The 288,358-nt window shown below is 46.6% G+C and overlaps 1 protein-coding gene across 1 annotated transcript; it reads left to right on the forward strand.

Annotated features, from left to right (window-relative positions):
* The first annotated feature begins 3,591 nt into the window (after positions 1-3,591).
* On the forward strand, positions 3,592-240,573 carry LOC144754442 (F-box only protein 44-like). Its single transcript, XM_078642218.1, has 6 exons — positions 3,592-3,709; positions 42,215-42,526; positions 87,283-87,409; positions 99,838-99,933; positions 130,818-130,953; positions 237,287-240,573. The coding sequence occupies exons 2-6, from the start codon at positions 42,268-42,270 to the stop codon at positions 237,524-237,526; spliced, it is 858 nt and encodes a 285-aa protein (XP_078498344.1). The 5' UTR covers positions 3,592-3,709; positions 42,215-42,267; the 3' UTR covers positions 237,527-240,573.
* The last annotated feature ends 47,785 nt before the right edge of the window (positions 240,574-288,358 follow it).

The following is a 288,358-nucleotide window of genomic DNA, read 5'->3' on the forward strand; positions in this document are numbered from 1 at the left end:
GAAGAGCGCGTTCAATCAGACTTATGGTAATGGAAAACAGATATGTTTTGGACTTGATGCCAGCAATCAAAGGAGGGGTATGTAGAAAAATTAATTCAGTATGCTGAACTTTTATCACAGGAACTCTGCCACAGGCTCAGCTCCTACTTCCATCTGAAAATCAAGGCCCTCTACGATAACTTTAGCGAACAGACACCGGACACGGCCCCCCTCACCACCACCGACAACCAGCCGACCGCCACTACCTGGAATCCCGCCACGGTGGAACATGTCACTGCGACCATGAACAACACCCACTCTGGCGACCCTACGGATCCCTGCCCTCCACACATCTAGCACAGAGCCCCCGCCGCCTTCGCTCCCGAAATAGGATGAACCATCGACGACTCTTTCAAGTCTGGCATCTTCCCAGATGACTGGAATCGGGTGGAAGTCAAGTCCCTCCTCAAGACGCCCACAGCCAACCCGACAGACCTGAAAAACTACTGCCCCATCTCCCTACACCCATTCGCTGTCAAAGTCACAGAGAGACTCATAAATGCTCAGCTGACCACCTTCATCAAAGAAAACTCCATCCTAGACACCTCCCAGTTCGGATTCCACAACAACCACAGTACCCAGACCACCCTCCTAACCGCCACTAATGACATCTGCATGCTACTCGACCAGGGACACACCGCAGCCCTCATCCTACTAGACCTCTATGCAACCTTCATACCTGTCTCACACCACACACTCACAGCCAGACTTCACGCCGCAGGGATACGAGGAACCGCCTTCAACCAGATCTGATCCTTCCTCTCCAGCTGAACCCAGAGGATCAGGCTCCCTCCCTTCCTCTCCAATCCAACAGATATCAACTGCGGAGTACCCCAACGATCGTTGCTCAGCCCCACGCTCTTCAACATTTACATGGCCCCCCTCACCACCATCGTCAGACAGCATGGGCTCAGCATAGTCTCATACGCTGACAACACCCAGCTCATCCTCTCCCTCACAAAGAACCCTGAAGACACCAGATTCGGCTTCCAGGAAGGAATGAAGGATGTTGCATGCTTGATGAAAGATAGCTGCCTAAAGCTCAACTCAGAAAAGACAGAAGGCCTCATCCTAGGACCCTCCAACTCGGCCTGGCACAACACCAGGTGGCCCTCTGCCCTCGGGAGTCCACCCACCCCTACAGACCACGCAAGGAACCTCCGCATCATCCTGGACTCCTCCCTCATCATGACCCACCAGATTAACTCTGTCGCCTCCACCAGCTTCAACTGCCTTTGCATCCTCCAAAAGACCTTCAAGTATATACCCCCCGAATGCAGAAATACCGTCACCCACGCACTCATAACCAGCAGACTGGACTAAGACAACGCCCTCTACACCGGAATCACCAGAACTCTGCTGCACAAGGTCCAAACCATCCAGAACGCCGCAGCTAGACTCGTCCCAGGGACACCACGGCACGAACACATGACCCAACACCTACGAGACCTCCACTGGCTCCCCATCGAGAATAGAGTGATCTTCAAACTTCTCACCCATGCCTACAAATCTCTCCACAACATTGGACCCAAATACCTCAACAAGAGAGTCACCTTCCACGTACACAAAAGGAACCTCCGCTCCGCCAACCTCGCCCTGGCAGAAACCCCCCGCATCCGCAGAAACAGAGCTGGCGGACGAGCCTTCTCCTACATCGCAGCCAAGACCTGGAACGGGCTCCCAGCAAAGATCAGACGCTCCCCGAACCTGCACACCTTCAGGAAGAACATCAAGTCCTGGCTCTTCAACTGAACCTAAGTTGCACCCCCACCCCTGCTCCCAGCACCATGAGACCCTCATGGATGAGTAGCGCGCTTTATAAACCCCCTGATTGATTGGTTGATGTTTTGAAAAAAGTCATTGCTAAATATGATTTGTGTTCATGTTGTAATTAATTGTTTAAATGTCATATCCATGGCTAATGGGAGGCAATTTGCTTTGAATGTATTTTTGGATCCTTCCCCTAAATAAGCCTTTCAGGGTCAAACCCCATGATTATTTAGTTTTGTTGACTACCACCACAGCATTTTTAACTGATCTTATTATGTTGTTTTTTGTTTATTTGCCGAATTAGGCTATTAATGGAACCAAATCGACTACCACAGCATTTTTCCTTTCTTGGATTGACAAGCAAATCCTTTTATTGTTGTGTCTTGCAAAGACGGGGGCTTCTTGTCAAAAAGCTCTTAATTGTGTAGGATAAACACCTTTGCTAAAATCTCTAGGTCCACAAGAATACTTTTGTTTTCTGTTTCTGGTTCTCTCCTTTTTGTCCATCTCTTGTGTAGAAATTCTATAGTCCTGAAGTAAGTTCCTCTCCCCAGAGGGACAATATATGCATGCCAAAACATGTTAATGGAAAAAGAAGCAGGATCAGTACCTCTATCTTCTGTTTTAATACTGTGGGAGGAGATAAGGGAAATAAGCCATTTTTAGCTCAACCACAATTTGAGAGTTTAACAAACGGAGAATGTAAATGATGACTTAAGGGACTTAACCTCACCCAAACTAGGGAACCCATAACTAGGGAACTCTACAACCAGTGAACAGTAGTACCTACGGAAGCTTCCAAGTGTTAGATGTAGAACCCACTTATGAAGTATAAAATGCTATTTAGGTAAGGGTTCATCATCCTTTGTGAGTACATGCATGTGTAGTATCCTTGCACCATGTTCATATTATATACATGCTTTCTCCACTACTAGCCCAGTCTGTAGAATGGTAGAGGTATGATGCGCATAAGCCCAATCTCAACTAAAGGCCTTGGCCCACAGATTCCCAACATTCTTATGTGCATCATAACTGCAGCATTCTACAGACTGGGCTAGAGGTGGAGAACGCATGTATATATTATGAACAAGGTGCAAGGATACTACAGCATGTATAGTGATTATATAAGGGTTTTGGCTCTTCCAGGAGTTCTCTCCATGAATTCATAAAGGGCTCAAGATTTGGCTCTTCGAATGATCCCAGCAAGTACCCAGCGGCTGGATACCCTCACATGTAATTTAGTCGTGGTGCTCTAAATCAGAGATTTTAGTTTAGGCTTTATGAATATAACAGGCGGTTATCGAGGTAGGCCCGACGACTTTGTGACATTTTGAAACTTAGTTGTCTAGTGGCTCCATTGCATCTATAACACTGAGGCCTATTAAGGCATTTTACCTAACAGCCAGGGCCAGCCTCTAATCGGTTGACAAGCTTGCCCATGCTCAAGGACGGCCCTGCCGACAGCACCTTGTAGACAGGGTTTGGAGCTAGTAACGTTAGAAACAAAAGTACAAGCCCTTCAATGCAAGATTAGCTGAAAATCCAGAAATGGTATCATATTTCGTAGTGCACTTGGTGGACTCGTGAAATGCAAAGTAATATTTCTTAGCCGACTTTCTTTTATTGAAGGTACGCCATATATATATACACACAGATAAGCACATTTTCAAGATCCATCTATGTATGCTTTTTTGTTTAGCTTTCTACCCTCGTTATGTACGCAGTAGTTAGTAAGCGGCCTTTTGACAGGAGCTTGGGCTTGTTTTGAAAAAAGCCTGGAAAAAAAGAGTGGCGATCCCTGTATCACACTGGAAAAGAGAAAGTGAAAGTACGCAGCGTCATTTCACTGGCGACCTGTCGGCTTTTGCAGCACAAGAGGGAAACCTCTCCACTCCGAGAGGTAGGAAGCACTAGTCCTTCTTTGCAACGGCCAGGACGTTTTCTGCTGCTGTTCCGTCTTGCTACTGTCAGAACGCTCTCCCACCCCCTTGTTTATGGATAGTCAGTGTTGACCCAACCCACCATAATTTAGGATGGAAAGCGGCTTCCTCACTGAGAGGTAACACGTCAGCAGACATACGCCTCTCAGAAGCCACACCCCTGACAGGTATGGGAAAGCCAGTTTCCCCCTGACCGGAAGTTTCGAACTTGAAATGGGGAGGTCTTTCCGGACAGGGACACAGTTGTGCCCCTCTGCCCAAGACCTGCGAATCACTCGATCCTTAATTAGAGGCTGAATGCTGGCAGCGCCAACATCCCCGAATTGTAGTGAACTCGAAGCTTAATTGTTGATAAAAGTATCGGTGCCACATAAAGTGATCTTGAATGATCATCAGAGAGTAGTGCACGAGCAGATGGGGTTAAAGTCATTTCCGAAATACAAAATCTCAATTCATATATGATCCCTGGTATTAATTGTAAATTTGTAAGTAAAAAAAGTGCTCAGCCATTTCCTGGAACTATTTTAATTGCCAAGTGGGCCAATCAGCGATTTCGCTTCGTACATGGTAGTCTAGAGTCTATCGGCCAGATTCATCAAAGTAAAATCATCTCGCAAAGGGCCAGATTCTGAGAATCTGGCCCTTTGCGAGCGCTATATTTGCATTTGGGATTCATCATCCCAAATGCAAAAATCGCAATTCTAGAAATCGCTAAATTGCGATTAATTGCATTTAAAGAATCTCAAATTGAGATTCCTTAAATGCAATTCATGAACCTTTTAAAAATTGCGAATTCGCAATCTGGGGCCGCTATTTACAGCGAAGTCTAACTACGTGGTAAATAGCAAAAACTTTGAAAAATGCACTAAAGTGCATTTTTCAAAGTTTCATGTTGCGCACACACATGCCCTAAGGGCATGTGTGTGTGCAACATATGTGCACACATCAATTTCAGGGGTGCAACAGGGTGTCCTTTGGACACCCCTGCACCCTTGAAATCGCAATCTCAATTTGCGAATCGCTAATTGCGATTAGCAAATTGAGATTGTCTTCTTATTCATTCCTATAGGCCTCTAGGCCCATAGGAATGAATGGGGAGAAATTCCTTATTGCGAGTCGCAATTTGCGAGTCGCAATTAAGGAATTCGTAGAAATCGCAATTTTTTGGGTGATTTCTTGATGAATAGCATTTTGCTATTAATAGCGAATCTGTATTTTTCGCTATTAAGGAATCGCAAATTGCTTTGTTGATGAATCTGGGGGTTAGTATGCATATGTTCCAACAGACCCTATTCAACCAGGGGACTCACGATTTTAAAAGCCAAAGCAGGCTTTGTTTACGTTGCCCCCCCCAACCTGAAATTGCTTCTGCTTCAATTGAATTCAATGCGCAAATTGAATTCTCCCTATTTCTTATTTTATATCTCCCACTTTCCTGTTCTAAAATGATGGCTTGTATGATATTTCTATACCAGGAACCTGGGCAAAAGGCAGTGTAGGAATTATAAGAATAAGAGTAACTTTCAGACAGCTATTGTTTTTCAACTAATCTAGCAAATAGTTGTTCTTGCTTTTGCCACCACAAGAGGGGTGGAACGTTCCTTGTTGGCCATCCTGCCAGCCGTTGTTTCTTCTTGCCTAGGCTCTGTTAAGGCCTTGGTGGGACAGGCGGCCGGAAGAGCGACACCTGCCTCTTCTGGTCCCTCGAAAAACCTTCCCAGGGAAGATATTCTTTATCGGCGCCTACGCCTTGTCAAGAGTTGAGAACGTCGCGACGAACTTTCCCAGTTCCTTGACGAATGGATCACTGAAAAGGGGGCCTTGGGCCACCGGACCTGCCTCCGAAGAAGAGAGCTCCCCTAACTTAGGATCTATCTTCAACAGAAGAGAGCGGCGATGCACTGCGGAGAGGGCGCAGTTAGCGTTGCCCAAAAGAAACATCGCCCTCTGCGCCCATCTTGCCTGGGCTCTGTTAAGGCCTTGGTGGGACAGGCGGCCGCCCATCCCGCCACGTCGTCCATGGGAAGGGATTGACCTGATTCCCTGGACCGTTCAGCCAGTTCTATAATCTTTGTCAGCGGTCCGACCACATCAAGGAGCTTGTCTTGACAGGCCCTCCATGACCTATCTATCCCCTTCTTGGGATCCTGTATTTATTTATTAAAGAAGGTGCATAACTTTGGATCTATCTCTGGAGTAGCTGTGACCTTGTCAGGGAGAGAGGGACGGGGGCATTCTGATCTGAGGCGGGCCCTGATCTCCTGAGAAAATGGTTGACTGACCTTATTACCCACATAGTCGGCAACTTTCCTGTCCGGGACCCATTATGTCGAGCGGGGCCTGAAGATACCCATAGGGTCAAACATGTCAGAAGGGGCACCCTCTGTGTCCCCCGCCTCGGAGTAGGAGGATTGTGGGCGCCAAAACCGCCTGAATCCTGCGTCTCCTCCAAGGAGCCCTCATCATCCTCAAGCTCGCCCTCCCCATGTCGGGGAACCCCTCTTTGGGGTCAAAATCCGTGGTGACCTCGTCACAGGCAATTCTGGGTAACTCATCCTCCCGGTAGAGTGCTTCCTTAAGCATCCGCACGCTCTTGAGAAAGACCTCAGTTAGCCGGCTGAAACCTTCAATGTGCCCCGCGTCTCGCTTAGGAGCCTTACGTGGGCGAGACGGAGTCACCCCACTAGGCCCAGCCCCCGTCTCCAAATACCCCCGTGCCCTTGAAGACATGGGCAGACAACCTGTCAACGCTATCTTGCAGGGGGGCCAAAGCCTGTGCAATGGGCTGAGAAAGCAGATTGTCCACCCCTGCAGGAAGGTGCTGAGGGGGGCTTTATCCTGTTCCAAGGACTGAGAGGGCGTATAATCATGGTCCTTATGGGACTGCATAATAGTGGAGGGCGGGAGCACTGAATATAGAAAATATACGCCTGTGAATACCAAGGGCAGCCCCCTCGCCGGTGCTCCTAAGTCAGGCCCTGCAGAGATAGCAACAAAAAACCAGGAAACCCTGCCCAGAACGTAAGAAGACTAACTTTCTGGCAGAAAATGATAGCGAAAACAATCGATAGGGGCTAAGCCCTTAAGTCTTACCGCAGCGCGGTGTCAGGCGTGGGTTGGGGGAGAAGGGGCACGAGCGATGAACGCTCTCTCTCCACAAGCGCACACGAATCACTGGAGCGCAAAGAGCAGCTTCGGTGACCGTATGACCGCGTTAGAGGAGCGAAATAGCGCCACCTAGTGCACCTGCGCGGTAAAAGGAAGTTGACGCGCTCGAGCTAAAGCCTACAGTGCGAGTGAAACAGATCAAGCCTGAAAGAAAAGCAGTCACAACGCAAAACCAACAAGCGCTCTAATCAAAACTAAGGCAACTCAAGTCAGAAAGCCCAAACTTAACTGACGAGGCAGCAGTGAAGAAAGAGGAAGGACTACGCTGCTGATTAGAATATATGGACTGTCGGAATGTACCTTGATTGGACTGTTGGTGGGCATGGTTAATCCCTGTGTTCATGGGAGTTGTAGTATTGGTGTGTTTTTTCTACGCTTCTTTAAAAGTGCTGTTAATAAAGAGTGAAGAAAGTAGTGCATAATCCTCGCCTCCGGTCCTGACATAGAATTTGTTTTAATAAAAAATACCTCCTTTGTTATTTTATCTTGTAGTGGTCTTGGCCTACTTACTACTAGAACACGGGTCACTGTCTGCCCCACTCACCGGCATCGGCATTGTCCAGTGAAGCTGATGTGGACATTGTCACGTGACGTGACTCTGCAATGCTTGCTCCCCTGGCGGGCCCAAAGAAGCCTAAGTGTTTTCAGGGCCGATAACCTCACAGCCCTGAAGGCTGTGATGTCATCAGCTCGGCAAAGACCTAGCTTCAGGGCCCAGTCTCCACCCCCTGATGGCGTGGAGGTAAAGTTAGCCCCGGGCGTTTTAAATACAAGGCCAGAATCGCTAACCCTCCACGTCAATCAGAGAGTGGAGAGCTTGTCACCACACCCTTCCCCAACTTGTTACTGGGGGTGGGTGGGACCCCTCCCTGTGACGAGTTGGGAAATGGTGTGGCAGGTGGGAAGCCAAGCAATCGAGTCTGCGCAGACTCGACATGAGACTGCTTCTCAAACGTGAGGCCTCTTCAATCGGAGTGGAAGTCATTTTATCTGTACTGTCTGCGTCACTCGTGTCAGACTGCATGTTTTTTGGAGCCAAGGCAGGTTGACTCGGATTCATCACTGAAGTGCTGGCAGCAGCAAGCTAGTCCTGGTTGCCTGCTGCTGCGCACAGCACTGCAGGTTGCTGTCCGTAGTGCTAGGACTGGACAGTAGGACCTGTGAACTCAGGACTTCAGGAGTCGGGCTGTAGTTCAGCAGGTAAGGCCCAGGCAAGCATTTTTTAAGTTATATAAGCCTGTTTAGTATTACGGCCTTGTCGCATGGATGGATGTCGGGTTGGGGTTGGGGGGAAGACACAGTGCATTGCGAAGGTTCCATTAACTAGATTAATTTGAGTTCGCTTGGAGCAAAATGTCAGCTATTCAGTCTCAGATAATGCGTAATGAATAATTTCTTGCAAACCTCTGTTACCCTGCACATATTCAGAAAACCTCAGGGGTGAGGGACAACAAGAACTGTAAACAGATACGTGGTTAAATTTAATTACGTGTACAAATGTGCAATCAACCCTAATTTTTTATGTTTCAGCTATAATTTACTTGCGACTGTTCACCATATGAGATTGGGCATCTGCCTGCAGGAACACTATTATGTTTGGCCAGTATGTCTAGCACACAAACTATTTCTTATTCCATGTCCACCACCTCCATTCTCTTTCTTGTAGCAAATCCATTCGACTTACGTGTGGATGCCATGCCTCAGCACCACACAATTGATAAAAAGCAGGACGCAGACACGGGACAGAAATAAACAGATTTCAGGGGAACACTGTACAGACAGGTAGTCTGTGTGCATTTGTGCATGCCTGCTTGCATATTTTAGCACTCGAAAGCCAGGCCTAAGCCAGGCTTGAGAGAACCGACAGTTTAGAATTATCATTTAGTATTGCGAAAACCCTGCTCAAGCTGGTGTTGTAGTAGGTCTCTTATCGAACAGTTACAGAACCCAAGAAGCAGGAAGAGTCACGACTCCATGCTGGAGCAGAACATGAGCAGCTAACTTCCACTAAGCTATTAACAAAATTTTTGATCATTAGAAAAATGTGCTTGTGTCCAAATCATAGGTTCTTTTATGTGACGCTGTTGTTAAACCTTAAGAAACACAAGGGAAACCTTACTCACAAGAACCAGGGTACGTACTTATATCAAGAAACAGCGGCTCTCGTGGAAGCAATAATCAATCAATCAATCAGAACAATTTGTATAGCGCGCTACTCACCCGGAGGGTCTCAAGGCACTGGGGGGGGGGAAGGGGTCCGTTATTGCTCGAAGAGCCAGGTCTTGAGTTGCTTCCTGAAGGAGAGATGGTCCTGGGTCAGCCGTAGGTGGATGGGGAGGGAGTTCCATGTCTTGGCCGCTAGGTAGGAGAAGGATCTTCCTCCGGCGGTGGCTCTGCGGATGCGTGGTACGGTGGCGAGGGCGAGGCTGGTCGATCGCAGCTGGCGGGAGGGTGTGTAGAAGGTGAGGCAGTTGTTGAGGTACTTGGGGCCCAGGTCGTGGAGAGCCTTGTGTGCGTGGGTGAGGAGTCTGAACGTGATCCTTGTAGTAAATAGGTTCCAGAGGCCAAGTAAGTAGAAGTAAAGGAGTTCTTTATTCAAGATGATAAGTAGAACAAGAGCAGACCCTCCGCTGCAGCAGCAACCAGTAAACTGCCACAGCATGGAATCCACAGTATAAACAAACATAGAATACAGAATATCATGCAGGTAAGTTCTACAAAGACTAGAGAGATAACTTACAATGTACTACACATCTTCTCCCTTTCTATTTTACCAAAAAAAAACAAAAAAACTTAACACACAAAATCTTGCAAATAAACAGGTGGTCGTCGAGACCTAGTAGAACGTGCACCAAGTAAATCATTGCGAACAGGAGACTCATTCTGTAAAGGAGCAGGAGCATCCCCACCCCCAGAATTACCGAGTTCAACATGAATGGGAGGCTCCAAAGGTGTGTGAGTGGCTAACAAAAACCACTCGTGGAAGGAACCTCACAATCAGGGAAGTGAGTGGTACCACTATCCTCAGAGAGAGAAGAGGAACCTTTAATGGACAAAGCAGACTTCATTCTCTTATAAAGAGCAACTCTTCTAAAGTTCCAACGCTCTCCATTGTTAAGAATAACACAATGATTAAGTACTTTTTTGACTTTAAAAGGACCTTTGAATTTTGACAAACCCCTTTGTAGTCTTCCCAACTTAACCTTGACCAAATCCCCCACAGAGAAAGGAGAAGAACCAGGTGCAAGGGGAGAAGAAATAACTTCAGCCTGTTTCTCCTTAAAAACACCCCGTTGAGTTTGCAAAGTAACGACATCTCTCATCCATGAAGGAAACAACTTCAAGCCGGGATCACGTCCTCTCATCAATTGAAAAGGAGACAGATCTCCAACTGCCAAAGGAGTAGTGCGGTAGGCCCACAACATTTCATTAACCATCTTTCTAACAATGCACCCACTACTAGAAGCCATTTGAATAATGCCCTTCACAACCTTGTTAGCCCTCTCACATATCGCATTACCCTGGGGATTATATAAGGACGTACGATGATGTGAGATACCACATTCCTTTAAAAATACTTGCATATCCCCAGATGTAAGTTGAGGACCATTATCAGTGATGATGGCTGAAGGCAAACCCTCGTCTTTGAAAGGATTCCCTAAAAACCTGATGGTACTTGATGTAGTGATGTCATTAGTGAAGTGCACAACCAACCATTTCGTAAAAACATCAACTACCACTATGGCGAATCTGTCCCTCTCATTTAACTCACCCATTGGGCCAATGAAGTCAAGGCAAATAGTGTGCCATAGTAAACCAGGACTCTGTATATGAGTATCAGGATAAGTTTTTGGACCTGTTTTCAGGCGTTTTTCACCCTCCCTGCACATTGGACAATTCTCAATCCATTCCACAACCTGTGAATCAATGCCTGGCCCCCAAAAGTGATCCTTAATGCGTCGTTGAGTGAGAGTCTGACCCTTGTGACCCTCATGTGCCAAAGCCAACAATTTGTTTCTCAAACCAAAAGGAGGTATACATTTCTCTCCCTTAAGTAAGATGTTGTTCACTACTGAGAGTTCATCCAAAACCTTAATAAAAGGTCTGATAGAAACAGAGACAGAACTTTCATGTCTAGAACCCAACTTGATAAGCTTAACTACCTCCTGAAGAGTTAGATCAATAGCCATTTCCTTCAACCAATCACTAGCTGAAAAAACTCCCTCACCAACAAAGACAGCGTCTTCAACCGAAGCAACAGCCACATCATCCATGTCCAAGGGCACTTCCGAATCATGAAAAGAGCGCCAGTCTAAAGACAATCTCGAAAGGCAGTCGGCCTGAATATTCCTCCATCCTTGAATATACTCTACAGAGTACTGAAATTCTTGCAGCCTGGCTGCTAATTTCATAAGCCTGGCAGAACCCTTACCTGCCCCTCCTGGGGAAAGGACTTTGATAAGAGGCTTGTGATCGGTCCTTTAAATGAATTTCATGCCCCAAAGATAGGTCCGGAAATACTCAACTGCCCAGGAAGCGGCTAGCGCCTCCCTTTCGATGACTGAATAGTTCTTCTCAGACTCAGTAAGAGTCCTTGAGGCAAAAGCAACAGTAACCTCAGATGTCCCCTTTAACTATGAGAGCATAGCCCTCAATCCATGCGCGCTGGCATCCACAGTGACTATGGACTTGTTATGAATATCGAAAGAAGGCAACACTTTAGCATCACATATCTCTTTCTTGATGCTGTCAAAACACTCTTGCTGTTGGACACCCCAGATGAAACTTACTCCACGTTTAAGCAAAGACCTGATGCAAACAGTCTTATCTGAATTTTTTTTGACAAACTTTGAATAATATTCGATCAGTCCCATAAAGGAACATAACTGATCCTTGTCAACAGGTCGAGGAGCAGAACGGATGGCCTCACATAAGTCTTTTTTGGGTTTGATGCCAGAAGGAGTAATGGTATAACCCAAGTAATCCACCTGATCCACCCCAAATAAACGTTTATCCTTACGTAAGGTAAGACCAGCAATGGACAATTTTTCCAAAACAACTTTGAGTGTGGAATTATGTTGATCTTCAGTTTGACCATAAATTAAAATGTCATCCTGAAAGTAAACAACATTTGGTACTCCCTCAAAGATGCTAGAAACCATCCGTTGAAAAACACTCGCTGCTGAATTGAGACCAAAAGAGAGTCGAGTGAATTGATAAGTCCCCCACGGAGTGATAAAGGCTGTTAAACTCTTTGAATCTTTATGTAAATCAATTTGGTGGTACGCATTTCTAAGATCAAGTTTTGAAAAAAAACTTGGCTCCGTTGAGTGTGGTAACAAGCTCAGCTATGTTAGGCAAAGGGAAGGTATCAACCACAACACATTGATTAAGAGACCTGAGGTCCACACAGAAGCGGAGCTTGCCGTCCGATTTTTTCGTGACGACAATAGGCGAAACCAAAGGAGAGGCCTCAACAGGTTCAATCACACCAGAAGTCAACATGTCATCAAGAAGACATTTCACCTCATCCCTGATGACGATGGGAATACGTCTTACTTTGTGCTGGACAGGAATTGAGTCTTTCTTAAGTATAATCTTATGAGAGTAGCCTTTGAGACGGCCTAGGCTCTCACCAAACACAGTTTTGAAATTAGAAAAGATAGAATACAACTCAATGTCCTCAACAATCATAACTTGAGGATCAGCACGGGGATTGGCAATAATAGAAAGGTCATATTGGTGAACCCACCCCAGGATGGCAGGACCAGATACTGAAACATAGACCAGGGCTCGAAAAATTCACTCGACCGCTCGCATTTGCGAGTGAGATTGATGAAGGACGAGCTATTTTTAGGTCCTACTCGCCCTTTCTGGCGAGCAGGAATACAAACTTGACACTTGACCTCTGCCTCTGAAAGCAGACGAAATGTGACAAGATAATAAGATTTAAAGGCATCTTTATTGCTCACAAAGTAAATGAGCAATAAAAATGCTTTTAAATCTTGTTAACTTGTCACATTTGCTCAGTTTTCAGAGTTTGAGGTCAAGTTCATTTAAGTTAGGTCGAGGAGATTTTGTAGTTTACTAGACCTGCAGGTCTAGAGCATTTTTTATGATTTGTCGAGCCCTGTAGACCTTCCCATGAATTTGTCTTGTAGAAAACTTGATGTTAGCTTCAAAATAACCAAGGATGTCCAAAGGTTCGCCCTGATACCCACCGGGAGAAATGTCCTTTGGAATAAGTGGCCCCATGCCCCACACCTCCACAAAAACACAGTTAGGAATGATGGTGTAGCGTGAACCAGTGTCCACCATTAAATGAACATCCTTCTCATTAATATTAAACAACGCTTTCGGTCTATTTTTCCGTTTGTACTCTTCCACATGAAGACAGTCATCCTGCTCCACCACCAAGATCTTATTGTCTTCATCAGTGACCCTTGGAATATCGCCCACATAAGACACGGAAGAGCGAACTTTACTTTTACAGACTCTTGCATAGTGCCCTAACTTGCCACACTTCATACACTCTTGTTTAGCAGCAAAACAAAATTTCGAGTCCGAAGTGTGATCATAACTGCCACACCTTAAACATTGCTTAGCATTGACAGGTTTAGATAGGTTTTGAGTTTTGGCATTAACTGTTTTTTTGTTAAAAAACTTCTTGTGCTTAACAACGGCAATATCTTCTTGATCATCTTCATCTTGTGGATAAACCATAGACGAATAACAAGATACTTCACTAACATCGCTTGAAATTACCCTCTTTTCGAGCTCCTTCATACATCCCTCAGATTGTTCCACAATCTTAGCTAATTCAATAGCTGTCTGTAAATTCGGATTCTTTGCTGCCCACAAACGCTCCTGAATTTTCTTATTGTTACACTGAACTATGAGTTGGTCTCTAACCAACTCGTCGGTCATATTACCAAACTTACACTTAACAGACATTTCACGCAGTCTGAACACAAAATCATCTATAGACTCACCCACTCTCTGACTTTTTGTGTAAAACTTAAACCTATTCATAACAAGGTTTTCTTCCTTAGAATATCTTACTTCTAAATGAGAAACAGCTTCCTTATATTTATCTAAAGGAGCCTGCGCACCAGCCTGAAGAACCTGTGGTAAGAATTTAAAAACACGCTGACCTTCTTTACCCAGTGAACTCAAAAGAAGAGCCTTTTTGCGTTTAGCAGAGCATTCTTGTGCATCTAATGCATCCAAATAATTGTCGAACATGGAAAACCAATACTCCCATGATATGCTAGGTTGACCTGGAATTCGAAGAAAACTAGGTGGCAAAACAACTGTACAATTTTGTAAAGAGACTTGATCAGACATAATGCAGACAGGAGAAAAACATGTGACTAAAGTTTAAAAAAAAAAAAAAAAAAAAAGTAGAAGCATGAAATATCCCAACAGCGTTTTAAGAAAAGGCACGCTTCCAACGAGTCAGCTTGACCAAGCAAACGTGAAGTCACAATAAAGTACCTGACGAAAGAAAGAAGAAATACAGTTGCAGTGTCCAAAATAGGAGTATGTAATCTAGGATATGGATTTCCTCAGAGCGCTGAGAAGAAAACGCTGTATATTCAAATTACAGATGACGCTGTATATCCAAATTACACATCGCCGACTTAAAATGAATGCGCAAAAGACGTGCGCATCGTCGGCGAAGGTTGCGTTGCTGGAGGTGAATTGGTTACTAGGGCAACCAAAATGGCTTCCTAAAGCGTAATGACGGTACGTATACATTTTCCACGTTGCGTCGCGTAGGCAGAGCTGAAGCCTGAAGGACGTTCTCAAACGCGAAGATTCGACAAGGAGCCAGACGTCATGAAGGCATTCACCAACTCCCTCACAACATTCTAAGACGTCATCAGACCGTAGAAAGACAGAGACGAGTGCAGATCACCGCAGTTCGATGGAAAGACGGAACTTGAGGAGTGAGGTAGGTGAATATGGCAGAGAGAATAAATCCGCTTGAGACAGAAAAGTATCATTAACTTGTAAAAAGTAAGTCGAACACTGTGGCAGAGTGATCAAACTTCACAGGCACACGAGACAGGAAGGAAAGTTAAAAAGTCACCTTAATTCTGTAGTGTTGCCATGTATTGAAGCGGAAACAGAAGATTTCTCATAAAATAATTCTCTCCAGACGTCTTTAGTGAGGTCCCACACTTAATTCAATGAAAACAATGACGAAAAGGATTCACCTCGATTTGGTCCGCTCTTGGCTCCTAAATTCGACGTTAAAAGGCAGGGTTCGAGTTCAAGTCGCCAAAAAGTTGTAGTAAATAGGCTCCAGAGGCAAAGTAAGTAGAAGTAAAGGAGTTCTTTGTTCAAGATGATAAGTAGAACAAGAGCAGACCCTCCGCTGCAGCAGCAACCAGTAAACTGCCACAGCATGGAATCCACAGTATAAACAAACATAGAATACAGAATACAGAATATCATGCAGGTAAGTTCTACAAAGACTAGAGAGATAACTTACAATGTACTACAATCCTCTTGCTGACGGGGAGCCAGTGCAGGTCTCTCAGGTGGGCGGAGATGTGGTTGTGGCGGGGGATGTCCAGGATGAGTCGTGCGGAGGCGTTCTGTATACGTTGAAGTCTTTTCTGTAGTTTGGCAGTGGTTCCCGGGTAGAGGGTGTTCCCGTAGTCCATTCGGCTGGTGACGAGTGCTTGGGTGACCGTCTTCCTGGTTCCGGTAGGGATCCAGCGGAAGATCTTTCGAAGCATGCTGGGTGTTGAAACAGGATGACGAGACGGCGTTGACTTGTCTGGTCATTGAGAGGGCGGAGTCCAGGATAAAGCCCAGGTTTTGTGCGTGGTCCGATGGCTTGGGGGTGGTGCCCAGGGCAGGGGGCCACCAGGAGTCGTCCCAGGCAGAGGGGGATGATCCCAGGATGAGGACTTCCGTCTTGTCTGAGTTCAGCTTCAGGCGGCTGTTCTTCATCCATTCGGCGACATCGTTCATTCCCTCGTGTAGGCTGGCTCTGGCGTTGGCAGGGTCGTTGGTGAGGGAGAGGATCAGCTGGGTGTCGTCGGCGTAGGAGATGATGTTAAGGTTGTGTTGGCGTGCGATGGCTGCGAGGGGGCTCAAGTAGACGTTGAAGAGGGTGGGGCTGAGCGAGGATCCTTGAGGTACGCCGCAGATGACTTTGGTGGCCGCGGATCGGAACGGGGGGAGGCGGACTCTCTGGGTTCTTCCGGCGAGGAACGATATGATCCACTCCAGTGCTTTCCCTTGGATTCCGATGTTGCTGAGGCGCTGTATTAGAGTGCGGTGGCAGACTGTGTCGAATGCTGCAGAGAGGTCCAGGAGGATGAGGGCAGCTGTTTCCCCGTTGTCGAGCAGGGATCTGAAGTCGTCGGTGGCTGCGATGAGGGCGGTCTCGGTGCTGTGATAACAGGATAGAATTGGGTAATCTGAATGCACAATGGCAATGTAAATGGGTTATACAGAGTTCAGACAAAGAGGCAGTTGAGTACACTATAGTTGCAAGCTCTTCGGTTTATAGCAAATATTAAAGTCAAATTCAAATATACAAAACAAAGGATTTGGTGCTCAGTGTCCCCAGTGTAAGGTAGGAACCAAACAAAAAAATAGTGACATTTGTGACAGTTATAATATGGTTTTGTGGCGCCTCGGGGTCGGGGTGAACGTCTAGGGGGGTCGGGGTCGGGTCTACCGCCCCCTCAAACAGACTCACAGAGACCGGTGTGCGGGGTAACGCAGGTTTTATTGTTTTAAATGTTCGTTTGCGAGGTGCAGTCTTTCTGTAGTATGGCAGCGCGGTCTCCGCCTCCTCTGTCAGTCTCTGTAGGCGTTTCTCCGCTGCAGCTCTTCGCACGTCCCGGTGGCTTCTGGGACTGGGAGTCCTGGAGCCGTCCTCCACGATGCCAAGTCGTCCGCCGTGCAAGGGAGAAAGAAGAACAGCGTTTTAGCTGACTGCCGGTGTCGCAATCACGGGGGAGGGAGTGAGGGCTCACACGTGCACAACTCCTAAGGACTACGGTGGTGAGAGGTGAGGGAGGGGTAGTGCGGCAGGAGGTGAGTGTGAAACTACTATCGTGGTTTAAACCACTTTTAGCCCGCCCAACCTGGAAGCCGTGCACGTACCTCTGGGAGCCACACTTCCCTTGTTGAAGTGTGGCTGGGCGAAGCGCCTTCCTGGTGGCCTCCTGGCTTGTCGGTTTCTCCCTTCCGATGTCGACCCTCCGCGCGTCCTTCCCTCTCCTCGTCTGGGTTCGCCTCCGCGCTTCTCCTCCGTTCTCCCACTCTTGCTTCGGCCTCGGGTCTCAGATGTTCTTTGTTTTCCCGGCTCCGCTCTGCTCCGATGCCTCCCTCGCTCCTTTGCTCTCGTCTCTCCTCCGTCTTCGTGCTCCTCTCGCCTTCGTCCTCGCCTCTCCAACCGTCCGCCTCTCCGTCTTCACCTCCGGGTGTGTAACACACCTGTGTGGTGTCGGGGGCGGCTTTTACCTGCTCAAAGGGGGCGTATGTGGTGACGTCTTCTCTGTCCAGCTCCGCCCAATTAAAGAAGCAGGACTCTCCAGCCTCCTCGTGATCCAGACCGTCTGAGTCTTCCGCGCTCCTCCAGGCGTCGGTATGCTGCACAAAAAGAGGGGAGACAGGTGACTCAGGCCACCCCGGACCCACCCTGTCACACCCCTCCCCCCTTAGATTCTCCCGATCGGGGAGAGGAAACCGGGAGAGAAAGTCCGCATTGGCATTGTCTTTCCCACTGCGGTGCAGTACTTGGAAGGAAAAGGGTTGTAATGACAGGAACCACCTCATGACCCTCGGGTTGTTGGAAGCGTTGCGGCTCATCCATAGGAGCGGGGCGTGATCGGTGTACAGTGTGAATGTGTGACCCTCCAGGTAATACCTCAGCTTATCTACAGCCCACTTAATTGCCAGACATTCCTTTTCTATGGTTGGGTACCTCACCTCCCTGGGGAACAATTTCCGGCTGATAAAGAGGATAGGGTGCTCATGTCCGTCCTCCGTCGCTTGCGACAGGACAGCCCCGATCCCGAAGTCGGAGGCATCTGTGTGCAGCACGAAGGGACGGGAGAAATCGGGGGATATGAGAACCGGTCGGGAGGTGATTGTCTTTTTGAGCGTGGAAAACGCTTTACTCATCTCCGGTGTGGGTCTCAGGAAGTCCACCTTCGGGGTCTTCTTCAGGGTGTCTGTGAGGGAGGCTGCAATGTCGGAAAAGGCGGGGATGAATCTCCGGTAGTACCCCACCAACCCCAGGAAGGCCCTCATCTCGCGGAGGTTGGTGGGAAAGGGGGTGTCCGAGATGGCACGCACTTTTTCGTTCTGGGGTTCGATGAGTCCCCTTCCCAACACGTAGCCCAGGTATTTCACCTTCTGGAATCCGATCCTCGATTTCTTAGCATTGATGTGGAGCCCGGCTTCGGTTAATCGCAGCAGGACGGTCTCTAGGTGTCGGAGGTGTGTTTCCCAGTCCGGGCTAAAAATGATGATGTCGTCCAAGTACGCTGAGCTGTAAGCCTGGTGTTCTCGTAGTACCTCGTTCATTAACCGCTGGAAGGTTGCGGGTGCTCCATGCAGCCCGAACGGGAGGACAGTGAACTCGTACAACCCGTCCGGGGTTGAGAATGCGGTTTTCTTGCGATCCTCTTCCCGTAGTGGCACCTGCCAGTATCCCTTGGTGAGATCTAGGGTGCTGATGAATCGGGCTTCGCCCAATTTTTCGATTAATTCGTCTATCCGTGGGATAGGATAGGCGTCAAAAGAAGACACAGCATTCAAGGCCCGGAAGTCCATGCAGAACCGGCTGCTCCCGTCCGGTTTGGGTACCATCACAATCGGGGATGACCATTCGCTCCGCGAGGGGCGGATGACACCCAGGCGTAGCATTTCCTTCACCTCTTTGCTTATGGCTTCCCTTTTGGCGGCCGGTATTCTGTACGGACGCTGTTTGACTATGGTCCCCCTTGGTGTCTCGATCCGGTGTTCGGCCAGGTTCGTAGATCCCGGGAGGTCGGAAAAGATGGTCGCCCGTCGAGTAAGAACATGGTGTAGCCCTTCTCGCTGCTCCGGGAACAGTTCTTCATTGATGACAAGATGTTGTAGGGTGTTTTCCTTCTGGGTGTCCTTCGCCGGGTGTGAATAGGCCACGACGGGAGGGGCTCCGAGCCATTTTTTTAGGACGTTGATATGAAACACCTGGCTTCTTCTCCCTGATAACCGCAGTCGGTAGGTGGTGTTACCGATGCTGTCAATGACCTGATATGGTCCCTGCCACTCCGTTTGGAACCTTTTCGATGTGGATGGCAGCAACACTAGAGCCCAATCGTTTACTTCCAACTTTCTCCATTTCTTTCCTTTGTCGTAGTGGTGTTTTTGTTTGGTTTGACTTTTCTCCAGTTGCGAATAAGCCAGCTCCCGTACTTTCCCGATTTGGTTTTTTAGGGTTTGGCTGTACTCCAGGAGCGTTTTCGTGTCTCTTGTAGGCTCAGCCTCCCAGTATTCCTTTGTCATGTCCAACAGGCTCCGGGGCTGCCTTCCGTACAGCATTTCAAAGGATGAACATCCCAGGCTGCTCTGGGTTTGCCCTCTGATGACATAGAGAGCAAGAGGAAGCAGCCGGTCCCAGTCTTTTTGGTTGGCTGTCAGCATTTTCTTCAGAATGGACTTGAGGGTCCCGTTATACCGCTCCACAAGACCGTCCGTCTGTGGGTGGTAGATCGATGTCTTGATCTGATGCATGTTCAACAGGTGGCACACCTCTTTCATGACGCGGGACATGAAGGGGGTGCCTTGGTCAGTAAGCACCTCCTTCGGGAAGCCGACTCGGGAGAACAGTTCCAGGAACTTCTCGGCTATGTTTTTGGAGGTGGGTGATATAAGGGGAAAGGCCTCTGGATATCTGGTGGCGTAGTCCACAATGACCAGGGCGTATTGGTTTCCCCTGTTCGTTTTCGGGAGCGGGCCGATGAGATCCATTGCCACCCGCTCGAAGGGGGTTCCGATGATCGGTAGCGGCTGTAGGGGGGCTGCTGGGGGTCTGTGTACGTTTTTGCGTTGACACACGTCACAGACCTGGCAGTGGGTTTTGATGTCTTGGTAGACCCCGGGCCAGTAGAAATTCCTCAGGATGTTCTGGGTGGTTTTCTCGCTCCCGATGTGCCCTGCAAGGAGATGGGTGTGAGCGTAGAACAGTATCTGCTCCCTGAAACATACCGAGACCAATAGTTGTTTTGGTTCGTTTTCCTTCGCCTGTCGGTATAACAGGTCCTCCTGTATCAAAAACCGGGGGTAGCGGGGGCTCGGGTTGTCCTGTTCTGCATGGGCCTGTTCCCAGGCGTTCAACAACGTAGAATCGTTGGCTTGTGCGAATTGGAAACTCCGGTCGCCCTCCCATGGGTCAGGGGCCACGAGCACGGTTTTTGGGTCCCCCCTCCCGCTCATCAGCTTCTCCGCAATCAGGTCCAGAAAGTGGGGGTTGTCAGTCCCTAGTAGGAGTTCCTCGGGAAGGTTGTCCATAACCCCGACCTTCACCACCACCTGCCGCCCCCCTTCCAACTCTATAGGGACGCTGGCGACCTGGTAGCTCTTTACGTCACCATGCACACACTTAATGTGTACCAATGAGTCGGGCATTACCTGGGAGTCACACACAAACTTACCCTGTATCACCGATTGCTTGCAGCCAGAGTCCAACAGGGCTTTTACCGTCCTGCCATTTACCAGGACACTCACGTGATAAGCGCCACCCAGCTCCGCGGAAAACAGAACAGCCCGAGGCAGGTAGCCGACCTCCATGGGTTCTTCTTGTGTTCTCTTCTTTGGGCAAAACCGGGCTATGTGGCCCCATGTGCCACAATCAAAACATTGAGGGCCTCTCATAGTGGACATATCGGGGTTCAATGGTCTGGGTGCAGGAAACCCGGGAGGAGGTCTGGGTTTCCGGTCCACTCGAACCGGTGGTCTTGTGGGTTTTTCCGGTTCCATCGGGTGCAACCGGGGTTGCGCCCTTGAATAGGTGGAGGCCATCTCCATCGCTTGGGCTGTGGTCAAGTTGGAGTGTTGTCGTAACCAACGCTGGGTCCCAAACGGCAGAGCCTCCAGGTACTGCTCCAGGTAGATCTTGTCCATTATGGCCTCCTTAGTGCTCAGGGCGGGGGTCAACCACTTGTCCGCCGCCGCTTTCAGCCGGAAAAACAGGGTTTTGGGGTTTTCGCCCGGTGTTCCTCTCTCCTTGCGGAAGCGGGCGCGATATGCTTCTGCGTCCAGCCCTAAGTGATCCAGGATGATAGTCTTTATCTGGGCATATGGTGTCTGACCCGTTCCGTTGGCCACTTGATACGCGGCCTGGGCCTCTCCTGTCAAGAGCGGGGCAATGAAGAATGGCCACTTCTCCAATGGCCAACCACACGCCAGGGCGACTCTCTCAAAGTTAATCAGGAAGGCATCCGGGTCGTCCCCAGCCACGTATTTTTGTAAGGAGATGCCAGAGGGGGTGGGGGTGTGTTGTCTTACCACTTCCCTCACTGGGTTCCCGGCTGGGTCGGTCCTCAGCGGTTGTAGTTCCTCGATTGTCTTCACCACGCTTTCCTGTAGGGCCACCCTGTCGGCCTGGGCGGTGACAAGCTGCTGTTCCATGGCCCAGCCCAGCTGCTCCTGCCCTTTCACCAGACGCTGTAGTAGCTCTTCCATCTTTGTATCCCAGATGGCTACTGTGCCCGCATTCTCCACCACTTGTGGCGCCTCGGGTCGGGGTGAACGTCTAGGGGGGTCGGGGTCGGGGTCGGGTCTACCGCCCCCTCAAACAGACTCACAGAGACCGGTGTGCGGGGTAACGCAGGTTTTATTGTTTTAAATGTTCGTTTGCGAGGTGCAGTCTTTCTGTAGTATGGCAGCACGGTCTCCGCCTCCTCTGTCAGTCTCTGTAGGCGTTTCTCCGCTGCAGCTCTTCGCACGTCCCGGTGGCTTCTGGGACTGGGAGTCCTGGAGCCGTCCTCCACGATGCCAAGTCGTCCGCCGTGCAAGGGAGAAAGAAGAACAGCGTTTTAGCTGACTGCCGGTGTCGCAATCACGGGGGAGGGAGTGAGGGCTCACACGTGCACAACTCCTAAGGACTACGGTGGTGAGAGGTGAGGGAGGGGTAGTGCGGCAGGAGGTGAGTGTGAAACTACTATCGTGGTTTAAACCACTTTAAGCCCGCCCAACCTGGAAGCCGTGCACGTACCTCTGGGAGCCACACTTCCCTTGTTGAAGTGTGGCTGGGCGAAGCGCCTTCCTGGTGGCCTCCTGGCTTGTCGGTTTCTCCCTTCCGATGTCGACCCTCCGCGCGTCCTTCCCTCTCCTCGTCTGGGTTCGCCTCCGCGCTTCTCCTCCGTTCTCCCACTCTTGCTTCGGCCTCGGGTCTCAGATGTTCTTTGTTTTCCCGGCTCCGCTCTGCTCCGATGCCTCCCTCGCTCCTTTGCTCTCGTCTCTCCTCCGTCTTCGTGCTCCTCTCGCCTTCGTCCTCGCCTCTCCAACCGTCCGCCTCTCCGTCTTCACCTCCGGGTGTGTAACACACCTGTGTGGTGTCGGGGGCGGCTTTTACCTGCTCAAAGGGGGCGTATGTGGTGACGTCTTCTCTGTCCAGCTCCGCCCAATTAAAGAAGCAGGACTCTCCAGCCTCCTCGTGATCCAGACCGTCTGAGTCTTCCGCGCTCCTCCAGGCGTCGGTATGCTGCACAAAAAGAGGGGAGACAGGTGACTCAGGCCACCCCGGACCCACCCTGTCACAGGTTTCCATTATTTTCAACAAACGATCATTCATTTTTTGGACAATAATTAACAACACTGTAAACAATGGTCAGTGCTGAAAAAATGATTTGTTCTTTCTAAAGTCGACGGCGTTTCAACCCTTCGAAGAATTTAGGGTCTCTTCAGGGCCTAGTGGTATAGGGACATCTGGAACAGAAACACTTGATAAGCGCAGCCATGTGATGTGCAAACACCGGTTGGGTGACAAAAAGAAGAGAAAAGGTACTCACACTGGATCCAGTCGGGTACTCAGTGTGAGGCAAGTAGGAGAAAAGGGAGGGTCTGGCGCTAATGGATCAGGCTCGACTTTTGATGGAGTCTGCGTTTTCTGCAAGGAGGTGTATACCTGATTCACTTTTTCTATTAGACACGACGGAACAAAGGCGGTGCTTTGTTGTCAGGAACAGGATGTATCCCAGCAAATGGAGTCCTTAGTAGATACTTGTAGGACGACGCGTGCTGCTACTACGCGTCCCTCCCTGTCCGGGTTCAATGAGGTCAGCTAGAGCACACAACACTATGCAAAAACTACTATGTGAGAGATTTGATTTTAAAGGTGAGTGGAGGTTACCATACCCCAAAACAAAGGATTATGCATTCTGTTTCTCCTTACACCAATGACACTCCTGAATTGATTACATCTGATCTACAGCAACCACCTACACATCACAGCAGACTCACAGATTGAGACAAAACTAGCCTCTGATCACTTTGGCACTGACATGTTTTTTTAACTCAATCAGGATCCGAATGTTTGAGGATAAATTTGAAACCTACTGGACAATAACTACTATCATACAAGTAAATGCTGACTATTTCTCAGAAAATTCTAATTCCGACCTATCCCCCCCAAGTCATATGTGATACATTTATAGCTGATATCAGTGATGTTCAAGATCAAGATAAAAAATGAACAGAGAAGCAAACAATACATTTGAAGCTCTAGAAAAAAATATAAAATAGATGGAAATTTGTCATAGACAGTTCAAAAGTAGTACCTTTTAGACTCACTAAATAAGAAAAAACTATGAATACAATAAAAGTTTAGGCTGAGGGGCGGGAATTTGGATACCCAAACAGCAACTTCTAACACTTTGTGTATCAGATAGATCTGGCAAAATGCTAGCCTCTTAATTAAAATGTAAGTAGATTAAATTCAGAATCACCTGGGTTGGAGATAAACTGAACACAATTCACACTAAACCCCAATAAATAGCTGATCTTTTAAAAATGTTTGACAGTGAAGTACATTCCAAAAATGTTATTAATAAAAGCAGAGATGTGTGAAACAAATACATTGAAAATCTATACATTCCACGTTCAGCAGAACTAGAATACAATCATGTTTATAATCCAGTTAGTGACTATGAAATCCTGAAAGTCATCAAAAATTGTAAAAGTTGAAAAGTGCCTTGCACAGAGAGGTCTATTGCCCAATTTTATAAAACCTTTTGCTGCTTCATCAGTGTCCTGCTGCTGGAACTTTACCAACACTTTGAGTCTTCAGGTGTGATCAGGGGCTCAACAGCAGTTCCAAAGGAGGATAAGGATATACTGAAAACAACAGCCACTTCTGCCTTATAAACTCAGACTGCAAAATGTATGCAAAAGTACTTTCAGACAGAATGGACACTAATCTCAAGGAACTGGCAAAGCTGGTTTCTTAAGACTTTCAAGAAACAACTCTAGATTTCTGTTACATATTAGAGAAAAAAACAGTTGCAAATGCTCTAGGTGTAGAAAGGACCTTCAGCAAAGTTACTAATCCAGTAGCCAGAGTTAATTTTAGTGGCATTACTTCTACTTTCATCTCTCTTGAGCAAGGTACTAGACGACGATGCCCCCTATCCCAGGCTTTCTTTTTATTAGTTATTGAACATCTACTTCTAACTATTAGGAAACCCTTCAGAAACTTCTGGCATTCATTTTTGTAATATAACAATTAAAGCAGCTGTCTATGCTGATGACATTTTAGTGGGGACAGTGGAAGAGGACATTTTAGTTTCAAATCACAAGTCAGACCACTAATTATTTTGTGTACATGTGATACCCTGGGCTTGACCAACCTGGCAAACTGGTTTTGTAAAATATTGATTGTAGAATTCAATGTCTTGTAGAATTAGTGAGTCCTATTTAAGAAAAAAACTTAAAAATATCTGGTTTGTTTGAAAACTGGTCTACCATGGAACTATCATGAAATGATGTCTCTGCAATTGCCAACTACCTGATAAGCATGCCGTCGATCTGTCTAAATGATTTTTCTAGAACCTAGATAAACTCCTAAATCTTTTCCTTTGGAGAGGGGAAAAGCACAGATCTCCCTAAATAAAATCAATATGCAAGCTCCCTACCAATGTGGGCGGCATCAATTGTCAGATTAAAAAATAAACACTTTTCGAATTAAATAGAGAACACTTTATTCCCCACAACCACAAAACTGCTTTCAAAAACTTAAGCAAAAGGAACAAATGATATACGCAATGCTGAACAATGCAAACATTCACCCCCAGTTACAAAGATCTGAGTTTAATCCATCGTTGTTTTGCTCACCACGCCACCCCAGTTTGGACCCAGCCATATGCAAATCAGTCTTTACCCTGTTCCTTTATGGGAACAGTCCAGCCCAAACTGCCAAGCCAGGTCCTCCCTGCCACGGAAGGAAGCATCCTGGGACCGGTTTCGAGGCATCACCTCTCATCAGCCAGGCTAGGTTAAATCCATTGGCGCAGAGAGCACGGGACCCACGTCTGGGCATACCCTTCCCACTTAGGGCGACAAAAGCAAAAGGAACAAATGATGGACGGAATGCTGAATAATGAAAATATTGACCCCAGTCACAAAGATCTGGGTATAATCCATTGTTCGTTTGCTCATCATGCCTCCCCAGTTTGGCCCCAGCCATTTGCAAATTAGTCGTTGCCCTGTTCCTCATGGGGTCAGTCCAGCCGAACCACAAGCCAGGTCCTCCCTCCAAACGAAACAAGCATCCTGGGACCGGTTTCGGGGCATCACCCCTCATTAGCCAGGCTAGCTTAAATCCAGTGGCTCAGTGAGCACAGGTCACACGTCTGGGCATACCCTTCCAACTTAGGGCAACAAAAGCAGAAGGAACAAATGATTGATGGAATGCTGAACAATGCAAACATTCACCCCCAGTCACAAAGGTCTGTGTTTAATCCATCATTATTTTGCTCACCACGCCACCCCAGTTTGGACCCAGCCATAGGCAAATCAGTCTTGACCCTGTTCCTCATTGGAGCAGTCCAGTCCAGCCTAAACTGCCAAGAGAGGTCCTCCCTGGTCTGGAAACAAGCATCCTGGGGCTGGTTTCGGGGCATCACCCCATATCAGCCAGGCTAGCTTGAATCCAGTGTCACAGTGAGCACGGGACCCACGTTTGGGAATACCCTTCCCACTTAGGACGACAAAAGCAAAAGGAACAAATGATGGACGGAATGCTGAACAATGCAAACATTCACCCCCAGTCACAGGTGGCATGGTGAGCAAAAGAATGAATGGATTAAACCCAGATCTTTGTGACTGGGGGTGAATGATTGCATTGTTGTCTCAAAGGCATCTCCAGCCTTGTTGCCTCAAAGGCTGGAGATGCATGTAGGGGGACACATGGTGTTCTACCTGTCTGCATGCACCCCTTGTTCCATCACAACATGGAATTTACAGTCCATGCTGTGCTGGAACGTGCTGTGGCTGTCCCAGAGCACTGCCATTCTTAGGCTCTCCCATTAGCCTTTGAAATGCAGCGATATGGACCAGCCATCACAGGACCAGTTGTAATCCGACGGGCATTCAGCGAAGGAGTTTGGCGGTGTGGGAGCGGGGCAGTGGCGTGTCGCTCTGCTCGCACACGGCCAAACTCCTAATCAGGCACTAAGCCCAGAAATGTAGTCTCCTGATAACCTGGCACAAACAGCCCTTCAACAACTCAAGATGCCTTGCTCATATTAAACTGCAATACCGGTAAAGTAACAGTTTTTCAACAGTCCTTACCTGCAGGATGTGATCAATAACATTCATAACATTTACGTAATGTTTTCTTTTTCTCCTTTTCTGATTGATCTTATGTCTCTCATACTCTCATGCTTGCCACACATCTCACAGATTATACAAGATACGCTGAAGTAAGTCAATGGGTGTAGCTCCACTGATTGATATCTGGATGCCTGTCCTCTTTTATTTCTTTTTAATATTTTAATTTCTGTTAGGTAGTAACAACTGCTTATGTTGTATCTACTGCATTTTTTGCATCCACTACATACATATACAACAGATTTGAATGCTGTCTTTTTTATTTTTGTTTCCTGTTTTCTTCAGGCAAAAAGCAATAAAGCTTTTTAAGTAAAAAATATTCTACGTGCTCCATAATTTTCAGTGAAAGTTACCATTGTTCTTTAGATGTATGTGTAAAAAATAAGAGTAAGAACAGGGTTCTCTCTCAGTAGCTCACGTTTTCCCAAATCTGCTCACACTCTCTCTCTCTCTCTCTCTCTCTCTCTCTCTCATATATATAGATATATATATATATATATATATATATATATATCAACACACTCGTCCCAATTTCGGTCAAAGGGGAAGCCACTCCATTTGGTTTGTTTCAATGAGGTTGTAATCGGGCAGAAGAAAAAAAATGCATTTGGACCTCACACAAGGTCTTGGTCACATGACCATAGATTCTTCCTGTAGTCTTTTTAGGTTTAAATCTTTTCATTATTATGATCGCTTTGTTCACAGTTGCTTTAGTTACATCACATGTCGCTGAATGTAGCATTTGTACATTACATCATCTATAGCAATGTTTAGCTGTGGTTACATAACAAAATATTCGTCGGATAATATGTGTTGCCATGTAAATTGTAGATACTGTAATTATGAACCCCCCACCCAAAGAACAAACGTTTAAACAGTTTTCCCTCACCATATCCTCCCTTCCCCGAACCCCGGTATTCACATTTCTAAATATCACTATAGCCGGGTACACAGAGATGTATCGAAGATGGGTGTCAGTGTGTGTTGTGGGACATAGTCTGTGCTTGTTAGTCTGAGAAAGCGAAGGTATTTTGGGCTTGTAATTTCGTTAAATTTCATTGCTAGGAGAATGAGGAATGGCTTCCATACGTCCTTAAATGTGTCTTTAGAGTTTGCCAAAGTAGCACTCATTGGTTCCATTCCTAGAGCGTACCATAATCTATGGAGCCATCCCAGATAGTTTGGCGTTGTTAGCGTCCCCCAGTACAAAAAATGTTCTGGAGTGCGTCCCCCAATGCTATACCCATCTGTCCCCCCTTGGGAGATTTTTAAGGGAAAGGTCAGTGGGTTGGGCAGTCCTAGTATTATTAACCCGGAAATCTCGGGATCTGCATGTCAAACTGCTGGTCAATCTCGTCTAATTTCTTGGGCCAGGAAGATGCTAATGTGCGGCACTCCCACAGTATGTCTAACAGGGTAACATCCTCCCTACATCCCCGCCAGCATGTGGGACTTCGCTCTGGATTCCCTATGTTAAGCTTCATTGGCGTCGGGTACCAAAACGTTACTATTTTGGTGCCGGTCTCAGTACTGGATGCGTTTCTCACTGTGTGCCTGGCCCTGTGATATATTTCTTCCCATTCCTTACTTGATAGGTCCCTCCCTATACCCCTAGCCCAACGTTTCTCACTAGGTGTGGGTTGCGGAGGAGCAGGCAGGCGAAGCATGGCATAGAGTTCAGAGATCAATTTCTTATCATTGCTCTTTGTGACTAACCATTTTTCATATCTTGTCAATTTTCTACTGACTTGTGGGTGTATATAAGGTTGGAGCAACCAGTGCCGCAATTGCAAATATCAGAACCGTGCTGTCTCCGGCAGTGTGTAATCTTTAAAAAAAAAAATATTTTTATTGAATTTGAACAATAACAAATCACGTAAATGATCAAGAGATTATTGGCCTATTTCATCATACATAACAGTCATCCATTTAATACAGTCAGCGCAATCAGGGTGCATTGTGACATCTTCGTGTTGTACGTTGCAATTCCAGTTCTGTTGATGGGGACTCACATAAATCTCCTTGATGGTCATTCGGCAGTGTGTAATATTGACGTAGTTGTGTGAATGGTATAATCCCCTCTAAATCAAAGATGTGTCCCGCCGCCTTGCAGGGTTTGGCTTGCCATACCGCAAACGCCTTACTCTCAGTTCCCGGGGAGAATTCCTTGTTTTCAAACAGTGGCGTCATCAGGGAGGGGAACGTCATCAATTCTCGTTTTCTGCCCACCCTTTCCCACACCTCCTTCTCTGATTTTGTGGTGGGTGACCGTAGTAGACTCTGCGGCCTGTTTGCTTTCTATAAAAAGGGTACCTTCCACAGCGAGAGTCCCGCTATAGCCCTATCTTTGAACAACCATCGTTTTTCTGATTCCTCTCTGCTCCATTCCACCTAATATCTCATCCGAGCTGCCCGAAAGTAGTCAATGAGATTTGGAATCCCCAGCACCTCATCTTCCGGGGTCAGGTAGCCCAAATCCCGGTGCATACGCGGTTGTATGCCCACCCAGACAAAGTGGAGAATGTCTTTTTGTAAAGACGCAATTGTTCCTTTAGGCGGAGAGACCGGAAGTGTTTGGAACAAGTATAGTGCTTTAGGTAGGATTGACATTTTGATGGCTGCTATACGGCCTAGGAGTGAAAGGCGATGGTGTCTCCAACGATTCAACTCCTTCCTAATCTGTCGGGTCAGTTTGGCATAATTCAACATGACCGTTTGCTTAATGTTGGGGTCCAACTCTATCCCCAGGTATGGAATTGATTCAAGCGCTTGAGCCACTGTAAAGCACTTTCCCCCTTTCGCCGAGCTCCTAGGTGTGCCTCCAATTCTTCTAAAAAAGCTGACAGTGATCTCTCGGGCTACTCAAGAGATGCTATATCGATGGCATATAAACTTATTGAGTGGTCAACCCCCCCCACGCCCCCCCACCCGAACGGAATGCCCTTGATGTTAGGATTATCCCTAACTCTTTGGGCCAACGGCTCTAGGTATAGGGCAAACAGGAGGGGCGACAACGGGCACTCCTGTCTGGTGCCTCGTTGAATAGAGAGGAAGGATGGGAAGAGACACCATTCACCCTATTCGAAGCTGTAGGAGAGCTATAACATCTCCCTATCCAGGATCTGAAGCGCTCCTCAAACCAACGTGGGACAGTGTTTTTGCCAGATATCCCTAGTCTACTCGGTCAAACGCCTTCTCAGCGTCGACCGTTGGTAAGATATGGCCATAAGCTCTCCTCAGACTACCTCTTTCAGGGCCTGCCATAGTGTGGAGTAAGTTGCTTCTTCACGGTAGCCTATGGAGCATACTGTCTCTCAAGCGCCAATTCCCTATGTGTTTCCTTTGTGGTGGTAGCTGTATTGTGTCCCTCACTGTATCGTGGTCAGAGAGTGCCGCTGGTTCGAGTTCCACTTCCCTAACTGCTCCGCTAACTTCTTTCAAACCTAATAGGTAGTCAAGGCGTGCATAGGTCCCAGTCCTGTAGCCTTTTTAAATACGTCACACAGGACGCGACAATGTGTAGACATAAAGGAAAGTGCACTTGGAAGCTATTACTGTGAGTAAATTTAAAATTTAAAAAAGAAAAAAAGGAACGTCAAACTTTACATATTTCTGTACAATTTTAAATTAACACAGAGTAGTTTGTTTGTACTTGTTTGACACCCTTGGACTCATTGTTATCTTTTCAATTTTATACACCTGTTAGACCTTTTCTGTTGATTTTATTTTTGAAAACATGGACACTGTTATCTGATTTTCAATTAACTTAATTTAGTTATGCTCCAGACCTGCTATGCCTCACACATTGTCAAATATTCTTCTAATACAAGTATATGATCACATTTCTGACAGACATACAGGTGTAGTACCCTAGGTGATGTTTTCATATCACCTCTATGAATTGCCAACAATTCAATTCATTATCAAAATGAATAGATCAACAACCTTATTCTTATGTCTGGAAGCCCTTGGAATCATGCTCTAGTACGTGCAATCATTATTTTAATATTGTATTATAGTATTATACAATCCTGATAAAAAACGTGTCCTACTGCTGTCAGTTGTTCTGAAGGGAGAGTTGATTGTTGCGAAGAACATCCTTGTACTCCGTGCTCTTAATTATAACCAGTGGCTAACTCAGAAAACTTCAACACTCTTTGTTTTCTGCACTTACCTTTATTTGGAAGATATAGGTCAATTAGTTCATAGTTCAAAACTAAGTTTTGTATTGCAAATCGATTAGTGGTGTCAATACATTATTATTACACTATACATCAATAACTTATACAATATGTTTTACAGCAACCGTGAACAAATTCAATAAAAAAGACCCATAGGATATATGTTAGGGAGGATCATAGTTTCTATTTATGTGACTAGTTCCTCGTCATTTTTTATCAATAAGGGGGGTTATCTATAAATGTGAATGTAGTTCCTCATCAGCCTGCTTGTAAGATAAATCGAGATTCTAGTCTGCGCAGGGTGGAGAGGCGGTCTCCACGTCTTGGATGCTTTTGTACTGAATCCATACCAAAATATTTGGCCTTGGTCCAATACCCCTGGTGTACTTCCCGGAAATGTTTTGCATTACAATTGTTGCGATCATTGTTAGCGATGGCTCATCAGTGTTCTAGAATGCATTTATTTTTACCAGAAAGGTTGTTGAGCCAATATAACACTTCCTGCATAGGCATATAAAGGCGTATACTATGTTATGTTAAATTAATTTTGTATAGTGCACAGCTACCCAAAAACGGTTTCCCAGCGCTAAACCTGACAGAGGGCAAAAGGAAAGAAGACTGCAGAAGGACGCAAACTATTGGTTAAATAACCACGTTTTTAAAAGTTTCCGAAAATTCATGTAAGAAGTTTCATTACGAAGTGCGATAGGAAGAGAGTTCCACATGGATAGGCCAAGGCAAGCAAATGAGCGACCTCCCATTCTGGAAAGTTTAATTCTCGGCACCAGGAATTTTCCCTGAGTGGTCGATCGTAATAGACGGGACGGTTGGTAAGGTTGAACTAAGGTTTACAAGTATTTAGGAGCAGAGCCAGCCTTGATTTTATACATGTAGCTCAGGGCCTTAAACTTAACGTGGTTTCAATCCTGAGCCAATGAAGGTTACGCAAAACACTGGAGGTGGTAGATGTTTTAGAAAGCTGACAGAGCAGCCTGGCAGCAGAATTCTGTACTACCTGCAGCCTCCTCATGACATCCTTATTTGAGCCCAAATAAAGGATGTTACCGTAGTCCATTCTGGATGTCACAAGTGCCTGGACTACGTTTTTTTGAGTGGAGACCGGGAGCATCCAGATAATATTTTTCAACCATTTTAAAATGGTGAAACAAGTTGCTGCCACTTTTACTACCTGCTGCTTCATAGATAATTTGTCATCAATGATGACTCCCAAATTACGGACATGATCAGTGGGCTGAGGTAGAGCACCCATTTCACTAGGCCAGTACTGGGGGCCCCAAAGATTTGTATTTTTTCAGAAAATTAGGAACTCAGTTTTCTCGCTGTTAAGCTTGAGTAGATTTATTTCCATCCAAGATGCAATGTTTTGCTGGCCAACCTGAAGAGCTGATGGTCCAGGCATCCTATCCATAGATACGGAAAAGATGATTTGGGTATCATCTGCATAGGAAAAAAGGCTCAACTTCTGCAATAGTCGCCAAAGGTTTAACATACAAGTTGAACAGGAGAGGACTTAGGATTGAACCTTGGGGTACCCCATAAGAAGAGGTGTGTATTTTAGAGCTGGCTCTAGATGAGAACACTTGAAATGTCCGTTTAGTTAAAAAAGATGCAAGCCAGTCGAGCGCTGAACCGGTGATGCTAAGGGAGTGCAAGGACTTAATTAACACAGTATGGGACACCGTGTAAAATGCGGCGCTCAAGTCGAGTAGTATAAGAGCCACGGTGTGCCCCAAATCCAGTCGCTGTCTTAGCATTTCTGTTACTCCAAGAAGAGTAGTTTCAGTTGAAAAGGCGGCCCTAAAGCCGGATTAAGAGGAGTGCAGAAAGTCAGCAGATTCGACAAATTGGGTTAATTGCAAGTTAACATGCTTTTCCAAAATTTTAGAGTAGGTTGGAAGCAAAGAAATCGGCCTATAGTGAGATGGCTGAGTTGGGTCAGCATTGGCTTTCTTTAAAAGGGGGAGAACCATGGCATGTTTCCATTCTGACGAGGCAAAGACCAGACCAGAATGATCATCCTTGGTGACTTTAACTTGTGGGAGAATGCCTCTCTGGGTATCCATTTGAGAGAATTGACGCACACCTGTGCTAACTTGAGCCTTCAACAGCTAGTCAAACTCCCGACCCATCAAGGAGGTCACATACTTGACCTGCTTTTTGCCAATGGCATGGAAACGGAGGTATTAAGTGTTGTACCTCAAAACTGGACAGACCATCATCTAGTTTAATTTCAAATCTCTCTCTTAGAACAGATGGGACAAGCCAAGATATCTGTGGCTTATCGGGTCAGAAGGGAATGGGCGAAGCTGGGTAGGTTAGGTGCCACATTAATTCTACCTAAAGACAACCTCTTCTGTGCCTCCGCCTCAGTTGAGGCAAATTACTACACCTATCAGAACTATATTGTGGATGCTTTTGATCAAGTAATCCCGATAAAAAAAATCAGAATAAGAAATAAACTATCAGCACCATGGTATAATGACGAATTGAGACACCTACGCTTGCTGTGCAAAAAGGCGGAAAGGAAATGGAGGAAGGGTTATTCGGAGGGGGATAGGCTAGAGCTGAGGGCAGCACAGATTGTGTATAAGCAACGGATTTTAGACTGTAAGGCCCATTTCTATGCCAACTCTATTTCACATGCCTCTAATAGAACCAGATAACTTTTTAAGATAGTCAGAGATCTATCAGCTCCAACATGTCTGAGCAATAAAGTGGTGGCCTCCCAGGAATTATGCGATGATATTGCCTCGCATTTCCTGGATAAAGTGGGGAAGATTGTTAGCTCGCTCGGGGTGTATAACACCAACACCCAGATCCCCATCTCACAGGAGAGGGAGGGGGCCCCAAGCCAGCGACACACCCTTGATAGTTTTCAGGCTCTCTCTGACGCCGCCTTTAATGATGTAGCGCAAAGTATATCCTCAGGATTTCCCTCTGACCCTTTGCCACAGAAAATATGGAAAACCTATGTCCACGTGACTCTCCCCTGGCTTAGACAGATATGCAACCAGTCCCTGGAAGAAGGCACCGTACCGGGGGAATGGAAGCAGGCAGTGGTGACACCACTGATTAAAAAACCTTCCTTGGACCCCACAAACCCGGTCAATTTCCGCCCAATCTCTCTGCTCCCTTTCCCTATTAAAATCTTGGAAAGGGCTGTAAGCAGGTCCTTATCCAACTTTTTTGAGGAACACCAGCTGTTGGACAAGGATCAGTTTGGGTTTCGGCCGGGGCACGGGACGGAGTCCGCCCTCTTGACTATGATGGACAACTTACGAATGCGGGCTGACAATGGGAATGGTGCAATATTGGTACTTCTTGATATGTCGGCCACGTTTGACACGGTAAGCCACCCAATCCTCTTAGAGAGACTGGAAAGGATGGGGGTTAGGGGCAGCGCCTTGCAATGGCTACATTCTTATCTGATAGGAAGAGAACAGACAGTCTCCATGGCACCATTTACCTCCTGTAAGACATCGGTTACTCATGGGGTGCCCCAGGGATCTTCCATCAGCCCTATTCTTTTTAATGCTTACCTGCAGCCACTATTTCCTATTATTAAATCGTTCGGGGTTGACTTGGTCAACTATGCGGACGATACGCAGCTGGCTTTTTCCTTGGAAGGAGAACAGGCTGTTTCCTTGGAGCACTTTCAAGAGTGTATGCGCCAGACTTGATTGGCTGCAGAAGAACTCTTTGCAGCTCAATGCGGAAAAACTGAGGTGCTCTACTGCTCTCCTGCAAGGCCGTCCACATACTCTCTGTTGGAGTTTAGACTCACTCCGGAGGAGGATCCATTGATCCCGGCCAATACGGTGTGGAATCTGGGGGTCCTAATAGATAAGAACCTCCAGATGGAATCACAGGCAACTAAGACAGCTAATGTTTGCTTTGGCTTGTTACGCCTGTTATGTCGAATTCTCCCCATCCTACCAAGAGATTTGCGCTCTTTGGTAGTGAGCAGCACAGTGTTGAGCAGACTGGACTATTGTAATTCCCTATATTTAGGAGCCCCCCAATACATCCTTCAGGGGCTGCAAAGAGTCCAGTCTGCAGCGTCAAAACTAGTGCTGAGTCTGCGACGCGACTCGTCCTCCACTTCTGCACTGAGACAGCTTCACTGGTTACCAATCAGGGAAAGGGTTCTTTTCAAGTCACTTTGCCAGGTGTTTAGAGCCTCACATGAGATGGGCCCAATTCCACTACAGGAAAGATTCTCCTTGTACCTTCCTCAGAGACAGCTCCGGTCCTCGGGTACCGGTTTGCTGGCAGTCACAAAATTTAAACGCTCTTGGATGGGGGGGAGGGCCTTCAGCCTGGTAGGGGCACAGTTATGGAACAAGCTGCCACAAACGATCAGACAGAGTGCATCACTAACCGAATTCAGGAAAATCCTGAAAACCTGGCTATTTCCGAAACTCTGATCCACGCTCCATCCTTCTAGTTACCATCTAGCTGACCAAGTGTTTGATATCTGAAGCGCCAGGATACCCATAGGGTGGCAGTAGCGCTATACAAGCATAGATACAATACAATACAATACAATACAATAGCTTCTTGAATAGAGGCATTGAGTAGCTGCATAATTATCATAAGAAAAGGTAATGCTATCTGCTACAAAACAGATACAGGGATAAGACCACAAGGGGAGCCAGATTTGACACTTTTCAAAGTCTTCTTAAAAGAATCAATGTCAAAGAGTGCCCAAGTATCTAATCTGGTGGATTCCTCCACCGTATGGGCAGACTCAGGCGTAAAAAGAGGCATAGCAGATGTCGCTGACTGAGTATTTTTCAATGAAGAATGTATTTGCTCGACTTTGTTCATGAAGAAGTTAACTATCACATTGTTGTTCAGTTAAAGTCGGAGACAAAGACTGCGTATCAGAACCAGCGAGTTTTTTCGACATAGAAAACAGAGTATGCGAACAGTTCTGGGCTTTAGAAATAGTGGAAGACAATTACCCCCAGATTCATCAAGAACACATTTTGCTATTCCTTAATAGCGAAAAATACCGAATCGCAATTAAGGAATAGCAAAATGCTATGCATCAAGAAATCACTACAAAAATAGCGATTTCTAATAATTCCTTAATTGCGACTCGCAAATTGCGACTCGCAATTAAGAAATATCTCTCCATTCATTCCTATGGGCCTAGAGGCCCATAGGAATGAATGGGAAGACAATCTCAATTTGCTAATCGCAATTAGCGATTCGTAAATTGAGATTGCGATTTCATGGGTGCAGGGATGTCCAAAGGACACCCTGTTGCACCCCTGAAATTGATGTGTGCACATATGTTGCGCACACACATGCCCTTAGGGGATGTGTGTGCGCAACATGAAACTTCGAAAAATGCACTTTAGAGCATTCTTCAAAGTTTTTGCAAATTACCACGAAGATGTACTTCATGGTAATTTGCGTGCCCTAATAGCGAATTCGCTATTTTTTTCACTTTCAAGCATTGCATTTAAGGAATCTCAATTTGAGATTCCCTAAATGCAAAAAAATCGCAATTTAGCGAATTCTTAATTAGCGATTTTTACATTTGGGATGATGCATCCCAAATGCAAAAATACCGCTCGCAAAGGGCCAGATTCTTAGAATCTGGCCCTTTGCGAGCGGATTTAAGCTTGATGAATCTGGCCCATAGTCCTTCCTAGCTGATTTACAAAGTGCTTGATAGTACTTTAACGCTTGCTTATATTTTAATTTGGCGTTCTGTGTGTAATTTCTTCTCCAACTTCTTTCCAGAGCTTTACATTTGTTTTTTTCGACTTTCAATTGCTCCGTGAACCAAGGAGCTGGAAGACGATGATAGTAGTTTTTTTTATAGCTGAAGTGAGACAATACTCAACTGCATTAAAGATCCAATCGTGTATTGAACTCAGTAAAGTGGTTGACATATTATCAATGGGAGCTGTACTATTAGCAAGATGTTTATTAAAAGCTTCCATGTCCAGTTTACTCTTATTCCGGGATTTCTGTGGAATACTAGTGTATTCTACATTTGGAGTCATCAAAAAAATACTATAAAATTTAACTGCAAAATGGTCTGACCAGCATATACGAAGAGCAGGATCACACTGCAGATCAGGTAAGTTTGAAAAAATGAGATCTAGCAGGTGGCCAGCAATATGCGTAAGATCAGTATTACAATTCAGGAGATTTAATGCAGCAAAGTCAGCGATCAATGTATTGCTGACTGTGCAGTCCGGTTTATCGAGATGTAAATTAAAATCACCCAAAATAGTGAAATTTCCCGCTTTAAGATGATGGGGGGGGGGGTAACCAAGTCTGAAAGTGAAGAAACCCAGGAACTTGATGGTCTGGGAGGCCGATAGATAAGAATCCCAGAAAAGGTAATTTGCGGGGTCATTTTAATTTTAAATAGAGCTGCTTCACAGCTCGGAAAAGATAAATCTTCCAGTTTACATTGATAGAATTTATTGTAGATTATAGCAATTCCTCCACCTTTCCCATCAACTCTATCCCTTCTAACTTTAGCATAGTTAGATAGTAAGGCTGAGGCCACATCAGGAGCTATTGTGAAGCCACGTTTCAGTTAAAAAGATGGCGTCGGGATGTTCACTATTCTACAAGTTCTGCACCACAGTTTATTGGTTTGGGACTCTGCCATTTTTTGTTAATGCGTTCAAGTGTAACTTCTGGAATGTTTTCACTATGTTTACAGGATTTACAGCATCCACATTTGTGAAAGCCCTTGCTTGGTTGCAGCCAGTTAGTTTTGTTTGGCATCAGATTACTCGGTGCTAACATATCTTTCAGAGATACGCTCTTAGTATGTGATAGAGAGTGTATGTCCTACCTTATCTTTTAGGATAGGACCTTATATTTAAAATATTCTCTGTTTTTAGAATTCATCTCAGGTCATTGGCCTGGCTATTGAATTTGATGATAAATCTGATGGGACTGTTATCTGTCTCTTTTTTTCTCTCTTTGTGGTGTAGTGGTTGAGAAAGGGCATCTACGCTGTTGATATTATTAGCCCTTTGTTCAACTTGCTGTAGAGCTTTTATTGGGGGATGTTTTTGCTTTAATCCCTGAATCATTGCCTCTTTGATTTTGAGGTAAGATTCCTCAGAGCTACAGTTTCTTTTTGCCCTGATACATTCATTGAAAGGGATCCTACATCTCAGATTTGGTGGCCGACTGCTTGCCGCATGTAAGATGGAATTTTCTACTGCGCTCTTTCTATGTACATACCCACCTCCCCCAACACTAGGGGGGCCGCTACGGGCCCAAAAATGCAATCCCTGCCAGCCGGTGAATGGCGGTTTCACCGCCATCCACCGGTTGGTGGGGATGCAGCTTCGTAATATGGCGAACGGTGCATGCTAGGCACTGCCACCATATTGTTGATGCGGGTTGGTTAATCGTAATGATTGCCTGTGGCGGACCCGTGGCGGACGGACTTTGTGACCGCCAGCACACTGCCGGTGGCGGTTTCACCGCCATCGTAATGATCCCCTAAATTATTAACTTAGCATACTTCCCTTTAATCGTATATTTTTAAGCATCTGTTGAAATGTAGTTCTTGCTTTTTTACAGTTCATATTTCATTTTTCTATTATTTTACATGGTATTGTATTTTTTATTTCTAGTGACATTACGCTTGTGCTGCAAAGATTTGCTTTATATATATTTTTGTAAAATTTAAATTACTACATGGCCTGGTGTATAAGCCTTACATTTTGAACATAAAGGGCCGGATGTAGGTAATCCAGATTTACCGATTCTAAAATACCTAATTTTACCGATTCGGTATTTTAGAATCGGTAAATTGGATGTAGGTAATCATTCAGTATTTTTTACCGAATCGGTAAGATTCTGTATTTCCCATTCATCCCTATGGGCCTTCAGGCCCATAGGAATGAATGGGAATTACCGAATCGGTAAGTACCGGGAACACAGTCAAGGGTGGCAGGGTGTCACTTTGACACCCTGTTGCACCCCTGAATCATGTATGTCTGCCACATGGCACAGTTGAAAATGCACTGATTTGCATTTTCAAAGGTATTCGTTATTTACCACCAACTTATAGTTGGTGGTAAATAACGAATCCTAAAATGGGAAAAGCACTCATTTGATTGCTCCCTACATTGCAAATTCGGTAATTTTCCGATTCGGTATTTTAAGGAATCTGTAATTTACCGATTCCTTAAAATACCGAATTACCACCTACATCCCAAATGCCCAATACCGGTCGGTAACGACCGAAATTCGGTAATTCCGTCCGTTGCCGACCGGTATTGGGCCACCTACATCTGGCCCAATATGTAGCTTTAACAAAACTATCATACTGAGCAATCTCCCCTTTTCAGCTGATTCCTCCAGCTCCTTTGCAGTTGCAATGTTATTTAAACGGGCCTCCTGTTGTACGAAACTGTAACTCTGGGAAAACCTTCAATTAGATTTTAACCTTGTGTTGGTATGAAATGACTTCTCATTTCCTAAAAATAACAAGCATTGTCTAAGCCAATAGGTTCCCCATGAGACGTACTGGTGTTGTCAATGTTTTAAAATATTGCACAGCAGTGTGAGCTGCTGTGCAGTGTGGCTCAAGGTAAATAAAAACAAAGTAGCATTCAACGCCCAGCGTTGACCGCACCATAGCACTTTGTTTTTATTTACTTTAAGTCATGTTGCCCAGCAGCGTGCCATGCTGTGCAACATCTTAAAAAAATATTAACTAAGCCAAATAGCTCTGCACGAGCTATTTGACTTTTTAAATGTTTTTAAAGATGGTTTACAGTAAATAAATACAAAGTGCTATGGCGCAGCGAGTGCTGACCGACATATGGCTTTTTGTTCCAATAGTGTGGGTGCGAAAAAGGACACCAGAGGGCGTGGGGGGGGGCAGCAATTACGAAGCAGGAGGAACAGGGAAAACAAGAAGGACATGGGGGTGGTAGGAGGGATGGGGATGGGGTAGAGCAGTCCTGCAAATACATGCACTCTTAAAGAGTGCCCGATTAATAAGAAACCTTTAAAAAAGTACCTCTACAAGCAGCAGTCGGAGGAAGTACACTGATCGTAGACACAGGAAATTGTACTTGGTCAAAGTATCATAGATGACGGAAAAACTGAAAGGAAAGTGGAAGCAGCAGGAGGCCCTGCAGGCCTCGAAAAATCCCAAAAATGTTACTAGACCTCTAGGTCTAGTGACTTAAATATTCACCTCGACCTAATTATAATGCTCTTGACCCATAAACTAGTTTCAAATTATGTAATCCTGGGCAAGAATTTTAATTCACTGAGACGCCATTTTCTTCTTTATCACATATGAGAGCACCTTTAAATACACGAGTTCAGCAAGTCAGCTGTACAGAAAACTATTTTGTTTGATTTAATAAACTAAACATTAACTCCATATAGAATACAAATCTAGCCACATAAAGTATACACATGACCACTTACTTGGCTCTTAGGTTCATTAACTGCATTGTCATCAAGGGGGGAGCAGGAACGTTTCTCAAATCATGTTTAAAAACTATCACTTTTAATAAATACATATTTAAAGCATAAAGTAGCAGCACAGCAGGTTTTACAATGAAATGGCCACAGAATTTATCACTGACATGTGGTTTTGAAACTATATAGTGTACAATGTTTGGAAATAAAGTGTCTGCAAATATTTGTCATTTGCACATCACCAAGTAAAGTATTCTGATTTTCTTTGCTCCCATTCAAATCTTAGTTTGCATCATACTTCCGAAGTACAAAAAAAGTTACTTCATAATTCCAGTAATATTTTGAAATAGTTGTACTATTTATTTACAAGCAGTTTAAATGTTGTTGGATAAAACAAACTTGCATTTTACATCTTTTTGTTTCACAATTCTTGTCAGCTCACTTGACAAAAACCATTATCTGTGATAAATAAGTGAAAGAAAAGTTAAAACCATTTTCCAGGAACAGATAGATAACAATTAGTAAAAAGTCAAACTGACATTTGACCTCTGATCAGATCAATCAGCCTTACGAACCACAATCCCTTCATGGTACTAAGATGAAAAAACCCTTAACAGGTCACATACTTACAGTATCGCATTCTTTAGAATTCTAAACACATGTGCCTTTGTTTTAAGATGGTCCAATCCACAATATTTATTTTTGATATCTCTCTAACCTTTATGAAAGAAACAACTGCTCCTAGCAACGACTTCTTGGTAACTTTCTATAATGTAACACAGTGTAGACCAAACAAATATGTTGTTTGCATGTACTAACACTGTAGGAGAGGTCATAGGCTAAACCTAAAAATGTAGGATTCCTTTTCTAAAGTCTTAGCATATGAGATAGCAACCCTGGAAACTATAAGAATATGCTGTGATCATAGTTAAGCCTAATGTAAATGCTATCAATGCTGTCCTAAATTCTGACATAGAATCAAAGCTAAATTATTTTATAACCGAGGCACATAATCTTATCTTTGTTGCTGGATGTCACACTTTTTAAAATAATGGTTGGCTAGGTTTCTAAACGACTCATACTGTGATGGAATATTATTCACGTTCTATCTCCCATGAAGGATCAGTTTCAAAACATCTACCTACATAAATATTTACAACAGTGATTTTATTTTTACCCCCCCTTTCCCTATCCATTTAACTCTCCCTGGCTGTACACCAGTCCCTCTTTTTCTTTTTGTGTCCTATTAGGTTATTGCTTGAACTTTGTGTGTGACTGAATTTTATAGAAAACATTATTTGCACCAAAAGATCATTAATTTACCCTTTTGGTACAGTTGAGTACATGTGTTCTCCAGTGCATGCTCAGTTTACAGTGAGAAACACAAATATGTTCCTGCAACCAGATTACAAGATTTGAGATTGTTTATTCATTGTCTAACTACCAATGTTTGGTTTTTTGTGTTCATTTTTGTGGGATTTGATATATTGATACATTTCCAGAAGGATATGTTAATATCAAAACTTCTAGGGTCTGAAATACACAGTTTATTTTTATTTGTAAACGTGATATCATATATGCAAACCTATAAATATGTTATTTACTGAAGATGGGTCCACTCTTTAGGGATCTATTCTAATATAAGGGATGACAGGTTTGCATAGGGGAGCGAAAATGTTTGTGAACTGAGCCCTCTGTCACTTCACTTCAATTATAAAAAGCTAAAATGAATGGAATATCGGAAAACAGGAGCAGATTGAGGAAAAACTCGGATCTGATGTGTTTTAAATTTCATTTCTTCACCAGATTGTTACAGCTTGTGTTTCCCCTTCCTGAGAGAGCCTTCAGCAGTCACCGGGATGCATAGCATTCATGATCTCCCTGAAGATGTCCTCCTGGAGGTGCTGTCTCGAATTCCATGCCAAGACTTGATCCATTGCTGCAGGCTGGTCTGCAGCCACTGGAAAGATGTGATTGATCTGCCCACCCTTTGGAAAAGAAAGTGCCAGCTGGAGTTTTTTTTTCTCAGTAGCGGCATAAGGAATCCTGGTGATTGGAGGTGCCTTTACTTCCTCTTCAAGCTGAAGAAGAATTTAATAAAGAATCCTTGTGCAGAAGGTTTGGAATGGGATAACTAGCAAAAAGCTATTGTGTTGTTATCTAGTTTCTCTACCAAAGTTAAATCTTGTGGGTCCATCTTAAGTGGAATTGAGGAGTACATATTTAACGGCATGCTCTTTAGAATTTAACGAATTAGAGTGTCTTCCTAAATTACCTGGGTAGAAAAAGGGAGAAGCTAGAGAGCATAAGGGATAAAGATTTGTATTCTTATAATTTCTTAAATTTGCAGTGATAACTTGTCTTTTTGGCTACAGGTGTTGTGCTGAGGGTTTAAAATGTGCCTGGTATTTACTGCCCTAGGATGAGGCCAGAGAGAGAGGATATCTCTCTTTGTCACATAGATGTGCATACTAGTTAACTGCCTCCCTACTGTCTTGGACCACAAGTGCATGAAGTTGTTAAGTAACCGCCTACTTCCGCAGCAGTAGGAATTGGGATCTGCCCACAGTAGGTATCAAATCAACTGCACAAATCAATTTCTATGAGGCAAATAATAAAGTATAATTTCTGAGCCCAGTGACACATGTTCTGTTAGTTCTTAGACCTCGCAGAATGTCTAAGTTACCAGGCATGATGTAGACACTGTGTTTTGAATAGCACACAATTCATTCATAATTGTGAAGCCCTGACACTTTTGTGGCCCTACTGCATCACCCGTGCGCATTCATGAACTTCCAGTCCCCACTTCTTATTCTCAGCCCAGAAGTGGAACCAATTTTCAATGAGATAAGAACAAGGTAACCAGACTGGTCGCCTCGAGAACGGAAGACCAGCAACCTAATCGAATTCCTCTTAATCCGTGATAAATTCCCACAACCTCAGAAATAATATAAAGGACCCATCTGCGATCAGGTAGGCAGAAGAGGAACACACCCTTGTTAGAAAGACCACTCGCCTTCATCTTAAAAGCAGACTGTGCAGGAACAAACTGAAGACTTAAAGAGCTGCCAGCCAAGTGAAAGAGGTGTGTGTGTTACAAAGGGTTTTAACATCAAGTAAAACCCCCACCCTTTTCACTCAGTTAACCAGCAGGCATGTAGGACCCGGATTACTCCAAGAAATGTAGAGAAGATAAAGGCAACTTCTGATAAAGGAAGATCTCAGAACTCACAGAGTGCCACTGGCCCTAGGGGGTGGTAACAAGTGCCGGAAACACCAAAAAAGTACAAAAACACCAGACCACAAAAAGCAAAAGACCCTCATCCAGAAAGACTAGGCTGCCACAGTGGAGAAGACAAACCCAACGTTGTAGAGCCAGCCCCCAACTAAGGCATAAAGAACCACCCAGTGGAGAGTTCATGTAAGAACAAAAAAGACGACCAGTTATCCAACACTTCAGAGGGTTTATTTCCATATTGAAGAGTGGTTTTCATAAATGGCTGTCCTTGGTGCAGCTTTCCAAATGCCTGGCCCCCATGAGAGAATCCCAAAATCATTTTCATGGGAATGACGCTACTTTGCCTCTCAAGTCCTTGTTTGTCACAGATGGAAGAAACTCCTTACAGGGCCTCTGTCATGATAATTGCAATTCTAAAACTAGATGTGATGCTCATAGTAACAGCTTAGAATAACACTTTCCCCTCAAAGATCAAGTCGGGATCCACCTCACAAGCTACCTTTGGCAGAAATATGGAAAACAGTCACTTTTCGTGGAAGGCCAAGATGTTAATGGCACTTCACAGCAAACATGGCCATACACCCAGCAGGTACATTGGTATAGTCCATGGAAGTAGTTCTTAACCTTTTCGCTTCTGAGGACCCTAGCTGAATCATTCATGGAATCTGAGGAGCCCCCCTCAGTCATTACTGGAATCTGGGGATCCCCGCTATTACTGGTAGCTTGGGATCCCAGCATAGTTCTTTTCTACCATTTGAATTTCAAAAGAATGCACAAACATACAGAAACAAGTTTACATGAAACAAATACACAATTGATGAAATATTTTATTTAATTCACAAACACATTTAGAGAATCTAAATTCTAATGGGAAGATGGGTGCGCTTCTAAATTCGATTTTTAATTCTAAATGGTGAAGCAATATGCAAAACTCTAGCATTTAATTTTGTCTTTTTTTGTGCCTAATGCATGCTCTCTTTTGTTGGTTACTGTTCTTGTGCTGCTCCAAAGAATAAAGTTAAGGTTAGCAGTTCTATTTTATGTCCTACATTTTCTAATCCCTACACATTTACAGAACATTTTTAAATATTTAATTTTACAGTTTGCTTCTTTATGTATTTTATTAATCTGCTAACATTATTTAATTTTTAGGTCGAGGACCGAAGGCTGCGCTTGCGCAGTCTCCGGTGGGAGATTTAATGATATGTAGTATGGGGCTTGAACCCGCCTCTCTCTTCCATTGGCTGGCTCCCTAAACGGAGGCCAGCCATTGGATGAGAGGGGCGTCACTCCAATCAAGCCCCGTCTCTTTCGGATTCGGGGGCGTGTTTTTTGCGTTCTTTCGCCCTGTGACGTCATCCGTCACTCAGAACGCAAAAAACACGCCCCCGATTCCGACTTGCCTTCTGCCCCCTGATTGTGAACGCGCGGCCACTCTTAGCAGGCTCCGCCCATCTCGCCCTGCCACTGCTGCTGTGGCGGAAGTGTCAATTGCATGTGCAACAGAAGTAGCATGCTTATTTTGTTCCATTATTGTGCATTTTATTTAGAGTATGGCTCACCTCTAGCAATCTCAGACTTCCCCGCCAGTCACGCCCCCGATTCCGACTTGCCTTCTGCCCCCTGATTGTGAACGCACAGCCACTCTTAGCAGGCTCCGCCCATTTCGCCCATCTCGCCCTGCCGCTGCTGCTGTGGCGGAAGTGCCGCCCGTTTGTTTTCGCTGTTTGTGTTTTCTTCGTTCGCCGGTGATTTGGAAGGGACTGCAGGCCGAGCAGAAGCGAGCCGGCTTCGCCGGACCGGGTGACAAGCTGTCTGGAGGAGGCCAGAAGTGCCTGGAGAAAGGGATCGCGTCGTCCTCTGAAAGAAGCAACAGTACCGGCTCGTGAGCGTCCCGGACATTTGGCACGGGCGGTGACGTCAAACAAGGAGCCACCCCGGCAGGTAAAGCTCCTGGTGCTCGGGAGGTGTTGGACTTGGCCCTTCTGGCAGGTTCACCCCTAAAACTTTTTGCTTTTAATGGTGACCTGGTGATGGTGATTTTTGGTTTCTGCGCACTTTCCCTGTGTCCCAGTGGAAAGTGCGTGCGCACTCTGAGTGCATGTGGTGAGATAGGCCTGCCCTCCCATAGGAATGCATGGGGAATGTATGTGTCCCTGGTAGTTCCTGATGCGTGGGGTGTGCAGGCTCGAGTCTGGTATGTGCGGACTCGTGTGATTGAATGCTGCGCAATGATGCATGCGGCGTGTATGTGTCTAGTATGGAAGTGCCACTTCTAGAAGTGTGTCTGTCTGTGCAGTGAACGTGCTGGCGTGTGATTGGCTGGAGCTGGCTGGGGTGCCAGGCTCCATGAGTCATGATGGGTCTGCCCGGTGGTAAGTGTTGAGATTAGCATGTGTGATGTGAGGGAGTGGTGCACCTGGGTCATGAATAGGGCTGGGCTTTCCCCACACAATGCTGGCTCCGCACCCTGTGGTGCGTCTAACGACCCTAGCCCTGCCAGTGAATGGAGTAAGGGGCTGAGCACATCAAGAGTGCTCACAAACCAGCTGCGACTGGTTTTGCCCCCTCACCCTGAAGCCAGACAAAGGATTTAGTAAGATAAAAAGGGGCTGTGTCCCCTCACAATCTGTTCTCTTCCAGGATCCTATCTGAGGGGGGCTGCTGCTGCTGGGCGCCAGGAGGACCGCTACTGGGGATTGCCTCCCTGCCTAGAAGGACCCTGTGAGCTGGCTCTGGGCCCAGCCTTGCCCCCCCCCCACCTACTGGAGGACTTTTGCTGTCTTTTGAGCCATCTAGCGCCTGGGAGCGCTTTACTTTGGCCCCCAGCGCTTAATAGCGCTTTGTTTGCTGTTGTAGCGCGTGGGAGCGCTTTCCTTATCCCCTACAGCGCTTGGGAGCGCTTTATTTGCTGCTAGCGCCTGAGAGCACTTTATTTTCTGTTAGCGCCTGGGGGCGCTTTATTTTTCACAGCCGGTGCCCACCCGGCATTGCCCCGAGAAATTGCCGCTCCCTGGACGGGAGCTCACCCCGTGTGAAAGCCCCGGATCGACCAGCAACCTCGCCGCGATCCGGGAAATCCCGGAATTCAGGCAACCCTCGTGGTGATGGGGGCAGGGCCTGACCCGGAAACGCTAGAGGAAAAAGCAGGAGGGGAACGGGAGCTCACCCCGTGCTCCTGCGCCAGAGAAGAGAAGCCGGCGACTTTTCTCCCCCCCCGGGGCTCCCAAGAGCGAGGGAGAGCCCCGGAGAGAGAGAGGGAGGAGTGTGCAGAGAGAGCCCTGAGGAGCGCGAGCTCTCGTGAAGCCGCCGGGAGAGAAGCGGAGAGAGAAGCGGAGTCCCGGAGAGAACAGCCCGGTGAGTGACACAGGCTGGTGGGAGCTCTGGGCGTGATCCTGAGTGCCTCAGGGAGGCACAGTCTTATCTCGAGTCCCCCGAGCGGGACTACGACGGCAGGGGCACTCCTTCAGAGCCTGAGAGGCTCCGGCAAGGCTGCATTCTGTTTCGAGCCCCGAGGCTCCTGGGGGCAATTGCGAGTTTGAGTCCCCGTGAGGGACTCCAACAAGGCGTCATTTGGTGATTTGAAGCCCCGAGGCTCCTGGGGGCATATTTGTTGAGCCCTGCGAGGCTCCCCGCCCACAGTTGTTTGGAGCCCAGAGCGGCTCTAGGGGACATTTCGTAGTTTTAGAGCCCAGAGAAGCTCAAGGGCATTTTTGAATCACGAGTCCCCGGAGGGGGGGACTCCAACGCAGGGGGACATTGTAATTGTTTAGAGCCACGGAGGCTCTAGGGGGCATTTCTTGTTGGTAGAGCCCAATGGGGCTCAGGGGACAGTCAGTTGGTCAGAGCCTGCGAGGCTCCAACGTGGCCCCTCGTCAGTGTACACAGCTGCCCAGCACTTAGTGGCCAGCTGCCACGTTTAGGCCCCCCTGACATTTGGGACGGTTCTGGTGTTGTGCCTATGTGCACCTTGCGCAACTTGTGATTTACTTGCCAATGTGATTTCTGCGCAATTGTTCCTTCCCTGCACCTCTGAATGTGTTTTTATGCGTCATGTGCCTTGTTCTTACACCACTGAATGTATGTTATGCATCATGTGTTTTCCTTCCCTACACCTCTGAATGTGTTGTGATGCATCATGTGTAATGTGCCTATACCCCTACATGTATTGTGGTACTTAGGTGGTTGTTTTCTCCTAGTACAGGTGTTGCTAGTGAGGTCCTGGTTCCCTGCGTGACCTTTTCCTAAGGTGGTTAGCGTTGCGTAGGTGGTACTTACCTGGTACCAGTAGTTACTGGTTGTGTGCTAAAGTGATTATTATTCTATGATCTACAACGTGCTATTTCTAACAGTATTTTTAGTTATAAAAGTGCTGATTTCTGACAGTGGCCCATGTGGCCCTGTCTTGTACATATCCCCTGTAAATTCTGCCCGTGCCTGTTGGCACATTGTAAAGTGTGTGTTTTTATCTAATGTGTTTTGGTGTAATACAAAGGCTATTTTTATTTTTTTATTTTTATACATAACCTTGTGTGGAGTTTCCTTTGTGGTGGGCCTTGGGTGTTGTTGCTGGGGGTGCATGCGCAAACACTTAACTCACATTGCCTCCGAGTTTAGCCTTACTGCTCGCGCTACGTTACCAAGGGGGTGAGCAGGGGTTATCTTGGCGTGTAACTCCCTTGCCCTGACGTGGAAGTGGTGGTCTCTGACTGACTTTGGCGCAAGCCCTGTCCAGTAAAACACAAACAATTGAAGAAGGATCTGAGGGAAATTTAAAGACCTGCCCAGTTCGTATCCCCCTAACTGTAATCCTAACAACAAAATAACCGGGGGTCTATAACGGAGCTTCAAGTACTCCGAGCTGCTGCAAAACTCCTACATAAGTGAGTTAGGCGCTAATAGAGCTACATAAGTCTCTATATCAGAATGTGTGCCAGGACAAACCTGTCAAAGGACCTACTGAGATTGTTGGTAAGACCCGTACAGAGATGTGTTGGATTCCCATCAAATAGGTATGTAGATCAAGTGTTCTCATTTGGTCATCCAAAAATGGGGTGGTATGTCTCTTGATCAATGAGACCCATCCATCGCCCTTACTCAATTGGGTCGCACCATCAATCGCTAAGGTACCCATGAACAAATGATAAAGATGGGATCGAGTGCAGTGCAAAAATCAAAAGATGTGTGAGTTAAAAACAAGGGGTAAAAGGATCAATAGGCGAAAAACTCTAATGTAATTTGTCCTTTCCCTCAAACAAACAAGAACAATGCAGAGGAAGCAGTCTAAACATATAACTGCATTTACAAGGCCAACATGTTTCAGCCGGTAGGGACAAGATCCCATGGCTTTCTTCAGGGCCAGAGTTCTAAGCATTAGCTACTGCATACATAAAGTGAACGTAACGACAATCTGTAAAGGATATACATAAATAGTCCAAAATCGTGTTCCTCTGTACCAAACGGTGTCTCTTACATCTGTTAACAAGAAACAAGAAATAAATTGTAGTGAGTCCTATCAAGACAGGGAAGACCTGGCACTGGCTTCTACTAATTAAGCCAATTTATTTTACTAATGTTACTCACCTGAATAGTACAGGGAGTGTACCTCACCTCTCCTGGAACCCAGCTCAGGAAAAAGGAGGCCCCGCTCTGTGAAGGCAAGGAAGGGGTAATGAACGGAAGGGTGGACAGTACTACTCTATCTCTCCCTCCAATACATAATATAGCCCCTATAACAGTCAAGCTTCACAGAGCCACAAAAAATCCTAAGGGTGGAATAAGTCACAGAGCCCATAAAAGTCCCAGGTTCCCAAGATCCATCACTTAATGTAAAAAGCTTTCCTCTAAATATGAGTGTCCTAAATAGGATGGAGCTAAACTGTAGCAGGTTTAGATCTAGGCTAGCAAAAGTTTGACAGACCAAGCCTGGTCTCATATCCCAGAACCATAGGTGAACCAGTCTATGCCACCCCAAAAGAAAAAAGGCCAAGAATAAATCCTAATGAGCCACTAACCTGTCCGGCGTTGTCTCATCGCAGGACCCGAGCTTGGTGGAAGGCAAAAAATGGCTGCCCACAGGAAGCTTATAAAGGAGATAGGGGCGGAGTATCACGTACTCTCGCGGGATTCCATTGAACTACAGAGTGATGTCACAATCCACTGTGTTGTAGTTCACCCAAGAACTACAAGATGACAAGCCCTGTCCAGCCAGGGATCCCATTTCTAACATTGGCTGGCAGCGGAAGGGATCCGGATTTGTGTTTGCGTTGTACCACAGTGGCAACTGGCCGCACTACAAAACTCTCCATTTTAGATGACCACATTTTGGGGATTATTGTTTTTTTTAAGTTCCATATTTCCTCTCCTGAAGGTATCATTGTGTAATTGTGTCCAGTACATTTGTTCCCCACCCTCCGCCCAGAGTTGGTACCTGTGTCACGTGTGGTCAGGTTGAGGAATCAGGGGTGGTAGAAACTGCCTTACCAGTCCGAGGGGGGGGTTGTGTGTGGATGAATGGTGTGTTGCACTGGACAAGTGAGGGTGAGTTCTCTGGGATAGGGAACTTGCTGAATACCTTTGTGAATTGTGTACTCCTGTGTTAAGCTCAGACCCCTAGGTTCCCTGTGTCATCTTTTTTCTAGAACGTCCTCCAAAATTGAGTCTACTTTTGGTTTCAGTGTTCTAGATACCTACAGTAAAGGGGAGCTGGTAAGGTTCTGTGAAGAGAGAGACATAGGGTGGGGTGAGTCAAACTATAACGGACTTAGGGACCGCCTGATAAGATGGCAAGAGGATTAATTGGATCTTGAACGCCGTGAGGAAATGGCCTGGGCCTCACACCATGAGGGTGGTGGGTCTGTGGAGAGCCCTGAAGATTCTGAAGAGGAGGGAGAAGATGACAGTACATGGGCGCCAGTAGAGAGCGAGGACCCCATAGATAGGGAGTCCCTTGCTGGGTCCAGTATAGGGGGCAGCGCCCCATCCCTTTCCCGGTACCTGTCCCCAGAGGAGTTGGAAGATAGGAGGGAAGAGAGGGAGCACCAGCTGGCTTTGGAGAAGCTCAGGTTAGAGAATGCCAAGGAGATAGCGCAGCTGGGTGTGCAGGAGAGGATGGCGGAGGCTGAGAGGGCCTTTGCCAGAGAGAAGATTAGCTCAGGAGGGTAGATTGTCCCCTGAGCGCAGTTTTAATTTTCTGGACTCCCCAGGTAGGGTTGAGTCCAGTGGTGGCAGCTATATAGAGCCCAGTGCAAGAAGTCCCATCCCCAGTTCCCATAGTCTGGCACCTGTTTCCCCAGAAGAGGAGTATAGGTTGAAGTTCAGGGACAGTAGGAAACTGTCCCACCAGTCTTGGGAGGAGTTTGCAGGGGACTGTCAGTGTGCACTGATTGAGTGGTTAGATCCTTGACCCCCTGTCCTTGTGACGATGTATCTCAACAATCTATGTTACACTGCATCCTATTTTGTAAATTTTACACCACAATCAGGCGAAGGTATATACTCAGTTTATTTAAAAAATGGGGACTGAGACAATGTAGACCTGCCCTACTCAGACTACAAATGTTGGACGATTTTACTCTGTATAGTGTGACAACTTTTTTAAAGAGCCTACTGCGTTTTAGATTGTCAATTAATTGATTTTCCTTTACATTGGTTTTTAGTGGAAATTCTTTATGTTTCTCTCTGTATTTATGAAATGGGTTTTATTTAATGTAATAATGAAAGCTATGTAATGTCTGTTTTATATTTTTATGTGCTTTTATGGATTCTCGAAACTGAAACCGAATAAAGCTTCCTTTTGATTTGATTTGATTTGAGTGGTTAGAGGTTCCCACGGGACCTGATTTTGACAAACTGTTTGATCTTATTTTCAAGGAACAGGTGCTCAGTCGTTGTTGGCCGGAGTTGCAGCAACACCTGTTGAGGTTGGAGACCCTTGATCCTTGGGAGCTTGCAAGGGAAGCAGACAGATTGGAAAGTGCCAGAGGTTCTCTAGAGTCATTAGGGAGTGATTCCAAAAGTAGTGGTTCAGGTATCTTCCAGCCCAGCGTGGTGGAAGAGGCTCAGTGTAGCCCAGCTAGGTCCCAATAGCGAGGAGGGTGTAGGGGCTTACTGCCTGGCTCAGCGGAGCAGGAGTAAGAGGGTGACCGAGGGTCCCCAGACACACAAAGCCCTGCCTCAGGATTTGGATGGTTTCTTAAGGGAACACCAGGTTGGGGACCTAGGCTGTCCTGTTAGTCCATTTGAAGAAGATCTCCTAGTGAGTAGAGGACCTGGAGCGTCTGTAAACAGAGCTCCTGTGGTTCTAGAGTCTGGCAGTACCGCTCCGGTAGGGAGGGTACAGGAGTCCAGCGTGAGGAGTGATTGGGGGATGAGTTTCCCAGTGGATGCACCAGTGGACCAGGGACTAGCCAGTTGGGCTAGATCTTCTTGGGGGTACCCGGGTGGCGCCACTTCTGTTCTGGGGGACCTTCACGCACTGTCAGGTGGACAGGGTACGGCAGATCTGCGCCAGACAGACAGTCACACGACACATGGGTCATGTGTCAGCCTCAGGGGGATGGCGTGTGAATCCCCAGAAGTCCTGGAGTGCCAGGCAATTATTCCACCAAAGGTTCTAGACCCGAGGTTGGAAGGCCAGGTTCAGAATCCGCCTGACCTGAAGGGTAGGACGTCTGTAAGCAGCGTCCTGACCGGTTCATCTTCCAGGGGAACCTCTCCAGTTGGGAGGGTGCAGACCTCTGGAAGGGGGTGCAGAGGGTGGGAAAGCCCACCTCTGACCCTGGTGCAACCTGAGGGGTTAAACCCTAGGTTGGGTGAATGGTGTTCTAAGTGTACCCCTCGTCGGAGGTGGAGGAACCCTAGAAGAAGAGGTAGGGGGAGGAGAGCCTTCCCTGAGACTCCTGGTCCGCCTAAGGGTGTAGACCCTAGACTGGAGAACCAGTGGCAGTCTAGTCCTATCTTGCAGACAGGAAGAGTGGAGAATGGCTACTATGTGCCAGGGGTTACTACCCCCCGCTCTGCAAATAGACAAGGACCAGTGGCACCTGGGTGGCCCAGGGCCTGGCCGCGGACAGCTTGGGAGTACCAGTGGGGTAGCCCAGTTGTTCCAGACAGTGGTTTTGGAAGGAATCCCATGGGTTCGCCGTGGCGTAGAACCGGAGGGTGTCCCTGCAGTTGCGGGCCCGCGTCCGTGTTCTATCGCCTAAAGCAAGGAAGTCCATCACGGTGGTGATTGGTCTCCCCTGCGTTTTGGCTAGAAGGGGGTTGTGTTGGACTTGGCCCTTCTGGCAGGTTCACCCCTAAAACGTTTTGCTTTTAATGGTGACCTGGTGATGGTGATTTTTGGTTTCTGCGCACTTTCCCTGTGTCCCAGTGGAAAGTGTGTGCGCACTCTGAGTGCATGTGGTGAGATAGGCCTGCCCTCCCATAGGAATGCATGGGGAATGTATGTGTCCCTGGTAGTTCCTGATGCGTAGGGTGTGCAGGCTCGAGTCTGGTATGTGCGGACTCGTGTGATTGAATGCTGCGCAATGATGCACGCGGCATGTATGTGTCTAGTATGGAAGTGCCACTTCTAGAAGTGTGCCTGTCTGTGCAGTGAATGTGCTGGTGTGTGATTGGCTGGAGCTGGCTGGGGTGCCAGGCTCCATGAGTCATGATGGGTCTGCCCGGTGGTGAGTGTTGAGATTAGCATGTGTGATGTGAGGGAGTGGTGCACCTGGGTCCTGATTAGGGCTGGGCTTTCCCCACACAATGCTGGCTCCGCCCCCTGTGGTGCGTCTAACGACCCTAGCCCTGCCAGTGAATGGAGTGAGCGGCTGAGCACATCAAGAGTGCTCACAAACCAGCTGCGACTGGTTTTGCCCCCTCACCCTGAAGCCAGACAAAGGATTTAGTAAGATAAAAAGGGGCTGTGTCCCCTCACAATCTGTTCTCTTCCAGGATCCTATCTGAGGGGGGCTGCTGCTGCTGGGCGCCAGGAGGACCACCAATGGGGATTGCCTCCCTGCCTAGGAGAACCCTGTGAGCTGGCTCTGGGCCCAGCCTTGCCCCCCCCACCTACTGGAGGACTTTTGCTGTCTTTTGAGCCAACTAGCGCCTGGGAGCGCTTTATTTTGGCCCCCAGCGCTTAATAGCGCTTTGTTTGCTGTTGTAGCGCGTGGGAGCATTTTCCTTATGAAAAACAACAATTGATAGTACAAGGTTCCCCAACGTGATTAACTAAAGTAACTCAATAGAACCTCTCTCTTCTAGGGTGTGACAAAACAGGGAATGAAGTAATCCCTTTTCGGAATTTAGGGTGCCTCACACATACCAAAGGTTGAATGGCTGTTGTCATCCCACCCGATGAATGTCCAGTATCATCATTGGCACCCTGCTCCAACGGCAGGCTGGCGGTGCAATGCCCGTCGGGCAGCACAGGGTGCTGCACTTTCGCGGAGATCTTTTATTCCTTTTGCCAACGGGTGCATGTGTGTGAGGGACCTAAGAAGTGCAGTAGTGAGCGTGAGTGAGGTTAAAACAGGTCAGTAGAGTCCAATAGGGGAACTTTTAATAACATGGCTCACTGCCTCATTAAAATGTGTGAAAAGGTGAGGGGTACTAAGGCGTGACGATTAGGGTAATCAAGCCTCATTCAACCCTCAGTCCAAGTGTGGTCGACATGTTTCATGCCCAAAAGGGCAATTCATCAGGACCAAAAGTGCTCATAAAATTGCTATAGGATTCCTCAATAATTAAGGAACCGGGTATACGACCTGGCTTGTGTCGCAGGATCAACCCTTCATTGAAACCCTCCCTGGGACTAGAGAAAGAAACAAAAAAAAGGGTACAGTCAATAGTTTGTTTGTTACTACAGACATTATTGCATGAAATCATGGCATGCAAGTGATTGAGTATTGAAGGGGGTCACAGCCCCGGTGAATTAATAACACTCAGAGAGGGTGAACAGAGATGCGGGACAAAATGAACTGCATTATGTCCTTTCAAAAAAGCCATCGGGAGTTATCAATTGGCATGCAGTATGTATGATCACAACATATATCGTGCGCCACACCAAAATGGGTGACACGTGTGTGTCATGCAGGCTTAAGGAGGTGTGTGTGTGCACATCCACAATATAACCTAATAAAGATGACCACTTAAACACACTAATTATTTCCAGCAGGGCATAGCACCCTCAGTGATCGCGATCGTACTGAATACCCCCAAACAATGGTGAATGGTAAACTGTGTGCAAGGGGGTAGCGTTTGCGCGGAGCTCACCCGCAGTCCGTGGTCGGTGATCCCCCCGGCAGACCTGGAGGGGTCAGTGCTGGTTAGCTAGCACCTAAAGAAAAGAAAGCGAATCCCCGTTCGTCATAATGTTGAGGAGCGGTCAAGCTTACCATGAAATGGAGTCGCACGCGTCATAGGATCATGACGATCGTAAATCCAAAGCCTCGGGTGTGTTGCGTGTAAGGAAAACACGCCTTACCTGACTTGCCTCTGGCACAGGCTTCTAGTCACCTACCCCGCCCTCGTCGGTATGACCGCAGGAAAGCCGGTACAAGCGGTCCGTGTTTCCACCGCTAAACAAAGCGGAATGCGCGCGCACCATAGGGGGCGTGTCAGTCCAGCGTTGCTAGGACACGCAGCGCGTTGAAACATGGAAAGCAAGGACTACCAAACGTGTACCTGGCTCGTGAATGCCACGAGCCAGGTACACGTTTGGTAGTCCTTGCTTTCCATGTTTCAACGCGCTGCGTGTCCTAGCAACGCTGGACTGACACGCCCCCTATGGTGCGCGCGCATTCCGCTTTGTTTAGCGGTGGAAACACGGACCGCTTGTACCGGCTTTCCTGCGGTCATACCGACGAGGGCGGGGTAGGTGACTAGAAGCCTGTGCCAGAGGCAAGTCAGGTAAGGCGTGTTTTCCTTACACGCAACACACCCGAGGCTTTGGATTTACGATCGTCATGATCCTATGACGCGTGCGACTCCATTTCATGGTAAGCTTGACCGCTCCTCAACATTATGACGAACGGGGATTCGCTTTCTTTTCTTTAGGTGCTAGCTAACCAGCACTGACCCCTCCAGGTCTGCCGGGGGGATCACCGACCACGGACTGCGGGTGAGCTCCGCGCAAACGCTATCCCCTTGCACACAGTTTACCATTCACCATTGTTTGGGGGTATTCAGTACGATCGCGATCACTGAGGGTGCTATGCCCTGCTGGAAATAATTAGTGTGTTTAAGTGGTCATCTTTATTAGGTTATATTGTGGATGTGCACACACACACCTCCTTAAGCCTGCATGACACACACGTGTCACCCATTTTGGTGTGGCGCACGATATATGTTGTGATCATACATACTGCATGCCAATTGATAACTCCCGATGGCTTTTTTGAAAGGACATAATGCAGTTCATTTTGTCCCGCATCTCTGTTCACCCTCTCTGAGTGTTATTAATTCACCGGGGCTGTGACCCCCTTCAATACTCAATCACTTGCATGCCATGATTTCATGCAATAATGTCTGTAGTAACAAACAAACTATTGACTGTACCCTTTTTTTTGTTTCTTTCTCTAGTCCCAGGGAGGGTTTCAATGAAGGGTTGATCCTGCGACACAAGCCAGGTCGTATACCCGGTTCCTTAATTATTGAGGAATCCTATAGCAATTTTATGAGCACTTTTGGTCCTGATGAATTGCCCTTTTGGGCATGAAACATGTCGACCACACTTGGACTGAGGGTTGAATGAGGCTTGATTACCCTAATCGTCACGCCTTAGTACCCCTCACCTTTTCACACATTTTAATGAGGCAGTGAGCCATGTTATTAAAAGTTCCCCTATTGGACTCTACTGACCTGTTTTAACCTCACTCACGCTCACTATTGCACTTCTTAGGTCCCTCACACACATGCACCCGTTGGCAAAAGGAATAAAAGATCTCCGCGAAAGTGCAGCACCCTGTGCTGCCCGACGGGCATTGCACCGCCAGCCTGCCGTTGGAGCAGGGTGCCAATGATGATACTGGACATTCATCGGGTGGGATGACAACAGCCATTCAACCTTTGGTATGTGTGAGGCACCCTAAATTCCGAAAAGGGATTACTTCATTCCCTGTTTTGTCACACCCTAGAAGAGAGAGGTTCTATTGAGTTACTTTAGTTAATCACGTTGGGGAACCTTGTACTATCAATTGTTGGTTTTCATGTCATAGGACGTGTACATTGGACCCCGGTAAAAATTGTCCGCCCCCTGTTCCCCCCCCTTTTTTGATACAAAAGCATTTTCCTTATCCCCTACAGCGCTTGGGAGCGCTTTATTTGCTGCTAGCGCCTGAGAGCGCTTTATTTTCTGTTAGCGCCTGGGGACGCTTTATCTTTCACAGCCGGTGCCCACCCGGCATTGCCCCGAGAAATTGCCGCTCCCTGGACGGGAGCTCACCCCGTGTGAAAGCCCGGGATCGACCAGCAACGTCGCGCGATCCGGGAAATCCCGGAAGTCAGGCAACCCTCGTGGTGACGGGGGCGGGGCCTGACCAGGAAGCGCTAGAGGAAAAAGCAGGAAGCGGACGGGAGCCCACCCCGTGCTTCTGTGCCAGAGAAGAGAAGCCAGAGTCTTTTCTCTTCCCCCCCAACCTAGGGCTCCCAAGAGCGAGGGAGAGCCCCGGAGAGAGAGGGAGGAGTGTGCAGAGAGAGCCCCGAGGAGCGGGAGCTCTCGTGAAGCCGCTGGGAGAGAAGCGGAGTCCCCGGAGAGAACAGCCCGGTGAGTGACACGGGCTGGGGGGAGCTCTGGGCGTGATCCTGAGTGCCTCAGGGAGGCACAGTCTTATCTCGAGTCCCCCGAGCGGGACTCCGACGGCAGGGGCACTCTTTCAGAGCCTGAGAGGCTCCGGCAAGGCTGCATTCTGTTTCGAGCCCGAGGCTCCTGGGGGCAATTGCGAGTTTGAGTCCCCCGTGAGGGATTCCAACAAGGCGGCATTTGGTGATTTGGAGCCCCGAGGCTCCTGGGGACATATTTGTTGAGCCCTGCGAGGCTCTCCGCCCACAGTTGTTTGGAGCCCAGAGCGGCTCTAGGGGGCATTTCGTAGTTTTAGAGCCCAGAGAGGCTCAGAGGCATTTTTGAATCATGAGTCCCCGGAGGGGGGGACTCCAACGTAGGGGGACATTGTAATTGTTTAGAGCCACGGAGGCTCTAGGGGGCATTTCTTGTTGGTAGAGTCTAGAGGGGCTCAGGGGAGAGTCAGTTGGTCAGAGCCTGCGAGGCTCCAACGTGGCCCCTCATCAGTGTACACAGCTGCCCAGCACTTAGTGGGCAGCTGCCACGTTTAGGCCCCCCAGACATTTGGGACGGTTCTGGTGTTGTGCCTATGTGCACCTTGCGCAACTTGTGATTTACTTGCCAATGTGATTTCTGCGCAACTGTTCCTTCCCTGCACCTCTGAATGTGTTTTTATGCGTCATGTGCCTTGTTCTTACACCACTGAATGTATGTTATGCATCATGTTTTTTCCTTCCCTACACCTCTGAATGTGTTGTGATGCATCATATGTAATGTGCCTATACCCCTACATGTATTGTGATACTTAGGTGGTTGTTTTCTCCTAGTACAGGTGTTGCTAGTGAGGTCCTGGTTCCCTGCGTGGCCTTTTCCTAAGGTGGTTAGGGTTGCGTAGGTGGTACTTACCTGGTACCAGTAGTTACTGGTTGTGTGCTAAAGTGATTATTATTCTATGATCTACAACGTGCTATTTCTAACAGTATTTCTAGTTATAAAAGTGCTGATTTCTGACAGTGGCCCATGTGGCCCTGTCTTGTACATATCCCCTGTAAATTCTGCCCGTGCCTGTTGGCACATTGAAAAGTGTATGTTTTTATCTAATGTGTTTTGGTGTAATATAAAGGCTATTTTTATTCATAACCTTGTGTGGAGTTTCCTTTGTGGTGGGCCTTGGGTGTTGTTGCTGGGGGTGCATGCGCAAACACTTAACTCACATTGCCTCCGAGTTTAGCCTTACTGCTCGCGCTACGTTACCAGGGGGGTGAGCAGGGGTTATCTTGGCTTGTAACTCCCTTGCCCTGATGTGGAAGTGGTGGTCTCTGACTGACTTTGGCGCAAGCCCTGGCCAGCCAGGGATCCCATCCCATTCTAACAGGAGGTAGGTCAGTTGCCAGAGCAGCTGATGAGCACTGAGATTAATACAGAGATCCAAGTTAACCATGCCTGGGTAGTTTATCTGGTTTGGCTCTTCCCCTGTGCAGTATGGTACTTGTATTCCTGTTTATGCCATTGTAGCTTCAGGGCTCCGCCTCCAAGTGACAGAATGTATAGCTAAAAACGGTTCTGTCAATTGCATGTGCAACAGAAGTAGCACGCTTATTTTGTTCCATTATTGTGCATTTTATTTAGAGTATGGCTCACCTCTAGCAATCTCAGACTTCCCCGCCAGTCACAAGTGGCGCTCTCACACCTGAATTTTCTGAGCACAGTGTCCTCCCCCTGTACTTTTGCTTTCTTTTTCTATATTCAGCACCACACGTACTGGAATGCAAAGATGAAAACAGAATTGGATCATAATAGGGACTCTCGGTTTTCTACTGGTGCATTAAGAATAAATACAGGCGGAAGACGATGTTACCATATTTTTTTTTTTTTTTTTTATAAATTGACCGATACTAACATTAGTTTAAGAGACTGTCGGCACGGTCAACCCTGACGAGCTGTGTCTGTACGGATTGAAAGAGCAATGGTTAAAAAAATAATAATACAGTTTCCTAAAATAACTGACACATGTTCGGATTACAATGCTATAGTGCTGAAACCTGACACACATTCAATAGTGAGTGGGCTTTTATTAGCTAAATGTGAAAATACCCTAGGTGCGACTTCCATTTCTTCTCATAATGCAGCATATGCAAAACGAAACAAATGTGAGGTCAACAACCAATAAATATAGATTAGTAGATGAGGAAATGTTTAAAAATACACATTATAAACATGTGAGCCTTAATTATAAACTTTTAGACACATCTGACACATAAGTTGAGTTTCTCATATGTAACTTTTACTAGTCTTGTGATTCTGCCATCACACGGCCACGCACTGACACCAGCCTGCAGCCAACCCCGAACGTTGGACTTTACCGTGCTCTTTTACCAGCGAACATGTGACTTTAAGTCACATGGATGTCATGCCCCAAGGCTAAGCTTTCAGGTAACACCATTGCACTCTTCGCGGGAGCCTTTGATGTCACTAGTCCTCTACAAACGCCAAATGCATCTGATTATAGAACCAACCTAACATGTTTCTTAAATCCTTTCATCCCACCCAGTGCACAGTTTGTCACTGAAGCCATGCGTATTTAATCTATTGCTTGCCATGTAGTTGTCAAACAATGCTTTCCAGTGGTACAGACACTTTGGCCTAGCAACGGACACCTGTTCACCCTGTGGAAAGAAATACATAGTCAACTCCCGTGGCCCACATGCCTAGGTTCAGAGGACACTACATCCACTTCACACTACTGGTCATATGGGCTGTACAATAATGAAGTGCTACTTAAAGTGCAAGTGTACCGAACCCATTCAGTAAGGGGGAGGGGGTTGGTAATTGTCATTAATATAGAGCACGTTCTCCATCAAGTCCCCTTTTTAGGTCGAGGACCGTCGCACTGAGTAGCAGTGGGCGGAGCCGAAGATTTTATGTTTCTGTGTGTGTGGCTCTGTGTGTGTGTGTGTGTGGCTCTGTGTGGATAGCTTTTTTTGTAGGTGGCTGTATGTGTGGATAGCTTTTTTTGTAGGTGGCTCTATGTGTGGGTGGCTCTGTCTGTGTGAGGGTGGCTCTGTGTAGGTGGCTCTATGTGAATGACTCTGTGTGGGTGGCTCTGTGTAGGTGGCTCTATGTGTGTGTGGGTGGCTTTGTGTGTGTGGCTCTGTGTGGGTGTAAATGCAATAGGTCATGCATTTGCGAGCGATTAAGCTATTGGCATTGTAAATGTCAATGCTATTTATTTACCGATTAAGCTATTGGCAATGTAAATGACAATGCCATTTATTTATGATTTAAAATAAATAAATAAATAAATCATGAGCAATGCCAATAGCTCTACCTTTAATAATGCAGAGACCATTGCATTGTAAATGCTTGTTTATGTAGCCAGTCAGTCAAATTATGTTTATTAAGACTTCGGGTCCTCATTACGATGGCAGTGAGACCGCCACCGTCAGTCCTTCGGTGGCGGTCCCTCTGCCATCAGACCCAGCATTACCACCCGCCGCATTATGATATGCAGGCGGATGCAAGGAGCCCGTCGGAGGGTCCGCCATCCTCACAATGGTGGTGGTGCTTGGGAGGCACCGCCGTAGGTATGAAGATGTCCCTTCCCGTCGGCCTGTTCATTGGGGTTTACCCGCCATGAAAAGGCAGGTGGAAAGGGACATGCAAAGAGTCACCCTTCACCCACATGTGCATTTGCCCTTGCCTTCTATGGCTACTAGTCTTACAGCCTTATTTTCAAACCAGGGATTTAGTCCAGGTCTGAGGTTCAGTAAGGCTTATCTAAGATAGGGGTTTGGCAATGCATCAACATATGGAAACAAATCATCCCTTGCCCATGACTTTCTCGAAAACTGTATAGATATTTTTTTAATTAAATGCTGTATATATGCTGTTTCGGGGCACAATTTTTAGACCGGACTCGCAACTCAACCCTAGAGATATTGTCTCTAGATTACGGTCACCTAAGTCTATAGTTAGTCTTTTGCATATTTCACCCGGCAACCTCCTAACCTCTTTTGCTCATCTCAGTTCAGTGTGTGCAATATCGTTTTTACAGAGGGTGGCTATTTTATGACGTGTTTCCTTCCCCAGACCAGAATCTTTTCACCCCAACATAAGGTAGATATCTCCAGGCTGAGAGCTGAATTTCCATTTCTGTGGGCAGTAGCACTTTTCCTTATCTTAATAACTTTTTTTTTCCTTTTCTATGGGGAATATGGCTCTTGTCCCGATATGACTCCCATATTTGTTGATTAACATCAGTTGCTTTGAGATATAAACAAACAGGACCCCCTATTTTTCTTTAAAAACATTCTCCTCCCTCCTTTAGAATCATCATATGTCGTAGTATCCTTATGAACAACTACTGGTCTTACTAATGCCGGTATACCTCTATGTTTGAGGCATGTGTGCTGTAGATACATATGCTTTACATACTCCTGCCATCTAGTGTTGTTTTTCTTCAAAGAAGTCTTTCCTAGTCACGAGGTAAGGCGACTCGTCCTTTCGGTGATAGTGCGCATGGTCATTGCTTCCATTGTTAGAATGTTTTTTTCCGCCATCGGGTTCGGACGTGGATTGCTGCGCTCCGGTTCAAAACCGTTCTTCGGGTTCCCCTCGATGCGCAATCCTCTCTACCCTCGACGGTATTGTTTCGTATGCGTTTCCCACATCACAGCCTATCATTTTGGTCAACGAAATATACTTTTCGATTGGAAAGCTTTGTGGACGGCTTTCAGGCCTAACCGCATTGGTTCAGCTCTCCGTCGATGGAGCGGAGAGCGTTAAAATTCTGCCCTCATTGCCACGTGAAGATCCGCACACTGACTCATACCAGGTGTGCACGTGTGCTTGTCTCCAGAGCACAAGAAAGAAGACTGCGACACTTGCAGATCATTTCGATCGAAGAAAAGTCTTCGCGATCATCGGGCTCGATGACGAGGCATTCACAGTCAGAGTAATGAAGACACGCCGGACATCTTCGGTGAAGATACCGGTCAAGAAGAGGTTGAGGCAGCAGAGGAGGAGGAAGCCTTCTCCATGCAGGACTCCGACTTGGACTTGAGATAAACCTTAACGCCGAAGAACTGCCACGGGGATAAGGTGACGTGAGTACGGAAGGCCCAAGGCCCCTCCAAATCACTCACAAAAAGCACAAGGCTTCGGCACCACCTCTGCCTTCTGGCCAAGGTCAGTACCGAGACAATGTTTCCGATGCCCCGCCTCAAGACCAGGCTCCGAAACAGCCAGTCAAGCCTTCCCGCTCTTTCCTGATTCGACAAAAATCCTCATCTGAACCGAAGCCCTCTGGTTCAAGCACAAATCTGGCTCGAAGCCAAAATCATCCATGCTGAAAGTCAAGCAGCCTTCGGAGCCGAAATTGTCATTACCCAAAGGCCATACCACACCCACATTGAAAACGCCGGCGCTGAAAACATTGGCACTGAAACAGAAAGATGCTACTTTTATCTGAATTTAGACATTGTTCCACTGAAGACGGTTCCCAAGAAAAAGAGACTGTATATTAGCCCTGAAACTGTTCATATTCGTACCAATCTACCTCGGAAACACAAGCTTCCTGATGAGGACACTACCTACAAGATCCTTTTAAAGAAAAAGTATTTTCATCCACCACCATAATCCCCTCCACCACCTCTTTCTCCACCTTAAAATCCTTTGCAAATTACACCTCAGGAGTCTCCACACTCTCACCATGATGACGATGATGTTGATAATGGAAGGACACATTTACCATTAGATCCCTGGACGGATTATACAATTGATCCTGCAGCAGATAATAACCCAGACCTTTACCCAGCCAAGCCATCTCCTCCAGATGACAATGTATCCCACCAGGAACTCATTGCCGAGGCTTCCCCAATATCATGGGGTGGCACTGCACAAAGAATCATTAGAAGAAGATTTTTTGTTTGAGACCTGAGCATCCACACATAGGTCATCACAAACACTTCCTATGCTTAAGGGCATGATGAGACTTAAGGGCATGATGTGAGACACGCTGATGACATTTTTAAGGACCCAGTACAAGCATGTATCTCTACTCATAGGGTTGACAAAAAGTATAAAGTCTTCCCAACAATCCCAGTATTTATTGAGGGCCAGCTGCAACTAGATTTACTGGTAGTGTCTAATGCTCATAAGCGGACTAATTCCCAAGCATCAGGTGATGCTCCTCCACCAGATAAGGAGTCTTTAGTTAATAGACGCTTCTGGCAAGCGCATAGCGTCTCAAGCTGCAAATCAATGGCGCATTGCAAATACACTAGGCCTTCCAGCTAGGTATGACAGGGCAGACTGGGATGAAATGGAGCAATTGCTTCAATATCTCCCAGACAAGCATAAAGCTATAGCGCAGGATTTAGTAAATGAGGGTAAGCTCATTTCAAATTCCTCCATGAGGTCTGCTCTAGATGCTGCCGCTAGAGAGGTCAACACTAGTATTTTGCTTAGGAGACATGCTTGGTTAAGGATCTCTGGGTTTAAACCTGAGGTTCAACAATCCATTCTTAACACACCCTTTAAGAAAAAACATATTTTTGGTCCTGAAGTAGATCAGGAATTGGAAAAAATTAAAAAGGACACTGAAGTGGCCAATTCCATGGGAGCACTCCAGTCTCCGTCAAACAGAGGCTCCTTTCATCATTCCTTTTAACGAGGGGGGGTCCAAAACCATATTCTCAGACCAGAACACCTCCAACTTCAAAGGTAACAACCAGTCCTCTTCCCCAAGAGGCTTTTTTTCGAGGAGGTTATAGAGGGAACATCTTTAAATATAGAGGTAAGGGCAACACACCTTAACTCCCCTTCTCCTAATAAGCAGTGACTTGCCAACACTTCCCCCGACTATACTACACCTGTCGGAGGAAGACTTCAACAATTTCTCCCTACTTAACAACCTATAACAGCAGACAAATGGGTGATTGTAATTATCCAACATGGTTATTGCCTGGAGCTCACCAGCAACCCTCCAAGCATTCCACCTCAACCTCACAAATTGTCTCTGAAAAATCTACAATTGCTCGAACACAAAGTGCAATCTCTCTTACTGAAAGGAGCTAAGGAGCCGGTTCCAATACTGTTCCAGGGCTTAGGGGTCTACTCTGTATTTTCTCATTCCCAAAAGGAAGGTTCCCTAAGACCTATTCTGGATCTCAGAGAGTTAAATTATTATATACTGTCAGAACACTTTCACATGGTGACCCTTCAATAGGTACTTCCACTTTTACAGAAGGCAGATTTTATGTCTACTCTAGACTTAAAAGACACATATTTTCATGTTCCTATTCATCCGGCTAATCGCAAATACCTCAGATTTGTGATAGCAGACAAGTATAACCAATTCAAAGTACTTCCCTTCAGAGTGACTACAGCGCCCAGAGAATTGACCAAATGCCTGACAGTGGTCGTGGCCCATCCCAGAAGACAACATATTAAAGTCTTCCCCTATCTAGACGACTGGCTCATCAAAGCGAGCACTTACCAAAACTGTCTACAACACACTCACAAATCACAATAGCCCTCTTCATCAACTAAGCGTCACGGTCAATGCACAAAAATCTCACCTGCATCCTTCACAGATGCAGTCTTACCTAGGAGCCACTCTAGACACAGTCAAAGTGCTAGCCTCTACCAATGTAGCCAGAATTCACAATATTCAGGCTATCATACTACAATTTCAGTCCAACCAAGCCTTACCAGCCAGAGTGTTCATGCAACTGCTGGGAATGATGGCATCTTGCATCACAACTGTACCCCATGCAAGACTTCACATGCATCCACTGCAAGAGTGCTTAGCACATCAGTGGAATCAGTCGCAGGGTCAATTAACTGATCTAGTGTTTGTAGACAGCCGTACCCATTGTTCTCTGCAGTTGTGGAACCTACAAAAGTTAACAAAAGGCAGGCCTTTCATCGACCCTATTCCATAGATCGTGCTCACAGCAGATGCATCTCTGACAGGTTGAGGTGCTCATCTTCAAGATTACACAAAACAAGGCCTGTGGAGCAACAAACGCCTCCACATCAACTATCTAGAGCTTCTAGCAGTTTTTCTAGCACTCAGAGCTTTTTAAACTCACCTCCTAGGCAAAACTCTCCTAGTTCAAACAGACAACATGACAGCAATGTGTAATGTGCAAAAGCAAAGGGGACACACTATCTTCAACTGTCAAGACTCACTCAAGCCATTAGGAATTTGGCAATCGATCACAGGATTTAACTTCTGGTAGAACACCTCCCATAAGTAAACAATCAAATTACCAACCTTCTCAGCAGAAGGAGACAGCAAATTCACGAGTGGGAACTACATCCCCAAGTTCTCCTTCCCTACTTTTAACAATGGGGATTCCCACAAATAGACTTGTTCGCCAAAGCAGAAAACGCAAAATGCCCAAGCTTCGGCTCCAAGTTCTCAGACCCAATCTCAAAGGGCAATGCCCACTGGATGAACTGGTCAGGGATATTTGCCTATGCTTTTCTGCCTCTCCCGCTCATTCCGTGTCTGGTTCGGAAGCTCAGGCAAACATCCCTCTCACTAATTCTAGTAGCTCCCACATGGGCCTGTTAGCCATGGTACACCACCCTGTTGGAGCTGTCAGTAGTTCCACATCAAAAGTTATACCTCACCTCCATGCTCCTCATACAGAACCATGGAAAAATTGGACATTCAAATCCCAAAGAACTGAACCTAGTGATCTGGCTCCTGAAGTCCTAGAGTTTCGTTTTTTAAATTTACCATAAGACTGTATGAATATTCTAAAAGAAGCAAGAAGGCCGACTACCAGAGCTTGCTATGCAGCAAAGTGGAAAAAGATTTCTTGTGTAGTGCAATAACAACAAAATCAATCCTTTAGATGATTCTATACAAAACGTCTGTTACTTGTTACACTTAAAGCACTACCTTATACATCTATTTGTTTGCATCTTGCAACAGTAGCTGCATATTTTCAAAACAAGTAACATCTGTCACTATTCAGAGTTCCAGTAATCAAAGCTTTCATGGAGGGGTTGAAGAGAGTAATACCACCAAGGATTCCTCCTGCCCCAGTTTGGAATCTTGGCATTGCTCTCACAAGGCTCATGGGTCCACCTTTTGAACCATCGCATAAGTGCCTCTGGCAATTTCTCTCAAAGAAAGTTGCTTTCCTCATTTCGATCACATCACGGAGGAGAGTTGGTGAGCTACAGGCATTAACCTTAGAAGAACCCTTCTTTCAACTACACAAAGCAGGGTAGTTTTACTCACCAACCCTAAATTCCTTCCCAAAGTAAGTTCTACTTTTCATATAAACCAATCAGTTGAATTACCATTTTTTTCCGTAACCTGATTCTGTAGAAGAACGCGCTCTTCACACGCTTGACATTAAAAGAGCTATATTGTACTACATAGAACAAAAGATTTTCGCAAAACAAAACTACTGTTTGTTTCATTTGTTTCGCAGGCAATCCCATCTCTAAATCTGGTATTGCAAGATGGATTGTTAAATGCTTTCAAACATGCTGCACTAAAGCTAAACTAACTTTATCCATACCCCCTAGAGTGCATTCCACTCTCAAATTAGGGGCTTCTGTGACCTTTTTAGGCAACATTCCTCTAGCTGACATATGTAAGGCAGCTACGTGGTCTACACCACACACATTTACCAAACACTATTGTGTAGATGTGATAGCACAACAAAAAGCTAATGTAGGCCAAGCAGTACTTAAAACACTATTTCAGACAGCTGCAATATCTACAGGTTAGCCACCGCTTTGGGAGTATACTGCTTTCTAGTCTATGCAAAGCATGTGTATCTACAGCACATATGCCTCGAACAGATAAAGGTATTTACCCAGTAAGCATCTGTTCTTGGCAGGTAGAGCTGTAGATTCACATGCGCCCACCCGCCTCCCCGGGTACCTGTAGTTGTTGCAGTTCCTCATCATAGACTTCTACACATGGGCATCTCTGTACTACACTTACTCCAATCTCACCCTCTTGCGGGAAAACAATCAAACAATGGAGTCAATGGCCAAGCGCACTATCACCGAAAGGAGGAGTCACCTTATACTTGTAACTAGGAAAGATTATTCGAAGACAAATGACTTGCAAACAACCGGGCCCAACAATAGATGGCAAGAGTATGCAAAGCATGTGAATCCACAGCCCTACATGCCAAGACCAGATGCTTACTGAGTAAGTAACATTATCCTTATCTGCTTTAGTTCTGCTGCAATGCCCAGCAAAAAGACATTCTGACACTTTATTACGTCATTATTTGCCATTATTACTTCTAAAATTCCTTGCAAAGTTTTTAGCATTAATAACATTGCGCCCAACATAGAAGCTGTCGGGGAGGCCGAAATTTCCAAACCCAACAAGGCCTGTAAGGTTGGGGTGTAGCTCTATTGCTAGCTATGATCTCTGAGCCCCCAATCCGTCTCACTTTTGATAACACAATTGATAAGCTCATACTCTAGGTTCTTACTTATTTCTTCCAGGGATTTAAAGGGTTCTATGCCCAGCTCCCCATCTAGACCTTTTTTTGACAGGCGATCTGTTCTGAGAAGGGTAAGATGAGGTAAGGACGATACTCCAGGTTCAGGGAGTGTCTTATTTCTCATTGCTGAGTCTAACTCCTTCACAAAGGACTGATCTTGTACTAATTCCACTGGTTATGAACTAAATCGAGCTCTGATATGCTTTTGCTTTTGCTCCTCCTCTCAGCCTTCATAGGTCTTACTCATTTCGTGTATTTGTTGTTTGCTTAATTAATTGGACCCCTCCTGAGGCGTGAGCCGGGAGGTAGGCTGTTGCTGAATTGTGTGCTAACTTGCGATAACCTGCTGATAACTAGCGTGTGTTATTTACATTTTATACGGCGATTTTTAAAAGTCACATTTCACTTATTTGCACATACCCCAGCCCTCGCAAATCCCTTTCCATGCACTTTGACGGTTTCAGCCAATCTTAGGGCTGTGTACCGAGTCTAAGGGGAAGATTCACAACGGCAGACATCTTGAGTGGGAGGCGGCAGCTGTGACAGCGCTCTAGCCATCCCTACAAAAGGAAACGGACGCTCTCCGCGTCAGCGGACGCGTATAGTGGACGCGCTTCATCAGCGCCGGAGTCACGCCAGAGTCAGCCCGTCTGCGCCCGTCCGCGCCTCGGACGGGCCCAAGGGCTATGGCTCCATCACCAGTACCTTCTAGCGATCACTTACAGGTACCACTTACTGTAGATGTATCGACTGTTATGTCCGCCCCCATACACATTAAATATACTTCTGAACATTTGCAGGCCTTAAGACCCATAAGACAACCCTCCTGCAGTAGGCTGAAGCTGGGTTGGGAGAAAGCTGTTTGCCAATGTTTCCTACTCTCCATAGATCCTGTAGGGACAAGAGCCATACAGGCCAGAGATATTAAGGACAACTTGACATCTAAATCAAAATCTTTTTCGTTTCTCAGTATTAATTGTCGTTCACTACCAAAACACAAGACAGAAATATTTAACCTACTATTAGATGAGGTTCCAGACGCCATGTTCTTAACAGAAACATGGCTACAAGAAAGCTCTGGCCCAGATATAGCCATGGCACTTCCTGACTTATATGCCATTGTGAGACTTGATCGTGAAAAGAAGTTAGGCGGAGGAATAGCAATTATCTTCAAAAAGATTTATAGTTGTGAATTTAATAGACTCCCGTGTGAGGGTTGCGAAGGCGCAACTTTCAAACTCTCGCCATCACCAAATTTTACCTTTTCTGGAGCACTTATCTATCGGCCGCCGGGAACTGCATCAAAATGGTTGACAAACATGTCAGAACTCATGGGCCCTGTAGTAATGAGAACTGCTAGTTTTACAATCATTGGTGACACGAACCTGCATTTGGAAAATGAGGAATGCTCAATGGCCAAGGAATTCATAACCGATCTAGCATCCCTTAATTTGACCCTGAAGAACTCGGGACCTACACATAGCGCCGGTCATTTGTTGGATCCCATCTTTTCCAACTTAAATGACATTTTTATGTATCCCGCCCTGCCCTTGCCCTGGTCAGACCACTTTTTGATCAAATTTTCCCTCCAGGTGGAATTGTCAAATAAAGATAAAGCACCGGTACCTATCCAACTTGTTAGGAAATGGAAAAAACTTGATATTGAGAGTCTTAACTCTTTTTTGGAAGGCCATCTTCCCTGCACAAAGTCAACGGTACAAAATTTCTCGACAGCTGTCCAAAATTGGCTCACGGAAGCTATTGATTCGTCCCTGCCTAAAACAAAATTAAAACAAAATACTCACCGTCCCCCCGCCCCTTGGTTTAATGAGACACTAAAGCAGGAAAAAAGCAGCTGTAAAAACACTGAGCGGCAATGGAGGAAGACCTATTCTCCTGAAGCCAAGAAAGATTATAAAATAAAATTAACAAACTATCAGAAGTTATGTGGCAAAGCTAAAGCTGAATACGCTTGCACTAAAATTACAGAAGCCCTAGACCAATCTAAAACACTCTTCAAGATAGTGAAAGAGTTGGCTGGTTCATATACGATACAACCTCCGCCAGACCTTAACAAGACACAATGCGACTTACTGGCTGCCTTCTTTGTCGACAAAGTTGACAAAATACATCAGGGCATCGAACAAGCTCTAAATGAACATAATCAGACTTACCCGATCCTGCCCAATAGTCCACCTGTCAAGCCGAGGTATAATGCTAACATTCCAGGCCCCATCCCCTCTGCTGAGGCATCTTCTGTTACACTAGATAACTGGCCAAAGCTTAGCCCTGACATGGTTCACAAACTACTTAATACTATTAAATCAGGCTCGCCCAAAGACCCATTGCCATGCTCAGTTCTAAAACAACTTAACAGTAGTGCCCTGGCCATAATCACCGATCTTCTTAACGCATCCCTGCAGGAAGGATTTGTGCCTGATGAATGGAAGCACGCGATGATTCATCCGCTGCTAAAGAAAACGGAAGCGGACCCTAATCTGCCAGCTAACTTCCGGCCCATCTCCTTGTTGCCCACTTTTGCAAAAATACTGGAGAAACATGTTCATAGGTCTCTTACTGACTTCATAACTACTCATGATCTGTTACCCTCCCATCAATCAGGATTTCGTGCAGGCTTCTCTACGGAGACGACCTTGCTAGACGTAACTGAGAACATCCGTTTTATGCTGGACAGAGGAGAAACTGTGGCCCTTGTGCTGCTCGACCTCAGTGCAGCATTCGACACGGTGTCGCATGCGGTCCTTGCCCGGACACTTCATTCCATAGGCATTCGTGGTGCGGCCATTAATTGGATTAAATCAGTGCTGGAAAAGCGTACATTCCGCTTGCTCTGACATCATGACCTTCAAACACGGAGTACCGCAGGGCTCTATTTTGAGCCCGCTACTGTTTAACATTCATATGAGCCCGCTTGCCAAAATAGTAGAAGAGACTGGACTACTTATGTTTTCCTACGCTGATGATTCTCAGCTTCTTTTCTCTCTGTCCTCTGCGGAACCTGACAATCCCTCCTCCTTAAAATTTGGACTAAGTAAGATTGCGGAGTGGATGCGTAAAAACTTTCTTAAACTTAACGGTGAGAAGACCGAGTTAATTGTCCTGGGGAAGAACAAAGAGCTTTGGGGACCCCAACATTGGCCATCGGAAATGGGCACTCCCCCGGTTCCAGTCAAGCAAGCTCGTAATCTGGGTGTCATCATTGATGACTCTCTCAATTTGAACCAGCAAGTTGTGAAGGCTTCGGCCACCTGCTTCGCAATATTAAAATGGCAAAAAAAAATCTGCTGGATGCTGCCCGAACATACTAAGAAAACAGTTAGCAATGCCTTAATAACCTCTAGGCTTGATTATGGTAACGTGTTATACTTAGGGGCAAAAAAGGCCACAATCCGCAGACTGCAGACAGTGCAAAATGCAGCAGCGAGACTACTGTGGAAAATTCCCATCTCCACATCTACCTCCAAGTACATCCGGGAGTTGCATTGGCTGAAAATTGAGAATCGGATCAAATTTAAATCCCTATGCTTTATGCATAAGATCTCCACTAATAATGCCCCAAAGTATTTACAAAATCTTGTACGTCCCTATCGCCCATCTCGGACCCTTCGATCAGCAACGGCTAATCATTTTGTAATCCCTAAAATTAAGCTGTCGCGCATGGGTGGCAAATCCTTTTAGTTTCTTGGACCCTCACTCTGGAACACTTTACCACACACATTACGGAATGAGACGAGTTACATGAAATTCAGGAAAGCCTTAATAACCTGGCTGTTCAACATCTAAAAGACCTGCTTCAAATCAAACTACTGGATCATTAGCGCCGGGAAACCCTTTGTTGGGTAGCTGTTGCGCTATATAAATGAACTAAATAAAAATAAATAAATAGGTGGCACCTTATATGTCAAACTCTTTTTAAAGTGCTTACCCACAAAGTCTTTTATTGCTTGATTTAGTGGGACCCTAGTAGGAGCTCCAGGCTCCTCCCTAGGTTCAGTACTTAACTCCTCCCACTGATTATTCATGTGGCCCTTTTCCACCATAACACCTACTGTACTCCCATTGAAACTCTCCAGTTGTTTTTGGATCAGGCTCACTATCGCACAGGCCTGCCCCTTTTTTGGTAGAATAGCTCTTCGTGAACAGTGCCTATTTTGCGGCATGCCGCACTGACTGACATTTATCAGGCAACGCTGTACTTCCCAGGAGGTGACGCTCTCCTCTTATCCACTCCTGAGACCGCTTGACGCGTTTCTTAACTCTCTTTGGGATACCCATGTGAATAGGTTGAGCCTCTAGTTCAGCCGCTAGTTTTAAACTTGCATTCAATAAAAATCCCATTACTTACCACCCCAACACTAAATATTGTTCTGCAACTTCAATTGCTGCTACTTCACCATGCCATTAACGCTAGATGTTGCATGTTATCTCCTACTAAACCTTCCAAGTCGACTTTCACAGTATTAAAAATCATAAAAGCAGGTGCATACAAAAATACATCTATACAATCCAACACCAATAAATAACATTTAGATTAAAAAAGTATTAAATCATTACAGTGAATCTATCCAATAGTTAGCATTTCATAATAAGTTCCGTGATCTTAAAACACTTTTTAAAAACATAGTCATGATCATTATGCATACAGGGTTCCCCAATTGCTGCAAGTTCAAATACGCAGGCCTACATTGCCGCCAAGCACCACATCTCAAATATTGTTTAATCCATCTACAGCGTTCTTTTTTATACAGCTTGCAAAACAAAACCAGATGGAATGTGGTTTGGGATGACATGTTGTCACATGGGCATGCGGCCAGAGTTCTGTGCCAGTCGTTTTTAGCTGGGAATGTCACTAGGCGGTGAAATAGATTAAACCTAAATCTAGTCAGGATGAAGCGTGCGAACCCCAAAGTCACAAGGTTTAGATATGGTTGTATTCTATGGGTGGTCAACAACAATTGATGTTCAGGCACAGTTTTCTTAATAACCTCCCCTCCAAGCCTTATTATGTTAAAATGCTCCATACATAGTTGTTTCACAACTTTCTTTGGGATTTCCCCAATTAGTTTAGGGTTACTGTACCATTCTGACCTTTGTATGTCAGTTAAGACCCTCCTGACGTACTCAAGCCATTTAATGCGCTTTACGTTATCAAGGGCCATAACGTCTCTAATTATTCCCTGATTTAGGCCAAGTTCTTGTGTCGCCCAAATCTACGCCACAGCAAGATTGGTTGGATTCTAATCAGGTCAGTTAGGTGGTCCATACCTAATTCAGCGTGGCAATTATAAACAGATGTGCCCTTCGGAAGGGCCAAAAGGTATCTAAAAAAATTATTTTCAGAAATTTGGAGTGATGTTACATCCTGATACCCCAAATCCCTGCACCATACAGAGCGATGCTTCTGCATTTTGCCACATAGATACTGAGCATAATTTCAGGCTGTTTTTTACCCAATTTACTTGAGAAGTTTATTACGGCCGCAATCGATCGCTTAAAAGCTAGAGTCCTATTTTTCACTTCTGGCCCCCAAACACCAGATCCTTCAATTACAACCCCCAAGTATGGGAATGTTTTAGTATGTTCTACTTGGAGGCCTGCCACTTTAAGTTGTTTGCACCTGGCACCACCTTTACCACAGCACATCACAAAGGACTTTTTGGCGTTAACTCCAAGGCCTCTAGCCTCCATGAATTCTACATACTTAGTTAAAGCCCTTTGTGCACCCACCTTCGTCCTAGCCATTAACACTGCGTCGTCCGCATACAGGAGGGAAACTATCTGCCTGTTACCGTACCTCGGTGAGTCGATGTTACTGGCCCCCAATTCCTTCTCTAGGCTGTTCGTATATAATGAGAAAAGGAGTGGGGCCAGCACGCAGCCTTGTCTCACCCCCTTCTGTATGCGGAAAGACCCCGTGCACTCCCCCCCCCCCCCCCCCCCCCCTCCCAATCCATACCTTACTTTGGCAGTTGCACTTGAGTATAATTGTCTCAGAAAAAGAACTATAGCTGGGTCAACATTCATCTCCTCTAATATTTCCCACAATTTTGTGTGTACTACGCAATCAAACAGGTACCACTTACTGTAGATGTATCGACTGTTATGTCCGCCCCCATACACATTAAATATACTTCTGAACATTTGCAGGCCTTAAGACCCATAAGACAACCCTCCTGCAGTAGGCTGAAGCTGGGTTGGGAGAAAGCTGTTTGCCAATGTTTCCTACTCTCCATAGATCCTGTAGGGACAAGAGCCATACAGGCCAGAGATATTAAGGACAACTTGACATCTAAATCAAAATCTTTTTCGTTTCTCAGTATTAATTGTCGTTCACTACCAAAACACAAGACAGAAATATTTAACCTACTATTAGATGAGGTTCCAGACGCCATGTTCTTAACAGAAACATGGCTACAAGAAAGCTCTGGCCCAGATATAGCCATGGCACTTCCTGACTTATATGCCATTGTGAGACTTGATCGTGAAAAGAAGTTAGGCGGAGGAATAGCAATTATCTTCAAAAAGATTTATAGTTGTGAATTTAATAGACTCCCGTGTGAGGGTTGCGAAGGCGCAACTTTCAAACTCTCGCCATCACCAAATTTTACCTTTTCTGGAGCACTTATCTATCGGCCGCCGGGAACTGCATCAAAATGGTTGACAAACATGTCAGAACTCATGGGCCCTGTAGTAATGAGAACTGCTAGTTTTACAATCATTGGTGACACGAACCTGCATTTGGAAAATGAGGAATGCTCAATGGCCAAGGAATTCATAACCGATCTAGCATCCCTTAATTTGACCCTGAAGAACTCGGGACCTACACATAGCGCCGGTCATTTGTTGGATCCCATCTTTTCCAACTTAAATGACATTTTTATGTATCCCGCCCTGCCCTTGCCCTGGTCAGACCACTTTTTGATCAAATTTTCCCTCCAGGTGGAATTGTCAAATAAAGATAAAGCACCGGTACCTATCCAACTTGTTAGGAAATGGAAAAAACTTGATATTGAGAGTCTTAACTCTTTTTTGGAAGGCCATCTTCCCTGCACAAAGTCAACGGTACAAAATTTCTCGACAGCTGTCCAAAATTGGCTCACGGAAGCTATTGATTCGTCCCTGCCTAAAACAAAATTAAAACAAAATACTCACCGTCCCCCCGCCCCTTGGTTTAATGAGACACTAAAGCAGGAAAAAAGCAGCTGTAAAAACACTGAGCGGCAATGGAGGAAGACCTATTCTCCTGAAGCCAAGAAAGATTATAAAATAAAATTAACAAACTATCAGAAGTTATGTGGCAAAGCTAAAGCTGAATACGCTTGCACTAAAATTACAGAAGCCCTAGACCAATCTAAAACACTCTTCAAGATAGTGAAAGAGTTGGCTGGTTCATATACGATACAACCTCCGCCAGACCTTAACAAGACACAATGCGACTTACTGGCTGCCTTCTTTGTCGACAAAGTTGACAAAATACATCAGGGCATCGAACAAGCTCTAAATGAACATAATCAGACTTACCCGATCCTGCCCAATAGTCCACCTGTCAAGCCGAGGTATAATGCTAACATTCCAGGCCCCATCCCCTCTGCTGAGGCATCTTCTGTTACACTAGATAACTGGCCAAAGCTTAGCCCTGACATGGTTCACAAACTACTTAATACTATTAAATCAGGCTCGCCCAAAGACCCATTGCCATGCTCAGTTCTAAAACAACTTAACAGTAGTGCCCTGGCCATAATCACCGATCTTCTTAACGCATCCCTGCAGGAAGGATTTGTGCCTGATGAATGGAAGCACGCGATGATTCATCCGCTGCTAAAGAAAACGGAAGCGGACCCTAATCTGCCAGCTAACTTCCGGCCCATCTCCTTGTTGCCCACTTTTGCAAAAATACTGGAGAAACATGTTCATAGGTCTCTTACTGACTTCATAACTACTCATGATCTGTTACCCTCCCATCAATCAGGATTTCGTGCAGGCTTCTCTACGGAGACGACCTTGCTAGACGTAACTGAGAACATCCGTTTTATGCTGGACAGAGGAGAAACTGTGGCCCTTGTGCTGCTCGACCTCAGTGCAGCATTCGACACGGTGTCGCATGCGGTCCTTGCCCGGACACTTCATTCCATAGGCATTCGTGGTGCGGCCATTAATTGGATTAAATCAGTGCTGGAAAAGCGTACATTCCGCTTGCTCTGACATCATGACCTTCAAACACGGAGTACCGCAGGGCTCTATTTTGAGCCCGCTACTGTTTAACATTCATATGAGCCCGCTTGCCAAAATAGTAGAAGAGACTGGACTACTTATGTTTTCCTACGCTGATGATTCTCAGCTTCTTTTCTCTCTGTCCTCTGCGGAACCTGACAATCCCTCCTCCTTAAAATTTGGACTAAGTAAGATTGCGGAGTGGATGCGTAAAAACTTTCTTAAACTTAACGGTGAGAAGACCGAGTTAATTGTCCTGGGGAAGAACAAAGAGCTTTGGGGACCCCAACATTGGCCATCGGAAATGGGCACTCCCCCGGTTCCAGTCAAGCAAGCTCGTAATCTGGGTGTCATCATTGATGACTCTCTCAATTTGAACCAGCAAGTTGTGAAGGCTTCGGCCACCTGCTTCGCAATATTAAAATGGCTAAAAAAAATCTGCTGGATGCTGCCCGAACATACTAAGAAAACAGTTAGCAATGCCTTAATAACCTCTAGGCTTGATTATGGTAACGTGTTATACTTAGGGGCAAAAAAGGCCACAATCCGCAGACTGCAGACAGTGCAAAATGCAGCAGCGAGACTACTGTGGAAAATTCCCATCTCCACATCTACCTCCAAGTACATCCGGGAGTTGCATTGGCTGAAAATTGAGAATCGGATCAAATTTAAATCCCTATGCTTTATGCATAAGATCTCCACTAATAATGCCCCAAAGTATTTACAAAATCTTGTACGTCCCTATCGCCCATCTCGGACCCTTCGATCAGCAACGGCTAATCATTTTGTAATCCCTAAAATTAAGCTGTCGCGCATGGGTGGCAAATCCTTTTAGTTTCTTGGACCCTCACTCTGGAACACTTTACCACACACATTACGGAATGAGACGAGTTACATGAAATTCAGGAAAGCCTTAATAACCTGGCTGTTCAACATCTAAAAGACCTGCTTCAAATCAAACTACTGGATCATTAGCGCCGGGAAACCCTTTGTTGGGTAGCTGTTGCGCTATATAAATGAACTAAATAAAAATAAATAAATAGGTGGCACCTTATATGTCAAACTCTTTTTAAAGTGCTTACCCACAAAGTCTTTTATTGCTTGATTTAGTGGGACCCTAGTAGGAGCTCCAGGCTCCTCCCTAGGTTCAGTACTTAACTCCTCCCACTGATTATTCATGTGGCCCTTTTCCACCATAACACCTACTGTACTCCCATTGAAACTCTCCAGTTGTTTTTGGATCGGGCTCACTATCGCACAGGCCTGCCCCTTTTTTGGTAGAATAGCTCTTCGTGAACAGTGCCTATTTTGCGGCATGCCGCACTGACTGACATTTATCAGGCAACGCTGTACTTCCCAGGAGGTGACGCTCTCCTCTTATCCACTCCTGAGACCGCTTGACGCGTTTCTTAACTCTCTTTGGGATACCCATGTGAATAGGTTGAGCCTCTAGTTCAGCCGCTAGTTTTAAACTTGCATTCAATAAAAATCCCATTACTTACCACCCCAACACTAAATATTGTTCTGCAACTTCAATTGCTGCTACTTCACCATGCCATTAACGCTAGATGTTGCATGTTATCTCCTACTAAACCTTCCAAGTCGACTTTCACAGTATTAAAAATCATAAAAGCAGGTGCATACAAAAATACATCTATACAATCCAACACCAATAAATAACATTTAGATTAAAAAAGTATTAAATCATTACAGTGAATCTATCCAATAGTTAGCATTTCATAATAAGTTCCGTGATCTTAAAACACTTTTTAAAAACATAGTCATGATCATTATGCATACAGGGTTCCCCAATTGCTGCAAGTTCAAATACGCAGGCCTACATTGCCGCCAAGCACCACATCTCAAATATTGTTTAATCCATCTACAGCGTTCTTTTTTATACAGCTTGCAAAACAAAACCAGATGGAATGTGGTTTGGGATGACATGTTGTCACATGGGCATGCGGCCAGAGTTCTGTGCCAGTCGTTTTTAGCTGGGAATGTCACTAGGCGGTGAAATAGATTAAACCTAAATCTAGTCAGGATGAAGCGTGCGAACCCCAAAGTCACAAGGTTTAGATATGGTTGTATTCTATGGGTGGTCAACAACAATTGATGTTCAGGCACAGTTTTCTTAATAACCTCCCCTCCAAGCCTTATTATGTTAAAATGCTCCATACATAGTTGTTTCACAACTTTCTTTGGGATTTCCCCAATTAGTTTAGGGTTACTGTACCATTCTGACCTTTGTATGTCAGTTAAGACCCTCCTGACGTACTCAAGCCATTTAATGCGCTTTACGTTATCAAGGGCCATAACGTCTCTAATTATTCCCTGATTTAGGCCAAGTTCTTGTGTCGCCCAAATCTACGCCACAGCAAGATTGGTTGGATTCTAATCAGGTCAGTTAGGTGGTCCATACCTAATTCAGCGTGGCAATTATAAACAGATGTGCCCTTCGGAAGGGCCAAAAGGTATCTAAAAAAATTATTTTCAGAAATTTGGAGTGATGTTACATCCTGATACCCCAAATCCCTGCACCATACAGAGCGATGCTTCTGCATTTTGCCACATAGATACTGAGCATAATTTCAGGCTGTTTTTTACCCAATTTACTTGAGAAGTTTATTACGGCCGCAATCGATCGCTTAAAAGCTAGAGTCCTATTTTTCACTTCTGGCCCCCAAACACCAGATCCTTCAATTACAACCCCCAAGTATGGGAATGTTTTAGTATGTTCTACTTGGAGGCCTGCCACTTTAAGTTGTTTGCACCTGGCACCACCTTTACCACAGCACATCACAAAGGACTTTTTGGCGTTAACTCCAAGGCCTCTAGCCTCCATGAATTCTACATACTTAGTTAAAGCCCTTTGTGCACCCACCTTCGTCCTAGCCATTAACACTGCGTCGTCCGCATACAGGAGGGAAACTATCTGCCTGTTACCGTACCCCGGTGAGTCGATGTTACTGGCCCCCAATTCCTTCTCTAGGCTGTTCGTATATAATGAGAAAAGGAGTGGGGCCAGCACGCAGCCTTGTCTCACCCCCTTCTGTATGCGGAAAGACCCCGTGCACTCCCCCCCCCCCCCCAATCCATACCTTACTTTGGCAGTTGCACTTGAGTATAATTGTCTCAGAAAAAGAACTATAGCTGGGTCAACATTCATCTCCTCTAATATTTCCCACAATTTTGTGTGTACTACGCAATCAAAGGCAGAGGAGAGGTCAACAAATATTGCATACAAGCATCCATCTTTGGCCCTAGTGTACTTCCCTTGTAGCAATACAAAATTTAAGACCTGCTCGACCGTGCCCATCCCTGGCCGGAACCCATATTGTACAGGGATTAGGATATATGTTCCTCAGCCCATGTCTGTATTTTAGTCAAGACCACTCTCCCAGCGATTTTCATTAATGAGTCCAGGAGAGATATAGGTCTATAGTTTGATGGGCTTTCCCTGTCACCCTTTTTATATATGGGAATTATCACTGATTCTGCCCATGTTTTGATAAAACCTTTGGCACAACAAGCACCCAAGACCCGCAAACAAAGTGGGCCCCATAGATCAGTATTCATCTTGTAAAGATCACTAGGGATCCCATCTGGTCCCGGGGTTTTATTATTCTGAGTTGAGCTTATGGCCATTTGTACCTCTTCAAGGGTAAACTCAATTGGGATGGGAAGAAAGTTACTCACTGTTTGCAATTCCTCTTGGCTGCTACTATAGACATTTGAGAAAAATTCTATCCAGGATTTTTCATCAATAGCTATTTCAATCCTGGCCATCTCTTTATTGGTGAGGAAAGGGGTGTTGACTACCTGCCAAAATAATTTCGCATCTTTACTCTCCGCTGCCTTCAGTAAATCCTGCCATGCTTTATCTTTAATTATTTTCTTTCATTGGCGCCTAGCTAGATTGTATGCCTTCCTATGTACCCTTATTGCCTCATGGTCCCTCGGTTTGTTACTCAATGCTAACTTAAGGGCCGTATGCGTCTTTGTGCATTGAGAATCAAACCAGCCCTTGGCTTTATTACTTTTTTTGGGACGGGTCCTAGTTAGCACACTCTGGGTAATGGTAGTAATATTACTAAATGCCTCCAAGATTTCGCCATTTGAGGACTTCTCCTCTAAACATACCATGATGGAATGAAAAGCATTTTCCACTATTTTCTTAAAGGTTTTTATTGGGTCTACCGAGCTCAATTTCAGAGCGAGTCCATTTTTCCGTGCAACTACAAGGTCTTGCGACCATGCCAGGATCTCAATAGTGGGGGTGTTTTTACTTCCTGGAGCGCTAACAAGCATTTTCAAAGGTAGATGGTCGCTCAATCCGATGGTAGGGATCTCAAACTTAACCACCCGGCCGGCGAACTATTCGGCATAATGATAAAGTCAATGACAGAATGAGACCCCCTTGCTAAAAAGGTAGAGGTGAACTCCATCTTGGGGGAGCACAGCCTATTTGCAAAGCCAAGGTCGAAGGTGGCCATGATGCTATTTAATATTTCCCCTTTCTCATTGTGTTGAAAGTGGCTCCTACCCGCAGTTTCCCCCTCCCCATATTCCTGGAACCCACATGTTTTGCTATCACATAAGTTTAAATGAAAATCACCTACCCAGACCCATATTAAATCTTTTCCTTTCACACTTTTTATGGCCCTTAATTCACGTGTCAAATTTGTTAGTACTTCCATAAAGTCAGAATTCTTAATATTATTATAAAAATTAACCACAACCAGCACATCCAAAGGATTTAATGAGATAGTGATCAATTGGAAATAATGTGAGCTTATTCTACCAGGGGTGATGCTAGCGTTCAGAAGGTTCGAAACATAAACACATAGCCCCCCTTTATGCCTGCCATGGCTAGAACGTACCGCTGGAACATGGAAGGTCCTAAATCCATCTAGGTGTATTTCAGTTAAAACCCAGGTTTCCTGTACGCATAGGATATCAATGTTATTGACAAACTCTCCCCACGCTGTTTCTTGTACTTTATTTTCTAGCCCACACACGTTCCAGGACACTACACTTACTTGTCGACCTGGTGTGCTGGCGCATTTAGGTTTAGGTGAATTTTTGTCTTTATTTATTTTACACGACATCTTCCTTTCTACATTATGGTTCAACTTGACCTCAATGATTTCATTTCCCTTTCCTAAAATATCAGTTCCTAACTTACCACTGCTCGTAGTCCTAGTTTTTTTATCCCTGGTTATGATTGCCTTATTTTTAAGAAGTAACTGGCAGCAACCCTGCGGGGATTTTTTTCCCTCCAAGGGTGCGTTATCATCTCGCATGGACTGTTTATTTTTGTGTTGTTTTACGTTTTTCCTGGGACTGATACAGCGTGCCTGATATCCCGCATGATTAGTAGAATTAGACGGATCCTTATTATTGGCTTTGGTTATCCCACCTCTAGGAGCCAGGTTAGGGGAACAGACAGATATAGTAGTAGTATACTTAAACACAACCTCTTTTTCCCCCCGTATTTAGTAGAACATGATTTAGAAGATGGTGCCATGTCATAGAAATCATGAATCCCAACATTTCACCCCGAATTAACTTCGAGTTGTTTTTCAGACAGGTTAGTACATTTTTCCGGGCTAGGGTTAGCAAAGGTATTCAAGAGAACAATACTATTATATGGCGAATAACCCTCAGCAATACAACCATTATTCTTCTCATGATCAGATAAACAATACATTGTGTCTTGCAATATCGTACGATCCAAAGGCTCAGTACCAATCTATAGACCCTCATTCAGGTCTAATTTAGATACACAAAAATCCCCCCCCCCCATGTCTAATAAAGGCTCAGGCAATCTGCTCATAGGAATGGGAGAAGCAAAAAAGAGTTCCTCTGATGTTTTACAGTTGTTCGGGAACTCACACGTGCTTCCTTTTTGAGAAGTAGATGAAATAAGTCATTTGTTTACATCTAAGCCTGAAAGGGGTTCAAATAAGTTATGTAGTGGAATATTCCAGTACTCATTTGGATGTATGGAATGATGTCCATTGCCAAAAGGAAGAAAGAACCTATTTGGGCTTTGAAGTGGAAGAAAAAGCGGGAGATTGTTTGTATGCTGTCTTGGGGCAATAAGGTGCTGTTTACGATAGGCAAATTGCAGGAAATCAGAGCGACCCAGTGTTGATGGATAGGTAGGAGGCATCATCAGAGTTTCAGGATAAAAGTAACTCAGGTTACGAGATGATACACTTCCCTCCTTTCTTCCTGGAAACCAATCACTGATGTACGTGACTACTCTGTGGTCCCTGAAATTTACTATCACCACCTCCCCATCAATGTCTTTAGGTCGCACACCCACCCAACTACACCGTCTTACGGATATTATGTCTCCATTTAAATGTAATAGAAGAGGTCTGTTATTTCGCAGCTAGTGGATAACTATATTTTAAAAACTAGTATTGGATTCTATGCTTCCTACTGGCACGACGGGAACTCCAGTCAGAATGATAATGTAGTTAGATGATTCTGGTGGTAGTTGTACGTTATTTCTGAAATTTGATTTTTCTAAATTCGTTTTTGGAGCCTTCGTTAAAGGAGGATTGGTAATATGGGCTTGCGGGGGACCTGGTTTAACCTTCTCTTTGTGTGAATCTTGCATGGCCACTGGTCTCGGGGGGTTATTATATAGAGTCGTTTTTTTAGATATAGAGTTATCCGCTTGTGGCTTAGATGTTTTCTGTATTGGAAGTTTAATTACTGAGCTGGTTTCCCTTAGGCTGATTTCTTTTGGGGCTTAACTTAAATTTGAGGCTGCTAGGATACGATCCATATTTTCCCCTAGCCTTTTAACTCTCTCTAAGAGTGGCAACAGAAGAGATTTTAGAAGGCATTCAATATCCTCGATTATCCCTTTAATCGACAAGGCTTCTGGAAACATACTTGTTTTTGTTTTGGGCCCTCTTAGTGCATCCTTCTCTGACTCCTTGGGTGTCTTATTTGTTATATTCACAGGTGGTAAAGGTGTGTTTGGGATTTTACTCCCTTTTCTAACCCCTCCCTTTCTCCTTCTTTTTCTAGGTGGAGAACGATGTGCTCCCTGATGTCTCTTAGTTGGTGTCTTTTCTTTGGATACGCTAACTGCTGTCGGCAATTGTGTCTCCATTGGTACCACCGCCTCCACAAGTAGATTAGATACGGGAAATGAGGCATTTATGTTAGACTGAGAGACTATGTCTAACACTATTGGGGAATTTAAATCTATTAAAGAGTTCGATATAGAGGGTGACCCATTGGTAGTAATATCATCATTTATTTCAATGATAGGCAAAGTGGGTGACCTATCCTGAAAAATTAAAGGGATATTTTCGGTGTTAAATAGCTCTGCGTCTGCGTCCGCAACTAGTGAGGTATTGTTGTGTAATTGTGGAGTTGATACCTCTTTCTGGGCCAAAATTGGGGGCTTGTTTTTGAGAAGTTCGATAGAAAAGCGGCGCTCCGCACGTTTCTCGGCCAGCGCAATCTCTCTATCTATTTCTCTATTTGCCCTGACAAAATACTTATCTAAGGGCCCAAGTATAGAAGCCCCTACAGTAGAGGGTAAAGAATTCGTTACACATATAGACATCCTGGTGCCTCAATTCGATATCAATATAGAAAACAATCTGAGATGGTCAAATCAAATACGAGTTGGCAGAGAGCCCCAAAGCAGTACATTTTTCAAATAACAGAAGAAAAGGTCAGGCAAAGAACAGCTTACTATAGCGAAGACCTAGAGGCAAGGTAGAGTCAGGAACGAAATGTTAGGGGGCGGGCCCAGCCCAGCCTCCTGCAGCCCCTGACGGCCACAGACGGCCCGCCCTTTGCACGGGCTTTGCCCGCGCGCGTCCCCCGTGCGCGGCTATAGGCGTGCCTAAATACAGGGGAGGAGGAGGGCGGGAAGAGTCGCAGGTGCGCCTGATGGTGTTTGCGCTCAGCCCGCTGGGACTCGCAGTCCCGCACCCTCTGGTCACGAAAAATGCACAAAGTCAGTCTCTCCCCGGTAGTGCAAGTCCGGTTAAAGTTCCTCACAGGCTCCTCATTGGTTCTCTCCTCTTAAGGTCAGGAAAGCTGTATCCGCCACAAAACGGCTGCGAGCGGCACCCCTTCCAAGTCCCTCATAGACATTACATAAGGGACCTAATGGTCATCAGCGACTGTACAAATAGGATGTGAAATCAAACTACACCTTCACTTACCTCCTTCCTCCAGTAGACCACCGCTCCCCCTCCGCCACCACCACCAATGTGCAATCTCTTGACTGTTGTCACAAAATCCGAATGCTCATAAATCCACAAACATACCTCCTGCCCCCACCCCTCGTTTTGTACCGCCCCACCCCGATGCACACCTGCTCTCCCAAGGCCAGGGGACACAGTAAAGGGATGGCTCACACCTAGTGGGGTTAACTTTCCACACCTTCCAGAGGTTGTAGTACAGTGCTTCTGGGGCTGTCAGCTGCCATCTGCAGCTGTCCACATGCGGGACATACAGAGAGAATGTCGGACATGAGGCTCCAAGACCGAGCTCCAGGGTAACCCAATATCTTTCGTTGCACTGATGCTAATTGTCAAACAATGATGGAACACATAACTAAATCAGGTGGTCCGTCGTTTTGAGCCCCCCGTCTGTTTGTGCCCTCAGGAACGGAGGAGTGCAAAGGCTTGCAAGGGTCCCAAGGAACCCCACTTAATCATAACTGGAATCCAGGGACTCCAGCTGAGTCACTTCTGAAATCCGGGGATCCCCTGAGTCACTACTGGCAGACTTGGATTCCAGCCTAATTCATTTCTACTATTTAAACTTTTAAAAGATACAGAAACAAGTGCACATGAAACAAATACACAATTGTTGAAATATTTTATTTCATTCACAAGCACAATTTAGAAAAGTCGAAATGTACATTTTAATGGGAAGTTGGATGCTCTTCTAAGTTACGTTTTTAAGTCTAAATGATGAAGCAATATGTTAAACTCTAGCATATCGCTTTGTCTCTTTTTGCTCCTAATGCATGCTCTGTTTTTGTTGGCATTTCAATTGAGGTAACCCATCAACCATACATTACTATTTGCTGTTCTTGTGTTGTTCCAAACAATAAAGCTAAGGTTAGCAACTTCATTTTATGTCGTAGCTTTTCGAAATCCTTCATATTTACAACACGGTTTTCAATTTAAAATTTTACAGTTTGTTTCTTTATTTCCTTTATTTATTTGGTAACATTATTTAAGCGTCAATACAGTCTGGGCACCCTGAGTATTATTCGCAGACCCTCAGGCATCTGTGGACCACGTTTTAAGATCCACTGGTCCATAACAACACTGCACTGGGAATTGTTGTCTCACACATTTCTTGGCAGATGGCTTGACAGGAGCCACACAGAATAAATTGGTCATAGTCTGCATTAGCTAAAAGATCCTGTGTGATCTTAGGTGAAACAAGCAATTATTGCAAATACTCGTATCAGTCCCCTTCATTGATGGAGCAGCCCCTTTTAGGTGCGTGTGGGGAAAGTATTCCATTGTTCCTAGCTCCATGGCACAACTAACAGTCACAAACTTTATAAATAAATAAATAAATTTGCCTTGACTCAAACCAAGAGCCAGCCGTAAGACCTTTGACACGTTTTTGAAGTGTTCATGGGCTGCGGTGAATCACAAACTGGTGTAACCTAAAACTGTTAATCTGCAGTTTACTGTACACCTCTGGGGATAATAAAATATCCAAGAATGTGGGGTCAAATCTGAAGGGCAGATATATGCAGGGAGAATTCTGAACTCTCATGGTCCATGAAAAAATATGTCAATAGTGTGGTGTACATCTGTCAAGACCGGAGGCGGCCATACACCAGACTTTTAGCACATTGAAAGGAACCGCTATGATGACATTTCCTTTCAGTGTTCAGAGACGACTGCTGGACCAGCGGTCATCTCTAAATTTGGTGGGCAGAGGACCCTCGGGGTGGCAGAGGTGATGCCCTCCAGAATCCGGACTGACACTACTCAATCCACCAAACGTCTTCAGGCCCCTAGTCTGAGGATGAAATCTGCCCTGGGGGACCACCACATTATACCAACATTATTGTACTGGATTCCATAAAATGCTTCTCATCTCTCTTGCCCACTATAGTGCATTAGTGTCCCCGAAGTGAAGTTTCAAGATAGTCTTTGTTGTAGTGGGGCAAGCATCAAGTCAAGGACAGCAGTCCAGGTTATTCTATTATATTTATATCCTGGGTGGGCAGCTATTCAGGGAGGATACTTCTGTACTAGGTGTTCTTTGCAGAGGAACTTCAGGTAGTTGGCTACAGTCCTAGAAGTGAAGACTGAGAGGGGCAGCTACATTGCAAACCAACGGGCCTGTTAAACTCCAGCTGTGAAGCCGACTACTAGTGGTAAAAACGTCACCTTACCTCTGATACCTGCTGCAAGTTGTATCCCTATGTAAATTCATTAGGAGACGTCTGATGTTACAAAGGAAAATCATTTGAAACTAAACATATTTTAGAATCTTATTTCATTCACACGATCAGCAACTTGATGTTGCTGATCGCGAACGAGAAAAAAGTCTCGCCAGGATGTTATTTTGCTCACTGGTGGTCGCCAACTTGACGTTGAGGGCCGCGAGCAAGCAAAAAATGTCAGCCACGCGTTTTTGCACTGTGCTACGTGCAATTCGTGTAGCGCGTAGTTGCACAAACTACGCAAACTATGCGAACATAGCGTAGACCTATGCCCAGGGTTACAAAGGACCTCCATGTAAGGATCTGAGCATCCACTAAATCAAGACAGCCGCTGTGCTATACTTGAAGTGTTGTGTATGAAACATTTTGCATCAGTAAACATCAAGATCGGGCCAATCTTAGATCACAATCCATCAATAACCCTGTCACAGCACAGTGAACCTCACAGCAAACTTGGGCCACATATCCGGTGAAACTGCTGTGCCCACTTGAAAGTGGACGAGTGACTGTAAAGAACCCTCTACAAATGCGCTTTGATGAGCTGCAGATACGTTCTTTAAACCAATGACAAAAATGACCTCTATTTGACTGATGGATGTTTGATGTAGCAGTTATGTTGAAGTTCAAAGACTCACTCTAATATCCTGTTGTTCTCTTTTTTTGTAGAGAATTTTAACTCTTGGCAAATTGATTCTAATGGAGGTCATAGGTGGGTAATTGAGGACCTCCCTGGTGATCATGGTCAACCGTTTCCTCAACCCAACATCCAGAAATATTTTGTTACCTCATTCCAGTAAGTTTGAACCTATGACAGACTGGGGGTAGTCACTTGTAACATGGGTTACCCTGCTCTACGTATTAGTGGTCCATTTCACTGTACATAGTTTGAATGATTCTAGGTTTGAAGTATGCATGACTAGTTCTCAAGTTACCATCTACACTGAATGTGACTTAAGACAACAAAATGCCATTTGTAGAAGATGAGATCTGTCTCCATGTAGGTCAGAAGGACAACATTCTACTTCCATGTAGATGTTGCACCTCTCTGGAAGACGAAACTACAGTGCTTCGTACATTCAGGTAGGAATCACATTATGGCAAAGAACTTGTAAAGACAGAACAAAATATTATAAGAAAAGTACGTTGTACATGCTACATATGGTGTCATGGGGCATTACAACAATAGAGTAGCAATTGTAACCCGAAAAAGAAACCAAGAACAGCTAGGGAAACTGTTGGGAAGGACAGCAAGACAACTCAGATGGTGTGTCAATGTCGCTTGTATTTGAGGGACCAGGGTTTGTTGGACAAGGGGGGAAAGGGGTGAAAGGATAAATGCATTTGAGGCCATGTCAAAGGACCTGCGCTACTATCAAACATGCTGCGGCTAGATGCACACGGATTCCGTACTCTACAGTTTCTTTTTTTCGTGGATTAATACCGTGACGATATTGAATTTGTGCTTGACACTGCAAGCCTTTGTTTTGGACATTCATCACCATTGTATTGCATTAGGATCCTTTGGATAACCATTGGCCTCGATTCTACTGACCACACAACTTAGGACTGTACTAGCAATTTCAATTTACCTATTTTCTTTGAAATACTGATTGATTGCGGACATATTTTTGCGGATCCTTTGGATTACGACGGGCTCCATTTCTTTTGACTTCGCATCCTAGGACTGTTCTTGCAATCTCGCCTTACGTATTCTTGGTTTGGGAAACTGATTGAATGCGGATACATTTTTGTGCCCTGAGGAAGGGGAGCGAAACGCGTTGGCTGATATTCTGATTCCAAAACCAAACAAGCATTTGCAATGCAATAGGTCTTGCATTAGGAAAGTTTGAGCTATTGGTATTGTAAATGACACATTTTTTATTTATGTGCTTGTTTTGAAAATAGCGAAATTAATAGCTTTATCATTTACAATGCCAATAGTTTTATCTTTCGCAAATGTGACACCTATAACATTTGTAACACAATATGTGTTGTAGCACTGAGTGGTATTTGGAGTGTATGTTGCATTGAGCGTAGTGTAATTATGTGGCATGTAATTATGTGGTACTGAGTGGGATTTGAAGTGTATGTTGCATTGAGTGCTGTGTAATTATGTGGCGTGTAATTATGTGGCACTGAGTGGGATTTGGAGTATGTTGCATTGAGTTTAGTGTAATTATGTGGTGTGTAATTATGTGGCACTGAGTGGGATTTGGAGTATGTTGCATTGAGTTTAGTGTAATTATGTGGTGTGTAATTATGTGGCACTGAGTGGCATTTGAAGTGTATGTTGCATTGAGCGCAGTGTAATTATGTGGTGTGTAATTCTATGGCACTGAGTGGTATTTGTAGTGTATGTTGCATTGAGCGTAGTGTAATTATGTGGCGTGTAATTATGTGGCACTGAGTGGTATTTGGAGTGTATGTTGCATTGAGTGCAGTGTAATTATGTGGCGTGTAATTATGTGGCACTGAGTGGGATTTGGAGTGTATGTTGCATTGAGTGCAGTGTAATTATGTGGCGTGCAATTATGTGGCACTAAGTGGTATTTGGAGTGTATGTTGCATTGAGTGCAGTGTAATTATGTGGATTGTAATTATGTGGCACTGAGTGGGATTTGGAGTGTATGCTGCATTGAGTGCTGTGTAATTATGTGGGGTGTAATTATGTGGCACTGAGTGGGATTTGGAGTGTATGTTGCATTGTGCGCAGTGTAATTATGTGGAGTGTAATTATGTGGTCCCCCCAAAACAGTATCCATAGCGATGTAATTCTCTTCCCAATGAATATTGCAGTGAAGTCATAAGCAATACATTCGTTAATTTATACATATATGGGAAACTGTAACTTTAAAAAAGAGAGTGCATATATTTTACGCAATAGATATAAATAAACAACTGGTTTTAACATGACAGTTATCACCTATTCATTTAGAAGAATCAACCTACTGTATGTTTACATAATCAAACTCAATATACAAGGCATATCAAGAAAAAAAAATTGGGATAAACACAGAGGAGGTGGTAACAGAATGGGTGGTGGAGGGAGAGCCACAGAGAGCTAAAGAAGAGAGCGAGGTATAGAGGAGGGTACAGAGATATAGAAAAGAGCTGAGTGAGGAGGTAAACGAGTGTGGGTGAGGGGGGACCCAAGGATAGACGCAAATAAAGGCAAAAATTGAGGAGGGAATGGTACAAAATGTGGAGGAGTGAGAGGGGAAGGTCCAACGGGAGATGAAGGAAGTGGGGACGGTAAGTGGTCGGGAGGAGTGAGTTAAGAGACAATGGAAACATTATTGAAAGGGGAGGAATGGTAAAAACTGAGGAGAGAAAAAAAGTGAGAGGAGCAAAGAAACAGAGATAACAAAAGACAGGTGCATGTAAAGAAATCAGGAGGGAGCTAAATTGGTTAAGGGGGCAGATGGGAGGAAGAGAAAAGGGGAAGAATGAAAATAAAATGGGAGAGAAAAAATTCGGCTGAATCTACCCCTGAATGCGAGTGTCCAAAAGAGGAGGGAGCCGACGCCTAGACTTGAACCGGTTTCCCAGTTCCAAAGTCGGCAGCTTTTGCCGTTATGCCACATTCTGACTCAAGTAATAGGGCCTGAACACAAACACGAACATTATTGATCAAAATATTCTCTGAAAAGTTGAGTTCTGTTATTTACAGCTCTGCGCTATGTCCGGGTTTAAGAACACGGGAGCTGGAAGACAATTGCCTGTTTCAGACCGACGCCCGTAAGCATCTTCGTTCATGGAGGGGTCGCGAGCTGAGTGGCGGGAGACTAAAGTGCGAGGACGATGACGGCATCTAAAGAGAGGAGGAGCGCCATGTGGGTCGGCGAGTAAGGATGAATGAGCTAAAAATAAAATGCTGTGGGGTTTGAGCGGCACATGACCCGGCCCTGGCATTTCTCCACACACCTGCCCACAGAAGCATTCTGGCCTTTCTAATGTTATTTCTCTGTAATACTGACCAGTTCCTCGCTCGTCAAGTTGCCAGAGCGCAGGGTTCTCAAGCCCTGCCGCCATGTGGCTCTATCCATTTCGGCTCATGAGATGGGGTTGTTAGACCACTCTAACACTATAGTAATTTAAGGCAAACAGACCCTGGAAAATGAAGAATACGAGGCTATTAAAAGAAGCACTGGTAAAGAGAACAGGTCTTGTTTTTATGTGCTAACACATACAGCAGTAGCGCTTTCAAGTGAGGCACACAGCAGGGAGTCCGCAGGAGCGGACAAACGGGGCTGTAGCTGAAGTTTAATTGTAAGGTAGGAGCGGAGGGCTACCACTAAATATCATTAGGCGATAGGCGAGAGATAAATAATGAGGCCGAGCTAAGACGTGATTAACAAAGTCTCAAACTACTGGCGGAAGAAGGCTCGTGGAAGCAATCCGATGGAGGCAAGGGGCAAAAGTAAATAAAAATAAAAAATAGGAAAAGTTGAGTCAGTGCCCTGGCACAGCTCTGCGTCTCCGAGTGTTCATGTGTTTTTGCAGTTTTATATAGCATGAACTCGACGCGATGGTATAGGAGCGCTTTTTACACTAGCACAAGTTGCATTACACAAGAACACATTTTTGTTAGCAACGGAGATTAAGTGATTTGCCCAGAATCACAACAGGATGTTGAGCCGACGCCTAGACTCGAACCCTGTTTCCCAGTTCCAAAGTCGGCAGCTTTTGCCGTTATGCCACATTCTGACTCAAGTAATAGGGCCTGAAGACAAACACGAACATTATTGATCAAAATATTCTCTGAAAAGTTGAGTTCTGTTATTTACAGCTCTGCGCTATGTCCGGGTTTAAGAACACGGGAGCTGGAAGACAATTGCCTGTTTCAGACCGACGCCCGTAAACATCTTCGTTCATAGAGGGGGCGCGAGCTGAGTGGCGGGAGACTGAAGTGCGAGGAGGATGACGGCATCTAAAGAGAGGAGGAGCGCCATGCATGTGGGTCAGCCAGGGAGGATGAATGAGATAACAAGAATGTGGCGTAATGCCCAGAGCTGCAAGCGAAAAGCTAGAAAGCCAGGTACAAGTTAGAATGTCAGCTCACTATACTGTGACTGTGGGAGAATTAGTTAATGTTCCTGCGGCTTTAAGAAGGCAATGTGTTCTTGTACTATGCAACTAGCTCTCATGTAAAAGTGGTGCCGAAGGGTGTGAAGGATGGGGGTGGGCGGGGAGCGTAGGGGTGGCTCGGGGCCGAAGTAATGACAAAGGGTGTGAAGGATGGGGGTGGGCGGGGAGCGTAGGGACGGCTCAGAGGCCTGAGGCAGAGCGCACCATATGGAGAGGGAGGGGGGTGGCAGTGGGAGGGTGATTGATGGGCGGGGCAGTGCTGGGGAAGCCTTTGATGTGGCCTGGCGGCCGTGGAAGCCGGGCCTTTGAAGTGAAGCTAAGCTTCACTTCAAAGGTGTCGGAGGAATGCGGGCGGCTGTGCACGCGCTTTTAAGCTCAATGCGCATGCGCATTGAGCTTAAAAGTCACGGGCACTGCAAGGAATCGCCACGATTCCTTGCAAGTTAGATAAAGAGTCGATGAGCCCCTATAGTCTCGCTTGCTCGATGCGCATGCGCATCGACAGGCGAGACCTAAAAGGGAGGTACCCTCTGAACCAATGCGGGACAGGGTGAACAAATTTAAAAGAAAAGAAGTCCCTCAGCATAAGGATATCCCTTACGTCTTAATACAACCAACCAAAGAAATGTTATGGAAGGTCGTGCTCGACCCAAAGAATAACAGGACATTCCAGTTAAGGCTGTCTTTGCTCACTAAATTTGAAGATAGTGACTAACGTCAGTTTAGAAACTCCGTAAATACATGCAACAAAGAAAGTTATACTATAAAAAACAGTTAAAACCATCAGTTTATTTCTTTAAAAGTTAAAAACATATCAAGACTTCAAAATACATGATACAAACATTTCATCAAATAATTATGCACAATACACAGTAAAAAAAACAAGGGTCGACGCGGCGTTTCGGTGTCACAATTGTGCTCTTTTTTACCGCAGCGGCCTCCCTGTCACCGGATCTTGGTAAAGCTGTACCAAGATCCAGTGACAGGGAGGCCGCTGCGGTATACGAAGAGCAAAGCTGTAATACGGAGAGAAACAAAACGGCAGAAGGAAGCAAGAATTGAGACGTTTTCCCTCGTTTATTTGTTCAGCAGTCCCAAGACTTCCCTTAAAAAGATGGGATTATATTCAGGATTATAAAAAAGAGCACAATTGTGCCTGATCCTATTACTCAAACGGTGGTCACCCTTGGTACAGCAATTAACTCGTCAATGCAACAATTTAACCGAGGTGGAAAATTTCTAAAAAAAAACCATCTCTAAAACTACAAGATACGCCGCTAGAAGGACAAGAAGCGGTATCTTCTATGTATAATCTGTTACCTTAAATCCCTCAAATTTCGAGTGATTTAAAAAAAAAACGTCCTGAAGAAGGTGTACTCATCCACATAAGACACCGAAACGCCGCGTCGACCCTTGTTTTTTTTACTTTGTATTGTGCATAATTATTTGATGAAATGTTTGTATCATGTATTTTGAAGTCTTGATATGTTTTTAACTTTTAAAGAAATAAACTGATGGTTTTAACTGTTTTTTATAGTATAACTTTCTTTTTTGAATGTATTTACGGAGTTTCTAAACTGACGTTAGTCACTATCTTCAAATTTAGTGAGCAAAGACAGCCTTAACTGGATTGTCCTGTTATTCTTTGGGTCGAGCACGACCTTCCATAACATTTCTTTGGTTGGTTGTATTAAGACGTAAGGGATATCCTTATGCTGATGATATTCTGATTCAACTGGTTTTAAATTTTGAAACAATTTGATCTAATAAAGAAGTGACTTTTTCCTTATATCTTTGGTCTACTGGACTTCTTAAGTTGTGCACCCCATCATTGTTCAACATGCTGCGGCTAGATATGATGGTGCGCAGAACTTGGGTGTTTGTTCACGTATTGGGTGTTTTCCGACACTTCATACAGCTATAGTGGTGAGGAGCAGCGCCTTGCCAACTCTCTCACCTCTGTGAGGCAGGCAATGCAGGTGGGCCAGAGTAGGCTGTGCAGTGATGTCAATAGAAGCCAGCCCCAGGGGAGACAGCTCTGGGGTAAACGCTATGGCAAAAGAATGTCTTCTTGTAGGGCACGGAAAGCCTTAATGAGGACATCCCAGCTTATCGACAGTGGGTATTTACGGGTCCCAAAAACTTCTTTACTACGTAACAGCGTGCTCTAGTCCTCTGCCCATGCATTGATTCTCCACCACCAGGTGGTAATGTTAGGAGGGGTAGGTGCCTTCCAAAGGTGCCTCAGAGTGAATCGCGAGTATGAATGCCAAGTTGAGGAAACAAGAGAGAGCCCTGTCGAATCTGGGCTATGTGAACAGACCCAACGCGCATACATCCAATCTATGAAGGTCGGTTTGCCCAGAGACTTCCTGGAGATTGTTAGTAACCCCAGCCCAAAAGTTGCGAAGGTTCGGGTATGATCATAAAGATTTTAAACTCTCTTGTTCTATTTTTCTCCCTGTTTTTTGGATTATCCACATTTCTATGTTGTAAGGTACCTGAAGGAGTATTGACATGAAATATGCAGGGCCTGGGAGGCATAGGTGAAGTGGATCCTGATTTTAATGAGACCAGCCTCACAGGATTCTGATATTGTCTGTTCTTGTAGACAGAAGTGGTTTGCTATGGAAGAGGCAGGAATTGACACAGCCTAGCACTCACTAAAAAGGCTATTGCGTTTCAGGAATATTAAAGTGGAAAACACCTTCATGGTATCATTTGTGTGACTGAATTGTCGTTTGAATGTACTTTTTTGTTCTCCTCATTTGCCTCAAGGTAGACCTCTAAGATCTTACTCTGTTTGTGCCCATATTTTAGGAGATCCACCACACCCAAGGCATAATTTGCTTTTTCTTCTCATGCCATGCTGTTGAGACCAGGTAGCGAAGTATAAAAGATGCGACTAGGCGTAATCATTGGACAGATACCTGAAATGTATCTTTCACAGAACCTATACCCGTCGCCCACCAGTGATTATTCAGTTAGTGTGGAGGGATAGATCGCCTACCAGGAAGTGTGCTACTCCACTTCCGGTTTTCGCCGAGGTTAGCAGCCTAGCTGCTCGCCACCACCGGCATAAAAACCCCTGAATTATTCAGCTTGTGGATTCTTTTTGGGACACCACCACGCTTAACGTTTGCATTGATTACCAATGCCCAGCTCATTAGCGCTATTCATGATACCTAAAGCATTGTTTTAAATCGCCGACGCAGACTTATTTAGAAGCGCTCCTAGCGGTTTTAAAGTCACTTTTATTTGCTTTATGTCACAAATGTATTTTGACTACTAAACTTACTTTGTGCAGTTGTTGGGCGTGTTCCCCGGTCCACCACTGATTATTCAGTTAGTGTGGAGGGATAGATCGCCTACCAGGAAGTGTGCTACTCCACTTCCGGTTTTCGCTGAGGTTAGCAGTCTAGCTGCTCGCCACCACCGGCATAAAAACCGGATGCCCCCTCTTACGTGCAGCGGGCACGCCGCGGGCGCGCCAAAGGCGCGCCTAAGGCAAGCCCGTCTGCGCCCGTCCGCGCCTGTACTGGGCCCAGGGCCATACCCCATGGCCCTAAGGATGCCCATTCCACTGGTACTCCTTTGCGCTACTCCTCATCACAGCTAAGGGAATTAAACACTCGTGCCGTCAACCCACGGTGTCAGACGCTGCCACTTGTCATTTTCCTTGCATCTGCCCCAGAAGCTTGCCCTGACTGCAATTTCAAACTCCCGTCTCCCCTCCCGTCCACCTACCCCACTGCCCGCCTGTCCAGGCCCCCTTACCGTGTGGCACTTATCAATGCACGCTCCCTTCCGAAACACAACCTGGAAATTAGGGAGTGCATCACCAACCATGAGCTTGACATTCTCTTTATTACAGAATCCTGGGGGGATGCTGCCTCCGGTCCAGACTTTTGCGCAGCCACCCCGGATGGTTTCTGTGTGGTAAGGCAGGAGAGAGCCATAGGTAAAGGCGGCGGACTAGCCACTATTCATAAAGCTACATATCTCACTATAATAGAACCCATTCACCGCCCGGATTGTGAGGCTTTTGCCTACTCCATCACCCTTCATCATAATCAAGTCTTCAAAGGCACTCTTTTATATCGCCCCCCTGGTCCGCGCACACGCTTTCTCTCATCTCTTGACCAATTTACTGATCTTTCAGTAGGACCCTCTGATTACACTACTCTAGGAGACTTCAATTTTCATCTGGAAGCCCCTGGTGACAAAGATACTACCCAACTCATCACCGATCTGCAAGCTGTTGGACTACAGCAGCTAGTCGTAGGTCCCACTCATCAAGCAGGACACACGCTCGACGGTCTGTTCACTAATAACCCTGACATCTCGCTGCTCACCGTCCTTCCTTTAGAGTGGTCGGACCACCTCGCAGTCATCTTTACTATGCGAGCCCACAATCCTAATCCCCCTCAGGCCAAAGCCTGCATTCCCAAGAACACTAGAGTCTGGAAAAACCTCGACATCCCTCTCTTTACTAATATCCTGACTAAATCTTCTTTTGAGGCCTCCTCCAACCCCAGCTTAGTGTCCAATAGGTACCAGGACTGGATTCAGGAGGCGGTTAACCAGGTAGCCCCAACTAAATCCATCTTTCCCAATCGTGCGGCGCCATCCGCGCAATGGTTTTCTGAGGACCTCAGACTCCAGAGACAGCACTGTAGGAACCTCGAAAGACACTGGCGCAAACACTACAGTCCTATTGACAAACAAACCTATAAAGATGCGCTAGCTATATACAAAAGATCCATCATCACACACGAGCGCCTTCTTCCTATCTCAAATCGAGTCGGCTCAGAACTCGGCTAAGAAGTTGTTTCAAGTAGTTAATACCCTCTCTAATCCCCCTACAGGTCCTCCATTGAGGCATCTCAAGATCTTTGCAATTCGGTAGCTACTTTTTTTGCTACCAAGGTCACCAATATATACTCTATTTTCTCCCCCCTTAACTGCCTGGAGGGTTCTAACCCCCACCGCCTGTCTTCATCTCCCGGACCGACTTTTTCCAATTTCCATACGGTCTCGGCGGAACAGATTAGTAAACTCACCACATCTATTAGGTCAGGCTCTACCCTAGACCCATGTCCCCCTTCCATACTAAACTCAATCACCGAGGTTATTACGCCTCCTCTCACGGACATTTGTAATACCATCTTTTTGACAGGCACCTACCCGGAAATATGGAAAAAAGCAGTCATCAAGCCACTGCTAAAAAAAAACTCTCTTGACCCCTGTGATTCAGCCAACTATAGACCCATTGCTTGCCTCCCCTTCCCTGCAAAAATTTTTGAAGCACTGATGAACCAGCAGCTTTCTGAGTTCATCGATAACCATCAACTGGTAGACGATACCAAATTTGGGTTTAGGAAGGGCCATGGCACTGAAACTGCCCTGATAAAGGCCTCTGACGAAATAAGGGCCATCCTAGACCATGGTGGGGCGGCGGTCCTTATACTTTTAGATCTATCCGCAGCCTTTGACACGGTCGATCATTCCATCCTGATCGACCGTGTCGCATCCTTAGGGGTCAACCACCTGGCTAAAGATCTCCTCGCCTCATTCCTGGCCAACCGCACGCAGGCAGTGAAGTTAGGTGCATTCTACTCACCCTTCTACACCTTACCTTGTGGGGTGCCCCAGGGCTCCTCGCTAAGCCCGACACTATTTAACATATATGTGGCGGACTTGGCGAGGGTAATTAAAGCGCACAGGTTGTGTCTAACCACCTATGCAGACGACACCCAGCTGGTGCTGGCTGTCCATAAGGATGGACCAGCCGTTGCTTCGAGATTCCAGGACGGGATGATAGCCATCTGTTCCTGGATGTCGAATAATTGCCTGAAATTAAATTCGGACAAAACCGAGGTTACGACCTTTGGTAACCTCTCCCTCCGAAATGATCTTCCATCTGGTGGCCAAGTGAAATGGGTCCACCGCCAGTCCCAGTGGCCAAGGTCAGAAACCTCAGAATCATGTTTGATGACAGGCTGTTATTCAAACACCATGTGAACACAGTGGTCTCATCCTCCTTCTACATGTAGAGGAAAATTAAGAAGCTACTTCCATATCTGCCAGCATCAGCAGGTAAAACCCTGATCACCACTCTTGTTTTTTCCAAAATGGATTATGGCAACGCTCTTTTCCTCAACACGCAAGAACAGATCCTAAATAAGCTTCACTCTATCCAAAATGCGGCAGCCAGAGTCCTGCTTGGCATCCCAAAACACCACTCAACCTCCATGGCCATACGTCACTTGCATTGGCTACGAGTCAGAAGTCGGATCAAGTTTAAGGCGCTTTGTATCGCCTATAAGGCCATCAACGATACTGGTCCACGGTTCTTGAAGAACGCTTTCCGGATCTATGCCCCTAAAAGATCCCTGCGCTCATCCTCCACCTGCCTCCTACCAGTCCCACGCACGAGAACCTCCACCTGGGGAGACAGACGTTTTCTAGTGGCGACTCCAAGGCTCTGGAACTCCCTGCCATTGTCCATCAAAACCAGTCCTACTCTTATTGTTTTCCGTAGACTACTGAAAACCTGGCTATTTGATCAATGATTCTAACAGCTGGTCCCTTGTCCCAGGAAGCTCTTTATGCGCCGAGACACCTTCGGGTATTTGCGCGCAATACAAATCACAAAAACATAAACATAAGCAAACATAAACATCTTGTTCTAACCACCTCACTAGTGGTGCCCAAAACATATATCTTTTTTTTTCAAATCCATCATATCCAATTTAAAAATGTATTTAATAGACTTTTTCCAATCTATGGTCATCGGTGGAAGGTTACTTATCCATTTCCTACAAATCACCCCACGAGCCAGGAGGATCATGTCAAATAGCAATTTCGCTCCATCTTTATTGATTTTTGCCTGCTTCCCAATGTCTACCAAAAATAACATGAGATAGGCTCACCTGAACTTTTATATCAAGAATGCGAATTAAAGCCTTACTTACGTCCTCCCAGAATTTGTGAACTCCTGGGCATTCCAACAAACATATGAATGTCGCCTGCTTTTTCTAGTCCACACTTCACGCAGCTCACCACTCTTCCTTTTCCCCAACTTCGACAGCCTGAGTGGGTCCAATATGCCCTGTGGAGGGAGAACAGATGGTTTCTCCTTAAATTGGCAGGCTTGACAGTGCTGTAAAGAAGATTCACAGATACTTGCCATAATTTATCTAACTGGTGCTAAGTCAAGTGTCTTTTCCACAGCTAATTCGGCAACCTGAAGTCTTCATCCTCCAAGTCGATCATCAGCCAGTTCCATGTTGAGAACTCCTTGACTGCTGGTACCCCCTGATTTAAGGTTTCTTACAGCTCATTTGAAACTCCTATCTCCATATTTAATATTTGAAACCAGTTTTTTAATTGGAGGTATTTGAACTTTGAGATTGTGTTATCTAGTTCACAGAGCGCGTCCCATGATATCAACCTATCCTCCTCAACCAATTGACCCCACTTCCGAATGCCTGCCTCTTTTATCGGGATTGCTAGTTTGAATGTACTTTTGAAAAGGGTTTTATTTCAGGTTTATGTAGAATGCATTAGCTTTAGTGATTTTTATGGGCAAGACGTTCATTTTCTTGTTTCTGTCATTGGCTTTAAAGTTTATTGTGGTGTCCTTTGTTAATGATGTCCACTTGTGAAATAGTTCTTGCTGCTGTACTGAGTTGCAACAAAGACGTTTGTATCATACCAACCTGTGTCCATTATACAATCATAGTTTTTTTCTTCAAATTGGAGCTGAACTCTCCCTCACTTACATATTAAACATCATTGCCAGCTGTACTGTATCCCTTTCCAATCTCCTTCAATAGCATATACCGCCACCTTACTCTTAATACATCCTCTTTTAATGGCATTTTACAACTTGTTGCAGTCATTCATTAAGTAGGGGGTATTATTAACTATTACCTGCTATGTTCGCTTTATTGTTGAGTATTGAGTATTGTGTTCTGTCTGATTTTGAAATATCTGGTGCTTCTCGTGACTTTTGCCTCCCTAGTTGCTTAGACAAAATGTCTGATTGTGCCCTGGGACTAGAATGAGGGCATTTAGCAACAGAATCTGCCATGGGTTTAACTTTCTCATTCTTGCATTATTCTGTAGTGAATGCAAAAAATCTCAGCTCATTGACTTGATGAAGGAAGGATACTGGGAGACTCTGATGGACGAGGTGCAGCCAGACATCGTAGTGACAGACTGGTGAGTTGGACCTGCATTATTCTGGAGTTTAAGGGCCTCTCTCTGTGCTATGGGGCCCTTATGGAACTGTTTGAGTGGAAGGACTATGATTGAACTGATGAGTGGGAAGGTATCCCTTGGAATAGTGATGGGGAAGGACTCTGATAAGATTGAGGACCATATCAAACTGGTGAGTGAAACTTCCATTGCACTGTTGAATTGGTTCCTCTGTCGGATATATGTGTTTGTGAACATTGATTAGTGAATGGAAGCTCCATGATTTTGGGTAGTCAGAAAGCCTCTATTGCACGTTTGAGCTGGTGCTTCTATTGAATGGGCGAGTGAGAGCATCTATGGACTTACAAGTTGAAGCCTTTATTACACCAATGACTGAAAGGCCCTGATCTCATCAGTAGAAGCATGGCATGGAAGTTTTTGGGCAGGAGGTATTATCATGAGATTAACATTTCAGTTTCTAGGGTGGAAGGACCAGTTATATAGCTGAACCTCAATTGCTTCTTGGCATGAATCTTAATTACTTTTGCAAGGCCCACCATCACCTACAGGCCCCTTTTAGAATTGATATGTTTTATGTATTCTTCTAAATGTTCTGTGGTCTTTTTTCAAAGAAATATCTGGAAAACCCATCAAAAGACCCATCCATGGGAAGTGTGTACTATGGAAATGCTGTGAGCCAGTCAGCAGCCTGTCAGTCAATGTTTGAAAGTAAAGACAAAGCAGGACACCTAGATCATTTACTCCAAACAGCTTGGCCGCACTCCCTGGTCACCAAACTGGAAAATTCAATATTTCCCTCTCCATTGCTTATGGAGAAAATGTCTGCTTCAGTGAAAGGTGTGACTCCATTTCGATAAAGTGTCTGTCTAGGCAGTCTGCTTCGCTCCAAATAAAGCTTTGTCTCCAATTCAAGATGTCTATTTTATTCCGTATAGCTCAGCAGCGTATAGGTGCATGATATTTGTCAGACTGGTTGGTAACATTGGTTGTGGTCTCAATCTTGGGGTTGTTTCTACTCATCTTTTGGCTTTGAACTGTAAGTTAGTAGTTCCGTGCCATGCCCAAAGCTTCAACCCACAGTAGGACTTCTCCTCCCTGCCTCTTTGTATTGAACTGTGAAGCAGTGCTTGCTCATCTTGTGTGCTTGCTTTGATCCTTTAAGATTTGCTGCCTAGCTTCTCTACTAGTTTGGTCCAGAGACCAGAACTTGCATACCTAGCCTCTTGCCTACAAACATTAGTGGGGCGTGGGGGGTAGATAGAGAGAAAGAGATAGAATTTTTAAGTTCTCATATAATGTAAATAGGTCTAATACTAGTTCTAAATGTTATTTTCAATGATTGATGGAAATGTCATTTTTCTTTTTTTCTTTAATTTTATTGAGCAGAGCAAAATAGTCATAACAAAAAACAGTTATCAACAGGAAGTTTAACTTACACTTTACAATATAAAACCTGTTCGCTATACACAAAAAACCACCATGAATTAAAAAGCAAGAAATAGAAAAAAAGCATGTTACAAGAATAATCTGGCTACAGCCTGAACAATTTATAAGTGTGCAAATCTTGCATGATGAAGTGCTAGAGGGCTAAAGTGCTACAATACCCACTAAGACCCATTATCGACTAAACAGAACCTGAACGTTTAGCTTAAAACCACCATAGATTAAATACAAGTAGATAGCTAAAAGTATATTACAACGATAATCCAGCTGTACCCTCAATGTTTTGGGCAATGTTTGAGTCGATATCACGACTATTTACAAGTGTTAAAATTATTTTTTTTTTCTTCAGACAATGATGTTTAAGTGCTATGGTACCCAGGCAGACCCACAATAAACTACCTTTTCACCGACCTATAGCCAGCAGGAATTAAAATAAAAATGAAATAATTGCGGCTATAATCTGGTCATTTTCTTAAGATTTCTAAAAAGAGCTTTGGTCAGAAATCCCTTCTTTTTCTGGTTATGTATATCCAGCATAATAAAGTGTAAGGTGCAGAAATTCCAAAGTGCTGAGGTGCCAAAATCTATAAAATGTCTGTTTCCGTCAGTCAGTCAAAATTGGCTTTATTTTGATATGGAACATATCTTTAAAAGCAGAACAATACAATTTTAAAATGCATAAAAAAAGCCATTTTCATAGAAGACAGTTATACAAAATCGAAATACGAATGGCAACAATAAATTACATAAAATTATCAATTTTAAAATCTCAATTAAACAACATAAGAAAGCCTTTTTGACCTAATCAGCCATGCCCAATTTAGAAACTTCGCCATGCCACAGACAAGTAGGGGCCGAGTGTCAGATTTCAAAATGCGTAAGGCCTCACCACATAGTCTGGTGCCTAATTCTTTGCAAAGGGGTTTCAGCCACCTAAGGCGAGGGGCATTGTATGCAGGGCATACGAAAAGAAAATGAGGGACCGACTCGATAATGGTCTCACAAAATGGACAGAATGGAGTAGTCTGTACAGGTGGCTTCCATCTGGCAGTCAGTTCACGAACAGGCAACACTCCTATTCTAAATTTAAAATATAAAGGCCTGTCTCTAGATTTTGAGATAATATCGAGATAGGGCTCTCGAAATGCCACCTCCTTTAGTAGTAGGAATTCGACAGTAGATCTACCTACATTAGAATTTGAATTTCTCGAATCCCTTACCCAATTCCAATAGAATTTTTTCAAAACAGACTTGGGCAGTGCGGACCTAGACTGCCAAACCTCTCCAAGACCCACTTCTCCAAGTAGACACTTCACATCCCTCAACCAACCTATTTTGTACCAACCAGGCATTGATAAAACCTCTTTTAGCCTCTCTGCATAACTAGCAAGTTCCGGAACTCTCCATAAACGAGCCCAGAGAAGAAGAGGGCGCAACCTTGCCTGATCTTTAATAGAGCGACAGCCCATATCGAGGAGTAAGGGAAGGGTGGGAGTACTATAAGGGAGACCCATTAAATCCTTCAAGAATTTGTTTTCTGAGCAAGTTAGCTGGTCCACATTTTGCGCCCCCCAAAGCTCCGCCCCATAAAGCGCCGCACTCACGCCTCTTGCCTTGTAAATATCCAGAACTGGTGCGATTGGTTTGAGAGTAGAGGACCGTTGTTCTTTAAGCAGGGCCCCCACCACCCTTTTGTGATTTAACAACATTTTTTGGAGATGACAGTTCCACCTCATGGTGTCAGAGAGGCGGATTCCTAAATAGTCAAACTCCTTAACCCTTTCAAGGGATACTGAGTTCAACAAAGGAGGCCTGCCCATCTTCTTCGGGTGATTCAGGACCAGATATTTGGTCTTTCCTGTGTTGATTTCCAACCCCCTCATCTCGCAAAAGGATTGGAACCTGTCAAGGAGGCTCTGCAGCCCAACCGTAGTCTTGGAAATCAAGAGGGTGTCGTCTGCAAATAGAAGCGTGGGTATTCTTCTACCCGCCAGGGATGGAGCATCTGAAGGATATTGTAAAAGATGCTCCACCACACCGTTAACATATAATGAAAATAGGGTGGGGGCTAAAACACAGCCCTGGCGGACACCTCTATTTACAGCTATTCTGGCGGTCTTTTGGCCCTGATTTCTCCACCGAACCTGGGCAAAATTTTCTGTGTGGAACTTGATTATCAAAGACAATAGGTACAGTGGCATGCCCAAATCAGATAGGACCCTCCATAAGCAGCTGCGGGGCACTAGGTCAAAGGCAGTCCGTAGGTCTATAAAAGCGAGATACAGACTGCCTTTGCCCAGCACAACCACCTTCCAGTATAACAACAACAGGCGAAATGATTGTTCGATGGTCCCGGTACCTGACCTAAATCCCGCCTGGTAGTCAGAAAGTATCCTGTTCTCCTCAACCCACTGTAACACCCTCCCCAAAACCACCTTTCCTGCTACCTTCTGTGAGGAATCCAATAAGCTTATAGGGCGATAATTAGCTGGGTCGTCCCGACTCCCTTTTTTGAAAATCGGGACGACCTCAGCGCCCATCAATGAGCTTGGGAGAGGTGCGTCATAAAAGCTTGCATTAAGTAGTGATGCTATAAGCTTTCCCCATTCTAGTTTGGAAATTCTAATCAAATCCCCAGGTAGGCCATCCAGCCCCGCAGCTTTATTTGGGATAAGACAAGAAATTGCATCCTCTACTTCCTTCCCTGAAAACAGAAGATCCTCACCTAGCCCGAAAGAGTCCACTGAAAAATTTTCAGTAGGATCTTCCCCCTCGCCCGATGCCACAGTATACAGTTTGGAAAAATCATTACACCGTGACACATCAGGGATATTACATGTTACAAGGGAATCCATGGGTTTGTCCTTGGCTCTGACTAATTCCCAGAAACCCCTCGAGTCCCTCCCAGCACTAGCCAGTTTTAGGTCGCACCAAAACTGGTTCTCCCACTCTTTCTTCGCCATACAAATAGCACGCCCATACATCTTCCTGGCAGTGCTAATTAAACCACTATCCTTAATTTTGACCGCCATGATTAAATCTCTTTTGGCGCTTCGGCAGGAAGCAGAATACCAGCCGGGGTTACCTTTAGGACGCCCCATCCTGTTGGCCCTATAGCCTGGGTTCCGCATAATAAAAAGGTCACCCAAAGCTTTGGTAGTGTTGCTAAATAGAGTAGAAACCTCATAGGGATTTAGTGCAACAGTATCTAAGCTGGATAGGACACTGGCCATAATAGATCTTATTTCCAGAATCTTTCCTTCATCAAGAGCAACCTTTTCCCATTTTAGGCGCCTCCCACAGTTCGAGGGGCGAACTTTGCACGTTGACTTCCAGACCTGGGGTGCTTGTAGTTTTTTCCCACCCGTCCACATTGGGGACAGTGACAAAGATAGCGGGTTATGATCACTGTCAGTTAGAGGTAAAACTGCCATATCCAACAAACACTCCCATAGTCTGAAATTCAACAGGATATAGTCAATTCGAGATGAATGACCTACCCTGTTAAAGGTGTGAGCCCCACAGGAATCCGACTTTGTCCGTCCATTTACTGCCCTGACACCATATTCCAGGGTCAGGCCATTTAAATGGATAGCTCTTTGGGTCCAACTTTTAATAGATGGTATTGAAAGGGAAGGTATACCTCTCCTGGCATCATCCTCCTGGCTGCCTAGAATATCATCCACCGCTAGGGGTTCAAAGGTGCAATTGAAATCCCCTGCTATCATTATATATGTGTCTGCACTACCGGATATGAGTTCGCCCTCGAGAGCTGTTAAAGTCGATGAGGGCGTACTTCCTTTTGAGGATCTAGCATAAACGTTAAAGATCACTAGGGACCGCCCCCCTAAGGGCCCTCTAATTACTAGTCTCTGTAGGTCCTGAGACTTGGTATCTATACTCGTTATATGGTAACCCAGTGAGATACTTATCCAGATTAATAGCCCACCTGAAGGGCGACCTCTCCCAAAGGGGGAAGGGATTGCGGGAATGAAGTGGGTAATATAACCGACCTTGTATCGAGGTTCCACACACCAAGTTTCCTGCAATAAGCATATCCCAAATGACTCAATAAAAGAGTTCCATTCGGGTATATCCAGATTACGCGAAATGCCCGCTATATTCCAGCTGACTATCTTCAGGGCCTCAACCTCAGCCATGGCCAGAGCAAGAGAAGACCTCTGTGCAGGAATGCCATCCCGAAGACCAGAATTGGTTAAAACAGCATTCCCTAATATCTGCTGGTTAGGGGCATCAGGGACGGGATCTCCAGGATTTAGGTACTCAATCGACTCCCCAGGATAGAAAGCGGCAAGGCCATCAGGAGACAATGGGTTATAACACAGTGACCCCAAAGCTTTCACTTTACAATCTAAAAAACGCCTTTCCTCCTCCCCTAATACATCAGACAGCTCCTGATGAGGGTGGTAACAATTTTGTCAACAGTCCTGCCATGACCAGTTAGAAAAAGGGCATGGGTTTTGGCGAGACAAACTATATTGAGGGAGATTATAGGGAGTTAGTCTGCCAACCCATCCCTCCCTAGTAGTAGGTCTGGCAGGCCGGGTGGACGTTACATAGGGTTTAAAAAAGCTAAGGTCACGGGTGCCAATTCCTAGATTTGAACTCATACTACCATCACTATTGGCAAAACTACAAACATAGCTTGCTACCCTGGGATCATCAAAGTTGACTATAATACAGTCCCCCATTATATCTTTTGGCCTAGTGCCTAACTAGCTAACCCTCCTCACATGAATTACCCGACCGCCCAAAAAGTTAGGGAGAGGTCTATTTTCCTTCAACCAAAATAGCGTTTTGTTTCTAAGTTCGTCAAAAGACTCCTGTTTACCAGGCATGAGCCCAGGGACCCCAGTAAGAACTGCTACAAAGGGCTGACAGTCAGGGGGCAGGTTTGGATTAAGGGCAGTTACTGTATCAGGGAAGCTTCTTTGGTGTGGGATGGGGACTGGGATTGTTTTGCCAGTTTTTTTGTCATTTGCACCAGTGCAGTTGCTCTTACTAGCTTTTTTATTCATAGCAGTGCCAGTCGACCCTGGGCCTCCAGATCTCACAGTTGTCATCGGATGGGAAGTACTAGCCACTGTTACACTTGATGGAACCGGGACACCCACTGCGACCGCCCCCGAATTTGGGACGGCCCCAGAAGGAGCCACTGTAGGTGCAACGAGGGTATTTGCCTCAACCACCCCAGACACCGCCCCACATGGGGGATTAAAACTCTTTGAAGTAGACGGTGTCTCTTGGATGGGAAGATTCCTCACTGGGCCGTCCTCCCTATTTTTAAGATGAGGTTTTACAAAAGACTTCAAAGAGAAGAAGTTATCTAGAGTGACCTGCTCAAATCTTTCTAGCCGCTCAGTTAGCCCTTTTACTCTCTCCATAACCGGCATTTTTCCCAACTGGGCGATCAATGGGGCCTCTAAAGAGGGGCCTTTAACAGGCTCACCTGGATCGGGTGTCAAGACCTCGGGAGACTTCTCTGCAGTAGCACCACTAGCTACTCCCCCCTTTTGCCCCTGGGGGCTGCTAGTACCTGGGACTGAACCCTTATTTCCATCATGGTTTCCAGGTTCGTTAAATATTCCCAAACAGCAGTGAATTTTCTTGTATCACCAACCCTCCTGGCGGACGTATCTTCAAACTTCATATTTCTTTTCAATTTGTTTAACCATTTTAAGTAGGAAGGTATGTCTTCCCACCTTCAATTCTGGAGGACTAAAGAACGAGCAACGAGGTGTGGAAGTGGATTATTGATAACCCACCGGTGCAGGGTCACCCTTTGTCCACGGGTTCTTAACAAGCAAAGAGGAATCAACAGTGAAGCGAAGTACAAACCATAGGTAATTTATTAAGCATTCATGAATGGGGCTCCGTCCGACAAGCACCATAGAGATACTCAAGGAGAGCGCACACTGAATGATGGTTACATAGGTTTTTATAGCAAAGATCACAAGCAAGGGACGCCCAGAGGTAAATAGAGCTTTCGGAAGAACACACAAATGAGACAATCGGTAAGAATCAACAGCCTTGGTGCCTTGTGTAACTGTTGCGTCCTGAAGCTGCACAACAAGATAGGCTATCTGAACAAACTTTAAGGCTTTACCATTGTTTAAAAAACCCAGTGCAGACACCAGCTGTTCTTTTGTGCTGACTTTGCATGTTTACACAGCCTACAATGTCCCAATCTAGATTCTTTACCAATGTTTATGCAGGTGCGGTGTCAAGGATAGAGCCAGACTGAAAGTAGGGCAGGGGTGAAAAATGGATGAGGCACAGCTTAATCAAAAAATGAGAGAATTCAGATTTTACATTTCAACAGTCCTTCCTTTCAGCTATGCTGAATCAATTTTAAAAGGTACATGTATTCATTTACATATCAATCTTCATAATTTCATCAATTTCAAGTTGTACCATCATTTCTCGATTTAATTCATGAACATTGACTGGGGAAGGTTTCATACTATTGCAAGTATTTATGAAAGTGGTGCATATCATAGGGGCACATTGAATGCAGCAGCAGCAAGTGAGAAAGATGGCTCCTATAATTACTATTCCCATTAATAATTTCCATCCCCAAGTGGAGATAAGTCCCTGTAACTATTCGGACCAGGACCATGTTCCTTGGTCTTAATGTATTTTTGCAGCTATTTTATGTAATTTGCGTTATGGACAGAAGGGGCGTGGCCAGGTATGAACACGCAACAGCTACTACCGATGATGCGACATGCTCCACCACGATCAACAAGCACTACATCAAGCACCATTCTGTTTTGAAGAGTTGCAATCCTTGTAATTTGGAGCTCTTCTGTAATATTTCCTAGATCCATTGCTGTCTCATTAGTCACTGCTTCTACCTCTTGGGTCAGGCGTCTAATCTTTCTACTATTTAGGGCTGCACCAACAAAGAAAAAGAGTCCTAGTGTAGAACCAAGAAAAGCCCACCTCAAGGAGGAGTGGGGGCTTGGCGGTGCGGGAATCACTCGAGTCTACTCTTACCCTCCTTATATAAAAAAGTGGACCCGGAAACCTTTGTCTGCAGAGAGAACCACCTTTATTACAATAGCCCGGGCTATGAAACAGAGCCCCAAGCTAGTCAGAGACAAAACCCAGGAGGCTGCTGCTTTACTCCACAGCGAACAAGCCTTATATACATTTTTATTCCACACTTTTGATCTGATCAAGGCTCGGTATTCATACCATTCTTCAATCAGCTTGATCAAGACTCGGCATTCAGACCATTGTTCAATCAGCTTGATCAAGACTCGGCATTCAGACCATTGTTCAATCAGCTTGATCAAGACTTGGCATTAAGACCATTGTTCAATCAGCTTGATCAAGGCTCGGTCAGTCAGACCATTGTCCAGATGACCTGATCACGGTGTCAAGGATGTTTACCAAGCAGAGAGCAGAAGATGAAAAACAAGTTTGTTTACACAGGGCGTAGGTGTCTCATGGCTTTCTGTTAATGAATTGGCTAACTGCAAAGAACAGGGGGGCTTGGGTATGTGATCGTTTTTTAGTGTCAGCAGAAATGGAGGCTGTAGGCAGGGTTTTGTCATGAGATGGCAAGGAATGGAGGAATGTAAGGAAATTAATAGGACCTAGTGAAAACTTATTTTCTTTAGACCCTCCTTTTGCCATTGAGTGGCAAAACATGTTTTTATCTGCATGTTTCTATCTGCATTAGGTCGCCAATCTCTTGTTGAAGCATTAGCCTTACCTTGGTGTCACTTGTACTGACCGGGGAACTTTTAAGGGCCTGTGTAAACATAGCACAAAGCATGGGCAAGCACTGAATACACAGGCAGCATGAGATGATTACTGCTATTCCCAAGGCAAAAAAAATTAGGATCCCCCATCCCCATCTGGAAAGAAGGCCCCAAATCCAGCCCATGAGGGACCAGTCGTCTTGTTGTTGATGAATCTCAGAGGAAAGTTTCTGCAGATGTTGGATAGCTTGATAGACTGATGGAGCGTTATCAGGTATGTAACTGCAGCAGCTGGAGCCGATTAGTTTACATACACCACCACGGTCAGCAAGGATGATGTCAAGTACCATTCGATGTTGTAGTGTCATCAGGTGGTCCGCCTGAAGCTCTGCTGTGATGTTGCCCAATGCCCCTGCTGTTTCATTAATGGTTGCCTCCACCACTCGGGTAAGGTGTCGTATGTTGCGGCTGTTGACCATAGGACCCAAGAACGGCAGGAAACCTTTGAAGAAGTCCCCCGCCTCCTGTCCTGCAGTGTCATCGGCCTCACTTACTCCCCTAGGCATACGATGGTGGAGGTGGGAATTGGTCAAGTGATGTGTCCCAACAGCAGTAAAGGTAGGGGGAAGAGGAAAGGCCAAATAACACACACCTGACCAATTTCCTGGAAGCCAGGTATAAGCAGACGGTTCACTAACAAAATAGGTATTTGGAAAAGCGATTAGGAGTGGTGGTGAGGTAATATTCAGTGTACTGATTATTGCGCAGTCACTGACTCCTACCTCCCGGGTCCCCAGTCCTTTTATGCACACCTGGCCATGCGTGCTGATCACATTGAAAGCCTGTAATTTGGTGGGAACTTTGCGTCTGGACCGAAAGCGGGAGAAGATTATTCTACTTGAGGTGTTGAACACAACCATCTCATTGTGTTCAGCACGAGAGATGTTCAAGATGTCAGATGTCGTAGTAGGGCAGAAAGGATTACTGACATTGCCTGTTCTGTTTCGGGTGAAAGTGTCATAAAAATCGCCAATGATAGAGCTCGTTGTTCCATTGATCATATATGCATCGGTGACGAGCATCCTCCAAGCCAGACAGGACCCAAAAACAGAAAATGGATAGACGAAATAGGGGACAGTGTGTGTCATAGAGTGTGGCATGAGCCCGCATACCCAACAGTTCAAGGTATTAATCACAAGCTGATGCTGGTGCAATAATTGTACAAAAGTATTGTTCATGAATTCCAGGCATCGTGGTAGTTCATGGGGTGACAAGGTGGCGTGGAGATGTTCTGCAGGTGTCGGTGTCATAGCCAGTGGAGCTGGGGGAGAGGTCAGCAACAGAAACCATCCCACAACCAGCAGGATGAGGAGAGAACAAAAAGTATAACTATTGTGGAAAGGAAGCATTTATTGTTCAGAAGTTTGACATATTTCTTGTGCGCTTCAGACCCTCGGACCACTGCCATTGTGCTCAGCCTGTTGTCACTAGCGGCTGTCTGTGATTGGTGGTTGCTTCACTGGATGTGGATACCAAGAGTCCTACGGACTTCCCATTGGTCCAGCATACCAGCACCGGTCTCAGCCGGAGATATCACAGCCCTACAGCCTATTAGACACCAGACAGAGTCAAGGGCCAGCCCCTTTTCTTGGTCTCAAGTTGTAGCGAGTGGAAGAAGGTATGGAGTGGTCTGGAAAGAGAGCTTCTTGTTCCTTCCTCTGATCCTGCAGAGGAGGGATGACTGGACCCCCTAAGATTCGATCAGTTTTGGCTTCTGTAGTGGTGTAATGAAGCTGAGCATCACTGAAAGGGACAAAGGTCGGTACTACTTCTGTGTCGCAATCCGGCAGTCCTTCTTTCACCCATTGGTCGTACGGGAGGGGGAAAGGCACCCTTTTACAATGGGTAGCATGTGTCCAGTTCGTTCTCCCTTCAACTTTTACAGCAGTGCGGGTGGCCAGAAGGACCTGTCGGCGGTGCGACCAGCGGGGCTCCAAACACTTGGTACGCTGAAAATTTCGGATCACCACCCAGTCACCTGGTTGAATGGTGTGACCTGGGCCTTCGCTCTTGTCGGGGATAGCAGCGTGTACCTGATGATAAAGTGTACGAAAAGAATCGGTTAACTGGTACAGGTAGTCAGTCAATACTGGGAACTCAACATCAGACAATTTCTTTGGCCTTGGTACGCTCCATACATTAGCTGGTCTACCAAATACCAATTCGTAGGGAGATAATCCTATCCTTGAGTGGGCAGTCGTCCTTACTGACAAGAGAGCAAGGGGTAGGGCATCTACCCAGGTAACACCTGTTTCCGCCACTATTTTGGCCAATTTTAATGTAAGTACCCCATTGTATTTCTCCTCCAATCCGGCTGACTGGGGGTGATTAGCAGCATGAAACTGTTGTCTGACACCAAGCCCGAAACACACAAACTGGACCACATTGGCTGTAAAATGTTGGCCATTGTCACTCCAACTCAAATGGGGCAACCCAAATCGGGGAAAGTATTCTTTCAACAAAACTTTGGCCGTTGTAATAGCTGTGCAATCCTTGGTGGGGTAGGCCTCCACCCATCTGCTGAAGGCACAGACCACTACAAGGACATATTTGAAATGCGCACACCTGTCCATATGTATATAATCCATCTGAATGGCCTCAAAAGGAAATGTAGGTGGGGAGAAGCCCCCAGCGGGGGTAACTGTACCTTTTCCTGGATTGTGCATAAGGCATATCATACATGACTTAACCACTCGGTCAGCATATAGGGGTATTTTTTCATTATACCATGTTGGCTCTAGTAACTTGCATATTCCCTTTGCCCTGATATGGGCAGGGCCATGGGCCATAGTGACAACTGGGGGGACATGAATGTCTGGTAACATCCATTGCCTCCCTTCGGATATACGCACCCAACATCCCTCTATCTCTTTCTCTGACAGATGTTCCTCCCATGTGTGCAGTTCTTTTGCAGTGGCATGAGATTGAATCTCGACCACACTCTGACTAGTATTTTCCAACATTCCTCCTTCCACCACTCATCTGGCTGGTCCTGTCACAAACATTCCATCTGATTTACTTAGAGGAGTCTGTCTTGCTGTTTGGTCTGCAAGGGCATTGCCTTCCCCTACATCTTAAGTCACTTTCTGGTGGGCTTTACATTTAATCACTGCAACTTTTCTAGGTAATGTCAAGGCGTCTAGAAGTCTGTGTATCAGGGGGCCATGCTATGTTCTAGTCCCATGTGAGGTGAGAACATTTGTTTCTTTCCAGAGTCTACCAAAATTGTGAGCCACCCCAAAGGCGTACTGACTGTCCGTATAGATATTAACAGTCATGTTTTTACTGATTTCACAAGCTCGTGTCAAGGCCATTAATTCAGCCGCTTGGGCCGATGCCTGTGGAATTTGTGCTGTCTCAACTACTGTAACAAGAGTGGTGAGGGCATATGCAGCAGATGTAGTTCCATCTGATCTTTTAAGACATGAACCATCTATGTATAGTGTTCCCTCAGCGTCTGTTAAGGGGGTGTCTTGTAGGTCCACACGACCCTTTGTCTCTTCTTCAGTCCGTAATATGCAGTCATGAGGGTCAGAATTTTTTCCTTGTGTCTCAGTAGGGAGTAGCATAGCTGGGTTTAGAATATTACATCTCCTAATGTCAATGTGACTGGAAAAAAGAGTGAGCTCATAACCTGTACGTCATGCACTGGTAAGGCGTTGTGTCTTGGTGTTGTTGAGCAAGGTATCTACTGCATGTGGGACCATTAAAGTCAAGGGTGAAGACATAACAATACCTGTGCCCTGGCGGACCATAAGTACAGCAGCAGCAGTTGCGTGTTAACATCCAGGGAGGGCTCGGGCTACTGGGTCAAGTGTAGCCGAGAAATAAGCACAAGGGCGATGTTTGTATCCAAAAATCTGAGTTAAGACTGCGCAAGCGCAGCCATGTGGGTCATGGACAAAAATAAAAAATTGTTTGCCATAAGTCTGGGTTGCCTAACACTGGAGCTGTACATAAGGCATCTTTGAGTGTCTGAAAGGCTGCCACATGCTCAGTTGTCCATGGGAAACCTCTTTCTGGCATATCTTTAGTAGTGAGAGCTAAACGAGTTTTGACAATGGCCGAGAACTTAGGGATCCATTGTCTACAATAGGAAGTGAGGCCTATAAAGGCACGTACTTGTTTCTGTGTCAAAGGGGGAGGCATGGAGGTAATAAGGGACACTCGGTCAGCGGTAAGTTGTCTTCCCTCCTTCGAGAGGCGGTGGCCGAGGTAGGTCACTTTCTCTCGACATAATTGCAACTTGTTCAAGGAAACCTTATGATTGAGGGAGGCAAGGTGGTGAAACAGACGTACCGCTGCTTGTTCACAAAGTGGAGCAGACGTGGCTGCAATTAAGAGGTCATCTACATATTGCAACAGAGTGGCTCCTGCTGGGAGCGTCAGGGAGTCCAACTCATTCTTGAGAGCCTGACTATAGATGCTGGGGCCTTTAGTAAAACCTTTGGGGGCGCGGCAGAACCAGAAACTCCGCCCTCCAAGGGAGAAACCAAAAATATGTCTACTGTCCGGATGTATGGGAATGCTGAAAAACGCATTCTTTAGGTCAATAACAGAAAAATTAGTGGCGGTCGCTGGGACCATGGTCAAGAAGGCTGTGATATCAGGGACAACGGGATACTGTGAGACCGTAATTTTGTTGAGAGCCCGCAGATCGATGACAAACAGATACATTTTGGGGGCCGTGGGAGAGGGATCAATACATTTTTTAAGAACTGGAATAATTGGGCTGTTACACTCATTACCACGTGTGTCCTCAACGACTCCGTCTTCATGAGATCTGATATTATAGATAATAGGGCAGCCTCACCTTCCTGGGGAAGGCGATACTGGTGAAACCGGGGCAGTTGGGCACCTTGCTGAATACGGACAGTATGCGGAGAAATGTCGAGAAGTCCTACATCAGTGTCAGAAGTGGCCCAAAGTGATGAGGGTAAGGCCTGGAAAACGGGAGGGAGGGGTCCAGAGAGGAACATAGTGGCAGAGGAATCTGGTGATATGGTAAGGGACACGCCATCAGGACTCCAAGAAATGGTAGCATGTAAAACCTTTAACAAATCCATACCCAGCAAATTTCACTACATCCAGTCGTGAGAATCAAAGGAGCATCCATATGAGCTGGACCGAGATCAAACGGGAGAGGCTTAGAGACAGGGTTGGTGACAGGGACCCCAGAAAAACCCACGGAGACATTGAGAGAGCCAGAAAGGGGTGCCTCCGGTATCAAGGTGTGCACAACCGAGGATCTAGTAGCCCCGGTGTCTAGGAGAAACTTATTTTTATCCCCTGCAACTGACATCCTGACATAAGGACCTCCCTGATTCACAGGAATCGGCACTTTTACATTACCCCTTTCCTGGCTTTCCTATGGCTGGTAGAAACCTGTCTCATCGGTCTCATCATAATCATCGTTAAAGTATGTCCTAGTGGCCTCATACCCGTTGTCAAATCTGTTAACTGCACCCTGGGGCGGACCCATACGGGGTCGAACATTAGGATCTGGTGCACGCCTCTGCCTAGGAGGTCCCATATTTCCTTCCATTTGAGTTCGGGGCCTAGTTTTTCCTTACTGAATATTCTGGGCTAATACTGCGCATTCACTAACCCAGTGGGCATAAGCCTTACAGTAGGCATACTGGTCTTTATCAACGGGACCTGCCGAACTGATGGACTTCTGTAAAGGAGACTGAAGGGGGCGCTGGGGCAGCCTCTGGAACTGGTCCGAAGGCGGACCTTGGCCTCTAGCATTTTGTCCCCGGGGTGGATAAGCTTGTTGTAACACAACTTTTGTTTTAAGGTCCTTGTTCTTCCTAACCTCTTTATCTTCATTCTCTCTATTCTCATGATATTGGGCCATGGCTAGGATGCCTGCCATAGTCTGAGATGACCACGTACTCCCAACCTTCTTAAGGCGGGCCGAGAGATCCAGTGATAAATTGGATACAAATTTATCAATAAACACGGAGCCGGAGTCAGGGGCTCTAGCGTCTAATCCACTGTGACTTTTGTACTTAGCTTCGAAGCGGGTGAGAAAATCAGCAACAGACTCATCCTTACGTTGTTTACATGCATTTAACTTATCCCAATTAACAGTTATTTCAGGCAAATGGGTCTTCATGAGTTGCAACAGATGGCCTGGGAGAGCCAGAATAGCCGGATCAGGCTTAGTCCCTCCCTCTCTGTCATTCTCCATCCTCTCAAAGTCGGTCCAGTCACCATGCAAAGCGGCATTATGGTTGGCATGGCGTATTTTGTCCCATATGTCGGGTGGTACTACTGACCGAATAATAAGTCAATATCCTCTAAGGTAAGGACACCAGAGGAAACAATCTGACCTAATTCCTGATAGTAAAGAGCCGGATTCTTACGGGCGTCTGGTAATTGGGATTTCAATTGAAGAACATCCGCTCTTTTCCATGGGACATGCACCCACATCCTACGCCAGTGGGCTGGGGCTGCTCCAACACCCTGGTTATTGGCGAGCACTGCAGGGATAAAGACGGGAGCTGTCTCTCTCATAGGCATAGCTTTGCCATTCGAAGATGGCGGAAAAGCTGTTGTGTCTCTGAACGCAATCATGGTAACAAGGGCTACATGCATATCATCTCCCTGAACATGACCCTTGGCAATAGTTAGTTTTAAATGAATCAAACCCCGGGGAGTATCTATGAACAATGCTTCGTATCTTTTCATTATAAGTGTGCACATATACTCAGCCATGTCTGTTTGTTGTATGGCCGTCCGTTGTCTAAACGTTGACCAGATATCTTTAACGCCATAAATATTACCATTATTTACCCATATGCACATTGTTTTCGCATGGCGTCCCTTTCACTACCCCCAGCGAGTTCAGCAGACCTCAAAGACTCCTTTCTAGGGGTACCGAAGAATCCAAACAGGGTATTGGGCATAAGGGAGGACCATCTTGTTCGGTCCAGAGTGGCATAAGAGTCACCAACAGGGGTAACAATAGACTGATTATCACGCAGACAGGAATGTATGGTCGGGGTTGGGTCAATAGGTGGGGCGGTATGAACTGTCGGAGGGAGGGGTGCTGGCAGGATGACGGGAGTCAAAGGATCAGGCAGTGGTACAATAGGTGGGGCAGCCTGAACCACCACTGTTGGGGGTGGAGCGTTAGGAACATTTTGAGGAAGAGCGGTATACATAGGAGCTGGAGCATAGGCAGGAGGTGGACCTTCAAGAATGGCATTCAACAACGAGTCCCCCTCTTCTCCTTCAACCTCAAGGTCCCTGGGAGAACGGGCGGGGTAACATTTTGTCGCCTTAGCCCTATGATGCCTATCTGCCATTTCAACCCCTTCCTGAACCTTATTTTCTAAATGCGCTTTTGCATGATCAGCCATAGACATCCTCTCTTTCTTTTTATTCAACGCTTGCTTTTTTCTCATTTTTTAATCTATTTCTTTCCTCCACAACGCGGTGGCGTCTAACATGGCTTGACGAGACCGTTTGCGGAGCAGCTGCTCCTCCAGGCTCGAAAGGGCCTGGAGATCAAAGGAGCCAAACTGTGGCCACTGTAATTCAACATTGCTTTGTTTCGTATATTTTACCCATAAGGAAGAAAACATGATAGCAGATGGCCCATATTTAACATACATCTCATAACTTGGAGTTCCTTCTGGAGGAAGCGGGCAGGCTGCCTCCAGAAGGGAGTCCTCTGTACATATGCAACAACATAATTTTCGGAACTTACTACTGAGTGGCATATTTTTACTTCAGGCAGACAACAGTGGGAGAAAAACACTCACCTCACTGGCTTGGCTTTTGCAAAAGTCAATACAGACAGAAAACAGAGCACAAGTGGTGGATGATCAGTCCACCATTACCCGAAAATGTTGTTCTCTTCTGCAGACGTAGGCACGAGTCCAGATCCAGACAGAGACCGCACTAAAGGGGGCACCAGCGGGACGCAGTAAGGTGGCCCAGACCAGATGGGGAAGACCGTGTGCAAGACTTCTGGTCTACCAGACTCAAAATGGTCCCTCGGGTAGGGTACCTCCGTCGGACTTCCACCACGGGCCCCCTCACGACCACCAGGGCAGACCTACGTCTCCGTGGTGTCCCTGTTCAGGCGCCATTTGTAGAACCAAGAAAAGCCCACCTCAAGGAGGAGTGGGGGCTTGGCAGTGCGGGAATCACCTGAATCCACTCTTACCCTCCTTATATAATAAAGTGGACCCAGAAACCTTTGTCTGCAGAGAGAACCACACTTATTACAATAGCCCGGGCTATGGAACAGAGTCCCAAGCTAGTCAGAGACAAAACCCAGGAGGCTGCTGCTTTACTCCACAGCGAACAAGCCGTATATACATTTTTATTCCACTCTTTTGGCATTCAGTTCATTGTTCAATCAGGGCGGTGTTTGTAGTTGATGACCTGATCAAGGCGGTGTTTGTAGTTGATGACCTGATCAAGGCTCGGTATTCAGACCATTGTTCAATCAGCTTGATCAAGACTCGGCATTCATTGACTACTATGAGTCACTGTACGGTCCACATCGAAGTATGTCTGATGAGGCATTTGAGGAGTTCATGTCGGGACTCGAACTACCGCGCCTAGAAAAGACCCAGAGTGATGATTTGGCGCGGCCCATATCGGTTGCGGAGATAAGACAGGCAATAAGGGCACTCCCGAGGAACAAGACCCCAGGAACCGATGGCCTACCAGCGGAGTTTTATGGGGCGTATATAGATCTGTTGGCCCCGCGATTGCACGTGGTGTTCAACGAAGCGAGGAAAGCAGAAGGGTTACCGCAGTCCACACTGCAGGCTCTGATTGTTTCATTGACCAAGCCGGGTAGGGACTGTTTACGTTTAGCTAACTACAGACCGTTGTCGTTGTTGAACACCGACCACAAGGTACTGAGCAAGGTGTTAGCGATGAGACTGACACAATATATTCCGAGCCTGATCCACCCGGACCAATGTGGTTTCGTGCCGGGCAGAAGCACGGCGATGAATCTGAGGAGGCTTAGCCAACTCATGCTTCACGAGCGTTCACCCATGGCAACCGAGGGCTGTATCTTGTTGGATCTGCGGCAGGCTTTCGACTCCCTCCGGTGGGATTATATGTTCGCAGTGTTGGAACGGTTTAGGATCCCGGCTGATTTTATTGCTTGGATCCGATTACTGTACACCCACCCCACTGCTAGGGTTCGCACGAACAGATGTATATTGCCTCAATTAGCCATAGCGAGGGGCACGAGGCAAGGTTGCCCGCTATCCCAGCTATTATTTATTATAGCACTGGAACCACTTCTTTGTAAACTTCGGCTTCAGGCGCAGCACAGAGGCATCAGGAGGGGAGGTGTAACTCATGTGGTATCTGCGTACGCCGATGACATCATCCTTTATTTAAGGGACTTACAGGGGGGACTGGACCCCATTCCCGAGCTTTTTGAGGACTTCAGTGCGCTCTCAGGCCTTACGATCAGTGAGTCTAAGTCGTATGGGTACAGTTTCACTGCCCTCGAGGCAAGTGCCCCCTTGCTCTTCCCACCTCATAGTTTCAAAATGGCGGAGACAACCTTCCGCTACCTGGGGATACAGATTTATAGAAGGGCGACAGATATGCTTGATGGCAACCTGGGTCGGGCTGTAGCAGCACTGAGGTCGCAGGTACAATTTTGGACCGCACTACCATTGTCGGTGGCGGGCAGGGTGGCCGTCTCTAAGATGGTGGTGCTCCCGAGACTCCTTTACTACTTTACGAACCTGCCCTTTATGGTTCCCGCTGCTGTATTTCGAACCTTGAATACCATACTAACGGAGCTGGTCTGGGACCGGGTAGACGCCGCATAAGTTTGGCAAAACTACAGCTACCCACGGCGGCTGGTGGGATGGGGGTTCCGGACTTATTGGCGTATTACTATGCGTGCCAATTACAGTGGCTGGCCTATTGGCTAGCGGGACGCAACCTGCATGAAATAGGCATGTCCGAAGAGGACCGGGAAAGGGCTGCCATACACACTCTGTTGCTGCCTAACACGGCGATCCCTGGGCACTCTCCTCCCTTGCTCAAGATGGCCATCGCCTGCTGGAAGAGGGCTGTGAGGTACACGTCCCCCACCTCTTCCTACGCTCCCACAATACCATTGCTGGGGATCCCACTGGGGACGGGAACATTGTCTGCACGGGCGCTCACCACGTGGACGGATGCCGGGGTGACACAGGTGGGCGATCTATTCAATGATGGTCACATGATGACCTTTGAAGACTTCTGCACAGCACACCACGCGCCTGGGGGGATGTTCTTACTATATGGAGGGGTGCGCGGCTACATCACACGGAATTGGGCACCGGAAGGCAACGAACCAATTGTAAACCCACTACACACGATACTGTATCTGATGGGTTCAGGGAGCAATTTAACAAAATGGATTACGAGTGGTATCCGTGCAGGGAGGGCGATATCGCTGCAGCCGCTGCGTGAAGTGTGGGAGAGGGATGCAGGCCGAGCGTTTCGAGATACAGAGTGGGAGCGTGTTCTTAAATTCCCCAAGAGAGTCTCGAGGAACCCAAAGTTTAAATTCATTCAACTTATGATCCTACACCGCGCGTACCTCACGCCTCACCGACTACATGTAATGTTCCCCGCCACGCCAGACTCCTGCCCTCGGTGCGGAATGGCGGATGCAAGGTTAATACACATGCTATGGGATTGCCCGAAATTGGGATATTTTTGGGCTACAATACACGCCGCACTACACAGAGGGTCCCCCAACAGACAATACGACACTATATCCTCTAGCTTGCTGGGCCTGGGACCCACTGAACGTAAGAAAAGTGTGACCACGAGGTTCATTGACCTCGCACTGCTAATGGCCAAGCGTACTATTACCATGAGGTGGAAATCGAGCAGGCCACCTGACCCAGACGTGTGGAAAGCGGAAGTAATGAGGTGGGGTAAGGCCGAAGGTATGGCACTACAGACCGAAGAGCGAAAAGGCTGGAGAAGGGTTCCTATATCTCTTGAATGGAACACTGTAATGATATCCTTTGAAATGGCTGATGTGGATACTACCACCGGGAGCGCGTCTGTGGATGACTGAAATGGGTCGAATGCCATAGGAATACTGCTTACTTGGACTCCCTTGTGCTTCCGAATGGCAAGGGACAGCAGCTCAGGCGCAGACACAGGTGCACTGTATAGGAAGACGTTCAGCCAGGGCTGACTTGTGGCTCATAGGGACCCAGAGGGCTTTGTGACAAAGATACGGAGAAATTAAGAGACCGAAGCAGATTGTACTACCATGTATAGATAACACACTAAGCTTACATAGAAGTGCCTGGGGAGGGATGTTGGGTGGGGGAGTTGGGCGGGAAGAGTTGGGGGTGTGTGAAACTAAGAAAATAAGAAAAGGTAATTTGAGCTAGTACAGTAATACTGAAATGTATCGCTGGAACGTATGCCAAATCGAACTGGACTGTACTGTAATATTTGTGCACTGTTATCCTGCGAATAAAAAACATTTAAAAAGACTCGGCATTCAGACCATTGTTCAATCAGCTTGATCAAGACTCGGCATTCAGACCATTGTTCAATCAGCTTGATCAAGGCTCAGTCAGTCAGACCATTGTCCAGATGACCTGATCACGGTGTCAGGGATGTTTACCAAGCAGAGAGCAGAAGATGAAAAACAAGCTTGTTTACACAGGGCGTAGGTGTCTCATGGCTTTCTGTTAATGAATTGGCTAACTGCAAAGATCAAGGGGGTTTGGGTATGTGATAGTTTTTTAGCGTCAGCAGAAATGGAGGCTGTAGGTAGGGTTTTGTCACGAGATGGCAAGGAATGGAGGAATGTAAGGAAATTAATAGGACCTAGTGAAAACTTATTTTCTTCACTAGATTAAAATCAACATACCTCTGCAAGGTTCTATCAGTCTGATCTACTTCATCATTATTGATGGTCCTTTTGAATCTATTTAAAGAGATGTCATTAAACAATTTCTGGTCTTTGTGATAAGAGGCAAGTGCTAAGAACACACTGGGGGAAGCAAAAAGGACACATAACAGATGCCGGACCAACTGACTGGTAGATGATAATAACCCTTGTTTCCACAAATGAAGTAAGTGTTATGGGAAGATAGAAAAGTGCTATTGTTCATTCCAGTAATATTGAACACAGTGGTACAGTCTCTTTTCCCCACGGGAATACTGCCAACACTGCTCACACAAAGTTCGGCTTGGGCTCCTGTTACAGCGATAACAGGAGGCCCATTACCTTTGGCTGTTCGAGTGTTGGGGAAGACATATCTGGAGGAGGAATTCCCTCTACGATACTCCTCCATTTCTCATACAGTTCCTTTGGCTTGAGGAACTCCTTCCTCATCGGGGTAACAAACCTTGTTTAGCTGGGCATTGGGTCTTCTTACATCAGCAAAGACGTTTTGACTAATTTCAGAAGCCCACAACAATGCAAGCCAGGCTCTACAGGAGCCATTATGTGAAAATGGCAAGGGGATAAAAGGTGTTCCTCCCCTCTTCTGAAGAGCTGGCATCATTCCACATACCCAGTAGTTAGTAATGTCCGTAGCATTGTGGGTATGATGTAGCATTTGTATGAAAGTGTTATTGAGGTAGGACATTCAGTGTTTTAGTTCATGGTAGGGAGGAGTGAAGTAATAATGTTCCGTGTGGACAGGAGTAGTAGTGGGTAATAAGGTTTGCGCCGGAATCACTTTCTCCACTGTCCAAAAAACTGCTGCCAATATTATCAATAGTATGATCAGAGTCACCATGCACAGAGTTTTGTCTTTGTTTTGCAACTGCAACTTAGATCCCGATTTCTGCATCTCTCCTTCTCGTTATTGATACAACCACAGGTCAGAGAGAGATCCAGGCACCACTGAACACGTATCACAACCCCCTCTGAACCTAGTTCAGCCGATTCTGTGATCCTACCGTGTCACAGCCAAACCATTCCACTAATTGAAATCGGTTCTCCGGTATCTCTATCTGGTCCTTCCTTTCCTTGGTCGTAAATCGTACGTTGTTGCCGAAGGCGTAGTTTGATCACGAAACAAAGTATCTTCGTTCAGAGGAGCAACATTTTTTTGAGTCTGTAAGATGTCTTTCAGATCGCTTCTGCCTTCTGGCTGGAGAACAGTGACTGGGATTCGCTTGCAGTGCGTTCCATGGATCCAGTGACGTCTGTTAGTGACACGGATAGCATTTCGAGACACAAGCAGGACCTGCTCCGGATTCTCTTCCAGCGAGGCTCCAAATTCTTAGAACGTTGGAAATTCCTCACGAGGACAAAGTTCCCAGGTTAAAGACCGTGAGCTGGATCCTCTGACTTGTCTGGAATAACTTCATGCACCTGCTGATGAATCAGAGAAAGTTTTTCAGTCAAGTTTTTAAGATAATCACCCAAAACAGGGTACTGTAGTTCTTTGATTATATTTGGTCTTGGAGGTCCCCATACATTCATAGGCCTACCAAAGACTATCTCATAGGGAGAAAGTCGAATCTTCCTATGTGGGATGGAACGAACAGATAACAATGCTAGAGGCAAGGTATCTGGCCAATTAAGGCCCGTTGTTGCTGTATCTTTGCTAGTTTCAACTTCAATGTGGCATTGTACCTTTCTACCAGACCGCTGCCTGAGGATAATTAGCGGCATGAAACTTCTGCTTTACCCCTAAACCCTTCATTAGGTACTCTATTATCTGGCCAGTAAAGTGGGGGCCGTTGTCGCTCCATAGGACTCTACAAATTCCAAAACGGGGGAAGAACTCCTTTAACAAAATTTTGGCTGTTGTCAACGCTGTGTTGTCTTTGGTGGGATAAACTTCTACCCACTTACTAAAGGAACAACCCACAACTAGTACACACTTTAAGTTGTTACAGCGCTCTAATTGGATGTAGTCCATTTGGAGTGCTTCGAAGGAAACCTGAGATGGAGAAAATCCACCAGTAGGGGTTGATACTCTCTTCCCAGGATTATGCTGTAAACATATCATGCAGTGCTTAACCGAATGCCTACGCCGTTTTCGGAATGCGCTTATTATCCCAAGTTCTAGTTGGGAGATGGTGTTTTTGGCACTAGCGTGAGCATGTCCAGGAGCCATAGTCACAAAAGGCAATACATAGGCATAGGGCAACTTCCATTTTTACATATCTTTTGACCTCCAACATCCCTCATCATCTAACTCACCTTCCTTTTGCCATTCTGCCCTTTCTTGTTCAGTGGCTGACTGCTGTATATCCTTAATCTCTGTTTACATGTTTTCCCATCTTTGAGCTTGAGATCGTAGTACATACATCTTACTTGTGAGTGCACTTGCAGTATCTCGTGCAACTTTGTCAGCAAAAGCATTTCCTTGTCCCACTTGTCTGTAACTTTCTTGTGGGCACTACATTTGATAATGGCTACATTCTCTGGCAATGTCAAGGCAGTAAGAAGACTATTTACCAATTCACCATGTTGTATTTTAGAACCATGGGAGGTTAGGAATCCCTGTTCCTTCCAAAGCTTGCCAAAGTTGTATGCCACACCAAATGCATACTGGCTGTCCGTATAAATATTTACTCTTAATCCCTGACTGAGTTTGCAAGCCCTGAAAAACGCAATGAGTTCAGCTGCTTAAGCAGATTTTTGTGGGATACAAGTTGTTTCTACCACAGTTTGTAATGTGGTTATGGCATAGGATGCGGAGGTAGTGCCATCAGGTAGTCTTAAACAAGAGCCATCTACCCATAGTTCTTCCTCAGGATCTAACAAAGGTGTATCCTTTAGATCTATTCTTGCCTTAGTCTGTTCTTCTGTGAGGAAAATACAGTTGTGTAAATCTTGAGTTTGTTCAGCTGGCAAAGGTAACAATGTAGCTGTGGGTAATGTCAAACATCTCTTGAGTGTGATATGAGGTGCCAAAAGCGTAAGTTCGTATCCTGTGAGTCTAGCGCTAGTCAAGTGTTGTGTCTTAGTCTGATTCAGGAGTGCATCCACAGAATGTGGTACCATGACCATAAGCTTGTTACTCAACACTATTCCCTCAGAATGTCATATAGAAATCGCTGTGGCGGCAACCACTCTGAGACAACCTGGGAGTCCTCTGGCCACTGGGTCTAATACAGCTGAGAAATAAGCACATGGACAATGCTTATTACCATATGGTTGTGTCAAAACTGACAATGCACATCCTTCTCTCTCGTGTACATATAGTATGAAAGGTTTTGCATAGTCTGGAGTGCCTAACACTGGAGCAGAACAAAGGAATGCACAAAGCTGCTGATATGCTTCCTGACATTCAGATGTCCATGATACAGGAGAGGGAGTGTCTTTAGTAATAAGAGACAAAAAAGGTTTGATGATAAGTGAGAAGTTCAGGATCCACTGTCTACAGTAGGAAGTAATACCAATAAGTGCCCTGACTTCTTTTTGAGTACTTTAAATAGGAATTTTTAGGATAGTTTGAATCATGTCTTTAGTCAGAGTGCAGCATTCCTTAGACAAGAGGTGACCCACATAAGTGGCCTCAGACTGACAATATTGCAACTTATTCTTAGAGACTTTATGTCCCTTAACAGCAAGGTGATGCAATAGGTAGAGAGTGGCTTCTTTACAATGCTCAACTGTGTCTGCGGCTAGAAAATGTAATCGACATATTGCACAAGTGTAACTCCTGGTGGGAAAAGAAGTTCTTCCAACTGTCGTTTAAGTGCCTGACTGTAAATGCTAGGACTTTCTGTATAGCCTTGTGGAGCCCTACAAAATCTAAATGAGCAGCCACGTAATGAAAATCCAAAACTGTTTTCATGTATAGGAATAGAGAAAAAGGCTTTTTAAGGCCAATAACGGAAAATACAGTGGCTGTAGGTGGGATTAATGTAAACAAAGTCATAATATCAGAGACGACAGGATATTGGGGGATCACTATTTTGTTGACTTCTCTTAAATCAATCACAAATCGGTAAATCTTATCTCCTGGTCCATCGCCCCATTTTAGAACGGGGAGAATAGCGCTATTGCATACATTATAGGAAACTTCCTCAACTACTCCTGTAAGTATCATGTCGTCAATGATAGATATGAATGCATCCTCACCTTCTTTTGATATTTTATACTGTGGGAACCTTGGGAAGGAAGCATCCCCCAGAACCTGTATATGTACTGGGGAAATGTCCATTCTTACCACAGCTGTGTCAGCAGTAGCCCAAACACATGCAGGGAAAGAATCAAGATCCGAACATAAAGAAAAATTATATTGTTTAGGCAATGTCTTTTTCCCAAAAATGACACGTACTCCAGATGGGGGACAATGTATAGTAGCATGGAAATATTTCAAAAGATCAAGTCCCATCAGATTATCTGGAGCATGTGGGGGAAGTAAAAAGGGGGTTGTAGTGATGAAATTCTCAACCTGCAAAGGCAGTTGTTGGGACACAGGGCTAGGAGTTTGTGTTCCATCAAACACTATTGATGTGATCACTTGGCCAGACAAGGGTGTCCCAGGGACCAGTTTCTTAGATATCGCACTACGTGTCGCCCCTGTATCCACTACAAATGTCTGATCCTGCCCAAATATAGTAGCTGTTATATAGGGTCCTGACTGATCCACAGGTTTCTCAACTGGTCATCCCTGTCCTACGCTGTCCTAGGCAAAATGGGTTCCCGCAGTTTCCTCAGATTCCCAATCCTCCATAGAATATTGATTATTTTGTTGATCAAAGTAGTTTCCTTACCTATTTCTCTCTGGAGCTTGAACAAGCTGTGGCTGCTGTCGGGGAGCTGAAGTCCCTCGATTACTATTCAGTTGTCCCCTTCCTCTCCCACCAGCAGCTAAAACAGGACATTCAGAACGCCAATGTCCTTTCTCCTTGCAATAAGCACATTGATCCAGCCCTAGTGGAGTTTGTCTACGCGGTGGCCCCACTGGAGGTGCTTGTCTATAATTCTGACCATGATTTTGACCACAGCCTCGACTTTGAGGTCCATAGGCCTGGACCATCATTACCTTAGTTTTTTAATTCTTTTAGTTTTCCTTCTTTTCGTTCTTGCTCAGTGGTCACCTGATTCTGATAATACTGAGCCAAATCTAATACAGCTTTCGGGGATACTGAAGCCCATGTACTCTCAGAATTCTGTAAGCGGACCGATATCTCAGGAAGTATATTTCCCACGAATCGATCTACAAATAAATGTGCACCCGTAGGTGTAGATGTATCTTGCCCACTAAAATCGTGGAACACTTCCTCAAAGCAAGTAAAGAAATCAGGGACGGCCTCTCCCTGTTTTTGTTTACAAGCAGTAAGAAGTGCCCAATCTATTTTCCTAGCTGGAAGCATCGTTTTTATATAAGTAAGTATGTTACCAGGCAGATCCAGTATAAGCTGACAAGGTTTTCTATCCCTTTCAGCTGCTACTGTGGAAGCCCAGTCTCCTCCCAAATCAACAGCATAATCCTGTTTCTGGGTAAGTCCCCACATATCTGATGGCAGCATCATACCAAAAGACATATCAATATCTGCTAAAGTCATGATACAGGAATCAATGGCTGCCTGTACATCATCATAAAATCCTCTAGGATTTTTCCGTATGTCTGGTAAAGAGCCTTTCAAAGTGAGTAAATCTGTCCGTTTCCAGGGCGTATATATCCAAAAAATGGGCTCTAGCATCAGGACTATTAGGGTCATCATTATCTGCATTCCCTCTTCCAGGAATGAACTGTGGAGCGGCTTCCCTCATAGGTCTTATTCGAGGAGAGGAAGAGAGTTCATTACGATATTCAGTTATCGTCGCTATGGCAGTGTTAACTCTACTTACAGGGAAAGCTTCTATCTGACACTGTCGATTAATAACCCTAACATCATCTGGGCCATTGTGTCGTGTAGTCATCTCCCATTGGACCATAAGTTGATGAGAAAGCTTATTTATGAGACAAAGAAGCTCGTCCTCAGAGAAATCCTGTATCTGATCCATCATTTCTCCTACCTCCATTTCTAGATCACTCAACCAATTTAATACCATTAATCTCATCGCATCTTGATGAAACTGAGGTACAGTAGAATGAAGAATTCGAGGGGAGGAGACAGATACAGGAAGTACGGGATCATCAGTCATTTCAAGTGCAGTAGCCTGGGATAGGGGTGCAGTGGCCTGAGTTAGGGGTGCAGTGACCTGAGATGGGGGAGGTAAGGGATGTACTGGTACTGGTTGGAAAATAGAGAGCTGGGCAACCGCGGGCAAAAGAGGTGGGGCCAGGGGAACAGTGGGAACGACATTTGTAGTCCAGGGGGAAGAGGTGTTAAAGGTACATATGGGGGCGGGGGTCGTTCAATCAATAATCCATCAATATCTGAATCCACATCTTCTTGGTGGATCTGAACTGCTTCTGTTGGTCTAACTATATATTCCTTAGAAGTTAATAATCTATGCTCTCTATCTAAACATTCAGTTTTCTCCTGAACTTCCTTATCCTTCAATTCCTTATACCTCTGATACTCTGTCTTCCTTTCCTGTTTCCTTTGAACCTTCTCTGCCTTGACCTGCCGCTCCTTCACTTCTTTCCTCCACATACGCAAACTGTCAAACATAGGTGGCCTAACTTTCTTTAAAAACAATCATTTCTCTAGATACTCAAGTTTGTGAGGGTCCATGGTTCCCTCTAATGGCCATTGCAACTGGGGATCCCCTTTTGTATATTTATTCCACAATGCATTATACATGATGGGACAAATACCATATTTGATGTACATCTCAAAATTCGGCGTACCTTCTGGTGGCGCCGGCTGACTTGCTTCCAAAATGCTCCGCTTATCGCAGCAACAACAACAAAACTTCCAAAGCATACTAAATCCAGGCATGTTATATAAGATATAAAACAACTTATAAACAGAGAGAAATAAAAAATATTCTCACATTACCTGTAAGGAAAAAATGTTTAGTCAAAATAGCAACCTTCAAAACAGATTCCAAATACCAAATCAAAACAGATTTCAAATACCAAGTCAAAACAGATTCCAAATACCAAGACAACTTCTAACCGAATGAATCAGTTCAATACAGATTTACCTTATGTGTAGACTTCAACTCCCACCTGTCGATCCTCCCAGATCCCCCCAAAAATGACCATCCGAAGGATTCAGTCAAGGCCAGCAGCCGCCAGGAAGATCAGAGTCGGAGAGCTGAAAAATCCCCTTGGACCCCGAGCAACACTAGTCTCTTCAGGTGGGGCGCCCCTCAGCGAAGTTCATCTTACTGTCCCGATCTCCTCCCATGGTCTGCCTGCAAGCCCTTGATGGGGCTCCACATTCGGGCGCCAATTTGTGGAAATGGATTATTGATAACCCACCGGTACAGGGTCACCCTTAGCCCACGGGTTCTTAACAAGCCAGGAGGAATCAACAGTGATGCCAAGTACAAACCATAGGTCATTTATTAAGCATTCATAAATGGAGCTCCGTCCGACAAGCACCATAGAGATACTCAAGGAGAGAGCACACTGAACGATGGTTACATGGATTTTTATAGCAAAGATCACAAGCAAGGGACGCCCAGAGGTAAATAGAGCTTTGGGAAGAACACACAAATGAGACAATTGGTAAGAATCAGCAGCCTTGGAGCCTTGTGTAACTGTCGCGTCCTGAAGCTGCACAACAAGATACGCTATCTGAACAAACTTTATCTAAGGCTTTATCATTGTTTAAAAAACCCAGTGCAGACACCAGCTGGTCTTTTGTGCTGAATTTGCATGTTTACGCAGCCTACAATGTCCCAATCTAGATTCTTTACCAATGTTTATGCAGGTGCGGTGTCAAGGATAGAGCCAGGCTGAAAGCATGGCAGGGGTGAAAAATGGTGAGGCACAGCTTAATCAAAAAGCGAGAGAATTCAGATTTTACATTTCAACAGAGGGAGCAAATTGCTGTAAAGGTCTCCTCAGCTTTTGTCAGATCTTTCCTTATTTTTGTAATACCGAAGAGGGCTATCTCAGCCTCCGGGGCTAGCCTCTTCTGAATTGCCTGACTAATAGCCGAAGTTTTTTTGACCCGGAATGGCTCTAATTTTGGACAGGTGAAGAATGCATGTAGCCAAACCCCTTCTCCTTCTGCATGACAGCGGAAACATCTATTCTCCACTTCCGGATATTTTTTACTAAGATTTCTTTGGAGTGTAGTATGCATCTACCGAGGCAAGAAGGCCATCCTTTTAAAATTGGCCATTTAAAACATTGGACATTTACAAATGTCATTTTTCAAAGCTCCCTTATCACTGGGTTGCCTGACATACAAAGCCCTGCAGGAGAGCATGACACCTTATTTAGCTAACCTGGTCAGCATCTTTGGGGACTAGAAGAATTAGGAATTAAGAGAACAGTGCCCTTCCAACCACCTGTTTTAGAATGGCCCAAGCCAAGCATCAGTCCTTCTCTGGAGTGGCAACCTCTTTTTGGAAATCTCTGCCTGCAGATCGAAGGATCCAAAACCTCACATATTTAGATTCTATCAGACATAGTTTATGTACATATTTCTTGCCACCCTCGTTCTCCACTTTCTCTCTTACACTTTATTGTGTCTGTTGTTGCAGATTAAAACACCTATATGCTGTGGAGAAGCGTGGCTCAGTGGTTAGAGGCGGCAGACCCGGAAGCTGAGATCGGCCGTGGACCAGGGTTCGATTCCCCGCCTCGGCGGGTCTCGGGCTCAAAAATTCCACGGCCTCGACAATTCTTGCTCCGGTGCCTACTCGACTCACGGGGTCACACTCTGCGACTCTGGGCAATAGCTTGCTTAATCTCCACTACGGCCCCTCGCGGCGGGATGCCTGGCTTTCACCTTGTGGATACCCTGCCGGGGTATCTCACAGGGGAATACCAGGACGGGTTCCCTAAGCAAGCGCCTTGATACCTTCGGGTGATACGTGCGCTATATAAGTCGCAATACATAAGTCGCAATACATACATTGGTGTCCACGCACTCTAAAAAAATGTTAAATAAATAAACAGCAGACCATAATAATGTAGTGCTTGGGATGTTTAAAAGCAAAATGCGTCCGCTTGACACTTAATGCTGCTTTCACTGCCAAAGCCGTCACGCCAACGTATTTAATGCATACAATTTTTCTCGCATTTGAACACTTACACGTAATATAATTTGAGCAGAAATGGTGTTTACTTGCTTTGATTTTTTAATTCCATTTACAACCAGCTTGGGGCTTGTGGACCATCTGGATCTTAAACTGGCACATAAATAATATGTATCCTAATTACGTGGTACACCTATGGAAACTGGTATCTTATAATGATCACCGTAAGTCAGCATGTTGAAGTCACAATGATAAATTATCATGAAAGGAGATCCCATTCATCCGCTCCAACTTTCTGTCTGTCCCCTCTACATGCCATCCCCCATTCCATAGGATCACATTACATTCTAATCCTACCTAACATACAGACACACAGGGCAAGGTTCTGGTGTATAGCGGAGGTGCAATACAGTAATATAGAAGTTAATGCCACAACAGCCCCACACAAACTGGCTTTACCACCCAACTTAATGTCAAAGACTGAATGAAGCCTTGACTCTCCACTTGCTAGTAGTTCTCTATTACTCTTTGTGGGAATCATGATACACTGTGGTAACATGTGATGTGTAGTTACCTTTATTTTATTGGCTATCTAGGTATGCAGCAAGAGATGACTGTGGGTGCAAGTACGAGGTATGCGTGCAGCTTCTCTCCATTGACTACGTAGTTCTACAGGAATATAAGCCGGAGCCAGTGATCATTCAACAGTGGAGTGATGCTAAGTGGAGAAAGGTATGAATTGTGGGTTTAACAGACTATGGGGTGTTGCTCCTAATCTCTGTCACATAGACTGGTCCAGTATGGCTAACACTCCACATGCAAAGAGCTGTCTGTAAATTACATTTTTCTTGCATTAGATGTTTCTTGTACTCAACAATTTGAATATTTCCCGTTGTCAACATGGACATCCTCGGTACACAAATAACATAGCATTTTTTTTAAGCAATTTCAATATAGTCCATACATTTTGTTTGGTCCCTCTTTGCTTTTCCATGGGTAGGCTGAGCTTAGGCTCCACCCAAAACAAGATCCGCTATACTGCTTGTTGCGGGACGAAACCCTCTGAAAGTTTCCTTCTCTAGTATTGGATGAAATCCTTTCTTTCTGCCTCTGAAATACGTGCAAATTAGTTTCTACATGGCTGTCCCTTTTCTATGTTTTTTAGCTTGTTTTTTAGGTCTCGCCTAGCGTTGGATCGCACATACGTAGCTTGCTTGGCGAGATTTATTGTCAAGGAGGACTTTGAGAGATGGGCTTGAAGCCCCGCCCCTTATTTCCATTGGCCCGTGACTTCTTTAAGAAGAACTAAATTCAAATCTATCTAGTGTGTGTTGCATTCACATTCAACACTAGTATTTAATACCATGTAGAGAACCGCTAAGTTCCAAGGATATATTTCAAAAACATACTATGAATCTGAAACAAGAGCGCCCAAGTGGCATCACAGGTGTGTCAAGGATCCAAGCTGGGCCGGTAACATCCCCTGATTGAGGTGTATTCCTCTTGGATAGGCCAGTCTTCTATTAAGATTTTCCAGATTCATTCGGGCCTTGTATAATAATTATGGATGCCCAACTCCAGGGCTTTGCCTTCCATTAAGGACTTCACAAGCTTGGCCTATTCAAGTGGAAGAAACCTCAATCAGGGGATGTTACTGGCCCAGCTCGAGACCATCTCTGGCCCCCACCTTCACGAATCCACACCCAGCGCAGCGAGGCAGCCGCGATGACACGAAGTGCAACACTAATACCCAACGTGAATATATCACGGAGTCAAATAGTCCCCCGGATAGCTGTGCGTTTGGGGCACGGTGTATGAAATGTGTCCGTTAATATTTCCAACCCTCTCTCCCCAGCGTGGCCCAACGCACTCCTGATTCTGTCTCCCTCTAGTTACACTGTCCCTGACACCAATTACCACGCTACCTAAGGCTCCGGTCGAGGCATCGCCAAAAGGCCTTAGCCAAGATCCGAAAAAACATTTGACAGCCCCGCCATCCGGCTCGGCTCCGAAACCCAAACCTAAGCCTTCAGAGGCCCCAGGGCCAAGTAACGTCATCCCTACAAAGGTTCCAGAGCCAAAAAAGTTTGTCGACCCGAAGGGTGTCGAACCAAAAAAGGCCGTACAGCCCAAAAGCGTCGACCCAAACAAAACCGTCGACCCAAAAAAGGTTGGCGGATCAAACAAGAACACCCAGCCGAAGGGCGCCGGACCAAAGATGGTCGTCGACCCGAGCAAGCCAGCTGTACCGAAAGTCGCCGACCCCGCAAAGGCCGCCGACAAAAAGGGTGCCGTACCGAAGCCTGTAACCCGTCCGGAGAAGGCTATCGACCAAAGGACAAGTGCTCCAAAAACACCAGTCGATCCCAAAAGGCCCATTGACTCTGCAAAGGACAGTCAACCAAAAAAGCCTTGCGAGCACAAGAAACGTGTCGAACCGAAAACCCGGTCGACCCGAAATCAATCGTCGACCCGAAAAAAGGGTCCGAACCGAAGAAAAGCACAAAGGCCCCAAAAGACATTGAATCAGAAGGTGTTATCTACCCAAAAAAGTCAAAAACACAACCAAGGACTGTAGAGGAAGAACTCATCCATCCAGATCCATCAGACGACCAGGCAAAAATATATATTAATCCTGACACTGGTAAAGTGACAATCCTGCACAGGAAGAAGAGGCCACTGGACACTGACTCTCATTCCCCTATTCCACTAAAGAAAAAGGACTTTGGGACTTCTCCCTCTAGACCCTTCACTCATCTCTATCCCATTATGCCTACTACATCTTTTGCTCCTTACTCTCCTTCTCACTATGGGGACAATAAGGGGAACACAGGGGAGGATCCACAGCCTGAATATGATTATCCACCAGATCCTAACCCATACAATGAACCATGGGAGGAGCCAACTGACCCTTATAACACCCATCCCATCCCTGATGTATCCTCTTATCCAACTAAGCCGTCCCCTACTGATGACACCATTGTTTTCAACCAATAGACAGGGCAGCGCAGTACCACAATGTAGACATGCATAATGACCCTGTGGAAGAAGACTTCTTGTTTGACACCTTCCCTACTTCAGAAAAAAGTGTCAGAACACTTCCTATGCTAAAAGGAGTGTTAAAACACGCACCTGACATATTTAAAGATACAGCCAGGGCAAGGGTAATCAATCCCAGGATTGAGAAAAAGTATAGAGCAGCCCCTACAGACCCTACCTACATCAAAGGGCAATTACCATTAGACTCACTGGTAGTGGCTAATGCACGTAAAAGGGCCAACTCACAGACAACGGGTGAAGCACCTCCCCCCGATAAAGAATCAAAGATACTAGAGGCCTCAGGGAAAAGGGTAGCAGCACAAGCCTCCAATTCATGGAGGATTGCGAATACACAAGCTCTGCTAGCCCGTTACGACAGGGCACACTATGACCAGCTTGAAAGCTTAATGCAACACCTACCTGAGCCTTTTAAAGCACAAGCTAATGACCTCATACAGGAGGGAAAATTCATTACAAACGCCTCCATCAAATGTGCGCTTGACGCAGCAGACACCGCAGCCAGGTCTATTAACACAAGCGTTTTACTACGCAGACATGCATGGCTGCGTATTTCAGGCTTTAAGAATGAAGTACAGTCCACCATTCTTAAGCAGCCAGTTAATCAGGACTTTCTTTTTGGCCCTGCGGTCAACACAATCTTAGACAAAATGAAAAAGGACACAGAAACAGCAAAATCAATGGGCGCATTGCAGTTTCAGCAACATAGAAGTTCCTTTCGACGCTCCTCATACAGGGCGGCTACACAAGGCAATACCTCGCAAACGTCATCTTCATACAAAGGCAACACACAAAGTTCCTTCACCAAAACCTCAAACAGAGGAGGTTATAGGGGCAACAATAATAAGGGAAGAGAACGTGGAGGCAATAATACCAGAGCCTCCACTCCCACAAAACAGTGACTTCATCACGCTACCTCCAGACCACCTAACACCGGTCGGAGGCAGACTCCAACAATTCCTACCTGTCTGGAATGCGATTACCACGGACAGGTGGGTGCGACAACTTATCCAGTATGGCTACTGCCTAGAACTCTCTTCTACCCCACCAAACATACCACCCAGACACCGTCCCATGTCCAAAGAACACATCACCCTGCTACAACAAGAGGTGAAATGCATGCTGGAAAAGGGGGCCATAGAGCCAGTCCCTTTCCAACACCAAGGGACAGGAGTATACTCCCTATACTTCCTTATTCCCAAGAAGGACGGTTCCCTCAGACCAATATTGGACCTCAGACCCCTAAATCAATACATACTGTTGGAGCACTTCCATATGATCACACTACAGCAAGTGCTCCCTTTGCTTCCTAGCAACATTAGACCTTAAGGACGCGTATTTTCACATACCCATCCATCCAGTTCACAGGAAATACCTCAGGTTCACAATAGAAGGTCAACACTACCAATTCAAAGTTCTCCCCTTCAGAGTAACCACGGCTCCAAGAGTGTTTACAAAATGCCTAGCAACAGTAGCTGCACATCTCAGAAAGCAACACATCCATGTGTTTCCGTATCTAGACGATTGGCTAATACAAGCAAAATCGTACCAACAGTGTGCAAGAGACACGTCTCAAACACTTCAGCTGCTGCACAGCCTAGGGTTTTCTATAAACTACCCAAAATCGCATCTGCAACCGTCCCACAAACAACAATATCTGGGAGCCACCATAGATACCTCAGTCGCAAAGACATACCCAAACTCAGCAAGGATAGCCAGCATGCAGATGCTCATTCGCAAATTTCAGCCACAACACTCTCTGCCAGCTCGAGTCTTCATGCAACTCATAGGCATGATGGCCTCCTGCATATTCATTGTCCCCCATGCCAGACTTCAAATGCGTCCATTGCAAGAATGCCTAGCACGGCAGTGGAACCAAGCTCAAGGACAACTAAAAGACCTAGTGTTGGTAGACAGTCGCGCTCACAACTCTCTGCAGTGGTGGAACCCACAAAATCTTTCAAAGGGGCGACTGTTCCAAGAGCCAGTTCCACAACTAGTACTAACAGCGGACGCATCTCTGACAGGCTGGGGAGCCCATCTCCTTCAATACACAGTACAGGGGCTCTGGACAACCAAACAAATGAAACTGCATATCAACCAACTAGAGTTGCTAGCAATATTCCTAGCCCTGAAAGCATTCCAAAAATACTTGTACAGCAAGACTGTGTTGATCCGGACGGAGAACATGACCGCAATGTACTATATCCAGAAACAGGGAGGAACACACTCCCCACAGCTATTCCACCTGGCACAGAGAATATGGAAGTGGGCAATTCCAAAAGAAATCTCCTCCTGGCAGAACACCTTCCAGGGAAAGACAATCAGATAGCAGACCTGCTCAGCAGGCACAGCCAACCACTATACGAATGGGAGATTCACCCCCAAGTTCTCCAGCCATTCTTCAAACAGTGGAGTCACCCAGACATAGACCTGTTTGCCACAAAGAAAACACAAAATGCCAGTACTTTGCCGCCAGGTTCCCACATCCGTTGTCACAGGGCAATGCGATATGGATGAACTGGTCAGGCAGATTTGCGTACACTTTTCCCCCAGCACCACTGATTCCGCTGGTGGCACGCAAAATGCGGCAACAGTCACTCACACTAATCCTAGTTGCTCCCACATGGGCGAGACAGCCCTGGTACACAACGTTCCTGGAGCTTTCAGTAGTTCCTCATCAAAAGCTGTGCCTCGCACCCCATCTTCTAACTCAGAACCATGGAGAAATCAGACACCCAGATCCCAATCAGATGAAACTAGTGATCTGGCTCCTGAAGTCTTAGAATTTGGATACCTTAACTTGCCACCAGACTGCATGAACATCATTAACACCTTCAATGCTACAGGAGATTTTCCTCCTGTGCTGCATTCCCAGATTTACCATTATTCATGACAAGGTCAGCTCGTCATAAGCACAGCTCCAATGGTACTGCATGACGAGCTGACCTTGTCATTAGCATAGAAGGGGTTAAGGAGGCAAGACGACCAACTACAAGAGCGTGCTATGCAGCTAAATGGAAAAGATGTGTTATTTACTGCAACAATAACCAAATCAACCCATTAGATGCTTCCATACAAAACATTATATGTTACCTGCTACACCTTCAAAGATGCAACTTAGCATACTTTTCAATAAGACTACACCTCGCTGCTATAGCAGCATACCTTCAAAGCAGGCAACACCTTTCACTGTTTAGAGTACCAGCAATCAAAGCGTTTATGGAGGGTCTTAAAAGGGTGATGCCTCAAAGACACCCTCCTTCCCCAGTCTGGAATCTAAATATAGTACTCACCAGACTTATGGGACCTCCTTTCGAACCTCTACACTCATGCGAACTGCAATTCTTAACGTGGAAGGTGGCATTCTTGATTGCCATTACCTCACTCAGGCGAGTTAGCGAGTTACAAGCACTCACAATTCAAGAACCTTTCATGCAAGTACATGCTAACAGGGTGGTTCTTCGAACAAACCTTAAGTTTATGCCGAAATTCGTATCCAATTTCCATATTAATCAATCAATAGAACTGCCAGTGTTCTTTCAAAATCCACAGTCAGTAGCTGAAAGAGCCCTACACACACTAGATGTAAAAAGGGCTCTGCTTTATTATGTGGACAGAACTAAGTCATTTAGAAAGACAAAGCAATTATTTGTTGCTTTTTCACCACAACATAAAGGAAATCCAATATCAAAGTCAGGAATAGCCAGATGGATAGTTAAATGCATTCAAATATGCTACCAAAAGGCAAAACACACTTTAACAGTCCCCTCAAGAGCACAATCTACAAGAAAGATGGGGGCATCCATGGCTTTCCTAGGGAATATTCCTCTTGAAGACATTTGTAAGGCAGCCACATGGACTACCATACACACTTTCACAAAACACTACTGTGTAGATGTGCAAGCAAAACAGCACGCTGCTGTAGGCCAGGCTGTCCTCAAAACTCTTTTTCAAACTGCTGCAGCTGGCACAGGTAACCACCGCTAGAGGAGATACTGCTATACAGTCTATGCACAGATATGAATTCAGCAGCCCACATGCCTCGAACGGAATATGCTACTTACCAGTATGCATCTGTTCTTGGCATGTATGGCTGCTGACATTCATATTGCCCGCCCTCCTCCCCGGTGCCTGTCGCAGCTGCAGCATTTTCTTTTGCATGGCCATCTCTTACTTTCCTATCTCCATATCTGCCACAATGGCGAAAAACAATATGAGGATGGAGAATATGCCCATGCGCACTCTAGTCCAGGGGAGGAGTCACCTATCTCGTGATACTTCGAAGACTCTTCCAGGACAACAAAGTGCAATCATCCGGACCCAACACTAGGTGGCGATCTATGCACAGATATGAATGTCAGCAGCCCTACATGCCAAGAACAGATGCATACTGGTAGGTAGCATATTCCTCCTCTCGCCTGCAACATCTTTTGTTTCAATGTTGCCCCAAGATTTGCTCCTTCACCCCATAAGTTTGGAAATTCACCAACGTATTTCTGGGTTAATTACATCCTGAGACTACCTTAAACTACCTTAAACGGATTGCCTTGCACCCTCTGAATCGCCTGCTCTAAGTTCACCGGGTAACCAACAGGAATTACTAGATCCATTATCAACTTTACCACAAAGCTTTTAAGGTCATTGCCTTCCGCCCCTTGTGGGACTATTAGGATTCATAGGTTGTTTCTTCTGGAGTTACTTTCCAGCGTTTCCACTCTATGTAGAATGTGGTAAATAAATAATTAAATACCGGTTCTATTTTTCAGAATAATCAATAAACGGGTAGCTCAATAAATAAGAGTCAAGATTCGAGGTAGCTGGAGTTTGCAGGTTTTAATAAAGCATAAAGGACAGGAACAGGACAACCTGCACGGGAATAGAATGGCAGCTGCCGGGGGCAGGATCTGGAATGGCTAGAGCAACTTTAATAACAGTGCATAACATATATATACTAAAACAATTGCATTATATTCAATACAGTAGGCGTAGCAGTGGGCGTGACTTGTTGCAGTCGCGAAAGATAAGGCATAAAGTGGGTGTAACAAGAGGCGTGTACAGGGCGTATACATAGACATGTGATGCAAACGTAACAGAATATGTCACAGATGGGGCGGAATCATGGAGGGGGCTACCTGAGGAGCCGGGACCTTTAACCTAGTGGTGCGCGCAAACTGGCAATGACGTGTTACTAGGAGAAACTGGGGGCTATGACTTCTGCACTAGAAGAGGAGACTAAAGTCTGGAGTGTCAGAGCGACATGTACCTAAAGCCTATCTGGTATCTGGTGTTTAGAGAACATGTTGATAGAATCCAAAAGTTATCAGGGTAAAGGCTACTTGACTCTAGACTGGTGCATGCATTATTCTACATGTATTGAGGAATATTCTATGAACATTAATACAGTATTTCTCTTGCATGGAGACAGAAAAGCTAGACCATGACGGAAACTATTGATGCAATTCAGTAGCTTAGGAATGCAGAGAAGGAGAGCTGGACTGATAACTAGAATCATAACATACTCTTGGCAGACTGGGAGGCAGAGCCAGGCCGAGCCGGGCACTGCGTGGCATGAAGTAAGTGAAAGGTCAGGGATGCAGGTGGGGGCTGTATCGCTCCTCGGAGAGGGTTCAGGAGACAGGAGCTGAATCTGAATCCGGGCCCTTTTGAGGCCTAGAAACGGGGACTTTTACTGAATTAACGTGCACACTGTGAAATGTGGCAACATAGGTTTACATAGGCCTAATACTCGTAGCTTTCACGAGAACTGGAAACTGACATACTGGAGTTGGACACAACTGTAATTGCGTCTTTAATCGATCAGGGGGGAATATATGCATATCGATCATGCACATATAACATAAGATGGGGAACACGTAGGGACACAGAACATGGCAAAATTTACTTTTCCACATTCCCTCCTTGTCACTACGTTTCCATCAGGAAACATCAATATTCATGATACCATCTATCATTTCATACAGTAGCATTTGCTCGTCTCGAATTGTCTTGGAACGGGACTTAGGACTAGGAATACAAGATGTAGCACAAATGCCGCAAATCGCAGGGCCACATTGTAAGCAGAGGCAGCAACTGAATATGATCATTACTGCAATACCTAGGAATGACAATACTTTCCATCCCCAGGCAGATATGATACTCCAGAGCCAACCGGACCATGTCCAGGTGCCTGGATTCTGGTGTATCTGATGGGCAATTTTATGAAGTCTGGTTATAGCTGAATAAACAGACGGCGCGTTATTAGGAATGAAAATGCAGCAACTAGATCCGATGACTCTACATGCTCCTCCTCTATCGGCCAGTATGACGTCAAGAACGAGACGATTTTGGAGCACGACAAATCTCATAGCAGATTGCTCTTCGGTTAAGTTACCTAGAGCAGAAGTAGTCTCATTCACTACTGCTTCAAGGGTTCTGGTTAACCTACGGATTAACTTACTATTCTGGACAGGTCCTATAAAGAAGAAGAAACCTTTATTAAAGTCTTGATACTGTTCTAGAGTAGTTTCAGTTTGATCGACAATCGGGGACTCGATCTCCCTTTTATGTCTGACGTGTACTAAATGTGTGTTTCTGTGATAATCAGATGGGGCTAGAAAAACTGGTGGCAGTAGGAAGGCAATGTAACATGTTCCATCCCAATCGAGGGGCAGACGAACATATGCGGTCTGACCACAAACAAAATAAGAATGACGTGAGGCTTTGAAAATAGATTTCCCACTGTCACTATACTCGACAATAGTAGTACAATCACTATGTCCTACATATGCGGAACCATTCTTTCTGACACATAATTCGCCTTTGACTGGTAGTACTGAAATAGCAGGCAAATCTGGGGTAGTATCAGACTGAACATTCAGGACCATAAAATTCGAAGAATAATTACCTAAATCATATACTTCATTTTCTAGATCTAACCCGGTTCTATGGGTGAGACCTTGCTTGTCTGGAAAACATGTACTATTCAGAAGGGACATATCATTAGAGGATGACGTTAACGTGAACCATGCTCCACACGAACCATTATGTGAAAATGGATAAGGAAAGAGTGGCAGAACTCCCTTCGGTGTCTGGAAAGGGGGGAGTCGACCACACACCCAACAATTAGTGGCATTGCTGGTCTGGTGTGAATAGTGTAACATACGGATAAACGTGTTATTACGCATAGCAAGACGATAGGATAACTCGTGAGGAGGCAGATCACTAAATGTGTGCTCTACTGTAGCATTAGAAAACTTATTTACATGAGAAATTGGAAAACATAAATGTAATGCATAACTTGTGCAGGTAACCATAAGACTTAGAAACAATAAGAAACTTAGAAAAACGATACATCTGATAGAGTTTTGACTAACTCTCTCACTATGGGGGTCTATCTCATACATGTCAGGGTCCTGTCTAACCGTTTCACCCGAGAGGGACTTAGACAATTAAACTGGCTGACTTATTTTACTAGACCTGAGTTTCTTTTTATACTCCTGCTGCGGAGTTTCCTCTAACAGGGGAGGCTTGGACTCAGAGTCAATTTTTAGGCAGTCCTTAGAAATGTTCTTGGCAAATGTTTTTTCACGAATTCCATGGAACTTCTTGATGTGGGACAGATGGACCCACCCCTTGCGGCCTTCCAACTTCACGGCCGTGCGGGTGGTCAGAAGAACTAGTCGTGGCTCCTTCCAACGAGGCTCCAGTGGACTTGAACGATCAAAGTTCCGGACAAGTACAAGGTTTCCTGGAACGATTTCATGCGGTTTCACCTCGGTATTGTCTGGAAATGCGGCGGCAACCTGTGAACGACAAGAGTGTAGGGCAGACATCAAGGAAGCTAGGTAATCTGTCAGCATATTACTGGAAACATCTGTAATACTGCGGGGTCTAGGTGTACCCCACATGTTTGGGGGGCGGCCGAATACGACCTCATACGGGGACAGACCTGATCTGGAATGTGCAACCATGCGCATATAAAATAGAGCGACTGGCAGAGCAACTAGCCAGTCTACACCTTTCTCTTTACAAACTTTGGCAATGCGGATCTTTAATGTCTGGTTATGTCTCTCTACGAGACCTGCTGCTTCAGGATGGCGTACACAATGGAACTTCCACTGGTACCCCAATAGAAGGGAAACATGCTTCATAAGTTAAGATGAGAATGGCTGGCCGTTATCTGAATACACGACCCTAGGGAGTCCATAGCGGGGAAAGAATTCACGAACCAACTGCCTGGCAGTGGTCGCAGCTGTGTAATCTGGGACTGGATATGCTTCTGTCCACCTGGACAAAGCGCATACAACTACGAGGACATACTTGAAACCTCGACATCGCTCCATCTGAATATAATCCATCTGGAGGACTTCAAAAGGGTGGTCAGGAGGTTGGAAACCACCTTGTTCCACCGGGACACTTTTACCTGGATTGAACTGGCAACATATCATACAGGTACGGACTTTCTGCTTGGCTGCAGCTCGTAAATGCTTGTTGAACCAAATGTTCTGGATACTGTCTAACATGGCTTTTTCTCCTAAATGTGCAGGACTATGTGCGGTATTAATAATGACTTGAACCATAGAGTCGGGGAGAAACCATGTGGCTTTTCCCTTCGTCACCCATCCTTGATCTGTCTGGACCCCTCCTTGTTCGGACCATTTCTTGATTTCATCGGGAGTAGCATGTAACTGTATGTCTATGACATCTTGTGTAGGGTCCTTAACTGTCATACAAGTAGTCTGATCTGGAGTGTGTGTCAGTGTCATGTTAACTGGAATGTCTGGAGTCTGAGCTGTGAGCTTGGCTGTTCGGTCTGCTAGATCGTTACCTTGGGAAATGATATCAGTGACTTTCGTATGTGCTTTGCACTTCATGATAGCGATAGCTGTCGGTAAATGTATTGCATCTAACAGAGCTTGAATGAGGAGACCATGCTGAATCTTGGTTCCATGAGAAGTCATAAAACCTCTTTCTTGCCAGAGCACTCCAAAGTCGTGTACGACTCCGAATGAATAACGTGAATCTGTGTATATGTTTACTTTCAGGTTCTTGGCACGTATGCAGGCTTGGGTCAGAGCGACTAGCTCTGCTGCTTGAGCAGACAGGGTGTCAATACGGTGTGTCTCTATAACTTCAGTCTCAGTAGTCACTGCATACGCGGCTACTAGTTCTCCTGTACTTGTTCTCATACATGAACCATCCACATAAAGTGTCAGGTCGGGATCAGGTAATGGAATATCTGTCAAGTCTTGTCTTGGCTTTGTCATAGTGTTAACTACTTCCACACAGTCATGTGTGGCAGGATTTGAAGTAACTGACGGTAACAGTGTAGCAGGGTTCAGAACGCTGCAGCGTCTGATTTCTATGTGTGGCTGGAACAGTGTCAGTTCATAACCTGTTAAACGTGCGATTGTCAAGTGCTGAGTCTGTGTTCGGTTTAAAAGAACTTCCACGGAGTGTGGAACTTGTACTGTCAGGGAGTGTCCTAACACTATGGAATCACTTTGTCTGATAGCTAGTGCTGTGGCTGCAACTGACTTGAGGCACGCAGGCAGAGCCTGGGCTACTGGATCTAATGTGCTCGAAAAATAAGCACAGGGCTTGTACTGTCCTGCTTGATCTTGGGTGAGAACAGATAATGCTGTACCATCACGTTCTGTGACAAAAAGTGTAAAAGGCTTACTGTAGTTCGGTGTAGCTAGAACAGGTGCTTGGCATAAGGCTTTCTTTAATTCATTAAAAGCAAGTGTATGTTCCTGGGTCCAAGGGAGGACAGTCGATACGGCTGCCTCCTGTGTCGTTAACTGTATCAGTGGCTTGGCTAGAAATGTATACTGAGGAATCCATTGTCTGCAATAAGAAGTGAGGCCGATAAAAGCTCGTACCTCTTTCTGGGTCTTGGGCTGAGGAAGACTCGCTATTAACTGGATACGGTCAGGTGTCAACTGCCTACCCCTCTTGGACAGTAAGTGTCCTAGGTAGACCACTTGCTGGACACAGAATTGAAGCTTCGAAGGGGACACCTTGTGCCCCATCTCGGCCAGGAAATACAGAACTGTAAGTGACGCTCGCTCGCAGTCACGTTCAGAACGGGCTGTGATCAGTAGATCATCGACATACTGGAGCAGGGCAGTGTCAGTTGGCATGTGAATATTGTCTAGTTGTCTCTTAAGTGCTTGACTGTAAATACTAGGGCTTTCTGTGAAACCTTGAGGAGCTCGTGTGAATTTATAGCTCCTTCCATTTAAACAGAAACCGAAAAGATACTGGCTGTCTGGATGAATCGGGACACTGAAAAATGCATTCTTGAGGTCTATGACAGTAAAGAACGTGGCTTCAGAATCAATGGCTGTCAATAGGGAAGAAATATCTGGGACTACTGGATACTGGGGTATGATACATTTATTAAGCTCTCGAAGGTCAATCACTAATCGATATACTGGAGGTGCATTTGGATCAGTACGTTTCATGACTGGAATGATAGGAGAATTACATACATTGGAGTCAGTTTCTACAACCACTCCTTGAGCAATGAGCTCGTCAATAATTTTGGATAAGGCTGCTACAGCCTCAGGTGGCAATCTGTACTGTCTGATTCGTGGCAAGACTATACCTTGTTTGAGAGTCACACGATGGGGTGTGATTTGCATAAAACCTACATCAGTTGGACCTTGCGCCCATAAATGCTGCGGTACATTTGATAATCTTGGATCAAAATCACGTAATACATAGTGACCTTTAAAGTCACGCAAAAACAATCGGATTCCTTCTGGGGAGCAGCAAATCACTGCACCTAATTCTTTTAACGTTTTAATGCCTAACAAATTTTCGGGACATGACTTCGTAAGTAACAAATCAGTAGTTCGGGACAATGGACCAACTTCTAGAGTAACTGGTTTTGAAATTTCGTTAATAATAGGCTTTCCTGAAAATCCAAGGGAAACATTTCTAGAGCCTGAGAGCGGAGCCCCTGGAACCTCGTCATGACTGATTGTAGTCCTACTTGCCCCTGTATCAATCAGAAACTTTCTGTCTTTCCCTAATACTTGACTGTGAACATAGGGACCCTCTTGATCTACAGGTATCTCGATGAGAGGCAAGCCTACCTCCCTCTCTAGGCTGTTTCATGAATACTGTTGATACTCTGGATACTCTGACTGGGCATACTGGTACATCTGTTGTGTAACATGCTGTGTTGCAGCAATAGGCTGCGGTGCTGGAACTGTCTGTTGTGCATTCTGTGGTGACTGAGAAGTCTGTGAAACTTGTTCTTGTCTAGGCGGACGTGGTCTTTCTTTAGTCTTTCCAGTAGCTATGTTGTGTTTCAGAACTGCACACTCGTTTATAAAATGACCTGGCTGTTTACAATAATTGCAGGTCCCTTTAACGGGAGCTGCAGGATGACTGGCTTGATTCGGACCCCTCTTCTGACTGTCTTGCGGAACAGATTGTGCAACTAATACTTTCATTTTCGTGTCTTTCATACGTCTCCTTTCGTGTTCTTGCTCTTCCCTGATTCTATTCTGGTGATACTGGAGCATCTGAAGCATTTGCGACGGAGTATTAGCTTGCCAGGTACTTTCGACTTTCAAAACTCGATTTTTAACTTGTGGACTTGAATTCTCGACTAGTTTAGTAACAAAAAGATGAGGGTATGACTCACTACTTGTTCTCAGACCACTGTTAATAATAAAACATTTCTCGAATCTGGAATAAAAATCACTAGTGTCTTCGTCTTGTTTCTGTTTACAGGCTGAGATTGCATCCCAGTCTTCCTTTTTCGTGGCTAGTAATCTTGGCAAAACTTGTATCAATAACTCGGGCAATTCTTTACATTTGTCCCCAAGACCGGTACCTGGTACTCGTATATTATCTTCAGCTTCTAGAGCTGTCCAATCTATCTTTTTCTCTCCCACCTCCCATTCTTTTTCCTTGAGTTTTTCATATACCCCTGCGGGCAACAGAACTTTTAACATTTTAATGATATCAGGATACGTGTATTCTCCCATACGGAGCATGTCTTTCAATTCTCGATGGAACCCTGCTGGATCTTTGTCGTGACAGGGAATTAATTTCTTCATCTCTAAGAGTTCCATCTTTGTGATAGGGGTGTAAACAAATACTCGTTGCATTTCACCACCCGCTGTCCTAACTGGGTGCACTTCTCGTAACGGATGCTGTCTGTCTATGTAGAATGGTTTACTTACGGGGGGTGAGACATGAACAAAATGCGGATTCAGGAACGTTCTATATTTGTGGCGCTGTTCTAGAATGATACTAATTAAATCGGTACCTAGACCTTTCCATCTATACTGTAGTAACTCGTTCAGAACATCATGTAATGGACCTGGATCTGAATGCTGACCCTCATACAAAGTGATGAGGTGCTGGATCATATACATACCCACCAGTCGCTGCTCGGCTGGGGGCAGTTTCAGAAACATTTGCGCCACTATTTCATCTGGAAAAGTGGTAGAATCAGTAGCCCATCGGACTGCTGATCGGGCTAGTTCTTGTTCATGCATAGTACTAAGTTCACTATAACCTATTCGTGATTTCAGGACTTTATCTGTAACCTGGAATACTTGTTCTAGAGAACACTGTTCTGGTACTAGAGAAGGAACAGTTTTCTTGTAGTCTAGACGTGAATGTTGGTCGGAAAGTCTAGTTCTACCTACATACGCTATTCTGGTGGGATTCTCGTCGTCTACCTCTTCAGTAGAAGAGTCATTTTCTTTCTCGGTTGCTTGTGTTGCTTCTCGTTTCTCGTGTAACTTTATTATTTCTTTACGGATTTTCTTGTACATACTTTCTATACTAGCTAGTGTCTTGTGTCTTCCCTCGGCTATATGGTCACTCCACCTGGTCAGAACTTTCATTTCTTCTGAATCTTTTCCTGGATAATCTTGTTCTCTTATTAAACAATTAATTAAAAACTTTAAAATCATGAGCTGAATCTCGACTTTTCTTTGGACCATGGTGTCGCCAATACTTTCTGGATCTCTTCCTGTACGGATGAAATGATATATTCTGTCTAGATAACTTTTCATATTCGGTAGGGTGTCCAAATACTTGGTCACCCTTCTTACACGCAATGAATACAAGACCATGTCATCATCGCCTGGGACTGGATCATAACGGCATTCGGTAAGTGCTCGCTTGATATCTGCAACGGACTGAAATTTGGGTGTACGCTGTACCGCTAGCTCATGTAGCGTCATACGTCTGTGTTGAGGCGGGGTATGAGGAGAACCTCCCCCCGCAGCTCCTAAACTGGAATCGTCGGTGGGTACTGTACGGGCTGGCAGAGTGACTGATGTAGCGGGTACTTGTACTGTGGGCTGGACCGGGGGTACCGTAACAGGTGCTGTAACGGGTGCCCCGGTGGCTGGAAGAACAGGAATTACATTATTTGCTGGAGCTGGCGGAACAGGATTTGCATATTCTGGGACTGTGTCGTCCAAGTAGGACGAGAGAAAAATATCAGCTGCGGTCGGTTTATGACGTAGCTTGGTTGGAACTAATGGTGGCGGAAAATTACTGGATGCCTCCGGGGTTGCTTTTGGCAAGCCCTCGGCAAGAAGAGGGTACATACCCTTAATAAGGGCATTTCTCTGTCTGTCTGACTGTTCAGTTTTAACTCGTTCACCTATTTCGATTAATTCCCTTTCTTGGGTTTTCTCTGTGGATTCTCTACTTAATTCTGCTTTTCTGAATTCTTTTTCGGTTCTTTTATGAGATTCTTTGCGCCATAACTCGATGGCATCTTTCTGTGACTGTCTGGCTTTCTTTTTCCATAATGCTTCTTCTACTCGCATGATGCACTCGGCATCCCATGTGCCTGATACAGGCCATCTATATTTCTCTTCGAGATGTCTGGTATAATCAGACCATAAATCTAGATATATTATGGCACTTAAGCCATGCTTATGATACATAAAATGACCTGGACTGTCCCTAGGCGGGACAGGGACTGCTTCCTCGAGCAGCCCTTTTCTGGTTTTTAACTGACGTAACTTAGAGAACAGAGGCATGATTTAGTCTGGAATCTAGACACAATACAATATACGATAAACACAATAATGACTGAGAAACAAATCATTCATACCACGACATTGAATACACATTGAATGACATTAAAATAACAGTTCGGACAGAATATTACCTGGAATACTGAGAACAGAAACACATGAATTTCTCGAGAACAGAACTTACTAGAATTACTAGATGCACTGCTGAAACAGTTCGAAACTTACCGGTCTCATAAAGAGACACGTCAGGACCCGCATCCACCTAGGTGGACACTTCGTGTTGGATTTGCGTACCCAAACCCACGGACCAGAGACAAATTAATTGACCCTGTCTAGATACTACCCCAGCAACGGTACTCACCGGGCAGCAAGAACGGAAGGCCTCGGACTGGACTGGACTGCTACGACGACGGACTACGAACTTCGGACTTCAGTTACGGGTGGGCCTCCGGATACCTCGGACCTTGAACTCTCGGCTTGGGCTCTGGTCGGGACTCGCCGCGTTCCTCCACCGCCTCGTCTGGATGCTGGACCGCAACCTCCGTCTCCTCCGTGGACCTGAGGGATACTTGAAGCAGAAATATCTGCCGGTGCGCAGGATGGTTCCGTCACGGCTGCAGAGGGTCAGGGGGCTTGCGTGGCTTCGCCGGCGCGTGGGGAAAGGGCAAGTCCCTATTCGGGCGCCATTATGTGGTAAATAAATAATTAAATACCGGTTCTATTTTTCAGAATAATCAATAAACGGGTAGCTCAATAAATAAGAGTCAAGATTCGAGGTAGCTGGAGTTTGCAGGTTTTAATAAAGCATAAAGGACAGGAACAGGACAACCTGCACGGGAATAGAATGCCAGCTGCCGGGGGCAGGATCTGGAATGGCTAGAGCAACTTTAATAACAGTGCATAACATATATATACTAAAACAATTGCATTATATTCAATACAGTAGGCGTAGCAGTGGGCGTGACTTGTTGCAGTCGCGAAAGATAAGGCATAAAGTGGGTGTAACAAGAGGCGTGTACAGGGCGTATACATAGACATGTGATGCAAACGTAACAGAATATGTCACAGATGGGGCGGAATCATGGAGGGGGCTACCTGAGGAGCCGGGACCTTTAACCTAGTGGTGCGCGCAAACTGGCAATGACGTGTTACTAGGAGAAACTGGGGGCTATGACTTCTGCACTAGAAGAGGAGACTAAAGTCTGGAGTGTCAGAGCGACATGTACCTAAAGCCTATCTGGTATCTGGTGTTTGGAGAACATGTTGATAGAATCCAAAAGTTATCAGGGTAAAGGCTACTTGACTCTAGACTGGTGCATGCATTATTCTACATGTATTGAGGAATATTCTATGAACATTAATACAGTATTTCTCTTGCATGGAGACAGAAAGGCTAGACCATGACGGAAACTATTGATGCAATTCAGTAGCTTAGGAATGCAGAGAAGGAGAGCTGGACTGATAACTAGAATCATAACATACTCTTGGCAGACTGGGAGGCAGAGCCAGGCCGAGCCGGGCACTGCGTGGCATGAAGTAAGTGAAAGGTCAGGGATGCAGGTGGGGGCTGTATCGCTCCTCGGAGAGGGTTCAGGAGACAGGAGCTGAATCTGAATCCGGGCCCTTTTGAGGCCTAGAAACGGGGACTTTTACTGAATTAACGTGCACACTGTGAAATGTGGCAACATAGGTTTACATAGGCCTAATACTCGTAGCTTTCACGAGAACTGGAAACTGACATACTGGAGTTGGACACAACTGTAATTGCGTCTTTAATCGATCAGGGGGGAATATATGCATATCGATCATGCACATATAACATAAGATGGGGAACACGTAGGGACACAGAACATGGCAAAATTTACTTTTCCACACAGGTAACCACCGCTAGAGGAGATACTGCTATACAGTCTATGCACAGATATGAATTCAGCAGCCCACATGCCTCGAACGGAATATGCTATACAGGTAACCACCGCTAGAGGAGATACTGCTATACAGTCTATGCACAGATATGAATTCAGCAGCCCACATGCCTCGAACGGAATATGCTACTTACCAGTATGCATCTGTTCTTGGCATGTAGGGCTGCTGACATTCATATTGCCCGCCCTCCTCCCCGGTGCCTGTCGCAGCTGCAGCATTTTCTTTTGCATGGCCATCTCTTACTTTCCTATCTCCATATCTGCCACAATGGCGAAAAACAATATGAGGATGGAGAATATGCCCATGCGCACTCTAGTCCAGGGGAGGAGTCACCTATCTCGTGATACTTCGAAGACTCTTCCAGGACAACAAAGTGCAATCATCCGGACCCAACACTAGGTGGCGATCTATGCACAGATATGAATGTCAGCAGCCCTACATGCCAAGAACAGATGCATACTGGTAGGTAGCATATTCCTCCTCTCGCCTGCAACATCTTTTGTTTCAATGTTGCCCCAAGATTTGCACCTTCACCCCATAAGTTTGGAAATTCACCAACGTATTTCTGGGTTAATTACATCCTGAGACTACCTTAAACTACCTTAAACGGATTGCCTTGCACCCTCTGAATCGCCTGCTCTAAGTTCACCGGGTAACCAACAGGAGTTACTAGATCCATTATCAACTTTACCACAAAGCTTTTAAGGTCATTGCCTTCCGCCCCTTGTGGGACTATTAGGATTCATAGGTTGTTTCTTCTGGAGTTACTTTCCAGCGTTTCCACTCTATGTAGAACATCTCTATTTCTTTGTTTCAGCAGCTGAATTTCCGAGTTATTTGTTTCTGTATCAGTGCATAGTTTCTCCACTAGTTTTTCTAACACCTCTGTGCGTGCCGCTAAGCCTTCCAGCTCTTTATCGAACCCTGAACATATGTTCTGAATTTCTTTTTTTGTTAAGTTCCAAGTTCTCAAACCCCTTCCTTATTTCTGCTGAAAGATTTAGGAGCATCTTATGAATGTTATCCTTCTCAGTATACTCCTGTCTTTTGTGAGACGCAACACCCTCTCTCAGGGAAGGAGATACCATCATCCCTTGTGTCATACCTTCTTCTGTAACCTCCTTCCCCAACTCTTCACTTACCATGGAAGCAAGGGGCTCAAACCAAGTTGCACTTGAGCAGCCCAGACTCAGCGTCTCACTTCTTCCTTCACTAAGGGCCCTGAGGCTGCCTTTCCAAGATCTAGAGTCAGATTATCTGCCATCGGAACACCCGCTGGCTCCTTCAGCCTGTCTACTTCCATCCTGTGCTCAAATGTTGCCTTAAAAAAAGATCTAAGCGTTATCGTGATAGCAGACTTAACCCATTCCACCTGCCTATCCCTACTACCTAGCCCTGTACCGCCTTCCTTCCGCCATTCGGATGCTACACATACTTTTTTTAGCCACCTGTTTTTTCTTTTCACCCCCTCCTACTCTCCCACCTGGATCCCACCTCGTAAGGTCACAGAAATTTCCACCTGCCACCTCTCCATGTTTTCCAGGCCCAGTCCCTGTCTGTGCATAACACCCCACCCTACCCCAAAGACCTTATATTGTACCTGTTAACCTTAAGAGTCCCAGTCTCTGTGATTCGCACAGACTCACGCTTTTTACCTCCTAGCTTTCCTGGGAATGTGAATCTTTCCCTGCAATATCCTTGTTTGTTCATTTCTAGCAACCCTCCCTCATTACAGGAGTTGAGATATCGGTCGGACCCCGGCATCCGTGGAGGTGGCAGTCTCCTCGAACTGACATCCACCCCTATTCTTTGTGAAAACACAGCTGGTGTTAATCCAGCCAGTTTCAGGCTTAAAAGTATGTCGCTAAAAATACTTTTGTGGTTGGGTCCTTTGTATTTTCCTTCTTATTTGTGTTGGAATTTTGTGAAAACCTGCTGTTTTATACTATCTATAACGTTTTGTCATATTTGCATATTCCTAAACCGTGGATTTTGTTGCTTCATGGACTTTTATTAATTTCAATATTATTAGCATTTCAAGCCACAGCACACTTGTTTTCAAAGCTTAATGGATTTCTGGATGCCCAAGTTAAAAGTACTTTAAATTGGCCCACCACCTATTAAACCATAATTCTCCTGGTGTCACCCCTTCCAGTACATTACTAACGTCACTGTGGGTAGTCCCAAAGACAAAGAGGTTGGAGTTTGGCAACATTTGGTGGTGTGCAACAGCACTAGTGTAGCGCCAGTTATGGGTGGGGCGCCGGATGGCTTCGGACAACATTACTGTGGATAAGTCTTCAGGTAAAAGATATGTCCTCCGGCTTCTATTTAATTCCAAAATCCTGCAAAGTCTGTACAAGTTTGTCTTTGAATAAAATGATTTGAAATCATGTTTGACATGGTAGGGTAAATTCCATCGCTCCTTTCCTTCATGTTCATTGGCTTTCTTCTCTGATACCAATTCTCCTTTCTTTTTCAAGATAATGAGCACTTCTACACATATTCTTCACATCAGAATACATATTTCTTTGTCATTCACTGTTATGTACAACATTGCTGGAAACATTGTTTTGTCCTGTGCCCACATCATTGCAAGCACCCTTTGGTTTCAGCTCCCTGCTCCCTTTTATTTTCTTACTTTCTTCCAAGGCTTGGGATGTAGTGAGGAGAGTGTGTTAGGTTATTTCCCAACATTCCTTTGCTCTTGCTCCGAGCTGCCGGTAGCAGTCGACTTGTGGGATTTACCTTACCCATATCTGATCTTGGCTTGGGAGATATTTGCCGCTAGCACATACATAATTCCCCTCATGATAATTCAAGAGTTCTCCAGAAATTCTCTGACATAACATTTCCCTTCATCTTCCGGGCCACCTGGCATCTTTTTCTATTTGTGCAGCCTGTAGTGAGCTTTTCATGTTCGAGGCATGTGGGCTGCTGAATTCATATCTATAGCATAGATCGCCGCCTAGTGTTGGGTCCGGATGATTGCACATTGTTGTCCTGGAAGAGTCTTCGAAGTATCACGAGATAGGTGGCTCCTCCCCTGGACTACAGTGCGCATGGGCATCGACTCCATCCCCAGATTGTTTTTTTCCGCCATTGGGTTCGGATGCATATTTGATCACTCAAGTTCGGGATCGATAGAAACTTTCTTTTCGGCCCAAAGGCCTTTCCTATAGCGTCGGTATTGTCTTGCGTTCGGTGCCCAGCTCTGTTCCGGCTCAGATCCCGAGTCGGACATCCAGAGGAGTCGCGTGGCTCTTCGGTGCTCGAGGCCTAGTCAACGCAGCCAGACTTATTCGACGACACATCATGGAACGGAGCCCGTTCAAAAGATGCCCCGTGTGCAACTCGAAGTATCCCCACATCGATGTCCACCCGGTGTGCAACAAGTGCCTGTCGCCGGATCACGATGAAGCCAACTGTATGGCTTGTTCTCGTTTTCGCTCCAAGAAGACGATTCGACTTCGGCGCGTGGCGCGCCAGGAGGCCCAGCAGACGGCCCCTGACCCGGTGAACATTTTCGAGGGGGAAGAAGCAGACGAGCAAGAAGATCAAGAGCCGAATTCAACTCTAGCGGCAGAGATCGACTCCAACTACGACGCAGACGTCGAAATGCTCGACACAGAAGACGTCGTCGACGAGGTAGGAGACGACAATGAGGCCTATGGGGCCACGGAAGATTGCTCAGGTGAAGAGCTATGCCCTGTTTGAACAATAACTAAGGCTCAGGTCGAGGGATCGCCACATGGCCTTACCCAAGATCTTGCACCTGGATCCACGGTCTTGCCTCCGGGCCCGGCTACGGACACTTCTACAGAGCCGCCATTGGTCAAATCGAAACCGAAAGTGAAAGCTTCGGTCTCGACAAAACAGAAAGTGTTTGAGGCGCCGTCGAAACAGAAAGCGTCTGTCACCTTGGTCGGCTCCACGTCTTCACACCTGTCGGTGCAGTCGAAGCCTAAGAAGGTTGTCGAACCGGTGAAGTCGCTCATGGGCGTCGAACCGAAGACTGGGCCATCGAAACCGCTTGTCAAGGCCCCCAACCCGAAACCGTCGGCGCCGAAGGCCGTCGACACAGACAGAGGACTCGGAGCTCCGAAAGCTATCAATCCTGCACGTCAGCCCGAAAAGGCCAGAAGCACTGTCGCCCTCGAATCTGCACATGGTGGTGGATCGAGAACACCTGTCGGGTCGACGAAACCGTCCGCATCCTTCACAAAGCAGGTGTCGGACTCGTTGCAACGCATCAAGGACAAGGCTTCCGCGGTCGAACCGAAGGATACTTCCACCCCGAAGCCCGCAGCCAAGCCGCAAAAGTCGACGGCGCCGATCCAGTTCACGCTGCCGCCGAAAGTGGCGCCGAAGGCGTTCGCGCCCAGGACGGTCGTCGACGCATCCATGAAGGTGTCCACGGGGCCGAAGCCTACCCCTGCAGTTGTAGGCACAAAGCACCGACAACCCCTACTGGAGGAGCAGTCGGAACAATTTATCGACGCCGACACCGGTAAACTTTCCATCTACAAGCGAAAGATCACACCGGCACAGCCTATGGAGTCCTACACAATTCCTTTGAAGAGGAAAAAGGCTTCTACGGATTCCCCAGTTCTTGTTGAACTGATTACTCCACGTGCTCAGGACACTGCTCCAATCTCGCCCACTTACTCAGATGTGGGGGCTGGGGAGGGGGACGATGAGGAGTACAACTACCCTGCCGACACTGATCCGGAGGATCACCATGACACATGGGCAGATGCTGGGGACCCGGGGGATCCGCACACTGCCCCGGACACTCAAGTATATACTGTCAAAACCTCCCCTACTGAGGATTCTGCAGCATTTAATGCACTAATTGAGAGGGCAGCTAAAAATCACGACGTCCAGCTGCATGCTGACCCTGTTGAAGTGGACTTTCTGTTTGATACCTTTTCCACCTCTGAAAAGACTGTCAAGACTCTGCCAATGCTGAAGGGTGTCTTGAAACATGCTGCGGACATTTTTAAAGAACCCACACGTGCCAGGGTTATAAACCCCAGAATTGAAAAAAAGTACAAGCCGGCACCTGGCGACCCTACCTACATCAAGGGCCAGTTGCCGTTGGACTCCCTGGTTGTTTCTAATGCCCGGAAGAGGGCAAAAGCACAGGCTACTGGTGATGCTCCTCCCCCTGACAAGGAATCTAAGGTGCTAGAGGCATCAGGGAAGAGGGTGGCGGCTCAAGCGGCCAATATCTGGCGCATTTCTAACACACAGGCGCTCTTGGCCAGATATGACAGGGCACACTATGATACACTTGAAACCCTGTTACAACACTTGCCAGATGAGTATAAGGAGGCAGCAGAGATGCTCATTCAAGAAGGGAAACTCATCTCAAATGCTTCTATCAAGTGTGCACTGGACGCAGCGGACACCGCGGCCAGGGCCATTAACACCAGTGTACTGTTGCGGCGTCAGGCCTGGCTCAGAATCTCCGGATTCAAACCGGAGATACAGACCACCATCCTCAATCAGCCTGTAAACCCTGATCACTTATTTGGAACTGAGGTGGACACCACCCTGGAAAAAATCAAAAAAGACACAGAGACTGCGAAGTCTATGGGGGCTCTCTGGTCACAGCAGTTCAGGGGTAGTACTTTTCGTCGCTCAAGCAATAGAGGTGTTTCCAGAGACCAAATGTCCCAGCAAGCACAGTACACTAAAAGTGGTGCACAAACCTCTTACAACAAGCAGAGTGGAGGCGGTTATCGCGGCAACAGCACCAAGGGCAGAGGTCGTGGAAACAACAACTCCCGATCCTCCGCCGCCAACAAACAGTGACGCCTTGTCACTGCCCCCTGACCATACAACACCTGTCGGGGGGAGACTCCAACAGTTCCTGCCAGTCTGGAAATCCATCACCACAGACAGGTGGGTCAGAAAACTTATTCAGTACGGTTATTGTCTGGAGTTAACATCCACTCCACCCAACATCCCCCCAAAGCACCGTCCTATGTCGACAGAGCATTTACATTTATTGCAGCAAGAGGTGCTCGTCATGCTGCAAAAAGGGGCAATCGATCTCGTGCCAGTGGAACAAAGAGGCTCGGGAGTGTACTCCCTGTACTTCTTGATCCCAAAAAAGAAAAGGGGTCCCTGCGACCCATACTAGACCTCAGGCCCCTAAACCAGTACATTCTCTCAGAACACTTTCATATGCTCACGTTGCAGCAGGTTCTTCCGTTGCTCAATCAGGGGGATTTCCTCGCAACATTAGATCTAAAAGACGCATATTTTCACATTCCACTACATCCGTCACACAGAAAATACCTCAGATTCACCATTCAGAATCAGCATTACCAATTCAAGGTCCTCCCTTTCGGAGTGACCACAGCGCCCAGGGTGTTCACAAAATGCCTGCCGACAGTGGCTGCGCACCTCCGGAGACAAAACGTTCACGTCTACCCTTACCTGGACGACTGGTTTGTCCAAGCAAAGTCGGCCCAGCAGTGCGCTGCCAACATGTCCCACACCATTCACCTTCTTCACGATCTGGGATTCTCACTGAATTATCCAAAGTCGCACCTTCAGCCCGCTCATGTGCGGCAGTATCTAGGCGCGACAATAAACACTCTGGCAGCCACAGCACAGCCAAATTCACTGAGGATCAACAGCATTCAATTGCTGATCCAGAAATTCAGACCGCAACACTCGCTTCAGGCACAAGTGTTCCTGCAGTTGATAGGCATGATGGCCTCCTGCATCTTCATAGTCCCGCACGCGAGACTACATATGCGTCCGCTTCAGGAGTGCTTGGCACGTCAGTGGAATCAGGCTCATGGACAGTTGAAAGACCTAGTGTTGGTGACCGGTTGTGCATACAACTCTCTGCATTGGTGGACTCCACACAACCTTTGCAAGGGACGACCGTTCCAGGAGCCTGTGCCACACATCATCCTAACAACGGACGCATCTCTCCAGGGATGGGGGGCTCATGTACTCCACTACACAGTGCAGGGACTATGGACGACACAGCAGAAGAAGATGCACATCAACCACCTAGAGCTGATGGCAGTCTTCATGGCAATGAAGGCATTCAAGATACATCTGTGCAATAAAGTCGTGTTGATCCGGACGGACAACATGACAGCCATGTACGACATTCAAAAGCAGGGAGGTACACACTCTCCACAGTTGTCTCATCTAGCTCAAAGCATGTGGAAGTGGGCCATTCAGAGGAACATCTTCCTCATGGCGGAACACCTCCCGGGCAAGGACAATCAGATGGCGGACCTGCTCAGCAGGTACAGCCACCAAATGCATGAGTGGGAAATACATCCAGCAGTGCTCCACCCGTACTTTCAGCAGTGGGGTCATCCAGAGATAGACCTGTTCGCCACAAGGGAAAACGCCACATGCCAAAGCTTTGCCGCCAGGTTCCCACACCCACAGTCGCAGGGCAATGCGATATGGATGAACTGGTCAGGCAAATTTGCGTACGCTTTTCCCCCAGCACCTCTAATACCGCTGGTGGCACGAAAGCTAAAGCAACACTCGATGGAGCTCATCCTGGTTGCTCCAACGTGGGCCCGCCAACCATGGTACACCACGTTTCTAGAACTTTCCGTGGTACCGCATCAAAGGCTGCACCTCACACCCAGACTTTTGACGCAGAGCCATGGTGACATTCAGCACCCAGATCCGCAACAGCTCAACCTGGCGATCTGGCTCCTGAAGTCTTAGAGTTTGGCTACCTCAACTTACCTCCTGACTGCATGGATATCATACGGGAGGCAAGAAAGCCCACCACCAGAGCATGCTACGCAGCAAAATGGAAGTGGTTTATCCTTTATTGCGTGGACCACGACATTGACCCACTTGACGCGTCCGCGCACAACATCATCTGTTATCTGTTGCATCTTTACAAATGCAATCTGGCATATGCTTCCATTCGGATACATTTTTCCGCCATAGCGGCTTATCTCCAAAACAGGCAGCATCTCTCCCTTTTCCGAGTGCCTGCCATTAAAGCTTTTCTAGAGGGGCTCAAACGAGTCATTCCTTTCAGGACCCCACCTGCTCCTGAATGGAATCTTAATGTGGTACTCACCCGACTGATGGGTCCACCTTTTGAGCCTCTACATTCATGCGAGATTCAGTTCTTAACATGGAAAGTAGCTTTCCTTATAGCCATTACGTCACTGCGACGTGTTAGTGAGCTCCAGGCGCTCACTGTATAAGAACCATTCATACAGATTCACTCCAACCGGGTGGTGCTGCGCACTAACCCTAAATTTCTTCCAAAGGTGGTTTCACAGTTCTATGTCAATCAGACTATTGAACTGCCTGTGTTCTTCCAAAATCCAGAGACAGTGGCTGAAAGAATGCTCCACACTCTTGACGTCAAACGAGCTTTGATGTACTACATTGATAGGACCAAAGATTTTAGGAAGACGAAACAACTCTTTGTTGCCTTTTCTGCCCAACACAAGGGCAACCCCATTTCCAAGGCAGGTATAGCCATGTGGATCGTTAAGTGTATTCAGATTTGCTATCAAAAGGCTAAGCGCACTTTAACGATCCCCCCCCAGAGCCCACTCCACCCGTAAGTTGGGGGCCTCCATGGCTTTCCTTGGAAATATCCCTTTAGAAGACATTTGTAGAGCAGCCACATGGTCTACCCCACACACATTTACGAAACACTACTGTGTAGATGTGCACTCCAAGCAGCAAGCAGCTGTAGGGCAGGCTGTTCTGAAGGCACTTTTTCAAACGTCTGCAGCTGGCACAGGCGGCCGCCGCTAATGGAGGGACTGCTATATATTGTATGCTATAGAAATGAATTCAGCAGCCCACATGCCTCGAACTGAATATGCTACTTACCAGTATGCATCTGTTCTTGGCATGTAGGGCTGCTGACATTCATATCGCCCACCCTCCTCCCCGGCGCCTGTAGCGGCTGCAGAATTTACACTTACTCTTAGCATGGCCATCGCTCACACTGTTACACTCCATCTTCGCCACAATGGCTAAAAACAATCTGGGGATGGAGTCGATGCCCATGCGCACTGTAGTCCAGAGGAGCCACCTATCTCGTGATACTTCGAAGACTCTTCCAGGACAACAATGTGCAATCATCCGGACCCAACACTAGGCGGCGATCTATGCTATAGATATGAATGTCAGCAGCCCTACATGCCAAGAACAGATGCATACTGGTAAGTAGCATATTCATTATGTTTCAGGATAGCTGTGATGCCCTCAAGTTTATTGCTAATTTCCAATTGTAGCAGATTATCTTCATTGCTGCTAGATTGTGCTCTTACCTCCAATTTTGTCATTTTCTATATCAATGTAAATTTGTATGTTGTCGGTTTACATCTGGAGGTGGAGGTTATGTTGATGTAGCAGCTGAGAAAAAGGATGCATGAAGTAGTCAAACAGCAGTGGGGAAGGTATATATCCTTGGGGAAGACCACATAGGCCCTTGTTACAAGTATGCTGGAATTTGGTGTGGGGATAGTGGAAGGCCAGCATTTCCGATTCTGACCAGTATACCTCCACCAAATTTCGGTGATTTTCTCCCCAGTATGGAGTATAACTACACTGAACCATTAATACTGGGATTGGTTGAAGTGAAGCCAATTTGTCCTCGTGGCGTCACCTCTGGGAGCTAGGGATTTAAGTTGTAGTCACCGTTCAGATCGGAAGCCACCGAGGTCATCTGCGGCGTTCCTCAAGGCTCCTCGCTCAGCCCAACACTCTTCAACGTCTACATGAGCCCCCTCGCAGCCATCGCACGCCAGCACAACCTGAACATCATCTCCTACGCAGACGACACCCAGCTGATCCTCTCCCTCACTAACGACCCCGCCACCGCCAGAGCCAACCTGCACGAAGGGATGACAGACGTAGCCAAATGGATGTCGAACAGCCGCCTGAAACTGAACTCGGACAAGACGGCAGTCCTCATCCTGGGATCCTCACCCTCCGCCTGGGACGACTCCTGGTGGCCCCCCGCCCTGGGCAGCGCACCCAAACCAACAGACCACGCACGCAACCTGGGCTTCATCCTGGACTCCTCCCTCTCCATGACCAGACAAGTCAACGATGTCTCCTCGTCATGCTTCAACATCCTGCGCATGCTACGTAAGATCTTCCGATGGATCCCCACCGAGACCAGGAAGACGGTCACCCAGGCCCTCGTCACCAGCCGTCTGGACTACGGCAACTCCCTCTACGCCGGAACCACCGCCAAACTCCAGAAGAGACTCCAACGGATCCAGAACACCTCAGCACGACTCATCCTGGACATCCCCCGCCGCAGCCACATCTCCAGACACCTGAGAGACCTGCACTGGCTCCCGGTCAACAGGAGAATCACCTTCCGGCTCCTCACCCACGCACACAAAGCCCTACACAACCAAGGACCAGGATACCTCAACAGCCGCCTCAACTTCTACGCTCCCAAACGCCAGCTTCGTTCGACCAGCCACGCCCTCGCCGCCGTCCCCCGCATCCGAAGAGCCACCACAGGAGGAAGGTCCTTCTCCTACCTGGCTGCCAAGACTTGGAACTCCCTTCCGACCCACCTCCGCCTGACCCAGGACCACCTCGCCTTCAGGAAGCAGCTCAAGACCTGGCTGTTCGAGCAGTAGCGGACCCCCCCCCCCCCCCCCCCCAGCGCCTTGAGACCCTCCGGGTGAGTAGTGCGCTATATAAATGCTCTGATTCATTGATTGATTGGGTATGTTTCTGTGCATTGGTTCCCAATTCGTGGGAGAAAATGGGTGATGAAGGAGTTGGTCTGGGGCTGGGCTGTGCCATTGCTCACAGCTCCTGCAGCTTGAAATAGCGGTCCAGTATCTGCGAGTCCTGAATTATTGGTTCTGGAGTTTGCAGACATGACCATTCCAGGCCCAGAGTCACTTGGAATTTGCAATGGTTGAGCTATAACTGTAGGTGAAATTCCACTACTTGTAAAGAGGGCCATAGCAAGCAGCAAAAGGATGATTCTGTGGACCCCTTGTGTATTTGCTGAGCATATTTACAGAGAAAGGAACTAAGTAACATTGTCAATCAGATGACTGGTCTCCATAACTTTGACCGTGTCTTAATTGACATGATCGAGGTTCAGACACAGTAGAACTGGGAAGAGCTAGCCAGTGGTCTTGGAGGATAAGGCAGCTCAAACACTATATAGACATTAACTGAGAGGCCTGGCCCTAGATGAGAACTCTGTACTGAAGCCGTCCGTCGACTTGCTATGGGCTTACCCTTGCACAATCCGATTGCCCATATTTGAGGTATTTTATTGACATAGGATAGCAGAGGCTTTATTCACTGCGGAAGGGGGCTGCTGAGCAGTTGTGAACTGGCACTACTGACATCTGCTGAAAGCTTGCAGCTGGGGCTTAGATAGATGTAGGGCTGTGGGCCCTGGGGGGCGAATTGCATTCTTCATAAACAACTTCATCTGGAACAGTCAGAGACCACTGGCCTGCGGGCACATACAATAAGTTCAGTGGCACAGGCTTATAGAAGACAACAGCAGCTTGACATCTGGATTACGAAGTGTGGCGCAATATCTCTTGCTGTGGGCTGCCTGCTGAGGTGCTGGTGCCACTGGGCCACAAAAACAACAGAGCACCCCACTGGGATCCAGTCAAGAATTAACCACATAATAGTAGGACGGTGCAGTGGCACCACTGCGCAGCAACTTGGGGAAGACAGATAGGAACCAAACTCCACTGAAGTTCGAAACCAGGAGCTCCTTCAAGCCATCCCAATATGCCCCAAATGATCATGAGCAGGCCTCGATTTCACAGAGTGTGCCTAAGCTGAAGTCTATGCTACTGGCGATGCAAACCAGCCTCCAGTCTATAAATGGGAAAATAGACACCCTCAAGCTAAGTGTAGATCATATGTCCGCCAAGTTGGATAAGCAGTCCACGCAAATCTCTGCGGCAGAGCAGAGGATCTCGAAAACCGTAGATGATCTATAAGTAGTCAGCATGGCATACCTTACTATGGAAAAGGTACTAGCAGTGATCCAAGCAAAAAATAAAGATCTAGAGCCGAGTTTGCGCTGGAACAAGCTGAGAATAATGGGAGTGTATAATTCAACCAATACAGGAAATATGGAAGCTTATGTTGAGACGATGCTGACTACAGTCTTTGGCGAAGGGAATCTGTCTCATCTTTTTGTTGTGGAGAGAGTACATCGATCACTCATGACGCGGTCTCCTCCTGATAGGCCACAGCGACCGATTATAGCGAAACTGCTAAATTATCGGGACAGAGACACTGCTCAGGCTAATGCGTGAGAAACAAGATCTCAACTACCAAGGGAACCAGATTCCCGTTTATCCGGATTCCATGGTGGTGGTCCAGGCGGCCCATCGAAACTGCAGAAAGCTGAGATCAGATACTCTATGCTGTATCCGGCTTGCCTCCGCATCAAGTACAAGGGAAAGCAGTGCATTTTCACCACTCCGAAAGCTGCCAAGGAGTTCCTCAAAACTCTTTCTCCGCACAAGCCGGACCGAACCATGGACAGAACTGATGATGAAGAGGAGCTGTAGGCTGATCATGGGAAGTATGCTTGACTAATTGGACTTCTAGGGACTATGTGCTTATCCCTGCGGTGTTAACGAAGGCATGGCCCTTTGGAGGCTATTGACAGTCTTCGTCCACCATGTCACTGAGTGGCAGCGATGGTATGAAATTGGTTTTCCCGGCCAACTCTGGATATCTGGAGTGATTGGGAGCCTGGAGACTCCCCGTGAGGGAGCACCTCAAATGGTTATGAGTAGAACTGTGTTTGTCATGGACATATCATATGTAATGTTATGCCCCTGTTCGTTGTTATCATTGGGAATGTCTTAAGCACAGTTGAAATGCTGAAGTGGGCGGTTAGTGTTTGGATTGTTAGTGCATCACTTGATTGTCACCCTCGCTGCCAGTAGTCATGTGCACTATCTGGTACCTTGGGTAACACCCACTACACCAACTGCAAGTAAGTTTCCGATACAGCCAGACTGGGGGATAAGGAAAATTTTATATCCTAGAACATACGTGAGCTCAACAATCCCTGTAAAACCCGATTGGTCCTTAACTATTTAGATAGGCATAACATGCCCATCACACTCCTGCAGGAGTCCTACTTAACACCTCAAACTGATAAAATGGTTGGCACTTGCTGGGCGGTATATCACTTGGCATAGTCTTACACATCATATGCTCATGGTGTAGTGATACTGATTAAGCGTGGAGTGCTGTTCACGGTCTCATACTCACTGGTAGATAAACAGGGCTTATTGGCAATTGTACAGGGATGTGTTCGAGGCATGTGGGCTGCTAAATTCATATCTTAGCATTAGATCGCCGCCTAGTGTTGGGCTCGGATGATTGCACATTGTTGTCCTGGAAGAGTCTTCGAAGTATCCTGAGATAGGTGGCTCCTCCCCTGGACTACAGTGCGCATGGGCATCGGCTCCATCCCCAGATTGTTTTTTTCCGCCATTGGGTTCGGATGTGGTCTCGACGTCTTACTGTCGGAACCAAGTAAAACTATCTTTTACCGGCCAAAAGGCCTCGATTTTCTTGCGTCGGTATTGTCTGCGCTCGGTCTCGAGTCTTCCGTCTCTTGAAGCCGGAATAAGCGGAGTTTTCTTCGCTTTCTAAACTTTGAGGCCTTCTCATCGCGACACGACAGCAAGCCTTTACGGACATGGAGCGGAGCCCGTTCAAGTACTGCCCGCTCTGTGGGTCCAAGTACCCACACATCGATCTACACCCTGTGTGTAACAAGTGCCTTTCACCGGACCACGACGACGGCAAGTGCAAGGCCTGTGCACAGTTCCGCTCCAAGAAAACTCTCAAGCTTCGGCGCGCGGTGCGCTTGGAAGCTAGGCAAGCGGCCCCAGATCCGGAGAACATCTTCGGCGACCCGGAAGAAGAGGTCCAGGGTCACCTTCTACAAATCTCCCCATCACAGACGGAGGTCGAGGCGGATCCGGGAGACGACGACGGAGTCGCGGGTCAGGTCCTCGAATACGTCGAAGAGGTAGGAGACGACGATGAGATTTATGGGGCCGCGGCGGACAGCTCTGCGGACGAGCTCTGCCCCGAAAGTTTCGAGGATACCGACCGGGACACGGGATCGCCTGTCGGCCTTACCCTGGACCCGCTGCCGCAAGCCACAGCCCCGCCTTCGGGCCCGGCTACGGACTCACTTGCTGGGCACGATGTTTCGAAACCGAAACTGAAACCGTCGGGGTCGTCAACACCTAAAATGGCCGACCCGAAATCGAAACTGAAACCAAAGGACTCGAGTGTCCCTAAGATGGCTGCCGTGCCTGTGAAGAAGTCGGTGCCCGTCACCCCGTCGGCTCCGTCGACCTCCGGTCCGCAGAAGCCGAGGAAGTCTGTCGATTCCGATGCTCCGAAATCGAAGCCGACGCCCGAGGGAGGGGCCCCCAAGAAAGATGGTCGGCACGGATCAGCGGCTCCGGCGCCGTCCAAGCCCGCCAAGGTCGGCTCCAAAGAGGCTACGCCCAAGAAGTCTGCGCCCCGGCCTCAAGATTCGGAGGAGCCGAAGAAGGTTTCCGCGCCCAAACCGCACAAGGCCCGCGAGGACGTCGGATCCGAGGGACCGCTCAAAGCATCCTTGTCGGCGACGAAACCCACTGGCAGTGTACCGTCCCCCATTGCGGAGTCACTGCAGAGAATCAGGGAGAAAGCCTTTGCTCCATCGGCTCCGATGCCATCACCGCAGCCGCAAAAGGACGCTCCGGCTAAGCCTTCTGGGAAACTCCTTTTTCTCTTGCCACCTAAGGAGGCGCCGAAGGCGTTTTCGACGAAATCGACTCCGAAACAGGGTTCCTCGCTGCCTGACCCTCTTCCACGTCGTGTACTCGAATCGGAAGACGATTCAGAGCATTTCATCGATGCTGCCACCGGCAAGCTGACACTCTATAAACGGAAGATCACTTCGGAGTCGGTGGACCCCTACGTCATCCCGTTGAAGAAGAAGAGGGTGCCCCTTGACGCCTTAGGCCTCACGGAACCGATTCAGCCTCCTCCTAGACGGAGCCCTACTCCCTCCCCAGAACACTCTGTGGGTGAGGAAGATGATGAGGATGAACAGTACAATTTCCCCATCGATGAACCTGACGTACAACCAGATTCATACGACGACACTGGTGACCAGAACACCCAAGGTGCGGGCCAAGACCCGCAGACCTTTAATGCACGTGCATCCCCGACTGAGGACTCAGCAGGATTTCATGCACTAATTGAACGGGCGGCGGCCAATCATGATGTGGACATGCATGCCGACCCGGTTGAGGAAGACTTCCTTTTTGACACCTTTGCCATATCTGAAAGGACAGTAAAGACACTTCCTATGCTGAAAGGTGTTCTCAAACATGCTGGAGACATTTTTAAGGAGCCTACGAGGGCTAGAGTGGTCAACCCTCGCATTGAAAAGAAGTACAGGCCTGCTCCTGCGGACCCCGTCTACATCCGGGGACAATTGCCACTGGACTCTCTTGTGGTTGCCAATGCCAGGAAACGTGCCAACTCCCAGACAACGGGTGAAGCTCCTCCCCCGGATAAGGAGTCCAAAGTGCTTGAGGCAGGAGGCAAAAGAGTGGCTGCACAGGCGGCAAACTTTTGGCGCATCGCAAATACACAGGCGCTCCTGGCGCGTTATGATAGGGCGCACTACGACACCCTAGAACAGGTTATACAACACCTGCCCCCACAGTTCCAAGAAGGCACCAAAATGCTTATTGAGGAAGGAAAGCTAATATCAAACGCAGCCATCAAGTGTGCACTTGACGCTGCGGACACAGCTGCTAGGGCTATCAACACTAGCGTTATGCTGAGAAGACAAGCCTGGCTCCGCATCTCAGGGTTCAAGCAGGATATTCAGACAACAATTCTGAATCAGCCGGTCAATCCTGATAGTCTGTTTGGTCCGGATGTTGACACCACCCTAGAGAAGATAAAGAAGGACACGGAAACTGCTAAGTCTATGGGGGCCCTGCAGTCCCAACAGTTTCGTGGCAGCAATTTTCGTCGCTCAGGTGCACGTGGAGTCACCAGAGGACAGATGGGTCAACAATCCCAGTTCTCCAAAGGTGGGGCGCAATCCTCGTTCACTAAGCAGAACAAGGGAGGTTATAGGAATAACAGCAACAGAGGTCGCGGCAGAGGAAACAACAGCTCCCGCACCTCGACTCCAAGCAAACAGTGACTTTCTGTCACTGCCCCCCGACCACCTAACACCTGTCGGGGGGAGACTGCAGCAGTTCCTGCCCGTCTGGAGAAACATCACCACAGACAGGTGGGTGCGTCAACTGATCCAAAATGGTTATTGCCTAGAGCTGAAATCCACTCCACCCAACATCCCACCGAGGCAAAGGCCTATGTCCGCAGAGCATTTGCACTTATTGCAGCAGGAAGTAGTGGCGATGCTGCAAAAAGGCGCAATCGAGCTCGTGCCGGTGGGGGAGGAAGGCACAGGGGTATACTCCCTGTACTTCCTTATTCCAAAGAAGGACGGTTCTCTCAGGCCCATTCTCGATCTACGTCCCCTCAACCTGTACATACTGTCAGAGCATTTCCATATGCTTACACTGCAGCAGATTCTTCCCTTGCTAAACCAGGGAGACTTCTTAGCGACCTTAGATCTCAAGGATGCTTATTTCCACATTCCACTACACCCGTCACACAGGAAATACCTAAGATTCACTATTCAAGGCAGGCACTACCAGTTCAAGGTCCTACCCTTCGGAGTCACTACGGCCCCGAGGGTGTTCACCAAGTGTCTAGCGACAGTGGCGGCGCACCTCAGGAGGCAGAATATCCATGTCTACCCCTACCTAGACGACTGGCTCGTACAAGCCAAGTCAGAGCAACAGTGCGCCGCAGACATGTCGACTACAATTCACCTTCTTCACGATCTGGGTTTCTCCCTAAATTACCCAAAATCGCATCTTCAGCCGGCACATGTCCGGCAGTTCCTGGGTGCTACGATCAACACCCTGACAGCCATGGCTCAGCCAAACCAAGTCAGAATCGACAGCATTCAGTCACTGATCCAACGATTCCGACCGAGACACTCCCTGCCAGCGAGAGTGTTCATGCAGTTGATCGGCATGATGGCCTCCTGCATCTTCATAGTCCCTCACGCACGGTTACATATGCGCCCGCTCCAGGAGTGCTTAGCGAATCAGTGGACACAGGCTCGTGGGCAATTGACAGACCTAGTGTTGGTTACCAGTCGGGCATACGACTCTCTGCATTGGTGGACTCCACACAACCTTTGCAAGGGCCGACTGTTCCACGAGCCCGTGCCGCAGATTGTCCTAACGACGGACGCATCCCTCCAGGGATGGGGAGCACATGTGCTCACTTACACGGTGCAGGGACTATGGACGACGCAGCAACAGAAGATGCACATCAACTATCTGGAACTGATGGCAATCTTCATGGCGCTCAAGTCCTTCATTGTACATCTGAGCAACAAGGTCGTGCTAGTCCGGACGGACAACATGACCGCGATGTACTACATTCAGAAACAGGGGGGCACCCACTCGCCACAGCTGTCTCATCTAGCTCAGAGCATGTGGAAGTGGGCCATTCAGAGGAACATTTTCCTCATGGCAGAACACCTCCCGGGCAAGGACAATCAGATGGCGGATCTGCTCAGCAGATACAGCCATCAGATGCACGAGTGGGAGATACACCCTTCTGTTCTCCACCCGTACTTCCAGCAGTGGGGTCATCCGGAGATAGACCTGTTCGCAACAAAGGAGAACGCAAAATGCCGACTCTTTGCCGCCAGGTTCCCTCACCCACAGTCGCAGGGGAATGCGATATGGATGAACTGGTCAGGCAAATTTGCATACGCTTTTCCGCCAGCCCCTCTAATACCGCTGGTCGCAAGAAAGCTAAGGCAGCACTCCATGACTCTCGTCCTGGTTGCTCCAACGTGGGCACGTCAAGCTTGGTACACCACGTTCCTCGAACTCTCTGTGGTGCCGCATCAAAGACTGCGCCTCACACCCAGTCTTTTGACGCAGAACCATGGAGACATTCAGCATCCAGATCCACGACAGCTCAACCTGGCGATCTGGCTCCTGAAGTCCTAGAGTTTGGATACCTTAACCTACCTCCAGAATGCATGAGTATCATCAAGGAGGCGAGGAAACCTACTACTAGAGCATGCTATGCTGCTAAGTGGAAGCGTTTTGTCATCTATTGTACGTCCAATGACATCAACCCGCTAGATGCATCTATTCCCAACATCATCTGCTATCTGTTACATCTCTACAAGTGCAATCTGGCGTACACTTCCATTAGGATACATCTCTCAGCCATAGCGGCTTATCTTCAGAACAGGCAGCACCTCTCTGTCTTCAGAGTGCCCGCCATTAAAGCCTTCCTTGAAGGTCTGAAGAGAGTCATTCCCCCAAGAACTCCACCAGCTCCGGTGTGGAACCTCAACGTCGTTCTCACCAGACTGATGGGGCCACCATTTGAGCCACTGCACTCGTGTGAGCTCCAATTCCTTACGTGGAAAGTGGCCTTTCTGATAGCTATTACGTCTCTGAGGCGTGTCAGTGAGTTGCAAGCGCTCACCATACAAGAGCCGTTCATTCAAATTCACCCAAATAGGGTAGTGCTACGCACCAACCCTAAATTCCTCCCTAAGGTGGTGTCACAGTTTCATCTTAACCAAACTATCGACTTACCAGCATTCTTTCAAAACCCGCAAACGGTGGCGGAAAGAATGCTCCATACCTTAGATGTACGGAGGGCGTTGATGTACTACATAGACAGAACACAACCCTTTAGAAAAACAAAACAACTCTTTGTTGCCTTCGCACCACAACACAAAGGCAACCCGATTTCCAAAGCAGGCATAGCCAGATGGATTGTTAAGTGCATCCAGATATGTTATCAAAAAGCCAAGCGCACTTTAACAGTACCCCCCAGAGCACACTCCACACGCAAACTGGGGGCATCCATGGCTTTCCTAGGGAACATTCCTTTAGAGGATATTTGCAGAGCAGCCACGTGGGTCACACCACATACCTTCACAAAACACTACTGTGTTGATGTGCATTCCAAGCAGCAAGCAGCTGTAGGACAGGCTGTTCTCAAGACACTTTTTCAGGTTTCTGCAGCTGGCACGGGCAACCGCCGCTGATGGAGGGACTGCTATGTATTCTATGCTAAGATATGAATTTAGCAGCCCACATGCCTCGAACTGAATATGCTACTTACCAGTATGCATCTGTTCTTGGCATGTAGGGCTGCTAACATTCATATCGCCCGCCCTCCTCCCCGGTGCCTGTCGCAGCTGCAGATATACTATTGTATTTATTTCATTAGCATGGACATCCTTTACACTTTCACTCCATCTCCTGCCACAATGGCGAAAAACAATCTGGGGATGGAGCCGATGCCCATGCGCACTGTAGTCCAGGGGAGGAGCCACCTATCTCAGGATACTTCGAAGACTCTTCCAGGACAACAATGTGCAATCATCCGAGCCCAACACTAGGCGGCGATCTAATGCTAAGATATGAATGTTAGCAGCCCTACATGCCAAGAACAGATGCATACTGGTAAGTAGCATATTCACTATATGGCACTCACCCTACTTTAGTCAACACTTACGCCCCCAATATAGATAACCGTAAATTGTTTACATCAGTATGGCGTAGGCTACACACTCTGGCATCAAACAACATACTGTGGGGAGTGGACTTGAACACATACTTGGATCCTATGATGGATAGATCAGCACTCATTAACTGGCATGGCAAACAGTCAACAAATATCATTCATTAGAGACTGGAAGAATATGACGCGGGGTAGGCCTGGCGCGTACCACAGCCGCTTCTAAAAGAGGGCACAAGCGATGCACGGGACCTGGTCCAGCTTGGGCTACTGGTTGATATCCAGGAAGATCTGTCCGTAGGTGGAATAGGTTAAACATGTGTAGGCTTTCCTGTTTTCAGTTTCTATTTTTGGTAAATTCTGGTGGGGTTTTTTCAATGTTTTCAAGTGATTTCAATACCTTAAAAAAACAGGGGTTATCAGTGGTTACACATTTCCGCACCATTAACAACAACAGAAACAGTGTTTTCCCGTGTTTATGGAACTTTTGCTTTAATTATTGCTTGCTTTCTGCACTGTAGTGCATGGTATATAGACAATGTACGTACAGTGTAAATGAGGTCCAAATAAATTTTTACAAATCAAACATATCGTAGTACACCATACAATACTTCTTCAGTGAGTCTTTGGTCATGCACACTCGCTCTTTCCTTCCCATGTCAACTTTTATCTATGAAAAGGCCTTCTCAACATTGGCACTTGAGACAGGCAACACCAAATTGGCCAGTATACAATCTGCTAACTCTGGCCACTGACATAGCTTTCCATGCCAATATTGGTACACCTGAAGATTGTGATTCTCTGCGACAGGTTCTGCAGCATATGCGTTGAACTAGACGCATATACCCTCAGAGTTATTGAAGCGTTCAAAAATGAAGCTGCACTTTTGAAACTACGGAGAAAATGTCCCTTTGTGGAAGGGATCTATAACTTGTGCAGAGTACCACAGTGAGGCTTCATTGACTTCAAATACCATGGTTGGTGAAGGGCTATTTTTCATACATTGTAAAATAAAAGTTCCTGAATAGCTCCTCAACATTTCTTTACTTACCAAGTGGCAAGCACTCTAACATGGAATATGTTGCAGTGCCAAAGTCACTAAAAGTGTCACCCAGCCTACTCTCAAGGAGATGTTTCACATCTACACAAATTATGCTGAACACTTGGTAGACAAGAGTGTTTTCAGACTCTAGTTGTTTATTATGTCCACTACAGCAGTCATGCTTTCCTGTAAAAATCTAAGAATGCAGTACAGTGTACTTTTTTCAAATCACTCTCAATATGTGAACAAAGATCCTCACATTTCTTGCCTCTGGCATCATCACTCAGCAAAGGTTCTGTAAACTGTTGCATTTGGATAATATATCATTCATGGCATCTAGGACTGAGAACCACCAGCTAAGTGACACAGTTGGGATGACTATTTATTTGATGCCACACAAAGCACAAAATGAGAAATATTAGCATTTTAGTTTCCGCGCATAACAAAAAGTGCACCAGAATGGATTAAAGAGTCAATAGGATTCTTCATTAAGTCTTAGGATTGTAAAGATGCTTTCAGCATACCATCTAACAAGTGGCAAGGATCTCTGTAGCTGAATCATTGCAAATACAAACAAAATTACTCCAATCTTTGTTGAACTTGGGAAGAACATTTTGCAGCAGCATTTCAAGTGACACTGAGATCCATGTTTTCCAAAAGACTGGTGTCATGTTTTCACCGGTAGCCCAGATGTTTTTGTGACTGCACTCTTTTCACATATACTTGTCACTATACCTTGCATTGAATATTTAAATCCTGGGGTGTTTGGCAATTCAGCTACTATCAATACTGACTCACTAGAAAAGGGGGCTGATGTATCAAGGGTTTTTAGCCATTCTCTGCGGGTAAAAGTGAAGGTACATATTGGTAAAGATTCTTATGAAACCTGGGGGCGTGGCCAAGGAGGGGACCAAGATGGCCGCCTCTTGCTGAAGCTCCGCCGGCTCGGGGAATATAATGCCCGAATAATGCGGTAACCTCCGATCCTAAGCCGCATCCGCACCTACGATCCTGCACACCATCCTACCCAGCTCGGCGGGTGCGCATTTGGCGGTGGAAGAGGCAGCGGATCCGGCGATACGGCGCTCTGCTCAACGGCCGACGGAGACAGGGGAGGAGACGGCGGCGCGGAACGCAGGTAGGGCGGGCTGCGTGTGTGGCGCCTGGGCGGACTGCGGGGCCGGACCACGATAATACCCGTGACCCAGGGGCTGGGGGCTCGCCTCCGCGGCGGCCCTGCTGAGCCTCGGCTCCCTTTTGGGCGGCGCCGCGCGCCGGACTCGCTTTCGGGCCTCCGGCCTTGGAGGCGGGCCTAAGCCGGGAGCTCGGCGGGGGCTGCGGCGGGAGGCGTAGGCCCGGCGCTGGGGGGCGGGTTGCTTAGCGGCCGGACTGCGGGGGCCGCCCCGGGTGTCTCCTCTGCTGTTGCTGCCCTGCCCCGTGGCTGCGACGCTGCTGACCCTGGAACACCGGTGCTGGGAGCGAGGCCTGACTTACCGTGTGGGTGCCGGTGGAAAGACTGTTCTGGCTCAACCGGCTCTCACACCGCCCTCCGTCACTCATTGCTGCCCAGAATTCAGCCAGAGCTGCGCCATAACCTGCCCCCAGCGACGGTGTTGGTCCAGCACTCTCCACGACGAGCCGGCCATCTGGGAACACACTGGTGCGGGAGACCGAACCGACGCACAACGGCCAGGGTCGGGTGGCCCTGCAACGTGGCCGCAATGGTGAAACGGGACCCCAACCAGCGTAAGCTGAACTTTCCGGGTGCATCCCTTCCCGTCGCTGACCCCCCTCCAGAGACCCGACTTGAGGCGTCTGGGGGTGAAGAACGAGAGGATGCCACGTCCCTCATGACGGCCATGATGACAGAGATGAGGGCTGGCTTCAAGGCGCTGGATGGGCGCTTCGACAATCTGGAGCGCCAAATGGCGGACATGAGCACCAAGATCCAGGCACACGACCGACGCCTGGACCTGGCAGAATCCAGAGTCTCGGATGTGGAAGACGGCACGGCGAAATCCTTGAAACGGCTGGAGAGGGTGGAAAGGATCCTCAAAGAAGTGGCAGTCAAGAATGAAGACCTAGAGGCCCGGGGGCGAAGAAACAACGTGCGTATCACGGGCCTGGCGGAGACGACGCAAACTGGCCGGATGGACACATTTATCGAAAAGCTGCTCATTGAACTCTTTGGCCGGTTCTCCTTCACCCAGGGTTTTGTGGTGGAGCGAGCCCACCGATCACTGGGGCCTAGACCCAGAACGGGTCTCCCGCCGCGCCCGATCATAGCCCGCCTCCTGAACTTTAGAGATCGAGACACTGTCCTCCGGGCAGCCCGAGAATGTGGGGAGGTGCAATGGCAGGGAAACGTGCTATCCTTCTTTCCTGATTTCACCTTCACAGTACAGGAGGCGCGGAAAAAGTTTAACGGAGTAAAAGCCACACTACGGAACCTTGGCCTGCGCTACGGAATGCTCTACCCAGCTAGGCTCAAAGTGGACATTGAAGGTAGATCCCGTATCTTTGAGACACCAACGGAAGCTCAGGAATTTTGTCAACACTATAAGAGACGTGAGGAGGACGTTGCTCGATCTGGAACTCTCCTGCAGTCCTCCCCGATCAGAAACGCTTCCCAAGCCAGCAATGATTTATTTGCCGAGACGGGCAACGGCTGACCATTGCACCTAGACATACATGGCTGATAACACAACCCTTGTGCTTCTCGGACACCCGACCTGGTTTGGTTACACGCACTTGGATTCTTTTTGATCTAAAATTCCCCCGACCGGCGTGGCGTTGCCACACCCCATGGCGGACGCCACTGTTATCTTAGTACTCTGTTTATTAATGCAACCGAGCTTGATTTCCGAACTGTACATTTCAACCCTGAGCAATGTTTGGCTCGCTGCATGGTTTATGGGGATTTGCCTCCACGGGTTCTTCGGAGGCTGGGTGGGGGGAAGGGGGGGTGGGGTTTATTGGTTGGTTTGAAGTTATTCTGCATTCAGATTGCAAACACACACCACGGTCCATCGCACGCTACAGCGCACCCTGACACACCTTGGATCAGATATATAGACCTCGACGATCATGGTTGGACGGCCCGGGCAGACTGACTCAACTCTGATTACCCTGATGACATGGAATGTAAGGGGACTGAATGACACAAGGAAGTGTAGACAAGTCCTCAATTATCTAGGCAGGCACACAGTTGACATAGTGTTTCTCCGAGAAACCCATTTAAACCCAACGGGGTCCCGGCTCCTGGCTAGGAGCTGGGGTTCACACCGCTTTTTTGCAGATTTCAGCAGATACTCCAGGGGGGTGGCCATCTTGGTTCATAAGAGGATACCCTTCATACCACACTCCACAGTAGTTGACCCTGAGGGCCGGTACCTACTGGTGACGGGCTCCCTCTTGCATCAAACGATCACTCTGGTAAATGTGTACGGCCCCAATGCTGATTCCCCTGCCTTCTTTCAGGAGTTACAGACGAAACTGACCACGACAGTCGCGGGTCACGTACTTGCCGGGGGGGATTTCAATTTGCTCCTTAACCCCGCACGTGATGGTACCTCGACTGCTACCGACCCCAAGAAACACTCCAGACCAGTCCTGGTGGACATATGCAATGACCACTCCCTCATAGATATAGAGGCCAGAATACATGGGAAGTCCCCGGAATACACACACCATTCTGGCTACCATAACACTTGGACACGGCTGGACTACTGGCTACTCTCACCCGGGGTGGTGTCTTGGGTGTCATCCCACACTACCTTCCCGCGTACACTGTCGGACCACTCACCGGTGGCACTACAACTAGCCTTTCCACGGCCTGGCGGCTCTGAACGACAATGGAGATTTCCCGGTAAAGCCCTATCAGACACAGTCTTCACCGAAACAATCCGCACCGCCATTGTTGATTATTTTGAACTAAACACGGGGTCGGTCGACACACATGCAACCTTGTGGGAGGGATTTAAGGCCACTATCAGGGGAGTATCCATCGCCACTCATGTGGGTGTCCTCCGTTCCATTAGATCCACCCTAACACGCATAGAGAATGATATCCGAACTGCAGAGAATGAACAGCTGCGTAACCCCTCCGAATCGCTTGATGCGCGGCGCCTTGCCCTGCTGCTGGAATTTCGCGAAGAAGCTGACAGGGAGCTACATTTCCTAACCACGCAATACTCAGCGCGTCAGTATGGGGAAGGAGACAGACCCGGGAAATTGCTGGCACACCTAATCCGTCCTCCGCGGCAGGCGCACTACATAACAGAAATAACATCACCGGATGGGAGGACACTGCACACGACCCCCGAAATATCCCGCACATTCCTGTCCTACTACACTTCCCTCTACTCCTCATCTGCGGCCACTGACCTACAGGCCCAGGGCTCTTACCTCGATGAAATTGCACTGGTTTTTTTAGAACGATATATGCAGGATTTCCTTGCACACCCAATCACTGCTGACTCGGTGGTGGAAGCCATAGACGCTCTGCGAGGCTCTGCGGCTCCAGGCCTCGACGGCTTCTCGGCCGATTTTTACAAGGCTTTCAAGGAGGAATTGGTGCCGGAACTCCTAGAAGTCTATTCCGAAGCGTTAGAGACGGGTATCCTGCCCCCCACATTCCGGGAGGCGGTAATCATTTTGCTCCCGAAACCCGGCAAAGACCCAACTCTTTGTGGCTCCTATAGGCCCCTCTCGCTATTGAATACAGACTACAAAATCTTAGCAAAAATAGTGGCCAATATATCATATCCCCTGCGCAATCGGGATTCGTTCCCCATCGGTCCACCTCGCTGAATTTACGCACATTATTCGCGATACTCCATCGCGTTGATCCCAACATACAGGCAGCCGCAATACTCCTTGATGCTGAAAAAGCGTTCGACTCCTTAGAATGGCCATTTTTCCTATCGATAATGAGACGTATGGGCATGCCGGAATGTTTCGTCTCTACCGTGGCTTTGCTGTACACCAAGCCCACGGCTCGAATACGCCTGAATGGCACCATCACGAAGGCATTCTCCCTGTCCAGGGGCACGAGACAAGGGTGTCCATTATCCCCCTTACTATTCATATTGGCGATGGACCCCCTAGTACGACACTTCCAAGAAAAGCATAGTTTTCGGGGCCTACAATTTCGCACCGGCCCTTTGCTGGCGTCCCTATATGCGGACGATCTAATCCTCTATGTCCGCACACCTGCCGACAACCTGGCACCGCTTTTAGACGAAATTACGCGATTTGGCACCTACTCTGGGCTGCGCGTGAACTGGCGCAAATCCCTCATTTTTCCATTAACCCCCGCCACCTCCCCTTGGGAATGCGAATACCCTTTGGAATGGTGTGACGACTCGGTGAAATATCTGGGCATACACGTTCACCTTAACACAGTGGACATCATTCGTCTCAACTATGGCAGGGCTCTAGACTTTTTAGAAGATAACATTGATAAATGGCTCCGGCTGCCGCTTTCTATGATGGGGCGCATTGCTATAGTAAAAATGGTGGTGTTACCCCGGTTTCTGTATTTATTTAATAATATCCCAGTACCTCTCACAAAATTTTTTTTTACTCAGCTGCGAACGCTCCTACTGCGGTTGATCTGGGGCAACAAATCACCCCGAGCCGCGTGGAATGTGCTGACCCTGCCCTACGAGAGAGGAGGGCTGGGGGTGCCCGATTTTTATCTGTATTTTTTGGCGGCCCAGTGCTCCTTCGCACACCCATGGTTCCACCCAGATGCGCGCATCCTTTTCCTAAGGCCTGAGGCGGACCTGGTTTTACCCCACCCACTGGCCACGTTGCTCCCGAAAGGTGTTCCGCGAGACCCCCATGACATCCAAACGGTATCATCCACATGTTGGGCGTGGGAGAAACTCAGGAGATTATTGAAACTAGATATCCTGTACTCCCCACACCTCCCCCTCCCTAACGCACACTGGCTTCCGATCACCGGCGAAATGGTGGTACGCACTACCCTCTCCAAATTCGGCCTCAACACAGTGGGTGACCTGTTCCCTGATGGCCATGCCTTCAGTTTGACGGAAGACCCCCGCCTCCAAGACCGCACTTTTATGGACTCCTTTGTGCTGTCTCGGATGCGCTCCCTACTACGAGCAACGTTCCCCACCTTCCCGCTGGCACCAGAGGAGGCCCCCCCTCTAACCTCGGTCATACAACACTCATCTGGGGCGCACATGGTTGCTAAGATCTACAGACTCAGCATAGCTGCCACTCCCGCTGCAGATGCGAAGGTCCGCCTGGCTTGGGAAACAGACCTGGGGAAACAGATCTCAGATGTAGAGTGGGCGCAGTGCTGCGCAGTAACCAAGACAGTATCATTAAACACACGACACAAACTCATCCATTTTAAGTTTCTGAGGCGCCTGTACCACACCCCTGCTTTGGCCCACAGGATTGACCCCACGCGCTCCCCTAATTGCCCGAAATGTAAAACTACAGGTACTGATTTTGCGCATCTCTCCTGGACCTGCCCCAGACTGAGGGACTACTGGCTACAGGTGCACACCACATTTGGTAAAATATTGGGTATCCCGCTGACCCCGACGCCCGAAATTGCTTTGTTAGGCTTCGTAACGAACTTCCCTCTTGCAGTTCGCAGACTTGCCACATTAGGTTTTCTGCTGGCCAAACGGGAGGTAGCCTTGCTTTGGGGTTCCCCGAGGAGCCCGACGGTGAAGTCCTGGTTAAAGAGTTTGGCCTCCTGCAAAGTGAACTGTGAGGAATATTCCTCCACCATCCCTACATCTTCTAGACCTCTGGACATTTGGGGACCATACCGCACATACGTTGCTAAGCTCGCAGCAGAACGTCAGGAGCAATTAGACAATCACCTGTACCCCGAGGGAGTGTGCTGACGTATGTGGCTATGGGAAATGCTGCACGGTCATGGTATGTCGACTACACAGGTTGGATGGGAGGATGTGGAGTCGGGGGCTGGTGGAGGATTAAGTTTGCCGATTGATGGTGTCACCATTCCCCCTTTCCGTTTATATACTTTTAGTTTGCTTATGAGCCGGGAACTGTGAGTCCAAACTGACTTGTACTGTAATTTGGTGTGTTTTATTATTCGCTACTGATGGTTTATGTGTGATACTCCTGAAAATGATAAATAAAGTTTAAAAAAAAAAAAGATTCTTATGAAACCTACACTTTTACTATCAGTGAAAGACTCAAACGTAGCCAAAAAATGAAATATGATTTTGATATTTCCTTATTCTCAATAAATAAACAACACCTAAAACATGCTTTTAACCCCTGTATCTTTAGACCAAAGACCACACAACTAAAAAAAGGAAGAGGAAAGAATATTTTAGTGACATCCATCCCTAAACAACAAAACTCAAGCAGAATAATGTTAGCCCAGTCTTTCCTACTGCTACCTTATATAACAAACTTACATTGTGTTGGCCCCTTCAGGAAGAAATAAAAATGATTCTTTCACTCTCCTTTTCCTTTCTTTGAATGGCATTTAGTTTGTGGTTTTGCAGTTTTTTTTTCAGTGTTTATATGTTTACACTGGTGACGGGTATTTTCCTTCCAGTGGGGTTTTATCAGTTATTATAGGTTTAAACCTAAAACCGGACAGCCTAAACATATGCCTAAAACGCTATTTGAATAATCCCCTGTGCTGATGCGTTTATGATTTGCCTGGCATAACTCTAGCCCTCTTGTCGTGGCTGTTCCGTGCAATGGCACTCCTGGATTCTGTGTTTAGGGAAGAGATACTTTCTGTAATCGTCAAATATTTTGCCACAAACTGGGGGTCGGTGACTGGCAGGGATACCTCATGGGAGGCCTTCAAGGTCACGATCAGGTGAGTCTGCATGAGCGCTCAAGCAGGTGTACTGACAGCGAGACGTACTCATCTACAAGAAACAGAGACCAAGCTGCATTCCATAGAATATGATTATTAGTATCAGCCTAATTAGGCAACTTTGGCAACGATCCAAGAGCAGCAAACAGAATTTCAGGATCTGGCAGTGCCCAAATCGCGGTTCCTTTCCAAACGGCATGTGGCGCACACATATGGTGAGGGGGCAGGCCTGGGTATAGTCTGGCTGCAAAGCTGAGAGCACCGCATGGGGGCAGAACATATAATTAAAATAGTGAGTTCTGACGCACATGAACATTATGATGCGCCCTCTATCCTCACGGTCGTTAGGAATTTTAATGCTAACCTGTACAGCACTCACATCACTGTCTCACTGGCTGATATCTCTCAGTACCTTGACGATATTGCATTGGCCTGGCTATTTTAGGAACAATGAGAATATCTTATGCAGCCTGTCATAGTGGAGGACATTAAGGAGGCACTACTGTCCCTTCCGATCTGCATACCATGTATGATGAGGCAGATCAAAACCAGATGCTGCCCCCCTCTCTTCGTGAGGCATCGATAGAGACAATGTTGAAACGGGACAAACGATTTGAGCGTGCGAGTCCTACAGACCGCTACCGTTAATAAACAAAGATACAAAAATACTAGCTAAAATACTGCCAATGAGATTATTGCCCCTGATCACCTCGCTGATCCTGATGGACCAATCAGGTTTCATACAGTCCCGCTCCACCATGCATAATCTACGAACTATTTTTGCCTTATTACATCAGTTGGACCCTTCTCTGTATGCAGCGACGGTGGTGCTGCTAGATGCCGCCAGGCCTTTGATTCTATTGCATGGAAATACATGTTTGCTATCCTTGCCTGTATGGGCATGCCAGAGGGGTTGCTTCGCTGGATATGTCTCTTGTACACAGACCCAGTGGCCCAGGTTCGGGTCAATGAACACACATGTGCATATATGGGCATGCCAGAGGGGTTCCTTCGATGGATATGTCTCTTGTACACAGACCCAGTGGCCCAGGTTCGGGTCAATGAACATACATGTGTGGGCTTCCCCATAGTCAGAGTAACGTGACAGTGATGTCCCCTGTCGTCATTATTGTTTGCCATCAAACTTGAGCCATTGGCGTGTGTCATCTGACAGAGTCACGTGTCAGCAGCCCTGCGGTTTTGCCTGAGTCCCTTAGGTATTTCACTATACACAGACGATATGTTATCATACAATAGGGACCCCTCTGTGCACTTACCCCCTGTAATTTGCAAATACATTTGATTCGCACACTATTCTGGGCTATGCATTAATTGGTCCAAGTCCGTCATTTTCCCACTCACGCCTGACACCCAACCAAGCTCACTTGAGTTCCCACTGGTGTGGGACAATGACCCAGTTAAGTATTTAGGTGTGTGAATACACAGAGAGCTTGAACTAGTGCTCCGATACAAATATGGTAAGGCTGTGTCGAAGTTATAAGATCAGGTCACTCGTTGGTTTACATTGCCACTCTCTTTAGTGGATAGAATAGCAGTAATAAATATGTGATATTGCCTACATTTTTCTGTGTATTTGTGAACATCCACATTGTATTTCCCATGTACTTTATTTAGAGACTTTGATCAGTACTGCTTAAATTAGTGTGGGCAGGTAAGCAGTGCGACATTTGTTGGGATATGCTTGCCTTACCATAAGAGAGAGGGGATTCAATGCACTGTATTTACACCTGCATTACCTGTGTGTGCAGGCCCACTTCACCTATTACTGGTACACAGCACATGAGTATATACCACACGTGGCGATGTAACATAATGATGCTCATCCCATTCCACTTCAAGCTCTTCTGCCACATAAACAGGAGGATATCCTGTGTACAGAGATTAACACAATAAAGTCCACGACAAGTGCCTGGTGTGTAGTGGTAGGAAGGGCAGGGAGACTCCCCTTATATTCTCTGGTGCTGCCATTGCGGTGTAATCCTGAAATCTCTGTTACCAGGGAGGACACTGATCTCAAGTTACCTACACAGGCAGGCCTAAAGACTATAGTGGACGTTCACCCAAACGGCTCCCTTGTGGCTCTCGGGGGCCTCACCAGTGCTCATGAGCAGACCCCCCCTCTTCATGTTTGTTTTGTATAGGCTTGGAGCTGCTATGCACCACTTATACCCTCAGTTACCCGCGGCTCCTCCCACTCCCACTCTTATTTCACTGCAGATCCTGCTTACTAGCACCACGCTTAGAAACCTCATTACTAAGTTATACACTTTGACACTGGCAGATAGGCCGCAGACCACTGACAATGCACTGGGGGACAGGAGTTCAATGCTGGGGGCGTCCCATAGAAGAATCAGATTGTCACTTCAGTTGTGTGCAATTACACACACTCACCTCTAACTGCAATTTGCATATAATACACTTCAAATTTTCACACAAAATGTATTACACTCCTGTTAAACTTTGCAAATTAGGGCTGCGGGCAGATGGCAATGGTATGCTATGTGGGACAGTAGAAGCTGACTTCTTAAACATGGCCTGGCAATGAATTCTTTCTGATATGGTACTAGAACACATAGTATGTGACCCTGTTGTATGCTTACTAGGATTGGTTAAAGGCCTTAAACCAGCTAATCGGACGTTTGTGTCTGTGGCACTTCTGCTTGCAAAACAAAGGGCGTCCCTCTACTGGGACAGAAGAGTTAAACCCACCATGAAGAGCTGATAAACAGATATGACTTAATGTAGCTCCCAGATGGAACTGAATGCAGAAGAGCTACCTAGAGCGTCGAGATCCACAGATATTTGCGAACCCCTAACAGCGTATTACTGCCCTGCCTGAAAGAGGAGTAGTAGATGCCGGGGGAGGGAGGAGTCCATGGTTACAAAATCATCGAATGCATTGTCACAGTGCTGTATGTGCACTGATAAAATACTATGATTTTTTCAAACATATTTCCCAATATGACAAGTGGGGGTACAATGGTGAATGTACGTTGATGTGTTCATATGCTGATACAAACTGTATTGCCTTTTTAAAAAAAATCTAAACACTGCTGTGTACTTAGCGCCTTATTATGATGTCGGGCGGAATGACTCTGCCCAACACCGACTCGGAATCGGGATCGACCCACTTGCTGTCGGTGGTTCTGACCACCTGATTGCAATGTGAACGAACACTGTTCGGTCAAAGTCCCATTGTTCCCATTGGGAGCTTGTGAACCGGCCGTAACACAGACTCCTATAGGGAAATGGGGTGTGTGCGGAAAAGCCTGCACCCGGTCTCAAGCACCCGCCGGTGCCTGCCACACAGTGCAGAGTTGTACAGTGGGGCTCCCTTAGGTACCCCCTCGGCCATCAACCGTAGGCCGCAGAGGCACCCAACATGACATTCCGACAGCCTTTCTGTGTCAGACAGGCCAACGCAGAAAGGCTGTTGAAAATCGATATCGTAATCCGAACGGCATAAACGCTGTCCATAGGGGTGCACAATGGTGTTCCGACTGACACAAATACTCCGCGAGTTCTCGGAACCTATGTGGAATGACCTCCCGGTTTACATTCCGACCCAGGAGATTCCGACTGTCAGGAGGAGGCTTTCCGCCCAACATCGGCATCGGCCCCTTAGTCTACTACTCATGTGCTTAGAAGATGGTGATCTGTGCTACTTCAGCAAAACATCTCCAAAATGCAAAACAGCATTGTATCATTCTACATGATTTAAAAGCAGTTTAAGCCAATGCCCAGCCAACTCAACCATGTATGTGAACCCTGATAAGTTTATTTTCTCAAAAATAAATCAAATCAAGTAGACTATTTGGATATCATGCAAGGACGTAGGGACAGATGTACGACCGTTTTTTGCAGTCGTAAGCGGGTATTCGGACGGTTTGCGACCACAAAATTGGTCAGTCCCATGTACAAACCATATTTTGCGAGTCTCTAACCTATTACCGACTAGCAAAATATGGTTTGCAACCCGCTATTGGAAAGGGGCGTGCCAAGGGCTGCCCTTCCTAATAGCGAGTCTGACTGCAGTGTACTATCGTTTTGCAACCGCATTTGTGGTCGCAAAACACTTGCAGTTTACCACCTACTTCAAGTAGGTGGTAAACCATTCGCAAATGGGAAGGGGTCTCTGGTGGGAGTCCCCAGGGGACCCCTTCCACTTTGTGAATGGGTGCGAAAATATTTTTTAAGAGCAGGCAGTGGTCCCAAGGATTACTGTCTGCCCTTAAAAAAGTAACCTGAACAGTTTCATTTTTCTTTTTTAAATGCACCCCATTTTCTTTTATGGAAAACGGGCTGCATTTTTAAAAAAAAAAACTGCATTATTGAAAAAACAGTCACAGAGATGGCGGTCTGCTGACCCGAGGAGGCCACCATCCCTGTGAGTACTAGCCATTCCCAATGGCGTCGCAAATTGCGCTTGCCTCATGAATATTGATGAGACATGCAATTTTCAACCCCATTGGTATCGCAAACAGTTGTGCATTCAGTTTAGCGAGTCGCAAATTGCAAGTCGCAAATCAGGCAATTTGCCACTTGCTAAACTGAAAGGTCGTACATATAGCATTAGGTAAGTAGGTGGTAAACTGCGAGTGTTTTGCGACCGCACATGCAGTCTCAAAACAAAAGTACATTGCAGTCAGTCTCGCTATTAGGAAGGGACGCCCTTGGCACGCCCCTTCCTAATAGCGAGTCGCAAACCATATTTTGCGAGTCGCTAATAGGTTAGCGACTCGCAAAATATGGTTTGTACATGAGGCTGAGCAATTTTGCGGTCGCAAAAATGCAGAATTACCGTTTGCGACCGCAAAAAATGGTCGTACATCTTGCCCTGAGCGTATTCCAACAATATTGGAATTTAATTTTACTCTGCTAACTAAACTGTTTATTATGGTCTAGTAAAGCTGCTTGGGATTGTGATAACGGCATAAAATGTCAACAGATACCCAAGACGGATTTGTTAGACCTTATTGCATTTGTTTTATCTCCTACAAAAATATCTTTAATAGCTAGATGTTTATTGAAACACTCAGGTGAATATCGTACACCAGTAGCCTATCAGTATAACATAAGAATATATAGATTTTTTTTCCCGCTTATGTAATGTAATGAGCTGTTAGTGAAGATGCAGTTTACTGCTTAAGAAGGGGCAGTTTTGGAGGGAAGTACTCTGCAATATTTATAGCTAATTAGACATCTTCAAGGAGTGGGGAGAAATTGTGATTTTTCTAAAAAACACACAACGACTAATATTGAGCATAATCTCTCTGTTGTTGCTCAATGCAGCACGAATATTTGTAATATTGGAATATTGCACACATTACATCAAATCTTTGCATCACAAAATATGTCATAATTCTATGCATTTAAAAGCTAAGCGACCCATGCTTTTTCTTCTTTAAGTGTTTGGGAACTATCATCAGAGCCTTCAAATAAAAGAACATCTAAAAAATTATCAAACCAACTTCTCTTCCACACTTGTAGTTCTCAATTACCTTCTATCAGGCACTGCCTTAGATGCAAGTACACAAATTTCAGTCCGGCAGCCCAAAAATATTGTATAGATTTTAACAAATTACAAATATCGGCAATATGAATAAGATAGAGCTTTAAACCAAAAATTGAAAATCAAAAAATGATGCAGGTTTGTCACAACCATGGTCTACAAAATAACAATGGCAAGAGCATAGAAGAGTCAATATTTAAAAGAAGAAATAAAAGAACAAAATTATCCTCATTTTTTATCAATAATTAACACTATTCTAAATGGGGAACAGTGCAACCGTATAGGTGTAAGTGAGGTAGATTGTTGTATTCTTAATAAAATTGTAGATAAATCAGGATTCAAAAAGAATTTATTCAGGAATAAGCACAGTACTTCACAAGCTGCAGGTCTTCCAGTAAAATGAGGATTCTATATCCAGGCACAGTTGAACAGAATTCTCACAGAGCAGCATGTGCCATAATCAAAGGTATACAAGTTCTTAACCCCTTCGATGCTTGTGACGGAACCATTCCGTCATGCCTCACGGTTGAGCTGTGCGGATGACGGAATGGTTCGTCACGACCACACCCAGTTATGGAATGTCCAGCACCGGGGGGAAATCGGCGCCGCACGCAAGCTGTTAAAAGGGAAATATACACATGAAATACTAAAAGCTTAAAAGGGAAATAACAATAATAATAAGATAAATGAAAATGCAACACACCTCTCCCCTGAAGGAAAGATAAACTCAGTTATTAGGACATTTGGTGACATGTTTGACATTCCATACCTTACCATCCTGTGTGACAATACTATTTCTGTTGACTTTTACAACTTTAATGGGTTTACCAAATTTATGTTCCCCTTTGGAAATGAACCGAGGTTTCCGGATCCTTACCCATTCACCAACCATAAAAGAAGGTACTTTAACTTTCATACGAACATCATAATCACACTTGCTTTTGTTTTGTTTAACTTCCACTTTATGGGCAATATCACTGATCAACACTTTAGACTGATGTCCATCTTTGGCCCTTTTGAACCACCAAGGGCATAAGTTTGAAACAGGATCTCTACCTCTTAACAAATGAAAAGGTGAAACCTCTGTTGTGGCGTGGGGGGGTAATCCTGTACATCCACAGTTTCTCTCTTAACTTCTCTTTCCATTGACACCAACATTTCTTGCACACAAAATATCCTGTTTGAGCACTCTATTATACCTTTCCACTTGTCCATTGCCTTGTGGTTCATACAATGCTGTAGTGACATGTTTTATGTTATAGAACTTCAAAAATTCTACCATTTCATTGGATCTAAATTGCACGCCATTGTCTGTAACAAGGAACTTCAGATAACCTACCCTGGCAAATATTTCTTTCAAAAATAGTAAAACATTTTCAGTAGTGGGATGGGGAACTAATTTTACCTCGGGCCATTTGGAATGATAATCCACAACCACAATTGCGAATCTGCAATCTTGGGACAAAAAATTGAAAGGTCCTGCAATATCAAGACCTAATTTTTGCCAAGGCTGATCTGGCCACTTAACAGGTATTAAAGGAGCAGGATCACATTTGCACATTTTGTCACTTCTGACACAATCTGAACACTCCCTAACAACTTTGTCTACGAACCTATCTACCCCATGCCACCAAAAACACGATCTGATAAGTCGTTTTATGGAAGACATCCCTAAATGACTTTCATGGCTCATAGACAAAATGACACTACGAATTTAAGATGGTGGAATACACTTTTCACCTCTAAAAATCAAATCTCCCTCCATAACCAACTCACTATAGACATTCCAATATGGAATTACTTCAACAGGAATATCATTCTTAGAGGGCCAACCTGATTTGATGTATTCCAAAACTTTGCCTAACACAACATCCTCACTCATGCTTTTCTTCCACATTTCTTCTGAAATAAAACGGAACTTTTCTGAAATGATTTCAGTGAAACCAGCAACTACCCCCTCGTCCTCATACTGTAACTCACTTGGACATGGAAGTCTGGATAAACAGTCAGCTGTCACATTAATTTTCCCAGGAACATATTTTATATCAAAATTGTACTCCTGCAGTCGTGACATGAGTCCAGCAATACGGGCAATAGCTCTAAGACCACCACCAGGGGACAATATTGCATCCAAAGGTTTATGATCGGTTCTTAGCCTGAATCTTGCTCCCCAAATGTAATTGCGAAAGTGTTCTACACCCCAAACACACGCCAATAACTCTTTCTCAATTACAGCATACCCTCTCTCAGTGATATTCAAGGTACGGGAGGCAAATGCAACGTTCCATTCATCTTTGCCAGCACATTGTGACAACACACACCCTAACCCATACAGGCTAGCATCAACTGTTATTATACACAGCTTATTGGTAGAATACGGTCTAAGAGTGAGTGCAGCTAACATATCAGCTTATATGTTATCAAACGCTTCTTGTTGTCTGTTACTCCAAACAAATTTAACATTTTTCCTGGATACTTTTCTCAGCAGCTCCATCTTTGTAGCAAAATTCTCGATGAATTTGCTGTAATACTCGCATAGTCCCGAAAATGAGAGCAATTTATTTTTGGAGTCTGGAGCAGGTGCTTTAAAAATTGCATCAATCAACGATTTCTTAGGTGACACACCCTCCTTAGACACCGTATGTCCCAAATACTCCACGGAATCCTGATACAATTTGCATTTCTTGCTTTTGATGATGAGACCAAAATCACACAAAACCTTACACACATTTCTTAAATGACCCGTTTGGATTTCCACATTTTTGGAGAAAACTAGAATATCATCTTGAAAACACTTTATATAGCTTTGCATATCTTTGAAAATATGACACATAGAACGCTGGAAGACTGATGCCGCCGATGCAAGTCCAAATGGCATCCTCTTAAATTGGAAGAGACCTTGTGGTGTAATAAATGCAGTCAAATGCCTTGACTCCTCTGCTAACTCCACCTGATGATATGCTAATCTAAGATCAAGTGTAGAAAACACCTCAGGTTCATCCAGCATACTCACCATCTCGTTTATATTCGGCAACGGGTGACAATCAACAATGATATTTGCATTCAAAGCCCTCAAATCAATGCAGAGTCTCAGTGATTTATCAGGCTTCCATGCAAGAACCACCGGAGAAACCCATTCCGACGATTCTATTTCCTCGATGACACCCCCATCCAACATTTCTCTCAATGCATCACTCAACTCCTCCCTGGCATTAATAGGAACATTTCTCAACTTCTGCCTCACAGACAAAACACCTTGTTTGAGTTTAATAACATGCATAAACCCTTTCAATTTTCCAAGGTTCTCAGTGAAAACGCCTGGAAATTCCTTTGCTAGATCTGTTTTACCAAAATCCTCCTCCACAACCATCACAGGATCACTTTTGAGAGGATTAAGTATTATTTTCAACTTCCACTGGTCTCTCCAACCTAATATGTTGACTCCCTTTTTATAAAAGTTTACAAGAGTATGACCCATATACCAAAATTGGGACTGGGTAAGGAAGGTAGAACAAAAGAACAATGTCCCAACAGGTGGTAGTAGTAGTCAAATAAATCAGCATGCACAAGGCATTACAAGCAAGGAAATAAGGAGAATACACGTTTGATTGATTTAAGATTGTAAGTCATCTTATATTGTAAAACACAAGTTCATGGTCGGGAAAATACAGTTAAGGCAGCACTGCATAAAACCAATTTGTGACAACCATATTACACTTGGTGCTCAAGAACGTGTCAGTGAAGAACGTAGCGACGCAAGTGAAGGGGTGAAACAGCAAGGACGGCGCACAGTGAACAATGGTGCAGAATATATACAGTGGGTGGCTCAAGTATTGTGACAGGGTGATATCACAGAATACAGAAGTTTCGTAATTTAGCGTTGAGCCACGTTGAGAGGTATGCCTATTGAAACGCTGTTTGGTCGACAGCGTTTCGATCCACATAACTCGGGATCATCATCAGGACTAGGTTGTCTGAATGAAAGAGTGCTGCGGGGAAGAGAAGGGAATTAAAATCAGGGGAGGCGCATTAAACCGGTGGCTGGGTATGTGGGGTGCGGACTTAGGGATCGAGTAATTACCTTAGGAGTGAATAATTCAAGAGTCAGAGGTAATTCAGAAGGAGCGGTAGTCGTCCAGGGAAGAAGGCCAAGTCTGCGCGGGGGCACTGTAGTGGGACAGGAGGGAAATTGTAAAGGAAGGGAAAGAAAGGAGGTGGATTTGAGTAAAAACAGTGAAGGAGCATACTAACGGTGAATCGGCGTAGTTGGGTCCTGTCAGGAAAGGAAAGAAATGGTGGGGGGGGAGGTCAGGCACGGTTCACAAGGGGTCGGGAATAAAGGAGAGCAGTGGGTGCGATCACGACAGAGACATACCTAAATGGATCGGCGTGTCGGCGGGGGAAGAAATCTGATGGTGTGGTGACAGCGAGTAAACGCAGAGGAGTGAAATCTACTTCCGTGTGTGGGAGGAATCATGTATGTGACGATGGGAAAGGAGCGTGACTGGCGTGATTTCAGAGACCAAGGGCGGGAGTAGGGATCTGTCAGATTGCGCGGAAGAGGGGAAAGGGTGGCTGCGGGCTGAGTAAAAACGATTGAGTAATGGAAGAGCAGTAGGCAAAAATGAAAAACAAGAGTGAAGCAAAAGTACCTGACATCACTCGATTAACATTAGGCCGGTGAAAGGGGTGAGAGTTACAGCATAAGACCGTTATGAACATATGTTTTCTTAGAGAACGAATGGTTACATTGCAACATTTGGAACAGCGAATCATAAAAATATAACAAGAACATTGTTGGTTGATATCAGAATATAATTAAGAGCTTAACCCCAAAGGAGTGTGCGTTTTCGAGGGTGGGGGGGGGGGGGGGGGGGAGAAGGTATTGCGGGGGATACAGTAAAGACCGGGTGGGTACGTACAACCAGGGACATAGAATGAACAGAGACAGGGAGGTCCATAAGTTTAGGTAGTAACAGTACTGTTCCATTCGTCAATGGTATTGAGGCCGTGATTGACAGAGTCACAGAGTGTCATCCATTTACATTCTGCTTTATTGAGGAGGGATTTGATGTCCCCTCCACGGATAGGTAGTGTGGGTCTCTCAATGAACTGCCAAAGAATGTCTGTGTCCAGATGTTCCAGCTCCATGTAGTGTGCCACCAGTGGTGCCGTCAATGTTTTGCAGTTGATTCTACTTTTATGTTGGATGATTCGTTGTTTAATCATCTGTGTCGTCTGTCCAATGTAAATGAGGTTACAAGGGCATTTGATCGCATAGATGACGTTCTGTGATCGGCAGTTGGTATGGTTCCATACAGCACGGGAGTTCGAGGACTGGGGTTGTTTAGAAAGTCAAATTCCTTCTTGGTAATGATGTCTTGATTTTTGGCCTCAGCAGTAATCACTTGTATTTTACTTCTGATATTTTTCAATGGATCTTTGGCCAAAAATCAAGACATCATTACCAAGAAGGAATTTGACTTTCTAAACAACCCCAGTCCTCGAACTCCCGTGCTGTATGTCTTGCCTAAAATCCATAAAGACTAGGATAATGCACCGGGCAGTCCCATCGTATCCGGCCGCGGCTCCATTCTAGAACCCTTGGGTAAATACATAGACGCAATCATCAAACAATTCGTCCCCGAGACAGACAGCTCAACTACGCCGATTCACCGTTAGTATGCTCCTTCACTGTTTTTATTCAAATCCACCTCCTTTCTTTCCCTTCCTTTACAATTTCCCTCCTGTCCCACTACAGTGCCCCCGCGCAGACTTGGCCTTCTTCCCTGGATGACTACCGCTCCTTCTGAATTACCTCTGACTCTTGAATTATTCACTCCTAAGGTAATTACTCGATCCCTAAGTCCGCACCGCACATACCCAGCCACCAGTTTAATGCGCCTCCCCTGATTTTAATTCCCTTCTCTTCCCCGCAGCACTCTTTCATTCAGACAACCTAGTCCTGATGATGATCCCGAGTTATGTGGATCGAAACGCCGTCGACCAAACAGCGTTTCAATAGGCGTACCTCTCAACGTGGCTCAACGCTAAATTACAAAAATTCTGTATTCTGTGATATCACCCTGTCACAATACTTGAGCCACCCAGTGTATATATTCTGCACCATTGTTCACTGTGCGCCGGCCTTTGTTGTTTCACCCCTTCACTTGCGTCACTACGTTCTTCAATGACACATTCTTGAGCACAAAGTGTAATATGGTTGTCACAAATTGGTTTTATGCAGTGCTGCCTTAACTGTATTTTCCCGACCATGAACTTGTGTTTTACAATATAAGATGACTTACAATCTTAAATCAATCAAACGTGTATTCTCCTTATTTCCTTGCTTGTAATGCCTTGTGCATGCTGATTTATTTGACTACTATTACCACCTGTTGGGACATTGTTCTTTTGTTCTGACTCCCTTTTTAGCCACATAAAGTTTGATGTGTGCAAACCTTCCCTTAAATCGAATCAATGAGGCTATGTAACCTATAAAATCTATTTTGGATCCATCAAAACCATGTGCAACAATATCTGGCGGACTTAGATCATCAATGGATTTGCATGCTCCATATTTCTCGTTAAAATATTTCTCTGTAACAATAGTCCAAGATGACCCTGAATCAGCCATAAGTTTAAGATCTTCATTCAAAAATTTTACTAAACACTTTGGAGAATTGAGTGTCTCACCCTCAACCATGCTTATGTCAACAAGAGAAACCACCATACCCCTCTCCTTGATGGGATTTCTTTCAGAAGAGTGTACACAATTCAAACAAGTAACCTCATGATCAGAATCAGTCCTGACGTAAGACACCTCATTACTTTTGTAATTACCCTTGCCCTTATCACCAAACTTCTTCCGAACATCCCTGCAAGCTTTAGAAAAATGACCTATCCTACCACAATTGTTGCACTCCTTTCCTATTGCAGGACAGAATTTAAAAGAAGCCACATGGTTGTTGCTCCCACACCTAAAACACACAACATTTTTATTATTTACTTTACTATTTTGAGGATTCCTGTTTACATTACTCATGGCACACACTTTATCACAAGCTTTTTCACGTTTTTCACCCTTCGCTCCAATATCCTGTATGGTTTTCATCCATTTGTCTGACTGCCCAAATGCTTTAGCAGTGGCAATAGTATCATCTAAACTAGGATTTCCTAGAATCCACAACTGTTCTTGAGTTTTTTTGCTTCTTACATTGACAATAATCTGATCTCTTATCATCTCATCCGATATTGCTCCAAAATTACATGAAATTACAAGAGCTCTAAGCGCAGTCAGGAAACCGTCAAAAGATTCAGATTCTCGCTGTGCTCTTGTATAAAATTTGTACCGATTTAGAGCAATGCTAGTTCTTGGTTTGAACCTGGTTTCAACACGTAACATCGCTTCATCAAATATACCCAAATCTCCCGGAATAGTGGGAAGAGTTCTGAACACAGCTTGTACTTCTGAACCCAAACAATGAAGGAAGTTATTTTTTTTCCTCTCATTTTCCATCCTTATTCTGCTTGTCCCGGTAATCTTAAATTCGCATTTCGGAGTCCTTCGGAAGTCTTTCCCATTTAACATATATAATCCAAAATGGCCGCTGATGACCAAACGACTTTACGCTGCGTCGTCACGTATTGTTACCGTGACAACGTCAGCACCTCGCCGCCAGACAACACAAGGAATCGAAGAATGAAGACACTCCGATGGAACGCCTCGCGTAGTCAAATAATGACGACACTTCAGGTTCCTTGCTCCCAAGGCAACGATGACGCTTCAGGCTCCTCGCTCCTGGTGCTCGAGGTAATTACTTTTGCACGCGTAAGCTGTTATTGATTTGAAAGATGCCGTGAGTGCAAAAACATGAAATAACATAAAATTCTCCACCGGGTCTTCAGAAGATCGTAGGAACTAACGGTTTGGATAAGAATGTAATGTTCAGTTGTAGTTGCAGCCGTAGTCACTCGCCAATCAATCAATCAATCAATCATGACATTTGTAAAGCGCGCTACTCACCCGGAGGGGTCTCAAGGTGCTGGGGGAGGGGGTACTTTACTGCTCGAAAAGCCAGGTCTTGAGTTGCTTCCTGAAGGAGAGATGGTCCTGGGTTAGCCGGAGGTGGATGGGGAGGGTGTTCCATGTCTTGGCTGCCAAGTAGGAGAAGGATCTTCCTCCGGTGGTGGCTCTGCTGATGCGTGGAACGGCGGCGAGGGCGAGGCTGGTTGATCGTAGCTGGCGGGTGGGAGTGTAGAAGGTCAGGCGGTTGTTGAGGTACTTGGGGCCCAGGTCGTGGAGGGCCTTGTGTGCGTGGGTGAGGAGTCTGAACGTGATCCTCTTGCTGACGGGGAGCCAGTGTAGGTCTCTCAGGTGGCCGGAGATGTGGCTGTGTCGGGGGATGTCCAGGATGATTCGTGCGGAGGCGTTCTGGATGCGTTGGAGTCTTTTCTGAAGTTTGGCTGTGGTTCCGGCGTAGAGGGTGTTTCCGTAGTCCAGTCGGCTGGTGACGAGTGCCTGGATGACCGTCTTCCTGGTTTCGGTGGGGATCCACCGGAAGATCTTGCGGAGCATGCGCAGGATGTTGAAGCACGATGATGAGACGGCGTTGACTTGTCTGGTCATCGAGAGGGAGGAGTCCAGGATGAAGCCCAGGTTAAGTGCTTGGTCCGTTGGCTTGGGAGTGGTACCCAGGGCAGGGGACCACCAGGAGTCGTCCCAGGCGGAGGGTGATGATCCCAGGCTGAGGACGTCCGTCTTGTCTGAGTTCAGTTTCAGGCGGCTGTTCTTCATCCACTCGGCGACGTCTTTCATCCCTTCGTGTAGGCTGGTTCTGGCGGTGGCGGGGTCGTTGGTGAGGGAGAGGATCAGCTGTGTGTCATCGGCGTAGGAGATGATGTTGAGGTTGTGTTGGCGTGCGATGGCTGCGAGGGGGCTTCCGGTGAGGAACGAGGTGATCCACTCCAGTGCCCTGTCTTGGATTCCGATGTTGCTGAGGCGCTGCACTAGGGTGTGGTGGCAGACAGTGTCGAACGCTGCGGAGAGGTCCAGGAGGATGAGGGCCGCTGTTTCCCAGTTGTCGAGCAGGGATCTGATCTCGTCAGTGGCTGCGATGAGGGCGGTCTCGGTGCTGTGGTTGGTTCGGAACCCGGACTGCGAGTGGTCGAGGGATCCGTTCATTTCGAGGAAGGCGGCAAGCTGTCTGTTGACGGTCTTCTCAATGACTTTGGGGGAAAAGGGAGGAGCGAGATGGGGCGGAAGTTTTTGAGGTTGGTGGGGTCCGCAGTTGGTTTCTTCAGGAGGGCGCTGAGCTCGGCGTGCTTCCAGCTCTCCAGGAAGGTGGTGGTGTTGAAGGAGATGTTGATGATGTCCCGAAGTTGGGGTGCGATGATGGAATCGGCCTTGTTGAAGACGTGGTGGGGGCAGGGGTCGGTTGGTGATCCGGAGTGGATGGTGTTCATCGTGCGGGTGGTGTCTTCGGTGCTGACTGGGGTCCAGGCGCAGAGAGTGGTGGTGAGGGACGTAGGTTCGGAGGTATGGTGCGTGGTCTGTGTGCCGAAGCTGTTGTGTATGTCGGCGATCTTGCTGTGGAAGAACGAGGCGAGTGAGTCGCAGAGGTCTTGCGAGGGAGTGATGTCGTTGTTTCCGGCGCTGGGGTTGGAGAGCTCTTTGACGATGCTGAAGAGTTCCTTGCTGTTGTGGGCGTTGTTGTTCAGTCGTTCTTTGAATGCTGTCTTCTTGGTGGTGCGGATCAGCTGGTGGTGTTTGCGGGTGGCGTGCTTGAGGGCAGTCATGTTGTCTGTGTTCTGGTTATTGCGCCAGGCTTTCTCGAGGGTGCGGCAGTTCTTCTTGGAGTTCTTGAGTTCGTCGGTGAACCAAGAGGCTTTCTTGCTGCCGGATCTGTTGGGAGGGGTCTTCAGTGGTGCGAGGTCGTCTGCGCAGTTGGTGATCCACTGTGTGAGGTTGCTGGCTGCCTCGTTGGGGTCCGTTGTGCTGGCAGGCGGGTTCTGGCTGAGGGAGGTAGTGAGCTGGTCGGCGGTGATCTTGTTCCAGCTCCTGCGAGGGGCCTGTTGCGGGTGGTGGTGGGTCGTGGTTCTTCGGAAGCTGAAGTGGACGCAGCTGTGGTCAGTCCAATGAAGTCCGGTGGAGTGGCTGAAGGAGATGTATTTGCTGGAGGAGAAGACGGGGTCCAGCTTGTGGCCGGCGTAGTGGGTGGGGGTGTTCACCTGTTGCTTGAGTCCGAGGTTGGCGAGGTTGTCCAGCAGGGTAGTGGTGTTGCTGTCGTTGTTGTTCTCCAGGTGGAAGTTGAGGTCCCCTAGGAGGATGTAGTCAGAGGAGGCGAGGGCGTGCGGGCTGATGAAGTCTGCGATGGCTTCGCTGAATTGTGTGCGTGGTCCCGGGGGTCTGTAGATGAGGGTGCCTCTGAGGGTCGTCTTGGGGTCGGTGTGTATCTGGAAGTGGAGGTGTTCGGCGGCGGTGAGGGTGTCGTCGGAGTTGGTCGTGATGCGGATGGTGTTCTTGGGTACGATGGCGATGCCACCTCCAGTCTGGTTGACGCGGTCCCTCCGGGTGATCTTGTATCCATCCGGGATGGCGATGGCGATGTCGGGCGCTGAGGAGGCGTTCATCCAGGTTTCCGTGAGGAAGACGACGTCTGGTGATGTTGTGTTGAGCAGGTTCCAGAGTTCCACGGCGTGTCTGTGGATGGAGCGGGTGTTGAGCAGGATGCACTTGAGGTGGTTGTTGCTGGTGATCGGCTTGGCGGGTGTGGTGCAGGTCCGGAGGCAGGTGAATCGGCAGGCTTGGCAGGCGAAGGGTCCGTGGGTGCGTTTCGGGGTGGCTTGGTAGCAGGCGGGGTACCGGCTGTTGTTGAGTGCGTGGAGGGCGGTGGCATTGTAGGTCCGTCGTGTTGTCTGGCGTCGGCGGGGGCCAGGGGTCCTGGCGCTGGGCGCGGTCCAGGCGCGGACGGGTGCAGACGGGCTTGCCTTTGGCGCGCCTTTGGCGCACAATCAGCGCGTGAACGCTGCGCGTACACGCGGTCTCCATTTAAGCCGACGTGGGAGGGAGGAGCAGCTGGGAGGCGTGAGCGGGGAGGACACAGAAGAAAGGGGGCGGGGCCGCGATATCACGGCGGCGGGGAGCGGGGGAATCTACACCAGGGGAGGCAACGAACCTAGACACCGAGGAATAAATATCACAAAATACAACAGGGTAAACAAACAGCAGCAAGGCAGACAGCAAACAACAGCAGGCAGTGAACAGGGAAACGGCAACTCGGCACAACGAGCAGTAGCGAGGGGGCACACACACAGCTGGAGGGCCGTGCAGCGCGGGGGTGTCCTGAGGACAGGTCACACTAACCTGCGCCGCGCGGTCTCCATTTAAGGCCAAGTAGGAGGGAGGAGCAGCTGGGAGGCGGGAGCGGGGAGGACACAGAAAAAAAGGAGGCGGGCCGCGATATCACGGCGGCGGGGAGCGGGGGAATCTACACCAGGGAAGGCAACAAACCTAGACACCGAGGAATAAATATCACAAAATACAACGGGGTAAACAAACAGCAGCAAGGCAGACAGCAAACAACAGCAGGCAGTGAACAGGGAAATGGCAACTCGGCACAATGAGCAGTAGCGAAGGGGCACACACACAGCTGGAGGGCCGTGCGGCGCGGGGGTGTCCTGAGGACAGGTCACACTCACCTGCGCCGCGCAGTCTCCATTTAAGGCCAAGTGGGAGGGAGGAGCAGCTGGGAGGCGGGAGAGGGGAGGACACAGAAAAAAAGGGGGCGGGGTGGCGATATCACAGCGGCGGGAAGCGGGGAGCGGGGGAATCTACACCACGGAAGGCAACAAACCTAGACACCGAGGAATAAATATCACAAAATACAACAGGGTAAACAAACAGCAGCAAGGCAGACAGCAAACAACAGCAGGCAGTGAACAGGGAAACGGCAACTCGGCACAACGAGCAGTAGCAAGGGGGCACACACACAGCTGGAGGGCCGTGCGGCGCGGGGGTGTCCTCTCCGCACCGGTACAGTTCTCCGCACTGGTACAGTTCCAATAAGAATAGCACAATTTATCCTAAAAACTTCAAAAATTCCTAACATTTCAGTAAACAAATGTGAAAAATCCAGGTAGTTTGTAAAATGATGAAAAAATGTTGCAGTTTCAATTGTAGTCCACAAAATAGAATGAAGGTAAATCCATATAAATACAAAATCAATATATACTGCTCCTGTGCTTCTGAAGAAGTAGCAAGTATTAACCCTCGTCGCCAATTTTTGTTGTATTCTTAATAAAATTGTAGATAAATCAGGATTCAAAAAGAATTTATTCAGGAATAAGCACAGTACTTCACCAGCTGCAGGTCTTCCAGTAAAATGAGGATTCTATATCCAGGCACAGTTGAGCAGAATTCTCACAGAGCAGCATGTGCCATAATCAAAGGTATACAAGTTATTAAAAGGGAAATATACACATGAAATACTAAAAGCTTAAAAGGGAAATAACAATAATATAAGTTATATGAAAATGCAACATAGATTTAGATGTCAGTTTGATTCTGTCACATTCCAAAATGTTGTCACGGCTCCCAATAATTGCAAGTTGTGGTCTCTGAAATGCATTCCCACTCATTAGTTTGTAGTTGTAAGTAAATGTTTTTGAAGGTTTGGTTCAAGCCACCTTCTCCTCTCAAATGAAGAAACTTCACAGATGCACAAAATATGTGCAGTGGAATCCAACCAGAGTCAACTACTCTTCTTCTTTTTGGTTAAGCACTCAACAAGAGTTCATTTATTTTGCAGCTCTCTTATTTGTGTACTTCTCACGTCCCACACTCTGGGGCTTATTATGTCGTCAGGCGGAATCACTTCTGCCCGACACCGACTCGGTCATGGGACCGACTGATACCCGATCAGCGGTCTCCACCGCCCCATTAGTATCGGCGAACACTGTATTGTCGCTATATTTCACTATGGGAGCATGCATTATGTCAGTAAACCATCCGTAATGCATGCTCCCATAGTGAAATGGAAGGTGCAGTTCATCCCTGCACCCCGTAGCAGGCACCTCAAGGTGCCTGCCAAAAGGTGCAGGGATCAACAGGGGTGCACCATAAGTGCCCCCTCGGCCTCTAACCGGAGGCCGTGCACCAAAGGGGGCTCTGCTGGGGGCTCCCAAACATGCTTTCTGACTTGGTTTCCATGTCAGACTGACTGGATGGAACTCATGTCTAAAACCGTGATTGTAATCTTAAGGGCGGAAAGACCTGCCCTTGAGATTACTTGCTGGCTTCTGACTGGCAGACGGGCTTTCCGAGCCCGTCGGAAGCCAGCCAGAATGGCTGCCAGTTTTCTTTCCAACCGCCTCCAATATAATGAGGAGGTCAGACAGGAAACCAATTGGCGAATACGATGCAGCTCGAAAGGCTCTGACCTCAGGTCAGAGCCTTTATGGGCCGTAACGTAATCGGCCCCTCTGTGTTGCTGTTCGTCACCTGAGAGCTTCTCCCTCTCCTCCGTTTGCCCTGCTCTCACCCTTAAGTGTTTCTCCTCACTTCATTACCTTCTCACCACTGTGCTCCATAAACAACAAAACTCCCATCAACGGCTGACCACAGGTTCAGCACATCAAATTCCAAGTTTTCATAAGCAATAAGCATCTTGTGCAACCACTTCCAGAGCTTGTCGCAGTTAAGCTCTACTGGAGACCAGAAACGCAATCTTTGAACGAAAGGGAAGGTGCACCAAAAACAGAGTCAATGTCCTCCGAATGTATCCAAACAGTATCCTTTTATTGTTCTTGATAGTAAAACATGGACATCAGCCAATACGTTTCGTTCCACTGAGGGAACTTCATCAGGGCTCATACGACAAAAAGAGGGATAATATGTCCGCGCTCTAGACCAAAGTGTATCCAAATAGAAGTTAGGAAAAGTCATCCAAATTCCTGACACATAGGTAACAATAAAATGTATATTTAAAGGGTATCGTTCGTAGCAAATTTGCCCCACAATAGGGGTGGCTGCTTATCGGCCAGTATCAAGGGTGGGAGGAAGGTCAATGGTTTTCGGACGCTCTAGACCAAAGTGTATCCAAATAGAAGTTAGGAAAAGTCATCCAAATTCCTGACACATAGGTAACAATAAAATGTATATTTAAAGGGTATCGTTCGTAGCAAATTTGCCCCACAATAGGGGTGGCTGCTTATCGGCCAGTATCAAGGGTGGGAGGAAGGTCAATGGTTTTCGGACGTCATGGCTTTTTAGAGGCTCACACCACATCTTAAGCCCAACTAGTTAATTAACTTAAAATGAAATTCTGTGTATATTCTGTACAATGCGTGGTCTGCAGATTAAGTTGCAATATGGCTTCTTCATTGGCAGCCAGCATTTGCACCACGGACAGCCCGGGACCTTCTGCACTAAACACACAATTTCCCTCTTGCTTAAAATACACCACCTTCATAACCACTGGAGTCGCTCTACCATTACTGTCTACCTCAGCCTCCGCTTCAAAACCTGAGTAACAATGTTTTAATTAATCCCACCATGTGAAGTCACTGTGTCTACACTATATATCATAGCCTTATTCCTTCAAGCCCTTATTTGGTGACTGGAGTTTGCCCACAGGCTGTAGACCAATCCATCCATGGAAGATTGTCCTGGTAATGGTGGTGCTAGATGGGGAAATATAAATGACAAGTGTCTTAATTCAGTCTGGATTTTCTAAAAGCAAGGGAGTCCCATAGTGTGTATTAGTATGCCTTCTGGTTTTGTTTGTGACGTGTTCTGAGAGCACCGCTGAGCTCTGCCTCCACTTAATGCATTCATGCATAACGTGTGTTCAATAGCTTCTCACAATATTTCCTCGGTCATCCCTGGCCATTTTGTGGTTGTTTAGTTCAATTCAAATAGAGAACTCCGATTAAGTAGTTGTTCTTTAGTTATAGTTTTGCATCTCATGACTTTTTTGTTTTTTGAGAATGCCTGATTCAACAGCTCAGTAGAGGGACACAGGGATTATTATCATGGTTCCTCCACAGCAGCGGCAGGCGCAGGCAGGTTGTGAAGCATTCTTTTTGCATTTGATGTCAGCTGTAGCTACGCTCAATAATTAGAATTGTGCGAAAGTCTTTCTGCATTCTTAGTTGGCGACCATCCTGTTGATAGTAGGATTCACAAACATCAAATTGTCTTCAGATACGTAGAGCAGCAGGCTTGTTTAAAAGCCTTCGGTGCTGCGAGGCATGGATAACATGGCTGCTAGCTCAGGTCGATCTCTGGGTGGTTTTCTTCCCATTCTCCTCATGACAGTGTTGTTGGAGGTGGCCCTAAGAACAACGCCATGTATGTGACTCATACTTTCTTGGGCTGAGGCCCCAAAAGCTATTTCCATAAAGGCCTGTTCTTCCGTACTGCCATAGGTCAGGTCCTAAAATGTGGGTACAAACGACTCACTTGCTGTTGTGTTCCATATTTCACCAGCAGGTTGGCAGGTTATTTTGGAGAGCTTCTGGATTGCCACAAATGCTGGTTTGACTGGAGGTGGTTTGTGGTTAGAGTGTGTGTGGGTGTCCGAGCTACTTGTTGTTTAAAATGCACATTGGGATGGCAGTGGATAATGGACGTCTTAGAGCTCCACTTATCTGGGGAGACATACTGGAATGTAAATGGTCTTAGAGAAAAGACATTAAATAGCCACTCAATCCCTTCAAAAGCATGCGATTGGCCTGGTCTCCTTCCAGGAAAGACTTTTTTATTCATTAAGAGTTTTATTGAGATTTTAAAAACAAACAGACATGAGACTCCATTTGACAAAGTGGCAATGGCAATGACACACGTTGCTCAAGAATGCGACAGCAAAGTACCATTAGGACAGCAAATAGACCTTGTACAGCGATGTCATCTTAACAATCCGTACCACCTCACCTATACCTAGAGTATTCCTCCAATTACAGTCACAATGTGATATAAGCATTCTCAGTATGTCGGGCGAGGGCTAAATGTCTATGTGTGTGGAGTGGATCAGGTCGGCTCCTGCGTGGCATCAGCGGCTGTCACCCCGCCCTCCGTCTTGGTTGCGAGGTAAGTTTTGTACAGTTCCCAAAAGTTTTTAGGTCTGCTCTGTGGCGGAAGGAGTTCACTAAAATGCTCCGTTTGTGTGCTACAGTATATCATATCCCGTGACCACTGAGCTAGCGTGGGAACCGGTCCCCGTGACCAACAAATCCACCAGCCGATGTACCCCCTTAGGTATCTGTTTAGAGTAGCCCAGCAGGGCAAGGACAGGTTCCGGTGTGAGTGTCAGTTCTGTTACCCATCCCAGTTCCCTAAAAACCAAATCCCAAAAAGTGGAGATCCCCGGGCAAGACCATGCCAAATGCAGGAAATCAGCTGGCAGTGTAGTGCATCGGTCAAAGGCTGTATCCTCTCGTAAGCCATATCTATGTAATCTCTCTGGGTTGCAATATACCCTGTTGAGCTACTTAAAGTGGATCAATCTATGTCTACCGTTTAGTGAGATGCGTTGTGTGATAGAACAGCAGTAAGTCCACATTGTGTCGTCTATGTCCCTATTCAAGTCTCGTTGTCAAGCTAGTCGGGCTCTAGTGTAGTGGTTTTCCCTATAGGACATAGATAATTTATAGATTGTAGATACTATTCTGGAAGGCGACTTTGCCTTTATGACATAGGTCAAGGCTGGCAGCTCTGGGGATTCTAGTAAGTCATCTCCCAAAATGTTTAGCAGTGCATGTCGTGTTCTGTGGAATTGGAATTGTGTGAGTATAGTGGGCGAAGCGTCTCCGGCATTCAGATCACCCCACTTCTTAGCAATGCCATCGTCAAATAAATCGCCCACAGTCTGTACTCCCAGTGAATTGAGTGCACGCATGACCCCTTTATCCCTGCATGGGGGTAGCCAGCAACATCAATCAAGCAATGCGAATGGTGAATAGAGGAAAGCGCCCGCCTGTAGTTGTAATAGCTAGTGCCACACGTGAGTTGTCGCGTTAGTTGAGTCCAGAATCCCCGTCCTCCGGTCAGCAGCTTGGAACATTAACTCCGGCAGTGGTAGTGGAGCCCCCACTACTGTTTCTATGTGGAGATGTGGAATATCCGGGGAACCATGCATCCAAAAGTAAGCATGCGCGCTGCTCTGTAATATAAATCAAAGTCAGGCGTGCCTAGCCCGCCCATATGATACGGTAGAGTAAGAATCTGCCATTTAACTCGTGCCTGCTTGCCCACCCAAGCTAACTTCACCATCAGAGTTGTGAGACGACGAAAGAATGAGCATTGGAGGACTATGGGGATGTTAGAGAATAGAAATAAAAAACGTGGCAATACTACCTTTTTCATAATGGAAATTCTGCCCAGCAAGGATAAGGGTAATTTAATCCAACATTCCATGTCATCCTCCAATTTGCTGATAACTACTCCATAGTTTTCTCTGAACGCAACCTCAGAGTCAGTATGCACTCTTATGCCTAAGTACCGCACAGCTTCCGTAGACCACTTCAAATAGTGATCCGGTTCGAAACGGGTCGTGGTCGGTGCGAGTGGGAATATAATGGACTTCGGCATATAGTAGTGTGTCGTCCGCATAGGTGGAGATTATGAGTTGATAGCCCAGGAACCTAATACCCTTGTATCTATGATATTCTCTGAGCGCGCAGGCGAGAGGTTCAGCCACCAACGCATATAAAATGGGAGACAGAGGGCACCCCTGTCGCGTGCCTCTGGAGATAGGTATAGCTTCTGTCACTAGGTTACCTATTTTGATTCTGGCTGTCGAAGCGTTATAGAGGACACCTAATCATTGAAGGAAGACCTGCCCTAGGCCTATTCTAGTTAAAACCTGTCTCATGAAGGGCCATTCGACGGAGTCGAAAGCTTTCTCCATGTCAAGAAATACTGCTACTGCCTGCCTCTCTGATCGGGTGTGTTGTAGGGCGCCAAACACTGTGCGTAAGTTGCAGGTCAAGTTTCTGCCTGGCACAAATCCCGCCTGTTCGGTGCAATCAGGGTTGGGACTAGAGGGACCAAAAGCTTCGCTAGGATTTTTGCCAACATTTTCGTATCCACATTTAGTAGTGAGACAGGCGATAAGAAGCGCGTTCGTCCAAGGGCTTACCCGGTTTTAGGATAGTGACAATCACAGCTTCTCTCATCGAGGGCAGCATAGTTCCCGATACACTCATATTGTCAAAAAGTACGGTCAGCTGTGGGAGCAGCAGATCTAGGAAGGCGATGAAAAGAGGATTGGTAGTGGTGTTTCCCAAATGGGAATAACCGCACCTTCACTTATTGTTGTACAAAGAAATTCTAATGGGCTTATAATATGATGTGACACATCTAGTTGAGACGGAGTGCTACACAGACGACTGTAACTCACTACCAAGGGTGACTGTTACCAATCAAAAAATTTTGGTAAATCAACACATACAAACAAAGGGTCAGAGGGAGCACAATCCTAAGTACATGTAAAGCAAATGACAAATTAATCACAAAGTTTATATATAGAAAATGGCAAAATCCAGTTCATAACATCAATGGGTCTTCACTTTTGGACAAGGTACAAGAGCAAATAGAGTCCATGTATGCTTATTTCTCCATTTATTCAAAAGCTTCACAGAAGATAATCAAAGCATCAGCAAGAGCAGCCAACACATGTTTCGTCGGTACATCCAATCCGTACCATGACTTTTTCAAGGCTAGATGAATGATTAAGAACATAATGGATCGTGGCCTTGCTCATGAACCAAAGTTCGAGATGTCTTGTCTTGGACCTATATCATATATGTATATGAGCACTGTAAAGTAGTCATCAAAATGAAAATTTCTAGAAGTAGATGCTATAGCTCTGATGCAGGAGGGCAATTCCAACGCAGCCAATCAGAGAAACTAGGCTGTAGATTTGAAGTGGTTGTGATCCACACACAAATCTATTAAGCAAATCTTAATGGGCAGTGAATTGTAGACCAAGACGATATGTATGGTATTTCCCTGATAAGTAGACAATCCGCAGTAAATAAATGGCGATAGAGAAAGTCCTGGAGTCAGTAGTTGGTGGCAAAGCCACAAGATATCTAAGGGCTCGGTGCGAGCATCTAGGTCTGCATGATAACGCGACCAAAACAGATCTACGAAGGCCTTATAGAAGGTAACTGTGAGGCCGTCCGCACCAGGAGCACCCCCCTCTTTCATGTTGGAAAGGGCTAATAGAATTTCCTCTCTCTCAATAAGTCTCATAAGAAACTCACAATGAGTGTCCGTGAGCCATGGCAGTTTTATCTGTGTTAGGTAATCTAGGGATTCCTACTCCGTGCCACTGCTACAGGTAGCGTAGAGCTCAGAATAATATTGACAAAATCTATCCACCACCTCTGCTTCTTCAGTCAGGGTGTCACCTTCTGCCGATCTAATCTCTGCCACCATCGTTTTTTCCTGTTGCTTCTTGAGTAGTTGGGCTAGTACTGTCCCCAGTCATTCACTCTCACCATATACCCGCGCTGTGGTGTACTTACTGGGGTGTTTTATTTAATCATCAGCGGCCTCATGATATTCCTCCAACTAATCTTTGAGCTCCTGTGTGGTTGTGTCTTCCGTTTCAGCCTATTGGTGTTTTTCTAAGAACTTTAGCTTTTTATCTAAGTCTGCCAATCGTTTTCGAATCGCCCTGAGAACGCCAGAATGCTTAGTCATTGTGACTCCGCGGATGTAGACTTTGAACATCTCCCAGACTTCTTGGTAGCTATCAACCAAGCCTACGTTCATCTCAAAAAACGTTTCGATTGCTTAAGCCATTTCTTCTTTAAAAACCTTTGAGTAAGAAATAAGGTGGAAACCTCCACGTGAGGAAGGGATTGTCTTTCTGGGGGTGTCAAGCACCAGCAGTATCGGGGAGTGATCCGAAAGTGTGCTTGAAAGTACCCTTCAGGAACGCGCTCTCTCGTTGAGTTTCCTAGCTGCCAGCCAATAATCTATTTGGGTGTGCAGATCATGGTATGGAGAGTAGTGTAAAAAAGCCTCCATTGCCTGGGTACTTCTGGTGCCACACGTTGCATAAGTCAAACCTAACCATGGAGGCCTCCACTGCTCTGTCTGCCGCCGTGATGTGTCTCTCCGCCCCTCCCGACCTATCTAGCCTCAGGTCCCTAACCATGTTGAGATCTCCCCCCAAAGCTGTAGTCCCTCACCTCCCAAGTCTACTCTGTCTGACAGCACAGTAAAGAACTCAGGGTTGTAAAAATTGGGGCCATAGATATTGACAATGAGTCGGTCCATGCCCTTTCCCCTACACTTAGTAATGACATATCTACTGTCCCTGTCCATGTCTAATGGTACAAGAGTCAGGGCTGACATAGGGTTGACCCAGGTGATTACCCCCGCGCATGCATGAGTGGTGAATCCAGCGGCATGGATGTTACCGTGCAGGCCCCTACTATGCAACATAGGGCTGTTGGGCGGAAGGTGAGTTTCTTGTAGTAGTGCTGCATCTATTTCGTGTCTCGTCCTGTAAGTCAAGACTTTGCGGAGATTCCTGTAGTCGTTAAGTCCTCAAACGTTCCAAGTGAGTGCACGAAGTGTGTCAACATTCATGTCACTACTGGACTTACTGGTATTCGTCATGATGTATGTCTTGTTTGTCACGCCAGGCCGACCTGTGGTACAAGTCTGAGGTGTATTCTTCGTGTGTAGTCAAGAATATAACACACGAAAGGTTAAGCTTTCTGAGTCTCATGCTCCCCCCACCCACGTCAGGCCATCCCCAACTGTGTCCCAACGAAGTTCACCCAGAAACCCCCCTTGCCAATACCGTATGGACTGGAATTCTAAACAACATAACAGTAATTCAGGCTCTCCCCCCCCCCCAAAAAAAAAAACAGTACCCAAACAGTGGAAACACATGTGGGTGGACGTTGCTCGCCTAGCTGGGCTATGCACTCAGACTAGTCTCTATTCTTACACCTTCCACCAACTTGCCGCTATGGTGCATCTGACCTTTAGCACAGATCAATCACTTCTATCGTATAACCTGCTTAAAGCCTGTTAGAGTACATAAACTCCCAGCGCACTTTAAACACGTTGCTCTTATCTCTCAATAACTGCACAGAATATAGTGTGGCCAATCCTGTGAGACTCAGTTTGTTGAATCGCTGTCTCTTGGGGCCTTTGTGCGACAGTACTGGATCTGCCGGAGGCTTCTAGAGTCAAAACAGTCCTGGACTGGAAATCAGGGAGGCAAAGGGTCAGTCCTGTTCATCTAATTGCCCTCCAAGGAGCTGCGCTCTGGACTAGGACGCCGCTATTTTGCGCACTACTTCAGGGCCTTCTGCAATGCTTTTGGGTCAGTGAAGATTCGGGAGTGTCCATGATGGTTCACCCGTAGTCGGGCCGGATAGAGCATGGCATAGTCTATGTGTTGGTCTCTCAACTGTCGCTTCAACGGCGTAAACTGTCTTCGTGCCTCCTGGACTCGAGACGTGAAATCCAGGTATAAAGAGATGTTGGCCCCTTCGTACTGTAGTGATTGTTTTTCTCTGGCTGCTGACAGCACCGCGTCTCTGCCCGATAGTTCAGTAGTCTCACAATTATCGGTTGTGGAGGGGCACCAGGGATAGGGCGAGGGCCCAGGGACCAGTGTGCTCTTTCTACCACAAACATGGGGGGAAACGTATCACTGCCAAGGAGGGTGACCAGTAGGTTCTCTACAAATTTCTCCATGTTGCCAGTCTGTGTCGACTCCGGCAGGCCCGTGATCCTCAGGTTATTGCGTTGGGAACGCACTTCCAAGTCCTCTGCTTCATCTTGTAGCACCTGTAGGACTCACCCCATCTGCTTGTGATCAGTGTCCATTGTGGTCTGTGCTTCCTCCACTTCAGTAACTGCATTCCGTCATGTCTAGTCTTTCCGTGTGTTTATCTAGTCTCTCAGACATTCTGTCCATCCTGTACGACAGCGAGTCTATTTTTGTACCCAGCACTGAGAGGCTGCTCTGCAAGCCTTTTTCCATAGCTACCAGCATGGTGCGGATCCGACTCCTCCTGCGTCTGATCTTGTGCATTGTCCCCTTCATCGGCAGCATTTTCCCATGTCTTCGTCTTCCTGTGGTCAAACGTGATTTTGGGCGGGGTTTTGTCTACTCTTCCCATCGTTCTCAGATCAGAACAGTGGCCAGACAATATAGCCTTCGAGTGCTGGGAGAGTTAGTGACCAGCAAACACCTCAATGGTAGGACCTCCCTATATTTCCAGCTGCGACCTCCGATCAATGCACGGACCCACACAAATCAACTGCGTCGTCCCCTCGCAGTTTCGTTGCTCCTTCAAGGTCTATGGCGGGTTCCCACGTCAGTGCTGCCAAATTCCGCTCCCGGTCTTCCCCGTCAACCAGTCCAAGCTGTTGTGGGTGGTCGTTTCTAGCTTTTACAAGGGGTCCGTCGAGTGCCCTCAGCCAGTGTGTGATGAATACGCCTGTGTACCGTGATCTATCAAAGGGTAAGCATTGTTCCCAACACTACGTGCAGTGAATCACGTGTCGTGGGTGAACCACAGGGGAGCGAGCCCACCTTGCTCCCACCCTGGTCAAAAAGGAAGATCCTCCTGGAGCCATCCTTAAGCCATCTGATGACTTCAGCTGTAATTATCTGGGGACCTCATCCCAAACCATCCTGAAGTATGCCCACAGGGGAAAATATTTAAATGGGATGACTCTTACTGTAATTACACAAACCACTCTAGGATGGTGTTCTGATGACTTCCACTGGCAGGGAGTGATTACCATTTACAACTCCACGAATACTAATTAGCAACTTCAGGATGAGAGAATTATTTCAGGATGGCTCTATACAATTTAAGGGTGATTGTGGATTATTCTTGGATGGTCCTATTTCCGCTTTAGGGTGGAAGTTGATTACTCTGGAATGATCCCATGATAATTTCAGGATGAGTGTGGATTACTCCAGAATGTTTTAATGATAACTCAAAAATGAGCATAGATTATTTAGGATTACACCTTAAAAATTCCATGTTACAAGCACATTAGCCGACTGCCAGTATTCCCTTGCAGGGTCCCACTATTAATTTAGGAATATGGATTTGCTGGTAGGGAAATATTTAGAGGTTCACCCCCTCAATTAACCTTCCTGTCAAAAACAGGCCTCCTGGATGCAATATGCCTTCTTTATACAATACCATGAATTATTTGCAATGCCATGAGTTCTAAAGTAAGGCCTAGATTTACAAAACTGTCAATGAACGCAGCGCAACACCCAAATATGCTGCGTTGCATCACAGGGTGAGAGCAGGAAAGTGCCATGTCTACCCCTCTCCCTTGCACCACTGCACCATTAGGCAGTCGAGCACCATGCACTCACATTTGCCCTATGGTGCAAAGGTGTCTGCAAGAGTCTAGCTTAGGTTTTGTACTGGTATGGCCCCCTGCAGTACCAAAAATAATATGCCTAGAAAAACCTGAAAACGTTTCCCATTGTGGATGAGTGTTGTAACAAATACCAATTTGCTCTGGTTTATAAATCCTGAATTGTTTTTGCGTCAAGCCTGCATTATAAAACTTAAGCAAACCAAAAACAAAACTTCCATAAATCTGGTCCCAATTAGAAGATCAATATTCTCCTACTCTGGAAATATTCGATTTTAACTCTACTGTGAGATGCAGGCACTGTACAAAAGAAATCTCAGAAACATTCCTTTTGGCTTGCTGTGTGCTGTAGAAATACCATATGCATACAAACGTAGTGGCTTCAACAATGTTATACTTTGCATTCAGATAAGATTAACAACTTGTGCAGCTACTCCCATACTCCTGACTCACTGGGACTTGCCTTACTTTGAGGTACCGAGCATTATCTGAAGCAGTTTAATGTGGTGACCAGTGGCAGAAGACTGAAAAAGTAATGGTTAAATGAAAAAGAAGCAACGGGGATGTGTTAACATGTAATTTTATTGATCTAAAAAACACCTTTGGCCCCATAGGAACCAGGATACTGAACATGAGAACATTAAGAAAGTCCAGGACACTGTTCCAGAGGGAAAAAAATATGGCAGAATACTACAAAAAGAACAACAAGGCTTAATGAAAGCCAGCAACTTCAATTTTTGTTTTTAGATTCAGAGTTTTCTTTAGTCCTCTTCCAGTATTGCAAATCTTTATAGCCAGCTTCCTTCTCATAGTTCTGTTGTCCAGTGATGGCCAGCCTTCATCCATGCATATAGCCCTCATAGAGTCTGTAGGAAAAAGAAATTAACATACATCAGCATCATGTTAACACCACTATTTTAGGTTTTTAATAGGACTGGGCTGCCTTTAAAATGTTCCAATCCTTTTATTTCATATAGTGTGCCCTATGAGATATGGTTACATGGGTTCATAAGTTTAACATTAAGGTTACTTGGTCAAATAGGTAATGGTGAGAGCAAGGCATTGATGAAGAGGTGGGCAGGAGGTAAAGAAAGAAGACTCACCTGTCCAAGTGAAGAAACCGCCACTGTTCACAAGACCGTGTCACGCTTCCTCTGCAACAGAAAGCAATCAATACCAGATTTAATTTACAAAACCATCATGGAGGGAGCCATGTTAAGCCTGAACTCTACTTACAGTATTCTTATTTGAAAAACAGTCTACAAAATTACCATACTGACCATAAATCCAAATAGGAGGTTACAACCAAATGCTAGGAACAGAGCAACTGATCTAATTATTGGGAGAGCTGAAATTAAATCCCAACTCAAGGCTATGCGCCAACTTGCATGCCATTTGTAGTGCAAATTCTCAATGAGTTACAACCCCTCCCCCATTGCTCTTTTCCAGACAGCTGTTAATTAAGTGTGAAGGAGTCCTTGTACAATAATATGATCCAGGACCACATATTCAAACATATATTTTAACACTATAAGTATATTCATGTATTTTCATAGTCCTAAATCAATCAGAGTGGAAATTGTGCCAGTAGTGGCTGGGTATTGTTCTGCTTGGGCAACAGAATCCCCCAATACTAGTTAACAAGTGCAAACAGAGCCATGAGGCCATGCTTAGTAAGAGCAAAGCAAGGAAAGTTTCCCCCATGGCACTGTTCACCGCCATGTGGAATGGGGCACTCACCACAAAACGTAATGGACTCATAAGGAACAGGGCACAACTCTGTGTTCCAGACCATGGAAAATGGATATATAATGTCAGGTCACCAGTTGCTATTTCTTTTTTCAGGTTGTAATTTGCTTAGTCTTACTGGCTTGAGAAAAACCTGGAAAAACGAGGGGTTCACTATAGATTAGCACATGGACATATATTAATATTTTTGCCAAGGTAGCATGAGAAAGGAATATTATCGCTGCAAGGGTTCAAACTTTTTTGTAAGACTGAATCTCAATGCACAGCCACGGTTGCAGTGGCTTTCACATGGCCAAGTGATGGTGCAGGTCAGAAATAGACGTCTAAGACATCCAGAGACAGGAGTGAGGTATCCTGTGTGTTCTTTTCCAGCTGGGGGAAGTAAAAAGTTCAGCATTTAACAGTTGACTCATTCAATGTTGTCCCTTTACAGTTGCATGACTGTGGCACAAGCCGCTTCACCACTCATTCAAACAAATATGCCTTTGGAAATACTATCAGGGCAGAGAGATAGCTTTCCCAGATACCAGTGATCTATCTGTTCAATAACTATCAAAGCATTTCAAATTCGTTGAACAAGGATCCATTCTACATCCTCCTTTCGGCATCTAAAACAGGTAATACTGAGGTGTGGCCATAATCTATGACAAAAGCTGGTTCACAAAAAACAAGGCCCTAAACACCCAGCATTAGACAGAACGAGACTCAAGGAGAGCAAGGTGCGGGCATTATCAGTCACGCCCGCTCCTATTGCAGACAGGGAGCTTGGTGGAGTCAAGCGCGGACAAATTGGTCAGTCCGTGACAAGAACGTGGTTCGCGTTCAGTCACAGATCTGCCTAGCATTTCCTGCACTCCCTTTGTGTTGTCGACTTACCTGTTCGGGTCCTGTTGTCCCGTAGTCGTGAATTCCTGGTACCTTGATTGGACATCTCTGACATGTAACGGCTCTGAGACGCGAGTCTTCCTCTTACAGGTCGTTGATCTCTTCTTCCGGGTTCCTGTCCACATCCATGTTCCCTCGCCGGAGGTACCTGCTTGTGTAGCTCTGTTTCTTCATGCCCGAGTTTCTTCAGCCTCTCGTCCATTATAGAATACAATGAGAGAAGAAAGATATATTTAACTAAAGAATCCTCGTCTATCAGGTATATGGTAGGATGATGATGTTATATATGGTTAGAAGGACATAGTTACTTATCTGATTTATCTGATCCACGGAGAGTGGAAAAATGGTTATTCTTTGGTTTCCCTTATTGAACACGGGCTGGAAATAAAGAGAAAATAGATGTAATTTAGTTTCCTGATTTCTTTTAAATTCTTTATTGATATAAAGGCATGTCAAGCATAAATCACGTTGCATTTCAACCATTCGTTTTACATTTTTTTTTTTTGATGTTGCATGTTCGAAAAATTATCCATCGTGTATCTCGGAACATTTCAGTACATCACAAAAACAGTATCATTATATTTCTCTTACGGTACGATTGAGCCTAATCTTGTTCGAAGATATCATTACATCCGATTATCACTAATTAACTTGCTAGTTACTTCCCCCAACAGTCCCCCCCCCCCTAAAAACCTGTTGAACAACCCCCCTCCCAACTTATGCCATCACACCTTTCACTGTAATAACTCCCAGTGCTTGTACTCAAGTCCGCAGCCCTCTCCAGCACCCTTCAGTCACCATACAGTAGCTCATTCCTGTGTATCGCCCCCCACAGTGACCCCCACTCAGCCATTCCCTTACTCTTCCTCTTCCTCCGAGTCAATATCCTCACCCTCCGGCAGCGGGTCGCATATGTCCCCTCGATATACATTCCAAGCTGCCCAAACCTTGTTCCACTTCCGAGGGGAGGCCATGAGGACATACACCGCCCTCTCTGTCACCATCAGTTTGTCCATATTTTTAGCCCATCTGCTTGCTGTGGGTAGGTCTGGAGCACCCCACTTCTGCGCGATGTCTCTCTTAGCCACTGTCATAGCTAGCGTGGCCCACAGTATATCATACCTGCCCAAATCGTTGGGCTCCCAAACATTTAAGAGACATTTGCGCGGGTCAGGCAGGACAGTGATTTTTAGTGCTTGGGAGACAGTGCGTAGCACACTTCTCCAGTATTCCTGTATACGTGTGCATTCCCATAACGTATGAAACAATGTTCCCTCTTCCCCGCATCCCCGCAGGCAGAAGGGGTGTGGTGCTCTATGTATTGTATGAAGTAGTGTCCTGGTGTAGTAAACGCGGTGCAGGATTTTGAGTTGTACCAGTCGGAATTTCGTCGAAATTCCCACCTCTCTTGGGGAGGCCAGTGCCTCGTTCCACTCTGATTCATCCATCTCCCCTACGTCCCTTTCCCATTTCACTTTCAGTTTTTGCGTGGGGTCTGCTAGATTGTTAGTTATCTTTTTGTAGGTAAGAGAGGTTGCTTTGTTCTGCATGAAATCAGTTAGTAGTCTATCCTCCAGGGGGGATGATTCCGGTAAGTCCGCGCCCGCTGGGATCGCCCGTAGCAGTGCATGTCTGATTTGGACGTATCTATACGTCTCCGTAGACCGGAGGCCGTATAATTGTTGTAGTTGTGGGAACGATATAACTGTGTCCTTATCCCACATATCCCCTACCGTGGAGATGCCTATAAGGTCCCACTGTGTAAACCCCTTGCATGCTTTCAGGGATCCCAGCGCCTTTGTGTCCCACAGCGGTGTCAGTTTCGTTATTTTCCCTTTCCAACCCATCCGCGCCTGCGCTATGTGCCACAGTGTCGCTGTGTGCCGTGTCGGGCCAGTCAGGTGTCTAAGCTGCTGTTTATTGTAGAGTGCCGAGAGCATACATTCCGCCCCCAGTTGGGACCAGTCTGCTTGGTAGGCCGGGTCGTTTCTCGGGGCATGGATCCACTGGTTAATTATTTTAAGTTGGGATGCCCAGTAGTACAGCTGTATGTTGGGTAGTGCTATGCCTCCCTCATACCAGCTTCTTACCAGTTTGTCGTAGGCTATACGTGCCGGGCCAGCGTTCCAGAGCAGGTTGGAGACCAACTCCGCAATTTGTCTAAAATAACGTGGCGGGACAAGGTATGGGGTGTTTTCTAATACATAAAGAAACCTGGGTAGTGCCATCATTTTATAGAGGGCTGCTCTCCCCAGGAGGGTTAGGGGCAGTGTGGCCCAATGTTTAACGTCTGCACGTAGTCGTTCCATGGGCGGTTTCAAGTTGTCTTCGAAGAAGGCTGTGGCATCCCGCGTGACAACTATGCCTAGGTATTTAAAGGAAGACACCGACGTCGTCAGAGGGCAGTCAATCTGTAGGGTCGGCGCCGGACCTTTCAGTGGATATATTACTGATTTTGACCAGTTTAATGTGTAGCCGGAGGACCTTCCGTGTGTGTTGCAAAGTTCCAATAGAGCCGGGATCCCGGCATCAGGGTCGACCATATATACGAGCATATCGTCCGCATATAGTGACACTTTGTCTTCCCCACCATTTTCCCCTAAAATGCCTCGGAATAGGGGCGTCTTTCGAAGTAGGATAGCCAGGGGTTCAAGCACCAACGCAAACAGCAAAGGTGACAAGGGGCACCCCTGTCTGGTCCCTCTGCCCAGTGGGAACGCCGGGGAGATGTGGCCGTTTGCTACCACCTGCGCCACCGGGTGTGTGTATAGGAGTCGTACCCAGGCTATAAATTTCGGCCCAAAGCCCATACGTGCGAGGACCTCGAAGAGATACTCCCACTCCACCATGTCAAAGGCCATTTTGGCGTCAAGGGAGATGATGACAGCCCTCTCTGTGAGGAGGTGTGCACGAGCCAGCACGCCATGGACCCTTCTCAGGTTTAGCGCTGTACTCCTATTAGGCATAAAGCCTGATTGGTCAGGGTGGATCAAGGCAGGCAGGTGCGGCATCAGACGATTAGCCAGTAGCTTGGCCAGGACCTTGGCCTCCACATTGAGCAGCGAGATTGGGCGATAAGAGGCACACTCGGTTGGTGGTTTTCCGGGTTTTGGTAAGGCTATGATCGTCGCTATACGCTGATCAAGTGGCAGTACCCCCTTGTCTCTACTCTCTTTATACATTCCTAACAATGGTCCGCTAAGCTCCGTCGCCATGGCTTTGTACCATTCTATGGGTAGTCCATTAGGGCCCATAGCCTTGCCCGACTGTAATGCCTGGATCGATAATTGAATTTCCTCTTCTGTCGGGTCAGTCTCTAGGTCCAGCCGCGCCTCCTGGGAGATAGTGGGGACGTCAATTGCAGTTAGCGATTCCGCTGCTACCGGAGCAGTGACGATACTTTCGGGGGCGTATATGTCCCGAAAGTGAGTCGCCAAAGTATGCACGATGTCCTCCGGGTGTGTCAGCACGCGGCCATCAGCCGTGTGGAGCTTTTGGATTCCCCTTGACCCACCCCTTCTCTTATCTAACCATGCCAGCATTCTTCCTGCCTTGTCGCCCACATCATAAATTCTGTGTGCTGTGTTGGCGATGTAACCCTGCACCGTCGTTTTGAGGTGAGACTGATATTGCTGCTGTCTTAATTGCAATGTATGTGTTGTGGCCGGGGTGGGATTCGCCATATGTGCTGTGTTTGCGTCATTGAGTAACAGTTCCTTCTCCGCAAGTTCCCTTCGGGAGTCCCGTTTGTGCCCTGTTATTGATGCTATCGCCACGCCCCTGAGGACCGTCTTGTACGCCTCCCATAAGACCGATGGTGAGGTCACCGTGCCCGTGTTTTCTGCAAAGAAGTGTGTTGTTGCCAATTTTAGTTGTTTCCTGACCTTAGGGATTTTTAGATAAGTTGGATACAGTGGGTATAGCCTGGTGCACTTCTTGTCCCCCGTGGTGAGCGACAAAATGAGCGGTGAGTGATCAGATATACCTCTTGGCAGGACATCTAGCTTGTCCACTGCTCCCAGCCCCACCCCGAGGAATAGGAAGTAGTCTATCCTAGATAAACTGTTGTGCACCGCTGAGTAATAAGTGTATTGTGTCGCCGTGGGGTGCAAATGTCGCCATATATCCGTAATGCCCAAGGCTTCCAGAAAGTCAGGCAGTGCCGTGTTCCTCCTTGGAGTGGTTCTAGTGGGCAAGGTGTCCACCTCCGGATCCATTATGGCATTTAGATCCCCCCCTATAATTGTGTCCCCTTCTGGTAGGTCTAGGAGGAATTTCCCTAGGATAGGCAGCGCCACTGAGTGGAGTGCCGGGGGTATATAGACAGAGACTACATTCAGCGGTCTCCCCTCCCATTGGCCGTGAAGTGCGGCGAAACGACCCTGGTCGTCCATCACGCGGTGTGTGATGATAAAGGGCGACTGCTTCTTTACTAGGATTCCCGTCCCCCTCGATCCGGTGGTAAATTCTGCATGTGTTGCCATTTCATAGCCTCGCCTATCAAGTGCTTTACATGTTGTCCCTGCCATATGTGTCTCCTGCAGGAGGACTAAATCTGGGCTCTGGCGCTTTATGGCTTGTAACACTAATCCTCTCTTTATCTTGTCCCCTAGGCCCCTGACGTTCCAAGTCATGAGGCGCAGAGGGGGCACATTCACCTTTCTGGGGTCAGCCCGTGCGGGCGGCACATGCAGCCGTTGTGTCATTGAACTGGTGTAGTAGTGGATTGTGTATTATGGCGCCTGGGGCAATGCCGACCCGATACAAAACTCTAGGTCGTAAGCGCGCGACTTCACTCCAAGAGAGAGTACCTTTCGTGATTAGTGTGATGGCTAGAAACATAAACAAGAGTAACATAACTGTAACTGTTTCCCCCCTCCCTGCTCCCCTGCTCCACGGACAAACCCCCGCCCGTGACCCCAACTTCGCAGAGTGCTTTAGTCCTTCCCCAACTATCTTACTCTCTCGTGGGGTAGATGAGTTCCTTACAGGCACCAACTGTGCCCACCCTACTCAGCCGCTGCGGAACCCAGGTCCAACGCGCCCCATCCAGCTCCGCTCCCCTGTATGAAGTCATCTGATCGGGCCCGGCTGCCCAGAGTCGAAGAGAGTTTGTGACGCCTCAAGTTCAGCTCCATCCGCGCCTTCCAGGTGCGACGAGTGTTCGACTTGTTTGGACAGTTGTTTGCCGTTGCGGTGATCAGGTCGATCCCTATGTGGACGATGTTGTTGTCCACTCCGGCGCCATCCATCGAGCCAGTCTCGGGCCACCTCTGGGTTGTCGAAAAACCAAGTCTTTCCGTCGGCGACCACCCTCAGTTTGGCCGGGAATAACATGGAATATGGAAGTTCCCTGTCCCGTAGCACTTTTTTGACCTCTGTAAACGATTTGCGGCGTCTGGCTACCTCCGCCGTGTAGTCCGGGAAGAAGGCCAGTGTAGCATTATGGATCTTGACTGGGGGGGAGACCCTCGCCGCCTGCAGGATGGCGTCCCTGTCCCTGAAATTAAAGAGCCTTGCGAGCACGGGCCGCGGAGCAGCACCTGTTTTGGGCACGCCGCCAGGAACTCTGTGTGCCCTCTCCACGGAGAAGAAGTGAGACAGACCCTTTGGTTGCAATTTGGTTTTTATGAGGTCTTCAATGTAGAGGTCCATGGCCCCCTTACCCTCCGTCTCAGGAAGTCCAAGGATTCGCACGTTATTTCGTCGTGAGCGTCCTTCTTGGTCGTCCAGCTTATCTTGCAGGAGCTTGGTAAACTTCTCCATCCGCTCCATAGCCGTTTGCAGCTCCGACGTATCCTCCACCAGTGCCTTCGTCACCACCTCCACCTGGGACACTCTTTCCGCCATCTTGTGAAAGTCCGCCCGCAGTAGTGTGACTTCAGACGAGATGGACCCCACTGTGGTCTTGACATCCGATAGTGTTCTCATGATGTCTTCCAATGTTACCTTCGCGGTCTCCTCCGTTCCTTGTGTAGACCCGGTGGAGGTCCGTCCGCTGGGCTGAGATCGTGCATGGTGGCTGTATGCAAACTTGTCCAGCTTGGCCTGCGTGGAGCCACTCCTATTTGTCTTGCCCGTCATGTCGCTCTCTAGACGTGGCCTCGACCTACCCTCGGCGTGACTCCGTGGGAAAACTGCGTCCGGGGCAGGGCTCCGTGGATCCCAGTCCGGCCGTGCCCGTGAAGGTTGTTTGTATTGCCGCCTCTCTCCAATCTGCGGTCTGCCCCTTTGTCGCTCCGTCACCGCTTGGCGGCAAAGGAACCCCAGTGGTCCGTGGATGCCCGCGTCCTCGCCGGCCGTGCGTCCCTCACCCTTCAGTATTATACAATGTCCAGTGCCAGCGCCCCAGGTCAGAAGTGTCCCAGTCCCTCTGTGCTTTGCATCTCAGGTCCGCTCAGATGGCGTAGTAGGTAGCTTGGCGTCCCGGCAAGGATGCGGTGGTGGTGTGTTGGTGCGCCACGTACCAGACGCGTGTTGCCCGAATGGTCAGAGCCCCAGTGGGGCTCGTTTTGCCAAGTCTCAGTCTCTGGCCCCACACAAAGGCAGTGTTGGCGTCAGTACGATCGCCGGTATAGCGTCGAATTTCCCTGGAAGAGTGGTGTCTTACTCTCAAGCACCCCGGGTCCGCTACTACCAGCCCGACTCTGTTCTGCGCTGTATGCCTCTCCGCCCCGGCCCGGCGTCAGACCGAGCGCTGGATGGTCCCCCGGGGGCACTCGCCTGTTTCTCCATCGGTCGGACCTTTGCGCATGGAATCCGCCCGTCCCAGGGCGGGCGTCGGTGTCTGCACGGGGCTCCGCTACTGTGTATTGCCGGCCGCCGGCTAGCGTCTCTCCGAGGCTCCCGCCTGGGTACTCGCGGCGCCGCCTCCCGCCAGCCCCGAGGGGCTCCTCACTCACCGACTAGCCGGGGCAGATACTGGCAGAACCAGCAGGCTGTCGCAGTCCCGGGATGCAGCTCAGGGTCCTGTCCGCCTGACTGGAGAATGTTGTGGGTGTGTCGTAGGTGTCGGCCGGGCTCCGGGGGTCGCCTCCACCAGTACGCCGGGCCGGTCCCACTTCCGCCCGGTCCGGAGGCTCACGCCAGGTCGGTGCCTCCCCCACTCGCACAGGCCCAACTGCGTCAGACAGCGCCAGAGCAGCCCGCAGCGTCCGCCCAACCTCAGGAGCGGATCAGATGGCACCGCCTCGGACCCAGTCCCAGCCGCCGCCGCTTCAGGTGGGTTTTGCGCCGGATCAGTGTGTCGGATTGTGGTCAGGCCACAGTGCCTGCAGGAGCCTCTACGTTATGCTGCCGCCATGCCACGCCCCCCCAGTTTCCTGATTTCTTAAGGAGACGCTATATTCTTATCTGACTCAGCACCTTTTTGTGTAGATTCTTCATAAGACATCGTATCTAGGAAAATATGTTTTTTGACTAATATTAACTAGGATGTATACTTTTGGGGTCTAATTGAGTGCTACAGTAGCATTTGTTAAGGTTAATCCCTCTCATTGTTTTTTGCAATTATACATATAACTTCTTTTACCATAAGGTGAATAACTAAGCTCACAAAAAATAGAGCCACTGCCCATTTCGCAGAACAAGGCAGACAAGGATGTGGGCTCCCAGCCATGCTGCATAACCAGGCTAAGAAACAGGAGGGCCCTGGTCGAAGGTGCATAACATAATCTCAAATACCATATACCAGTACTTAGCTGCATAGACCACATTTAATTCATGCTACATACACTAGATGTGGAGCACTGATCTGTGCCGGACATAAGAGCTCACATTTATAAGGGGTCACTGGTCCGTGCTTCATACTCTGGCTTCACCCACAGAACTAGCCTAAGTTCCACTGTAACCTTTTAGGGGGACAAAAGAACAATAATTACTGCCATGTTTTTTGGTTTGCATTCAGGGAATCAGCCCTGATACCAGGAGTAAGGGCTAGTGGAGTTAAAGAAAGACAGCATCACAATACAAAAGTTTACTTTTTGCTTTCATACACACTTTCCAATATAAAAATAATTATTTGGGTCACCGCCCTGACTTGCCTCTCCTTTCGTGCAATTTAAAAGGTAATTTTTTTGCCTTTCGCTTTATAAACATAATTAATTGTGCGCTGCGACAGCAAATGTCAGTTAACTCTGCAACAGCTGAAATGCATGTTTTAATGGTTGCACCGATTAGGTTTACCTAATGTGTGCTTGCGAACGGCATGGTCTCTGGACAAGGCCTCTCCGAGAAGCCAGGGTGGGCGTGGCATGCTGTGCGGCATCTCAATCATACCCATCCGTTGCAGCTTGCTGACTGCTGTGGAGGACAGAAAGGGCTCGGAAAGAAGGAGGCTGTTTCTGCGCTACAGCTGCATTACTTTATTACACACTGATTGGCAAATGCCGTCCAAACAAGAAGCATGGCATCATGAAGAGGGCAGAAAGCATCAAAAATGAACCTAAGCAATGATGGGGAAAAGACGACTGCTGTAGGGGCTGTGTGCGCTCGCATGGTGGGGGTGGGGGCTTTGTAATGCAACGCAGAAGGGGAATCAAAACGGGCAGAAACAGCAACTGGAGAAAAGCATCAATAAAGATACATAGAAAAGTTCTTACACAAAGGCTATAAGAAAGGCAAGCCCTAGTACACTGTACTTTACCGGTGCTCCTGAGTTTTCAAAGGAAGTGAAGCATCAGCTGTGGGAACAAGACAGGAGGCGGCAAAAAAGTTCAACGCTGGAAAAACCAATTGTAGGCAGGAATAAAGCGTTGTATCGATTACAGAAGGTCTTGCTTGCAGCAAGGCTTACGCGCTGCCAAAGCTCAACCTAAAAATGCATATTAATTAACCATACGAATTAAAAACAAACACTTTAGAAAAACATATACAAATGACTTACATTACGTAGAAATATATTGCAGGATTTCCCAAAACCACAGAAGATAACCATTGTGTCGATTTTGCTGGGGTTTGTCACATCAGTTAAGTAGATGAAGTAAGCAAAATGGAGAGATGAATGGTAAGGGTAAGTGAAGCACAGAAAGGGAGAAGAGGCGAGGCTAAAGAAGACTGGGTGTATTAATAAAAAGGACTACAAGCAGAAGAGTCAGAGCTGAGCAGAAGGGTAGAGAACTGTTGAAGGGGGGAAGGGAGGTTGAAGAGGAGTGAAGGAGAGGCTAAGACCGAAGAATGCTGGCAAGAAACAACTGAGGGGAAGTGAAGGAGCAAGAGGAATGAGGAAGACATACCCGGTGAAGAGGAATAAGGTATAAGAGGCAAAATGAAGGACATTGTAGGGTTAGGAAAGACTAACTTGTGAAGTTTGAGGAAGTTAAGTAATAACCTACCTTTTTTTAAAATGTTTTTTTTAAAAGTTTCATATAGCGCAAACTTGACCTGAAGATTTCAGGTATCAGAGCACTTTACCTGAGCACCAGTTTCGTTACAGATGGACACATTAATTATTGTTAGGCGCAAGGAGATTAAGTGATTTGCCCAGAATCACAGGATGTTGAGCGTCGTTGCCGAGACTCAAACCCAGTTCTCCAGCTTCGAGGTCGACCGCTCTAGCTATAAGGCTACATCCTCTCACCTCTTGGTAAGAGTATTGAGAGTTATTCATGCCCCCTAACATATTTAACACCGATGCACCGTGGTGGCTGCCCCTCCCAGGCCTTCATTTCCTGCCTCAATGTGCTTGTGGCACCCACCTCACAGGTGTCAGGGAAGTGTTTTCCATTTCTCCATCTATCCCTTTATATTTGAGCAATTTATCTTTTACAGCCATTCGGAGAGACACAGGTGGTTGGTCCCTCGGTAGTGCTCTTGTTCTGTCCTAACGCTCTGTGCTATTCAATTGTTATTTCCCTAGGCGGCTGGTATGGTGATTAGTGCGCAATTGCCCCCCTTCTATACCTGCACCACATGTGGTCTGTGGCCTGCAGTCTGAGGCCGCATCACATCGGCAACTCTGGCTCCATTGTGGTGTGAACTTGTGCTCTAAGCACCTACTCACTCAGACGCCAGTGCCTCGGACAGCTCCCTTCATTCACATTGCTGGATTATTTTAACATAATTCATGCGGTATGCAAGCAGCAGCACTGCCATTGCCAGCGTAGTCGCTGTTTGCCGAAACTTTTCAATTAAACATCCACTGATTGCGTAGCCGTGGCAGCAGGACATCATATGTATGTACCTCTGCCTGTTTTGTGCCACAAACCTCAACCCGAGGCTACGGCAGTAGCCAATGAATCTGGGCACACAGACTCACTGCTGTTTTATGTATCCAAATATATGCAGTGGCCAACGGTGTGGGGAGGGAATCATCCTATATTCCAACTAACATTGTTAACAACTGCTAGAGCTGCGGACACGGTGCCCACAGCCGCTCCAGTTTCGCTGCTTGATTGTGGTGATTTACTAGAGTTCCTTGACAGCTCTGGAGGCGCTATTATGCGTGATGCGTGGCACTTGGCAGGACCGGTGCAGTCCCTTATCTTTAATTTAATGATTAACACTATTGTATCTTTAATTTAATGATTAACACTATTGCCATAGGATACTTTCAGCCCAGGGCTTAAGTGGGTCGGGTCCTGCCATCTCTCTGTGTATCTATCTGTCTCTGTCTATCTATCTATCTGTCTCTGTCTATCTATCTGTCTCTATCGATCTGTCTCTGTCTATCTGTCTCTCTATCTGTCTCGGTCTCTGTCTATCTATCTGTCTCTGTCTTTTATCTATTCTCTGTCAATCTATCTGTCTCTGTATCTATCTATCTATCTCTATCTGTCTCTATCTATCTCTATCTATCTGTCACTGTCTATTTGCCTCTGTCTATATATCTCTGTCTGTCTATCTATCTGTCTCTATCTGTCTCTGTCTATCTATCTATCTGTCTCTGTCTATCGGTTGTCTCTGTATCTATCTGTCTCTATCTATCTGTCTCTATCTATCTGTCACTGTCTATCTATCTTTCTCTGTCTATCTGTCTTTGTCTATCTGTCTCTGTCTATCTATCTATCTATCTCTGTCTATCTATCTGTTTCTGTCTATCTGTCTCTGTCTATCTATCTATTGTCTCTGTCTCTGTATCTATCTGCCTCTGTCTAGCTATCTGTCTATGTCTATCTATCTGTCTTTGTCTCCCTATCTATTTATCTCCCAAAGTTTCGTTTTCCAAAATGTAAGTAGAACTACTGGCTATTGCACACCGCACACACCAGCTGAAAAAGTGTTGCCTTGTAAAATGAATGTCTACACCCCTAATCCAGCAACTAGGCTGCCCCAAATATTCTACAATTTGTTTGCCTTACATTCCCTTCATGGTGGAACGCCCCTACCAAAAATCTGATCACATGGTGCCCTGGCTACACCAGAGGGGATCAGACAAGAGTTTCCAAGCAATCTCTCTCCTGCAAGAGAGGAGGCGTGGTTTAGAGGCGGACTGTGTTCTCCAGCTGACTCCACCATATAAAGCTATGAGCTTAAGGGAAATGTGACAAGGATGCAGCTCTGGACATATTATAATCTTATGGCCAGTGTAGCAACGCTGCCATGGCCCATAAGGATGGAAGGAAAATAGCACCCAACCCTCCAATCACCTTGTTTGATCATTTTAAAAACAAACAAACCTTAATTAGGGTGCTGTAGACCCCTCTCACCCATGGGCACATGTGTTACTGCACCTGCTGCTTGATACGCCCCGCTTTTGGTAGCCCCATTTTTCTTGAAACTATATCTGCCCTATGGTACTTTTTGCTCTTTAAGTCATTGATGCACATTGCTACCAAGAGCAAGCAAGGGATCACTCACAGAAAGCAGTTTACCTTTTAGGGACTGGATTTTTGGGTGCCCCAGTTCCTGCTCACATTGAGCCTGTGGCCTCTCGCCCCTTCGATCAACAATCCATGTCCGCCAGCTACTATCCAGTGGGCTTCATTACTAAACAACCACACACAGTGCACACATTTCACACTAACTGCAGTCTGTGACAAAGACAGGCCATGACAGGCGGGCCATATAAAGGTAGAAATGTGCTACGCAAATGATCCCAACATAACATTTCACATGGTAAGCAGAAATAGCCGCATAGTTGAAAGGTGTAGCGATCTGCAAGTAATACAAGCTAAGGTTGCTGAAAAGTATCTGCAAGACTGAGCAATTTGCGAATTTAAATCAAAGAAGATAATGACGTTCATCTAAGAATAGACTAGGTAGGTAGAACAAGGGTGCAATTTAGATGGAAAGTTGCAGTTGCCAACAATGGTCCCTGAAATATAGTGCAATGTAAATGGGCCTATCAGTGCCTTCCTCCTTCCCGTAATCTTTAGCAAATGGCGCTCCTGCCTGATTTACTTCCCTACTTCCGGTTGCCTTGAGAATTTAGGCAAAAATGGAGCTGGTGACTTAAGGCTGCAAGGCTGAATGCTGCTAGACACCATAAAGTAGCCATTCCCTTGAACCCCCACAGGCCTTACAATGGCCAGACTGTCGTCTCACGTACCTTTCTGAAGCCCCTCCTTACAACCCGCTATCATGGGTGTGAAGGAAGTTTGTTAGGTCTGGCTAAAACGAGTGCTGGAGCTCTCAAGACCCTAATGGTATGGGAATGGGAAGACACACTAGCCGAATAGAACAAACTCATCATTCATTGCAGTCAAATTTGCTTGTACCTAGAACATGGCACAAAGAGTAAAGTGTCTCAATCCATGTGTCTAGCTACACTAAACTTGTGGTACAACTAGTGCACTCTTTGCAGCCTGTGTGTAGCTGCACTTACTGCACAAGTTGTACTGTTTGCTGTCCACCCATTTGCGGTTGCATGAATCACATTGGAACAATGTGACCCAGTGTGTGGTCAAGACCTATATTTGTCTATCTGGATTTTTAAAGGTACATTCCTGGTTTAATTTGTTGTTTCTCTTCCATGTTTCTGGAGGAAGGAGGATAAGGGAGGGACTGTGCCTTAAACAAAAGGGAGAGGGAGGTCAGCAAAAGAAAAAAAAGCATTGGCATATCCAATAGGTCTCACCTTTGGGACATTATAAGTGTTTACCCATGCAACAGTTGATGTTGCACCAAGGATATTGTGCTGCATAATTAAATACTTATAAGGTCCCATAGACGAGACCTATTGGCTATGCCAATGCTTGTTTCTGTATACATCTGTGATTTGTAGTCTTTAAAAGTATATAAAACCAGGACTGCAAGTCCCAGAATTCTAAGGGGAGAGGTGTGGCGCTGCGGCCAGGGTGACTGACATTGGAATCTGGGGATCACGGTTCGATCCCCGGCGCTGGCGGCAGATTAGCCCAGCACCATGTGCCTCTGGGCAATAGCTTGCATTAATCTTCCCAACGGCCCCCAGCGCCTGGAGACCCTTAAGGGTGATTGTTCGCACTTTACAAATATGGATTATTATTATTAAGAATAACATGAGACTGGAGTAACTAGTCTAGCAGGGACCTGGGAAACTGGCAGCTATGATGCTTGCAACAAAGATTACATGGTACGTTGTTGCAATCCTGACTTATTACACAAGATCCACCATTAAGTAGTCAATACCACTAGGCATTCTGGACCTTTTTTAGTTTCAATTCAATCAGTTTCCTGCTCAATGTTTTGGGAGACAAATCAACGACTGGCTGAAATTAAACCTAGTGGAATAGGGTCAGTTGAAAACTCTGCTTGTGCAGCTGCATATTTCCTCGCAGTGGCCCATCTCATATTTGATCACTGCAGTCACTTTTGGCTTTTGTGTGTTACATTTTTCTCCAATTACCCATCTGCACTAGAAGTATAATCATTCTCAAAACATCAGGAGCAATTTAATAATGTTAAAAAGAAATGATGCTTGTGGAGATTTGGATGTTTATTTTCAAGCTATAAAGCACAATTGGATCTTATGAAGTAATCACATACTCATTCTTAAATCCTCCTGAATCATCGGGAATAGTCACACCTTGTGAAGTCATCAAATACACATTTTTAAATCTTCCGAAGTCATCAGGAATAGTCACACCTTGTGAAGTCATCAAATACACATTCTTAAATATTCCGAAGTCATCAGGAATAGTCACACCTTGTTAAGTCATCAGATGCTCATTTTCAAGTCATCCGCAAGTCATCACGCTCAAGTTTCTAAAGTCTGCTGATGACTTCAAGAGCTTGATGATGTCTGATGATGTGAAAATGACTTCTAGAGTAATTGTATGATCATCCAATGACTCTGGGATGGCTTCTAAAGTAATCCTGTTTGACCTGGGCAGGCACATCTATGAAGGGCTCTGTTGAGGTCGGCAGCGCCGGACTGGGCACAGTGTGGTTTCTATATCCCCACTCCACACACAAAATGGCGGCACACATTGTGGGTTAACAGTCAAATTATCACCAGAAACCGGCCGGGCCCAAGGCACACGCAGACATTTGTCCCACTTCCGGGCTATAGAGGCCTCTAGGATGCAAATCTCCTCAGGTCGTCATGCAATCACAGCTTGTCGCAGGCAGACCACTGCGCTAGCCGTTTTCACATCACCGCCCCCGTGTTGCAGGGTACTCACTGGGTCGCCGTAGTCCGGTTTTAGAGGCATTCGTACTGCGGGGGGGGCCAGCAGCCACCAGGTGCCCCTTGATTTTGTCTAGTTACTGGCCGGCTGGCGTCAGGCCCAGGGGTTTCAGCTGGGCCCTCTGGTAGCGCGCTGTATGCACTGGCGTGTTTGCCACTTCCGAGGTCCTCAAGGCCGTCCACTTCTGTGTTGTCCCGTGGACTCAAGCAATCCCGAGTCTGCCCACTTCGAGGTGTAGAGCCACTACCGGGAATAAATTGTTCTCACAATATTTTTTAATTCACCAGTGGCTAGAATTAGGGCACCACCTCTGCTTCCTGGGCAGAAAGAACAAATAAACTTGATTTTATGTGCACAGTGAGGGGCCTCACATATTACTACATTAAGGTAAATACATTGCCTGGAACCCTAACAGTGCTCCTGAAAGCAATTTCCCCGGCAAGGCAGCCAGTGTGCGGTTCCTGCCTATAAGGTCCACGTGGCACTCTAGAAGGCAGGCTTTATGGATAGGTTCTTGCTTTTATGCACTGTATATTCTTCCTGGGAAGGTGGGTGCGAAATCAAGAGAAACTGCAGTAATCGTCTGAAGTTTTGCATCTCGCTATCATTGATTAAAGCAAATAAGGACGTCGGCCACCCCGAGGTGAAACCACTGACAACAACATGATGGTTGGGGGATATTAATGAGGTGATAGAGATTGAATGAGATAGGTCAAATGAACACGACCAGGGAGCGATTCTAAATCCATTTTTTTGGTTTCATTTGCAGCGGTTGTAGGCCTAAGAGATGTGTGGAGGATGAAACTTGGGTAATAATAGGCCATACTCTTATTCTTCTGAGGTACATGGCACTTCATTTGCAAAACATTACATTTTTATGCCATGTGCCACAAGTCATCCCATAGAGAGTGTAGAGTTTTTGGCCAAAGAGCCCTCTGACCTTTCATTCTTGTGAATAGTTATGCACTGCTGTGGTAGTAGGGGTGGTATGTGGAGAGTAAATGCATGAGAAAAATTGTGGTGGCCCACCTGGCCACAAAAGATCCTGTATTTTCTTAAACACATTATGGTTAATCGATAGACCCTGACAGAGAAAAGTAGAGTTTGCCAACATTTTTTATAATTCGATCATTCTCACCTGTGTTCTGACACCCATGTGGTGATGCTCTAGGGTTGTCTTTGAGGAAGAGACAGTAGCTCTGGCTCTCAGTCATGTAATATGAGTAAGAATGGGGATCATCTTGCAGTGGAGGCGGGGGGAAGAGTGAGCATTCCTCTGTGTGGTAATGGGACCCGGCTGAGCATAGGGTTGTGGGGGACAAAGAGGCTTGTCAGTGAAGGGAAAAAAGTCAAGCAAAAATACTTTCCAAAGTCTTTTTTAGGATGCAGTCATAGGTCTCCTGGTCATACCGCTTACTGAGATTGAGAAAATATTGATTGATTCTCAGCATGACATCAAGGACCCATGCTAGCCCAAGAAGAACATTCACTTCTTCTTTTAGCCTTGAATTTATCATGGAGAAAATCATTCTGAGTATCAGAATGTAAAGAGAAAAACATGACTACACATGCTTGTAACTCCTAAATGGGGACTACTTCATAGCTGCCAAGGTTTCAGATTGCTATGTGTGACATTTTCATAATTTCAGTGTAATCATGAGTGACATTTCAACGACTATGAGTGACACTTTTTCGCATGCAAAATCAAGCAATGAAGATATGGGAAACATATAAATATCCAAATTTACATCCATTTGAACAAAGAGAAACTCAAAGTTAACTCCTGCAACGTATAAGAAAATACTTAGTCTGCCACTGGTGACATGAGCAGTAAGTATGGCTGCACTGGAAAGCTGACAGAGGAGGCATTCATTTAGGTCACAAATAGATTATGGAAACTCAAAAAACATAGTTGAAATTGTGTAGAAGTGAATAGCTGATTTTTTTTATGACACTGACATTGGGATGTTAAGCTGCACCTATCCAGCAGTCAGGACACCTGAACAAAAGCATAGCTGACGGCGTGAGGAATTGAGGTGGGCCCAGCTGGAACTGAATATAAAACGGCTCGCTCACTCGAAACACAACAGTTCAAATAAATAAGAACGGACTCCAATGGCGCCTCTCCTTGACCTGAACAACCTTCCAAATAAACACGCACGTAAGTGGCTGTGGGCCCAAGCTCACAGTCCCAGAAAAAAAACAACGTACTTGTAAGTCTCTGCACTCAGCCACAGACCGTTCCGCTTTTGTTTATAGATGCCAGTGCATACACTAATGTAAATCCCATAAATATGGGCACTCACGTAACACCAAAGACAAGATAAACACGGAAGGAAGCAACCTACCGGCTTTGCTCCAACCCAATGCCTTACCCAAATTTCTGTCTTTTTCTCTAGTGTGCGACAAATGCCTTGGCATGCTGCGGCCGGCTGAGTGGTCTAGAATTATTAATGTATGCGCAGCCAGCAGCAACTGAGGCAGCACACTGGAATCGGGTCTACTATTGGCATGTGTGCACTACAAATCCTCCGCCGCTTCTTCTCAGGATACCTCACTTGCTGCAGAGCAGCGTGAGGTCACATCCGGCCCTCCCATGTTTAAGGAGCAGAGAGTGTGGGCTGGAAGACAGCCTGGCGCGCGGCGCCGCGAGCTGCCCGGAAATTAATTAATACATGAAGTCAGGCTGGCAGGCGGCTGAGGCCGCAATGTAACATTGTAGCTCTGCAGTCAGCTATGCAGCCAGCACTCTCGTGACTCACTCAGCCAGAGCTGAGGGGCACAAGAATTTAACTGTGTTTCCACGGCAACGGAACACACACTGAGTCGACGTCGGACTCTAGCACTGCAGGCAGAGCAGCAGAGATACATTGTAGCGTGGCGGCGCCGCTCACGAGCTCAGAGAGCTCAGCTCAGAGCTGCTGCAGTGTCTGTGGTTTCTGTAGACAGTCGGCAAAGCTGCGCAGGCAGCATAACTCTCAGAACTAGCGCGCCGCTGGCACAGGTGGCAAAATGCGTGACAAATGCATTCAGTGCGGTGATGCGGATCACCGCACTGATATGCGTGAGTGTCACACCAGTTGCGTGACGCTTGACAGGACTGCTACTTAAAATCATTTTGCAATACACACAGTGCATCTGCATAACATGTCCTATATAATATATTCACTCAATCTTGCCTTCTTAGCCAATGGCAACTTGCATTTTTAACCAGTAGTTTTGCTTTCCTTTTAGGAATTAATCCATGCATGCTGGCCACACAATTCTCAATGGAAATCATTCCACCAAAAATACTGGAGGGATAGCTGTCATTCATAGAAATTCCTTCCCTACACCCTACAGATCTTACTCTAGAATTTGCTACTCGTGAATGCAAATCCCTTCTTGACCAATGTTCTCATTACACTATTGTTCTCCTCATAACTTCTGTATACAAAACTCCGCCCCCCAGTGCTGCATTTGCCTAACGCTGCATAGAATGTCTCAGAATACTTAAAACTTCCTAACCTCTGTGTACGTAGTGCAAAACCTAAATTTATCCTTTGAGAAACCTAAATTGTCTTTAGCTAGCAGCCTGTTTTCCACTCTGCAATCTCTGAATCTTATGAATTGAACTCTGGCCCTCCCCAAAAAGCTGGATACAGGGGATGTACGACGTTACAACGCGTACTTTTACAACACGTGCCGTTACTACGCAACTTTTACAACACAAGTCGTTACAACGACTTGCGTTGGGGGGCGCAGGATAGTAATTTTTTTAATTTACTATTCCAACTCCAGTCCCCGTGGATAGTAGGGAAGGAGTTGGATAGTAAATTAAACTATTTACTATCCTGGAGCCCCCCCCAGCGTAAGTCGTCGTTGACTTGCGTTGTAAAAGTTGCGTGGTAACAGTACCGCGTTGTAAAACCTTCGTTGTAAAGGTTGTTCCCCCCTGAAGCAATATGTGCCTTTTCCTACCTCATTACATTGACTTAAACTGACCACATTACCTGTACCTATCATTGTATCATATATTTTATCGTCTGATTCTCTTCTCCTCCAATGACGACCCCTGCCAATATTCTTTAAAAAAAATATTTGTTCATTGAATAAATGGAACCTATTTCTTACTTAATAAACAAAGGATCACAGTCCAGCAGTTCCACCATTAGCTAACACCCATCCATGACATCATCGTCCGACTCAAGAACTCCACAACTTAACATAATGCTTGAAACCCAGTTGGATGACACCAGCAATAAAATGGCAAATCAAATAAGAAATGTCTGTAAGCACAACAAAAAAGATAACGATCTGAAATATCATTGATGAATCCATAACGCCATGGTGAGAAAAGTTGAGGAAACAGAGGCTGTACGGTGCTCAGCAGGATGAAACCTCTAGCTAGTGAGCATCTTTCTAGGAATAACTTGCATCTGAGAACACTGTGCAGTTCCAAGTGTGGATTTTGTATTTAGCAGATAAACTCTCAAGGAGGATATGGGTAGAGTCATCTCCCAGTCATGATGCTGTGACGAATATGAGGTCAAGGGAATTAGATTAATTAGCTGAAAGTTCTTGAGGTACTGTTTCTTACTGATGAATCCTGCATTGATGAGGATGCCTGTGAGCTAGAGGTTGGCTGCTGGAGATTATAGAGGGCTGGGAGGAGATTGAGTTAAGGCAACAGTATGAGGAGGGGCAGAGGCAATACAGAGTGAATGGCTGAGTCTGCCTGAAATAGGGATAGTAGAGGCTTACCATGAATAGGAGTGCAGTGTGTCCAAATGCGTTGTAGACGGGTAGATTATGGTGCTACAAAAAAACAGTAAAAACGGGGGAATTAGAGATATAGAGCAGCTGTTTGTAGAAAGTTGGAGAAGGGACAAGCTGAGGAGGAGAGCTGATTGATAAGGATGAGAGATGAGAGTCAGGCCGAATGGTGGGTAGGGTAAGGTGGGATTCAGAGAACTGAAGGCCAAGATTGAGGGGCAAAGGGGGGAGTAAGATGTTAAGAAAGAGGAGATAAGAGGTGAGTAAAAGGAGTGGAGAAAAGTTTGTGGACAAAAGAAGGTACAGGTGGTTGTGGGTCTGGTGGGGGTGAGAGGCAATGTGTGATACAAATTTCCGATTTGGGAGAGGGGAAAAAGGATGGGGGAACAACTTGTAAATAACCCAGCATTTATGTTAAGAGCCCTTGTTTCACACTGCGGGACGCATCGGACGAGCTGGCCTGAGAGAAGAGGAGACCAGACACTCCAGTGAGGTGCGATGAGTGTGGGCCGGGGATTTGGGGCGGTGCGGGCCGGGCGCACTCTTGCTGCACAGGCTTGGACCCCATCTAGTATACCACACTGTGTGGTAGGCGTTGTAGTTAGGCCTGCGCCACGGCAGCTCCCGATCGCGCTGAACCACTGATGTGCTGCGGTGCTAAATTAGACACCCGGGTGAGTGAGGGAACTGAGTGGGCCTCTGCCTCCCCTCTCACGCATCCCGCGCTCAAGTGATGGGCGCGGGGGCCCGATTTGGGAACACGAGTGCCACGCGTTTCGGCCTGCTCTGGTGATAATTGGTACGGTTGCAGGTTCTCCCCCCCATTAAGGCGCGCGATGCACACTCTACTGCGACACAGGCCTGGGACCCATACTAAACCCTGCACGATACAAAGCTAATGCAGTAGATAAAGCAGTGTGAGCCACGCAAATATAAGAGAGAACACTGTAGTAGTGCTGTTACCCTGCATTGGCCCCACTACGTCTAAGCCTTCCATTACTATCTTCTGTATATACAACTACCGTTCCAATTGGGAAGACAGACCCCAAACAGGCGAAGCTTCCTTTTGAAAACAAACGCCTAAACCAGACGAATGATGCTGGCCCTGAGCAGGACACTGCCCAAGGTTCCAAAGAACACATGGAGCAACAGGAGGAAGACATCCGCACTATCTTGCTGGACATGCGCTGCTGTATCAAAACAGTGTACAACAAGATAGACACTCTTGCCTCAAGTCTTGAAATAGTCAAAAAATTTGTGGATGCTCACGAAAGCCGGCTTGACACTCTAGAGAACAGGTTGTTGGATACCCAAGACTCTAATGCAGAATCCAGAAAGCAAATCCTTAACATGGAAAAAGTATTGGCTGTGATGGCAGATAAAAATGAAGATTTGGAGGCGCGCTCTCGGTGCAACAACCTATGTATTATTAGGCTGCCGGAATCAACTGCCATCACCGAAAAATGGAACCATACATAGAAGACCTACTGCGTGATTTATTCGGGCCAGTACTCTTGCAAGTCATGATCGTTGAGAGGGTGCATCGTTCCTTCGGCCCTAGACCCCCGCCAGGAGCAACGCTGCATCCAATAATTGCACGCTTTCTGAACTATAGGGACAGGGATGGCATTCACAGAGCAGCAAGGGATAGGAGCCCTATAACTCATCAAGGAAACTCCCTTTCTTTTTTCCCTGACTACATACCTACTGTCCAAGTAGCACGGAGGGAGTTCACGCCAGCGAAACGCATCCTACAGAGTGCTCCATTTCATATGCTATGCTCTATCCAACAAAGCTTACAATCAACATACGACCGAAAGACGCAATTCTTCACAGACGCTAAATCAGCTCTTAAGTACGCCAAACACATAGGTGCAAGGAAATCGCCCTCGCATTCCTTACAAGCTGCTTCGGAACAGAACCTGAGTGACAATGATAAACTGATTAAGTAGCTCTGCATTGTATTACACAAATGTGGTTATTATTTTATTAATCACTATAATGTTGTTAGTTATTTTGACTGTAACAGAATATGGTTTACTTCTCATGGTTATATAATGGTGCAAGCTTTTCCTTTGGCAGATTGCGTATCACACGCCAAAGCCTGGTCACCCTGCCACATGGCAGGTTATAGCCAGCGTCCCAAGCCCCACAGGGAGATCTCCCATTTGCTTTTGTTTTGCTCAAAGGGTTCTTCAAGGGTGGGGGGGTGGCCATAAGTCAAAACCTAATTGGGAGGATGATGTGGGTGGGGGGGTATAACATAGTATATTCAGGCGCATGGTCCTTAACTGCACAGCATATACATGAAGTGAAAAGTACCTTGGTTTCTCCTAAGGATTATTTCAGCTTCTATTTTTCACTAAGTGTAAAACACGGTAATACTGTATATTTTTTAATTTATGATGTTCTATTGTGTGCTCATCTTACAAGTACACATATCACACACATTATTTTCTGAGAAATGACTGAGACCAAATTCCTCACTTGGAACGTCTGTGGCAGTGGCGGCTCCTCTATATGGGCATTTGGGCGCCACCCCCCTGCTTTCTCGCCGTGCGAGAAGGCAGAAACATAAATGGTAATAACTACCATTTGTTTCTGCCTTCTCGCATGGGAAGAAAGCTGAAGTTCCTGGTTGGGGGTGGGCGGTGTTTCTCGAGGGCAGGGGGGAGTGGCTTGGCCACTGTTGTTCATACTGCCTGTTTGGGCAGCCTGAGGCCGCCCAAACAGTCAGTAGGAACAACAGTGGGCAAGCCTCTCCCCCCTGCCCTCGAGAAACACCGCCCACTCTCCCTCCTTCTCTCTGTATGCTGCAGCATACAGAGAGAAAATGACGCGGGTGGGGCAGCGGCCTCACCAATGATTGGTGGAGGGGAGGGAGGCTGCCTGCAGCCTTCCTGGTGACGAGCTGCAGAATTCAAAAAGCAGATCGGCGGGAGTCGGGTGTCTCGGGAAAAGCGGGATGGTAAGTTTAACTATTTTATATATATTTTTCCCTTCAACCCCTCCCGCCTCCCCCCCATCCCCTACGCGGCGTCCCCATTTTCACCCCCGCAATGCCCGCCGCGATAATTGTGGTGTAGAGGGACGCTCTCACCCCTGCGTCTTTTACACCGATGATAGCTGCGCCCTTGTAAGCTCCCCAACCGATGTATCTGCTTCTCGGTGCTTTAAAGGAACAGTCTTCTTTTTGGACAACTCAACGCTGCCTGTTTTATCGATCACAAATGAAAGGACACCTGAATGGGCAAAACTGGGATACGCACCTGAGACTTACACCTGGCAGACAGATTCTTAGCAGCGAGCTTGTAGCCCACTTAGCTGATTTGAGCTTGTGGCGCTTTAACAAAAAAGCAGAGTTCAGAAAGAAATCAGTTGTGCGTGGTGGATGTCAGTTGGAGAAAATGTAATTTCCAAATGAGTAATAAACAATGGAACCTCAGCCTGCTGTGCTGAGAGTCCAACTACTCCACACAGGCCTCTGTTGTAGCGTATATACGGTACTTTGTCAGGTCTGGGCTTGGATGTAGACTTGCCACGCCCTTTCCACGTGCAGGTGTATTGACCTTGCCCTGTGCATACAATGGGGCACAGTTTCAGTCCTTCTTCCCTTTGTTTTCAATCAGTGGCGGCTCGTAATGTCCGCCCCACTACTTGTCGACATTACGAGCCGCCACTGGTCTGTGGGCTTAATGATTTTAAGAAAGCAGGGTTGATACACACATATTTAAGTATGCACCACATAGACATATGTTTCCTCCAAGAAACTCATCTGTACTACGACTCTGACCCTAAACTAAAGAATAGATATTGAGGGAAGATACACTCAACCTCATACTCTAATTACGCATGGGGAGTCTCGATATTGATCAGGCGTGGCCTTGGTTGGTCAATCACACATATACAGATAGACCATGAGCGACGGTATATCATCTTAACGGGTACCCTTATGACAACTAAGGTCACCCTCTGGTTCATCACAGCACCCACTGGTTCACCACTGCCACCCTCTGGTTCATCACTGTCACCCCCTGGTTCATCACTGTCACCCTCTGGTTCATCACGGCCACCCTCTGGTTCATCACAACACCCTCTGGTTCACCACTGTCACCCCCTGGCTCATCACTGCCACCCTCTGGTTTATCACAGCACCCTCTGGTTCACCACTGCTCCACCACTGCCACCCTCTGGCTCATCACTGTCACCCTCTGGTTCATCACTGCCACCCTCTGGTTCATCAAAGCACCCTCTGGTTCATCACTGTCACCCTCTAGTTCATCACTGCCACCCTCTGGTTCATCACTAGCACCCTCTGGTTCACCACTGCTTTACCACTGACACCCTCGGGTTCACCACTGCCACCCTCTGGTTCATCACTGCCACCCTCTGGTTCACCACTGCCAGCCTCTAGATCATCACAGCACCCTCTGCTTCACCACTGCCACCCTCTGGTTAATCACTGTCACCCTCTGGTTCATCACTGCCACCCTCTGGTTCATCACTGCCACCCTCTGGTTCATCACAGCACCCTCTGGTTCACCACTGCCACCCTCTGGTTCATCACAGCACCCTCTGGTTCACCACTGCTTTACCACTGCCACCCTCTGGTTCATCACTGTCACCCTCTGGTCCACCACTGCCACCCTCTGGTTCATCACTGCCACCCTCTGGTTCATCACTGCCACCCTCTGGTTCACCACTGCCACCCTCTGGTTCACCACTGCCACCCTCTGGTTCACCACTGCCACCCTCTGGTTCACCACTGCCACCCTCTGATTCACCACTGCCACCCTTTGTTTCATCACTGCGACCCTCTGGTTCATCACTGTCACCCTCTGGTTCATCACTGCGACCCTCTGGTTCATCACTGCCACCCTCTGGTTCATCACAGCACCCTCTGGTACACCACTGCCACCCTCTGCTTCATCACGGTCACCCTCTGGTTCATCACTGCCACCCTCTAGATCATCACAGCACCATCTGGTTCACCACTGCTTCACCACTGCCACCCTCTGGTTCATCACTGCCACCCTCTGGTTCATCACAGCACCCTCTGGTTCACCACTGCCACCCTCTGGTTCACCACTGCCACCCTCTGGTTCATCACTGTCACCCTCTGGTTCATCACTGCCACCCTCTGGTTCATCACTAGCACCCTCTGGTTCACCACTGCTTCACCACTGCCACCCTGTGGTTCACCACTGCCACCCTCTGGTTCATCACTGCCACCTTCTTGTTCATCACTGCCACCCTCTGGTTCACCACTGCCACCCTCTGGTTCACCACGATCACCCCCTGGTTCACCACTGCCAGCCTCTGGTTCATCACAGCACCCTGTGGTTCACCACTACTACCCTCTGGTTCATCACTGCCACCCTCTGGTTCATCACTGTCACCCTCTAGTTGATCACTGCCACCCTCTGGTTCATCACTAGCACCCTCTGGTTCACCACTGCTTCAACACTGCCACCCTCAGGTTCACCAATGCAACCCTCTGGTTCATCACTGCCACTCTCTGGTTCACCACTGCCAGCCTCTAGATCATCACAGCACCCTCTGGTTCACCACTGCCCCCCTCTGGTTCACCACTGCCACCCTCTGGTTCATCACTGTCACCCTCTGGTTCATCACTGCCACCCTCTGGTTCATCACAGCACCCTCTGGTTCACCACTGCCACCCAAGGTTCTTCACTGCCACCCTCTGGTTCACCACTGTCACCCTCTGGTTCATCACAGCACCCTCTGGTTCACCACTGCTTCACCACTGCCACCCTCTAGTTCATCACTGTCACCCTCTGGTTCACCACTGCCACCCTCTGGTTCATCACTGCCACCCTCTGGTTCATCACTGCCACCCTCTGGTTCATCACTGCCACCCTCTGGTTCATCACAGCACCCTCTGGTTCACCACTGCTTCACCACTGCCACCCTCTGGTTCATCACTGTCACCCTCAGGTTCATCACTGCCACCCTCTGGTTCATCACAGCACCCTCTGGTTCACCACTGCTTCACCACTGCCACCCTCTAGTTCATCACTGTCACCCTCTGGTTCACCACTGCCACCCTCTGGTTCACCACTGCCACCCTCTGGTTCATCACTGCCACCCTCTGGTTCATCACTGCCACCCTCTGGTTCATCACTGCCACCCTCTGGTTCATCACAGCACCCTCTGGTTCACCACTGCTTCACCACTGCCACCCTCTGGTTCATCACTGTCACCCTCTCGTTCATCACTGTCACCCTCTCGTTCATCACTGTCACCCTCTGGTTCATCACAGCACCCTCTGGTTCACCACTGCCACCCTCTGGTTCATCACTGCCACCCTCTGGTTCATCACTGCCACCCTCTGGTTCATCACTGCCACCCTCTGGTTCATCACAGCACCCTCTGGTTCACCACTGTCACCCTCTGGTTCATCACTGCCACCCTCTGGTTCATCACAGCACCCTCTGGTTCACCACTGCCACCCTCTGGTTCACCACTGCACCTTCTGGTTCATCACAGCACCCTCTGGTTCACCACTGTAGATTATGGGGAGAAAGCACACCTGCCCAGCCAGCCTCAACAGAGACAAATTAATTTGGGGCTGGTTAATGTGTTACTGAATTTGAGCTTCAAGTCCGGCACCTGCTTCCTTATCTGTAAGTGCTTCCTGTGGCAGTTTAATTTTTGTGGCAGGAGCCATACTTGTAACTATTCTCTGACCCTGCTTCGAGGGTCAGAGCAGGGTCAGAGAATAGTTGCAACAAATCTGGAAGCGCCTCAGGAAGCACTTACAGGGTTACAGTAGGTGCCCAAGTTGAAGTTAATTTCTTTGTAACCATTTTGTAAATGGTTACAAAGAAATTAGCTTCAACTTGGGCACCTGGTTTAACCCTGTAAGTGATTCCTGAGCAAAATTTGTCCCGCTCGCAAATTCGCGGATTTTGCCGCGATTTCGCGCGGATCGCGAAATCGCGGAAAATCCGCAAAATCCACGAGCTGAACGAATTTTACGCCTATGCTTACTTCTGGGTACATCCCATCCCATTCCAGCCGCACGTGGCCATTGAAACAGATATAGCTGATCCCACCCCTCTACATGTAGCTGTCTATAACACCATATCACAGATCAGCAAACAAAATAAATACAGTTGAGACCTTGCGTTGGGCCTGGGAAGGTTTAAGGAAAGGTGTCGGGACACCACTACTTTACGCGCCCTCCACTTCGGTTGCACACCACCCTCATTTTCCCTTCTTTAATGATAAGGGTTCCATAGCACGGGCACGCAGCATGGGCATTTCCACATTAGGGGACCTGTACCCACCGGACACCTTTTTAGATCAGCCACAACAACAGGAAGACACTCAAATACCACTCCTGAACTTATTCCTATATTTCCAACTCCGAGCCACTAGCAAGACAGTGCACTTGACTTTCCCAGCCCCCCCAGACAAAATGAAGCCGCTAGAACCTCTATTAACTACATCATCACCATGTAGATTAATTACTAGATTGTACAACCTCATACAAACAAACACCCCTGGGGTTGCCCCCAAGGCACTAACACAATGGAGAAATGACCTAGAAGAACTGCCCTCAGACGAGCAATGGTTATTTTGTTGCTCACAGCTGAGATATTTATCCCCAAACTATAAGCTGAGACTTATCCATTTCATATTCATACATAGGATGTATCGCACCACCATGCAGTTACACAAACTGGGGTTACGTCCTGATATGCACTGCGTGGAAATGCAAACGTGAAGCAGCTGCCTTTCTGCATGTTGCATGGAGTTGCCCACCCATTGCTGAATTTGGAAAGAGGTGTAAGATACTATTCAAGCTGTCACTGGTGTGTTGCTGGAATATACCCCAGTGGTGGCACTGCTGGGTTATGTGGGGGAAATCCCACCTGAGAAACGCCGTTTGGTGGCCATGATGCTACTACTCGCAAAGTGCAGACTGGCCATACGATGGGGTGCCCCTAGAGCCCCCCGAATGGCTGCGTGGGTGCGAGATATTGCTTACTGTCAGGAACAGCTGGCGGCATTCTGAGATCCTATGCTGACAGCGTCTCGCAAGAGGGATATGGGAACATTTCTATACCTGGCTCAGAAGACATGTTGTGGACCTCCCGGATGGCTCTAGTCCAGTTCCAGTTGTCTCCCCGTCCAGATCGCACCAATACCCGCCTTAACACTCACCACTTTGCACAAATGTCCCTCACATATATGGGTCCGCCTAGCTCGAAACAAGTGATAAGGTCAATCATAGCTACCCTTCCCCTGCCCATTTAATGAGCCTAAAATCGATATGTTTATTTAGCCCACAGCTGATATTGTTATGTTCCAGTCACTTTAACTGTGAGAATTGCGATAATGTATTATACGGATGTACCTTTTTTTCCTCCAAAAGGACAAAACGCACTGGAGCAGTGAACCTGATTTTTATTCAGTATTGGTGTTTCAAAATTATTATAATGATACTCAGAACAATGCTGTGTAGTGTTAACATGTAAACATATGTTATATATATACCTGAACAAAATGTCAATGAAAAAAAAGCCCCATTGTTTCACTTGTAGAACCCTCTTTCACTTGGTATTGTCCTGCTGCTTGATTTTCAGATGTCTCACACCTTCCGGAAGTACGGTCCCGGCGTGCGGTACATAAAGTTTCAACACGGTGGACAAGACACCCGGTTTTGGGCAGGCTGGTACGGGGTGCGAGTGACCTGCAGCAGCCTGGTGATCGAGCCACCGGGCCCTAAAGTTTCAACACCGTGGACGAGACACCCAGTTTCGGGCAGGCTTGTACGGGGTGCGAGTGACCTGCAGCAGCCTGGTGATCGAGCCGCCAGGCCCTAATGGACAGTAAAGAGAGAGGCTTGGAAAGGATCCCTTCTATGCACAGTGCGACCACAGAGGAGAAGACCACAACTTTACGGAAGGCGGGGACCACTGTTCTGGTCCTTGGGTTCATGCAGATGACACATTTTCTCCCTGGATAGGAATGGGGGAGATCATATGTATTTATTTTGCTGACACATTTCCAGAAAAGGAATCACTGGCATAGAGGGCTGCCAGCTCTCTGGGTTTTTATTGACAATATCACCACATATCCGTTTTTCTCTTTATGATTTTAGAAATTTCTATTGGTTTCCGTTTTAACCTGCTCAGATTCTCGTACTGTCTGTTTAGCAAATCACATCATTTGTTTAATGCTTCAAAGCTGCATCCTGATTTATAAAACTAAACACTGACCCAGCGCCCATTAGGCTGCACAAATCTTCTCGCTCAATGCCCTTCACTGACTAACACCCGCTTAACTGCCATGCCCTGTCTTCATTTTTCATTGCATTTCTTTTAGAATTTAACTTGAACTACCTTACCAAATGAATATACAGCCACTACCTTCACCAACATCGTTAACCCAGTACAATGTAAAAATATAGGCTATAAAAAGCAATAGCAACTCCTCTCCCAACTAGTGGGCAGGGTCAAATTACTGTTCTAACTCCAACTTGAGCACTGATGGGACAAAGATTTGATGCTGAGATTTGCTGCTGGTCCAACGAAATGATCTGTGATTCGATATTCTGCTGACATCTGCAGTGAACTGAAGGGCTTGTGTTCGAATCCTAGCCAGGCATATTCAGCCTTCCATCCTACTGAGATCGGTAAATTGAGGACCATTAAATTAGGTATTAGTAACATTTGTTAAAAAAAAAAGCACACACACCAGGAAATGGAAGAAGTGTGAAATATAGCACACTTTAATTTAAAAAAGTTATCATGAACATATTTCTGTAGGCAAAATAATTTTTTTTTTTTTTAATTGTGGTGGTCTATTGTTTGGTAGTCACAAACAACCACACTGCCAAGCAACTCCTGTTCTTCAGTGTTTATTGTACTGTACAGTTTTTATTTTCTAGAACAAGCACAATACTTCTGTGGGTCGATTGTATCCAGAAATCTACCCCCAAACAACCGTTTTCCTGGGTATAGTAGTCCATACTAATATTATAAAGAGAGAGCCCAAACCTTTGAGGCGGGTAATCTCAGTAACCACAGCACCAATCACAACACCCAATTCAGCGTTGGAAAGGGCAGTTGCAGCAGAAGGACATAGGCTATGCAGACGGCCACAATATACATTTTTTTAAAAATTGTTTTTATTAACTTTTCAAGAAACAGTGGTGTTCATCACAATCATACAGTGCAAGACATACAATTGTACCGTAGGACACCATATACATTTAAAAGGTAAAAGAACCGTGCCAGCAAAGTAGTCCCTTGTGGGCGTGTCTGCATTGTGCTGGGTGCCTGACTAACGCTGGGGGCGTGTGGTACGGCCATCACATCGTGGGCTGTGGGCGTGTGCGGGGGGGCGTGACAAATGCTGGGGGCGTGTGTCCGCCCTTCATGCCATGTGAGTCGTACATACAAGCGCCAATTACGTTGCTGTGCAGCATCAAGGGGCAGGCAGGGGGCGTGAGAAACGGTGGGGGCGTGTGTCCCGCCTTCATGCCATGTGAACGCAACTGCGCCGCATCAAGGGGCACGCTGGGGGCGTGAGAAACGCTGGGGGCGTGTGCTACGTTCCGCCCTTCATGCCATGTGGGTCGTACATTAATCAGAAGATCGTCTGCTGTGGCCGTGTGCTGGGGACCTGACAAACGCGTTCAGCTGGAGGCCTGGTAAGTAACATTACTGCAGCCTCTCCTGCGCCCTGTTACTGAACTCTCTCATTCAACAAAATTAGATGCGCCTGCTACCATCAACCAGGGCTCTAGCCGGGCTCAGGCGGTGGATCAGTACACTAATTACACGCGCCTGATAACATCAACCAGGGCTGCAGCTGGGCCTCAAGCGGGGTAACACGCGCCTGCTAACATCAAACAGGCCTGCATCTGGGCCTCAAGCGGGGGAACACGCAAATGAACGTGTCTGCGGGGACAATTACTGCAGCATCTCCTCCTCGCTGTCACTGAACTCTCTCATTAAACGGATTTACCCGCGGCTGATAACTCTCTCATTCAACGACATTACACGCGCCTGCTAACATCACCCAGGGCTGTAGCCAGGCTCAGGCGGCGGATCACTACACCAATTACACGCGCCTGCTAACATCAACCAGGGCTGCAGCTGGCCCTTCTCTGTCCCTATTCTAATGAAACAAAAAATGTTGTCTACCGCGGGATTTTAAAATAAATTGCCCTTGCCAAATACACACATTACACACATTCTATTTCATACCCGGACAACGTCGGGACGGGCTGCTAGTGTACTATAACATGATTCACAAGGCCCAGTGTAGTTTGCAAACTGCAGTATAATATTCCATCAACATTGAACAGCATATATCCAATTCTAGTGCAGTCGGTGCAGAGTGCACAAAGTGCTCAGTGATTGATACATATTTACATTTATTCATATTGATGCACAAGAACAACACAGGGTATTCACATGTCACAACCCACAACATCAACTTGAATACACCAACATCTTGACTCGAGTGGGAATGATAATCCAGTGGACGTTTTAACCAATATGGAATTAAGCCGCTGGTCTCATCAGGACAGGGCCATCAGTCTAGTGTCCCTATTTGGAAAAAGGGTTTTCCTTAGCCCCTATATGTCACACCATACAACAATCACAATGTCGATCTCCAATACATGAAAATAGGCTTTGTCTCTCAATACGCGCTGTGTCAGGATTGTTCCTCAGTGGGACTGGGTTCGGTCTTGCATTATGGGCCTGTCCTTGTTATTCGTGATATATAATGTTTTTTCAGCACTCCTTCTCAGTGCCTTCTTGTTATTGTGATCATGCTATAGCATCCTATTATGAAGTATTCTATTGAACCAAATAATCCAAATAAAGAAATACTAATTACAAATCAGTAATACAAATAAGTCATTCAGTGTGTTATCTCAAAATTACACAATTGCTGTTGCAATAATAAACCGTGCAGTGTTTTAACTATGGCAATAATCCACACATAGTTTTCCATATGGGTCAGTGCATTCACTGTAGGAACATTTCTGCAGCATGAATCTGCTTGTTATGTATGGCTGTCACAGAGGGAAACTGCGGTGAATAATCGATTCCAAAACTGGTTCTTCACGGCTATGACGTAGCAACATTGGGAACGTTTTCCATTATTAATACTTCATATGAAATTCCTGGCTGCTCTTTCAGGGCATTCATCAGCCCGTCATCGCTGTACTGGCTCTCTGTTCAGCTTCGGAGAGGAGATGGTGGGGAAAGCACTGTGGTTAGTGGGGGAGGTGATAGATATCATTTAAGAAGGTGAGGTTCCGTGACGATTTTAACCTGTGTTTGTAACATTGTCGCAAATGCATAATTTTGGTATCAGTGAACCGCAAATGATCCATTTAGTATATCCTGGTGTTTTCGCTATGCTACGAGCAAGAGCACTCCTGTTACAAACACATTTCTGTTCTTCCCGTGGCATCCATCTTAGAACAAGGAAGCCATTTTGTATTCCTTGCCCTCACATAGTCAATGGACACGCAATGACCTCTTTTCATTTAAGGACACGTAGGCTTTAGCCGGCAATTCACCTTGCTAGTGACACGTGCACCTTAGGCCAGCAACGCTGTGGCAGCATGACTCGGCAAGAGCTGCCTCCCCAGCCGGAGGCCAGTCCTGCTATACTGGTTCTCGTGTTCATTGGTCTGATCATGATTAGGTGGCCGAAGCTGGTAACCGTGCCCATTTACGACCCACAAACATTTCTTATCCTACTTTTCTATCTTCTGCACCTGGCTCTGCTCCTTTCCTTCTGGGCCTTTATTAGGGGGAGGTAACGAAATTTACGATGAGGCGGTCCGGGTCTTGAATGGAAAGTTGACACGGGATTATGATGGAATAGTGGGAACCCCTCGTTCGTAATGTTTTGACATCAGATATGGTTGACGATTCCTGTGCAACGCCAAATATTTATTGTTTAAGATACAAAGGTTTTGGAATGTGCTAACTTGTAAAGAAATTTGCCTGAAGCCCAATATTCAGTATATAAGGAGCAACCCTCTTTGTACAAATTGAACAGGCTCCTAGATACTGCCCATGTGTAGTTTCTGTGACTTCTGTGTCCCTGCAGTAATAAACCTTTGGTCTTTGACGCCACCATCGAGAAGCCCGTGTTTCTGTTTGTTTGTGCACCGAGACAGGTAGAACTCCGGGGTCTTCGGGTGTTATCCCTGACACCTCTGGACAGAACCAAAAAGTCCAGAACTCCAATTGGCGCCCAACGTGGGGCGACGTCATTCGGTACCGGTCCAAAAGCCTGAAGAGTTCGAGAAGCTTCGTGTGAAGATTTCAGAGGGAGGCGCCCCACTTCATCGATCCCGGCATATCGCAAAAGTGGCCCGACGTTCTCTTCCACGAGGGTTCCCGTTCAGACGGCTGCAGTGGTCCGTTGCCTTGACCGTCGCCCTGTCTTGGACCCGAGGTGCAGTCCTTAGTACGGCGAGACGTGACGGGTTTCTCCTTGGTGACGTCTTCAGTGCCTCAGTTAAGTATTAAGTGGTTGATAGTTGGTTACTTCGTAAGGGTTGCTCCTGTTTGGATAATCCTTTTAGTTTTTGGTTTGGTTCGGTTTCATAAGATTATCGCTGGTTATTCTGGTTACGATAATCATTCAGTTCAGTTCGGGTATCGATACGTTTGTCTGTTCTGGTAGGCCTAAGTTCTTGGTTCGAGTGCGCACCTTTCTTTTGGTTTGTGTTTTATCTGTTTTGTGTTCCGGGTTATAAAATGGTAAGTCGGAAAAATTGTATGTTGTCTTGTTTTAGTTGCAACAGGGATTCCCAGTTGGAGGACTCGTGTTCGGTTCCTCCGATTGGAACTCCCCTTTATGATCTATATTGCAAATTTGGTGTGGGCCCTATCTCTTATAACGAGGTATGGATCCACTACACAGAGAAAGATGGTGTCCTTAGTTGGCCACTGCATGGTAGTTTTGAACCTCAAGTTCTTGATAATTTAGAAACGAAATTATTCAAGAAGAAAGCCCGGCCGGCAATGTTTGATTCTTTCCGTTATTGGCGAAAAGAATCTAAACAGAGAGAAATTAAAAAGTTGAAGAAAGAACAGAAAGAGCAAGAGTTGACTTTAGAACAGTCTGCTAAGCAGCTGCAATTCAACGAGTCTGAGAAGGCAATGGAGGTGGCCAATAGAGAGCGTAATTTAGCGATAGACAAGTGCTATCCTGCTTTGCCATCGAGTACAGCTAAGATAGTAGAGGACCCTGAAAAGGATCCCCTGTTGTCTTACCTGTTACGATCACCCCCACCGTATGCACAGGGTGCTACGGCTCCACCTATACCGAATGTTCAATTACCGGTTGCTGGACAACCTGGTGTACCTGCTCCTCTGAATCAAGTTCCTGTACCTCCTATGGTCAATATTAATGTTCCTTCGGCACCCCCTCTTTCAGGGTTGCCGGCTTCTTTACCTATACCTGTATCGCTCACACCTGCTAGTTCACAAGCTGTTTTGCCCGCTACTCCTACTGTTCCTAATCTATCTGTTCCAACTGCTACTCTATTTACTGCTTCTGCTAATATTATGACTCCACTTTCTGTTCGTCGGAGAATCACTGATTCTGTCTCTAACATTCTATCTCCCTTCTATAAAACTCTGATTAAGACTCCTACCTCTGACTCTGTGCAGAGACGTAGTCAGCTTCCCAGTACTGAAGAAAGAGGGATATTAGATTCCACTGCTCTTAGATGGATTTCGAAAGTTGGAAGATATAATGTACAAGATGTATTAGATACATTTATGCAATGGAATGAACCGACACAAAGATATGTGTTCGATGAAATGTGTTTCCTTCTACGTGAGGAATTGGAAGAGGATGACCCTGAATCAAATCTAGAAGAATTAATTAATGTTCAGAAAGAGTTTGCTGCAGGTATGATAGTTGGACAAAATATAAAAGAAGCGATGGAACTGGTTTTAAGTTATAGGAATGACCCATCCCTTCGTTCACCGAGGGAGTTAGAGAAACGTAGTACGAAGCAAAATCGTCAATATCCAATGAGAGAGGTTCCACCAATTTGGCGTGAAGCTGTGCAAGCTAATGTAAACCTTGGTATTGCAGCCGCTCCGGCCCAATTCCAGAGAGTATGGATACATATTCCATGGAAGCGAGCTGAAGTATTAGCAGTGAAACAGGCCTTGCCAGATCCGCGTAAAAATCCTGCAGGATACTACAAAGAGTTGGCTCAAACAGTTGACGCTTGTGTATTAAATCTAGCTGACATAGATCTGCTATTTGGTAATGTAGTACCGCAACCAATTTGGGCTAAAATTCGTAAAGAGAATCATCCAGTTGCCCTAGGTGGTGATTGGGCAGCTATAATTGCAGCGGATGGTCAACAAATAGGTGGTTCTAAACCTGAACCCTTAATTACTAATTTGCCTGGTAGAATAATCGATTTAATGAAAACCCTAATGCCAGCATTACGCGTTAACTGGGACAAATTGTCCGCGTGCAAACAGAAGAAAGACGAAAGCGTCTCCGACTTTTTCACAAGATTCGAGGAGACTTTTGTGGATCATAGTGGTCAGGATATGAGCACAGAAGGAGGCCAGAGATTATTTGTTGATAAATTTGTGCACAATCTGTTGCCAGAACTTAGTGGTAAATTAAAAAATTCTGAAAGTGCGTGGGCTGTCTCTACGACTGCGCAAATACTTGCTACTGCCCAGTACTATGAAAATAGGGACAAAGAGGAGAAAGAAAAATCAGATAAAAAGACGAAAGAGTTAAAAACTAAAGTTCTTTTACAGCAAGCATATCCGCCTCGCACGAATCAGACTAATACACAGCAAGGGTCATATCAAAGAACGGAGTATAATTCTCAGAGGCCACAGTACCAATGGAATCAGTGTGCTTATTGCAAAATGGAAGGCCATTATAAGACTGAGTGTCCGGTACGGGCACAAAATAATGCTGCGGCAGCTCAGAGAGGTCGTGGTAGTTCTATGCAAAACTCTAGAGGTCGAGGACGAGGTGCTATGCCTCCACAGACAAGTGATCGCCCTTCTAATTATTTCGACCAACGAAATGGACAATCTGCCCAACAGAATAGGTCTCAACAATATCATGTTGAAGATTACTATGAAGCTAGTGAGGAAGTTCAGCCAAGGGAGTACTAGGACAGCCATGGACAAAGAGAGGGAGTAGTATCAGTTCCAGTAGATCAGAGTGGGCCTTATGTCGCAGTAGCAACATCAGGTATAGTCGAACCGTTTCTGTTGGATACTGGTGCAGCAAAAAGTTCTATCATACATGCGAAACTCCCTGGCGCACCTTTGTCTGGCTCAACAAACGTTTCAGTAGGTTTCTCAGGCGCCCCTGTTCACAACCCTGTTTCTGGTCCTTTGTCTATTTCTGTTGGACCCCGACAATTGAAAGCACCCCTGATTTTGACGACAGGTTGTAATGAAAATCTGCTTGGTTTAGACTTATTAAAACGCCTATATGCGACATTGTACTGTTCTCCAGAAGGAGTACAGCTTACGTTGGGTAAAAGAATAATTTCTCCGATGTACTTGTCGATGGATGCACTCCCACCAGAGCTGCGTTCTCTCCCTGATACTCTTTGGGCGACTGGTCCTAATGATGTAGGTCTTTTAGAAATTCCACCATATGTAGTAACTTTGAAAGCGAATGTAAAATTTCCACGAATTCCACAATACAGAATTTCTACTGAAGGTGAGCGTGCGCTCCTACTGATAGTACAAGATCTGATCAAGAAAGGCGTTATAGAAGAAACTAGAGGTAATGTCTGTAATAGTCCTGTACTGCCCATTCTGAAACGAACTGACCCAACAAAGCCTCCAGTATATAGGTTTGTAATTGATCTTAGAGAGGTTAATAAAATTGTGATTCCACAGTTTCCTGTGGTTCCAGACATTACTGCATTGTTAACGTTAATTCCTGCTACAGCGGCATGGTTTTCAGTTATCGACTTGAAAAATGCCTTTTTCAGCATTCCGATAGCCGAGGAAAGCAGAGATATCTTCGGTTTCTCTCTAGGAGGACGAAGCTTCAGGTTTAAACGCGCTCCACAAGGTTATTGTGAAAGCCCATCCATTTACAGTCAAGCATTAAAAAGCCAGTTAGACTCATTTGTACTTCCTCCTGGTTCTGCTTTAATACAATATGTAGATGATCTTCTAGTGGCTGCCGATGACAAGGAAACTTGCAAAACAGCTACAATTTCTTTATTGCATCATTTGTCAAATTTGAATCACAAGGTGTCACCTTCAAAAATGCAATACTGTTGCCAAGAAGTGACCTACCTAGGTCATCTCTTGTCAAAGGAGGGAAGGAAGTTGACCCCAGAGAGAATAAAAGCAATTACACAGATGAATGTTCCTAGCACGCAGAGAGAAGTACGTGCCTTTTTAGGTATTACCTCATATTGTAGGCAATGGATCCCAAATTTTTCTCTTTTGGCGAAACCATTGGTAGCTTTGACTGGGAAAAATGTTCCGAGTCCAGTGCCATGGTCTGCCGAATGTCAGGAGAGTTTTTCTGAGTTACGAAATGCACTGTGTTCAGCTCCGGTATTGGGTACACCCGATTACAGTAAACCATTCACGCTCTATGTCCATGAGAGAGAAGGTTGTGCGTTGAGTGTTTTGACACAGAAATTTGGTGATAAACAACGCCCTTGTGCGTATTTTTCATCAACATTAGATCCAGTAGCTAGAGCGTTGCCTAGTTGCTTGAGAGCTACAGCCGCAGCTGCAGCCTCCATTCGACAATCTGCTGGTTTGGTAATGAACAACATGCTAGTGGTTATGGTTCCTCATGCTGTGGATACACTCATGAACCGAACCAAGACGCAGCACCTTACCAGTGCTAGATTATCAGGTTACGAACTGACATTGCTAGCAAGTCATATTCAGATCAAAAGATGCAATGTATTGAATCCAGCAACATTGTTGCCGACTAGCCAAGAGTCGAGTGATTCCGAACCACACGACTGTTGTTTCAGAACTGAGGAAGAAACAAAAGGACGAATTGATTTAAAAGATACTCCATTATCAGATCCAGATGGCACGTTGTATGTTGACGGGTCTTGCTTCAAATTGGAGAATGGTGATGTAACTGCTGCCTATGCAGTAACGACTTTGAGTACGATTGTGGAGACTGCGAGAGTGAGTCAGAATTCTGCCCAGGCTGCAGAATTGATCGCGCTGACAAGAGCGTGCATTTTAGCTAAGGGAAAGAGAGTGAATGTGTTCACAGATAGTCAGTACGCGTTTGGCGTGGCCCATAGTTTTGGCCGTTTGTGGAAAGAGAGAGGTTTCATTACGTCCCATGGGACTAAGATTCAACATGGCCAACTAGTTAATGACTTGTTGGAATCTCTAACCTTGCCGACTGAAGTTGCGATTGTGAAATGCAGTGCTCATAAAGCAATCACGGATGATGTTGGTCGTGGGAATGCTTTTGCTGATGAGACTGCAAAACAGACAGCTAGAAATATGATGAGTAGAATGTATGTTGCAACGTCTGCAAGATGGATTTCTGAGTCTGGAATGTGTGAGGACACAGTGGAAAGCGTGAAAGAAATTCAGAAAGAGGCGACTGAGGAGGAAAAGCGTGCATGGAAAGAGAGCACGGGTAAATTGGACTCGAGTGGGTGTTGGATTGACTTGTCGGAACAACAGCGTTGGATGTTGCCTGATGCGTATGTGCTTGCAGTAGTAACGATGGCACATGGAGCAGCGCACATCAGTTCTAAAGGGATTTGTAAGATGTTGGCTCCAGTTTGGAAGAATGATGGGATTAGTAAGTGTGCAGAGAGAGTGGTGAGAAATTGTATGGTATGCTTGATGCATAATCCTGGCAAGGGAATCCCCACACCTGCAGGTCATTTCGCTCCTCCTTCCTGCCCCTTTGAAGTGATCCAGCTAGACTTCATTCACATGGATCGTTGTAATAATCTAAAGTACGTCCTAGTGGTAGTTTGTGCTTTCTCCAGATGGATCGAAGCATACCCACTGAAGGACAATACTGCTTTGTCCACTGCCAAGATCCTTCTTAAAGAATACTTCCCCAGATTCGGAATGCCACGGATTGTATGGTCAGATAACGGAAGTGAGTTCGTAGGGAAAGTTATGCAGAGTGTGTGTGCCGGCCTAGGGATTAGACAAAAGTTTCACAGTGCGAATCATCCCCAGTCCGCGGGTTTAGTTGAGGGTTACAATGGTACCCTTAAACTGAAACTTGCTAAGATACAAGCATCCACGGGTTTGCCCTGGCCAGATGCACTGCCTTTGGCTTTGTTATCAACAAGAGCAACTGTACATTCTAGAGTAGGGCTTAGTCCATATGAAATAATTTTTGGTCGTCCTGCGAATGTTTGGGGGGTACCTAGACCGAAAGAATTTGAGCAGCTGGAATACCCAATGTTAATTGATTATCTTTTCGACTTGACTGCTAAATTGAGCCTTATTCACCAACAGGTTTTCGATGCATTGCCAAAGCCACCGGAGAGTCCAGGTCATCAGCTGAAACCTGGGGATCAAGTAGTCATTAGAAATTTTGCAAGAACGAAAAATCTTCAGCCCAGATTCGTTGGCCCTTTCCAAGTCCTATTGGCGACGAGAACTGCTATTCGTGTGGCCGGACGGAAGAATTGGATCCACACGACACATGTCAAACGTGTGCCTCTGCCACTTCCTTACGACAACTGGGTAAAGAAAGGAATCAGTGCCTCTGAAGCAGAACAAATACCCAGGTTCATCCCTTTCAGTGATGCAGAACTGATCACGGATACATCAAACTCTGACTCTCCTCCTGAAACTGCTCTTTTGAACCCTGAACATTTGCCATCTGCACCAAAAGAACATTTGTCATCTGCAAACGCGAACATTGCAGCGTCGGCTGAAAATATATTGTTTCCAGATCAGACAGCTCCTGCAAAACTGAGATACAACTTGCGACCTCGCAATATGGACAAATAAAGCAGGAAACTGCCTATTTTCAGATTTGAATTTCCTATACATTGCCTCCAGCCAGGAAGTTTGCTATTATTTTGTTGTTTTAAATTTTGCCTTGCCGTCTGGGTAGCCGTAGGGTCGTGGCTGTGTGGCTAGTTGAATCTGCGGGGGTCAGACATAAGGTCGATCTTTCTGTTAGTTCTGGGAACTCCCAGGGCTGATAGAGGCATTTTCATCTACGTACACATCATCAGTGGTCACGAGCGGATTGTAGAAGATGGAGCTTCCTGAGCTGCAACGAAAGAATGTAATTTATGTTCGCAGAAATAGACTGTACCGAATACTTCACAGCAAATGCTTTCTAATGCAATGTGCAGTTACATTTTTAATTGTTTTGATAACGTTGGTGGGTGGAATCATCTTTGGTGTGCATTTGATTTTTATGCCGGTAACTACAGTACCTCCCCTTGATCCTACTACTTCTACGGTTTCTTCTATGCATTCTTTTCACTCGTTTCCTGAACACGAACAAGCTCGACGCTCTGAATTTATTAACAATACATTTGTACAGCTCTTGCATCAACACCAACTGGTAGTTAATACTACAGACTGCAGGGTGTGTGGCTTGATACCTCACACTATGGATAAAGGCATTCCCTATCTAGTTTTGCCTTTTAGCTATAATGGATCATTTCAGGCCTTTCAGACTATTTTTTCCTATGCCCTTGAGACCTATCCTCCGCGTCCACCACGGTCCACTAAATACAACTCAGCCAACAAAGCTTTAGTCCAGGGAATTATTGACATGATTAAAGACGTCAATAATACTCCATCATACCCTAGAGATGAATTACGGGTGTATTTGAGTTGGAACTCTACAGAGTATCGCCTTAGTTTGGGAGAAAGCAAGCGTAAAAGCTCCACTTCAGTCTGGGTCGTGCCTCACCGAGGTCAGGTCTGTTTGCAAGGAAATGGGAGAAATCTGAGAGCTCAGCTAGGGAGGAGTGAGTGCGTTGAGACTTACGTATTTCCGTCTAACTCCTCCCCTGCCTTCCTTACTGCTAGGGGTACTTACTTCATCTGTCAAGACAGAGCGTATACATGGCTGCCTGCTGACTTCTCAGGTTCATGTTATATTGCTCGATTGTTACCTCCGACATACACTGCTTCTTCAGATTATCACAAGACCAGAGTAGCAAGAGGTGTCTTCAACAAGGAAGATACCGCTGGTCAGGAAGCTGGAGACTTCTTCAAAGGTTTCCTTCCGTTTTGGGGGCCTATGGCCAATAGTAGAAATCTACGTCAACTAACACGGGTAGTTGAATCTACTATTACAGAAACCGCTGGTGCCCTTAGTAACTTAACAGCTGAGCTTCAGGCGGATCGTCTCATGACGTTGCAGAACTGTATGGTTCTAGACGTAATACTTGCAGATCGAGGTGGGGTATGCAGAATGATCCAATCGAGCTGCTGTGTTTTTATTCCCAATAATGCTCCAACCGTCTATGAAGCGATCTCTAAGCTACACAAGATTTCCGACTCTATACACGTAGACAAGGGAAACTGGTCCTTCATGGAGTGGTTTTGGACTCTGGTATCAGCGTGGGGATGGAAAGCTCTGATGGTCCTTGGTGTCATCCTAGTATTTCTGTTCTCATGCTGCCTTATTATCCAATGTGGTCCCGCTTTGTGTAGCCTCTGTGCTGCAACCTGTTTCAGAAAACGACCTGCATTAGGAGAAAAGACACGAGACAGAATGATGATGCAACAACATGTCACTGACCTAATGAGCATAGAGTTAGATTCAGACATAGACTGAGTAATTGCCTATGTAAGGGCAAAAGGAGGGTCTGAGGTTCCGTGACGATTTTAACCTGTGTTTGTAACATTGTCGCAAATGCATAATTTTGGTATCAGTGAACCGCAAATGATCCATTTAGTATATCCTGGTGTTTTCGCTATGCTACGAGCAAGAGCACTCCTGTTACAAACACATTTCTGTTCTTCCCGTGGCATCCATCTTAGAACAAGGAAGCCATTTTGTATTCCTTGCCCTCACATAGTCAATGGACACGCAATGACCTCTTTTCATTTAAGGACACGTAGGCTTTAGCCGGCAATTCACCTTGCTAGTGACACGTGCACCTTAGGCCAGCAACGCTGTGGCAGCATGACTCGGCAAGAGCTGCCTCCCCAGCCTGAGGCCAGTCCTGCTATACTGGTTCTCGTGTTCGTTGGTCTGATCATGATTAGGTGGCCGAAGCTGGTAACCGTGCCCATTTACGACCCACAAACATTTCTTATCCTACTTTTCTATCTTCTGCACCTGGCTCTGCTCCTTTCCTTCTGGGCCTTTATTAGGGGGAGGTAACGAAATTTACGATGAGGCGGTCCGGGTCTTGAATGGAAAGTTGACACGGGATTATGATGGAATAGTGGGAACCCCTCGTTCGTAATGTTTTGACATCAGATATGGTTGACGATTCCTGTGCAACGCCAAATATTTATTGTTTAAGATACAAAGGTTTTGGAATGTGCTAACTTGTAAAGAAATTTGCCTGAAGCCCAATATTCAGTATATAAGGAGCAACCCTCTTTGTACAAATTGAACAGGCTCCTAGATACTGCCCATGTGTAGTTTCTGTGACTTCTGTGTCCCTGCAGTAATAAACCTTTGGTCTTTGACGCCACCATCGAGAAGCCCGTGTTTCTGTTTGTTTGTGCACCGAGACAGGTAGAACTCCGGGGTCTTCGGGTGTTATCCCTGACACCTCTGGACAGAACCAAAAAGTCCAGAACTCCAAAGGGATGAAAGGACATGTTATATATGATGCTCTATTACTCCTCTGTCCCTGCCTAGTAGTTGAAATCGTGGGCTTATGATTCTGGGAGCCATACATAACATAAATTTATAGATGGGTAAAGAGTGATTCATTGATCTTTTTCACCTCTGGGTTCTGAGTGACATCAGGGATAACCTAAACGCCGCTCAAATTGTCTATTTGATGTCATCAGAACCAGTAGTTGAAAACGTCCATTATTCACTGTTGCCCATCTATAATTCTGTATATTTTCACACGTCGCTTACTTTTGGCTGCTAGTGGAATGACCCAGAGCAAGATCTAAAAGATGTAAAGGCAACCTGAAAGCAGCGCCTCAAAGGCGTTGGAGTGCCTTGGTCTTTGGCTGATCAATTGAAATCCCAGAATGATGTGTGACCCAATGTCTTCTTTATAATCCTATTTCGATCACTGTGCAAATTAGTAGTTGTTTTCACTCTTTTGAAGTGGTCTTCCTTCCAGAGAGGAGATGATGTTGCATAGGCTCTGGAGCTATACAACTGTCATCAACAACTCTCTGTTCTTTCGACTGTTCCTTTTCGAGGTAGATGAGGGTCAGGCAGGAGGAGGGAGCTAATGTGAACTACCTTAGATCCAACTTATGAGTGAATTCATCCTTACTCAGAGAGCTGTGAGTGGCAGTGTGATTACCTGTGCCCCAAACCTAAAAGTAAGTAAGACTGAGCCTGCAAAGACCAGCACCCACGAACTAACCACAGAGAAAACCATGAATTTAAATAGGACCACCAGTGGAAGTTCATTCTTTGTCAATATTTCCACATCAACGAGAACATGCGCTGCTCCCAGGTGTAAGAAGAAACCTGCACTATGGAATGAACTGCATGCTTTGGGGATCTGGGTGTCCAAATTACTTTTGGTGATGATGCAAAAATCCACTTTACCCAATCCCCAATTTGTTCTTATCAAATGAACATCAAATGAACATTCAACACTCAAAACATTGGGATGAAAATCCAACCCGTTCAAGGTCTACTTCATGCTAAAGAAAAAAACTTTGCAGCTACTAATTCACAACATAAGGGGCACTGTTAGATGTGACATGAAAGAGTGTCAGTGTGCTATAGGATGAGTACCCGAAAAAAAACCCTACTGCTTCAGGTTCCTCATCCTCAGTAGGTCTCGTGGTGCAGTGGCATAGCACATGGAGGAGCAACATTTACTATTGAACTTGCTGAAGGGTCTTCACAGAAGTGACTTCTTTTAGATGATCTCGACCCCACAAACCTTACGCCGTTGGAATTGGAACTAATGCTTACATATGCCTCCATAAGATCAGTGACACATAGATCATTTCCAAGAGGAAGTGTTAGGGAAAGTCTTGAATTTACATATAGAATGTCATCTTTTCTGCAAAGGGTTGCCTAATTGAATAGTGAATCTTTCACATTCTCCTATGCTTTTGTCTTTACACTTGGCAGATCTGATGTCACACAGATGGTGTACCGTTTGTGGTTGTCATGATGGCCTTTCAAGTGCAGGCATCGCTCTTCTTTATAGTTAGGTGGGGGCATGGCCTGGGGCTTGTATGGTACACCGTAAGCACCTTTCGACAGCTTTAACGTTTGCAGGAGAAATTGAATGGTGTGATCTAGCTCTGCTCAAGATTAAAGTATACAGGCTCTTTAACTCAACAAACTAGCTTCATCACTGATGCAACACAATTTTGTGTCAAAGTGGATTAATATGTGCCTTACATATCATACATGACAGCAAGCAGCCCCGGAAGGAGGTGGAGGTGGGGGGGGGGGGTCTACTGGGTTGTATACTCAGCTCAGATTATCATAATCTTTAACACAGTCCTGTGCTCCTCTGTAGGACCCCCTCATCTCGCACAGGTTATGCAGCACATACTTTGTATGCTCATAAACAAAGTAGATGTTTGAAGTAAACCCGAGGAGTCAATTTACCATTGGGATAACAAACCCAGATTCCTCCGCCCTCCCAGACACCTGCTCAATTGTGCCTTAGTCTGGGATCATGAAGGAGCACACAGTACAGTTTTATAGTTTTTGGCCAGGGCAATTGCTCTCTTGGGTGGTTTGCACCTGGAGAAGGGGTAGGGGAAGGAGGAAGTGGATTCATTGGTCTCCTGACATGGTCTAGAGAAAAAGGGTGAAGCAAATGGATATTTAAAGAGGTGTGTTATAATGCATCCTCCTTATGGAAAAGGAAATTCACTGCACAATATCAAAGCCCCCAACCAGGATGCTGTCTTTTTTTCTTGTGCTACTGTGTATATTATGGCTAACACCTGTCTAGTAACCTGTCTGAATTCCTTCTTGCATCCTTTTATGTTACACACGCCAAAGCAGCGGTTCTCCTGCATCATAAGAACGCACACTGCCACGGATGTCAAAATATCCTCAAAGTATCTGCAATACCACTGACCTTTTTATGAACACTGAAATTAGTGGGATGGAACTTCATTTCCAGGATGGCAATGGAGTCATCATCATTGTGATTATAGACACTGAATTTGCCATTTTGCCGTTCAACATGTCTCTTCAGCCCGCCAACATCCAGGCTGTTTTCAAATCACCCAGTTTTATGGCGGCAGAGAGTTTGAACTGGTCATATATGTGGTAGTGGCCATCCATTCTTCTCAGCCTACTGTAGGTTCAGTGCCAGCTGGTTGCAAGGATTGAGACCACCTTCACTAATATGTGTGAATCTATATAAAAAAAGAGACAGAGAAAAGAAAAGAAAGACAAGAATCACAACCTTGTTCTTTTTTGGTTATTTTTGTGGTGCATCTCTACGTTTTACATTGTAATTACCGTCTTGTAGTTTATGCACTTTGGCAGCAGGTGTTTGTATTGTGTGCACTTGTTGATATATATTCATACTTGATGTTAATATTGGGAACAATGGGCCAGGTGTAGTCTCCATGGTCAGCTGCCTTTGCTCCATTGGTACTAAATTGTTGTGATGGGTCTTATTAAAAAAGTTTTGAAACAGATGCTCTCAGTTTCTTGGGGATATTAAAAAAAGAGAATGGTGTTTGTGCACATTGAATTGAATACATGCAATTATAATTTTTATTAATACACCATTAACTTGTGTACTTTCAGGTCTAGGGACAGGTTTGAACTCAGCAGAGATGGTAACTGGTATCTTGCATGATTGAACAGGTCTCCTGCTATAACAAAACAGAGATGTGAAATACCTATAGGCTGACCCCAGGACATATTGTTTTGGGTTAAAGGCAACACGTTTTCATGTGTATTTTGTCCTTGGGACAAGTAGGCCCAACCCCCTGCTGCACAAACCCTTTGGCTGCCAGTCTGCAGTACCACATTATGGATCAGGGAAGGGCAGTGTCTGCAGTTAAGGTAATATTTCTGTCCATATGTTAATGCTGTTCAAACTTGTATTTATGGTTTATTAATTGAAAGCCTTTATTATTAGGGTGAGCGCTCTAAGTAAATGTTGTAAGCTCTGACTGCACTACTGACAGTGGTTCCAGTATAAAAATGTGTACACACATTTTCAAAGTTTAGCAATATGAAGCTATGTATAATGCTCCCAGAATGCTCTCTGATTTGATGCAAATATTTGCAGAAGCTTGAAAGCAAGATTGATGGTTCCTTGTTTTCCAAATAAACTTAATAAAAAATGAAAGTAGAAAAAAAAACATTTCGCTAAACTACTGTAAAATTTCAGGCATCATTTAGTAACATGTGTTGATGCATTCTAATATTTCCCAAAAATATTCATAATGGAAAATCAGTGTAACCAGTTTCAATAAGATTATGGGAAACAAAAAATAAACAAGCATTGGCAAAGCCAGTAGGTCTGAAATCGGTGGTCAGCTTTTTAGTTTTGTCAATATGTGACTTGTTTTGGCATGGTTTTTGTAAAACCTTATTGGTGTTAGAGCTGTCGGGCCCTCACCATTAAAACAAATATTGGCAAAAGCTAAAATTGGTTTTGGTCTCAAAAAGCACACCGTGCCACCGTAGTTACTGGCACTGAAAAAAACTACTTTGTGTGCTGATACGTTCCTTGTGAAAGATCAGAATGCTGCACTCACAGTGAAGCCAACCAACACAGAGTGAGAGAGAAAACATTTTAATAAACACAAAAAGGTCACTGTCAACACCAGACCAAATTTGGGGCCCAATTATTAAAGAAAGTCTCAAACGTTCACCCATGGTATATGTCCTTGCATTAAGTACAGTATACGTCTATCGTGATTTCCCAAGAATTTACAGAGGTAGGACAAGAAATAGTACTCCTATAAAAAATAAATGTGTGAACTTCATTTCAGCATGAGCAAATCTGCATGTGTTGATTTGCTCTTGTGAAAATCAGGGTGTTTGCAAGTTCACTTTCCCTCCAACCACCTTTTTCCCAACTCTGGAAGGTTTACATCTGTCATTGTCAGGAGTAAATTTCCAATATTTCTCACTATGGGGAAAAATCAGAGAAGAGTTGTTGAAAACCCATAAAACATGCAAGTTAGTAGGTTTGCACAGACACTAAATGGCATTCTAACCCTGGAACTATTGCTTACCGCTACCTTCAGCCCCAGTATGTAGATCTGCGGAAACATGGCAACATAAGGGGATTGCAAGTATTCAAACACTACTATGGTATGAGCCCTGGCATAATCAGAGAGGCTATATCAGAACTCTTATATAACGAGATTGCTGTCATAATATTTTATTAAATTCACACTCCTAAACAAAAGCTCCCAATCCAAGATACATAGGAGTTAAAATCAACTTTATGAAAGAAATGCTCTGCAAATGATTTTTCCTTTTCTACAACTTTCTGCTGTGAGGTCATTCCTGAGTTAAAACACTAGCAATGATAGAATGCTGCTTTGTGGAGGGACCTATGTTTAACACACAGTACACCTGTTTGATTCTCAGCAGGGTCATCGCAAGAATTCACCATTCTGAGGCAGATAAAATTGCTGTCACATGGTCAACTAATAGGAACACTTGTTGCTTGAAGTGCTACAAAATGGCGAAATATGCAGCAACAGGTTCCACATTAAACAAGCATTGACAAAGGCAGTTGGCCTATGTCATGTTGTCCAGCAGTGTGGCTGTGCAGGGTGGCTAAAAGTTAGAAAAAAGCACTATGAGCAGTGTGGCTGCACAGAATGATTATAAATGGTAGAGTCTTTGCTTTTTTCCTAAGTTTTAGCCATGCTGCTTAGCCACGCGACTGTACAACATGGTGTAAAGACATTGTGAAAACCAAAAGCTCTCGCATAGGAAAGACCTATTGGCTTTGCCAATGCTTGTTGCTCTAATTGTGATATTAAGGGGCCTTGTTGTGGATAATGCCCATAATGTAGGAAACCAACAACGCTGGCCTTGTGGCCAGCTTGGTTTTTCTTAGAACAGTTCACCTTTGTATGTAGACTGGAACATTAATGACGCTGGGTGTGGAGTTGACTGCCCTTCGGTCCTCTGAAGAGTAGTGCTGGCTTGGCCAGGGTCAGTAGATTGTCTGCCAGTCCACTGAGATGGAATTTCCCACTTGGCCCGTCTGCTTCTAGCCTCTTACCACCTTTTCTTGGTGACGAGTCATAAAAGGTTTCGACAGGATCCATTAGCGGAGATAAATATCTAGGCAATACTTGTTTTCACCCTCAAAAGGATGTTAGTTTGAGTTGTCCTCACTGAGATTCATACGAGTTGACTTCAAGATTAACTAGATGTAGGAAGTAGGCACATTAACCCACTTTTTTGTGGCTATAAGGGTCAACCTGTGGAGGTGTATTTGAGCGAGGGGTTTTGTATACCCTGCTATACAAACTAATAAATGGATTTGATTCTGACATTGTTTTGTGATCCTGGTACAGATGTGACCAAGAACAAGTGGAGCCCTGATCCTCTACTGGCATGTAAAATAATTAGTTGTTTAAGTGCCTGCTGCAGCAATCTCTGTGCAACCTGCGCCAGTTCTCAGGCTCAAATACTAGTACCTTGTGAGGTAGATGAAACAAAAGCCTTTGAATTTGTTATATACACTATTGGCTAAGCGACAATCATTGTATTCTTGGTTTGCACTGTAAACATGAACAGCTTTCTACAGCAGGTGAATTCGTTCAGTATCCATAGTTGCGCATAATAAACTGGATCACATGGTTGGAGCCATTCAGGCTGACACCTGTCCAACTCTTGGCCTCTCACCTGAGACAACCAAAACAAATAGCAATTTCTGCTAGTTGTGATTGTTTGGAGAAACCATATGGTAGGAATATCATAAGGGTGCAAGTTAACACTGTGCAGCTTGGGAAGTGGAGCAATACAGATAATGAGAGGGCGGGGAGAAGCAATACGAACAACAAGGCAAGAAGCAACACAGACATCAGAAGGGTGGAAGGTGGGAGGGAAGAAGCAATATGGGAAGAAGTATTGGGGAAAAAGCAAGATGCAACACAGAGTAAGAAGAAAGAAAATGAGAGGTTGAAGGGAAGATGCAACACAGTAAGAAGAAAGAAAATGAGAGGTGGGAGGGAAGAAGCGGCACAGACAACAGAGTGTTGGGAGAGAAGAAGCAACACAGACAACAGGAGGTGGGTAGGAAAAGGCAGCATGGCAAGAAGCCACACAGGGGAAGAAGTACTTGGTCATTGCTCCAAACAAAAGAAGAGGATGTGAAATCAGCATATGCCAGTCAATTAGCAGGCAGCAAGTAAGTGTGACAATGAAGCCAACAAATGTTAAGCAATGGGCAGGCAAAGCCCTTTAACTAAACAAAATGTCTTCCAAGCAAGACCACTCACTAGTGCATGTGCTGTCTCAGGCGAGACCTAATACCAAGTGGTTATATCATTATTTCAAGATAAGAAAACATATGTTTCAATATACATATGCAGCAGGCTACACACATAACGAACAAAATCTAAAAACGACTGAAATACGTCAGTTGGGTATTTTTTATAAAAGAAAATACATTATAACACTATACAAAATACGTTAGTCATTCCTAAATTATGTGGGAAGGTGTATACTGTGACGGTGATAACCATCCACAATTAGATGCACATTTTGTATAGCATTATTTAGCTTTTTTTCAGAAGCACATTAACTGATGTATTTCAATACAGTTATGATATATGTTTTACAGCTTATAGTGTGCACCCATTGTACCCTTATATACTGTTAAAATCTTTATTTTAAATGAGTGACTAAGGTAAGCGTTTGAGCGCACAGTATGTTTTCCATGTTTGTTTAATGTAGGCCACTGCAATAATGTTTTCTTCAACGAATAAAGCCTCTTGTATGCTGAGTTCAGTTGGTAAATGTTAAGTACCATTTACAGAATTGCAAACCAAATTCAGGTTACAAAACACACATACATCTAAATATTAGCTGCTCAAGCATACTGTTACTTAAGGGGCTGATAGAAACGCTCGAAGTGCCACCTCAAGAAGTAAGGGCCTTGGGGGGTAGAATGGATAAAAAAACAACTTTGCTGATATTTACAACATTAATGGTCCACACACAGAAAGACTGGATGGCATCAAAGCCAGATAGAGAAAGACATATGCCCAATAGAAAATGGGTTACGGTAGGATTTGTGCATCCACCCCGAGAGTTATTAGCATGCTATGGTTTCCGCTAGGTCCAATTGAAAACTCTCCATAGAGTGTACTACACAAAGATTCAGCTGTGGACATTTGGGTGAACTAACACTGAAATGTGCTTATGAAGCTATGGCCAAAAGGCTACGTTTATCCACACATTGTGGAGTTGCTTGGTCATAGAGGAATACTGGGAGTACGTTGGTAGTAAGCTGGGGGCGACACTGGGGTTCTCCTACCAAGGAAAGGTATAGCACTATGATGGGCCAGACCATTAACACCAGCCACTGAGGAATATGAACTGGCGTGTGACATCGGACATTGTGGAATGTAAAGGGAAGGGCTGTCAGAAGATATTATAAAACCAAGCATTTGCAATGCAATAGGTCTCGCATTAGGACATTTTGAGCTATTGGTATTGTAAATGACCATTTTTTTTATTTCTGTGTTGGTTTTGAAAGTAGCTAAATTAATAGCTTTGTCATTTACAATGCCAATAGTTATAACTTTTGCAAATGTGATACCTATAGCATTTGTAATGCAATATGTGTTGTATTTACGTGACTTAGATGTATTGCTATTACAAATAACAATGGCTTAATTTTTTTAAATAATTAATACTTAAATAAAAGTTATTGTAATTTATAATAGCAATAGCTTAAACTTTTGTAAATAACTTTTGTGAAGATTGTGTTAAGTGTATTTTATTGTGATGAAAATCCAAGAACAGAAGTGAAATATTAACATCTTTTTGTGACATTTGCAATAAAGTTTGAGACATTGAGAGAACATATTTGAACCAGTTGTTGTTGAATGGTTGCACAGATTGATGCTGTGGTGCCCCTGAGTGGTGGTGCTGAGTGAGTGCGATAGATAGAGTGAGTGCGATAGATAGATAGAGTGAGTGCGATAGATAGATAGAGTGAGTGCGATAGATAGATAGAGTGAGTGCGATAGATAGATAGAGTGAGTGCGATAGATAAACAAAAATGCCTGATTATTGAAAAGGAATAGACCAAGATATTAGATGTGTGCAAATACAATAAACAGGAGCAAGACAGTGAAGGGGCAGGAGAGAGTGAGACAGAAATAGAGGAAGAGTGGAGACGCCAATACAGTGAAGGGGCAGTAGAGAGTGAGACAGAAATAGAGGAAGAGTGGAGAGGCCAAGACAGTGAAGGGGCAGGAGAGAGTGGGACAGAAATAGAGAAGGAGTGGAGAGGCCAAGACAGTGAAGGGGGAGGAGAGAGTGAGACAGAAATAGAGGAAGAGTGGAGAGGCCAAGACAGTGAAGGGGCAGGATAGAGTGAGGCGGAAACTGAGGAAGAGTGGAGAGGCCAAGACAGTGAAGGGGCAGGAGAGAGTGAGACAGAAATAGAGGAAGAGTGGAGAGGCCAAGACAGGGAAGGGGCAGGAGAGAGTGAGACAGAAATAGAGGAAGAGTGGAGAGGCCAAGACAGTGAAGGGGCAGGAGAAAGTGAGACAGAAATAGAGGAAGAGTGGAGAGGCCAAGACAGTGAAGGGGCAGGAGAGAGTGAGACAGAAACGAAAGGCACATGGCGATTGCGAACACATGTGAACATTAACAATGCAAAAATACAACAAAGCAAGGCAAAGTTGTGGTGTGCATGGACCTACACTGCATGCAGCTCTGCCACACCCTGGAATACCCTTCTTACGACTGTATTTTACAAAATTGAAAAATAAAGTAGGCATAATTTGCTAATTTTGTGTATGTAGGAAGGGTAGGCCGGACTCAATCAAAAAGCATGGTTTCACTTGTTCCAATTAGATAAAAGGCTTGAGAAATAGTATCTCGACTGTTCTCGGGGTCAGGCCTCTTACATTTTACACTAGTCTTACTTATCCTGTTTACAGCAATGTCAGGGGGCAGCCACTACTATTGGTCGACAATGAAACAGCAGACATTCTAAGATCCACTGTTAGGGCACAGCAGGATTACCAGTCACTGAAGGAGGAAAAGTCCCAAAGAAGCATGGAAGTCTCACATACACGAACTTCACTTGAGGATTTTTATTTTTAAAAATACTAAAAAATAAAAAATGGTGGCTGCTATGCAAGCTCTTACAAGTATGGTCAGAAGGAATGATCAGAATACTAAAACCCGGTTTCTGGCACATGCATTACCAACAGAGGCTCTAACATCTGGAGAGTGACTAAGCATACATTTGCAAAGGGGACATACCATCCATTGGCCCCAGTGCCACGACCCTCCCTTCCGCAACTTTCATAAGATCAGAGTCACTTAACTGGAGACTGGAATTATTAGCAGGGCAAAATTAGGGGAATTTGACAGCCACATGACTGTTCAGAACAGTCCTCTGCACCCCGAAAACCAACAGACCCGGAACATGCAAGATGGGTGAACAGGATGAACACACAGGCACCGGCAGGCCAAGACCACTCATCAATGACAGAATAGAGTGGCAGGCCGGGTCATCTCTTCTCCCAAGACCCAGGCATAAGGTCCATCTAATTCAATTGAGAAATTCCACATTAGCACCCTTTGGTTGGAACCGAACCCATGTACTGGAGTGCTCCAAGACACCCGCAGGAGGAGCTTGTGTCACTCTGCATTAGATCCCGATACCTACTAGAAATCCTGGCCTAGACCTGTCATATACAACATCAAGGTTGCTTTGCTGGGGATTTCCGGGTTTATTTTTTGGAATAGCAACCAAAACATCATATTTCGGTTTACAAGACCAGGAGAATTAATTTTGTAGTCTGGTCAAGGGTTGACAAAATGAAGATCTTCCAGATGAGAGGACTGTTTCAGTTACTGATGCTATCTCAATGAAGAGGAATTCTTCCCACGGAGCAAACCATTTACCCTCATTGCCACTACAGAGCTAAAAAGTCATATGAATGCAAGTTGACTTCTGAATATGCAGGATTTCTAAAGCAAAATATGTTAGGCAGCCGCAGATGATCCATCCACCTGTGATGCATGGGCCACAACAAAACTTTCTTCTGACAAGAACTCACAGCGTCTTTCCATCCCCTGTAAATAAAGGGGATGCTGAGTATTCCAGCCTCGTTATGGCACAGAGTTAGGGTTGGATTCGCTGCGTGTTCCTGGAATTTTCTTTCTCAAGGTGGTGGGTTCAACTCACAAGTAATGACTGGTATGAGAAGGCGATGGAGAGGTAAATGATCAGATCTTGCTTGAGTAAATTACACTTGCCTACGGTTTGACTGCTCATCTTGAAAGAGTGAGAATTTGGGGTAGGAGAGATCGGAGTGTAGTGGGATATACAGGAATAAAATGTAACCGCTTGTTGTGGGGGTATCCATTTGAAAACAATTTTTTTTACTTCCCAGCATATGATTAGTAACGGAGGCATTCAAAACCAAAAGGCGCACAAACTACTCAACCTCAACACTTGCACTTTTAATGGTGTCAATGCGAATACTGAGATTGAAACAGAAGTGAATTTAACACCACCCAAAAAAGCAAAGAATCCCTCGCTTGTTACAAAAATCTGAACGTTCTGTAAACAACTATATACACCAACACATCACAATAAACTCCTCTGTCAAACTTGAAAGTATATACACGCACGCCATTTCTTACTCTGTCTTGCCCATCCTTAATCGTCTGTCAAATAAGGTGGGCGAGGACACTTAAGTCTTGAACCAGACGTCTCGGGCGAACGGCTTACTGCCACCACTTTATCGCCTGCACAACAACCTCATACTATTTTACATTGTCCCTGGGTGCGGTAGAGAAGGACTGGCCGGTGCTGCAGGCTTTATTTTTTTTATTTGATGGACTCCTTATGAAAATATTTTAAAAATTGGCCAGTCCCTCTTCTCCACTCCCAGGGCTGAGGACTTATTATAGCGCCGGGAAGGCTCTGACGAACAAGCACAGGATGACAGAGAAATAAAGGAGGAAACTGCAGCTGAGGAAAGGAGTAGGCAAGGGTAAAGCAAACAAGAGAAAATAGCAGCAGATTAATGAGAACAAGCAAATAAATCCCCCCCGGCCCTCACTTACCACATGTCGTCTACCTCCAGCCCCCAAGCCCGTTGGTACCATGCTGTAGTAAAGGGGCCACAGAAACGCGGGAGCACGCACACCGCAATTCGGCCTGGAGCGCGCCTCGGAAGAGACGCGGGAGGACAGGAGCGTGACGCCGTGAGCGTGCACGTTGGCGTTCCCGCGCGTTTACAGACCTGTGTCTGCTCGTGCACAGGTCTGTCTCCAGGTCTGGCTCCCTTGAAGGCAAACACGGCAGCTATAAGTCTCGTTGGCGGCAGCGCTTGGCGCTGCAACCCCAGCAAGACCTAAAAAGGGTGGCAGAGACAAGTGTTCGAGCAAAGTAAAGTGGGGAGGAGAAGGGGATGAACTGTGTTTGAGTTAAGAGAGTAAAAGCAAGGAGATTGTGGGATAGACTCTGATGTGACAGAGGAACGTATGAAAGCAGGATAGATGAGAGTCTGGTGTGACAAAGGGTTCACATATTTCAAAACAAATAAAGTATGAGACAGGAAGATTAAAATGGAGAGTGAGGGTGATTGAGTGAGGAAGGAAAAGTGAGAATTGAAAGGATGCAAATCAGTTGTTGCGGGGGAAGAAGCTGAAACTAAAGTATTGTGAAAAAGTAAAGTTTGTTAAAGTAAGATATGGGACAGGAAAGCGTGTGCGAAAAGGGTAAGTGATCAAATGTAAAGAGGTGGGTTAGAAAGAGTGCTGGGTGTGTGGCAGTGGAGGTAGAATATTGAAGGTAAAACGGGAACAGAGTGAGAGAAAGGTCAGACAGGAGAGAGAGAACTATCAAATATGATAGAAAAGATTGAGGGAGACAGAGTAGACAGACATTTCACAAGAATGGGTGGGGAAAGATGTGTGAGAGGTGGGTGGGTGTTAGAGAGAGGTGTTGTATGTCTAAGAGAAAGACAGATTTCTAGTACTATAAATAATTGTTGCTAATATTACCCTTCTCACTGATAATTCTTCTGACACCACTTAATGAGGTGTCACTACCTGTGCAGTTACCATGTGTAACATTTTCGTTTTAATACTGCCTCGACCCCCTGAAAAATATAACAAGCATTTGGAAAGTCAATACTTTGGAATATTTGTTAGGAGAAGTAATTGTTACCAGTGTGTGCGTGTGTGTGTGTGTGTGTGTGTGTGTGTGTGTGTGTGCGCGCGCGCGCACATGTTTGTGTGTGTGTATTGCAGCTGTCACAGGATGAAAATCAGATAATGCAGCAACGTCTTGGTCTACAAAAAAATGGAAACTATGAGCAGGGCCCCTCTGTTGAACAGACTGCATTAGCAGAGTTATGCTGCATTCTCAACGAATAGTGTTATGAAAAAAGTCAGAGGATGAAGTTTGCGCTGCAGGTGGTGACAACTTAAGGAGCCTAAACAACAAACTTTTGCTTGGTAGATATTGTTGACAGAGGGCCAGTATTTTTTGTGTCTTTATGCAAGCCTATGTGCATGCACATATTTTTTTGTAGAAATAAGAACGTATTAATCAATCAACATATTGTCACAATAGTGAAATGAATCAATAGAAAGCACAACACATTGGAAAACACGGTACCTTTGGCAGACTAAAGCTTTCGAATATGATTTATTTCTTTTTAAACAAAATCCATAAATCATCAATTAAAACATTGGTTACCAAAGTAAATACATCAATGTCAAAGAAGACACACTGATCTCAAGTACAAGCTACATGTTACACCTTCAGTCCACCCAAAGGACTAATCAATGCCCCATCAACAAAACTTAATGGAAATACAAATGGTATTATGTAACCATGCTCAAAATGCCATGGCCTTCATGCACAGCCCACCTAAGCAGTGGCAGACTTTGAAAAACACTTAAAAGTCAAACGCTGATCAGGACTGACCCAAAACCTACTCTCATCTTACACTTTTTATTGTAATTTTTGGAGAAGAGATAACGAGGCCAAAGCTAACGCTGTCTGTAACCAGACCTTAAAAAACGTGGCTGTCCTGGATAGAGAAGAGTTTTCTGGTCAAGGTGCAAAAAGTTTGCTGAGATATTAAAAACGATCAATACACTAGTATACCCCTGGTCTCTGACTGTGAACATCTCTTCTGTAATATTCATGAGAGTGTTTACCGTCCATCAAGGAAGGAGGAAACCAGATTGAGTCAGTCAGGAGTGTTTCATTCAAGGTGGGGACATTCGCTAGATAAACCTAAGTTTTGCAAGTGTTTCTGAAAAGTGCTATGGATATCTTTAGCAGTGGTGTTCCTCAGCATCTAGGGATCTTCTTTTTTCAGGTGATGGTAGGCTAAAATACTCTGCTGACTTGTGTTGCATGCAGAGGACGAGCTGAAGTGGAGGAAACAATGTTGGTGGGTGGCGAGTTTTAAGGAGTTTACAATCTTATCCACCTTGGCTAAAGTTTGAAAAGCGAGAGGCCTGGGCACCTATTGTGGTTACCCATTACTAAATGACTGGGGCAGATTAGTTGAGGAGATAATGGCCTAAGCTGCATCCATTTGGTCACAGAAGATGTTTGTGATGGGATTGGAGGATGATCGAGGCAGGTTGTTGGTCAATTCGCAGGAGGTGGGGAAAATATATTAAGTAGGGTTAGCCACTATGCAGACATGGACATGTAAGTATTCTTTTGGGGGGTTTTGTGGTAAGGGACGAAGAATATAAAAAGACAGGTATTGATTTGAAGGACGGACAGAAGGACAGATAAAGATATAGACTAATGGAGAGGGCATGGGTGGACAGATAGAATGATGGACAAACATAGACAATCGGACAAACAGTTTAGTAAACAGGAATTGAGACAGGTACCTGCAGATTCAACAAAAACAGATAGACAAGAGAGACATACAGAGAAACGACGTTATAGACAGATTAAGAGACAGTAAGGCGAACAGAAAGGGGCCAGAAAGTGAGGTTGACAGACCTATAAATGACTGCACGGTCGGGCAGACTTGACACGGGTTCTGTCCCCGAAGCTGGAAATCCCCACTGGAGTGTTGTTATTCATTATGAGTGTTAATTCTAATGAACGCGTAGATCATTAGGTTAAACGGAGGTCATTTGCGTCCTTTGGAAATCGATAAAAGTTATTGTTTGCGGCCGGGGCTCTGGTGGGGAGCGCGTGCCGCCCCTCCCTCCGTCTCTCACCTATGCATTCTCTGGTCACTGAAGAGCTTCTTCTGAGGCGCGTCTGCTCGTGCAGAGACACAAAGTTTGACGCGCGCGCCTGACGCTGCCGCCAGGCGTCCGCGAGAGGCAGCGCTGCGCCGTCCGACGTCACCGGGCGCCGCGCCGGGGGACTCGAGGCACTACCCCCGCGCTCAGGTACCCGGCGCCATGTCTCCGGCAGCGCTCCCAAGCCGCCCCTCGCCAGCAGCGCCCGAGAGCGGCCATGGGCAGCCCCGCGTCGGCAGGGAGTAGCTGAGCTCGACCGCAGAGGACCCCAGGTGAGGGGAGAGAGGGGGTCCACTGGGCGAGGGCGCGAGGAAGTGGAGAGGAGGGTAGGAGGGTGGGAGGGCAGGGGCTCTGCCTCTGAAAGGAAGAGCCGACCCTGCCTCGGTGGAGACGCGGGAGGACAGGAGCGTGACGCCGTGAGCGTGCACGTTGGCGTTCCCGCGCGTTCACAGACCTGTGTCTGCTCGTGCACAGGTCTGTCTCCAGGTCTGGCTCCCTTGGAGGCAAACACTGCAGCTATAAGTCTCGTAGGCGGCAGCGCTTCGCGCTGCAACGCCAGCGAGACCTAAAAACTTGGAGGACTTGAGACAAACATAATGGATTTGGTTAACTGAGGACTGCACATCAAGAAGAACAGGTAGCAATGTATTCATTACAAGTACTCAACAACTACCCTGTAACGTCGATTATGTAGATGAAACCGCTTATAAGCGTACAGGTGGATTATAATGACAGTTTGACTACATTAGTCACATATATGGTCATAACTGTAATAGGTGCATCTTGCAGATGCCATATTTCATTTTGCATTGTCTCGAAAAGTTACCAAGGACCTGATTTATGTTTTGTGGATATCCCTTCCACCTAAATACAAATACCATAGGACATAATGGAATTTATATTTCGGCCGACAAGCTGTCCATCAATGTTGTGACGGAGTAATTCATCCCCCAAAATATAAATCAGGGCTAATTGTTTAAATGAACATGAAGAATAAAAAACTTGATATAATATATATATATTTTTTTTAATTCGCTTCATCCTATAATCCATAAAATCCTTAATCAAGGTACACTTAACTTTGTTTGTGTAACCCTATGTACATCCCAAGATGGTATCTGAAATTGGTTCACTTTATTCAAATATTTCAAAAGGATATTGAAGTCCCCCTATATTCACTGAAAATGGCACTGAGTTATATTTCTGGCTCAAATTTTGGAAATCCCTTATATTCACCAATTATGAAACAACACCACAACACACATAACTGGCAGCCATGTTGTTCTCTTGATAGCGCTTTTCTTTATCTTTGGTCTGTTGGTCTTCTACACTTGAGCCAGAATGCTGACAGTTTTTTATGGTGAGCATATGCGTAGAAAAAAGATAAATAACAAAATGTGTGCTATTATTAGATAGGGGTGTGTAAAATACTTACAGAGCTTAGAACATTATATTTTTAAACGTCAATGCTTTTCAAAATGCTAAGCTGCCAAGGTATTTTTTTTTTAAAGTGAAAAGCAAGAAAGGGGCCCTTGGTGGCAGTGGGATCGTTTCTATTGTTGTATATTGTTGGAAATGGGATCCCCGGCTGGCCAGGGCTTTCGCCAAAGTCAGTCAGAGACCACCACACCCAAGTCAGGGCAAGGGAGTTACACGCCAAGATAACCCCTACTTGCCCTCTAGGTAACGTGGCGCGAGCAGCAAGGCTAAACTTGGAGGCGATGTAAGTTAAGTATTTGCGCACGCACCCCAGCAACAACAACCAAAGGCCCACCACAAAGGAAACTCCACACAAGGTTATATAAAAAATAGCCTTTGTATTACAACAAAACACATTTAGATAAAACACACACTTTACAATGTGCCAGAGGCACGGGCAGAATTTACAGGGGATATTTACAAGACAGGGCCACCTGGACCACTGTCAGGAATCAGAAGTAACACTTTCAGAAATAATACTTTTGCATGTAAAATCACTGTAGCACACAATATAAAAATAGAGCACACAACCAGTAATCACTGGTAACAGGACCTCACTAGCACCACCTGTACTAGGGAGAAAACAACCACCTATGTATCACAATACCTGTAGGGGTGTAAGCACATAACACATGATGCAATGCATAACATTCATTCAGAGGTGTAAAGGCACATGACGCATAAACAATACATTCAGAGGTGCATAGAAAAGTACAATTGCTCCAAACTCACAAGTCACCACCTGTGACTGTCCATGTGTCCCAATGTCAGGGCCTAAACGTGGCAGCTGCCCACGAAGTGCTGGGCAACTGGTGCAGACAATGGGGCCACACGTTGGAGCCTCGCTGGGCTCTGCAACAACAATGGGGGCTGTGAGCCTCTCTGGGCTCTGTCAGAATTATGGCACTCAGGAGCCTCTCAGGGCTCAAAACCAAAAAGATGCAGCCTCGTTGCGCCTCGTGGGCTCGAAGAACAAATGCCCCCCTGAGCCCCACTGGGCTCTGCGCACAATGCCTGGAGCCTCTTTCAGGGCTCCGAACACGAAATGGGGGCGTAGTTGGAGTCCCCTCCTGGGGACTCAGCGAACCAAGTAATACCCACACGAGCCTCTCGGGCTCTGACAACAACTGCTGCCCTGAGCCTCGCAGGCTCTTTGAAAGAATGCAGCCCGAGTGGAGCCTCTCGGGGCTCAAGCGACCCTGCAATGCCCCCAGAGGTCGCGCTAATGAGAGGGGGCGGGGCGGACACCGGCAATGTGTCCCGACGCCCCCCTCTCCTTTCCAAAGCACCAGCACTCACCGGGTTCTGGCGCTGCAGTTCTCCTCTCTCTCCTGCACTCCTCGGCTTGCAGCGCGGGGCTCTCCTTCCGGCACCGGAGCCCCGCCTGCCTCTGCAGCCGCCCTGTTCCTCTCAGTGACTGCACCGGGGCGCAGGGTAGGCTCCTGCCTGCTCCGGTGCTTCAAAACTGCCGCAGCTTCTCTGTGGGAGGCGGGGTAGGCTCCCGCCCTCCCTCTTCCGGTTCCGGTTGTCCCGGAGGCCCGCCTGACTTCCTGCTTCGAGGCCGCCAATGGCAGCGCGGCCCCGGGGGTGTGGAGGCGGGACTTCCGGGTCACCGTAGGCAGCGCGGCGGCCCGGCCGGGTCTCCTGGGCTGCGGCGGTGATTTCCACATGGGGTGAGCTCCCGATAATAAAATAAATCACGCAAATATGCGGCGTGGGCAGCCGCTAGAGCAGCCAAATGCAGGGTGGGCCCCTGCCTTACAAAAGCGCTCCCAGGCGCTGCTGATCAATATAAAGCGCTCTCAAGCGCTAGTGAGCACAAACCACAGCGTTCCCAGCGCTAGGACGAAATAAAGCGCTCTCAAGCGCTAGAGAGCACAAAATGCAGTGCTTCCAGGCGCTGGAAGCTAGCAAAGTCCAGGCAAAGTCCTTAGGTAGGCAGGGGGGGGCAAGGCTGGGCCCAGAGCCAGCTCACTGGGTCTCCAGGCAGGGAGACACCCCAAGTGGCGGTCCTCTGGCCCAGCAGCAGCAGCAACAACCCCCTCAGGATCCTGGAAGAGAACAACCTCAGTGGGGACACAGCCCCATTTTTATACAGTACATTCCTTTGTCTGAAGGTGCAGAGTGGGGGCGGAACCAGTCGCAGCTGGTTCTTGAGTACTCTGTTTACCTCAACCACCCTCTCTATTCACTGGCAGGGCTTGGGTCATTAGACGCACCACAGGGGGGCGGAGCCAGCATTGTGTGGGGAAAACCCAGCCCATCCAGGACACAGGTACACTCCTCCCACACATCACTCATGCTAATCTCCCACTCACCACTGGGCAGACCCATCCAGACTTCCTGGAGCCTGGCATGCCAGCCAGCTCCAGCCAATCACACGCCAGCACCCTCACGGCACACCTACAGCCATGTCTAGAAATGGCGCTTCCCTACTAGACACATACATGCTGCATACACCATCTCGCAGCATTCACTCTCACGAGTTCACACATACCAGACTCAAGCCTGTACACCCCACGCATCAGGAACTACCAGGGACACATACATTCCCCATGCATTCCTATGGGCGGGCAGGCCTAGCTCAGCACATGCACTCAGAGTGCGCACGCACTTTCCACTGGGACACAGTGAAAGTGCGCAGAATCCCAAAAATCACCATTGCCAGGTCACCATTTCACGCAAAAAGTCTAGGGGTGAACCTGCCCTAAGGGCCAAAGTCCAACACAACCCCCTTCCAGCCAAAACGCAGGGGAGACCAATCACCACCGTGATGGACTTCCCTGCTTGGGGCGATAGAACACGGACGCGGGCCCGCAACTGCAGGGACACCCTCCTGTTCTACGCCACGGTGAACCCATGGGATTCCTTCTAAACACACTGTCTGGACCAACTGGGCTACCCCACTGGTACTCCCAAGTTGTCCGCGGCCAGGACCAGGCCCTGGGCCACCCAGGTGCCACTGGTCCATGCCAATTCGCAGAGCGGGGGGTAGTAACCCCTGGCACATAGGAGCCATTTTCCACTCTTCCTGTCTGCCAGACAGGACTAGACTGCCACTGGTACTCCAGCCTAGGGCCTACAACCTCAGGCGGACCAGGAGTCTCAGGGAAGGCTCTCCTCCCCTTACCTCTTCCTCTAGGGTTCCTCCTCCTCCGGCAAGGGGTACACCTAGAACGCCATTCCAACCCAGGGCTTATCCACTCAGGTTGCACCGGGGTCAGAGGTGGGCTCTCCCACCCTCTGCACCCCCTTCCAGAGGTCTGCCCTCTCCCACCTGGAGAAGTTCCTCTGGAAGAAGAACCGGTCAGGACACTGGTTACAGTCGTCCTACCCTTCAGGTCAGGCTGATCCTGAACCTGGCCTTCCAACCTCTGGTCTAAAACCTTCGGTGGAACAATTGCCTGGCACTCCAGGACTTCTGGGGACTCACACACAATCCCCCTGAGGCTAACAAATGACACATATGTTGTGTGACTGTCTGTCTGCCGCAGATCTCCCGCCCTCTGTCCACCTGACAGTGCGTGACGATCCCCCAGACCAGAAGTGGCGCCACCCGGGTCCCCCCAAGAAGATCTAGCCCAACTGGCTAGTCCCTGGTCCACTGGTGCATCCACTGGGAAACTCATCCCCCAATCACTCCTCACGCTGGACTCCTGTACCCTCCCTACCGGAGCGGTACTGCCAGACTCTAGAACCACAGGAGCTCTGTTTACAGACGCTCCAGGTCCTCTACTCACTGGGAGATCTTCCTCAAATGGACTAACAGGACAGCCTAGGTCCCCAACCTGGTGTTCCCCACAGAAACCATCCAAGTCCTGAGGCAGGGCTTCGGGCGTCTGGGGAACCTCGGTCTCCCCCTCACTCCTGCTCAACTGAGCCAGGCAGTGAGCCCCTACACCCTCCTCGCTATCCTGGGACCTAGCTGGGCTACACTGAGCCTCTTCCACCACGCTGGGCTGGAAGATACCTGAACCACTACTTTTGGAGTCACTCCCTAATGACCCTAGAGAACCTTTATCACTCTCCCAGCGCTCTGCTTCCTCAGCAGCGCCCAAGGACTAAGGGATTCAGACTTCAACAGGTGCTGGCGCAACTCTGGACAAACAACACTGAGCAACTGCTCCTTGAGAAACATATTCAGCACTCCGTCTTTCTCATCATCCGAGCTAGCCGCCAGCCAATCCCACATTGCATCAGAACAGTCATCCACAAAAAACCCCCACTTCTGTTGAGGCGGTTTCCTACTGCCCCTGAACTTCAACCTTAACTCCTCCTCTTGGGAACAAGGGACCATACGTTGGGCACGGGGTAGGGGACTTTCTGCACTGAAGTCTAAATAGCTGCCACCACTGGACTCAGCCCTCCCCGGGGAATCCAGAAAATTAAAACTGCGCGCAGGGGATAGTCTATCCTCCAGAGCTACTTTGCCCCTGGTGGAGGCCCTCTCAGCCTCCTCTATCCTTTCCTGCGCTAAGACTATCTCGGTCTCTAGCTGTTGCTTCCTAAGCTCCAGCTGCGCCATAGCCTGGGCATGCTCCAACCTGAGCTTTTCTAAAGCCAGCTGGTGCTCCCTTTCTCTCCTCCTATCTTCCAGCTCCTCTGGGGACAGGGAAAGGGATGAGGCGCTGCCTCCTACGCTGGACCCAGCAAGGGACTCCCTATCTATGGGGTCTCTACTCTCTACTGGCGTCCAGGTGCTGTCATCTTCTTCCTCCTCTTCTGAATCTTCAGGGCTCCCCACAGACCCACCACCCTCCTGGTGTGGAGCCCGGGCCCTTTCCTCACTGCGCTCAAGATCCCATTGATCCTCTTGCCATTTGACCATGCATCTCCTAAGTGCATACCATCCTGACTGATCCGCCCCTATGCCTCTCTCTTCACAGAACTTTCTCAGCTCCCACACACCGTATGTGGCTAGATCATTGAAATAAAAAACCAGCTCCATTCTGGCAGACGTTCTAGAGAAGAGATCACACAGGGAACCTAGGGGTCTGAGCTAACACAGGAGTACACAATTCACAAAGGTATCAGCAAGCTCTCTACCCCAGAGAACTCACACTCACTTGCCTAGTGCCACACACCATTCATCCACACACAACCCTCCCCTCGGACTGGTAAGGCAGTTTCTACCACCCCTGATTCCTCAACCTGACCACAAGTGACACAGGTACCGACTCTGGGCGCAGGGTAGGGGACAAATGTACTGACACAATTGCACAATGATACCTTCAGGAGAAGAAAATATGAAACTTCCAAAAAAAACAATCCCCTAAAATGTGGTCATCTAAAATGCAGAGTTTTGTGGTGCAGCCAGCCGCTACTAAGGTACAAGGCAAACACAAATCCTTATCCCACCGCTGCCACCAATGTTGGAAATGGGATCCCCGGCTGGCCAGGGCTTTCGCCAAAGTCAGTCAGAGACCACCACACCCAAGTCAGGGCAAGGGAGTTACACGCCAAGATAACCCCTACTCGCCCTCTAGGTAACGTGGCGCGAGCAGCAAGGCTAAACTTGGAGGCGATGTAAGTTAAGTATTTGCGCACGCACCCCAGCAACAACAACCAAAGGCCCACCACAAAGGAAACTCCACACAAGGTTATATAAAAAATAGCCTTTGTATTACAACAAAACACATTTAGATAAAACACACACTTTACAATGTGCCAGAGGCACGGGCAGAATTTACAGGGGATATTTACAAGACAGGGCCACCTGGACCACTGTCAGGAATCAGTAGTAACACTTTCAGAAATAATACTTTTGCATGTAAAATCACTGTAGCACACAATATAAAAATAGAGCACACAACCAGTAATCACTGGTAACAGGACCTCACTAGCACCACCTGTACTAGGGAGAAAACAACCACCTATGTATCACAATACCTGTAGGGGTGTAAGCACATAACACATGATGCAATGCATAACATTCATTCAGAGGTGTAAAGGCACATGACGCATAAACAATACATTCAGAGGTGCATAGAAAAGTACAATTGCGCCAAACTCACAAGTCACCACCTGTGACTGTCCATGTGTCCCAATGTCAGGGCCTAAACGTGGCAGCTGCCCACGAAGTGCTGGGCAACTGGTGCAGACAATGGGGCCACACGTTGGAGCCTCGCTGGGCTCTGCAACAACAATGGGGGCTGTGAGCCTCTCTGGGCTCTGTCAGAATTATGGCACTCAGGAGCCTCTCAGGGCTCAAAACCAAAAAGATGCAGCCTCGTTGCGCCTCGTGGGCTCGAAGAACAAATGCCCCCCTGAGCCCCACTGGGCTCTGCGCACAATGCCTGGAGCCTCTTTCAGGGCTCCGAACACGAAATGGGGTCGTTGGTTGAGTCCCCCTCCTGGGGACTCAGCGAACCAAGTAATACCCACACGAGCCTCTCGGGCTCTGACAACAACTGCTGCCCTGAGCCTCGCAGGCTCTTTGAAAGAATGCAGCCCGAGTGGAGCCTCTCGGGGCTCAAGCGACCCTGCAATGCCCCCAGAGGTCGCGCTAATGAGAGGGGGCGGGGCGGACACCGGCAATGTGTCCCGACGCCCCCCTCTCCTTTCCAAAGCACCAGCACTCACCGGGTTCTGGCGCTGCAGTTCTCCTCTCTCTCCTGCACTCCTCGGTGTGCAGCGCGGGGCTCTCCTTCCGGCACCGGAGCCCCGCCTGCCTCTGCAGCCGCCCTGTTCCTCTCAGTGACTGCACCGGGGCGCAGGGTAGGCTCCTGCCTGCTCCGGTGCTTCAAAACTGCCGCAGCTTCCCTGTGGGAGGCGGGGTAGGCTCCCGCCCTCCCTCTTCCGGTTCCGGTTGTCCCGGAGGCCCGCCTGACTTCCTGCTTCGAGGCCGCCAATGGCAGCGCGGCCCCGGGGGTGTGGAGGCGGGACTTCTGGGTCGCCGTAGGCAGCGCGGCGGCCCGGCCGGGTCTCCTGGGCTGCGGCGGTGATTTCCACACGGGGTGAGTTCCCGATAATAAAATAAATCACGCAAATATGCGGCGTGGGCAGCCGCTAGAGCAGCCAAATGCAGGGTGGGCCCCTGCCTTACAAAAGCGCTCCCAGGCGCTGCTGATCAATATAAAGCGCTCTCAAGCGCTAGTGAGCACAAACCACAGCGCTCCCAGCGCTAGGACAAAATAAAGCGCTCTCAAGCGCTAGAGAGCACAAAATGCAGTGCTTCCAGGCGCTGGAAGCTAGCAAAGTCCAGGCAAAGTCCTTAGGTAGGCAGGGGGGGGCAAGGCTGGGCCCAGAGCCAGCTCACTGGGTCTCCAGGCAGGGAGACACCCCAAGTGGCGGTCCTCTGGCCCAGCAGCAGCAGCAACAGCCCCCTCAGGATCCTGGAAGAGAACAACCTCAGTGGGGACACAGCCCCATTTTTATACAGTACATTCCTTTGTCTGAAGGTGCAGAGTGGGGGCGGAACCAGTCGCAGCTGGTTCTTGAGTACTCTGTTTACCTCAACCACCCTCTCTATTCACTGGCAGGGCTTGGGTCATTAGACGCACCACAGGGGGGCGGAGCCAGCATTGTGTGGGGAAAACCCAGCCCATCCAGGACACAGGTACACTCCTCCCACACATCACTCATGCTAATCTCCCACTCACCACCGGGCAGACCCATCCAGACTTCCTGGAGCCTGGCATGCCAGCCAGCTCCAGCCAATCACACGCCAGCACCCTCACAGCACACGTACAGCCATGTCTAGAAATGGCGCTTCCCTACTAGACACATACATGCTGCATACACCATCTCGCAGCATTCACTCTCACGAGTTCACACATACCAGACTCAAGCCTGTACACCCCACGCATCAGGAACTACCAGGGACACATACATTCCCCATGCATTCCTATGGGCGGGCAGGCCTAGCTCAGCACATGCACTCAGAGTGCGCACGCACTTTCCACTGGGACACAGTGAAAGTGCGCAGAATCCCAAAAATCACCATTGCCAGGTCACCATTTCACGCAAAAAGTCTAGGGGTGAACCTGCCCTAAGGGCCAAAGTCCAACACAACCCCCTTCCAGCCAAAACGCAGGGGAGACCAATCACCACCGTGATGGACTTCCCTGCTTGGGGCGAGAGAACACGGACGCGGGCCCGCAACTGCAGGGACACCCTCCTGTTCTACGCCACGGTGAACCCATGGGATTCCTTCTAAACACACTGTCTGGACCAACTGGGCTACCCCACTGGTACTCCCAAGTTGTCCGCGGCCAGGACCAGGCCCTGGGCCACCCAGGTGCCACTGGTCCATGCCAATTCGCAGAGCGGGGGGTAGTAACCCCTGGCACATAGGAGCCATTTTCCACTCTTCCTGTCTGCCAGACAGGACTAGACTGCCACTGGTACTCCAGCCTAGGGCCTACAACCTCAGGCGCACCAGGAGTCTCAGGGAAGGCTCTCCTCCCCTTACCTCTTCTTCTAGGGTTCCTCCTCCTCCGGCGAGGGGTACACCTAGAACGCCATTCCAACCCAGGGCTTATCCACTCAGGTATGTCATCAGTGATGTCATGAGTGATGTCACTGACCATGTCATGAGTGATGTAATATGTGACGTCATCAGCAGTGCATTGCATGCGCAAGTTATAGTGAGTCCAACTAACTATAACGTGGGAATTTCAATGGTTTTATGCGAGTAAAATTTCCACCTAACTATAACTGGTGTGAAACCTATGTTTTTTTCAGTGAATATATATATATATATATGCAGTGCTTTAAATGGGCCGGTACTCACCGGTACTGAGTACCGGCACTTCTTTTTTTTACCCCCGAGAGTACCGGCACTTTTTCCTTACAAAAGGAGAGTACCGGTACTCATAAAATCAGGTCGGCTTTTCACGTTTAAGTGAGCATGCGTCACATTTTTCACTGTGACACATGCTCACATAATGGCTGGAATGTGTGCCGTGGCGCGGTACTGATGTAGCATAGCCAAGCAACGTCTGACGTCACCCGCCAGGTAGATGTTTGGCGCGAAGGATCAAAGGCCTTTAAAAGGCCAGTTTAGGCGGGTTTTCCCTGTTGTGGTTTCCAGCGCAGGACAGAAAGCAGAGCCACAGTATCAGCACCGAGGGAGAGCTATCGTGAAGGATTTCGCCAGCCAGACCCAGCGAGGAACCCTCCACAAACTCCTCGGTACATACAGGTTAGTACAATGCACGCCTTTTGTTGTGGAAAGCGGGATTGATGGGCCCCTTGGAGAGATGTAATGCAGGGAAGTGTAGCCGCCCCTGCATTACACAAGCACACTAATGTGTTTCAGGCACGGTAGTCTGAAAAACATTAGTGTGCTTGTGTAATGCAGGGGCGGCTGCTGCACTTCACCCCGGTGCCCTGATTACATCTCTCCAAGGGGCCCATCAATCCTGCGTTACAGCAGAGACAGAAACAAATACATTCCTTTCCTGTTGTTTCGGCCTCTGCTGCTGTATTTCATTCCGGTCCTCGCTGCTGGCACGGCTCCTCTCTGCAAGGGCAGATCTTCAGGAGGGTTTTTATGGAGCTACCACCCCCCGGCCCCCTCACCCCCAACCCAATTATACTTTTTATTGTTTATTTTCATTTTATTCGTTTTTGTATAGCGCAGCCTTTACCCGAAGTTGTCAGAGCGCTTCACAATAGGAATAGTAGTGAAACACGAGGAAAAATCCAAGTCGTCAGCATTTAAAGAAAAATTATCTGTGTAATGCGTTCCTTGTCATTTTTTTTCCAATATTTTCTGGGAGGAGGAGGGAGACCGGGTAGTTGATCTTTCTGGTTTTGCTCCCTGTGAGATTCAGAACACGGAGAGAACACGCTCCCTCCCATCCACCCCTGGCCAAAAAGAAGCTCTTTCAAACAGGTGAGATCAGGCAGTGTTATTTTAAAGTTGCACCTTATCAAAATATGCATGGGACCCCATCATTAGGATTCATATGTATGGCAATTCAACATATTGAATTCTATACTTGCTTTAAAGAGCTTGGGCAGGCATGCAAATTCCACAAACAGAAATGCCAGCTCACATAAAGGCACAAGTGCAAAGAAGCACACAAACATGTACAAACACATAAGCTAAACATGGCAGCTTCTCAGCCAGCCAAGAGCCAGCAGAGTGTGACACAAAGAAGGGCATCTTTCTGCTCTGCTTCCTTCCCCTCAACTACTATTGCATTCTGCTACAGATTTTTCAGTTCTGCAGAGGCTCCATGTAGAATGTGTGACAACAAAGCCAAGAGACTTGTGAACATCCCAGGAGGAGGCGTGGCCTTGCCCATGCCAGCAAAAATATTAGGGTGTCTTCTTAGGCAGCTAAGTTTCATTTTCCACCATCAAGAGTCTCTGCCACCATGGCGTTAGTGACATCCAGATAGAATGTGCCTAACAACTATATTTAGATCTTCCACAAAGAAATCCGCTGGGACTCAGGCTGCGGGTGCACACATCCTACTACTCTGCTCACCCATCACATGTGTTCTTTGCACACTGCATGCCTTCCATTTCCTTTTCCTCGAGGGATTCACTTGAGGTCACTGTGTACAGACAATCAGAAATTTTACAGTTTAGGTCCTTTATTTCACAATCAAAAATTCCAGTCCTACTGCTACAGGCTGAACTTACTCTGCTCTTCCACCTCCCAATAGTGACAATTGTGCATGTATCAAGAGCAAATCAATCTGTATTTGGTCCGGTTTTATGGCGTTTATTCAGCCCAGGTGTTTGTGCAATTAAAACGTTCGGGCAGCAGCGTCTGGTATCTGGGCTAGCAGGCCTTTAAAATCACAGACATGTAATTTTCCTTTTTGATGGCCCATGGAGTGCAATACACTGTTTTGGTATTCAGTATTTTGCCATTTTTATAGTTGTTGTCCTTTATACAACTCTCCAGTTTACACCAGAATTGGGGTTTTGATTTGTACCTAACAAGCGGATTAGTAAACATCATGGGTTCTCACTTACATTTTTGTTTGCCTAGGATCACACAATTTGGTAAAGTGGGGAAGCCAGGACTAATCCCAGGTTTTCTGGTTTCACATTGTGCAGTTGACCAGAAATCAGAAAATCTGGGATTAATCCTGGCTTCCCCACTTTACCAAATTGTGTGATCCTACGCAATTGTTTATACTTTTCCTCCCTTTACTTCATTATCACATATAGGAGAAGCGCGCAATATTACTTCGGATATGCACTTTACAAAATCCTCCCCTGTGTTTGATTGATAAATTATAGTGATCATGTATAATGGGAAACCAGGCCGCTCAAGAGGATGAACATAAGTTCCATATATACATTGTTGTCAGGGTGAAGGGAAGAATTCATGTTTTTAAATTCATGTTTGAAAACCATCACTTTAAAACGGAAAATGCTTATCAACGCACTGGTATATTCTGATGTATTAAGGATAAGCGGTTCTGCATGTTAAGAAAATAACACTTTTAATTGGGAAGAGATTTTATATATTGTGTACACTCTTGCAGCAAAATGTGTTTAAAAATGAGTGTTGGTAAAGTTAAGAGGTGCAGGACACCCTAGTTACTTTCTTTTTTTTTTTTTACGTCACTTAACCTTTAAATACATGCTTGCATGTTTATTTAAAATCTTTTTGATGTCAGTTCTTGGTTGAGTAGGCTGCAGCCTAGTGCTGCTGTTGATCAGGTGCCGCACGTTCAGGCCAGTGCTGTATAGCATTCTGTTAGTCCATAACCAGAAAGATAGAGCATACTAAAGAATGGTATGGCTTTAACTAAACTGTGTCCGGTTAGATTAATAAACTTTTTTTTTTTTTGCAATTGATCTTGGTGGACTGAATTCCAGACTGTACTTCATTAGACCAATGCCTCTGATAAAAAGGAAAACCTGATGGCTACCTATTCAATAATCTGTCAACTAGTATTGGTTGGTTGTCTACTTTTCTTCTAAAAGCTGGCCATGGTCGCTGAATCTGTGCATAATAAATGTGATTAATGTACCATTCTTGCACCAGCAATTTAATATGCAGCATTTGAAGGAGAATGTTAACAGTATCTTTAATACATGCAAGGGTAACAATATATTACAGATTTGAAGCAATTTGTCAGTATCGCACCCCAAAAAATTCTTGCCCCTTTTAAAGTGACATTAGCCCGCCCCTTGTCCCGCCTCCTAGCCCCGCCTTCTTGCCACGCCCCCAGGTCACAGCTCAATTTGATGAGTACCTGCACTTTTTTTCCCCCATTTAAAGCACTGTATATATGTATATATATATATATATATATATATATATATATATCAGGCGCGCAACACCCATTGGGCTCACCGGGCTTCAGCCCCCCCCGTCGTCTTCTTCAGCCCGGGCTAATTGACACGCACTGAGATGACTGCGCATCGGAGCTGAGAATGTCATTGTTATTGATGCATTCTGAGAGGCCCGGCAGCCCGAGCCAGCCAGCCTCTGAACAGTATCAAGTAAACCCCCAGCCCCCCCCTCTTGTTTTCCTTTACTAGCGCCGAGGTGATATCCTTGCCTGAAGGCAGGGATTTCACCTAAGCACTTGATGTGTTCAGCATGGGGTGGGAGTGGGAAGATGCACACAGCAGGGGGAAAGGGCTGGCCAGTGCAGGTGACGCTTTTCCTTTGTAAAGGAATTTCTGCTGGTGTCATATCCCAGGGTTTGCTGTCTGTGCACTTGTATGGATGTGTATTCCATACAAGTGCACAGACCGCAAACCCTGGGCTATGACGCCAGAAGGAATTAATTTACAAATGAAAAGCTTCACTTGCACTGGACATCCCATTCCCCCTGCTGTCCATGCACTTGTAGGGAATTCACATCCACAGCGCACCTCACCAGATAAATGGTGAACAGGGCCATGTATCTTTCTCTAAAGAGGAGAGTCCCCTCCGAATATGAATATGTAGTGTAAGTTTGTAGTGTTCATTTTTTGGGGTGCTAGTGGGTAATTTTAGGGTTCAGGGTGGGTTACGAATTGGGGTGCCAGGGGGTAATTGTAGGATTCTGAGTGGGTATGGGTTTTAGGGTGCCAGGGATAATTTTAGGGTAGTAATGGGTTTTGGTGTGCCAGGGGGCAATTTTAGGGTTCAGGACTGGTATGGGGGCCAGGGGGTAATTTAGGCGTTCAGGGTGGATGTGGGTTTTGGGGTGCCAGGGGTAATTTTAGGCTTCAGGGTGGGTATGGGTTTTGGGGAACCAGGGGTAATATTAGGGTGCAGCGTGGGTATGGGTTTTGGGGTGCCAGGGGTAATTTTAGGGTTCAGGGTGGGTATGGATTTTGTTGGGCAAGGGTGTAATTTTAGGGTTCCAGGGGTAATTTTGGGGGTCAGAGTGGTAATGGGTTTTGGGGTGCCAGGTGTAATTTTAGTGTTCAGGGAGGGCATGGGTTTTGGGGTTCCTGGGGTAATTTTAGGGTTCAGGGTGGGTATGGGAATTGGGGTGCCAGGGGGTAATTTTATGGTTTAGGGTGGTAATGGGTTTTAGGGGGCCATGGGGTTGTTAGGGTTCAGGGCAGGTATGAGTTTTAGGGTATGAGGGGGTGGACATTTTAGAGTTTAGGGTGGGTGTGGTTTTCGGGTGTCAGGGGGCAATTTTAGGGTTCACGGTGGGTATGGGTTTTGGGGTGCCAGGGTGTAATTTTAAGGTTTAGGGTGGTTAAGGGTTTTGGGGTGCTATGGAGTTAATTTTAGGGTTCAGGGTGGGTATGGGTTTTCGGGTGTCAGGGGGGCAATTTTAGGATTCAGGGTGGGTATGGGTTTTGGGGTGCCATGGGGTTCATTTTAGGGTTCAGTGCGGGTATGGGTTTTGGGTTTGTGAGGGGGGGACATTTTAGGTTTCAGGGTGGGTGTGGGTTTTCGAGTGTCAGGGGAGCAGGGGGGCAGTTTTAGGGTTCAGGGTGGGTATGGGTTTTGGCAGTGGCGTCACTAGGTGGGTGCGGGGGGTGCGGACCGCACCGGGTGACACCAACACATGGGCTGACACCAATCTGCACTGCAGCCTCACATCTGCTCTCACCTTTACTGTCGCTCCCTGTGCAAGCTTGTTCCTCATGCTGTTCACACTCGCCAGCGTCTCGCAGGAGATCTGCAATTCTTGACTACAATTTTCTTTGCTCACAAGGCAACTCTATAGCAGCCTAGCTCACCTGAGGGTGCATGGTTTCCTATTTTTCAGTATCTTGCACAGTCTTCAGTTTTTCAGTGAACCAGTTCCAAATTTCAGCTTGCTTTTCACTACAGTGCAACCTGTTGATCGCACTCTTGTTTATACAAATCCAGGGAAGACAGATGGAGTAAGAGAGAGAGGGAGACAGAGGGAGCTAGAGGGAGTAATACAGAGAGAGGGCGCTAGAGAGAGCAAGACAGAGAGAGAGGGAGATAAAGGAGTAAGACAGAAAGAGAGAGGGAGCTAGAGGGAGTAATACAGAGAGAGAGGGAGCTAGAGGGAGCTAGACAGAGAGAGGGAGCTAGAGGGAGTAAGACAGAGAGAGAGGGAGCTAGAGGGAGCTAGACAGAGAGAGGGAGCTAGAGGGAGTAAGACAGTGAGAGAGGGAGACAGAGGGAGCTAGAAGGAGTAAGAGAGAGAGAGGGAGCTAGACAGAGAGAGAGGGAGCTAGAGGGAGTAAGACAGAGAGAGAGGGAGCTAGAGGGAGTAAGACAGAGAGAGAGGGAGCTAGAGGGAGCTAGACAGAGAGAGGGAGCTAGAGGGAGTAAGACAGAGAGAGAGAGGGAGCTAGAGGGAGTAAGACACAGAGAGAGAGAGAGCTAGAGGGAGCTAGACAGAGAGAGGGAGCTAGAGGGAGTAAGACAGAGAGAGAGGAAGCTAGGGAGAGCAAGGGAGAGGGAGACAGAGGGAGACAGAGGGAGCTAGAGGGAGTAAGACAGAGAGAGATGGAGCTAGACAGAGAGAGGGAGCTAGAGGGAGTAAGAGAGAGAGAGGGAGCTAGAGGGAGCAAGACAGAGAGAGAGAGAGATCTAGAGGGAGTAAGACAGAGTGAGAGAGAGATCTAGAGGGAGTAAGACAGAGTGAGAGAGAGCTAGAGGGCGCTAGACTGGGAGAGGGAGCTAGAGGGAGTAAGAGAGAGAGAGAGGGAGCTAGAGGGAGTAAGAGAGAGGGGGCTAGAGGGAGTAAGAGAGAGAGAGAGGGAGCTAGAGGGAGTAAGACAGAGAGAGAGGGAACCAGAGGGAGCTAGAGGGAGTAAGACAGAGAGAGGGAGCTAGACAGAGAGAAGGAGCTAGAGGGAGTAAGACAGTACCTAGCGCCGTACATTTCTGACAGAGGTGGTCCATGCGGTAAGTCGTGAGGGGGTGACACCATGAGTTACCCGCACCGGGTGACACCAACCCCAGTGACGCCACAGGGTTTTGGGGTGCCAGGGGGAGAATTTAATGTTCAGCATGGGTATGGGTTTTAGGGTGCCAGGGGTAATTTTAAGGTTCAATGTGGGTATGGGTTTGGGGGGCAAGGGTGTAATTTTAGGGATCAGCGCGGGTATGAGTTTCTGGGCTTCAAGGGGGTGATTTTAGGGTCCAGAGTGGTAATGGGTTTTGGGGTGCCAGGGGGTAATTTTAGGGTTCAGGGTGGGTATGGGTTTTGGGGTGCCTGGGGGTAATTTTGGGGTTCAGGGTGGTAATGGATTTGGGGGGGCAAGGGTGTAATTTTAGGGATCAGTGCGGGTATGGGTTTTGGGGAGCCAGAGGTAATTTTAGGGTTCAGGGTGGGTATGGGTTTTGGGGGGTAAGGGTGTAATTTTAGGGATCGGCGTGGGTTTGGGGTTCTAGGTGGATGATTTCAGGGTTCAGGGTGGTAATGGGTTTTGGGTTGCGAGGGGGTAATTTTAGGGTTGCATGTTTTCTCCACTTGACCTGAGCATTAATCGATCCCGTTTATCTGACATTTTAGCCCCGCCCCATTGATTAACATTAGCCACGCCCCTTCATTTGCCATGTTAGCCCCCCCCGAAATTAAGACCTAGTTGCGCCCCTGATATATATATACATATATATATTTCAACAAGACAACTTCGTTTTTGAGGGCCCTCAACCCTGCAGGGCTCCCGTAGCTGCCAGGGACGGAAATCCTAGTGATTTAATCGAACAAACAGAAGTGCCACTGCCCAGTTCCAACCTGCCAAACCATGAATTCAATATTGCAGGTTACAGAGATGCGGGAACTCTTCCTGATGCGTTTTGGTGTGATTGCCTTAGTCATAGGAAATTTTGTCTTCAGAGGCCACAGGTGTTTAAATGATCTTGAGTCATGTGACTCATGCTGACAACTGCAAGTCTCATAATGCTTCTTGCACTGCAAGACAATGTCCGTGATGCCAAATGGAGTTTGTCTCTTGCACTGCTTGTGCTAGATAAAAAACACAGGCAGGGTAAGTCATAAATGAAATATGCAGCACTCGGAGAAGTGAAAGTTCACAAAATAGTTTCTGTAACCCATATAAAACTGATGCATTGAGTCTGGTCCTTACCAAGTCGAGGTGGTTACCTCGCTTGTCACCCTTTCTCACCTTCATTAAGGTTAGTCTTCGGACATTCAATTTTCCTTCCAAAGGCAGGCGGGTCATGCCCTCCAATTTCTACCAACAAGACAACTCCGTCATCGAGGGCCTCCAACCCTGCAGGGCGGCCGTAGCTGCCGGGGACGGAAATCCCTGTAATTTAATCCAACACAGAGGCACCACACGCTGTCTTCCCGTTGTTTGCCCATCTGGCCCTTACGCTCGGCCTCTCAGATATTCCTGGCTGCCCATGCTGCCCCCCTTATGTGGTACCTCCTGGCATGGGGATCAACTGGGCCATGCTGGGGTGCTGCTGATCCTGACAACCTCCACACATTTGTTTTTGCCACACCTAACTGCACCTCGACATGGCGCTAACACGTTGGGCATGCAATCATACCAGAGACACCCCTTTCCTTCTGTGAGTCACCATGGGCCACGAAAAACCCCTGCCTCTCACTTGCATTCTTAAATGGACCACAACCCCCCCCTTCACCACTACGGCTCCCCAGGGATCCTCGACTGCTCCCCTGGACCACCCTGGCCTGTCCTCAAACCCCAATAGCACTGATACTGTCCTTCAGGCTATTCAAGCCTGATTTTGTGCTGGAAACTAAAATTGGTGAGGTGGGCATAGAGGTCTCCTTTCTGCACCAGGACCTCAGAAGAATGATAGACTGAGTTATGGAGATAGAGGGTTGAGTGTGGGAGCTGGAGGACACTATCAAGGAACTCAAGTCTACATTCCATCGCCTTTTGATGACGTCTGCAGAAATGAAGGCTGAGGATTCCAAAGGGCGGACCGGATGATACAACCTGTGCTTTGTGGAATCCACTGAAGGTTCAGAGGGACAATCGCCTGAACACTTGAGATATGACTGACCTGGCTTCAGGCCTCTCTCTGTCTTCTTGCTTTGTGGTGGAGAGGGCACACCGCTCCCTGGTTCAGCAGCCCCCTTCCAGGGCTCCTCCTCATCCCTTGATAGCCAAATTACTGAATTATCGGGGTCGGAGATGATTCTTCGGGAGGCTCACAAGGGGAACGACCTCCATTTTCAAGGCACCTATGTGATGATCTTCCCAGGCTACACCTGTGTGGTGCCGCAATGGAGCAGGACATATGATAACGTCAAGCAACGGCTCCGCTCTATGGGACTGCGTTACATGCTCCTCTTCCTTGCATGCCACAAATTACTCCGAGACTCAAAATCTTTTTTTTTCCATTCCCCAGAGGAGACCCACTCATGGGCTACAGAGTAGCTTCCCTTGAAATGCACCATTTTGGCCTCGTGGGGCACCTTGGACCCCGCCAGGAAACGCACAAGGTCAACATGCTGCGACCTTCAACACACCTCAAGTCACCCTTCCCCCGACCTATTGGGGTGTTTTCAAGGCTCGATGATATTTAGTTTTCTTATTGTATTGTCTTTCATTTCAGTTTATCGTTGCACTCTGAGCCCACCTTTTCTTGCTTACTCCTTTTTCATGCACTCCCATGACATACAATGTTAAACCGTTCACCACTGTCTCCTGGAATGTAAACGGCCTCAAACACAAAATGAAGCATGGGTCTTTCTTCCAGTACCTTAAACGTCACTTTCCATTAGTGGTACTCCTTCAAGAAATTCACCTCCTTGGTAACTACCGCCCTGTGCTACAACGGAGGGGACTATACCTGAGTCTATTATGTTGAGTACACAGCCAGCTCCATGGGCAAGGCCATTCTCCTTCACAATTGACTCCCACTACTTGTAACACCCTCTCGCTGCGATGCCCTCGGCTGCTTCTTTCTGGTGGAGAGTGACATGGAGGGTGTTCACTGGACTCTTGCTTCCATTTAAGCCCCCCATTCTAGTGTCTTCTACATTACAGGCCCTTCCTCCCCCACTCCTATAATCCCTTCCCGGTGTACCCTCTTGCGAGGGGGGACTTTAACTCCATGATGGTTCAGCAGCTCGACTCTAGAGACCTATCTGCTCATCGTACATACAACCTAGCCGCCAGGGTCACCTCGTTGACCCTCTCTGACTCCTGGCGCCTGCTTCATCCCCAGGCCAAAAAATACACTTTCTACCCTCAACCTCATTAGTCTCACGCTAGGCTTGACTATCCCTTTATACCCTCCACTGACACCTCCAGACTGATTGATGCTTGTATCCTCCCATGTGCACTCACCTACCAAGCTACCATGCCCCTACCTCTTTGACCGTCAGGTCCTCCAGACATCAGCAACTCCACCATTAACGCCTCAGCGCATGGTGGCTCACGGACTCCGATTTTGCGGATTTCCAGTAGATACAAATTTCGGACTACTTCAACATTAATACCACTTTTGTCACTTCCTCTACCATAGTTTGGGAGGCCCTGAAGGCGACCCATTGCGGGCATATAATCTACTACCAATCAGCCTCCCACTCCTGTAGACTAAAGGAGGTCTTGACCCTTAAACATGCTTAGCCAATGAGGCCTATGCTGCTAACACCACCTCCGATTTGAAACGTGGCAGATTTAACTTGTGCTCGGGCAGAAACAGCTGGAAACTGCGACCTCTGCCCACCTTGCCTCGCAGGGTCAGCTCTATGAGTTTGTGGATAAAGCTGGGGAATCCTACATTGGCTGGTGAGCCGGGACCTGCCACTCCACCTGATCCCTTCCATTGTCACGAAAACGGGTCAAGAGCTAGCAGACCCACGGTCAATAGCGCAGGAGATCACCTGTTATTTCATCTGCCCCTACACTGATCACCCAATACCTGAGCCTGAACACCTCCATCCTATTGTGGAGGATGTAATTCTTCCTCGGCTAGCTGACAATGATAGATGACAACTAGACGAACCCATCCCAGCAGCTGAAATGACAATGGCTATAGGGGCACTCTCTACCAGGAAAACACCAGGCCCCAATGGCTTCCCTTTGGTAATGTATAAAATACACCCCCATGCTATCTATTCCCCTACTTGCAATTAACAAGGAGGTGCTGAGGATGGGCGAACTCCCTTATGATCTTCGTGGCGCCACAATCTTTGTCATCCTTAAACCACGAAAGCCTCCTAGGGACTGTGGGTCCTATAGGGCTATCTCCATTCTCAATATTGAATCCAAGATCCAGGCCAAAGTACTTGCAAACCAACTAGTAAAGGTTGTTACATCCCTTGTGCATCTGGACCAAAACGGCTTTATACCAGGCTCAGCACTAAAATGAAATGAAAAAAATGAAATACCAGTATTCGTAAAGCGCACATCTACCTCCGAAGTGGTGTCCCGGCCCTGGGGGCCCTCGGGAAGATTAAGCGAACTATTATCCAGAGTCACAGTAACCAGCCGGCACCGGGGATCGAACCATGAACCCCATAGTCGGAGTCAGGCACCCTGACCGCTGCACCACACCTCTTCAAATCAGTCTTCTCAGGGTACACAACTTGATTACCCTCTCTGAGGGCATGACAAACCATTGGCCCTCATCTCAATTGATTTCGAGAAGGCCTTTGACTCAGTTTGATGGGGATTTTTGTTTTGCCTGCTGAAGCGGATGAACTTTGGTCTCACCTTTTGCCGTTGGGTGCAAACACTCTACTCCAAGCCCTGGGCATGAGACAGGATCAATGCGGCAAGCCTTTTCACAACAGTAAACATGAGAACTTAACATCACGCCTCTCATTGCTACAGCCAAAGGGGACATGGCACTGTGCCACTCTCCCCCTTTATGTGGCCGGCAGAGGTGCATTATTCAAAATGAGCCCATTACTGAGATTCCTCTAAACCCTGAAGAACTACATTCACCCCACCCCCCCTCTTTCTTCCATACGCTGCAAGCCGAAGTGACATGGTTGATTTGGGCTGGGGGCCTGCCACGCATCTCTTTCGGTAAGTGTGTTCTACATCCCTATGAGGGGGGATTGGGTTCCCTGACCTTCACTTATATTATTGAGCCTGCCACCTTTTCCCTGCCAGCTTCTCTCTTGCCACCGTCACCGAATAGTTCTTTGCTGATCGCCAGGACCCCGCCATTGCAGCAAATCTCACAGGATTGGAACACCATGGTAACCTCAATTTACTCTATGGTCACACTGGTACCACAATCCTTTCCCCGGCCACATGCTTGACTCTGCTTTTCTGCAACCAAGCTCTGAAGTGGA

This window comes from Lissotriton helveticus, chromosome 5_1, assembly GCF_964261635.1.
Source record: "Lissotriton helveticus chromosome 5_1, aLisHel1.1, whole genome shotgun sequence".
Taxonomy (NCBI): domain Eukaryota; kingdom Metazoa; phylum Chordata; class Amphibia; order Caudata; family Salamandridae; genus Lissotriton; species Lissotriton helveticus.

Excerpts from the sequence above, each read along its gene's own strand:
- LOC144754442 (XM_078642218.1), top strand. The coding sequence starts at position 42,268 with ATGCATAGCATTCATGATCTCCCTGAAGATGTCCTCCTGGAGGTGCTG. Across the intron at positions 42,527-87,282 it reads AAAGAATCCTTGTGCAGAAG|AGAATTTTAACTCTTGGCAA; the intron begins GTTTGGAATGGG and ends CTTTTTTTGTAG. Across the intron at positions 99,934-130,817 it reads GACATCGTAGTGACAGACTG|GTATGCAGCAAGAGATGACT; the intron begins GTGAGTTGGACC and ends TTGGCTATCTAG.